The following is a 283,679-nucleotide window of genomic DNA, read 5'->3' as shown; positions in this document are numbered from 1 at the left end:
GAGTGTTTGTAGTCCCTGGACCAGAGTCAGTTGTCCATCAGTGCCATAATTTATTGTATCAGATGCCACAGATATCTCCAGCAGAACCAATGGAGATGTAATCTGTACATCCAGTTGCCAGTGTTGTATGTTGTTATCAATCAGGGTCCCTTTCATGCTACAGAACTATAGCTCTATGATTCCAGTTTAACTGTCAGGGCAACACCTTACAGGATCTTGAGATTTGCAGCTTGGGGAGGGGCATTTTGAATTCTCAGTTATCAAACTAGAAGCCCCAGGATTCCACCGGAAGCAACCATGACAGTTAAAATGGCATCATAGAGCTATGACTGTGTGGTGTAAGCCCTTAGACAACTAATGTTGCTTTCTCCAAAATGACACCTTAAGTCAGAATGAAATGGATCAGGAAGACATTCTGTTTTCACCCAAGAATCTCTGAAGCTGAGATGCCACAATTCACTCCAGCACTTCACCCAATAATGAAACAAGATGGTACCAAACCACACAGTGCCTCCCTAAACTTTAAATCTCAGGATTCCACAGGGTTTTGCCATGGCAGTTAAAGTGGATTCATAGTTCTATAATTGTGTAATGTTAAATTGTGTAATGTTACCCTGTAGAAATAATGCTGTTTGACACCACTTTAAGTGCTGTAGCTCAATTACATGGAATCCTGGGATCTGTGGTTTTATAAAGTCTTTAGCTTTCTCTGCCAAAGAGTTCTGGTATCTCACAAAGCCATAAATCTCTGGATTCTGTAAAATGGAACCATGTGGTGTCAAACTGCATTATTTCTACAGTGTAGATGCACCCCTGGTCTGTTGGGTAACAAGCCAGGAGAGACACGCATTGAATGCACATGTGAACAACCTCCTGCTGATCAAGATCATTGTCCACAATTTTAGGCTAAACATATTAAAAAGAAAAATATTCTTGGAATAAAACTCCAAGGGGAGAACACAACAAAGTTACAGAGTACAGCACAGCAGTCTACGTGTTGTCTTAAATGTATGTCTATGGGTACAGTTGATATGTGAATAAATAAATGCTCACCATTTATCTAAGCAAAGCAGCCAACCAACCCCAGATGCATATGAGCATGCAGTGTACAAAACAAATAACATAACAGAATTTACATTTAATTATTTATATTGCTTCACACCCTCACAAACATGCAATTTCTCACAATGATTATAAAGCTGAGGTTGCTGCATTGCAAAAACCAAATAAAACCACCCACATCCTTACTTTATCTACATCTTGTTGTGTCAGCTTTGAGCACAGCATTGTTTATTCCTGTTTGGTAATCATTCTGTAGCATACTGTTTCATGCATATGGAATATTTTGGCATTGTGTTGTGCATTTTCCATGTTTATCCTGTGTATACATTTTTGTGTTCATTCAATGTTCTTGTGTCCATCCAGTGTTGGTGTGGTCTTATGGTTTAGCTTTCATGGTTTTGTAAAGTTACTCCACCTGTTTTTTGCAGCTGTGTTTTCATAGCATTTTGCTTGTTGTCATGAAAGCCAAATACAGTGGTACCCCGGGATACGAATTGATCGCGTTACGAAATTTCCGGGGTACGAAAAAGTTAGATTGGAAAAAACTGTTCCGGGTAACGAAAGATTTTTCGGGTTACGAAATTCGTTTCGGCGCGTTTCGGCGCGTTTCGGCGCGAAATTCAAATGCGAAGCGCGGCTAGCGACTTTCCAGCGCTAACGGAAAGCCTTTTCGGGTTGCGAAATGTATCGGGTTACGAACGGCGCCGCGGAACGAATTAATTTCGTAACCCGAGGTAGCACTGTAATGCATTTTATTTCATTCAGGATATAATATTTTATGCAATTTAATTTGACTTGAGGTCTGCAATTGGGGAAGGGAATTTTCTTGTTGTGGCTCTTCATTGTTGAGCAAAAATGGAGTTTGTTGCTTAGATTTTGGTCAACATAAGCGGTTCATATAAATGAAATGAAAGACTAGCACACAGACATTCTGACACCAGACTCAGAATAATGACCCAGAATCTGTACCAGTGAGGTTTTTGAGTTTGGTTTATTTAATTCTTGCGCACAAATACACAATTGATTTTTCTTTTTTTCTTTTTTTATACTGTGCTTTTCATAAACATTAATCTCATAATTCTCCTTTGCAATCTGACCAGTACCTCCCTCATCTGATCATTCCTCAGACAGTAGATCAGGGGATTCACAAAGGGTGTGATGGTAGCATAGAAAACTGTTATTCCCTTAATGAGCGCAGATGGCCTTTCTCCACTTGGAATTAGGTACATCCCTCCAACCGAGCCATAGAAAAGTGTCACCACCAATAGGTGCATAGATATGGTAGAGAAGGCCTTCTTAGAACTTATTTGCTTAGACGATTTCATCAAGGTGAATATCACAGTGCCGTATGAAAGTACAACAAATATGACATTGCTTAAAAATATAGCATGCATAACGATTTGGCAGACAAGAGGAACATTTCCAAGAGGAGGACAAGCCAAGGACAGAATTGGCCCAGGATCACACAAAAAATGGTCAATGTTATTGGGTCCACAGAAGGACAACTTGGAGATCAAAGTCACTGGGACAATGTACCCCAGAAAGCCAAGGATCCAACAAGTGGACACCAGGAGATAGCAGGACTTTGGGGACATGATTTGTGGGTAATGCAGTGGGTGGCAGATGGCCAGATACCTATCCCAAGCCATGGCTGAGAGGAAGAAGAATTCCGCACTGCCGAGAGAGAAAAAGGTGTAGAACTGGAATAAGCAGGCCTTCAGAGATATGATACCATGAGAAGTAGCCAGGTCAAAAAGCATCCGGGGTACAGTAGTGGTCATGTAGCAAATTTCCAGCCAAGAGAAGTTGCTCAGCAGGATGTACATGGGAAGTTGGGACATGTTTGCATCTACGGACACCAATGCAATCACAATGATGTTCTCCACCAATGTGAGCATGTAGAGAACGGCAAAGAAGACAAGAAGCAGGAATCGCATCTGCGGTTTGACTCCAAATCCCAGCAAAACAAACACCTCAGTAGTGTTCCCATTATCCATCTCCATCTGGAATCAAAAGGTCCAATCACTCTCACATACCATAAAGAATTACAACATTCTTAATGGATCTTTATCCTATACATCTATTTCCACTAAAAAAACAAAGGCCATTTAGAGACTGCAGTGGACCCTATTTTCCTTCTACAGGTATCACTTAGAGTGCATCTACACTGTAGAAATAATGCAGTTCGACACCACGTTAAGGGCTGTAGCTCCATCCTATGAACTCTTAAGATATGTATTTTTGCAAGGTCTTTAGCCTTCTTTGCCAAAGAGTGCTGGTGTTTTACAAAACTACCAGTCCCAGGATTCTTTAGGATGGAGCCATGGCAGTTAAAGTGGTGTCAAACGGCATTATTTCTACAGTGTAGATGCCCCAGTAATGAAGCCGATGTGCTCTTGAGCATGAGTTCTTTACCAGGAAATTTGCTACCAAAGATAGAAATACCATGGAAAGAATAGGGCTAGGTTTCTACACCACAAAGAAGAAAAGTAGTTCAACATCTTTCAGCTAACAGCATGCACATGTGAACTGAAACAGCTGAATCCAACATACTGAATAAGTAAACAGAAACATTTTGAACACCCTAGAGACTATTCGAAAGTTTCTTCCAAAATGTATCCAAGGTTATTTTTCTTTCTTTCACTAATCTCTATTTTTCTTATGGTTTTCCTTATGTTAGCCATATTTATAAATCTTTGAGGGGTTTTAACATGCTGAGGGATCTGATGATACAGGCTTATCTACTTTCCCCTTTTCTCTGTTTTGATGTTCACACATGCTCAGTAAAGCATTCTGGAAGCAGGCGCTGCTTATCTTGCCTGTTCTAGGAACAGAAAAGGAGCAGATTGCTCTGTCTGGTGAATGAAAGAGAGGACAAGAGTATGCATCCAGAAGGATGCATGAGATGGACCAAGCTTGGTCCATATATGCTTAGTAGTTACTACCTCAGTTAAAGTTAGAAAAACTAAAGGAAGATTAAAATATCTGGCTGCAATAAATACTGAGGTAGAGCTACGACTCCTTGTAATCCCTATTGATAGCTTCTGCAAATGCAGCAATATACAAGTCATTGAAGGGTGGGAGCTCATAAGTTATGGATGACTGGAGAGAATGAATTAAAGGGGGGGGGTTGTTTATTGGGCTAAAATAAAGAGAGAGGAAGCATAAACATCTCATGATCTCATGCTCCAGCTCCAAACTCTCCTTCCCCAAGCTCCCTTTCCTTCTCAATAAATTAAAATGGGCAATCAATTTTTCACACAAAAAAAAAGCAATTTTGTTTTCTTTCCTAGACATTGACAGAAATAATCTCCCTTTCCATCCAAGTTTCTTTTGGCTCGAAAAAAAACCTCTTCCATTTCCATACCTCAGTCAAAGAGTTGATCGATCCAGGTGAAGATTCACCCAAAGAGCTACAAAGGAATCTGGAGGGAAGGATGCCATGCTCTGTGCCTTGCATTGGTGCTCATCTGTAGGACTGATGGGAAGAAAAGCAAAAGGGACCATGCTGAGGGCTTGTGGGCAGTTAAAGTCACTTCTGGATCTGCAGACTGGAGTTTATTTAGTTCTTCTGGCTGCAGTTTTTAGATCAGTAACTGAAATGAACCTTGGGAATGTGTCCCATTTGAACAATTACACTTTGAACTATGGTAACATCATCTCCTGGGAGATAGGATTTTCCTGTTATATCTTCTTCCTTCCATTGTAGTAGTTGTCTCCTGTTTTCCCCAAAGTATTGTTTCTTCCAAGTGTTACTCACTGAGGAGAACAAAATGGATGTTCTATCCCTAGGGAAACTTGCAAGAGAGCTAGTTTTGAACGCTGTTGCTGGTGATTCTTCAAAGACTATGATGGCCAGCAGGACACAGCTGGGGCAGCCAAGCAAGGAGGATTGCCCATTGATGGCCAACCATAGCCTTTGATGGGCAAGCCTCACTCAGTTGACCCATGATCCCCTACTGTAAGCATGGCCATGCAGTGACTGGCAAGGGAAGACTGGGAAGTTTATCAGACGCAAGTTTTGGACCCTCAATTCCGTTAAGGATGTGAAACGAACGTTGTGAAATGAAGTTATAACGCGATGTTCTACCACATTGTTTGCTTTTCCGTCATTCCCCTGAAACATGGCTTTAGCATTATGATTGCGAAAATCATTGCAATTTGCATGATGCAAAACCATGCATAGCGGAACTGTTTTCTACACCAGCGCCTTCCTTTTGTCTTGAACATTTTGCAACAACATCTTTGCGCATGCTCCTTGGAGGTTTTGGTGGCATCGTGACCTTTGTGCTTCCGGGGGGGGGGGAGGGGAGAAGCCCCTTCCAGTTTCCTGTTTCCTGTTTTTGCCTAGAGTGTGTGCACATATCTCTGCATATTCACAGTATACACAATAGCTGATAACACACACACGTTTTTTATTCACATGTATTCCTTCAAGACAGCAGAAGGGGCTGGACTGGATGACCCTTTGAGGTCCCTACCATCTCTCTGGCATCCTATGTATTCCTTCAGGGCAGAAGAAGGGGCTGGAGTGGATGGCCCTTGGGGGTCCCTTGCATAGATTAGATTTACCTATAGGTACAGACCCCACTCCCCCCCACACATATACATATACCTATACATATACATATAGAACACGCATATATATATATATATATATATATATATACACATACACACACACACACACACACATATATATATATATATTCACACACACACACCTCTTTATAAATACAGGCAGACAAGACAGATATACATATATATAGACATATATGTCAGAGACACATACTAATAAACATATCTCTGCATATTCACAGTATACACAATAGCTGATAACACACACGCGTTTTTTTTATTCACATGTATTCCTTCAGGACACAAGAAGGGGCTGGACTGGATGACCCTTTGAGGACCCTCCCATCTCTCTGGCATCCTATGTATTCCTTCAGAAGAAGGGGGAGACTTGATGACCCTTTAGGGTCCCCTTCATTTATAGCATCCTATGTATTCCTCCTTCACACATCAAGGCAAAACACACGCACCCCTCCCCCTGGGGTTGCCCTGAAAAAGGAAGGCCACTGGAAGGGAATGGGGTGAAAAAGCAGCACAGCATCATGGGAACTTTGCTATCAGTAACGTTTGTGTTGCGTTGCGTTGCTGCCTACCACACCAAACCATTTTGTAATGCATTAGAAAGGATAACGGGAGACAAATGCCGGACTTCCCTTTTTTCCCCGTAATGCCCAAAAAGGGGAGGAATGACACTAAAACTACGGAAGTGTTGCACAACGGGCTCCCATAGAAATGAATGACGTCTGGAAGAACATCGCGTTATCGCTTTATTGCGCAATGTTGGTTGCGCAAAAGTGACTCTTTGGGCAGGAAAAATCACCAAAAACTCGCATCTGATAAACTCCTGGCAGAGGGAAGACACATGTAGAGGATCATCTGTCAATGGCTGTCATAGCCAGTAATGGACAAATCTCACTTGGCTATCTCCCCAACTCCACCCATTGGAACAGACATGTAGTAGCCAGCCATAGGGTTAGGTGGCAGGTGGTGTAAACAGCCATGTGAGGAATCATAGAAAGTTGGAAGAGACCCCAAGGACCATCCAGTCCAGCTCTCAATCAAAGCACCCCTGACAGATGGCCATCCAGTCTCTGTTTAAAGACCTCCAAAGAAGGAGGTGTTCCACTGTAGAAGAGCTCTTACTGTCAGGAAGTTCCTCCTAATATTTAGGTGGAATCTCTTTTCGTATAGTTTGAATCCATTGTTCCAGGTCCTATTCTCTGAAGCAGCAGAAAACAAACTTGCTCCATCCTCAATATGACACCCCTTCAAATACTTAAACAGGGCTATCATATCACCTCTTAACTGTCTCTTCTCCAGGCTAAACATACCCAGCTTCCTAAGTCTCTTCTCACAAGGAGTGGTTTCCAGACCCTTCACCATTTTGGTCACCTTCCTTTGGACACACTTCACCTTGTCAACATCTTTTTTGAATTATGGTGCCCAGAACTGGACCCAGTTTTCCAGGTGAGACCTTAACAAAACAGAACAGAGTGGCACTATTACTTCCCTTGATCTAGACACTATACTTCTATTGATGCAGGCAAGAATCACATTGGCCTTTTTATCTGCCACATCGCATGACTCACATTCAACTTGAGGTCTACTAGGACTCCTGGTTCCCTTTCACATGTACTGTTGTCAAGCCAGGTGTCCCCCATTATATATCTTTGCATTTCATTTTTTCTGCCTAAGTACAGTACTGTACCTTACATTTCTCCCTGTTGAAATTCATTTTGTTAGTTTTGGCTCAGCTTTCTAATGTATTAAGGTGTCTTAATTTTGATCCTCTCCTCTGGGGTATTAGCAACTCCAGCTAATTTGGTGTCATCTGCAAATTTAATAACCATGCCTTCTATTCCTTCATCCAAGTCATTGGTAAAAATGTTGAATAGCACTGGGCCCAAAACAGAAGCCTGTGGCACCCCACTGGTCACTTCTCTCCAAGATGAAGAGGAGCCATTGCTGAGCACCCTTTAGAAGAATCACCAATCAACAGCCACCATAGCTAGTGTAGGTGGGATGATGCAAGCATCCTCTGGGTGCTCCTGAGGACCTCTGGAGATCTTGGAGGAGGATGATCTGTTTTACTGGTTATTGAAACCTAGCCACTAGAAATCCCCCTCCTACATTTGCTTTCCTATCATCCACTACCTGGTCATATCAGAGGGGAGAAAATGGGTGAGCAGGATCTTATAGAGAGAAGATATAATTGATGTCTATCTGAGCTCTACAGGAGTGGAGAGACAAGAAATGGGCTTCAGTGTGGGATTTTCTTTGTCAAAGGTGCTTTTTACTCAGGTAGTCTGGTGTGTTTTTTCATTCCCCACCCCACCCCAAAGTCTTCAAATACTCTTTCTGCCTTAGGGCGGTGGCACATTTAATGTGAAATGAGTGGATTAACTGCTAGAGATGATAGATCACAAAGCCTTTAAGTACAATTAATGCACTAAACAGAAGATTAGTCTTACGTTAAAGTGGATTTTCTTGGACTGGAAGGGTGAAAGTATTTCTCGTGTTTGTTGTGTGCCTTCAAGATGTTTCCAACTTTTGGTGACCCTATCACAGGGTTTTCTTGTCAAGATTTGTTCAGAGGGGGTTTGCCATAGCATTGCACTAAACTTCATGTTGTTTTGAAGGGGCTACATGTCTGTTTCAGTTGATATGTGCTTAAGTGCCCATCCTTAAATATGCACATGCACATAAGTTGCCTTTACATATAAATAACCAAACAACACTTGAGAATTTGCAACTAATTGTTTTTATTACATTTCATTTTTTAAAATTTTATTGAACAAATAAAATTTACAAAATGTATGGCATATTGGCCCATATTCCACATCGCCTACTTAGTTACATAAGGGTAACTAAGTCCCGGTACAGATGGGCGGGAAGTGCCATAACCGAGCTGAAACTAGGGTTAGGGAACACGCAGCAACCGCATGCTCCCAAACCCTAGCACGTGGCAGCTGTGCCATCATGGCAGCCTCCAATCCATACGTGGGCCTCCATGATGATGCAAGTGCCGTGCAGCATCCACACTGCTCTAGGTAGCTTCTTTTCGGCAGCGCGTCGGTGCTGCAGCATGTGGCTGCTGCAGCACCAACTCGGGGCAAAGACGAGCTGCCCGTCTGTCAAGCCCCTAAGTAACATCTCCTGGTCTGAAGCCCCAAACTAACTTTACCAGACAGCAGCCATATTGGGCAAAGGAAGTCTCTTCAGCTGCCAGTTGGGATGCAGCTTAGAGATCATTCTCCTTGCATCCCAGAGGACAACTGAAGAGACCTCCTTAAACGTTATAATGGGGCCTATGGGGCTAAGCATTTCTCTCCCCCCCCCCCCCCAGTTAGAAGATGGTTCAAAGAATGGCCAAAAGGAAGATAAACAGTCATTTTGTGTGGTACCAGCTCACCTGGAATTTCTAACAAGCCTGTATTCCAGGGAGGCTGATATGCAGCCAGGAAATTTGGGGCACCTAAGGGTTTGTCAAGTCCAGAAAATCCCTTCATTGAGAAATCCAGGCTTCATTTGTAAAAAAAAATTATTAAAAAGTTTATTCAATAAAGATCTACAGCAGAGAGGTTTGTTGTCAGAACTAAACATCCAGCGTCAGCAAAGCTTCATTAAACCACATACAGGTTCAAATCATCGGCAGGTTATTTTCTCATTAATTACAAAAACAAAATAATACCCCTTCCCATTATTTCTTCTGCCTCCATTCCCAGAGAATTGGCCTTGGGTAATCTCCAGCCAAGAGCAACTCTCTTCTCTCTACTTTTTGAGCACAAAGTAGTGTGATCAACAATCTCTCACAGTAAACACCCCACTGCATGTCTCTGTCTGTGCAACTGCCCCATTGCTTCTGTAGTCATTTCGCTTTAGTCATTGTACAACTCTTGCAGTTGTTCACTTCTATTTCCCTAGGTTGCCATTCTGCATGGGAGCTCCATAGTGCTATATGTTCAGATGTGGTTCTTAACGTACACCAAGGACCTACTGAATTGAGGCCAAGTCTGCCAAATAATGTTTCGGTAATATGTGGCTGAATTTCAAGTCTCATTGGGGAAATGAACTTTAGCCATTAAGCTTTTTTCCTGATCCAGTGCTCAGCTCAGATTATAGTCAAACTTGACGGTCCCATCAAGCATACTAATAAAAGACCAAATAAATAAATTCCATCCAAATAGGGGCTCTGATTTGCTTTATTAGTTCTAATTCACTACTCTGTGCCTTTTTAAGCTGTGGCTTTCATAAATATCAGTCTCATATTTCTCCTCAACAACCTGCCCAGTGCTTCTTTCACCTGATCATTCCTCAGAGAGTAGATCAAGGGGTTGACAAAGGGAGTGATGGCCGTGTAGAAGACCGTTATTGCCTTAGTGACCTCTGCCTGAGTTTTACCACCAGGAATTAAGTACATCCCTCCAACAGAGCCATAGAAAAGTGCGACCACCAATAGGTGCATAGATATGGTGGAGAAGGCCTTTTTAAGGCTCCCCTGGTTGGATGATTTCAACAGAGTGAAAATTACAATGCCATATGAAACTACAACAAATATGACATTGGCTAAAAACAGAGTGTTTATGACTATTTGACAGAGAAGGGGAACATTTCCAAGAGGAGGACAAGCCAAGGACAGAATTGGTCCAGGATCACACAAAAAATGGTCAATGATGTTGGGTCCACAGAAGTTCAGTTTGGAGATCAAAGTCACTGGAACGATGTACCCCAAAAAACCAAGGATCCAACAAGACACCACCAGAGCATAGCAGGAATGTGTTGACATGATTTGTGAGTAATGCAGTGGGTGGCAGATGGCCAAGTACCGATCCAAAGCCATGGCTGAAAGGAAGAAGAATTCAGTGCTGCCAAGAGAAAATAAGATATAGAACTGGAATAAGCAGGCCTGGAAGGAGATGATGCCACAAGAAGAAGCCAAGTCATAGAGCATCCGGGGCACAGTTGCTGTCACATAGCACATCTCCATCCAGGAGAAGTTGCTCAGCAGGATGTACATGGGAAGCTGGGACAAGTGAGCATCTATCAGTACCAGTATGATAATGGCGATGTTTTCCACCAAAGTGAGCACATAGAGAATGGCAAAAAAGATGAGGAATATGAACTGCTTCTGGGGATCAAATTGAAATCCAAGCAAAACAAATTCTTGAAGGGTGGTCCCAGTACTATTCTCCATCTGAAATAGTAAGTTCTCATCACTATCACATACCATCAAAAGGAACATAACCTTATCTATCTATCTGTTTCCATTGGAAGACAAGAGGTATGCAATCCGGCCATTAAAAAGGCAGAGTTGCCCATTCTTTCTTTCTGTTCTATTGTTCCAGTTATGAGTGATTCTTCCTAAATGGAAACAACAGTTTTTCTGATTAATTCTAAATTACCAAAAATGCACTTCCAAGAGACCTTTTCAGGAAATAAAATTCTGGCTATGTCCAGGAATATTAGTGTAAAACCAGTAATACTGAAGAGTATATTTAATTATTAATTATTTAAAAGTTATGAACAACAAACAAAATACAAACAAAATATCAGAGGCTGGGATAATGTTCTTGAATATGTAAAAATGAATGGACTATGAATTATGAATTATGATAAAAAATTATAAAATTTTAGATATGCAATTTAGAAAGGTCTCTCCTTATTTTGCAATATCTTTTCCTGTATTTTTTATCTGTGTGTGTGTCCGTAAGTCAGAAATGACTTCAAGGCAGGCAACAGCAATAAATGTAAAAGCTACAGAAAGGAAGATGCTAATTAGATATACATGGTAGAAAGAGTTCCTAAAAGCCTGCTATGCATTTATGAATTAGATTTATATATTCTTCCATGATAGGACCCAAGGAAGCTTCCAGTATTAGTTTAAAACAAAACCACTAAAGCAAAATGCACTGCAAAAATCAAAAAAGCATTAAACTATCAGTACAACTAACACATTAGCTTAAAACAATTTTATAAACATGTGTGTCTCTGCTGAAATCAGAAATGTAGGTGAGAAATATGGAAGCATTTCAAAACTCATTTCCTCATCTTCAGTCTTATCTTTTCCTCCCTGCTTCTTCTCCAAAATTTAATATGGTCATCAAGTTTTCTTTGGAGGAAGGAAGGGAACCCTCTTGTTATTTATTCCTGGAAATTAGAAACAATCCTTATCCCTTTCTTTGTATTTGATATTACTTGAGCGGTGAATTTGCTCCAGATTTTAATGTGAATTTTAAGGGAACTACGCAAGGTGCTTAAGCCAAGATGCAGAACAGGTTCAAGACCTTGGATAGCTTCTTGTTTGCTCAGAGGAAACATTGGAAGAGATCCATCATCTGTCAAGGAAACCACCCACTGCCACAGCATTCAAGTTTCTGTTTGGATAATAATTCTCATTTCTGTACCTTAGCAGGACTTTGTTGTTCCATCCAACAGAAGGTTCACCATAAGGGCTGTGACAGAATTTGGAGAGAAGGGTGCCACTCTCTGCACATTGTACTGGCACTCATTTGCAGGACTGATGGAGCCAAGGGCATAAAGGACCCACATTGCGGTCTTGTGGAAGGGAAGAGTCACCATGTGGATCTGCAGGCAGCCACTCAATGAGTGCCTCTGACTGCAGTTTTAAATCAGTGGTGGAAAACAGCCTTGGGATTGTGTCTCATTGGAATCATTCCATTTTGTGCTGAAGCAATACCCCTTGAGAGTTCGGATTCTGCTGTTATGTCTCATTGCCTCCACTGCAGTGTGTATCTCATGTTTTCCAGAGTATTGCCTCTTGAAAGTGTTACTTATTATGAAGAACCAAATGGATGTCCTATGCCCACTGAAATATGACAGGGAGCTAGTGATGCTTTGGTCCTTTTACCAGAACCTCTGTTGTCCTTGTTTTGTTAACATCATGTTGTTTGCCTAAATTTAGCACACACTAATTGTCTAAAATTTACTAAACATAGTACACACATCATGAACCTAACAGTCTCTGATATGAGGACATAATGTGAAAGACATGACACAGAAAGGGGGAAGGATGAAGAGGGAAGAAGAAACCAAGCCTTTTTTTTTTTTTTTTTTTGCATTTTTAAATTTTATTTTATTGTGCGTTTTACATTGGATTATTGATAGCTATTATTTTAGGATTCCACCCCCCCCCAAAAAAAAAAAACCACTGTTATTTTGTTATTTTAACTCACATGTTTTAATTTGCCTTGTTGAAATGCTTTTAGTTGAACATTGCAAATGGAAGAATGAAATAGAAATTTGAATGCTCATGATAGTTAATTTTATTAATTTCCATGTTTTTAAAAACAATTAATTACACCCGTCCCTCCACATTTGTTGCAGTTAAGGGCACAGAACCCCAGTGACTGTGGAAAAACTGGACATAAAATGTAAAATCTTAGCAAATTATACTTGTTGTAGTAAAGTTCCAAGAGCTAGATAAACCATTGCATTTAATTTAAGGAGTGCTTGTGCACACACTGATCTGGCCACAATGACACATGCTTTTGTTACATCCCATTTGGATTACTATAATGTGCTCTATGTGGGGCTGCCTTTGAAGAGCAACTGAAAACTTCAACTGGAACAAAACCAGGTTGTTAACTGAAGGAGATCATAGAGAAAACACAATCTCCCTGTTACAGCAGCTCCTCTGTCTGCCAGTCCAATTCTGGGCACAATTCAAATTACTGGCTGCATCTGCACTGCAGAAATAATACAGTTTGATACCACTTTAAATGCTGTGGCTTAATGCTATAGAATTCTGGGAATTACAGGTTTGTGAGAAATTTAACTTTCTCTATCAGAGAGCTCTGGCGCCACAACAACTACAGTCCTCAGAATTCCATAGCACTAAGCCATGGCAGTTCAAATGGTGTCATAGAATCATAGAGTTGGAAGAGACCACAAGTCCAACCGCCTGCCATGCAGGAACTCTGAGTCAAAGCATACCTGACAGATGGCCATCCAGCCTCTGTTTAAAGATCTCCAAGGAAGGAGACTCCACCATAATCTCTGAGGAAGGAGTGTGTTCCACTGTCAAACAGCCCTTACAGTCAAGAGGTTCCTCCTAATATTGAGGTGGAATCTCTTTTCCTGTAGCTTGCATCCATTGTTCCAGGTCCTGTGCTCTGGAGCACAAGAAAACAAGCTTACTCCCTCCTCAATATGACATCCCTTCAAATATTTAAACAGGGCTATCAAATCACCTCTTAACCTTCTTTTCTCCAGGCTAAACATACCCAGCTTCCTAAGGCATTCCTCATAGGGCATGGTTTCCAGACCCTTCACCATTTTAGTCGCCCTCCTTTGGACATGCTCCAGCTTCTCAACATCCTTTTTGTCAACATGGATTATTTCTGCCGTACAGATGCAGCCTTATAAAGCCTTATACAATTTAGGGACAGACTATCTGACAGACACTATCTCCCAATATCCGCATGCATAAGCCTAGAGATCTCTTTTTTCAAATCTGCCACCATCACAGTGATTAGTGGAAACACAGGAGAGGACCTTCTCAGTGGTTGCCCCTAACCTCTGGAACTCCTTGCCTAGCGCTCTCTGACATGCAAAGATTTTTGAATTTCAACAGCCTTTTGAGAACTGGAAGTTTCTAAAGAAAGGATTGTTAAGCACATGCTTAATTGGGCTTTTGTACTGGGTTTTTGTTGGTTTTGTTCTTGTTGTTGCTTGCATTTATTTATTTATTTTCAATCTTAATTGTACAGTCACAGACCATTAAAACACAAATAATCTGTCATATAAAACTTGATAAAAATCTAAACAATATAAAACAAACCAGGGTATATCAAGAGTTGTTTAAAAGATTTTTTAAAAAAATAATATTACAATTAAAAGGAGACAAACCCAAGTATTACATATGTATCCGAGTCATAATTTTCCATTTTATGAATCTTTGGCGGGTTACAGACCGCCATTAGGGACGTCCTGAGGACATCCCAGTTTGAAAAAAGGGGCATCTCTTCTAGACGCCCCTACTCCTATTACAGACTTAGTCTGTACAAAATGGCGGCAGCCATTCCACACGGCCGCCGCCATTTTGACGTAGCAAACGCTCTGTGTCCGCATGTGGCGCCCGGGAAGTGACGCCGCGAGTGCGCAACTAGCGCCTCGCAATGTCTTTTCCGGGGCCCAGGAAGGAGCGCGATTTCCACACTCCTTCCTCGGAGTGTCCGGGAGTCGCACCATTTAAAGGCTGCGGTTCCCGGATGCTGCAAGCGGAGGCGACGCCAGACCGCCGCTTCTCAGCAGTCTGTAACCCGCCTTAGCAGCAAAGAAAAGAAACTTTGGAATAATTTTGTTTTATATTTTTAGTATATCCTAATAAATACACCAAATACCTTTCAGAGAGTCTTCCAAGGAATTTACTTAAGAGGTTTGTAATTAATCGTGATCTCTCACCTTTGCCAAAATTGTAAAGAAACAATACATGGAATAGAGACTCTACTAGTCCATCTCTATATGGACTAACATATTTCTCCTGTACCATTTTTACCATCTTTGCCTGATGAAGAAGCCAGCGGAGCATCCAAAGCTTGCAACCTGTATAATATGCATTTTGGGTGGTGCAATAAAAGTATCACTGTTTTGTGGGTTATAGAAAACATATTTTTGTAAGAAATTCCCTGGAAAAGACCATCCAGTACACCAGAAGAAATGACATTTTAGTGATGTCCCTATCCCCTGAATTGCCTATTTTTAACTTCCTTTTTGCCTTTTTAAATTGTGTATTTTAAATTGTTTTTTAGTTCTGGGCACAGTTTGAATCCATTTTCATTTTGATATTTTGCATGTCTGATGTGTATTGTATTTGTCTTCACTTGTAAACCACCTTGACTCCCAGAGTTTCTTTTTTTTTGGGGGGGGGGGCGAGGTGGAGTATAAATAGCGTTAATAATAATAATTTAATTTATGATGCATTTGTACTTTGAGAGAATCTGTCAAACATCACTCCATTTTGACTGGTTTGCAGCTTGTGTTCTGCAGAAAGAGAGAACTGAAATTTCTGATAGTGCTATAGAATTACCAATCAATCAATAGAGGATGCATCCACACTGCAGAAATAAACCAGTTTGACTTCACTTTAACTGTCATAGTCTGTCAGAGAGCTCACCAAACTACAAATCCCAAGATTCCACAGGATTTAAAGTAGGATCAAATTGTTAAAGTAGTGTCTTATTTCTGCAGTGTGGATGCATTCACATTCAGTCACCAGTTGCTTGCAGCATTACATATTCTCACCCCTCTGGACAGTTCTTTACCTTATTGCACCTACTTAAGATAACCATACTTTACCATAATCTATTTAATAAATGTGCCAACATTTTTTATGCAAGTGCAAAATATCACCATTCCTAAGCTTAAATGCTGATCATCATGGTGCCTCTTTCCCTGATGTGAAATTTAATGGCTTTTGGCTGGGTGTTTTCTTTTGGTTTTCCTTAATTCTACCCCATTTCCCTGTACACCATTTTTAAACTGTGGCATTTCTCAACACCAGCCCCATCATTCTGCTCAGCAACCTGCCCAAGGCCTCTTTCACCTGGTCATTCCTCAGACAGTAAATCAGAGGATTGAGAAAAGGTGTGACAGCAGCATAGAAGGCAGTTCCTACCTTAGTGACCTCTGACTGGTTTTCTCCACCAGGAATTAAATACACCCCTCCAACTGAGCCATAGAAAATCGTCACCACCAACATGTGCATAGATATGGTGGAGAAGGCCTTCTTCTGACTCCCTTGGTTGGAAGATTTCATCAGGGTGAAAATTACAAGGCTATATGACAACATAACAAAGGAGACGTTGCCAAAGAACAGGACATACATGGCAATTTGACTGCTAAGCGGAGCATATCCAAGTGGAGGACAAGCCAAGGACAGAAGTGGTCCAGGATCACACAAAATATGGTCAATGATATTGGGTCCACAGAAGGACAACCTGGAGATCAGGGTTAGTGGAACAACGTGTCCCAGGAATCCAAAGACCCAACAAAAAGCCACCAGGCCATAACAAGACGTTGAGGACATGATTTGTGGGTAGCGGAGTGGGTAGCATATGGCCAAGTACCGATCCAAAGCCATGGCTGAAAGGAAGTAGAATTCAGTCGTGCCGAGAGAGAAAAAGAAGTAGAACTGAATGAAACATTCATGGAAAGAGATAATTTTGTTAGAGGAAGCCAGATCAAAGACCATCCGGGGCACACTACTACTCACGTAGCAGATCTCCATCCAGGAGAAATTGCTCAGGAGGATGTACATAGGAAGCTGGGACAACTTAGCATCTAAGAACACCAGTGTGATAATGGTGATGTTCTCGATCAAAGTGAGGACATAGAGAAGGGTGAAAAAGACGAGAAGCAGGGATCGGTAGTGCTGCTCTACCCCAAATCCCAACAAAATGAATTCTCGGACATTGGTCCTATTGGTCAACGCCATCTGGAATGAGAGAACCAAATCAACACCATATATCATTCAAAGGAGTGAAACATGTTTCATGTCGTGCCTATCTGTTCCTCTTAAAGGATGAACAGATGTAATACTGAAGAAATGCATGTGGGCATCCTTTCTGCCCATACTCTGTTTCTACTCAGAAATGATTACTTCGCAGACATAATTGTTTTTCTGATGAAGTCTAAATTATTATATGAAACACTAGAAATACATTGTCTAAAGAAATGCTGCAACCCCTTTTCTGAGATTTGGGGTGCCTCTACACTGTGGAAATAATGCGGTTTGACACCACTTTAACTGCCATGGCTCCATCCTCCAGAATCCTGGGATTTGCAGTTTTGTGAAGCACCAACACTCTTTGGTAGAGGAGGTTAAAGATCTTGTAAAGCTCTATAGAATAAAATCCCAGGTCGTCATAGGATGGAGCTACAGCACTTAAGTTGGTGTCCAAATTAATTTTTTTCTACAGTGTAGATGCAATCTTATTCATAAGATTCTGACCAAGCAAAGTTCATGACTTCAGCATCAATTCAGGTCATTTTCCTGTTCTCATACTTTTTGTAGCATTTCTCCCTTGATGAAATATCTGCTAATATCAAAAGCTTGTACTTTAAAAAAAATGAGTTAACCTAATGAAGCTGTTGTCATAATACAGGATTTTTTTAAAAAGATAAAACTTTTACTATCCACATACACATTAAAAATGAGAAGTCTGTAGTCCACAATTAATTTAACAGAATGGTTTGCATATGAAAATGTAACATTTATAGGCTGTCATGTAACTGTGTACTTCTAATTCGTAGGTAATTTTCAGATTAACTCTCTTAGCTGATTCCAACTATGTGACCCTGGAGTACGGTCATGCTTTTGTGTTTGATTAGCATAGTTAATAAAATGCTATCAACAGTCACAAGAATCCTCCCTAATATAAAGTTGGATTATTTTTTTCCCCTTATGGCCATGCTGTTGCTTTAATTTTCTCTTCTGACCATACCTTTATGTTTTGAATATTGCTTAGATAGCAGAGGCAGGTCATCTCCTTTTAGTTAATCAGATGAAAATCAGGAAGGTAACTGAACAACATGGACACAACCCATGATTCCTGCCTCTTCCAAATTCACTCTCCATCTTTCTTCCGCTACTCTTCACTCCATAAATTTACAATGGTCAATTAGATTTTCCTTTAAAAGCTCCAACCCCAATATCCTACACTGGCTTTTTAAATTTGCATAACTAAGTAACATCTCCAAATCCAACATCCCGCAGCCCACCTTAAGAACCAGTAACCATATCAGACCTATGTGAAGAAGGTCCATTTAGCTTCCAATTGGGGCACAAAGAGGATAACTTTTACACCAACACCTTTCTACCAGCAAGCAAGACTTCTACAAAGATTTGCAACAGGAGCCCTGTTTCTGGCAGGAGGGGACTGGAAACAGCAAACTCCTTACAGACTCATCAGAAGCTGAATGGACCTCTTTCATCCAATCTAGTTGCTGGCTCTTAGGTTGGACTGGGGTAGCTTTAAGTCTTATATGCAAAGGGACCTTTAGCATCTTTGAGACTCACTGTGTAAAAGAAGTTGTAACATAAGATTTCATAGATGTGGGGTATATCTATTCTATAGAAATAATGCAGTTTCACACAACTGTAATTACCATGGCTCCATGCTACAGAATCTTGAGATGTGTAATTTTGTGAGGCACCAGCACTTTTTGGCAGAAAAGGCTAAAAACCTTGCAAAACTAAAAATCCCAGGATTTCATCGCATGGAGCTACAGCACGTAAAGTGGTGTCAAATGGCATTATTTCTACAGTGTAGATGCACCCTTGGTCTACTTCCTCAGATGCATTTGAGGAAGTATACCAAGCCTATGAAAGCTCTTGCTACAAATTCTTTCATACAGTCGATCTCAAAGGTGCTACAAGATCCCTTTGCATACTGATATTCCAGACTGATACTGTTATGTCTCTGAATTCTACCCACTTAGTTTTAAAATAAGACTGCATAGTCTTACTGAATATACAGCATATCCTTAACTGCAATATTGAATGCTATCCCAGTTCTTTTTTCCAAAAATTGACCCCTGTACCCACCCATCTTTCTACAGCTTGGATAGCTCCTTTAAAGTTCATAATATACCCTGGAGTAGATTCATGACCCCATGATCCAAGCCACCACTACACCCAAGTTTTGTTTGCTTTGATAATAATTCCCATTTCTGTACCTCAGTAGGAGTCAAAATGTTGTTCCATCCAGCAGATGCAGAAGGGCCATGACAGAATGTGGAAAAACCAAATAATGCTGTTCTCTGTGTTTTTCTCTAGTACTCCTCTGCAGGACTGACGGAGCGAAGACTGTAAGGAACCTGAGCAAAGCCCAAACTGACTTTGAGCGTACTTTTAATAAGCAGCTGAAATGAATCATTGGTTTGTGACTCTTGGGAATAGTGCCGTTTTGCATTGAAACATCATCTGTTAGGAGGCAGATCCTACTATATGCCAATATGTCTCAGCTTTTTGGGAGGGGGAGGGTAATAAAAAAATATCTCTGAAAAAAAGCTCCTCTGGGAATTTTTAAATTTGGAGATTTCTTTCTTTCTTTCTTTCTTTCTGGCATTTATATATTGCCTCTCAGACCACGAGGGTAATGTGCAATGGATAAAAACATTTAAAGCAATCTACAGAAAAATCCTTAGGGTTGCCAGGCTGAAATCTGGAGCAGGCTCCTGTACTTATAATGATTGCATAGAAGATGGAATTTCAGCAGTTGTTGCAGGTTACTTAGCTGCATCTTCTGCATCAGACATGAAATGGAAAGGAGCCCCCTTTAGTTTTCAGTCTAACAAGCCTACGTATTTTGTAAATATATGTGGGCTTGTGTATGTCTGTGGCAGATGCCATTCTACCACTTCCCATAATGCCCTGTAAAACGGCAATCTCGCCTTAGTTTTTCCCATGGACCCATTGCTGCCTTGGACAGTAGAGAAAATGATTTGCCCCTTCAAGATGCATAATAACAATGGCTGGTCTCCTTTTCCCTGGCAGAAAAAAAATACAACAATAATAAATTAAATAATCAACTTTTTTTTATGACACCCATCCACCTCATCATCAACCATCTAAGATTGTTGCTTCATTCTTTCTAAGAGTAGGGCTGGCAGTCACTCTGTCTGCTACTGGCAGCACAAGAAATATAATATAATAAAGATCAAGCAAGAATCCATAGTGATGCTAAAGGGGAGAACCATCACCTCTCTCCCCCAAGAAATTTTGGAGGGACTTCTGGGAGTGGAAGTCCAAAACACCTGGAGAACCAAAGTTTGGGAATCACTGCATTAGAGCATTTATATGGCTTTTGTCATGTAGCATGAGTATATGGTTTCTGTAATTCAGGATGGCTCAACTGGTGACATAGAATCAGAGTTGGAAGAATCTCCATCAGTCCAACTCCCTGCCATGCAGGAATACACAGTCAAAGCATTCCCAACAGATGGCCATCCAGTCTCTGTTTAAAAACCTCCAAAGAAGGAGACCCCACCACCCTCTGAGGCAGCGTGCCCCACAGTCAAACAGCTCTTACCATTGGGAAGTGCTTCCTAATGTTTAGGTGGAATCTCTATCTGGTAGTTTAAATCCTTTGCTCCACATCCATTAGGAAGCACTCTGGAGCAGCAGAAAAGAAGTTTGCTCCTTTTTCAATATGATATCCTTTCAAATGTTTAAACATGGTTATCATGTCACTGCTTAACTTTCTCTTCTCCAAGCTACACATACCCAAACTAAACTTGGGTATATGTCTTTATTTGTTTATTTTACACAGGAATGTATGTCTCACCCTTCTGTGCATACATGCTAGTACTCACAGCAATATAAAATCATAATACAGTATAGAATCAGACATTCAACTTTTTTGAATCATATCTTTATTCACTAAATCTAAATAGTATACTTCATACATCTTACATCCGACATCGTAGCAAGACAAACAACAACCTAAATAAAAACAAAACAATACAGTTTCTCTACAAAACATTCACAAACTTATAAATATTACAACAAATTTCCCCTTGTAAAAACACCTAATATTTATATATTCACTTCCATCTGTATAAACCTTGTTCTCTCTGATGCTCCTTGTTCTATCTTACATTAACCTAAATGTACAATTCTATTTTTAATCAAAAAGGATCACTTTACTTTTGTATCTTTCTGTCAAGTAAACTTAGAGTCTGTTTAACTCCTTAATTATATTCATACTTCATGAATATATTCATTACCATTATTTTTGTAATCTTGTTACCATATGTATTCAGTTTTTGATTCTTTATCTTTCTGTTCTTTTGTACAGAGTTCTTCCCTTTTAAAACTTTTTAAAATGTGATGAAAATGTAGAGACAATATCATGAAATAAGAGAAATCACGGATCTGATCACATTTTACCATTCACGTTGCAACCTGTGAACTGGGGAAGACAACAAAACTAGAAGGTTTATTAGGCCTCTTATGCGTTCACGGCTGAGGTAGCATCCCATTTGATGTTCTGGAAAAGTCAGTACAATTTCTTGAGAGCCATGTAAGGAGGAGGCCAAAGCCAGTGGGGGGCTGCTGAAATATAGCTCACCATACCAGATAAAACATGGTTTCATCTATACACAAGGCAGAGTCAAAAGGTATCTTATGAACCCCATTCTAGCCTCTGTGTGCAACTGCATTTGTAATGTTTTTGAGATTTTCATGGAACACATAAAAATTGCTGAAGTGTGTGTTGTCATCTACAGCTTTTACGAGATTAGCCTCACTGTGAATCTTGGTTGTTTTTATTGTTGTTGTTGTTGTACCTTCAAGTCACAGGTTGGGGGAAACTTAAAATCAAGGCAATAGTGTCACAATCATGACTGTGAATACAAAACAGTTCCCTAGATTTATTCAGCTGTAATTGTTCCATATTCATAATCACTTCATTTGTTGTTGTGTTGGTTTTGTTATGTGCCTTCAAGTCATTTACACCTTATGGAGACCCTAAGGTGAATCTATCACTGGGTTTTCTGGGGCTGAGAATGTGTGACTCGTCCAAGGTCACCCAGTGGGTTTCTATGGCTGAGCGGGGAATCAAACAAATGAATTAATGCAGAGGTATCTGGTGGCTTCCATATGAGCAGTTTAGTGAATCCCCTCCAAATTTTAACCCAATCTTTAAAGGAGATAGCCAAGATGTTAAAACCTATTTGGTAAATGGAATTCATTGACTTGTGTTACTCCTTTAATGCTGAGCTAAAATCCAGAGTGGATTCACAAACACAGTGATGTGAAAGCTGCTATTAGAAAGATTAGTACCAGCAGTAGCAGAAGTAAAAGCAGCAACAATATGGCATTACTAAAGATGGCACCGTAACATGAGCAATCAATGAGAGCTGACCCCAAGAGCATGCCATTTCTTCCTGATATTAAGAACTCTCCCTCTCTCCTCCATTTTCTTAAATGTCTCTCTTCCTTCTCAAAAACCTGGCCAGGGCTCCTTTCACCTGATCATTCCTAAGACAGTAGATCAGAGGGTTAAGCAGAGGGGCAATGGCAGAATAGAAGAGTGTTATAACTTTAGTGTTCTCAGTGTGGCTTTCTCCACTGCGTCCTCCTATGTACATAGCAACCACAGATCCATAGAACATTGTCACAACAGCCAGGTGGGAAGACATTGTCGAAAAGCCTTTGATGCCAGTATTTTGACCCGATGCTTTTACCAGAGTGAAAACCACACCTGCATAGGAGACCACAATAAACAAGCAGGTAGCCAGGATCATAGAAGAAGTGGCGATATAACAGAAAAGAGGGAGGTACCCAAGTGGAGGGCAGGCCAAGGCTAGGAGTTGGCCAGAGTCACACAGAAAGTGATTAAGAATATTGGAACCACAGAAGGACAACCTGGAGATCAAAAATACTGGGGTAATGTACCATAGGAAGCCAACAACCCAAGATAACACCACCAGGGTGTGGCAGAAATCTCGGGACATAATTTGAAGGTACCGCAATGGGTAGCAGATGGCCAAATAGCGATCCAGAGCCATGGCGGAGAGAAAAAGACATTCGGTAGTGCCGAGGGAAAAGAAGATGTAAAACTGGAGAAAGCAAGCATGGAAGGAGATGAGCCCACCTGGGAAAGATAAGTCAAATAGCATCCGTGGAACAGTGGCACTCACATAACACATCTCCAGCCAGGAGAAGTGGCTCAGCAGGATGTACATGGGAAGGCAGCTCAAGCTGTCATCTTGAACTATTAGCATGATGATGAGGAAGTTCTCAGCCAAGGTGAGGGTATAGACAACTATGAACAAGGCAAGAAGAAGAAGGCGCCCTTGTGGTCCAACTCTGAAGCCAACCAGAATGAAGTCCTGCACTGTGGTTCCATTCAGCAGCTCCATGTGGAGAACACAGAACAAGTGTGCAAAGAAGTTGGACTCTCAATTGTTCAGTGGCAATTTGAGATCTCCGATCTGATACTTAATGTGGAGGAAGCATCACTTGAGAGGATAGGAGACACCACCAAGAGAAACCATGCAGCTGCTTCTACTATTACAACCGTTGTCTGTTAATTTGCAGAAGAAGGAGATACTTCTGTGAATCCACTGTCATTTTGTGATGAGTTTCTACAAACAAACAAAATAAAGTATTACATACCCAGGCTGAGCTGGTTTTAGTCTCTAATGATCCGTTTCTTTTGACTAGCAATCTTTCTATTTTACATGTGTAAAATTTAGCAGCAATGGTTCATATTGACAAAAAATGAGAACAGGTATGCAATGGTATTCTGTATCCGGTGATATTGAGAAAACACACTTGCCTGAGATCTTACCGGTTGAGTAGATCAGTTCGAGATCCAGATTTCTTTGCAAAAATCCCATCAACCAGCAACCACGAAAAGTCCAGTAGAAACTGTCAACCCACCACGACTTCAGTGTGTCTTAACTTTCCTTCTGCCTTAACCTGTCATCAGTAGATTAAGTAAGTAGTAAACTACAATCTGTATTTATTGTAATAATGTTCTCAACTTCCAGGGTTGCAGAAAGTTACCAGAAAAATTTAGGGCTGTTCTTCAGAGGTTGAATTTTAGCAAGCCTAAGCTCTCTCTCTAAGATATCCACCTCATCTTCTTTTGATATGGTAATAAATCAATATTTCCGTACCTCATTGTCACACTGCAAGCTCCCCCAGATAACCAAGGGCAATGTTTCAGCATCTGAAGTGAATATATTCTTCTTCCCGTCATGCACCAGACTCACAGTTGACATTGGTAGTGGAGACAGAAGAGTATGCATTGTAAGGTGAATTTAGGCAGGTCAGTTGTGGTTTTCAAACTGACTTGGAGTCTTTTGTTTTAAATGGCTTCCTACAGCTTTCCTCCAACAAAAGGGTTGTCCTATGAGAACTCAGCCTATTGAGGGTAGTTCTTCTTTTCATCAAAACAAGATCTCCACAGAGATTCAGACAAGCTAGTAATTTAAAAATATTTGTATACAGTATTCCTCTGGTCTTGGAAGCTAAGCAGGGTCATCCCTGGTTAGTGTTTGAATGGGAGACTGCCAATGAATACCAGCTACTATAGGGTATATTTTCAGAAAATTCCTTGCCTACCAACACCTAATGAAATTCATGGGGTTGCCATAAGTCAACAGGCAACTTGAAGGCAAATACACACACATTCCTATGTACAAAGCCACACATGGAGACATTTCAGCCTGTGGGTTTCATAAGTATCACCCAGCCACAATTTTGGGGGTTCCTAGAGCTCCTGAGAAAACCCCTCCCCAAAAGCCTGATGAATCTTACAGAAAAAAATTAAAATTCAGTCTTAAATATCACCCAAAATTGGCCCAAAAGACCCAAACCACTGCAAAAATGTGGCAGTTTGGGTGATAGTTATGTACCACTAGCATTCCACCTTTGGTAGTAACAAAGCAACATTACCATTTTCTCCTACATGGTCCATGAATATAAGAACTGCCCAATTTAACCCAATTTAATAGGGAGAGTCCCAGTTCATCCCTTTTCATTCCACTTTTTAGATGGTTTTATAATGTCTCTGGTTGCATCTACACTGCAAAATTAATGCACTTTGACACCGCTTTAACTGCCATGGCTCAATGCTATGGAATTCTGGGATTTGTGGTTTTGTGAGATATTTTGCCTTCTCTGTCAGAGCACTCTAGTACCACAACAAACTACCAATCCCAGAATTCCATAGAATGGAGCCAAGACAGTTAAAGTGGTGTCAAACTGCATTAATTATGCAGTGTGGTAGCAGTCCCAGTTTCTCTCTCCGCTCCTCTGTTTCCTCCATTGTCCTCACAATACTTCAGTTGCTGCAAACTGAGTTGAATGGGCAAAACTAGTTTACACTCAAAGTAGTTTGAGGGGGTGCAATTTTACCCTTCTCAGTAGGCTCAGCAAAAGCAAACTGCTGTGGCCTCTCCTAGATTATGTGTTATTCCTCATTAATAACTTTTGCCATCCTGACCATGCTCTGATGTTGCTTGTTTGCATGTGTCTCAGGTTTCTGCTGTGAAATGTTGGAAGATATGTATTCTTGGCCCCACAACTTTGGTCACTGAGTCAGAAATACCCAAGAGGTCATTTTCTCTAGTCCCCAAGTTTACAACACTATGTAGCTGCAAAAAGCCCAAAACAAAACAGAGGTATGTGTCTATAGAAAAGCTTTTCCAGGCAGCAAGATGCAGTGCTTAGCAGAGTAAAAAAAAAACAGGATTCCTAGATGCCAGGGCCAAGTCCCATTTTGCCAGTTCTCAGGGCAAGAGAGAGGAATCTCAGGGTGAGTGTACTCGAAAAGTGAATGTATCTATATTTCTCTCATTACATCCATTTGGTAGGGTTTTTTATTATTTGAATGGTATACTCTACAGATATGGCTCATGCTTCACGGATCATGCTTAATGATATAATCAGGGGCTACCCCTTGCAACATATACCATATAACCATGTTATGTAATTTATGTGTTATGTAATTTTATCATGTATATTATTATTATTATTATTATTATTATTATTATTATTACATCATCAGAGCCTTCTCACAGGGAGTCATCTGTAGGTTTCAGGTTTTGGTCCTGAAATCTCAGGATCTGGGATAGTCTTGACCTTGCAACCCTAGAGAAGAGTTGTTTTCTATTATCCTTGGGGACTTTTGCTAAAGGATAGCATGGTTAGAACTTGGGGAAAAGTTACTTGTTTGAACTACAACTCCTCAAATTTGGAGAGTTGTCATTCATAAAATGAAATTTTCCAAGCTCAGGCCATGAAGATCTTGAAATCTTGGGGTTTGTAGTTCAGTGAGACACAGGTGGACAAGTCTACCCTCCTTACACTGCAGGATGTCATCATGATAGGTAAAGTGGGATCATATCACTATAATTGTGTAGTGTGAAAGGATCTACTGTGATGGCTAGTAGTCTGGACCACTTTACTGGGGGACAAATTATTTGTTGTTGTTCATTGCTGTTGTATGCCTTCAAGTCATTTCCAACTTATGATGATTCTAAGGCAAATCTGTTATTGGGTTTTCTTGACAAGTTTCTTCAGAGGGGGGTTGCCATTGCCATCCCCTGAGGCTGAGAGAGTGTGACTTGCCCAAGGTGACCCACTGGGTTTATATGGCTGAGCTGGGTTTCAAACCCTGGTCTCCAGACCCATCATTTCTCATCTATGTCCTCTGAACTGGATATTGGATTTGGATTTGCTGACTTGGATCGTAGCTGTCTTCCACTTTCTGACCTCATAGACTCCAGGTCCTTCCAAAAATCAACCCATTCACACCTCCTCTCTGTAACATATTGTTTAAATTCTTTACGTGCCTAAAGGCTGAATGTGTCTTATATCAAGATATATGTTAGTCTTTGAAAGTATCTATGCAGCAGATTATCTGTGTCATTGGTGATATATGTAGTCTCTGAAAGTACCTATGCAGCAGATTATCTGTGTCATTGGTGATATATGTAGTCTCTGAAAGTACCTATGCAGCAACTCTGGTCTCCCAGTGTCCTAGTCCAACACTTAAACCATTACACCACACTGGGCCTCTACGGTGCTTATAATGGCTACCAATCATGATGGATAAGTATTCCCTCGAGTATAAGAGACATTCTGCTTTGTATACCAGTCAATGAGGAGCACAAATCAAAAGCTGCATCTACACTGCAGAATTAATGCAGCTTGACACTGCTTTAACTGCCATAGTTCAATGCTATGGAATTCTGGTGATGGTAGTTTGTGAAATATTTAGAGACTTCTCTGTCAGAGAGCTCTGGTGCCACAGCAAATTATAATCCCAGGTTCCATAGGATGGAGCCATGACAGTTAAAGTGGTGCCAAACTACATTAATTCTGCTTGTGGCAGCAGTCAAAGATGCTGTGGGTCATATGAAAACAAAACAGGAAATTCATCAGTGTATTATAGACAATGAGTTGCAACAACATGTAAATGCAGCCACTGCATTCCCTGATGTTAGAGATAGTGGCCGTGCTTTTTTTTTTAATTTGCTAACCATTTGAATGTTTTAACCCTTCCAAAATATAGAAAAGCATTTACCCTAGCAACATTTAATGTTTTACCCTCAGCTTTAATGGAAAGGAGATACAATAATATCCCTTATGATGGATGTGTATGCCCCTGTAGAGCTGGCACAATGGAAACAGTAGGGCACTTATTGTTATATTGCCTTTTTTATAATGGTTATTGTTATACTTTTGTTTATCCAATTCTTTGACGGTTTCCTGGAAGAACTGATGGGTTCTATGTATCCCATTTGCTGGCAGACCGGTGTCCATCAGTAACAACTAAAGTGGCCAGCTTTTGTGCAGCAGCAATGGTTTGTCAGTACAAAATGGTATTTATAATTATTAATTTTTGAAATTCTAACTTTACATTTTTGAGGAGTGAATTTTGTATTTTGATTCCCAGTTAATATTATTTATTTTCATCATTTGATATTAATTTTATCTGATTTGTTTTATCTGTATATCTGATCCGTTGATTGTTAGTAAATGTACAAAGATTCTATGGCACTCCCGTTTTGCTTGTGGCCTTCTTTGGGCAATTGGTTGATCTCTGTGTGATCAAGTCTCTTCTCTAATCCAGCACAGTTCTTCTTACATTTTTAAACTCTCAGTTATTACCAGCTGAAATTGCCTATGTTCCATCATGGCAGAGGGACTTGTCTCCATAGAGATGAAGTTTTTCATGGATAATGAATCACAGTCTCAAGGGACACATTACCAAGTGCCACCAAATACTTATTTAGACATTGAAGATGTTGATGTTCCACCAGATGGACCACCAATGGCACAGTTGCTCACCAAAGTCAGGAACATTCAGCACATCAGCCTCACACCAGACTCTGATATAATAGGAATGGTGGCATGGCTTCTCCTGGATGGATCAGCACCTGGAATTCTACTGAGGTACAGAAACTGTTTTTGGTTTTTGCCATCATGAGACTTGGGAAGTCTTTTAGTTAAATGTTTAGGTTGTGGAGCTAGGCATGTGTGAATTTGAAATTGTGCCTGTTATTTATGTAACGTTAGTAATGTATGTAGTGTATGTGATATAATGTAATGTAAGTAATGTATGTAATGTAATTTGCATTGCATGCATTTGGGTGGATATATTTGATAGTGGATGTCATGTGTTTTGTGTTGTGTGTTAATAATCAATAAAAATATTATTTTTTAAAAAAGAAGAAATGGGAACTAATACAAAAGAGACTTGGTTGGGAACTGTAGAGAGGTGGATTTGACTGTGTAATATCTTCCAAGAAAAGAGAGATTTGGGTTTTTAAAAGACTTTGTGAAAGATCATGGGAATAATGCATAACTACAAGGTCAGGAAAGAGACAGAGAGAGGCAGGGATTGAGAGAATATGGGGAGGGAAGGAAGAAAGGAAGGAAGGAAGGAAGGAAGGAAGGAAGGAAGGAAGGAAGGAAGGAAGGAAATCAGATGGAGAGATTATGAAAAAAAGGAAATGATTCCCAGCAGCAGCCCTAATTTTAACAGTATTAATGCTTATTCAGAGCTTTGATTAGAAGCTTCTTCCAGTCATGCCTAAAAAATTCCAATGTTTTCAAAGATGCTCCCACTGTCATTTATACAATGGACTTGTCATACTGCCAGGGATGTCCAATTCTGTCAAAACAATTTTTAACCAGGTTGTCAGATTTTTGGCACCAAATTCATCCCATCCCATTCCTTTACAAACCTGACATATCCAACCAACCAACCAACCAACCAACCAAAAAAAAAAACCCAACTATACACATTTTTGTGCACATCTTTCTATGTACACATTTCTTTTCTCACATGAGCAAAGCTGTGAGTAGTTTCCCTTCACAGATGCATTTTTGTGAGCATGGGAGGGAGGGTTGGAATTGATGAAATCCAGGAAAGTGTGGATTGGGTACTGAATACTGATCTGTTTATTAGTTTGGGAAATGCAAACCAGGCAAATTCACATCAAAAGGTGAATCCACAGGTGAAATGCTCACCTGTGCCTATATACAGTTTTCCATAATGGACTTTGGCTGTATCTACACAAGGGCTGTTTCCCAGCTCCACTCTGTAGCATTCCTGCCCCAGTTTGGCCACCTTGCTGCTAAATACACCTGTTTTACTCAAAACTGAAATCAGTTTAGAAAGCCCCACAGAAGCCCCCACTATATAGATGCACTGGTACAAGGGGGTGTTTCTACTGTGCATGTGGTGACTGATCAAGTTATATCTGGTCACACAAGCACACTAGCTGCAGAGTTGTGTGCTTATTATTATTATTATTATTCCCACAACGCATGCACATATTTACGTATTCACTTATCTAGTAGCTTTTGTTTTCCTTCCCGATTGCCCACCTTCACTTCTATAAAGTAGGGGGAAGTGGCATGTCGACCTGTGAATATGTGCATAGAAACACCACCATGATCCCAATTTGGGGGGTCAAACCACATATTTAAAAAACCTGGTTCTTCCTAAAAACAGCAGAGAAAACTGAAGTTTTTAAAAAATGTCTTAAAGCTCTCAGGCATCAAAAAGAAGTGTTTTCACATCAGAAGGCAAGAATCGTTGTATATTCCAACAAGACTGGGAGTGAAGTATAGACCCATCATTTAGCCTGGGTAGATTCAGCATGAATTGTATTTCTTTGTTAATAGTGAACAGGCACACACTTAAAATAGTATATATGAAATAGTTAAAAATATTAAAAACATTAAAGCAACTAAAGAAAAGTGTATATAGACCCTTAAACCAGCCCAATCTCAATCTCATATCAACAACAACTGAATGAACCAAGACTTGCAAGGAGCTCTTAGTGGTGCTGAACCTGTTGTGGGGCAGGCATGATTCTAGCATGTCACCAGACACATTTGGGGCAATGGGAAATAAAACGTACAGTAGGAAAATAAAATATGCAAGAAGAGATTGGGTTTTGTGCATTTGGCAATATGAGCAGTAATCAGGAACAAAGTGATTTCTGCAAATAGACAAGAAACAGAGACTAAAACGGAAAATTAAAATGCCTACTGTTACGTTTCATACTGTTACCCTATGTTAATAATAGATTATTGGACCCAACTGCTAAATGCTCTGTCTGTGACCAAGCAAAAGACACACATGAAAACATGTCTAGCTGCTCTGGATACAACCTCTCACAGCAGGAAATAAGGGAATAGGTTTCAGCACTCTGGATAGTTCCTCAGACATCCAGCACAAAACGGAACAGGTTCTCAGTAGCAATAACAGGTAGCTGGCACTACTTAGTACCAGGCTGGAACTGCTGTTAAAGGAGCAATGCAAAACAAATTATTCAAGATCAGTTTTATTTACGGTCTTTGACCAAAGTATCTCAAAAATATATTAAAATTAACCAGCAAAAACAAATTTGCAAATATACCAGTACAAACAAATTATTGCTATGTGTCTTCAAGTCAATGTCAACTTATGACATTCCTCTCACAGGGTTTTCTTAGTAAGATTTATTCAGAGGAGTTTTCCATTGTCTTCCTCTGAGGCTGAGAGAGTGTAATTTGCTCAAGGTCACTCAGTGCATTGCAATGGCTGAGCAGGTAATCAAACCCTGACCTCCTGAAGTCCTAGTCCAATACTCAACCCAATCTAGGGTGCTCTCTCTTATTTTAAAATCATGAGATAGAGTCATGAGACAGAATGAAGAAACAACCCCAACAACTGATCAGTGACATTGTGAGAAGCAGTCAGGCAGAGGACCAGTGTGTTCTGCTTCCCACAAGCACAATGACAAAGATTCATGCTCCACCAGTGTGATGTTAATGTGATGTCCAAAGAGTCTTGAGTCACCTTCATGACAAGTATTTATTATGGCAGGAGCTTTCCTGGATTCTTGTCCATTTCCTTTGATGCATGCACTCTTGTCCAAAGTTTCTGTGGCTGCCATAACGTCTCAGTTTTAATGAAAAGCTGATGGGGAGGATCAAGGAAACCAGATCGAGCTTCCAGAAGGAAGAGGAGTTTGAAAGACTGATCAAGAAGCACTTAGTAAATTTAAGTAGATAGAGAGCAAAAGAATTCAGAGATATAGTTATGTTATTCTGGAATATCAGTATGCAAAGGGATCTTGTAGGCCAACACTAACTACTTTTAAGACTAACACTAACTAACTCTAAATTAGTCTCAATGGTGTTTCAAGATTCCTTTGTATAAAGAGCAAAATATTTTAGTGCTTGGATAGAACAATACCAGGGAATACCAGAAGCTATAGGACTATATTCACAGGAAGAAATCATCTCGGAATACTCCTTGTCTAAGAACATTCAATGAAATTCATATGGTCACCATAGGACAACGTGTGATTTGAAGACATGTAAATCACATTAATTGATTTATAGGACTAAGAGTCGGGATCAAAAAGTGCAGCTGCAATCCTATAGCCAACTTACATGGGAGTAAGTCTTGATGAACTCAGTTGACCCCGTCTGATCTACAAATAAGTGCTTATAGGGTATTACATACCAATGACATCTTCCTCCAGCTCAGAGGAATAGGGCCCAGAACAGGAAAGGTAATTTTAGGGGGGCGGTTGTGAAAGATGTAGTGAATTTCTCCCTCCAATGACTACCAAAAAATAAATACATACATACATACACCAGGCATACAATAGGGTTCCCACCAGTGATTCTGATGAATAACGAGAAATAAAACAGAGATGGAGGCCAGAAGTACATTATGGCCCTGTTCCCTTACACTTCAGTTGCTGTACTTAACTTTTGTCTCCGCATAGAAAAATGTAAGTACTGAGATGTACTAAAGATGCACAATTATTATTCTGTGATGTGCTTCCAGATGGATTTGACTAATGGGACCACAGTCAAGGAATTCATTCTGCTGGGATTTGGAGTTGAGCAGCAGAAGCGGTTCCTGCTCCTCATCTTTTTCAGTATCCTCTACATGCTCACTTTGGCTGAGAACATCACCATTATCACTCTGGTGCTTGTAGACACCCGCTTGGCCCGGCTCCCCATGTACATCCTCCTGAGCAACTTCTCCTGGATGGAGATGTGCTATGTGACAACCACAGTGCCCCGGATGCTTTACGACCTGGCATTCCCTTATGAAGTCATCTCCTTCCAGGCTTGCTTCCTTCAGTTCTATGTCTTCTTCACCCTCGGCAGCACCGAATGCTTCTTCCTCTCAGCTATGGCCTTTGATCGGTACCTGGCTATTTGCCACCCACTGCGCTACCCACAAATCATGTCTCAAAAATCATGTTATAGTTTAGTGACTCTTTGTTGGGTCCTTGGCAGCTCAGCATACATTGGTCCAGTGACATTGATCTCCAAGTTGTCTTTCTGTGGCCCCAACATTATTGATCATTTTGTGTGTGATTTTGAGCCCCTTCTGAACTTGGCCTGCCCTCCACGAGGGAATGCTGCCATTGCCTACCTGTTTGTTATGAATGTCCTGGTTATATTAGGTAGCTTCATCTTTATTGTGCTCTCCTATGGGGTTGTCATTCTCACCCTGATGAAATCTTCTAGGCAAGGCAGTCGTAAGAAGGCCTTCTCCACCGTTTTCTTCCACTTGGTGGTTGTGACCCTTTTCTATGGTTCAGCAGGAGGGATGTATGTTACTCCTTCTGGAGAAGGTCACTCACATGTCGCTAAAATAGTAACAACCTTCTATACAACCATCACACCTTTCCTAAATCCCTTGATCTATTGTCTGAGGAATGATCAGGTGAGGGAGGCCCTGGACAGGCTTCTGGGGAGAAAAGATATATGGCTTAGAAGAAAGGTGGCTTTGCAAAGGGGAGAAGGAAAGAAAGGGAAAAAATGAAAAATAACTCACCAATGCAACAAGATAAAAGCAATATATTCACAAAGGAGGAGAGCAACACTTTTCCTTTCTAAAGAAATTACACTTGCATACACTCCAGCATTTCACAGACAGACACCAGAACATGTGTGGCCAATCATCATGAGAGTGTGAACAAGTTGACAAACATTATTTATAAGGAAGAAAAGACAAGCTAGGAGAACCTGTAGCGGCCTGCTTTTGCCTGACGCTGCAGGGAAGGGGAAACCCTGCTTCTTCCTTTCCCCCTCCCTCTGCTGAACTAATGGAACACAAACTACTTTTGCACTTTGAACTTAGTTTGAGGCATATGAAGTAAACTGAGGTCAAAGGAGAAAGGTGGGAAGAGGTGAAAGAAACTGGGGCGCGTTACAGACCGCCTGTTTGGGGCGGCCTGTATCCGGCCCTTTCCCCGCCAGATCGGGCCCTCAGCTGCCACAGCGGCAGCCTCTGAGGCCCCAATCTGCCACTTTCCAGGCCGCAGGGAAGCGGCAAAAGGCCACTTCCCCGCGGCCTGGAAAGGGGTGTCCTTGGGGCTTCATGCCACTCAGCCCTTTTCTGCCTTGCGTCGCTGGCACAGCCGTCTAAAGGCTGCGCCAGCAACGCAAATCCTAGAAGGAGCTCCATTTCAGAGCTCCTTGCTGCACAGCAAAAAGGGCACCCCAGGTGCCCTCGCGTGGTGCAAGGATGTCACGTCCGTGCCGCCCCATTTGGAGGCAGCGCGTTCGTGACATCCTAATGGCGGCGCCAATCTAGAATGGGCGCTGCCATTTTGTACGTACCGTGTACGTACTAGGGTTGGGGGCGTCTGGAAGAGCCGCCCCCAGGCAACCCTAGTACGTACACGGTACATACTTTAGGCACGTCTGTAACGTGCCTGGGACATTTTAAAAGCAGCTGATAGCAGAGAATTAATCAGGACTGTCCCTACCAGATCAGGAAAGTTGGAAATTATGCATTTGACCAAACAAATCCTTAGCAAATTGCCTGGAGAAAGAAGGAAGAACATGTATTCATCCTTAGCATTTCATGCTGGTCAATCCTGCTGCCAAAACACAAAAAATAAAAGTAAATGGAAGGCAACAAGAGTATGAGCTTAATTTGTTGGTAACTCTATAGCAGATTGAGGAAGACTGCCTCTCAATTTGAGGACCAAAATGCTGTTGTTGTGTGGCTTCAAGTCATTTCTGACTTATGGTGACCTTAAGATGGTTTTCTGGGGCTGAGAGTGTGTGACTCTCCCAAGGTCACCCAGTGGGTTTCATGGCCAAGTGGGAAACTGAACCCTGATCTCCAGAGTTGTTGTCCAACACTTAAACTGTTAGGCTCTCAAGGACCATAACACATTAGAAAATATTTCGGATGTGATGGGGAGTCTTCCTTGTTACACAGCTGTTGCAGCCATACATGCAGACAATGTATCTCAAACTGAGGTCTGCAAATAAGTAAATTCTGCTGCTCTTTACTGAACTTAACAATAGTTGCTGTGTTCAGCTTCCGTTTTGGCCTGGATTTTCTCTTGAGTAACCAGCTCAACAAGTAACGTATGTGTATAATCAATAAAACGAAATAGATCTCTTCTTTTATATGCAGATTATCATGTGATTCTGCTGTTCCCTAAAATGAAATAAAAAACAATCAAACAAAAATGCATTTTTATATAAAAAACGATAAACAATTATTTCATCTGTCTGTGTGTTCTTACATCTGTGTCAAACTGTATCAGGAAGTGACTATTCAGTCTGTTTCTCAACAGAGTCAGTTTCACAGGTGTAAAATCATAAATCCCTCCCATCCATTTCTGCTAAAAATTGAATGTCCCTCATGTCAAGACAGTTGGTAATCTGCAATTTAACCTTTTTATCAGCTCAAAGGTTTTGTAGCCTGTACTTTAAACTTATCAAATTATATTCTTTATTAACATAACAACTAAATGTCCCTCATCTTGAGATATTTGAAAACACAGGTTAGCTGAAGTTACTTTTGCCAATTATCTGCACTCTAGCACAGCAGACAGAGACAACTTGTGCCTGGAGAGATGTTGTTTGGGAGGTTAATGAGGGACACACACTCCCAAGAGCCATGAACTACTTATCAGAGGCATTCAGACTTTGACCTATGTCCATGCCAGGTCTTTCTTCCTACTTTATTTGTCACTAAATCTGTAACACAACTGAGCTCCACTGCAAGATCTGGGGGACAGCATGCTGTCCTCTAATCCCTGAAGCAGCCTCTATGATGTGAACACAAGTGGATGGACCCAACTGATGGATGGAGACCCATCCATGTTACTTCAATGCAAGTACAGTGTAACAGTGAACAGTGACCAAATTATCAATGGGGAATTTAATTAGCTCAAGGTCACGAGAGGAGGCCTGTTACTACACCTCAGGGATCGCCCCTTCGATCTTTATACCAGGAACTAGAAATCCAGAAATGAGGCAGAGGCTCTAAGTACAATCAATGTCTCTTTTATTGGAAACAAGGATTCAAACATACAGGCACATACGCTCACACATTCATACAAGACTCAGGAAATAACGTAGTAAATGTAGACTAGATATTAGGCTTGCTAACGGAAATACTCACCTTATGTAGAAGTTCTATCTTCCAATTTGTGTGTGTGGGTTTGCAGGTCTGGTTAAGCAGACAAGTCAGAGAGAAAGACTGACTTTAAAACTGACATAGATAGCTGTGCTGCCAGCAACAGAGAGAGGCTACCAGCAGCTAGAGGTACCAGCAGTGAAAGGCTGGCCCCAGCGAGTGGCTAACTGGCCCCAGTGAATGGCTAGCCGCAGCCCCTCTCTAAATTTAGGAGACCTTGTTAAGGGTTTAACAGGGTCTCTAGACAAAGGGTAATCAAAGGAAACTGTTTGAAGTGTATTTCACATCCTAACCAAATGTTTTGATCTAACCCAAATGTTTCTGCCAGAGTAGGGACCTGAATGGCTACAAATGCCATTCCTTTGATTCAAATGGTTCCCCCTCAATCACAAAGAGAGACACTTCCTTAAGACATTTGATAGCATTTTTCCTGATAGCACTTAGCAGCTTCTTGCATAATCTCATCCAAGCTGGGAAAGGAAATTCGTTTACATATCAAAAACTCATGGCTTCCCTTGTTTCAGTGGGAGATCACATGCTAGGGCCATTTGGCTACTCAGGTCAAGATGCACTTTTTATATCAAGATGCAGGTCATAGATTATCATTTAGATATATTAAAAAGGTGTAGATCAATGCCTATCATTTCGTAGATCAATGCCTATCAACAGCCAAAAGAGACTGAGGTGAGTACCACTGAGAGATGGGCTTGAATGGGTGTTACTTTTGGGGGGTGAGAGATATTTGGGCTGTTTCAAAGATGTTTAATAGGCAGGCCATTACCAAAGAATACCCATACAGAGAAAGCAGGACAAAAGAAGCATGAAAAGCCAGCAACTTTCAGCTATAACCCTGACTAAGTTATAGACAGTGTGGTAGACAGTGCACACAGTGAATAGAGATCTTTCTTGGGGAGCAAAGACACCAGTAGCATGGAGAAACAAACTGAAGGCTTTATTACAGGATCATCTGCTTTTGTCCATTTTCTGATCTGATAGAGGTCAGGATCTTTCAAACATCCCATCCAAGTCCTAACCAGGGCTGACCCTATGTGCTTTCAAGATCAGACAGCATCTGGTGCCTTTAGGGAATTTAGACCTTCTCTGTTTAAAATCCCAGATTACCTCTCCAAAGAAGTATCATGTAAATTCTATACTAACTTCAAAAGCTGAATGTCTTCCATATTAGGCTCTCTGTTTGCTTATCATTTCAAGAAAGAGCTAAAGATATATATCTATATATATATATCTTTTTCCCTCTGATTTTTTTCCTTTTTCCTTTTTCCTCTATTAAGGAAACATCAGGAAAATCAAAACAAAATAGTAGTAGCCTTCTATAGGCCCCTCTAGTTACCCATTCATCTATGGAAATACTAAGAAACAAGATACTCTTATTAAAAGCAAAGATTTTTACCTCATTATAGCCACTGTATGTTTTAATTTTAATCTGTTTAATTGTATTTTAAGGGGGGGTGGGAATGATGGTTTGGATATGTTGTAAGCCACCCTGATTGTGTTTCGTAGAGGGGTGAGATATAAATAATGTATTATTATTATTATTATTATTATTATTATTATTATTATTATTATTATCTGGTTCCACGCTACTCATTGAGATGGCCATGGCAGCCCAAAGAGAAACCAGAAGTTGTGTCAGTGTTCTTGGGAGCATGAATGAAGCAAAACCTCAAAGAGCCTCAGTGCCTTGTTTCTTGTAGCTGCACCTCATCAGACAACTTGAGAAGTAAGTACTCTGTGGCATGAGGAGGGGATATTTTCAGATTTTACAGAGTGTACAATATAATGGTAGATGTTGAGGTGCAGCTACCGTTATGGTCCTTATGAACCCAAAGAGAGTTCAAAAATTCAGGCCACTTTGTTGATCCCTCAGAGTGTAAGTGTGTGTGTTTGTCTGTACATGTACATTTGTGTTGGATGTATTGTATATGCATTTTTGTTTATGAATGCACACGTGAACCAATATGGTAGAGTGATCTGAGCACTGAATGAGGCCGCTGCCACACTGCAGAAATAAAGCAGTTTGACACCACTTTAACTTCCATGGCTCCATGCTATGAAATTCTGGAAATTGTTGTTTGTTGTGGCACCAGAGCTCTCTGACAGGGAAGGCTAAATATTTCACAAAGCTACAAATGCCAGGATTCCATAGCACTGAGTCATGGTAGTTAAAGAGGTGTCAAACTACTTTATTTCTGCAGTTTGGATACACCTTAGGACTGGAGGTGGCCAGGGTTTGAATCCTTGCTTATCTACTCGGTGACCTTGGGCAAGTCACACTCTCTCAGCCTGAGGAAGGCACTGGCGAACCTCCTTTGAATAAATCTTGCCAACATAATATTGGAGCCAACCTGAAGTCATATAACAAACAAAGCAACAATGGATGATCTCACCCACAATTGCAACAGTATCCTGATAAATATCCTAACTATTAGAATCATCTGATTCTAATATGGATTATCATGTTGTGTCTTGGCTGGAAAGATCTGAGATAGTTTAAGACAGGGATTGAGATGCGATATTTCTATGGGATGCAGAGAATGAGTGTTGCCTGCCAAAAACAATTCTGTCCCCCAAATGAAATTTTCTTTCATTTTCCAAATGTTGTAATATTTAAGACAGCAAGACTGTAGTAATCTTTCACAACTAAAACTCTTGTATTTACTGTGTTCACAGTCCCTTTGTTAACTGTGCCAGCTCCCTTTTCTTTGGATACCTCTGCTGCAACTGCATCTAGACTGCAGAAATAATGCAGTTTGATGTGGCTTTAAGTGCTATAGCTCCATCCTATGGAATTCTGGGATTTTTAATTTTATGAGCTATTTAGCTTTCTCTGTCAGAGAGCTCTGGTGCTACAACAAACAGCAACCCCAGGATTCCACAGGACAGAGCCATGATGACAGTTAAAGTAGTGTCAAACTGCATTCATTCTGCAATGTAGCAGCGGCCTCTATATTTTAATGGTTCAACTGAAGTTTTTACTTACTACTATGCTAGAAATTTGAGAACTGAAGAAAACAAAAGATTATTGCCTCCAGTCTCTATATTGCCTCAAATATTTCAGAACTGAAGGAAAACAGAAGATTGCTGCCTTGAGTCCCTATGTTGGGAGAAAAGTGGGATATAAGAAAATGAAATAATAATAAAAAATAATTATGAATACAGACAATAAGCACCTATTGATTGTTCTTGGTATACAAAAATGATTCCATTATGTCATTTCAGATGGAGTTGGCCAATAGGATCACAGTCCAGGAATTCATTTTGCTAGGATTTGGAGTTGAGCAACAGAGGCGTTACCTGCTTCTCCTCCTTTTCACTGTTCTCTACATGCTTGCTCTGTCTGAGAACATCACCATCATCATGCTGGTGCTTGTAGATACCCACTTGGCCCAGCTTCCCATGTACATCCTCCTGAGCAACTTCTCCTGGCTGGAAGTGTGCTATGTGACTGCCACTGTGCCCCGGATGCTTTTCGATCTGGCATTCCCTCTTGGGGCCATCTCCTTCCAGGCCTGTTTCCTCCAGTTCTATATCTTCTTCTCTCTTGGCTACACTGAATGCTTCTTCCGCTCCGCAATGGCATTGGATAGGTATCTGGCCATCTGCCATCCTCTGCGCTACCCACAAATCATGTCTAAAAATACCTGCTATGCCCTGGTGACTGTTTCTTGGGTCTGTGGCTTTCTGGGTTACATGATCCCAGTGACATTGATCTCCAAGTTGAACTTCTGTGGACCCAACATCATTGACCATTTTGTGTGTGATCCTGGGCCACTTCTATCACTGGCTTGCCCTCCTCTGGATAATGCTACCTATATTTGGCAGCTTTCCATGAATGTTCTGGTTATAGTAGGAAATTTGGTATTTGTGTTACTGTCCTATGGTGTTGTCATTTTCACCCTGACAAAGTCATTAAATCCAGGCAGTCGTAAGAAGGCTTTTTCCACCATTTCCTTCCACCTAGTAGTCGTGACCCTCTTCTATGGCCCAGTGGTAGGGATGTATGTGGCTCCCAATGGAGAAAGTAATTCCCAAGTCGCTAAATTAGTAGTAACGTTCTATACAGCCATTACACCTTTTCTCAACCCCCTGATTTATTGTTTGAGGAATGATCAAGTGAGGAAAGCAGTGTGGAGATTGCTGTGGAAAAAGGAGAAATGGCTGAGGAAAAAGGTGATAGTGTAAAAGGGGGAAAGAGAGAAAAGTATCATAAAAGATGTGCAAATGCATTCACAGAGGAGGGAAGAAAGACATTTCATTCCCCAGAAAATCGTACTTGGCTGATCATTCTGACAGCACATTGACTAGAGAATGAGAGTAGGTGCCTGTTGACTGTGCAAAAGTATTTCAGGTGGATTGTTATCCAAATTTAATTCGTAAGATGTGATGGGGATTGCTACCTGTCAGGTTGCTGTTCCACAGATGAGGAGATTGCACTCTGAACAGAGGCAGCCAGTTAAGTAAGCACTAAGAAAGGAAAAGTTAGCTTTGCACAGGATAGGGACAAACTGGATCTGAAGGGAAATTTATTTATTTATTTATTTATTTATTTATTTATTTATTTATTTATTTCTATCCCGCTTTCCTCCCAAGACGGGGACTTTACTTTGCTGTTGCTAATGGAGTCGAAATTTTATGTCCTGTCTTGCATTGCTCTTTTTCCCTGGTCCTCAGAAGGGAAGTGGCCTTTGGCTGCCTTGGGAATCCTCCAGAACAACTGAACTATGGACTTTATCACATGTGGTTTTCAAACCACCATAAAAGCTCCAGAATAGCATCTTTGGCGATACCTATTGAACGATATTGTTTTCTTCTCCTCGCTGCCTTGTCCTCCAAGGCCCACATCTTGCCATTGATGGAAAAACCTATCAGTAAGGTCCCAATTGCACTGGTATAGCACTAGTCTGCATGAGTTACTCCTTTGGCAGTTTGGAGATTGTGCAGTCATATGGTGTCAGTGTCTCCTCCTCTTCACTATTCCAGAACAGGCAGGGTTTTTTTGTTTGACTTTCTTTTATATTGGGGGGTGTTGTTAAACCACAGTAGCACAACTCTGGAATTGCATTAAACACACACACACATACACACACAAATACAATGCTGGGTAGAACAGGGTTAAGAACAACAAGGGCAGAAGAGAGTGCAAGGGGCCAACAACAGCCCAGTTGTGCTAATGAAAGGATGTGAGGTTGGGAGTGCTCCCAAACTAATATCTATGGACTTCATTTCATTAATGTAATCATGGAGAGAATGGGGGTTGTGTGATAAAGTCCTACAACAGAAACAACATCTGAGACAAAATGTAGGCTTGTAGCTCTATCAACATCACATTTCTTCTCCTGTAGGATTTAAAAAAAACATATTTTGCCTGATGAAGAAGCCAATGGAGCTTTGAAAGCTTGCATGATGTATTTTGTACATTTTGGTTGGCCAATAAATGTATCACTATTTTGAGGATTAAGGACTTGGTTATATTAAAGTAAGCACTGGTCTTCTTGACTGAGCTCGGTTATAGTTAATGTTTTCTTCAGCATCCATTCTGGCCTGGCCTCTTGCCCGGGAAAACATGTCCATAATCCATGAAACAAAACTGATGTCTTCTTTTACACAGCAGACTCGGTAATATGTTGTTGTTTTTCTGTTCTATGATACAGAATAAAAATAAGTGGATATAAAGCCAACTGTTTCTTTTTTTGAAGAAGAAAAAAAGGTGGTTGGTAGGCAGTGGTGTGTGTATTTATGTATGTGTCTCAGTGATTATGGTTGTTGCTCAGAAGTATCCCAAGTCCTGAAATATATCTAAAGCCAGAGCTAAGGGTAGGCCCAAAGCCTGAAACCTGGAGACTAAAGACCCAGCATCATAGATCTGGACCCTATCTTGGCTTCTGCCATACTGCAGCATGAATGCAGGGTGATGCTTTAACTATCATGGCTCTGTCCTATGGAATCCTGGGATATGTAGTTTGCTGTGGCACCAGAGCTCTCTGACAGCAAAGGCTAAGGATTCCATAGCACTGAGCCACAGCAGTTAACGTAGCATCAAACTACATTGATTCTGCAATGTGACAGCAGCCTCTTTTTTAAGCGGCTCAACTGAAGTTTTAACTTACTACAATGCTAGAAATTTGGGGACTTAATTTTAATTTATAAGGCCACACATTTTAATTCAGAAAGTCAGAATTCTTATTTCAGGAGGGCATGCCTCCATTTTGACCCAAACCCAGCAACTACATTCCTGCACTGAGAGACACATGGCATGTTCCTAAAAAGTGTAAAACCACAAGTTTAGGTTTTTCCAGGAGTCTATTTTTCCCAGTAAAGGAATAAATACTTATTGACCAAACCTTTCTGGCCAGAGTATTGTGAATACAACCTTCATCTCTCATTTCCTTGCAGGCTCATTCACACTACACCATTATAGTGTTATTATTCCACTTTAACTGCCTTGGTTCCATCCCATGAACTCCTGGGATTTGCAGTTTCAGAAGGGGCATTTAAAATTCTCAGCCAAACAGCTCCAGCATCTCCTCTTACTACAAACCCCAGGATTCTGTATGTTGGAACCATGGCAGCTAATGTGGAATGAGAGTGATATAATCTTGTCATGTAAATGGACCCCAGGTTGGCACAAAACCTCCTCAACAAATTGTATTTATCAAAGTATCCCTTCTTTCACAAACATGGGTAAATTGCAGTACCTCTGCAAGTTATTGAGAGACAGTAATGTGTAGTGGTTTGAGCATTGGACTATGACTCTGGAGACCAGGGATCGAATCTCTGTTCAGACATGGGAACCCACTTGGTGACTTTGGGCGAGTTATACTCTCTCAGACTCAGAAGAAGGCAAATGTAGATAGCACGGTGAATGGTATAAATAGAGAAAACGCTACATAGTGTACTATTTTAACAACCAATCTATTGTTTTGCTTTCTCTCTTTTTCGTAGGTAGTAAAAACTTATACAGTCGCTAGGCAAAACTCAAAAAGGAAAAAAAAGAAAAACCCCTGATCAGCATAAAGAGACGCTATTATTATCTGATGTTACTTTGACCATGAGTCACGATATTAAGAGCAGGGGGAAATTATTGAAAAGACAGAACAGATATTAAAGAAGGAGATGACAATCAGGTTAAACTGCGATAGCAGGAAATTATTATCTTTTTTGTAGTTCTTTTAGTAGTTGTCATTGTACTTTAGGTTTGATTGACATCAGCATATTGTTATTGATAAAGTGTGTTAATGTAATGTTACGAATGTATGTATATATGTGTTTTTAAGACTAATAAAATTTATTTTAAAAAAAAGAAGGCAAAAATAAAACTCCTCTGAACAAATCTTGCCAAAAAAACATTGTGAGAGGGTTCCCTTAGGGTCATCGTAAGATGGAAATGACTTGAAGGCACATGGTGACAACTGCAGATTATTTATGTGCCACCACAGCAGAGACAGGATACCTGCCTTGGAGAGATATTATTCTCATACGTAATGAGAGACTCTCCTAAGAGCCACCAAGGCATCTCAAAGGCTTTCATGCTCTGGACCACATTCATGGTAGTTTCTTTCCGCCTTGCCCACTGCAAGAAAAAGCCAACCTGTGGCAAGTCTGAGCACCACTGTAAGACATGGAAACAGTGTGCTTTCCTACAATTCCTGAAGCAGCCTTTATGATGTGAATGAATCGGATGGTTGGATCAACACATCCATACTACTGGGACCAAGGATCAGTCAAAGGAGACAGGGGTAAGTACTATTGAGAAACAAATTTGAATGGGGGTACTTTCTGAGGGTGAGGGTGATTATTTCAAGGGAACTTAGAGAGGGACTGTTGCCAAATCATGCCTGCAGAGAGAAGGTAGGATGAAGGATGCATGAGAAGCAAACAAATGTTAACTGTACTCACTCCTAAGTCCAAGACTTGGATGAGATGCTTTCCTCCATTTTCTGACTTGGGGCTGGGGGCTTTCAAAAAACAATCCTCTTCCAATGTGGGAAATTTCCAAGTCCACTACCATAAACTATCACATAAACTCTTGATTAACTTAAAAGTTAAATCTGCCTCACACTAAGGTATTTGGCAATCTCTGTTTGCCCATCACTTTAAGAAACAGCTGGAGATATATATTTTACTTTATTCCATTTTTCCCCCTTTTTTCGGCTCTAGCTTCTCCTTTGCCAGGGAAGCATCAAACTGAATATACAGCATTACTCTTCTGTAGCCCTTCCCAATTATCCATCTGCCTAACATTCCATAGCATTGAGCCGTGGCAGTTAAAGTGGTGTCAAACTGGATTATTTCTGCTGTGCGGATGCAGCCTTTGTTCCAAGAGTGACCATGCCCATACTGCTCATTCCAATGGATAGTCTCTTCTGGAAATGACAATTATTAATATTCATATTTGATTTTCTTATATCCTGCCTTTCTCCCAATATAGGGAAACTGGCAATGGTGATGGCATTCTGAGGGAGCTGAACCAGAAAAGAATCCCAAGGATATCTGGTCAACTCTGACAAAGTAAGTACTCTACAGCATGGAAAGGGAGCATTTTAGGACCTTGCAGATTGTAGGCTGTGTAGTGATATGTTTTCAAGCATTGTTTCTCATGACTGTCACCATAGACACAACTACAATGAGAGTCCAAAAATTTAGTCATCTTTGTTTACATTATTATTATTATTATTATTATTATTATATTCATTTATACCCCAGTAATGGGACTCAAAGTTACTAATGACATTTTAAACAATGCAAGTTAAAAAAAAACTGGAGAAGTTAAATAAAAGTATAAAATATACAATTAAACAGTTATATATTAAAATAATAAAAAATACTGAAATGCAATTAAAACAATAAAAATTTAAAAACTACATACAGATGATGATGATGATGATGATATCCTGCCCTTCTCCCAAGACTAGGACTCATGGTGGCTTACAACATTAAAAAACACCATATACTTAAAAACAATATGTTAAAATTGGATTAAATTACAAGAATAATTAAAACAAATTCTGTGCTCAAATATCAAATACTTTAAAAATATTTTTAAAATGCTTAAAATACATTAAAACAATACAGAGCCTTAAAAAAAAACCAGTAGTACCATTTAACATTAAGTTTTAGCAATCTGCAGGACAGTTTGGAAATGATAATAGATTACAGTCAGAGAGGATGTGCTTTGCACCGGTTGTTAATGTTCTTCTGAATGCTTACATTTAAAAAAAAAAAAAACACTTGTAAAGGGTGTGTTGGGTGGGCTCTGAAAATGTCTCCTTGGTCCAAAACACACTGCAGAAATAATCTGGTTTGAGACATTTTAACTGCCCTGAATCCATGCTAGGGAATTATGAGAATTGTTGTTTTGTGAGACATTTAGCATTTTCTGTCAGAGAGTTCTAGTGCCACAATAAACTATGGGCCCAAACAGACAGGCCAAAATAAAGCTGCTTCGGGTCACTTTGGAGGTATGCTGTTTAAATGATGCATTTAAGAGGCCAGAAGCCACACCAAAGCCATGCTCCATTCCTAAGCTTTGGCGCAGCTTCTGGCTTTTTAAGATGTGTATTTCATTTAAACAGCATACCTCCAAAGTGACCCGAAGCAGCTTTATTTTGGCCTGTCTGTTCGGGCCCTATAATTCCCAGGATTCCCTAGCACTGAGCCAGGGCAATTAAAGCAGTCTCAAACTGGATTATTTCTGTACTGTGTTTTGGACCCTTGTCTCACTTTGGACCTTCTCAAATGCATGCCTATTTCTGCTGCAGAAATAAATCTTGATTTTCCTCTGCTACTCCTTGCTCACATTGTTTTTGCCGTATATGCTCGACTATAAGTTGAACTGGCTTCATGTATAAGTCGAGGGCAGGTTTTGGGGTCAAAATTTTGGATTTTGATATGACCCCTGGATAAGTCAAGGGTAAAACTTAGGGACATGTAACAAAGGATCTAAATGATGAAGTAAAGGAAAACAATGCCAAAGAACTTACAAAATTCCAGCAGACGTAACTTTGTGCTCACTTTAAAGGCTGGATGGATGAGAGAACAGAGGGAGGGCAGTGCTTCCAGGACAAATTACACTCTTTCCTTTCACCAGGGGATGGTTCCCTTTTTAAAAAATGAGAGCTAAAGTGCAATACCTACATTGACCCATGGATAAATAGACTCAAGTTTTTTGGGTCAATTGTTTGACCTAAATTTCTAGACTTATACATGAGTATATACAGTACAATGCTGCTTCTGGTGACTGTAGCCATAGGCATAATCACAAGGACACTCCAAAAATTCAAGCATCTTAATTGGTTTTTGCCTCTGTTTGTTTGTTTATTTACGTATCTATTTCCATGAGTGTATTAGACAATGCATTTGTCTAATACAGCAATTAGTATTAGTGTTAGCAGTTTTCCTCTGAGGCTGAGAGAGTGTGACTTGCCCAGGGTCACCCAGTGGGTTTTCATGGTCAAGACAGGATTCAAACTGTGTTCTTCAGAGTCGTAGTCCAATACTCAAACCACTCTATCGGACTACCTCAGAATAGCAATACACCCCAGCACAAAGAAATAACCAGAGGTCTGGCTCCAAAAGGCTATTTTGAGGCTAAAATAGATTACTGGGAAATGAAATAGCCCTCTAATAGCCAATTGCTCATCTCAGTGAGGGAATTGGAAAGTACAGCTGGCCAAGTTCTAAACGAGAGGAAAAACTACTGGATCCTGTGATATTGCCCACTCCTGCTACAGATTGCAGCTAGCATAAAACATGGAATAATATGACATACAAGCATGTCCTCCACCTCTCAAAAGAAATATATGCAATAGACAAGTAAACAATCACTATTCTTGGTGTGTAAATTGTAACGTGCAATTGCTTATATAATTGCAGATGGAGTTGGCCAATGGGACCACAGTCCAGGAATTCATTCTGCTGGGATTTGGAGCTGAGCAGCAGAAGCGGTTCCTTCTCCTCACCTTTTTCTCTGTTCTCTACATGCTGACTTTGGTGGAGAACATCACCATTATCACCCTGGTGCTTGTAGACACCCGCTTGGCCCGGCTCCCCATGTACATCCTCCTGAGCAACTTCTCCTGGCTGGAGATGTGCTACGTAACCACCACTGTGCCCCGGATGCTTTATGACCTGGCATTCCCTCATGGAGTCATCTCCTTCCAGGCCTGCTTCTTCCAGTTCTATATCTTCTTCTCTCTTGGCTGCACCGAATGCTTCTTCCTCTCAGCTATGGCCTTGGATCGATACCTGGCTATTTGCCATCCACTGCAGTATCCAAAAATCATGTCCAAAGAAACCTGCTATACCCTAATAAGCGCAACTTGGACCATTGGATTCTCGGGTTACATTGTCCCTGTGACTTTGATCTCCAGGTTGTCCTTCTGTGGCCCCAACATCATTGACCATTTTGTGTGTGATCCTGGTCCCATCCTGTCACTGGCCTGCCCCCCGCTGGATAATATCCCCCTTTTTTGGCAGTTTTCCATGAATGTTCTAGTGATCTTGGGTAATTTTTTATTTGTTTTACTGTCCTATGGTGTTGTCATTTTCACCCTGATGAAATCCTCTAATAAAGGCAGTCGTGGGAAGGCCTTCTCCACCATTTCCTTCCACCTTTTGGTTGTGATCCTCTTTTACGGCCCAGTGGTAGGGATGTACGTAGCTCCAGTTGGAGGAAGTCATTCGCAGATCAGTAAAACAGTAACAGTCTTCTACACAGCCATCACACCTTTTCTCAACCCCCTGATTTATTGTTTGAGGAACAATCAGGTGAAAGAGGCACTGTGGAGGCTGCTGAGAAGAAAGGAAAGGTGGCTAAGAAGGAAAGTGACAGTGTAAAAAGGAGGAAGAAAAGAGAAAATCAGGAACACCCATAAAACAATTTCAGCATATTCCCAGGGGGAGAAAAAAAGACTTCCTTCATTGACAAATCCAACTGGCTCTGAGCAAGTTGTCTGTGAGAGATGACTTTGCCTTGGAGCGAGGAGAGCCAGGTGTCTTGTCAAATAGGTTTTGCATCTTGGATCAATCACCCCACTGGAACCCCACCTTGAACTTAATACTACTTTTCCATGGTTTTATTTCAGGTGAATAGCAGGCGTCAGAAAAGCCCATTAGTGGATCATGTTATTTTTGTGATCTTTCTGAAACTGGACTCACCTGGACTTTGGGGATGGTGTTGTCTTGGGTTGGGCTGAACTGGAAAACTTATGAGATTGTTGTTGATACTCTTACTGTTGTTGTTGTTGTGTGAGAGTATTCTAATTGTTTCTGACTTATGACAGCCTTAAGATGAACGTATCATAGGCTTTTCTCAGCAAAATTTGTTCAGAGGAGTTTGTCATTGCCTTCTTCAGAGGCTCAGAGATCATGACTTGCTCCCTAAGGCCACCCAGTAAGTTTTCATGACCGAGCAAGGATTCGAAGCCTAATCTCCCAGTGTTGCAATATGGTACTTAAACCACTATGCCACACTGCCTCTTAGGGGGACTAAGCACTAAATAAGAAAGAAAACAAATATCCTTGTCATGTGACAGCAAAATATGTATGTATGCATATATGTATCTATGCATTTGTACATGTATGTGTGTATGGATATGGATATAGATATGGATATGGATACGGATATGTATTGGCCAGTTTCAAATAATTTCTGTAATTTCAAGTCTGTTTTTTCTGCGCTTTTATAAATGCACACATTTAGAACTGAGGTGTGTTCTGCCATTCTCTTTTTTTTAATTGAAACTTTATTGTTAAAATCAAGGGTAGCTACATATCAACGCAGAAAAAGCAACAAGAAAAAAACAAGCAAACTTCAAATTACTATTTACACCTACAAATGTTAATAAATACATACTAATGTGCACATAATAAACATACTAATAATAAAAACAATAAAAGACTTCCAGCTGTCTTCTGCCACTGTTGTTAACTGAACCTCCACATTTCCTTTTAACATTCTCCATGGACTAATAAAAAATAGAAGCACTGGATATGTTGTCTGTTTTTTTGTAAGCAATCGGCCTCTATTTTTTGCTTGCTCTGTGTGTATGTGTGCACAAACATATTCATGTGCACATGTGCATGCACGCACATGTGCGTGCATGCACCACACCTAGATTCCCAAAAGTAAAGGCATATTTAGTGCAAATGTTTCATGCTTCACTCTTACAATGGATATGAAAACTTTCTCTAAGTTGGGAAACTCTGTCTTGCTGTGTCAATTGCACAGCAAGAGTTGCTGTAGCAGATCCTGGGGAGAAAGGCTTGCTTGAGCTCCACTTTCACATCCTAGTGATACTGGTCAATATTGGTCAAATAGGGCAGAAGCTAGAACTTATGTCTCTCTAGACCAGTGGTTCTCAACCTTCCTAATGCTGTGACCCTTTAATACAGTTCCTCATGTTGTGGTGACCCCCAACCATACAATTATTTTCATTGCTACATGCAAATATGTGTTTTCCGATGGTCTTAGGCGACCCCTGTGAAAGGGTCATTCGACCCCCAAAGGGGTCCCGACCCACATGTTTTGAAGATGTGGAGAGCATTTCCACTATGTTTGGATGCTCCCTGGGTCCCACAGGGTAAAAACATGTCCAAAATACCCTCTAGTTGGTGTGGGTGGCATTTCCAACACATTCCACCAGCACCTCTAGCCAGTTTAGACCCAATTTTGAAACGGGACTGAAGATGCTGGATGTCGTCTGCTCTGTTCACACAATGGCTGGGTTTTTGGGCTGTGTATCTCCGGACTCCCCGTGGAGAGAACAGGGGAGACTGATTTATTTGGCTTGTGCAGACAAGGCCTGGGAAGTGTTTCACCAGTTAACTACTGGGAGGGATCTCTCCAGCTATTTTTTGTTAATCTCAATATGTAGCTTCAGCTCACAGAAATTTAACAAACACAGAACTCAAGAAAAGGGATGTCATATGAAGGGATGTCATACGGAGGATGGAGCAAGCCTGTTTCATGTTGTTCCAGAGACTAGTACATGGATCCATGGCACACGAAAAGAGATTCCACCTAAACATTATGAAGAATGTCTTGATCGTAAGAGCTGTTCGACAGTGGAACACGCTGCCTCTGAGAGTAATGGAATCTCCATCTTTGGAGGTTTTCTAACAGAGGCTGGATAGCCATCTGTTGGGAGTGCTTTGTGTATTCCTGTATGGCAGGGGGTTGGGCCATATGGCCCTTGTGGTCTCTTCCAACTCCATGATTCTATGAAAACAACAATTACCTCTGCTGATTACCTGTGTTCCACTACAGCAAACAGAGGCCAATTCTCTCCAAGGATAGGTTCTTCTGGAGGATAATGAGATTGTTCCTGAAGGACCCATCCCCAAGGGCCACTGAATATTTAACATTGGCCTTTAGGCTTTGCTCTCCCCAGTCATCCACCAAACCCACCATATAGCCTAGCAATGCTACTAGTGCTGAGCATCACATTGAGACACAGGGAACAGCATATGTTTCTTCAGCTCCTAAGCCAGCGTTCATGATTTGACTTTAGGTGGATGGACTGATGCTTTGCATCAAAGGAATCAGGGGTGAGAAATTTTGAAAGCTGGATTTGAAGATGTGCTTCTCTTTCAGAAAAAGAGCAATAAGAGAGTTTGGGGCTATTTCATAGGAATGTTGACATGATTATGAAGTCATGGCTGCAGTGAAGAAACTGCGTGAACAAAGCACATTATTATTCTCATCTATAGCCTCTGAATTGGATTTGGATTTTCTGACTTGGATCTGCAGCTGTCTTCCACTTTCTGACTTCATAGACTCCAGGTTCTTCCAAAACACACCTACACAGTAGATTTTTCCTCTCCATAATATATTGTTTAAATTCTTTATCAACTTAAAGGCTAAATGTTCCTCATATCAAGATATGTGGTAGTCTCTTCTGATTTTAGAGTTGTGTTTTAAGAGTATTTTTATGGAAGGTTTGGATAGTCCTAGAGTCCTGTAGAGAAGGGATGCGGTGAAAATCAAAGTGTTAACTAACTACAGAAGTACATAAAGAAACAACATGTTGTTTGACTTGGTACCATTACAGGTTTCAATGGCAGGAAGAGAGTCAGATTTTGCCAAGATAGAATACATTATTCACTATAAGTTTCAAAGGCTTTCACGGAGCAACATTCAGACAATAAATTTAGTCTGTTTTTCATGAATCCCTAATGCAGAACAGATTGATTGTGAAGAATAATGATTTATTATCTGAAGCACAATTTGGAGAAGGTAGAAAGATCAATCATGGACCCAAATAGCATATCTGCTCACCTTTTTCAGAAATCTATAAGACAGAAAGGCAGTTCATACTTGTTTTTTGGTATGTAACATTATTCTGTTATATAATTCTAGATGGAGTTGACCAATGAGACCACAGTCCAGGAATTCATTTTGCTGGGATTTGGAGGTGGACAACGGAAATATTTTCTGCTCCTTGTTTTTTTCACTGTTCTCTACACGCTCACTTTGGCAGAGAACATTACCATTATCACACTGGTGCTACTAGATGCCCATCTGGCCCACCTTCCCATGTACATCCTGTTGAGCAATTTCTCCTGGCTGGAGATGTGTTATGTGACTGCCACTGTTCCTCGGATGCTTCTTGACCTGGCTTCTCCTCATGGTGTCATCTCCTTCCAGGCTTGCTTCTTTCAGTTCTACATCTTCTTCTCTCTTGGGGCTACTGAATGCTTCTTCCTTTCAGCCATGGCTTTGGATCGATACCTGGCTATCTGCCACCCTCTGCGCTACCCACAAATTATGCCCCAACATTCCTGCTATGTCCTCATCTTTTCCTGTTGGGTCCTTGGCTTTCTCTGGCACCTTGTCCCTGTGGTATTGATCTCTAAGTTGTCCTTCTGTGGCCCTAACATCTTTAACCACTTTGTGTGTGACCCTGGGCCACTTCTATCCGTTGCCTGTCCCCCATTAGGAAATGCTCCTTTTGTCTATCAGGTGTTCATGAACACTTTGATTTTATCCAATGTCTTTTTTGTTGTGGTGTCCTATACTATTGTCATTCTCACTCTGATGAAAAGCTCTTATCAAGGTAATCGTAGGAAGGCCTTCTCTACAGTATCTTTCCATCTAGTGGTTGTGACAATTTTCTATGGCTCTGTAGCAGGAGTTTACTTAATTCCTGGTGGGGAAAATCAATCAGACCTCACAAAGGCAGCAACAGTTTTCTACACAGCCATTACACCTTTTCTTAACCCCTTGATCTACTGTCTGAGAAATGAGCAAGTGAAAGAGGCCCTGGGCAGGTTGCTGAAGAGAACGGAGAAATGGTGGGGCCAAATGCTGAAAATATAAAAAGGACAAAAGGAAGCCAAAGCTGAAAATGGAATACCCAGACAACCAGAGATACAAAACTAATACAACGTAGCCTCTAAAAGTATTGGGCCTACTTACTAGTTGTTTTTGTTGTGTGACTTCAAATTGTTTCCGAACCTAAGGCAAACCTATTACGGAGTTTCCTTGGCGAGATTTGTTCAGAGAAGGTTTGCCATTGCCTTCCTTGAGGCTGAGAGTATGTTCTTGCCCAAGGTCACTCAGTGGGTTTCATGGCCGAGGTGGGATTTTGATCCTGATCTCCAGAGTCATAATACAACAATCAAGCCACTATGCCACGTTATAAAGGTTGAGTATCCCTTGTTCAGAATTCCAAAATCTGAAATATTCATTGTCCTCATGCATGGCTGAGGAAGCCTTTGCTTTCTGATGGTTCAGTGTATATTAACTTCGATCTGTGCACAAAATTATTTTTAAAATATTATGTATGAAATTACCTTCAGGCTATGTATATAAGGTATATATGAAACTGAAATGAATTTCATGTTTAGGCTTGGGTCCCATCTCCAAGATATCTCATTAAGTATATGCAAATATTCCAAATTTTAAAAAAATCTAAAAACATTTCTGATCCCATGCATTTTGGATACGGGAAGCTCAACCTTAGATAAGAGAAAAACTGTCCCTCACAATACAATAGAATGAGATGGAACCGGAGAGATCAAGTCCTGGTGTGGTGTAACAGACTGTTTTACTTTATATCTCAGGTGAGGGCTCATATTTTTCAAAGTTCACTTCAGAAAATTCTTATCACATATGCAAAACTAATATAACAGGACAGAATTAGAATTGCACTGTCCAAAGAACTGAGAGATGTATCACCAGCAAATGTTAATTTTTATTTTATTTTGGGAAATGTTCCAGAATTATTCCCATACCTTCAGTTGGAAAAGAGAGTTTGTTCTGTCACCACAGGATTCTTCCAGCTCATTCTGTTGCAGTGCTGGATCAGCATGGAAGTGCTGAGCAGCAGCACCAACGGCCAGTTATACTGATCTATTTCATGTTGGAAAATATTAGGTTAAAATAAGCTAACCTGGGGAGCTGGTATAAAAAGTTTCTAATCATACTCGCTGACGGAAAATATCCTGGGATGAACAAAACATTGTATGGATCTCCAAAATAATATTGGAAAGGATAGGAACAAAATGTGGGACTTTCTGGTTTTTCTGGATGCTCCTTCCAGTTTCTTTTATCCCTGCTTAGCTGACTGAGACAGCTTTACTGTCTCTAAAGGAGTTCCTACAATAAATCTAATATATTTATAATTTATTTATATTATAATAAAATATAATATAATAATATTTATGTCTTACCTGTCTCTCCCAATGGATAGAGGCAGCCAACAACAACAAATTAACAACATTAGTTAAAACACATTAATGAAAACATGAACAAAGGATAAATAAGACATGCATATTTTAAAACAATTCACATTTAAAATTCAGCGTCTAAATTCACAATTTAAAATTATTTGGATAAGTTGCCAGAAGAGACTGGTCTTCAATGCTGTTTTAAGTTTGGACAGCTGTCAAATCTTTTCTGGACATTCAGGCAGCCTATTCAGCTATTGAATCTCTTCTGGACATTTGGACAGCTGTCAAATCTCTTTACAGCCACTGGTATCATTGTTCCATAATAATAACGGCTAGCTGCTGTATACACATGCTCATGGGCATGGGAAGGATAAATACATTGCTGCACTTAGGAAAGTGTGAGTGCTGGGTGAATTCTAGAACAACAGAATTCTTCCAGGTTCCCCTTTGAAACATGGTATTGCGAGTAGACCCTGAACCAGACAAAGAAGGGACATATTTACAAGAAAATAGTATTGTTGGTCAAGGGAGCTCTCCCAAGAGACACACAAGACACACAGACACACAAGACACACAGACACACAAGAGCTTGTCATTCACAAAAGAGACTCTTTTATTGATTACCACAAAGGTTGTAAAACTTCAGGTTAATATGAGTTCATGGGAATCAGCTTCGTATGAGCAAAACTGTTTGATTGACAATTAACATGGATACAAGCAGCATTCTGGTCAGCAAAAAGGTACAGAGAAACAAGCAAGCATTTTGAAAACAATAAGGATCTATAGAACTAGTCTCTGGGGAAACAGCCAGATAAAGAGCATTTGCAACATTAAGATAGACTGGATTCCTTGCCACAGCTGCCTTCTAACACACTTTTTTTTGCATGAGAAACTGCTGGGGAGAGGGGCAAGGCTGAAAGCTGCAGTACATTTGCTTAATTGATTTTCTCTGTTTCTAACTGTAAAACTCTATAAATTGGATTTAAGCAAAACGTTGTTGTTGTTGTTGTTGTTGTTGTTGTGTGCCTTCAAGTTGTTTCCGATTTATGCAAAGCAACCAGGGGTTAAATCTTAATTTGGTTTCCAGGCTCTCTGTCCGGGGTCCCGATTCTTGGCCATAGACTAACATGGCAGAGAACCAGCTTAAACTCAGTTTTTCCCTATATCCTAAAAGAGCAGATCACTTGAGCTGCAGCTGGCCAGATTTCTGCAAGTTTCTGCTCCCTTTTCTTCAGTCTTCCAGTTTAGTTAGTTGAATACAAAATACTTTTGCAGTTTGAACTCAACTTACAGCAACTGAAATAAGATAAGGACAAAGGGAGAAAGTAGAAAGCAGAGGGAGGAACTAGGACATTTTAAAAGCAGCAGAAAAAAAGGGTCAGCAGAGAATTAAGTTGTCTCTGTCAGATCAGGACAGTGGGAGAGTATGGAAACTATAGGGAAAGCTCACCTCTTTGAGAACCTCAACTGATATCTAGTTAAATTTCTTTGGTTATGTAGTATTTGTCTTTGTTCCTTTCTATAATAAGCTCAGCTATGATTGCATGGAATGCAACTATCATGGAAATCTTGCTGAGACTTTAAAATTGTTGGATGGAATTTTTATTTTCCAGTTCTAAGAAGAATAAAGTTACTTGAAATGAGGTTTGTCCCGTTCCAGGAACATATGTGAGTTATACAAGAGTGGTGCAATTATCTTGCTTTAGATTACTGTACATTCCGTATGACTGCATCTATATTCAGCAGAAAAAAGGAAAACATATGACTGCTAGGCCAATACAGCAAAATATATTTCTCCACTATCAACTCTTTCCCAATCACCCTCCTTTCTTACTAGGCTAAAATTCATTCTTCCTAAGGCTGACCTCTCTAAGCCACTTACACAGCACAGTTCTTCAACTTACAATACATAAATCACTCACTAATTTTTCTTCCACACAATACAACTGACACAAATGCCATATCTGTAGGTGTGTGTATATATACAGTTGGCCCTCCATATGCACAGATTCTTTATCGATGGATTCAACCACCCAAGGCTTAAAAATGCTTTAAACATATATATATTGTCAAAAGCAAAGCTTGATTTTGACAATTTATGTACTCCACTCCATTTTACCTTTTTACTATGCTATTGTATATAATGAGGCTTGAGCATTATATACAATAGCATAGTAAAAAGTGGATATCAAGAGCCTATGTACATGCATATGCAGATGGGCCAAACAAAGCATTAGGTCAATCATGTTGTTCAATATCATCCAACATCAGTGAGAGATTCTGTGCCTTTTGGGGATAAATCAGGGAAGGAAGGCTTTTTAATCTTTATATAAGAAAAAATAAATAAATTAGAAACAAAGAACTCAGGAAAACAACCATTACTCTTGTGAGTTACCCATCTTTCCCCTTGTGACTGGAGGCAACATGTCTCCAAAGAGTTGCTGTTTTGGTGGATTATATTATTCTTGATGGACACTTTCCCAAGGGTCACCAAAGACTTAACAAGAGCATTCTAGCTTCATTCTGCACACAGAAGTACTTCTCCCCGCACCTTACACAGCCTGTTGATGTGATACCTGAGCACCAATACAAGATATGGAGAAAAACATTTCCCCAAAATGCTTAACTGATGGAAATTTTGTGATGAGCCATTGGCTAGATCTTTCTCAACGCTTTGCCTCCTAAAGTGATGCAAGAACAGCAATTGTTACCAAGCAAAAGAAAAGAAGGGTGAGAACTTCGGTAAGATACAGTCTATCTGAATGGCAGGTGCTTGCAGACAAGACTTTCAATTAGCAGTTTGTTGTCGTTGTTGTTATGTGCTGTCAAGTCAGATTTAACTTATGGCAACCCTATGAATAAGAGGCTTCCAAAAGACTGTTATTAACAGCCAGTTGAGGTCTTACAAATGCAGGAAACAATGCCCCACATGCTGTGTAATGTCCAATAACTTTTATTTTTTTAAAAAGCCCAACGCGTTTTGGCCTTGTCACCAATTGGCCTTCTTCAGGGGCTAATATCAGAAATTTCTGAAGTTGCAGTTCGCACTCTCAACCAAAGTGGATCCTCTGAATATTACAAGGAAGGAGTATTAGAAGGTTCACTTTGATTGAGAGTACGGAGTGCAACTCCAGTAATTGTTACTGGCAAATGTTATTGAATGATCACACAGTACATGGGACATCGTCTCCATTCATTCTTCTACTGTGAATACGTGCTTTCCAGTTTTTCGTTCTGTTCCTTACAGATGCAGGACCATCGCTTCCTTGATCAAGCTAGTCCATCTGTAATGTGGTCTTCCTTCTTTCCTACTCATGAAGTCATACCTTTTAATGGTGATCCAGATGACATTGGGCAGTGCTAGTGGAGGCTTTTATCACACTATTCCCCTGTTTCAATTATGTAATTTTGCAGAGGTTCAGACAACATCAGCCTCTATTCATAAGCCATCCTTTTTCCCCCATCCCTTTTTTCTTGCCGTTGACAGACAATGGAAGGATTGCATCAAAATTACTAGTTTGAAGACTCTTTCATTTGGAGTTCCCTCTTGAGTCCCAGCTGCCCTGTGTCCTAGCTTTTGGGGAAACTGAGAAAGAAAGAAGGGGAGAAACTATTGGAAACTTCCTATCTTTACCTATTACTGTTTCTGCTCATTATTATTATTATTATTATTACCAGAAAAGCACCATTAAGGAAGGGAAAATGGAATCTCTCCACAATGCCATTCAATTGGTCATACTTTAGGAGCCCTCCATCCGCACATATCCTGGAAGTTGGTGTTCAAGAGAGTTTGGGTTCCTTGAAGAAAAGGTTGGCAGAACATGATGAAGTTATCAAGGATGAGGAAAGATAGAAAGAGAAAGAACATGGAATGGTGTTAAGAAGCAAGTGTGATCCTTAGCTGCTTCCTTCATCTGGAATTAAAGTCCTCATCACAAACTGTCCTCTGTGCATTGCATGAAGTCCCACCAAAACAATGCTACTTCTGATTGTCTGTCTTCCATGTAATTTCACCAAAAGTTGGAAGGAAGAAGTGATTTAGCGTCATGTTGTTAAGTACAGTGGACCCTTGCTATACGCTGTGGTTTGGTTCCAAGATCCCCCGTGTATAACAAAATCCGTGTATGCTCAAGTCCCATTAAATATAATGACATAGCAAAATGGTGTCCCTTATAAAAAATGGAAAATCAAGGTAAATTTATACTTTTTTGGAACATTTTCAAACTGTGTATGCTTGAATCCGTGTATAAAAAATCCGTGTATAATAATAATAATAATAATTTGTTTTATTTATATACTGCTATTCCAAAGATCATAGCGGTGAACAGCAAGTAAGCTAATTAGCAAGTAAGCTAATTTGCCCCCAACAGTCTGGGTACTCATTTTAGTGACCTCGGAAGGATGCAAGCCTGAGTCGAGCTTGGGCCCTTTTGCTGGTCTTGAACTCGCAACCTTGTGGTTTTGAGTGAATGGCTGCAGTACAGGCATTTAACCACTGCGCCACCAGGGCCGACTGTATAGCCAGATCTTCCCTGAACCTTTTACGAGACACACATGACAAGATTGCTTAGGTATTGATTTTCAGTGGAAGAAGATCAACAGACAGTAGCTGTTTGTTTTTGGTAGGTGGTTATAACTGTATTTCAAGTCAGATGGAACTGGCCAATAGAACCACAGTTGAGGAATTCATTTTGCTGGGATTTGGGGGTGGACATCAGAAACGATTTCTGCTCTTTAGCCTTTTCACCATTCTCTACATGCTCACTATAGCAGAAAATGTCACCATTATCACACTGGTGCTTCTAGACACACGCTTGTCCCGGCTTCCCATGTACATCCTGCTAAGCAATTTCTCCTGGCTGGAGATGTGCTATGTGACGGCCACCGTGCCTCGGATGCTGTTTGACCTTGCGTCACCTGATGGGACCATCTCTTTCCAGGCCTGCTTCTTTCAGTTCTATGTCTTCTTCTCCCTTGGAAGCACAGAATGCTTCTTCCTCTCTACCATGGCTTTGGATCGGTACCTGGCCATCTGTCACCCACTACATTACCTACAAGTCATGTCCCCCAGTTCCTGCTATGCTCTGATGAGTGCTTCATGGATCCTTGGCTTTCTGTGGCACATTATCCCTGTGACTCTGATCTCCAGGTTGTCCTTCTGTGCCTCAAATGTCATTGAACATTTACTGTGTGACCCTGGGCCAATTTTGTCCTTGGCCTGCCAACCATTAGGAAATGCCCCCTTTTTTTGTCAGATGGCTATGAATTCTGTGATTTTAGGTAACTTCATCTTTGTTGTATTATCCTATGCTATTGTAATTGTCACCCTGATTAAAACCTCCAGCCAAGGCAATCGCAGGAAGGCCTTCTCCACTGTCTCCTTCCAGCTTATGGTAGTGACACTCTTCTATGGTTCAGTGGCTGGTGTTTACTTAATTCCAGGGAGAGAAAGTCAGTCAGATCTCACTAAAGCATTAACAGTTTTCTATACAGCCATCACACCCCTTCTCAACCCCCTGATCTACTGTCTAAGGAATGAGCAGGTGAAAGAGGCCCTGGGCAGGTTGCTAAGAAGAAGGGTATGAATAACAGAAAGAAAGGAAACATTTTAAGATGTTAGGAAGAAAGGATAAAGCAAGTATAAGACACCTGGGATGTATCAAGAGTACACAGTTATGGCCATTAGATACCATTTCAACTGTCATGGTTCCATCCTACAGAATCGTGACATTGGCAAGGTCCTTAGAATACTCTTGCACAGCATTCTTAGGAGCTCTTATAAACTATAAGCACTAAAGTTCTGACTCAGCAAACTACAGTTACCAGGATTCTGAAGGTTTAAGACATGGCAATTAAAGTGGCACCAAGCTTCTACAAGGGTGTTTGGTGTGCCTTCATTTCCGTCCTAATTTATGGCAACCCTAAGGTGAACCTATTTTGGGGTTTTCTTGGCAAGATTTATCCGAAGGTTTGCCATTGCCTTCCTTGGAAGCTGAGAGAGTGTGACTTACCCAAAGTCATCTTGTGAGTCTCCGTGGCCAATCAGGGATTCAAACACTGGTCTCTTGGAGTCCTAGTCCAACACAAACCACTATACTACACTATAGCTCTCTCTGTAACACTGTGGTGTGGTTGAATTCCCATTCCAAACCAATCTAAAAATGCATTTGCAATACAGACAATAGGGACTATAAATCATGTATATGTATAGATAAAAATCATGTAGAAGCTCAGAACAGAGAAGAGTTTACAAGTTTTTTGTCAACTGCATTTGCATTTGTATAATGAATTGTGTAATAAAACACAAGTTGTACCACAAACCTTTCTGCCAGAGCTTATCTACACATTTGAAAAATGGCTGTTTTGGAAGTACTTTGTTCCTGTGTGTACAATGTAATTCAGTGTTAATATTTGTTACCATGTTTGAGAAATATGTATTGCATTGCCCATTGCTTTTCTATTATTTCTGTAACTTTTTTAAAATCTATATATACAAATTTAAAATTGATAAGAGAATGGCTTACAATTTTTTAAAAATGTGTAAAAATGCTGAAATGTCCTTTTAAAGTAGTGTTCTAGTAAAATTAGAAAATCTTACTAAAAAATATAACAACTTGCAAGTCAGGGGTCTTCCTTCCAGCTTTCTCTTAATATAGGACTATGGATTTTGTCAGGTTTCCCCAGTTGTTTCATTCTTTTGGGAAGCTATTTGTAACAAACTCTTGGATCAGCACTAGAGTTCTTCCAAAGTTTTTTTAAAAAACTGGGACATATTTACTGAGGTGCCTTTATAGTTTGAAGGGCAGATTTCCTCCTCTTTGATTTCTTTTTTAATTCTTAGTGTCATTGTGATATAGAGGCCAGTGTGGTGTAGCATTTTGCGCATTGAACTATGACTCTGGAGACCAGGGTTTGCATCATGTATTTTGTGCATTTTGTTGTCCCCATAAAAGTATCACAGTATTGTGGGTTTTGGATGTTATTGTGTTATGATATAATGAGGAAGTTTCATTTCACTGATCCATTGGTGGACTTGTTAACTGCTTTGTAGTCATAGAACATATTCCTCCTGCCACCACACAAGCGCTAGCAGATATTGTCTCTGCTTTAGCACACCCTGCAGCTCCTCTTAGTGCAGGCACAGCAAAAGTCATGATTAAAATCCAAGACTGGATTCTTCATCTCACTTTGGAGACAGGGCTCTCCTGGGATTTCACCCTGTGGAACCAAGATATCAGTCTTTCACTGGCCAGCAGCCCTTCAGAATGAAGGAGGTGGTTGTGCTCGCAGAGGAGAAGTAAGAAACAGGTATGTTTGCAATGATTTGTGGTACTGTTGCTTTGTCCCTGCTTTCTCCCATCCAAAATGATTCTAATCAGTGTGCCTCGCTTTCCTTTCTAGGAACAGGAATGGAACTTAGGATGCCTGATAATGCTCCTAGGTAAGCCCAGATCTTAGGACAATTTTATTTTGTGGGACCACAAACCCCAATATCCCCTCCCTAGGTCATGATGTCTGGGCAATTCTGGGGGTTGTAGTTCCAGAAAATAACTTTTGTAAGATCTTGGCAATCAAGGTAGCACCAGGTCTAACGGTTTTAAGTTACAGAAGAGTATATTTTCATTTAAAATTAGAAGGAACTTATTGATGGCCAAGAATGATTCGGCAATAGGAGCAGTTACCTAGAGAGGTGGTTGGGTCTCCTTCTCTTGGACATCTTCAGAAAGGCTGGTGCTGTTGTTGAGGTTCCTTCATTGAGTAAGGGGTTGATGGGCTATGGGACCCCTTCCAACTCTCTATCATTCCACAATTCTGTCTCTCTAATGTATTAAAATATGTGATGTGGAAGGATAGCAACACCCCCCCCCCCCAGTGTGATAGGGACCAGTCTACTTTCGTGCTATTGTCTGTGGCTAATTCTTTCTTGAAACCTAGCCATAGACTGACAGCCAACAGCCCCCAGACTGGCCCTGATCCTCAAACCAACCCTGATCTGCACTAAACTAGATCACTTTCCCCACTCCATCCATCCTATTTTGCTTTTTGTCACAAATGGAAATAAAAAGACAGTTCTGAGAACAAGGATTCAGCCCATGTTAGGTGGGGGTTACTCTCCCTCTGAAAATGCAGATTTGCCGTTTGGATTCAGCTCTGAGCTGGGAGGCCCATGTTTCAGCAGTGTCCAGGAGTGTATTTGTACAAATTAAAGCTAGTGGGCCAACTGCACCCATTCCTGGAGAAGGCAGATCTGGCTACAATGCTACATCCCATTTGGATTACTAGAATGCACTCTGTATGGGACTGTCTTTGAAAAGTGCTCAGAAATTTCAGCTGACCTAAAGAACCGCAGATGAATTGTTAACTGGGGCTAGCTAAAGGGAACACATAGCTCTCTTGTTGCAACAGCTCCACTGGCTGCCAGTCTGTTCCCAGGCACAATTCAAAGTGCTGGTTTTGACCTATAAAGCCCTACATGGCTTGAGTCCAGGTTATCTAGACAACTGTATCTCCCATTAAAACTCTAAGATGGTCTGGAAAGGCACTTCTCTCTATCCCACTACCTTCTCAGACTTGTTTGTTGGGAAGAAAAGAGAGGGCCTTCTTGGTGGCTGCCCCTAGACCTTGGAACTGCTTCCCTAAAGAAGCCAAGATAGCCCTGTCCTTGCTTTCTTTCTGTCAGCAATTCAAAACATTTGTATGCCTTCAGGTTTTTAGAGACTGACTGGGGTGGGGTTGTAATGCTCTGCAGTGTTGCTTTAAAGGTTTATAAATAGTTTTTTCATGAATGTTAATATTTTTAATATTTAACATTGCAATGCTATAAATCATATCATTGCTTTTTAAATAACTCTTATATTTATACTTCTGTTAATTACTTTGAAAGCTTTTAATTTATATTGTTCTAAAATATGTTGTTGGCTGCCTTGAGTCCCATTATTGGAAAATAAATAAATAAATAATGGAGTAACGGTTACATGCCTATAATTTGTCACCTTTATTATAGTGCTGAAGACAGGGGAGAAAAAAGGAAGGCGGGTTTCTAAAGCCTTACTGGAACATGTTCATGTCTACTTAAAACTCAATGTATATTGAATATAACAGTGGAACGCGTAATTATTTGTTTCTTGCTTTAAGTATATAGACTTTTACATGCTTGTAATTCAGTCCAATGAAAATTAAGTCACATGCACCCCTTCCTCATTTCCCTGTGCACTAGACTGGAATGTAAGAAGTTAATATGACAGATGTCATCCATGAATGTGTCCGAACATGTGGTAAGGCATTTTATTAAACTCTTCTTTGCATATTATTGCTTTTCAGTCTCACTTATAAATCTAAAGCAAAATAGGCTTGAATGCAGTTATGCACTATGCTAGTGGCTGTTGTTTTTCCACTTACCCAGTAGCAATGCAGGAAAACATGTATAATGTACTGGTTCCAAACAAACTATTTCTCCAGTGCCTACCTTCTTAAACAGCCACAGTGCCCATGGCTATTTCCTTTTGTCCATCATTTATGCCAATTTTGTGTAGTGACCTGAATGTTGGACTCTGGAACACCACAGTTCAAATCCTTGCTCAGTCATGGAAACTCACTGGGTGAACATCACAAATCACACACTCTCTCAGCCTCTGAATACATCCAAGAAAACCCTGTGTTAGGCTTTCCATAAATCAGAGTTGATTTGAATGCATGTGTCAGCAGCAAAAGTGCTCCAGCAATGTTCCAGCCTATGTCCACAGTACATTCAAATGCTGCATGTAAAAACCTATCATCAACTATAGGCACATTAGCAGCACTTGAAAAAGTTATGTTTGATGGACTATAACACCTCGAGACGCCTAGGCAGTTTTGGTAGTTTTCGTCCACCTAAAGTAACTTTTCCAAGCTTTACTGCTTGTGCCTCTTCCTGAAGAAACTGATAGAATTGTAGTAAGAATTAAGAAATGAATGTTGAGCCTTTTGGAGAAGCTATCAATAAGTGTGGGGGTGGATGGGGGTATCCGCACATGCATGTGTGTGGTCAAGTTGTCCTTTGACTTATGGTGACCCCATGAATTTCAAAGGCTTTTCTTAGGCAAGGAATACTCAGAAGTGGTTTGCCATCACCATCCTCTGAAATACAGCATACAGCACCTGGTATTCCTTGGCAATCTAACATCTAAGTACTAACCAGCCTGATCCTACTTACTTTCCAAGATCAGATGGGATCTGGTATATTCAGGGTATTTAGGATCTGCCAATAAATACACTAGGGTTAACTATGGTAGAGCAATCCCAAAAATCTTTATAAATGTGGGACTACATTTCACTGTTTAAGAAGCAGAACGGGGAGAACCAGTGCGGTCGGAAGTGAGACTGGGGAAATCCAGTTTCAAGTCTTTGTGTAGCCACAGAGTTTATGCAGAATCCTCAAGCTGATACCCTTCAGAAGTATTGGACTATAGTTCCAATTAACTCTAGGTAGCATGACCAATCTTACAACACTCTTGGAGGATATTATGGTGCGGAGGTCTGGGTGGCCCTTGGCTAAAACATCTCTACTGGGTTGTGAAAATCAAAGAAATAAAAGGGGCCTAGTGTAACCCCTTGAGGCTTGTATTAAACAAAGAATGTAAATTTTGGTGAAGATGTTGAAAACACACATTGGGAAGTGGCTACCCACATATGGAGGGGAAGGAGTGCTTGATAAACAGAACTTTATAATGCAATAACAAAAAATGTCTTCTGCATTCTTCAGATGCTCAGAATAAAAATGTCCTGCTTCCAAAGTGGTAGAACACTCTATTGTCAACATTCTTAAGTGGATGATGGTATTATGTATCATCTTCCAAGCTGAGACCATAACACTATCATCTCTTTTAAAAGGTTGAGGTCTTAAGGTGTTAAGTCTATTGATCCAGAAATTCTCCCTTCTATCCAAAATACACTAAAGAGTTGAAAACACAATTCCAAGCATACTCAGATCAGGATGTGATATTCCAAATTAAAGCAAACATGTCAGACAAACTAGCTTCTGTTTTGTTTCTGGGGGGGGGGGGGCTTTTAACCTATCTATCCACCTAACAATAAAAATTTGCATGTCTTTGGCAAGTTAAAAATTAAAATATTTTCACTATTTCTTTGAGCTTCCATATCAAACTTGGTTGCTTATATAAAGTGCATCTATCCTATCAGCTTGCTTTTAAAATACATATTTATGCAGTATCCACTAATATACTACATCCTCTTAGAATTATTTTATGACAAACCATCTGAGAGGCCTTTTTGGGGCCAAAAAATGGCATACGTGGGGGGGGGGGGGGGGTTAAGCATGAAAGCAAAACAGATTGTTTTTTTTACAATTTTAATTGTCATTTTTGACTTATGGTAACCCTAAGGCAAACCTATCATGAAGGTTTTTTAGCAAGATTTGTTCAGGGGGGCTTTAGCCTTTGCCTTCCGAAGGCTGAGTATGTGGCTTGCCAAGGTCACCAGTGGGTTTTCTAGCAGGGATTTGAACCCTGGTCTCTAGAGTCGTAATCCAACACTCAAACCACTACACCACACTGGCTCCTTGTCATCACCTTGGTAGGAAGTAAAATTATGTGGCTGCTTGTTCTTGCACTTGAAAATAAGACAAGTAACACCCCTTCTGCAGCTTGATCTTCAGTTCAGAAAAAACAAAGTGTTAAAGGTAGTGGATCAAAGCCAAGAATAAAAGCTTCCTTATACAGTATGTATATTTGGAATTGAAAGAAAGCAGAAGAATACATGACTTCCAAAGTCTGGAAAAGTTTGCTTTCTGAATTACAGTGCCCGTAACCCTCTACCACCCTTGACACTGCTACACTGGCTGCAGGAGTCTGGGAATAATAATTAAAACCGTAACTTCTCCAAGCTCCAGAAGCTTCTAGGCAAGCTAAAACTATAGTCTGGTCCATTTCAAAGCCTGACCCTTTCTCCCTCTGTGATTTTGCAAAATAGTGGGACCTTCTCCATTCCGACCAGGAAAACGAAACCAGCTTGGTGACTGGGTTTGTCCTCTTGGGCTTCCCATCCCTCTCACGCCTATTCCATCTGTTGCTTTGCTCTCTTCTGTCTACTTGCTATGCCTTCACCTTGATGGGCAACCTGTGCATCATGTCGGCCGTCCTCTGGGACTCTCGCCTCAGCCGCCTCCCCATGTACATCCTCTTGGGCAACTTCTCTGGGCTGGAGATCTGCTACGTAACCACCACCATGCCCCGGATGTTGTCAGATCTGGCATCCCCACAGCCGAGCGTCATCTCCTTCCAGGGCTGCTTCCTCCAGTTCTACTTCTTCTTCTCTATGGGGACCACCGAGAGCTTCCTTCTTGCTACCATGGCCTTGGATCGCTACTTGGCCATCTCCCACCCACTGCGTTACCCAATCCTCATGTCACCACGGTTTTGTTTTACCCTGGCAGCCTGCTGCTGGGTCTCTGGTTTCCTGTGGTTCCTGGTCCCCATTGTGTTGATTTCCCAGCTCCATTTTTGTGGTTCCAATGTCCTCGACCATTTTATCTGCGACCCAGGCCCGCTGCTGGCCTCCTCCTGCTCTCCAGCCCATCGCATAGAGCTGGCCTTCTACAGCCTCAGCTCCATTGCGATCTTTGGCCCATTCCTCTTCATTGTGGGCTCCTATGCAGCAGTCCTGAGGGCAGTGATGAAACTGTCTTCCACCGCAAGGAGGAAGAAGGCCTTTTCTACCTGCACCTCCCATCTGGCCGTGGTGAGCCTTTTTTATGGATCCATCATGGTCACGTACGTCGTCCCCGAAGCTTCTGGAGGCAGCAACAAAGTGGTGACTCTCTTCTATTCTGTTGTGACCCCTTTGCTCAACCCACTGATCTACAGTCTGAGGAACAAGGAGATGAAGGATGCCCTAAAGAGGACAATATTGGGGGGACGTTAGATGCACTGATCCGGGGATGGTTGGTTTGGACCTTGGCCAGGAAATCAGGGCCTGTCTCCCTGTAGTACTTATCACTTTGGACTAAAGGATTCCTCCCCACCAACTATATTATTAATTTATATTATATTCCCAGGAATGAAAATAACACAATTATGATTTACGTTATTGTCAAAACATAGGTTAGAAAAGTTAGTCTGGGACTATAGCTCCCAGAAACCTCCAGCATGGGCCCATGGCTAGGGGATACTGGGAGCTGTAGTCCCACACTGAATTCTTCCAGGCTCTGGTTTAAAAACATATGGGTTTTGATTTACGTCAGGGTTGCATTCCTGGACTCACTGTGTAAACTGGGTCTGGTGTAAATGGGGTGACTCAGTTTCATATTTAAGAATTTCATACTAAATGTAACTCAGGTTATATTTAGTATGAAATATGTAACCCTGCTAATGCAAATGAAAATTTAGTTCCTTGTTCCTGTATTGTTAGGGGGAAACTTCTGTGGTTGGGAAAGTGTGATTAAGAGTCCTTTGTATGCTTCACACAGAATATGGCACACAGTTTAGAAAAGTTACTTTTTGGGCTGCAACACTCAGAATACCTTGGCCAGCCTGGTCACAAGTACTGGGGGTTTCGTAGTCCAACAAAGCGACTTTTCCATACTCAGGGTTCAGGTCAGGTTCTGCTGGCCCTTTCCTTCATGGCATTGCACACGTTACACAGTTTTCAGAAAAGTTAGATCAGGAAGAAAAAAAATCAACTTCACAAAAAAAAATCTCTCCCAACACAATTAGCTGGTGCCCACATTTGAACTTTTCTCCTTGGGCTCTCCTGCGAGAGCCAATTAAGATGACAAGCCATGTGGAGCAGCAGATCCACCCCACAGTGCCAAAGCTCAGCCATTAAGCAGTCAATCCTTACCATCGTAAATTGAAACAGGTCATAGAAAGGTTACTTTACTCTTCACAGAGCACAATTCATGCATTGGTAAACTGTGTAGGCAAAAACCTGTGCATCAGAAGGTAGATGTTGGACTCAATTTGGCTCACATGTACAAAGTTATCTCATTCTTACATCTGCATCATCAGATGAGATGACAGTACACTCTACACCCACCTGTTTGATTCTGCAGAAAACATAGACAAATATAGTTCTGATGGAAGATATAGATTAAGACAATTAATGTATGGCACTGGTGGGGAAAGAGATTATTAGAGTTACAAGCAAGATAGAGGGAGTGGTAAATTATTTCCTTGAAGAAAACGATTCAAAGTGAAAAGGTTAATCCCTTGTTTTTAAACCATCATGCGCACAATTCAACACATCCTCATCAGATGCATTAAAAAGTGAAGTTTGAACTCAAAAGTATAAATATCCTACTTGATAGTTCAATGAAAAACCAAAACCTTAAATAAACGCTAGGGGTCACCAGAGTGTATAGGATGGGGGAAACAAAGAAAAGTGAGCATCAGTAGCATTAGGATGTTGGTTGGATGTTTATGCTCTTATAAGCAATCCATTCTGTTAGCCATATACAATACAATTAAGTTTATAGCAAAATCACAAGAATCTCTATAGTCGACTTTGGAAAATATGAGATTCATACATATTTTGGAGCACCCTTTGTACTTAATACATCAGTCTTCTATGACATGGTTGGCCAAAACCACCAAAATAACTCTGTATTTGAGACAGTGGTCCAGATGCTTTAAGCATCCCACTTGTGGAACACAATACAAACATATTCACATACTTCTTACGTTGTTGGACTCTGTTAGACTCAGCAAAGTGGTGGTCTCTGGACCAGTGATGGTCCAGAATCTGTTAGTTACTGGTCCCTAGAGAGCGTCCAGGAAAGAAAGGAACAAGTGTTGCCAAGGGACACAAATATGGTACTGGTCCTTGGCACCTTCGGGTAAAAATGTACCAGCCTCCCACATCAGGTAGCACTAATATACTTTCAAAGAAATAGGAGCTGGCATTCATAAGTGTGGAATCTTTCTAGTTTTGCCATCTTAAAACATTTTTCTTATGACCACATTAGTGGGCAAACATCTGAATTTTAATCATTACTTGATCATATTTTGCCAGGACCATAAACATCTAGATAAAACAGCCCAAATCCCCACCAACACCAAAAAAGTAATGTGGCAGGAGTCTAGCCTGCTTGACCTAGGCTGCTGTAGTAGTTTGAGTGTTAGACTATGACTCTGGAGACCAAGGTTTTATATCTCTGCTTGGCCATGGAAACCCAATGGACGGCCATGGGCAAGTCACACTCTCTCAGCCTCAGCAGAATATAAATACAAACCCCCTCTCAACAAATCTTGCCAAAAAAAATCCTCTGACAGGTTCACCTTGCCATAGGTCAGAAATGACTTTAAAGCACACAACAAACCAGTGTGCAGGCCAGTCTACCATTGTTCTATGGCAACCAACTGGCCATGGGCCCAAGACTATGAAGAGGAGGATCTCTAAGAAGAAGTAACAACACCTGGGTACTTTGGGGCAAATAGCTCTCTCTCTCAGCCCATTTTATCCACCTGATCAGGTCGATATGAGGATAAATATAGAATCACAGAGTTGGGAGAGGCCCCAAAGGCCATCAGGTCCAACAACCTGCTCAGTGCAGGATCTGCAGCTAGAGCCATCCCTAGCAGGTAGCTGTCAAGCCTCTTTATGAAAAGGTCCAGAGGAGAAGACCACACAACATCTCTAGGTAATTGGTTCCATTGTCAAACCACCCTTACCATCAAGAAGTTTCTTTTAATGTTCAACAGAACCCTCCTGTAACCTAAAATCATTTCACTTGGTCCTCTACTTTGAGCAGTAGAGAACAAATCTGCCTGTTCCTCTTTGACAGCCCTTCAGATATTTAAAGAGAGTAATCAGGACAACCCTCAGACTTCTCTTTACCAAGCTGAAATAAAATATATTTTCAGCTGCTTTGAGTTGGGACACTGTAACGGTTTTTTGGTGGTACTTCTGATAAGGACTACACATTTAGAAACAATGTACACTTGATTGGTAAACAATACACATTTTATTAACTGGGAAAATTAACTGGGAAAATGACCAAAAATCTGAAAAATTATATATAAAATTACAGAAACTCAGAATTTTACCAAATAAATATGGATGTTATTATCTCCTATATACACAAAATAAAATACAACAAATTGGATCCAGAGTTAGTCCATACTAACAGCATACTGAAATCACTGGGATTTAAATCATGATTAACTTATATGCTACTGGCTTCAGTGAAATTGCTGTAATTATAACTAAGTCTGGATTCAACTCAATGAGATTTTTTAAAAAAAACTCACACACCAAAATCCAAACAAACAGAAGAGCCAAGGAGACTGAGTGCCTAAGTTCAAATAAAATGGTCCAAAGGGTTATCCTTCCCAAGAACAAAGATAAAGCTGCCTTAGTGAGAGGGATTGGAGAAAAGAGAAGCAACGTGGACTTAACTGGGCAGCCTCCTGGTTTTTCCAGTCCAATTTAGGGAGCCTAATTTTATTATAGTAATAGATTAAGGCACATGTCAATTCCTATGGCAGTGGAATTGAGATGGAACCAAATAAGCCTCACTGGGGGTACGCCTCCTGTAATCCCTTCTCTGCTTCTCCATCACCTAATGCCTTCAGATGTTATTAAAAAAACACCCAAAAAACCTGGTTCAACTTCCCTTGGCCATTAAATGCTTAGATTTTCTGAGAGGTAGCAGAGACAGCCACAAGGCCAAACACCTCTGGAAAGAAGGAGCAGTCCCCACGTTGCCTTCTGCTTCCCATCTTCATTCACTCTGTGCCTGGTATGCCACTGTGGCAGCAGCCTGGCTCTGGGATCCCTGGACCTTGCCATTCACCACCAGCAACAAAGGAGTTTCCACCCGGATGTCAGAGAAGATGAAACTCTGAAAAGGAGGGGAGGAAAGGAGACAGCATTCAGTCAAAATCTTAAATCTACTGACTACTGGGTAATAAAAAAGTCGAAAATCCTTGTACCTCTGGATGTTTTTGATTGCAACTTCCACATTCCCTTTCTATTGGCCATAATGGGTGGAGCTGACTGGAGGGATAGGCCAAAACATCCAGAGGGACATATGTTGGCTGTTCTTTGTATACAGAAATACGTGCTTTATATATAACACCAATTGTGTTGCAGTTTCCAGGCAGACAAGAGAAATTTTATACAAATTTTCTACTTGCAGATCAGAAGGAAGGTATAATGCAAGCAGTTGCACAATTTTTTGCAGCTGCCATTGCAAATCGTAAACAGTTTGTTAAACAGATGTAATATGTTATAATATAATCTCAAAATCTGTATAGATGGCTTAATTTAACGGTAAAATTTGTAAATGAGGAGGCATGGCCATATTTTACCATACCGTCAAACTAATCTAGTTGGGGACTAAAGTCTAATGAAGCTACCCCAATCAGTTGCATCTGATTAATGGCATTTTGTAGTTTAACTCTTGCTTGGACAGGGGATATGATTGTGATTTTGAATTTATATGTCTCGAATGTGGTGCTCTATTACACAATATGATAGAGTTGTTTGCGAGGTGATGGCAGCCTACTTATTGTTGTGTGTTTGCCTGATCGTGCAGTCCTATCCTTGCTTTTTATCCTTACTTTTTATAGACCGTCAATTTTTTATACTCTCCAATCTGTACATGAACCTATGTTGTGTTTTAAACTGGAATTTTGTAATCGTGCTGGCCAATTGGCCGTAATAAAGTTATTAAGTAATTTAAGTTTCCCACCCCAGTATAACAGACCTGAGATATTTAACAAATGAAGCAAGAAGTTTGAAAAGAGCCTCAGATGAGGGTTTTCTCTTAGTCCTACCACTGTCACAGGCATGTCTGATAAGGACACACAAGAGGGCTTTTTCAACAGCAGTTCTCAGAAACTCTCTTCCATACCCCCTGCTCCAGCTGGCAGGTAAAGGCCTTTTTATTTATACGTTTTTAAATTACTGTTGTTTTAATCATATCTCCCCCCTCCTTTTTTCCCCCATTTATCAGTAGATCTTTAGAAGTATCATTGTGTAAGTTCCCTTGGTCTCATGCCAGGATTAAGACAGGATGTATATACAGTGGTTTTTTGGCATCCACTAGGGTTTAGTTCTAAGACACACACCCACAGTGGACCCCAAAATCCATGGATGCTCAAGTCCCATTATATATAATGGCATAGTAAAATGGTATCCCTTTTATAAAATGGCAAAATCAAGGCATGCTTTTTAGAATTTTTAAAAAATATTTTCAAGGTGTGAATGGTTGAATCAGTGGATACAGACTCTGCAGATATGGAGGGCCGACAATACTTATCTTTGTAAGACCTCCAAGGCAACTGCTAAACTACAGTTCTATTTGGAAATTTTCTCTCTGAACAGCACTTTAAAAAACTGTACAGAAATGGGGCAGGGGCAGCTTCCAAGACAGACTGGGCACAGCCAGGAAGCCTTGAATTCTTAATTGGTGCACTAGACTATTTCTAATGCTTATATATTCAATTCCACATTGCTAGTTGCAACCTTAGACCCCCCTGCTCCATAGGATGACAACAAGAATCTGATACATGAAACAGGGAAGCTTGGAAGAGCTTATGGGAAGATATGGTCAGGACTTGCCTTTCCTTGATGCTGGATGTGATGGTGCCGAAGGTGAGGTTCAGGGATGGCCACTGAGTCTCCAATCAGAACCCCCCAGCTTTGTGCCATATTGTAAACAGTAACAGCAAAACAAGGGCCATCAACGGAGTCAGTGAGACCAAATGTGCTATTAGAGAACAGAAGGAAGGAAAGCAAGAGAAGGAGGAAAAAAAATTGTTGAGAAAGAAAAACTAAGGACACTAAATGGACAGATAAATGGATAAGTGAGAAGGTGGGCAATGTACATTGCCCATATAGTTCAAGAAGTGATCCATCATCCATCCATTCATCACTTTATTTATATCCCACCTTTCTCCCAAACTAGAATTCAAGGTGACTTACAAAAAAGGCACAAAATACAATAAAAACACATAATTATAAAAACATACAGAATTATGTTTAAAACAGTATTAAGCAACAGCAGATTTAAAACTATTTACAATCTTTCTTTAAACACAACGATTACAATAGTACAGTACCATAAAAAGCCCCTTTTTTTTGTTAAAAATCAATTTCCAAAGGTGTGCTGCAAAAAAAAGGTCTTAACCTGCAGTCACAAGGACAACAAAGGAAGAGCCATCCTAATTTCCATAGGGAGGGAGTTCCAAAGTGTGGGAGCAGCCACAGAGAAGGCCTTCTCCTGTGTTTCCACCATACCTATAAAGGCAGCAGGACAGTGCCTCTTCTGCATAACTTAAAATATCAAGAAGATACGTTCCTTCAAAGAGCCTAAGTGATAGCTTTATAGCTCCTACATTTTAGAGGCATAATTGTCCCTAGACTCAAGTGTAAACAGCCTGTTATCATAAGTTCATGTGTGTTTTTGTAAAGGGAATGGGGAAAATATCACTTTGATTTACAGGGCTGATTTACAGCTCTTTAATAAATACTGACACCTATTTTCAAGCTACAAAGTTAAAGCAGCATGTAAGTTCTAACCAAGCTAATCAGGCAGGAAAAGACGGACACTCTCAGACATGAACGATTCCAAGGATGGAGGGATGGATACTCACAAGGGCACCTTTTCCTCTGTGGTCAGGCTGAACAGAACCTTCCCTAGCACAACAGTGCCAGAATTAACACCAGGCCGCAAGGCACTTAGCGGCCGCTGTTCCAGTTCCACCTTCTGACCAGAGGGACCTTGGTAGTGGCCATCACCACAAGGGCCCAGTTGAGAGGGACGCAAGTTTCCTACCATGCTTTGCAGCTTCTTGCTTTTTACCTTTCCCTATGAGGGGGAAAAGAAAAGAACAGAATGAGTCACAGTAACAGAGGCAATGTTGACTTACATGGAAGAACAAAGGGTTAAATCTTGTCACCTTAATACCTTGTTTTCAAGGAGATTGGTTAGCCTGACTAGGAAATCTAGGAGCTGCTGCTCTCTTTGGCGTGGTTCCGACCAAGCAGGATCAAGAGCTGAGGCCCGTGAAAAACCTTCTAGAGCTTCCATGTAGTTTTCTTCATACTTATGCAGCTATTTCAAGAAACAAAGCAAAAAAAAAAATACAGGGAGAAAGGTGAAACACAAAAGTATCCAGGTCCTAGTATTTGAAAAAAAAAAAAAGGGGGGGGGGGAGAGAAAAGCAGAAAATGGGATAAAGCTAGAAGGACATAACCATTTAATGCATTTGAGCTCTTTAGGGGTCAGGAGGCAAGGTTGGAACAAGCCATATCATCTGAGTTGGCTTCAAACCACCTCCTACTGCCTATGCCATTATGGAACTGTATCTGCTGTTCCCCTCACCTAGCACATGCCATGAAAATGTAGGCCTCGGGGTTCATAAGATTCTTTCCTCTTAAAACTAGTTACTCTGGATAGCTTCCTTGGGGTCCATCTGCTTTCCTAGCAAATCATATGCTTCTACGGAAATAGGAGAAAATAGCAGGATTGGATGACTTAAAAATAAAGGTGAGAGGAAAAAGAAGAGACAGAAACTGATTTCCCTGATTGGCTTTGCTGTGTAGCCCATCCAAATGCACACCCCTCAAACTCCACCACACACTGAGGTATTCTTCTTGATGAACCAATCTTATATAGCATCATGCTCTCACCGTAGCTCGATTCAGGTGTAGATCAGGATTACAACATGCAGTGGGGTCTACTTTCTCCTAAAAAAAGAGCAAGAGAAAAGCATGAATGCCTAGTCTTTGTACACAACAGATTCTAAGAAACACTGTTCCTGACCCCAAACATTTCTGCAGGCAGAGCACATGTTCATTTTAGCTTAAATCTACTGAAACCAAAGGGGGTGGGTAGGTTTCAACAGCAATTTTATGAAGAGGTGGCTACCTAGCAACACACAATCTGAAGCAGGGTACAGGAACCAACATCCACGGGCCAGATGAGGACAATAGGGTCCCCAACTCCCAACTGCTTTAAAAGGCAAAAGGGAGATGCATTCATATCATATGTTAGAATATGTGTGAATGTGTACATGAGTATGGAGATGTTCCTGTGAATGAATGAGCAAGGGATGGCAGATGATTCAAGCTTGAGAGATATGCTCAAAAGGTATCACTTGGTGCGATTTAACCATAGAACACTTATCATTTCCTGACTATCTCATGTGCTCTGTAACACTTGCAAACTGCCTTGTCCATCAAATACTAAGTTCCCTGTTTTTGAACTTCCTCAGACACAATTGGTTTACTACAGCTGGAATAAATGTATCTCTGCTCTGACACTTACATTAGGGAAGTCTGCAATCAACTGAACCTTACAAGTCATTGAGACAGTTTAGAGCAGAGTTTGGAAAAGTTTGTTTTTTTCTGTTCTAGAACTCCAAGAATCTCCTATTTCCAAGCTATGATTTAGACTAAAGCTAGGTCAGCAGAGCTTGTGCAATGAGATTAGAAGATAAAATTCTAATGTGCCACTTCAGCCTACAGGTAGACAATTACTTTCAAGAATCCTCTCCGTGTAGGAAAATACTAGTTTATGTCAATAATATTAAGCAAAACACCCAAGAAAAAGATGGTAGTCAGTTCAGACATTTCTCATTTTGCAAGAAATACTGCAAATCTATAGAATCTAGCCCAGACATTTCTAATCTTGCAGGAAACACTACTGTTCTTATTATTTAATGACTTCATCTATTCTGCTCCTTTAGGAGTCACCCACCAATTCTGTTCCATGCCTTGCCATCCCAGTCATCTTTGTGGCTAAGAAAAAAATTGAACCTGGGTCCCCCAACATTTACATCCAACTACTATGCATAGCGAGATTTTTTTGCCTCTGCTCCTTGCAATCTAGAGTCTGCTCCAGAAGCTTAACCAGGATCCTCAACCCCTGCCACCCCATGCCATAGTCTTCATTAGAGTTCCATCCAGCACCTACTGCTTGGGCATAGGCACTCAGCGCCTGCTGGGAGATCTTGGGGTTCTGCCCTGTATTGAAGAACAAGGAGAGGTAGGCATTGCCCAGAACATCTGTGGAAGAAAAGAAAAGAGAATAATAATACTCAACACTGCTCCCTTCTTTGCTCTCTGCCATCCCACATCAGCACACCCTAGACTCACACCAGGAACGGCCATCACGCACGTCCATCTGCACAGCCAGCTTGGCCTGCCGCACACTGTCCATCACATTCTGTGCATGCTCATCAGCAGAGCTTGTGCGCAGCTGCCGTAGCACCATAGAGAGATTCTGCAGAGAGACCTTGTTCTTGCACTGAAACAGAGGCAGGGGGGAGAGAGACAGAAGCACACTTGGCTGAAAATGGAACACAGTAGGCCAAGACCTTTGCATTAAATGACAACTTAATATGCTCTCTTACTGCAACTCCAAGTACTTATTTCTCCAAAGTACTTCACACACTTTTCTGAATATTTTTTTTTACTTGTTACTGATTGCTAATCAAAATGGCATCAGGAAAACCAGTAGCTCCAAATAACTCTATGAACTAGAATCCCTCATCTGTCCAAGAAAGAACATGTGGAGAGACTTACATGGCTGAGTGCTCCAGAAAAACAAGTATGGGCAGCAGAGATGTCACCCTTTTTCCAATAAACTTCCCCCAACTGATTCCAGGCTTCCACCAGTTCTGGGTCCAATTTGACAGCTTTGGAAAGCAACTCTTCAGCTTGGGCGTTATAATCTGGAGACACATTCAAAGCTTTTCCCTTCAGCATCAGCGTGTGAGCTCGACCCTCAGACAGGCCTAGTAGCAGGTGAAGGAGAAGAAGGAAAAGAGAATTGCACCCCATAATTGTGCTCAAAATTGACTTGATAAGATGATCCCAAGCATCCATAAGATATTGCTCCAATTTACAGTAAAGTGTTTCTGTGGAGAATAAGTCTATCAATGGCTCTTTGATACCTCTGAATAAGGTATCAGCTACTTGATATCTTAATCTCAGTCATTACTCTGCTACTCTATGGAAGAAACAGCAGGAGGAAAGTATCACCTTCATGTCCTGCTTAGATCTCATCCTACTATTAAGCAGGATAAGGTAGCCACCTCAAGGCAGCAAATATTGGATTTCACAAACAGACAGCAAGTTGTTTGTTTTTCATTTTCTCATTCTGTATTTGCTTTTCCAAGCAACCTTCCATCACAAGAGGTTGCCTGGCTTTCAATATTGTTCATTTTCATGGGAGTGTGTGACCATTTGTTCATTCACCTCAGGCAGGAATAAGTGCTGGACTGGTCTTGGGACAGCTTGGAGATTTCCCACATAGAAAACTTAATATTATATTACAAAATCTCTGGTCTGACTCATCAAAGATTTTCTTTTTATATTCTTACATAAGGAAATGGTTCCAAGTAAAGAATAGAACCATTTATACAGTACAAGAGGGATACAGAAGAGCTAAGAGGAGGAGTATGCCAAATGGCACGAAAGGTGGAAATAAAGGTTTTATAGTAATTACCTTCCATTGTTTCCATTTGCTGAAGAGTCTTCTCCATCCTCTCTTGTACATCCTGCTGCTTTTTCCCAGCATCCTCTACGCTGTGGCTCTCAAAATAATGGTCTCGAAAATGATACAACTGGTCAACCAATTCCTATCAAAACATTTTTTCAAACAGGGGATGTTATCATGTGACCAGAGCAAATGCATCTTGTAATATATCAACATTAAACTTAACACACTTCAGTTGGGGAGGGCAACAATACATAACTGCAAGCATAATTTAACTCAGGCTGCAGAATTAATGCATTTTGACACTGCTTTAACTGTCATGGCTCTATCCTATGAGCTGTAGTTTGTTGTGGAACTGACCTAGAATACTAAATATCTCACAAAACAATAAATCCCAGAATTCCATAGCATTGAGCCACAGCAGTTAAAGGGATGTCAAACTCCATTCATTCTGCAGAGCAGATGCAGCTTCAGCCACATCACTTGTCCAACATTAAGGTGACTGTTCACAGATGCCACAGAAGATGTATATAAAAAGCCTGGGCATACTAAGTAACTCAGATCTCCATTCAGTATTCTTCATTTCCAGTCCAGTGCTAGCCAATGATGAAGAGGTAAAAGATACTGGTTTAGCCCTCATTTCCAAGCTCTGAAATTTGTTCAGTACACTCAGCCGTTCATATCCATGGATTCTTTTTTCCCCATTATTTTTATTATGCATCAAACATTCATAAACAATAAAAAGGTAAAATAATAACCTCTGTAAAAATTATTTATAAAACAGGTATACAACAGCTGAAGAAGTGCACAGGGTGAGACTTTTTTCTCCCCAGTCAATATACACCACTATATTTGTATAATATCATGATTATATCAAAACATTTATATTATAGCATTATATACCAATATACTGGTATGTTTTTAGTATCATCGTATCCTTCTTGTTTTTATGATCCAGGATTACCAAACCCACTCCTTCCCCTTAAACATCCCCATCATATGCGGCGACCATATGTTTTTGTTTCCAAGACTCTTTCTTCTAATCTGCTCCTTTTTTTATCCATGGATTCTTTATCCACAGATTCAACTATCCAGTTTTAAAATACTCCAAAAATATATGAATTCCAAAAAGAAAAACCTGACTTTGTTATTTTATATAAGAGGGCCAGTGTGCCATAGTGATTTAGGTGTTGGACTACAACTCTGGAGACCTGTGTTCGATTCCCCCTGCTCAGCCATGAAACCCACTCGGTGACCTAGAGCAAGTCACTTGCTCTCAGCTTCAGGGAATAACCTGAAGTAACACACCAATACCGCACCATTTTACTAGGCCATCCACAGATTTTGGTATCCATGGGGGCGAATATCAAGGGCCCACTGTCATAATAAACAAACAAGAATGTCCCTGAGTGTGTGTGGGGTTCTCTGTTTCTCCTGACTGAGACTTACTCATGAGTCACTGATTCCTTGAAAAGGTTTAAAAGTGTGTCTTTTAAAATGGTCTGAACTTAGAATCATAGAGCTGGAGGAGACTCCAAGGGCCATCCTGTCCAACCCCATTCTGCCATGCATGAACTCACAATCAAAGCACCCCAAGAGATGACCATCCAGCCTCTGTTTAAAAACCTCCAAAGGAGACTCAACCACCCTCCGAAGGAGTTCCACTGTCAAACAACTCTTACTATCAGGAAGTTCCTCCTAATGTTAAGGTAGAGCCTCTTTTACTGTAGCTTGCATCCATTGCTCCGGGTCCTGTTCTCTGGAGCAGCAGAAAACAAGCTTGCTCCCTCCTCAATATGACATCCCTTCAAATATTTAAACAGGGCTATCATATCACCTCTTAACCTTCTCTTCTCCAGGCTAAACATCCCCAGCTTCCTAAGACATAGTTTCCAGACCTTTCACCATTTTAGTCTCCCTCCTTTGGACATGCTCCAACTTCAACCATTTGCTTAGACATCACAAAATCCACCACCAGGTACAGAATCTGGATGCTGCTGTCAACTCTGAATTTCCTACTAGCCCTCAGCAATTTGGGGACCGACATGAATGGGAAGAATCCCCTAAAATTAAAAAAGAGTGCCTCCTTTAAAGATCGCAGCCTCCTGCCAATCCAGACCCCCTTTTTAAACCACCTCCTGCATTGACTGAAGTATTGTGATCTTAAAATGCTGTGCAAGGAGCAAATTAGCCAGGAAAGGAGACTCAGGGTCCAAAAGACACTGCAAAAATAATCCTGTTTGACACCCTTTTAATTGCCCTTGGCTCAGTGCTATGGAATTCTGGGATTTGTAGTTTGTTGTGGCACCAGAGCTCTCTAACAGAGAAGGCTAAATGTCTCACAAAAGTACAGTTCTCATAAGTCCCTAGCATTGATTCAGGGAAGTTAAAGCGGTCTCAAACTGGATTATTTCTGCAGTGTGTTTTGGCCCTTTGCCTGTATTTCAGCACTGTGGAAAAATCCAGTTTGGCACCCCTTTAACTGCCATGGCTCAAGGCTATGAAATTTAGGGATTTGCAGTTTTGTGAGATATTGGTGCTGCAACAAAGTACAAATCCCAGAGCTCCACAGCACTGAGAGCCAAGTGGTGCCAAACTGGATTACTTCTGCAAGGTTCAATGAAACACCTGCGGTGGAGCAAGTAAACAATTCATGTTGCTCCTCTGCAAAACTCAGCACAACCTTAAAGCAACCAAAACAAAAAAAGCCTTGCAAGGAGCAGTCCTTTCGCCTTTGATGGCAGCAAACTGCAGACACCTTTGGCTCTCCCTACCTGCAAGCCTTGTCCAGTTTGAGAGTTTTCTTCTTCTTCCTCGGCCATGATTGCTGCTGCTGACCCTTCTTAGTTTCCTGTTCTTCTTTTGCTGGACAAATAGAGAGACATCCAGAGGCCTGGAGGCTGCATTGCAAGCAAGAAGGAAAAATATATACAGCATGCAACTCTTTCTTTCTCTCTGAAACTGTGCTTCAGGAAATGGTTCCAGTTAAACTGGAGAGCAACACTGTACTGTACAGTTGGGACCTTGTGGTTTTCAATAGGCGGGTTTGTTTGTTTGTTAATATACAGTGGTCCCTCCACATTGGCTGGGGTTAAGGGTGATGGACCCCCTTGAATGTGGAAAATCCGCAAATTAAAAAACTAAACACTATTCTTTTTACCTAACACCTTTCTGCGAATCTCCAGGTGTTCCAGTGAAACTCTGTGCTCAACATCTGTCAGAGGAAATCATGCTGGAGGAGCTACAAATGCCCAGGGAAGTGTTTTCTTTAGGGACTTCTAGGTTCTCCAGCACAACTCTATGGCCATTTTCTGGCAGAATTGTGCTGGAAAGGACCTAGAGATTCCTAGAGGGAACATATGAATCAAAACCGCAAATAATCAAACCCGCAAAAGTCAAAGCCACAAATGTGGAGGGCTGGCTGTATATGGATTTTGGATGTCATTGTATAGTTTGTCCTTCTTGCCATTATCTGTAGGCACTCGAGGCACTAGTTGGACATTTGCTTAGCCTGTGATCTTTGCTAATGGTTTTACTGTACAGTTGGGCCCTTGTGGCTTTGACTTTTGTGAGTTTGATTATTTGTGGTTTTGATGAAGATGTTCTCTCCAGTGCAGCTCTGCCAGATGTTGGCCATAGTGTTGTGCTGGAGAACTTAGATGTTCCTAAAGAGAACACTTCTCTAGGCATTTGTAGGTCCTCCAACATGATTCTATGGTCAAATTCTGGCAGTTGTTGACCACAGAGTTGCACTGGAGGACCTGGAGATTCCCAGAGAGGTGTTTACTCAGGTAAAAAGAAGAGTGGGGTTTTTTTTAGTTTTTTATGGGTTTTTGGGGCTCTGTGGCCATGTTCTATGAGAGTTTATTCCTGACGTTTCATCAGCATCTGTGGCTGGCATCTTCAGAGAAATGTCTGGCAAAACATCAGGAAGAAAGTCTTCTAGAACGTGGCCACAGAGCCCGAAAAACCCATAAAAAACTATGGATACCAGCCATGAAAGCCTTTGACTTCACAGTGGGTTTTTTTTATTTGCAGTTTTAAGTAATCTGTTTAGTAATGTAACAACTTAATTGTTTTAATGTATTACGTTTCTATGTTTTAATTGTATTGTTTTTTTTTAATATTGTGAAGCTGCTCTGAGTCCTAGTTCTGGGGAAAGACCAGAATACAAATAATAATAATAATAATAATAATAATAATAAACAATAATAATTTTCCACATTCACAGGGGTCCTTCACCCCTAACCTCAGCAAATATGGAGGGATGTCTGTAATTTATTCTATTTCTGTCATCTTTTAAATTATTTTGTTTTCTTTCAAATTATTTTAATGCTTTTTCTATTTAGCCATTTGGGCTCTTTAAGCTAAAGTCTATGTTATTGCTATCTAGAGCAGGAGCACTGAAGTTAGTTATGACTAACAAATGCTATATATTTTACTGGGCTTATTCTATAGAGAACCAATGCTGGATTTAGCCCTTTGTGAAAAAGGGTGTGGTGTAAATATTTATTTATTTATTTAAATAGAAATAAATACAGACCAGTTACCCTTCACATGTTTTAATCATCCCTTTATATACAGTACATGATCAGGGTAATATTAAACGTGTAAGTATAAAATCAGATGGAAATCAATGTAGGTACATACAGATTTCCCTACAAAGTGATTCAGATTCTCCTCATAGTTCTGCTCAATGAGAATTAGAAATTAATAGTGTATTTTCAAGTGGTCAGAACAGGAAAAATGTCAGAACTTAATCACTAGCAAAAAACACATCTAGAACACAGGAGTGTGAACCACTGGAACAGTACACAAATTAAATGAAAGGCAAATGCACCATGCAGATAAGGGGGATTTTTCTGCAAGCACCTCTATTTACAAGGAAAAACTACTCCCACCCCTCCCCCAAAAAAACTTTAAAAGTGTGTTTATAAGCATAACTGGAGGAAGGGAAATATTATACAACATAAATGTGGTAGTTGGAAGCAGTTATCGAAAGAGAAAGTATTACAACAAGGTACCACTACAACAATAACACTTTTACAACTCTGGAAACATGAGAAGGTACAATAGTCTTCAACATATTTCAGTTTAGAAAGTATACATAGTATCACAAACTGAGCAATTTGGAGGGATGGAATTGCCAGCAACAACCAGAACACTGGAGATGAAAGCATGTCAGAGGCGGTGAATCTTTGACAATAATTGTTGATACAACACTCAGTCTTCAGTGTAGGCTATCCTTGGTTAATGGTTTCTATGGCCAGGATTTTCCTGGAAAAGTTGTGAGAGTCGGAGAACATCTGCTGAATATCAGTGAGTTCTGGTTTGTACGTTGTTGTTGTTGTTTACACATTGGATGTGTATGTGTGTTGGGGGGAGACAAGCTTCTTGGAGCTGGAATTCCAAGAAGGCCCACAGCAGGAAGACTGACAGCTCACAGAATTATAGTTTACATTCTCTTAATTTTATAGGCCTTGTTGCCTCCTGGGTGCTGTTCCAGATCATTTCCAGGAGAGACAAAGGAAAAGAAGCTGTTTGCAGACTCTGCCATTGGAGGAGAGGAGGCAAAGAAAGGTTTGAAATTGAAGTATTCTTCGCCACGCCGGCCATGAATACCTGTGGGTGTTGTGTCCCCTGAGAGCCTGGCTGCATTACCTGGAACATGCGAGTGAGAGAAGTGCTATTAGTTAGGGGTCCTTAGTGTGAACAGACTGGCCAAAATAAAGCTGCTTCGGGTCACTTTGGAGGTATGCTGTTTAAGTGACACATGTATCTTACGAGGCCAGAAGCTGCGCTCCAGTTCTTAGGACTGGAGCATGACTTTAGCACAGCTTCTGGCCTCATGCATCATTTAAACAGCATACCTCCAAAGTGACCCGAAGCAGCTTTATTTTGGCTTGTCTGTTCGGGCCCATTATTAACTTGATTAGTATGGCAATGCACAGCATTCAATTATATTTATGTAACTAAATCTGCTGCCGAAAATTCATCACCAGCATCACACATTTTAAGACAATGAACTGCCCTACAGTCACTGAGGAATCGGGATGGAGCCTGTGATGCTGGGGGGGGGGGGGGGGGGGGGAAAGAGTATTAAAATCTCCCCACACTATTTTCTCATTTAAAATTGCCCCCTGCCTGAAGCCATTTGCCCCACAGAATAAAAATACAGTGGACCCTCAGTATCCTCTGGGGTTCACTTCCAGAACCATCCATGGCTACCAAAATCCATGGATGCTAAAGTCCCATTGTATACAACAGTGTAGTAAAATGGTGTCCCTTATATAAAATGGCAAAATCAAGGTTTGCTTTTTGGAATTTTCTTTTTAAATATTTTCAAGCCATGTATGCTTGAATCTGTGGATAAACAATCCATGGATACAGAGGGCTGACTGTACCTGTATATGTAAATTACCAAAGGAAATAACCATTGTCTTTACCCAAAGGGAAACCAAAGACAGCAGGCTGAGGCATCATGGGAGGTTCTTGGGCGGCCTCTTGGCTGGCTACAGCAATATTACGCAGTCGCAGGCTGTCATACAAGCCCTGGAGCTTCTGGTACTGACGGTTGCGCTCCATGAGTTTCTCTGAGAGCTCTGTGAACTTCTTTTTGTATTCTTCCAGGACTTTCTTCAAGGAGGAAACTTCACTCTTCATGGATGTTAACTCAATATCTTTACTTTGGAGTTGCTGGGTATAGACCTTCTCCATCTGTTTCAGGTGGCCTTCTGCTTTGCTGTAGGTGTATTCTTGGTACAAACGCTCCTGATGAACCTGCAAGCACAGGGAACATAAATGAGAGGCATGGAGGAAATATAGTATCAAACTATATATGTGACATTCCGATGCACCATCCTAATATACTCTGGTTTCTCTTCAGATCGTATAAATCTTTCGCCCTTTTACTAACCTTGCTGCCAAATTTCTCTTTTGGCACAACTCATTGCCACAAATGTTTAAGCTGTGTGATGTTGTTGTTGTTGTGTGCCTTCAAATTGTTTCCAACTTACAGCAACCCTAAGGCGAAGCTATCATAGGGTTTTCTTGGCAAGATTTGTTCAGAGGAGGTTTGCTATTGCCTGCCAGAGACTGAAAGTGTGATTTACCCAAGATCACCCACTGGATTTTATGGCCAAGCAGGGAGTCTAACCCTGGTCTCCAGAATTGTATTCCAACACTCCAACCACTATGCCTTATGATAGCTTAATACAAATGTGACATCCTGTGGCACAGTCATCCCGGAAAAGTCGCACATTGTTTTGAGAATAGGTTGCTGGGGTTTGTTCTTGGACAAACTAAACTTTGCATCTATTTTTGCCAGAGATGTCTTGAGTTAAATTTGTGACTCATATTCACAATTCTAAGAACTACTGTATTTTGGTCTAATTTTTTAATGTCAGCTTCATGAAGGCTTGGTGCTTTAAAATAAATCTCATTTTCCGATAACCTTCCCACCTATGACTTCTCCCTCTGTCAAAAAGCCATGTTGGAAGCCTCTTTCAGGAATATTTACCTGGTATGTCCAAAAAGCCAGAGCCCTGGAAGTGATGTCTAGAATAATCTCTGGGCGCAATCCAGCTAGAACCATGGCCTTATACTCCTCTGAGGGACTGAGTTCTGTCCGAACAATGTCCAATTTGCCAGAAAGGGCACTAGAGCAAGCAGGGCAGACTGCTGGTGAACGGCTGAACTCCCCACTTCCATGCTGGTCACAGAAAATATGTGAGCAGGCTGTAACCCACGCATAGCCTGCAAGCTTGACTCGACACTTGCGGTAATTGCAAAGGAGCATATCCTCGCAGACAGACATGTTGATGGAGCCAATGCAAATGTACTAGAAGCACCTTCCTGTAAGATAGTTTGCAGCATTCACACCTGTGAAGTGAAAGAAATATTGAAGCCACAGTTTCCAAAATGCTTATGGCTACATGGCGGAGAACAGAATTTAAGAATGTTTACTCTCATTCATTCCTTCAGTTTATAGTATCCCTATTGCATTCATGTCCTGCTTGTGGGTTTCCCAGAAATAACTAGTTGGCCATTGTGTGAACAAAATGTTAGACAGAGCTTTGATATGATCCAACATGGGTCTTATCATTGCTACATTGTACATAAATTTACAGCGCTTTATAAATAAAGGTTAATAATAATAATAATAATACATTCAGTGGAAAGGTCAAGTCTAAAATTGCAAGCAACACAGAAATATAAATGTTTATTTCTCTAAACAAGTTGTTGTTGTTTTGGCGTTTCTGTGTTGTAATATGTGACTGCAAAGAGTAAGAAAGGGGTTAAAGTCTTCCAACAGACTTTCAAAACACTTTAATTCACTGACATGAAACACAAAAATGTGTGCCTTCAAGTAGTTTCCAACATACTGTAACCCAATCATACGTTTTTCTTGGCAAGATTTGTTCAGAGGATCCCCCTTGCCTCATTTGGTCTTTGGATGTATCCATATTGCAGAATTAAAACAGTTTGACACCATTTTCACTGCCATGGCTCTATCTTGCAGAATCCTAGGATTTGTAGTTTGGCGAATTATTCAGCCTAACCTGTCAGAGAGCTCTGTTGCCATACCAAACTACAAATCCCAGGATAGAGTAATGGCAGTTAAAGCAGTGTCAAATTATGGTTTTTTGGGGGGCTATGTGGCATTTTCAGATTTATCTTCTCTTAGGATGCCAGCCACAGATGCTGGTAAAACGTCAGGAATAAACTCTTCCAGAACACAGCCACATAGTCCAAAAAACCCACAAAAAAAACACACCTATGGATGCTAGCCATGAAAGCCTTTGACTTCATGGCGTCAAATTGCTTTATTTTTGCAGCATGGATATACCCTTGGCCTTCCCGAGGCTGAGAGAGTGTGACTTTGCCCAAGGCCACATAGTGAGCCATCATGGCTGAGTGAGGATTCGAACCCTAATCTCGAGTCATAGCCCAACGCTCAAACCACAAAACCATTGTGGCTCTCACTAACCCTAATAACATTGGCATCTTCCACACTGCAGAAATAAAGCAGTTTGGCATCAGTGTAACTGTCATTGGTCCATCCTGTGGAATCCTGGAATTGGTAGTTTGGTGAGGTTTTCAGCCTAGATGGCTAGGTGGCTGTTGCCTCACCAAACTACAAATCCCAGGATTCTGTGGGATAGATCCATGGCAGTTAAAGTAAGGCCAAACTGCTTTATTTTATTATTATTTATTTACGGTATTTATACCCCGCCCTTCATCCCTAAAGGCTCTCAGAGCAGCTTACAATTATTATTTTAATTAGACGCTTTAATTCTACAGTGCATACACCCACTAATATAAATAAATAAATAAATAAATAAATAATATTTATTTATATGCTGCCTCTCCTTTATATCAGTAGGAACTTGAGTGGGGCAAGATTTATAGATGGAGGTGTGTGAGGAAAAGAGGTAACATTCTTGCTTGAAACGTCTAGAAATAATCCAGTTTGAGACCGCTTTAACTGCTAGGGAATCCTGGGAATTGTAGTTTATTGTGGCACCAGAGCTAACTGACAGAGAAGGCTAAATGTCTCACAATAAAACTACAGTTCCCAGAATTCCTTAGCATTGAGACAGGGCACTTAAAGCAGTCTCAAAACTGGATTATTTCTGCAGTGTGTTTTGGACCTTGGTTTTTAAAATGGCGACGGAGCAACAAGGGAAATGTGAAACACTGCACTTCCAGCTCAACGGCCAAAACGTGCTCCAAGTGACGTCATCTTTTTTAAACTGAATGCCCAAGTTTCCCGCCTTCATCTCAGCCTCCCCAGCTGAGGAACTTGGAAGCAACCACCGTCTAGCATCATATAGGAATTGGCATAGCGAAGGGTCATACCATTCTCTGAAAGACAGGGGGGTTGAACTGAAGGGATGAACCTCTGGCGCGAAAAAGGGAATTTAAAAATGCAAAATCACCCCCCTCAGTTCTCATAAAATAAAGTGTACTTAGGACCAAAACACACTGCAAATATAATCCAGTTTGAGACCACTTTAACTGCCCTGGCTCAATGCTAGGCAATTCTGGGAACTGTAGTTTTCTGAGACATTTAGCCTTCTCTCTGTGAGCTCTGGTGCTACAATAAGCTACAGTTCCCAGGATTCCCTAGCACTGAGCCAGGACAGTTAGTGGTCTCAGACAGGATTATTTCTGCACTGTTGGACCTTAGTCCTTTTCACAGCCGCATCCACAAAGCAGAAATAATCCAGTTTGACACAGCTTTAACTGCCCTGGCTCCATGCTATGGAATTCTGGGACTTGTAGTTTTGTGAGAGATTTAACTTCTCTGTCAAGAGCTATGGTGCCACAATAAACTACAAATCTCACCATTGAACCATGACAAAGTGGTATTAACCCAAATTATTGCTGCAGTTTAGATGTGGGTCTTATCTGCACTGCAGAAATAGTGCAGTTTCACACTGCTTTAAGGGGCCGCTGCTCCATGCTATGTAATCCTGGGATTTGTAGTTTGTTGTGGCGCCAGTGCTGACAGAGGCTATCTCACAAAATCACAGATCCCATGTTTCTGTAGGATGGCGCCATGGCAATTAAAGTGGTGTGGAGCTTCATTATTTCTGCAGTGTACATTTAACCCTGGCTGTTGATTGTTTTGAGGTCTTAGAGAACACCTACATAAAAAATATTAATCTACAGATCAATACGTTTCTTCCCAATCATTATCTCTTATGGAAAACTAGGTTTCTAAACAGACTTGGTTGAGAAACTCAACCTCCAATGGACAATTTTAGAAGTTTTCAGCACCCGTTTTGTGTGGATTCACAGCTTCTTGTCTCAAAGGACAGAATTATAATAAATAAAACCACAAGGGACACATTTTAAAGTGCTGATGCATGTATGGACATTTAGTAGCCTGTTGTAAAGAAAAGTACATTTACTTGCCCTTTCGAAAGAATAATCTCTCTCACATAGCTTTTCATTGAAAGCTAGCAACCAGCACTTTAAGGATTACAAATTAATGAAGAGCCTGCCTTGTTCTTAGGTGTTATTTTTGACATTCATAATTAATATTGCTTAAAAGATTATGAACTCCTTTATGTGAGGCTTCACCACCTATCTTACGCTACTCTTGTCATGCAGAGTTCTGTCTTGCATGCTACATTTCAGCATTTATATGCGTATCAGAATGAAATGTGGTGCTGGAGAGCTCTACAGAAACCAAGGACAACCAAAAGGACAAATAAATGGACTTGGCTTTCACAGTTTAAACAGATCATGAGACAATTGAACTCATTAGAAAAGAGATTAATGCTTGGTAAGGTGGAAGGAGGGAAATGCATTAGTTTGCATCTCACATCTGGAGAAAATCTACAATCACCTTTCATGCAGTCTCAAAGGTGTTAAATTGCTTGCATACTTCATAACAGCTTGATTGACTTAAAATAAGGAATCCATGGCCCAGATTTGCACTATCCGAGTAGAGGAATTAATACAGTGTCCTGGCAGTCTCTCATGAAGCTAATAAAACAGAAATCTAAAAAACATCACAATGAAAGGTAATGGTCAGTGGCTCCAACTCAGCCATGGCCACATGGGATTTTAGCAAACATGGATCCTTTTAATTGTATTTTTGTTTTTTAAAAGTGGATTTTAGACAAAGGAAAGGATAAACTCCACTACGAAAGAGGATGCTTCATGTGACAACTGCCTGACTTAAGATTATCACTACTGCTGATACATTTAAACTCAGACACATTTACCATTGCTTACTGATTTTCATTTTATTTCTCCCAGGATATGATCCACGGCAGCTGCAATTCATTTATTCTAATCCCAGTATTTATCTGTCTTCCAAATGAAACCTACATTTCTGGCACCTAACAAAGGAATTCCAGATTGTAACGCAGTTCAGTCTTACACTTCCCCTCTGGAAACAGGCATGGATGTGTAGTTATACCAAATGGGCTGCACTTTTCTGCAATCTAGTACAGTGCACCTGTGGCATGCGAGCACACCATATGCATCTTTCAGCTTACACTGAAGCCATGCTGCAGGAAAAACAACTGTGTATGCGCCACATGTACCCACCCCATTGTTGTCAATGAGGCTTGAGGATACTGTTTTCCCCTTATGCTGAGGGGGGGGGGGGACTGGAACAGATCCCTCATGTAAGAGAAGTCAATCATCTACTAAGTTAAATATGACACTACAGAGCTATAATTTCATTCAGACATGAACTTTATTGCAGATGGTTCCACACAACTCTTCTAAAACAGATAGATCTATTATGTTAAAGTAATCTCTTCTGTATAATTTTTCCAGCAGATAACATGTAAACTTTTCCTTCTTCAACATTCCTGTGGAATAAACATAAAAACAGATGTTTTAAAATATAAACTGAAACGGCCGGGGGGAGGGGGAGACAACAACTCCTTTCCATGGAAGAACACTAACTGCCGAAAAGCTATGCACCAATTAAAAGATCCAAATGAGAGAAACTACAGATCATGTTCTAAAAGTACTTTTTTGCAGATTGTGTGACCCCGCAAAATTCAATAGTGCCAACGGACAGCCAAACCCATCCAAAGACACCTTGAGTGAAGAAAGGTCAAACTTTAATATTTGATGACATAAAATCCTACTGTCTAAGGCTTACGACAGCAAGAGGAACAGTCATCATGCATTCCTATCTTTAGCACATTTACTAAGCCATGTCCCCCTCCCTTAATCTTTCTTCTGATCTTTTAAATTTTTAAGAGGCCCAAAATCTCACAAATTTCTCATCCTGACCTACTCTCACGCTTAATCCTACCCTGCAAAGTAAATCCTCCTACATAAAAAGCCACAAGCAATCACTCTGGACTGAAATGTGTCCACTCAGAAGCTTGAGCAGAAACATCAATACTTACATTTCTTATGTGGGGGAAGGACCCTGTGTCCCCATCTCTTCACACTCCTCATCCCTATAACAAGGAGCAAATCCTTAATTAACAACTGATCCTAAAATACATAAACATCTTCACTACATAGAAATGCTTTTATATAAAAATCAGCCTTTTCTCCCTCCCACAGACACACTATAGGTGGCTTCACTGAAACATAGAGTTGAAGATTTAATCGAGGGCTAGAGAGAAAAATGAACCTCACGCAACAATCTGTAATCACTAAATGCTTACATCCAGCTTTGAAAACTAGCCGGGCTATATAAGTTGCATTTAGAGAAGTCTGATGAATACCTGAATTTCCAAGGCACATCCTTTTTATTGTATTGTACCAATGCCTCACAACAACTTAAAGCAGCCTGCCAACCTGGTACCCTCCAGATGTTGATTTTGACTGCCTGAATTGCAGGCCAAACAACTGGAGGGGCCCACACCAGGGAAGCCTTGTGCCATCATTTCTAGCTATCTTTACTTTTCAAGATCAATAAGGCATTCAGATAACATAATAATTTATTAACAGACTACAGAACAACATGCCTTGATAAGAATATCCTGAAGTATGCATTATTGACACCCACCACCTACTTTGTAGAGATTACCATTCTGCAAAAGGAGAGGCGTCTGCTCAGGGCATGTTTCTAATCAGGGTTAATCAGGTGAAACACGGACAGAACATGCAGTTCATCACAGCAGACTTGTCAAACTTCTCAGTCAGAAAAGAAAACAATGGAGATTCCACTACTTCTCAATTAACAAAGAATCAGGATCATACCTCTTTCGCATTATCACCAAGTTACTAAGAGCCCAGACATTTTCAGAACCTGCTCAGTCCATCTTGAAACACAGCTGCTCACTTCAGAAATCCACAAGTGTGTTTATTTTCTTCCAAACATATGCTCTAAGAAAAAATGAAAATTAGTTATAAAAGATTGCATACTTAGAATATTAAATTCACCTCCATCTATCTACATGAAAATAGACAATGACCAAGATGGATAATGCTAGGCTAGAAAAGACCACTGGTCAGTTTGAGTAAATGTCTTGCATTGAAGTCAAATTTTTATTCTAGATATTTAATTTATAGCCCATCTTTCCTTAACAGGAGCCCAAACCAGGTTAAAAAAATGATTACAATCACAAGTCTTTGAAGTAAAAGATTTCAGTTGCCTGAAGCCACTATGTGCACAGCATTCAGCTTTTTATAATCGAATTTCTAAAGATCAAATGTCGCTTTTCTAAAATCAGAGGATAATAAAGTAACTGGGACCCTTTTTATCATTTTATCACACCGCAACCACAATTCCAGCATGCTTTGCTTAGCTAAAAAGACCTGCAACAAAACAGTGTCATGTAAATTGAACAGTTCTCACATACCTTATCAAGAGAAATTGGAGCATGGTTTATCTCTTGCACAACCACAGGCACAAGAACTCACTCTCAGTAAAGCCTGGTGTTCATGCTAGTAAAGTGCTTTCCATAGAGATCCAGCGCTGTTTTGTCGAGGCAGGCGCCTCAACCCATTTTTTCAGTCTGCTGAAGACAAGAGAGTGGGATAAACTTTAACAAAGCACACATGTAAACCTCAACCCATCTCCTGGAGGACTGTTCATGCATTGCACTGTAGAAGATTCAACTGAATGTATACAGAGCTGTACTTATGGTCATTCTTGACTTATACTCAGGCACAAGAGCCTTCTTAAATTCAGATCAAGTACACAGCTGTATCTTGGTAGAATTAACACATGTATGTTTGTTAATTGACAACCACATGTTCACTTGATGTAAGTGCTGTGTATGGATATCTCTCTTGTCCCTAAGGCGCTGCAATATACAATTCTGAGAAACTATTTTGTGTGTGTGAGGCAAATCTGCAGGAGAGAGGAAGCTGTGAGAGAAATAATGAGAGAAAAGAGAACAGGGAGAGTTGGAAGTTACTGAAGCTATTTAATGTCACCTTCAATTCCACTGTGGAAGAAAGGTGGCATATAAATCCTGGAAATAAATAAATAATATCTACAAAGCCCTCAGCAAGCAACAGTTTTGAGGCCAGAGTGTCGAAGCCTGCAACAAAATTCCAGCCCAAGATTGTGTAGTAACACTTGGGAGTGAGACCCTAAGTAGATATTCAACTGGTCTGACCTATTAATATTGTTGCTTTGAGCCGTAAATTGTACAGATCCACATTATTTGCAGTTCTTCCATATTCACGGGGGTCTTGTGCCTCTAACCCTAGCGAATATAGAGGGACACGTGTATTTACTCTAACTAAACAGTATAGAGCACTAAGTTATCATCCGTGCAAGGCCTCCCTGTCTTACAGGTAAAGAATGCAGTTACAAGACATTCATTTCGGGCAAGTCAAAGGATAAAAGTAACAAAAGCAGAGACACTCTGGCTAACACATTTTCTAAGCTACTCACACTGAGAAGGGATCAGCAGTCCTGGGTGGTTTTTTGGATGCAAGGAGCTGGCCCCCATTGCCTAGCTTGACCCGCATCCCTTAAGCCTGCCTCTTGGCAAAGGCCCAACCAGGCCACACAAAGGAAAAAGGCTCAGACCACATGGTCTCAGAGGCCTTTTAAATCCTCTGTTGGGAACATTTTTGAATCTCCCGGTCCTGCTCAACTGATTGGCCAGTTGGGCCTTACATCAGCTGTGATGTAAATTCTCATTAGCATGTGATGTAAGCTCTCCTAAACATGTACCTCTCCCCCCCATCTTAGCCCTTTCTTGTCTGGGAGGAGTCCTCAAATGACTGGTGGGCCGTCATTACACCAGGATAAATAAAAAAACCCTTTTCTATTACTATTATCACTATTGTAGTTTTGAGTCTTGGGTTGCATAGCTACCCACATTATTCCAATTTATATATATATATATATATATATATATATATATATGGAAGGCAAGAGTTTAATCTGCCTTAGGAGCACTGACCCCCTTCTACTTTCTCATCCGTCCAGCCTTTAATATAAGCAAATGCCTGCTGGAATAAGTTCTTTGGCATTGTTTCCCTTTGTTTTGACTTTTACAGCCTTCATTACTATTATCCCATTACTGTTGTTGTTTTGAGCTTTCAATTTAATTCTTATTCCAGTATTCCAATCTTCTTATCATCTTTGCATTAAAGATCCAGGGACAGCTATATTGGCCATTTAGCAAATTCAAACAAAAACCCACCAAACAGTGATACCTTTATTGGGCCAACCAAAATGCAGAATATTCATGTTGCAAGCTTTCGAAGTTCCACTGGCTTCTTCATCAGGCAAGCTGTTACAAACCAAACAGGAGAGATTAAAATTTAAGATTTTAGTCTTAGGCTTTCTTGGTGTTTCTCTTCTTAGTTAAGATGGTATGGAGGGGCATAGTTTTGCATTATATATTTGCAGCTCTCTCTCTTTTTGGCCTTTTTATCCCCTCTTCAAAATTTCTCAGGATATTTTCTGGGGGAAAGGAGGAAACCAAACCCTTTTCTAGCCAAAATTGTCTGATCTTCCCCCCTTTTTTTTTGGGGGGGGGGGGGACTTTGCCAGGAGAGAAAGAGAAGAGACTCCCAAAAAAGCAATTAAAGTGAGCTCCAATGCTAAAGTATAAGAAAGGAAAACTAAAACTGATTAAATCAGGACCCAGAATATAATGCTTAATATTTGGAAGAAACAACCACCCAAATATGGATTTGGAAAGAAGAAGCAAAATCCCCTCCCAAATACTGAAAAGCATGCAACAGAATCAGAGGCAGAAACAGCCCTAACCAGTGGTCCCCAAACTGTGCCCTTTGCAAGAGATTTTGGACTCCAGCTCCCAGAAGCCTCAGCCATGTTGGCCAATAGCCTGGGATTTTGGGAGCTGAAGTACAAAGACTCATAAAGGGGACAGTATGGGGACCACTGTAATGAACAGCCACGTTAGAGAGCTAATTATTAGATTTATAATTAGAGAGCTAAATATTAGAGAGATAATCTTATGAGGCAAAAACTCAAAACCATAACAAGGATGGATGGCATAATCTCACCTGCGATTTGCAATGGATTGAACTGCAGAGGACAGCAAGGCCTCACCTGCTTCCCAGCCAAAGAAAAGAAGACAGAGGAAGTGGGAAGGCGGGACTAGAAAGACTACTACTACCAGTCTGCCTTGCTATTGGCTGAGAAGGAGAACCAATCACCTCTTTCACTCAAGGCGGGGGAGGACCCTGAAATGGTTACCTCCCAAGGAACTCTGGGATTTGTAGTTCAGTGAAGCACTAGAGCACTGCTCTGGTCCAGTCCTACAATTCAAGCACATAATCTCTCTAATTGAGTCTGGCCATCTGTCATGTGTCTTCCCTCTCTTTCTATTGCCTTCCACCTTCGCTAGTATTATAATATTTCCTAGTGGATGCTCTCTTCTCATGATGTGGCCAAAGTACAGCAGCCTCAGTTCAAGCATCTTGGCTTCCAGGGACAGACAGTTCAGGCTTGATCTCTTCTAGGACCCATTTATTTGTCTTTTTGGCCATCCATGGTATCAGCACTCTTCTCCAGCACCGTGTCTCAAGAGCTTTTTATCTGCTTTTATTTGTATTATCCAGCTCTCACATCAATACATGTCAATGGGGAACACCATGACTTGGATGACTGTAAACTTAGTGCACAATTGTGTATCTTTGCTTTGGTTCAAATACCTGTATTGATCAGACTGGAGGCTGCAGTCAAGAAAACAGGAGAAGAGTAGGATTGGAAAGGATAGCTATGAACGAAATGGACAAGATCATCAACTGTAAAGACATAACTCTGAACGCTAAAATGAGGATTGCCCTAGCTATTGGTATAACCAAATGCTTTTGGGGAGTTGTTTTTATTCCCCCCCCCTTTTTTTTTTTTCTCTTTCTTTCCTTGTAGAGTCACTCTATGTGTGCGTGATTTAGATGTTTTATATATCTAAACTCAATTTGTATTTCAATAAAAACAATTTAAAAAAAATAAATCTGGACATTTTAGTTAGAATTCTTTGCTAGAGAGAGTGAATCGGTTATTCTGATTATTCTCTACAAGAAGAATTGAAATCACTAAAGCAAGTAAAACTGTCAAGGTGCTATAATTGTGTAGTGTGAAAGGTCCGAAACACACTGCCAAAATAATCTCATTTGAGATTGCTTTACCTTTCCTGGCTCAATGGTAGGGACTCCTAGGAATTGTAGTTTATTGTGTCACCAGAGCTCTCTGACAGAGAGAAGGCTAAATGTCTTCCAAAACTATAGATCCCTGACATCCCTAGCATTGAGGCAGGGCAGTTAAATGGATCTCAAATCGGATTATTTCTGCAGTGTGTTTTGGACCAAGGAGGCCTAGGCTTAAATCACATTTCCCTCCCTACAGCAGCTCCTTACTCCTCTTCTAGCTTTTGTGTAGCAATGCTTCATTCTCGTAGTTTCAGCTAAGGAAACACAGTGATGGTGTTGTACAAAATGGACATAATATGGTGTTTGCTTAAAAGTGGGGACAGGATGAGGAAAAAAGGAAAGCCTAGCATTTCTGTTTGATATGGTCGGTAGCAACGTGTGATAAATCATGAGGGCAAGTCAGGCTGTATGCTGTTCATGCAATTGTATTGTCATCATAGCAAAGGCTGGGAGCAAAACAGAACATCAGCAGCATTTATATGTAAACAAACACAAGGTAAAAGCTTTGGCGGGAGAAGCAAAATGATTGGGATGCAAAGTTGGCTGAAGACTGGCTTCCTAGATTACCTTCTGGTACCTCTCCTTTTGGCCTGCGGAAGTGGAGATTGTATTTCGACTTTTTAGTTTGACAGATAAGAATTAAAACAGCCACTTTGCTCCCCAAACTGGGGAATGCCTCTTTGCCATCACACTCTGCTGGGTGGGAAGCATTCTTGCAAAAATTAGAATAATAAAGAAATAGCTAAGAGGTTTCTTTCTGTGTCCAACTGTCTAAGACAGATCAGGGAGAAAAACACACATCCTTCGAACTGCATCCAGATATCAGATGGCCTTGGTGTTTGCAAAAGCCGAAGGAACAATGCTGCAGAAGATGAGGAAGCTTAAGGCTGGAGTCCTCCTTTCTTCACCTTATTTTATCCATGAATATCCCTTTTCTCTCCCCCAACCATATCCAGGCTCAAGGCAGCTTAAAGAATATTAAAAGCTGAGCGAATTATTCTCTTCCATACACAGAGATAAGACTTTTCAGAAGGAAGTCCTTTCTCTTGTTTTTCCCCCCAATTCCCTGATAATTCAAGCCATGTGTGCTGGCGGTGGAATTTGGAGCCGCTCAAAAAGACAAACAAGAGGAAGGCAGAGAAACCACATTTGCTGAGCTTGTCATTGGAAATGGCCTTATCTATTGAAGGAAGGAGTCGGTGAGTTGAAAGTCCCCTCCATATGTTCACAAACCTGGTTCAGAAAAGCCAAGGAGGAAAGTAGGTCAGCAAGGGAGGGAGGGATTCAGAAAACAGACAGTGTTGGGAAATGTGAGATTATAAGGACAATTGTTGTTCAAGCAGAAGAGAGAGGGAATGGTGCAATCTGGAAATGAGCGGAGCCAAAAACAGCAGAGTGGCAGAGCCATGAAAATCATAGTGTCTAGAGATTATGTATGTATGTATGTATGTATGTATGCATGTATATGGGCGACAGCACGATTTGTTCTGCTTTTCATTCTTCCCTGACCCCTCTGAGTTTAGCTGCAAATTGTTCACAGCAATTGCTCAGTAGAAGAATGACTTTTCTTTTTCTAGAAGCCCTCTATTGTTGTGAGAGCAGGGATGGCGGAGCATTTTATCTCCCTTTGTTTCCCAAGTACTGAGCCAAAGTCACATTTGTGTTCCTATCTGGAATGGACAGAACGTGAGATTTTAAAAAATCTGAATATGGGAAAAACCAGACTGACCAATTTGATGTTTAACTCTTCAAGACCTGGGTTTGAATTAAGTTTGCCAGAGTGACAAATGGAAAAGGCGCCTGTACACTTTAATGGTTATGTTTATTGTTGTTGTGTGCCGTCGAGTTGTTTTCAATGTATAACAACCCTAATGCAAATCTATATCATAGGATTTTCATGGCAATGTTTGTTTAGAGGGGGCTTGACATTGCCATCCTCTGAGGCTGAGAGAGTGTGACCTGTCCAGGGTCACCTAGTGGATTTAACGGCCAAGTGGGGATTCAAACCCTGTTCTCCAGTTATACTCCAATGTTCAAACCACTACAGAGGGAACTTCAACAGATGTTTCTTTTCATGCAACGAAGTAACAAGCAACACTGGTTCAAATTCCCTCTTCTACACAAATATCCTCTTCTAAACTTTAAAGGGACAGGACCTGTCCCAAGTTTTCATTCTGGAAACCCTAGTTTAAATACTTGTGTATCCAACCATGTTATTGCTGAAAAAGAGTTGCCACCCCATCCCCTCCCATGGGGCTCTGCATCTTTAACACCTACGCAACAAGCAGGTACAACATGATCCTTTCTACACTAGGAGCTACACCTGTTGAATTTGGTTGGTGTTAAAGGGGAAAAGGTCAGTTCACTTCATTTTTATGAGTATTTCCCAAAATTAATAAACCACATACTCAAGAAGGAAAGAAGTGGAGGCTTCAGCAATTGAAATGCAGGAAAAAGAGCAACGTCCTATATTCCTTACAATTGATTATTGTGGTATGGCTGATGCAGGTTTGTTGTTGTGTGCCTTCAACTCATTTCTGACTTAAGGCAACCCTATCATGTTCTTAGGAGGAGTTGTTCAGAGGATGTTTGCCATTTCCTTCCCCTGAGGGAGCATGTGATTTGCCCATGGTCATCCAGTGCATTTCATGGTCTCCAGTTGCAGTCCAACACTCAAACCACTATGCATCTCCCTCAAACCCAGGACAATGAAATAATTGGGGCCCTCTCCAAGGTACAAGAACCTTTTGGGCCAGTTCAGCATCTTGGATAATTCTTTGAAAGTTCTGAGTTAAACCCAAGGTTGGATTTGTTGTCCCAAGGAGAGTGGCCCCACCAGCCTCTACTGTTTTCCAGGCTCCTTGGGAAATAAAATCAGATGTATATGGATACCAATATCTAACCAACCCCTCTCTATTTTTTCTTCTTCCCAGGGTGATATAGAAGCCAACATTTCCCCCCGTGGGGCGAGGGATCCCAGAAGAACAGTCATGTCCAAACACCACCTCTTATTAGATTCTGTCCTCTTTTTTGTGTCCCTTCTCCAGCCAGTAGCTACAGGTCACTGCCAGATGTTCAACAGATTCATCTGCAGAAAGCCAGCCCCCTTTGTTCCTGGCCATAACTTCATTGGTGAAGGAGTGGACATCACTACTCTGGCCAGGAAAGGGGCATACGTGGTGGACACCAGCCAGTGGCAGGGAGTTAATGGGACATGCACTCTGTGCCAAAACCCTCTGATGGCTGGGCAGCTCCAGAGACTCCCTCTGGCTGGCGTGGACTGGCGGGCACACGGCGATTGCCATCGGCAAGTGAGCAGCTCCGTGGAGAACTCAGATGTGGATGTAGCCCACGCAGTGGCCAGGGATGTGAACAACGACTGGGAAATCGAACTGGGGTTGCCCAAGGAGGCAAAAAATGACTGGCAGGTAGCACTAGGGCTCTCCAAGGCCCAGGTGGCCTTTGCTGGATCTCGGTCTCGCATGACACTCTATGCACATGGCAAATCTCTCCAAGACAGGTACACCTTTGTGAAGCAAGAAATCTCCTGCAAATTCTATAGGTGAGCATTAGTGGCACCCTGAGGGCCATGAGCAGAGAATCCACTGAGCTGAAGAGGAAGGAAGACTCTCTCATTCACAGAGAGTCCCATGCTTTCTTGGGCAACAGACCAGGTGCTACTAAAACAAGTGAGGTTATGAAGCAGGGGTGGGCAATTGTCTGGGAAGATTAGGGGCTGCATTGACGCACCTCAGAGGACCTTGGAGTGTTGCATTCTCCTGCTGCAAACCTCCCACAACTGAAAACTTATTTTACTGCCCTACAGGGCATGGAGGCAATTTTGCCACATAGTTTGCAGTATAATTACACTGTTATATTAGTTTGGTACTACCTTAATGCCTGGGACCTGCAATTTGTTGTTGGAAATACTTAGGACTCTTTAATAGAGAGCTCTAGTCTACTCCCCTATACTAGGTACCAGGATACCTTGGTTTAATTCTCAGTTCCTCTTATCTGGGAACCCCGAAGAATTGAACTAGAGGTCTCTAACAGAGAAGTCCAAGTGCCTCACAAAACTATAAATCTATAAATCCTAAGATTCTCCAGGAAGAACTCATGGCAGTGAAAATGCCATGGACAGGGTTGCCATTTGTCCTGGAAAGACTGGAAAATCCCAGACTGAAGGGACTAAAATATGTTTCGGCCAGCTAGGCCACTTGAAGCAGTCAATCCCGGATTTCTCCTTCATCACTGGCTGATGGGTAAGTTAAAATATCGCAGTGGCAATGAAACAGGAAACCATGCAATAAGACTGGCAGGAGCCTCATCCCACCCTACAGGCTCTGGTAGCATTTCCACCATATTCTTCCATTCCCTCCATTCTTCCCCTGACAGGCCCAGAAGGTAGAAAAGGGAAGGAGGCAAGCAGAGATGGCCATGTGTAATGTGGTGATTGTTGAGTTTAAGGCCCGATACAGATGAGCCAAAAAGCGCCACCATGGGGCTGATTTTAGGGATCAGGAATGAGGCATGTCTGCATGCTCCCAAGCCCCACTGCACACCCCCAGCAGCATCATGGCTCTCTGTTGTCCACACAGGGGCCGCCATGATGATGTACACATGGCACAGCCTCCGAACAGTACTGCGCCACACATACGTCATCGGTGTGTGCAAGGGCACCCTGGGCGTGTCCCAGAAAGAACCCACTGGAAGCGGGTTCTTTTTATGCCTCCTTTAAGGTTGGTGCGGCCTCCATGTGGGGCAAAAATGAATGGCTGCAGTCCGTACAGCCCTTAAGGCAACACAGTGGAACTTGGCTTTCAAGAGAATAAAGGGATTCCCTTTACTCTCTGCAGCTGCTTCAAAGCCTCCCTCTCTTCACACTAGCTAGGAGAAAAGAAAGCAAAAGAGAGTACAGGGACTGAGGTTGAAATATGTTAGAAAAAGTGCAATGAATAATGTGTTGAATTTGCATAATCAGAATGTAAATTAATAATTACAATACTTTGCATAATATGCACTTTAGATACCTGAACATGAAGGACTGGAATATGGCAACCCTAGGCATGGACCCTGTATAACCACAGGGTGTAGATAGGCTTAGACTACAGTGGTTAACTTTGGTCCCTCAGGTGTTTTGGACGTCAGCTCCCAGAATCCCTGACTGTTATCCAAGCTGGCTGGGGCTTCTGGGAACTGAAGTCCAAAACACCTGGAGGACCAAAGTTTGGGAAACACTAGCCTAGAGTGACAGAGACTGTACTTTGCTTTTAACTTTCTCTTTCTCCTGGCAGGCTAAGACTTTTGCAGAGTCCCTCACTGTTGGCCCAGCACTTCTCCCATGCCGTCGACAGGCTGCCAAGGACATACAACCTTGAAGAATACCAGCACTTTATCAACATCTATGGCACCCACTACATCAGCCACGTACAGCTGGGTGGGCGAGTGCGACACCTTCACGCAGTGCGGACTTGCACCATGGCCTTGGCGGGTTTAACCATTTCCAGGGTCAAGGACTGCTTGAAGTGGGAGGCTAGTTTGGGACACGAATGGCTATTAGGATCCAGTTCCCTCAATTCCAAGTGCCAAGAGCTCTGGGGGACCAATGGCCAAGGGAATTTTTACGACATCTACACCGGTCAGATCACGGAGGTGGTGGGAGGAGACCAGCGGGTAGAGATGCTGTTCTCACAAAATGGAGAGGTCCAGCTCTTTTTGGAATGGATGAAGACGGTCAAAGTAAAGCCTGGCCTGGTCTCCTTCTCCTTACTCCCCCTCCACACCTTGTTGAAACAAACAGACCCAAGGAGGAATTTGCTGAAGCGAGCCATCATGGGTCATATCATCCAGAGGGCCCTTAGGAGAGATTGCCCACAAAACTGCCCACCCTGGAGTACCCAGAGCTCAGACAATAGCTGCACATGTACATGCCACGCCGATGCTGTTGTCAATGACATGTGTTGCGCCTGGGAACGGGGACGGGCACGACTCAGCTTCACCATTTCCAGCGGCTCCAACCTTTGGGGTGACCATTTCACTGCCACCGATGCCTATGTCAAGGTTTTCTTCCAGGATCAAGAAAGGCAAACCAGGGTCATTGGGAACAATAACCACCCCAATTGGTCCGAAACCCTAGATTTTGGGGTCGTCATGCTGCACGGCTACGATCCTTTTACGGTGGAACTCTGGGACAAAGACGTCTGGCGTGACGACCTCTTGCAGAAATGTCGCGGCAGTTTGGTGGCCGGAGGAGGTCCTGTCTGGTTCACCTGCTACTCCTCTCATGGGCGCATTGAATTTTCTTACTTGTTGGAGTGCGGCCGCACCTTGGGAGGCCCCAGCTGCTATGACTATGTTCCCTTACGGCTCCCGACATCATATTTCAGCAATACCAGTTCCCCGATCCGTGCTTTATCCTTGTCCCGTATGTTTAAGGCAGACTACCAACTGCAGGAGTAGACAAGATCCAAACAAAGACTGGGGCATGACCTAGCAAGGGCCGTGGGTAGAGCCATGGAGAAAATGTAGGGTGCATCTACACCAGTGACTCCCAAACTTTAGTCCTTCAGGTGTTTCGGACTTCAGATCCAAGAAGCCCCAGCCAATGTGGCCAAAAGTCTGCAATTCTGGGATGTGAAGCCCAAAACATCTGGAGGACAGAAGTTTAGGAACCACTGACCTGTACTGTAGAAATAATGCTCTTTGACAGGAGTAGATCAAATCCAAAGAAAGCCAAGTATCAGCAGATAAACTACCATGGCTCCACCCTACAGAATGCTGGGATTTGTAGTTTTGGCAGAGAAGGCTAAAGACCTTGTAAAACTGCAAATCCCAGGACTCCATAAGAGTGAGTTAGAGCACTTAAACGGCCTTATTTCTAGGGTGCAGAATGCATTCATAGCCACAATAATAGGATCCAGGTTGGTCCGAGGGTGGCAACTGCTTCGAGATACCGTTTTATATATGGCAATGAGTCTTTTAATTGATTTAAATAAATGAAGAAATGAATAATGATAACAATCTCTGGCTGTTAAGACCTAAACCTACCAAATAAATCTGTTAAGCCTCACTTTTAAAACCAGAAGTGTTTGAATTGGATTCTTATGAATGTGTGAAGTTGGTCTAACTAGCCCAGGGCTAGAAAAGCACAGTCTGCAGGCTCAATTGAGATCTGTCCTGGTTTGGAAGGGTCAGTCCTGATTAATCCCACTTTTTCAGCTGCTTTCTCTCTTCTCCTCTCCCTTTCTCCCCTTGTCCTCAGCTTTCCTCAGATGCTGCAAACTGAAATCCAAAGCACACTGCAGAAGTATTCCAGCTTGAGACCGTTTTAACTGCCCTGGCTCAGTGTTAGGGAATCTTGGGAACGGGAGTTTATTGTGGCACCAGTGCTCTCTGGCAGAGAAGGCTAAATGTCTCATAACACTACAATGCCCAGGATGTCCTCGCATTGAGCCAGGGCAGTTAAAGCGCTCTCCGTTATTTGGTCGAGTCACATCCTCTCAGCCTCAGGGGAAGGCAGTGGCAAACCTCCTCTGAACAAACCTTGCCAAGGAAACCCTATGATAGGGTTGCTTTAGAGCCGCCATAAGCCAAAAAAAGACCTGAAGGCACACAACAACTTGGCCAAGTCACACTCTCTCAGCCTCAGAGGATGACAAGGGCAACCTCCTAGTATAAAATGCTGGGTGGAGACTAGTCTGAATTGGGTTATGAGGCGCCTGCCTCACCTCTTCCCATTGTACTCAGCGTCGCTGGCCGTGAGTCATTCCCAAACCCCAAGTAAGCCACGGAGGCATCCGCAGGGAGGAGGGCAGCCCTCCAGCCCGCTTCTCCTGCCTCGATCTGGGGCTTTACAGGAGGACCCAGATTGCTGGGAACTCACCCACCTTCCTCAGATGGCGCCCTGCTAGAGCGACACTTGGCCCTTCTCTCAGACCTTCCCAGAGGTAGCCATTGAGGGTGACCACGCACCCAGCGAGTGACCTCAGCGGAGAGCTTCCTCCCAGCATAGTCAGAAGCGCAGCACCTCAGTCCTTATATATAGCTTCAAATCTTCTCTTTCTTAAGGTTATGGTGACTATAAAATGGGATACAATGACACACATTTTGCCTTTCCTTTTTCAAAACATAGCTATTAAAATATTTAAACGTAGAAAAGTAGAAAAAAATTGGGGAGAAAAACAAGCCAAATAGGCACCTGGGAAGGTTGAGCCCATAGTGCACTGCTTCTAATTTGCATCTCTCCTCCCTTTTAGCCTATCAACGCGTGGTATTCAAATTTTCGTCCCTTCAGAAGACCGCTCCCCTTCCTATGCAAATAAGGAATATGCAAATAGAGGCGGGGCTCGCTGGCCTTTGGAACGTTCCCGGGAGCGCGCGCGCGCGCGCGCGCAGGGAAGCAGGAACTAGGCGGCGTTTGCAGGGTTTGGGTGCAGAGACGAGGCTGCAAAAAGGAGTGGAGCAGCAGCAGCAGCAGCAGCAGCAGCAACAACAACAACAAGTAAGGGTTGCAAAAGTGAATGGAGGAGGGGGTCGAAGGGGGTGCAGAGCAATTGTTTGCAAGTTATTGTATAACAATGAGCAGCTATTGATTTTGCACCACCAAAAAATAATTTGCTAATTGGTGCCATTGATTTGCACCACCAAAAACTGTAATAATTAATTTGCAAATTATTATTCGGTGGGGCAAAATCAATTGTTGCTCTGAGGCTTCGTTTTGCAAAGATAGATAATTTATTTTGCAATTTTATTTGCAAATTTACAAATTATTATAAATTATTATTATTATTATTATTATTATTATTAATTATTTGCAAATTTGTTTGCAAATTATTATTTGATGGTTGAAATCAGTTGTTACAAGAAGTGGCTAAAAGGAGGCAGGGCCTTGTTTGCAAAGGACTAAGGGTGTTTTTAGATGAAACAAGGGGAAAGGAATAGGGATGGGGGGCAAAGAGAAATGGAAGGGTCCAGACCATGCCTTTGCACCAAAATATCCTGTTTTGAGTGACAGAAGGTGGATCCCAGGAGCGATGCATACCACTGGATTTGTTGATCACAGTGATCTCTTCCCAACCCCCCAAAAGAACACAGAACCACACCTTTCTTCCAAAGTTAGGCTGAAAGATTGTAATTAAAGTTATGGCTGGGTGTGGATCTGTGCTTCCATGATCTGAGTGTCTACCTCCTTCGGAGAGAGGGGTCTCTCTGAGTATAGCCTCATAACAACAGGCGTGAGCTTTGGTGTATGGATAGCAGGGGAAGGTTTCCTCCCTAAATTCCATGAGTAAAACTCCTCCATCCCCAAAAGGCAGATCTAGATTCTGTAAATGTGAGCATGTGTCTGTATTATTGGTGTTAACTGCTGTCATATTGACTTTGGCTTATGGTGACCCTATAGACGAGAGACCTCCAAGTCACCCATCATCAACATCCCTGCTCAGGTTTTGCAGACTCAGGGCAGTAGCTTCCTTGATGGATTCTGTCGACCTGGAATGCAGTCTCCCTCTTTTCCTATTACCTTCTACCTTACCAAGCATTATTGTCTTCTCATGCTCTGTCCAAGTATGATGTTCTCAGTCTCATCTCTGTGTGTATGTGCCTTCAAGTCGCCTGTTGATTTATGGTGACCCCACATGCCAATACTGGAGAGCCAGCGTGACACAGTGGTTTGAGTGTTGGACTATGACTCTGGAGACCAGGGTTCAATTCACAATTCAGTCATGAAACTGACTGGGTGACCTTTGGCAAGTCACACTTTCTCAGCCTCAAGGGAAACCAAAGGCAATCCTCCTCCGAACAAATCTCGCCAAGAAAACCCTGTTGGGAACAACTTTTAGGCACACAACAACAACAATATACCTATACATACACACCTTCTCATGTATGTATGTATGTATGTATCACACACATATGCTTATATTTGTATATGTGTATACACACGCACACACACAAACACAGAGGTAGATTGTATTAGAGGTAGATTGACTCAATCAAAGTAGCCATGACTCTGCCTGAGCATCGCTGCTAAAACGGTATTTTGAAGTTTCTCATTTATATTATTCCCCTAAGTTGAAACTAACTTGATTACAATTAACAACAACACCAATTAAAGTATATTTATATATTTGTGTGCCTATATAAATATAAATAAATAAGTGCATGTGTGTATAGATGATTGAAAAACAAACTCTGGCCAAGATCCCAAATCTGTGTGTAGCTCCACATTTTTTGTTGTGTGCATTTGAGTAATTTCTGACTTGTGGTGACTCTAAACCAAAGCTATCATGGGGGGTTTTGGCAAGATTTGTTCGGAGGAAGTTTGCCATTGCTTTCCCCTGGGCTGAGTGCATGTGACTTGCCCAAGGTCACCCTGTGGGTTACATAGCCAAGCCGGGAATCGAACCCTGGTCCCTAGAGTCATAGTCCAGCATTAAACCACTATGTGCCATTGTAAATCCTCCCACTGTCCAGCAGTAGTTAAGTCCTAGGAGGATCCCCTGCTGTTGTCATTTATTGGTCAGGAAGAAAGAACCCACTTTGAATCCCTTTGTGGGGGAAAAGCAGGATATAAATCCTTGAAATAAATAAAATAATATATATTATATATGGAAGGAGGAGGCAATTGAGAGCATAGAGAAACAGCTGGTCTTAACTTGGTGGTGGTGGGGTTGTTGTGGCTGTTTGGGGTATCGTGAAATGACTTTTCAACATTTTGTGTGCACACAGTCTCCACCTCCAGAATGGGACAGAAACGAAAAGCCCCCGAGGCCCAGAATGGAGAGCCCAGTGCCTCAGGGGCTGAACTGGAGCTGCGCTGGGAATGGGAGACCGGAGGCAACACATGGCAGCAGTTCCCACCTGGGGAGAGCGAGGCTCTGAGCCAGGCGGCCAGGTGAGTTGTTGGGAGTCTCCTCTTGTTGACGTGGCAAGTGCAGCTTGGTAAGGGCTCTCATGTGGTCGTCGGTCTTTCCCACAGGGCTGGGAAGCTGTCCGTAGACATTGGAGAGTCCTGTGTCGATTTGCGCAAGATGGTGCGGCAGGATAAACAGACCAGAGAGGAAACCTGTGTGGCTGCAGCTGTCCGGGATCAGGATTCCTGTGCGCTGTTATTTTGGTTTTATTATTTAAAGGCACACTATAGAATAAATAAATAAATATATCCCACCATACAGACAGAGGAGCAACCTCAGGGGAACACATGAGATTCTCTTCTCATTTTATTCTTGCTGTAATTCTGTGGTTCAGTTAGACTGTGTATGTGAGAGAGACTATGGCTTTAATGCTATATGCATTGTTTCAATATGTAAGTACCTTAGTTGTGTAGCTAAGTAGTGTCTCCTGGCCTGACACCTCCCAGTCCTGACTTAGTGGGCAGCAGCCCACTGTGAGCAACAGGGGTCTGTTCTTCTGTCATTTGGGATGCAGGAGATTGATATTTCCAACCCTATCTCCACAAGAGATCTCCAGTGTAAGAAGGAATTGCAACAGGGATTATGCTTCTGTCACACCAGAAATCACTTGCTCACAATGGCTGCTCACAGTGAAACATCAGTTTGCTGCATCCCAGTCTTCAAGAGAACAGACTCCTGTTGCAGTGCTATCCAGTAAGTCAGGATTGGGGGACTTTTACAATCCCTGCATATTCCTTACATTGTTGAATATGTAGGGATCGTGGATATCAGTCACTTACAGATGTGTGACTTTGCATTATGCGTTTGTAACTGCAGTTGTAAATTCCAGACAGCGCTTGTACTAAATGATAAGCCAAGATTCTAGGAAATTTGGAGCTTGTCATGAGTGACCCTATGGCTATATTGGATTTGTTCCTACACTGACTTTTTCCACTAGCACAAGGAAACCTTTGTTTAGAGCATCATCACAACCAGGCCCAACAAACTAGGATTAACCCTGGTTTACAATTCTGGCATCATCACTCAGTTCATTCATGATAAACCAGGATTCCCTGAGATCTTGGATTATTCTTTTGTGAAAAGAGAGCCTCATCTCATTCCTCTCTTCTGCAGACTTTGTCTGGCAATGGCAAGGAGACCAAGAAGGCAGCTGGTTTGCATATCCTGCAGACACCTGCCTGGCTTTGCAGGCCGCCAGAAATGGTCACAGGGAACCCACAGTGGAAGTGACAGTTGGCAGAACACACTACAAGCTTGACACGACCCGCATGATGCAGATAAACACCCGAACTGCGTTTGAGCGTCAAATGGAACGTAGGGAGTCAGGTAGGAAAGGCCAGGATTTACATTGTGTAGTAGTTGTAACAGTAGTAATACTGGTGTACTTCAGTTAATGAAACCTCTGACAATGAAGCTACTTTTCACAAAGTCCAGCTCCTCTACCTTTTCTTCCTTCTCCTCTGTATAACTGGATATTTTTAGCCACATCAGCATTGAAAGGATTGTGAAGGAGAGCTTCCAGTGTTGGGTTGCAGCAGATCCCTTACCAAGCATGCATGAACAGCAAAACAGAAAAAATGGAAGAGGCAATGAGCTTGTCTCACCAGCTGCTCCCATTTCAAAGCAAGTATAAATCAAGAAGAGTGATACAAATCATAATAAAATAGAAACCAGTGAAGGGTGGTGAAACAAAAGTCATGTCTGGGTGCATTTTTGAAGAGTTTAAGTGGTGTCCTTATTTACTTACATAATGTTTACCTGACCTGGTTGTTTCCTTTCACATATGCATATTGTTAGCTTTGAGTAAAAAGTTTGCCAGACATGTTGACTTGCTCCTTTCCTGGTGAAGGAAACTTTCCCTGTTCTTTCCATGCTCTGTCTGCCTCAGGAACAGATCTACTCCATTTACTGAGGTATAATTGTGCGAGTAATAATAATGGTGATGATGAGGATTTCATTTATTTGTGAATTTATTCACAGCTCTTACACCCTGCTCTTTGCTCAAAACAGAACCACAGCGAGGCTTACAAATTGGTTTTTCACTTTGTCTTCAGATGCTGCAGAGGTTGAGGAAGAAGCTTCCCAGCAGAACAGCAGTGCCTTGAATGCTGCAAGCCCTATTCCTGCTAAGAAGGCTCGGAGCAAAGTGAATGCTCCACCATCTCAAGGCGAGGGGGATAGCAGAGGTAATGACCAAGGAAATGGGTCTTATTGCATTGTTCCATGACTCCAGTCCCTTGCCAGACTGGCCTTGGGATGTAGGCAAATTGTTGATGGTGGTTTATACTAGTGTTCCTCAGGGTAATGGTCCATGGACTAATACTGGTCCGTGAGCCATCATGTGCCAATCCGCAGTATGTTTCCAAGGAGCAATGTGAATATGATAGTCATGAGGCACAAATATGGTACTGGATGCTGTCATATTTTGGGGAAAACAATTACCAGTCTGCTACATCAGATAGCTTGAGAAGCACTAGTTTATACTAGAAACAGAAAATACAAAACAGTACTTCTCATGCAGTCATTACTCCCTGAGTGTATACAACTGTCCTGTGTATTTTCAAGCATGTAAATTTGACTGATAGAATTTGAAACCTGGTTGGTTTTAGAAAGGCAGAGATTCTTCAGGTGCTGACTAAATGTATTTTCATGCTAAGTTCCATGTTTGTCAAGTATGATGGGGAAGCTATGTGCTTCCCTCCTTATTTCTCCCTTAGAAACTGTGAAGACACTGATAGTGAAGGGAAAAGCCCCTGTGGATCCAGAATGCACAGCCAAGCTGGGGAAGGTAAGGCACCTCCTAACACAGCATTTGGCAAATGTAAAAAACCTTTTTTGCCACAATTTTGGGGCCCCTGGACCATTTTAAGATTGTGAAAGGCATATACATACATACATACATACACACACATACATACATACAAGCAGGAAATTACTTCTACTCGCTTTCTGTTCTTAAAGTGGCCTCTTGTGGGCCTAAATTGGCCAGGAGAGTGGCTGAAAACCATAGTGAAACTCCCCATGCCACCCTAGAGGGTATTGGGGGCAATTTTTGTGACTTTCTTTGGCAGAAGGAGTAGCAGTAGGGGAATGTGTCCCTCCAAGATATTCTGAGGGGCTAGTGCAGTTGTCCACTCCATGCAAGCATTAATGCAAAAACACACCAGGAATGTAAGAATTGACATTTTGGAATCAGAACAGTCAGACAGTCCACATCAGTATTTAGTCTAGCAGCACTACCTAGCAAGACACAACATGAAACCCACAAGCGGAAACCCATACCTCATTACCGAAGCAGTTGGTGCTAGGGATCAGTAGCTGAGAGACCCAGGGCCAGTGGTACTCATACATTTTACCCTTGGGGACCCCCTTTACATCTACGTGCGGATGTTGCTCCCCCACTCAAATGTAGTATAGCTTACAGTTGTAAACTACTTAGACACTGTTGGTTCAGTATGAAGCGGTATATAAATGAAGCTGTTTTTGTTTGTTGGTATATGAATAAAAATATTTTCCTTATGTAATGTGCGTATTTTCATTTGCATATTCATGTATAGTCATATTTTAACATTTTGTAAGGAAATAGCATTGTTCAAATGAGAACAGTTTTATTTTAGTCAAGTCAGTATTTGACTCAATGCATGTGAAATTTTTACTCATAAAGCTTGGAAAGAGGGGGAGGGATCAGATCCTCAAGGTCTTGCACCCCCCTTGAGCAACTCTCTCTCAGGGGTCCCACCCCACTGTTTGATAACCACTGCCCTAGGCCAAAGTTGGCCTCTTCAGGGAAGCAGCTTTGTTAGTTCCATTTCCTCATACTGTACCTTTGCTGAGGAAACAACCCATTTGCTCTTCATCTTTCTCTGTTTTCATCCATTCTCCCTACCTGCAAAAGGCTCATGTTTATTGTGAAGGGGACGACGTTTACGATGTGATGTTAAATCAGGTGAGCAAGCTGTACCTACTTTTCTCCAACCCTGGGGCCACTGGGATGGTTATATTGGAGCGTAGTAGGTCTGCATGCATTAACTCTCATGGGAGGATTCTGTTAAAGGGGTTAGAGTTGGTTCCTCAGAGCCTTTCTTTAGCTTCTTGAGAGGAAGATATCAGAATGTGCTTGCTTTGAAATAGCAGAGCTTGCATCTCCACTGCAGAATTAATGCAGTTTGATACCACTTTTAACTGCCATGGCTCAAGACTTCTGGGATTCTGGGATTTATAGTTTGTTGTGATACCAACTGTTAGAGAGCTCTGGTGCCACAATAAAGTAAAATTCCAGGATTCCATAGGTTGGAGGCATGACATTTAAAGCAGTGTCAAATTGCATTGTTTCATTTTTGTAGCAGCAGCCAGAGATGAAAACATTTCTGACTCCTGCTTCTTATCTCCTTGGCTTCTCCCAGACAAATGTCCAGTTCAACAACAACAAATACTACCTCATCCAGCTGTTGGAGGATGACGGAGTACGGAACTACAGCGTTTGGATGCGCTGGGGACGAGGTGAGCCAGAATCGAGAACTTGGTTTCTGAGAGATAAGAATAGAGAGTTTACAGGCGAGGGAATGGGAGCACATTTTGTTTTTCTTTTCAAAAAGAAAGAGCAAGGCCTGAGCTGTCCTTGGAGTCATGTCCTCTGACTCAGAATAGTGGTGTTCATTTTCAGATGTTGCTATGGTGGCCATGAGTAGAGGTAATTTTTAGGAGGAAAAGAAACAGATGAAATCTTAGTGGAGATTTCTACCAAGGGCTTAATGTGAGTATCATTTTGAAGTTTAGGGTTATTATTTCTGGGACTGCATCTACATTGCAGAATTAATGCACTTTGACACCATGTTAACTGTCATGGCTCTATACTGTGGAATCTTGGGATTTATAGCTCCTTGACAGAGAAGGCTCAATATCTCACAAAACTACAAATCTCAGTATTTCATAGCACTGATCCATGGCTGTTAAAACAGTGTCAAACTGCATTAAATCTGCAGTGTAGATGCAGCTTTGTTAACAAATTATGGGAACAACATGAGTTATCCCCGAAAAACACCGGATTCCATCTAATCTGGGAAGTTAAGGAGGATAAGCTCTGGTTAGTGCTTGGATGGGACACTACCAATGAATATCAGGTGCTGTAGGCTATATTTTAGAGGAAGGAACTGACAAAACCTGAGTATTCCTTGACTAAAAAAAATCTATGAAATTCATAGGGTCACCATAAGTCATCAGGTAACTTGAAGACACCCCACACACCCATTGCTTTCATGCCTTGCTTGAAATTTTCACATTGATGGCTGGCCATTTTCAAAGACAGAATATTGAACTGGCCTAATATGACAGTGCAGGTCTTATATTCTTTGGGTCTAAATCTTATTCCTTCCAAACAGAGTTTCTGGGTTCTCTGATTAGATTTGAAACATGAGTCCTTTCCCATATCATCCCACATTGCTATGGCTGTTCTGAACTTTTGCCCATTTATTTGTTCATTTGTCAATTTTCTCTTTCTTGTCTCTTTCTTTCCTGTTCTCCTAGTTGGTAAGCCAGGTCAACACTCACTTGTGAGTTGTGCTGGGGACCTAGCGAAAGCCAAAGACATCTTCACCAAAAAGTGAGTCAAACCAAAAGTTAGGAAAATTTCCTCAACCCATCCAGTGTCTCCATTTCTTGATTTCTTCCATCTTTTTCACTTAGATTCCTGGACAAAACCAAGAACGAGTGGGCCAAGCGTTGCAACTTCCAGAAGGTTTCAGGGAAATATGATCTCCTTCACCTGGACTATGAAGCCAATGATGCAGTGAGACATTGGGGTGGGAAGTGGTGGTGGGGGAACCTTACTGGTCAAAGGGATGTTTTGCCTCATAATTTCTTGTTTTATATGCCTGCTAGGTTGAAGAGGAAGCTGCCCCACAGAAAACCAGCTCGTGTCCCAAGCCAGTGTCACTGCTGGAGCCACGGGTGCAAGCCTTGGTGCAGCTGATATGTAACATCCGTACCATGGAGGAGATGGTGATGGAGATGAAATACGACACCAGGAAGGCTCCTTTAGGTAAAAAGGGCCCCAACTTCTTGCTGTTATATGCTGTCAAGTCAATTCCAACCTATGGCACATCCTGCCACCCTTAGTGGTGGTGGCTGTGGTGTTATTTTCTCAATAATGAGGCTCAGGATGGCTTGCAACATGCAAGTTAAGTTTCCCTTATCCATAATGATTAGGACCAGAAATGTTTTGGATTTCAGATTTAATTTCATTTCTGAAATAAAGGGTTAACATCACTGTTGCTGGCTGTATATATTGGATGGAGGTGCTGGGATTCTTGAGCACAGCTAGATATATAAATGTCAATTTGGGGTCAGGCCAAAGGCTTCTGTTTAGATCGCTGCTCCTTGTCTCGGTAACCAGAAACTGGGCTTTGTGCTTTTCCAAGTAAGCATATAGTTCAAGAAAGTGTCTAGGTACAAATTTCACAAATATGCCCTCTTGTGAGATTGTAAACCCATCCACCCTGCTGCCTTCAACCCAGTACCTCTCTCCCATCTCTACTCCAGGAAAGCTAACTGCTGAACAGATCCGGGCAGGGTACCAGTCCCTGCAGAAGGTGGAGGCATGCCTCAAACGGAAGCAGACTGGCCAGACTTTGCTGGAGGCTTGCAATGAATTCTACACCCGGATTCCCCATGATTTTGGGTTAGTGCTGCCAAACTGGAATGACTGATGTGCCATAACCCCAATGTGTAATCGACACTGGTGCACATCAGGGCACTCCTAATGCGCATCCAGACACTGTCCAGGGAGTGCCAGAGTGCAACAGAATGCTCATTGTGCATTGGAACAGATGCACATCTGTGCAATTCAGTAATGTTATTGTTGCATTTCTGCAACTTAGCTATGGATTTGTAAAGTCGTAAAATGTATATCATGATGTAGAATCTTGGTCATCCAACTTACTTCCGAAATCAGTTATTATAAAAGACACTTTGCCTATCTTTACCCAACCAAGATGGATGCAACATTGATTAGTCCATATTTTGTGGGAAGAAGTGGCTGTCCCCCCCTCTCTATTACACAATATATTATATTATTTCCAAAGTTTCTGTCCTGATGTTTCTTGCGAAGTGATTTACAGTAATATGAGTTTTAGTAGCTACTGGGTGTATCTTTCTTTCTTTAACTGCTGACATGATGTATACATTTGGAGCTTGAGGGGGTTTTCTAATATTGCTGAATTTGTTTGTTATCAGTAGTTCTCTGAGAAGTAGGTGGGTGTTAAGTGATTAATATAAAAATAAAATTAAGCACAAAATAAAAATAATAACACAAGGAGATTATTTTTTTTAAAAAAAAATAAGATGCAGGTATAGAAATGGCAGATATGAGGTCACAACAAAGTGTCAGCTACTTTGCCTGATACCTAAATAACAACAAAGCTGGTGCAAGGCTTTCATGTTTAGGGGTAGAGTTACATAAACTGGTAGGTGCTATCACCCAAAAAGGACCTGTTTCCAGTCACCAGATTCTGACCTCCAGAAGTTGGGACACTCAGAAAAGGGCTCCAAATGAGATGTTGAATCAGGGTAGGCAACCTTGGGAGTCTAGGGAGAGTAGCCCCCAAGAGATTTTGGGGGGATACTCCCTATTCCCCACAAAAAACCCTCAAATTCTTTTTGCTCCCCAATGCCCTTTAGGAGCTATGGAGGGCATTTTGCAACATTTGTACTTCCCCAAGCCATTTTAGCCACAAGAGAGGCCTTTTTTTCAAAACTGTACATCTAGTTTCTAAAAAAATAAAGCTTTTCTGCATCTAAAATGGAGGAAGGGGGCTCCAAAATGTTGTGAAAATGTTCCCCTCTCTAGAGGGCATTTTGCTCACCCCTGTCTTAAATGAAAGGGAAAGTGTGCCCACATCCATTCAGTCCTGTGATCTTTCCTTAGTCCCCCTTTTCACCACCTCCTTCCTTTACAGACTGAAAACTCCTCCACTGATACACACAGAAGATGAACTAAAAGAGAAACTACAGTTGCTGGAGGTAAGGATACTGAAATGAAACAGCACAGCCAGAACCAGAAAATTGGACGACCTGAATATTTGGATAGCACAGGTTCCAAAATCAAGATAAGAAATGGCTTCATCATCAAATGGGAAACCAATATACTAGTGCTGTTGCTAGGCTCCAACTGGAAAATGACATTGCTGGTTAGGAATTCGCAGTATTTTTTAAATCTGATGGTCTCAAGCCTTCTAAGCTCTTATTCCAAGATTTGTGGGGTTGTGATTTCTGTTGTATTAAATTGGAAATGCATGGCCTTAGGAGCAATAGTTTAAAGCTGCCAGTTTTCCAGTCAGCATAGTCATTGATTGTCCAGGCTGGTTGAGTGTGGGATTGTAATCATCCGCATAACTTTCCCCAGTTCTGACTCTGTTTATCATGTTCACCCTAGTTGGAGGACAGATGGAGGGTGGATGGATAGGTGAGGGGCAGGTGGTAGAGTCAAATTGGGCAAATAGGACATAAAAATTCGTTAGTTTGAGGAGCAAATCTGTGTGTTTGTGCCTGGTGCTCCCTTTTGGTTTCCTGCTTTTCAAGGCCCTGAGCGAGATCCGGATCGGTATCAAAGCATTGCGGTCAGAGCAGCTGGATCAAGAACACCCACTGGACCGGAGCTACCGTGGATTGAATTGTGAACTCCAGCCCTTGGAGAGGGATAGTCCTGACTTCCAGGTGAACATTCGGGATGGAGCTATGGGAGGGAATGATAGTGCTTAGCCTGGGATGAGGGAAACCTTCAATTTGCCAGATATTTTGGATTACAACTCCCATGGTTGCTTAAAAGTGGCCATGTTGGACAGGGATTCTGGGGCCAAAGGCTCTCCTCCTCCAGCTGACTTCTGACTTAAGTTTTAAGAGAGCTCCTTCTCTTTCTTTCCATTTCTCTGGCACAGGTACTAGAGCGCTACCTGTCCTCCACCCATGCCCCTACCCACAAAGATTACACGATGACTCTGATGGAAGTCTTTGTGCTAAATAAGGCGAGTGCCTGTTCTGACTCTGCCTTCCGTTCTGACCTACCCAACCGGTGAGTGGAAGGAGTGGAGCTAAGTTGAACAGAACTCAGAGAGAAACCAGAGCCAGAGATGTGCTCTAAACTGATGCTTTTATCTGATTACTTTCATTTGCAGGATGCTGCTATGGCATGGATCTCGCTTGGGCAACTGGGCAGGGATTCTGAGTCAGGGATTGCGTGTGGCACCGCCAGAAGCACCCGTCACTGGCTACATGGTGAGTCTGATTAGAAGTCTTCTGGAGTGGCCCTTCTCTGTGTCCCACCAGTGTGGGCACTAGGCTGGCAGAGGAGGTGGGAAGAGGGCCTTCTTTGCTTTGGCATCCCAGTTGTGGAATTCCTGCCCTTTAAAGACCTGATTGGCACCAATGCTGGTGTCATTCTAGCACCAAGCAAAATCATTACTTTTTACTAAATCTTTTGGGGTTTAATTGATTCCATTTGTCTGAATATGTGCATGATTTTAAATTGTGTTTCAGTTTGTCAAGGTGTGTAATATATTTTTAGTCTGTTTATTTTGTTTTTGCTGTTTGAATAGTTTAGAATTGATTTTATTGTATGAAACCCTGAGCTTTATGGATATAGAGGGCAAAATAATGATGATAATAATGATAATTTACCTGTCTTCTCTCTAGTAATGATAAAATAATAATTTACCTTTATCTATGAGTAGGGGCATGGACAGTTCTACATATACTCACTTCTACATATATTCAAGCTGCACTGTGCTCTAATATATATATTTTCTTCTTTCTCTCCATCGCCAAGTTTGGAAAAGGGATCTATTTCGCAGACATGTCCTCTAAGAGTGCCAATTACTGCTTTGCAACCCGTGAAAAAGACACTGGCCTGCTGTTGCTTTCGGAGGTGAGACCTATGTCCCTTTGGGAGTTGAATTAACAGAGCTCTGTGGGATACACTGACAAGGGCCAAGAAGGCACTGTCTGTGTGTGGATGGATAGTCTAAATCAAGTGGAACCTGGTGTTGCTGAACTAGGAGGTCCCCCCTACCATTTGCACTTTAAATTGGATTACATGTTAAGGGACTAATCATAAGGGGCTGCAAGGGCCAACTAGTCTCCTGCAATGCAGGAATACAAAATTACAACACTCCTGAACAATGCCCATTACATGTTCTCTGCACTGTTTTGAACACTGAATGAAATACGTAACCCCTGAATTGGTACTTAGGCTTTTGCTTTCTTGCAGGTGGCTTTGGGTGAGTGCAATGAACTGCTAGAGGCAAATCCTGAAGCAGAAAAATTACTGGCTGGAAAACATAGTACCAAAGGCCTTGGAAAGCTAGCCCCATCTCCAGACAGCAGCATCACACTGTGAGTTTTGGTTTGGGGAGATATGAGGGAAGCTGACCTGATTGAAATTACCAAGTTTCTAGCGCTTAAGGCATCATAGGCCCTTATCACACAAGCAAAATTTGAAATTATCCCAAGGTCAGTGTGAAGGCAATGTAGGGGCAATCATGGGGTTTCAAGTTTGTTTATCACACAATGCTAAATGCAATCAGGAGCCATCTTAAACACAATTGGGGATCATTCCAGGGTCATTCCAGGGTCATGTAAAGTTTCAGGTTTTTTTATCACACGACGCCAAATGCAGTCAGGAGCCATCCTAAACACAATCAGAGGGTAATTCCAGGGTTAGGTAAATTCGGGGAAAAAGAGGATTTACCTAACCTTGGAATGACCCCCAATTGTGTTAAGATGGCTCCTGATTGAAACCCCATGATTGCCCCTTCATTGCCTTCAGACTGACTCAAGGATAACTTCAAATTTTGCTCGTGCGACAAGGGCCATAGCTAGATTGGGAGAGGAGACAGTAAGTGATAATCTCAAAATCAGGGCCAGAAGTGAAACAAACAAGAGGTATTTTAAATGCCCATCCCAACCTATCAAGAGTACCATCAGTTATGGTAAGTCAGGCATATTAAGGCAGAATGCTACTTTCCTTGCATATTGTGTGGAATGTGTCTGGAGCTGTGCAGCTGTGAATAGAATGGCTTCCCTTTATGTATTTCAAGTGTAATCATTGCCCCCTAGATATGTACCATACCCACTTAAGAGAAGAAAGGCCATATGTCTCTGTGACAAAAATACATTTGACTTCAAAACTTCACATTGTTACCTGACCTGAAGTCCACTCAGACTTATGGTCTCCCTATCCTAGTTTTCTTGGAAATTTTTCCCCAAGGTTTGCCACTGCTCTCCTTTACGACTGAGAGAGCAGGACTTCAACAATATCCCACGGCATGTTTTTATAGCTGATGAATTCAAACTATTCTTTCCTAGAGTCCTAGTCCAACACTCAAAACTACTACATGCTTGCTTTCCAAAGGTTAACATCTAAGTTAAAAATGCCTTGTTTCTTTTGTTACACATTTCTTAACCTGTTAGTAAGATAAAGGAGAGAAAGTAGAAAAAGCTTGCATTGAGAAAGGTGTGCTTAATTGGCAACCCCCTTAAGGGTCTAAGACAGGGAAAACAATGGCTGTGTGTGACTCATCCCAGTTGTCCTTGTGTTTTTTGGGTGATAGGCATGGTGCTGTGGTGCCCTTAGGACCTGCTATAGAAACTGGAGTATTGAACCTTCATGGCTACACTCTGAACTATAATGAGTTCATTGTCTATGATCCACGACAGGTGCGTATGAAGTATCTCCTCAAGGTGCACTTCAACTTTACCCAGCTCTGGTGAAACGCAAAATGAACAGCTACTGCAAGTGTGTCAAATGAACATTGACACCTATTTAAAAAACATTTCAAGTGCCTTCAAGATGAAATTCAATCCCTTCAAGACCGCAGTTGAGGAACGATTTGTGATATTTAACTTAAACTGACAAGCTGACTCTTAAGGGAGCTGCGGTTAATACTCGTTCACAGTGATGGCCACTGTGTTGTGTTTATAGTGACAAGGCCTGGTGAACTTAACCAGTGAAGGTGCCCAATCTCTCCGTTTTACTTGCTTCCATTGGAACTATAGTTGCCTTGGTAAAGAAATGTAAAATGGCTAACATCACTATTTTCCAATAAATGTGAAGTAAATGCTTCTGCCTTCAGTCTGGTATGTGCCAGTGGCTGTACATATTTTATTATCCTATATTTGCTATGTTGACAGGGAAAAGAGGTAGGTATCAGGTATGTTCTTCAGACTGAAATTTTAATTCCATCTTCCTTCTAGTGACCTCGCGGGAACGGTTAAAATGGATTTGTCACAAGTCTGAATAGTAGGTTATGTCTGAAAAAAGATGAACATTTCTAAAAAGCCTGGAGTTTATTGGGACAATTTTGAGTGTCTTCACATCTCCCCTGAATTCAGTCCCAGTGCTCTTCTTTCTGAACCACAGTGACTCTTTTAATAAATATGAGAACAGAGAAGTTGAAGGATTATTTTTTAAACCATTCAGAAAGGCTTAAAATCATGTGCAGAGGACATAAGTGAACTTGACTGGCTTGAAACAGTGAAAAAAAGATACTGCCTCACACACAGAAAAGGACTGCATTTCGGGTTGTAAGATGTGTGATCCGTGGGCAGCTGTAATTAGAAAGTGTGAGCTAATAAAATTTAGAAAACAAGACCAGCAGTATTTTCATGTAAGCTTTTATTTTTCATCCATAACAGTTTGGCTCAACCTAGGCTGCAGAGCTCACTGCCACTAGGCAACCATAGGCCCCACGGGAAGTCCCATCTCCCGTAAGACAGAGAAGAGCAGTTAGAGGCTTTGCATGAAATTGGAGGAGCTGAAGCTCCCGCTGGATGATAGCTTCTCAACCACGGATACAGTTCCACTCCAGGAAGTAAACGTTGCCCAGTGTGTCCCCTGCCATGAGGAGCAATGGGGAGTCCATCCGGGGACAAGGCTGGAGGTGTGAAACCGGAGCATGGCAACGGAACTGGCCCAGCTGTAGCGAAGAAAAGGTTTTACAAAGGAGAATCAGAACAGTGAGCATAAAACACAGGACGTGATTACAGCATGTGTGGGGAACTTCTCAAGATGTTTTGGACTTTTGCTCCCATTACTCTCCCCCAGCATGGCCAGTGGCAAGGGATTCTGGGAGCTATGCTTTAAAATATTTTGGAAATAATCTTGCCCCAGGGGAAAACAATATGGGCAGGGAGGCATTTAGAGATAGGTAGTTCAGTTCTTGTCTCCATATACAGTAATTATCTGTGGTCTTAATGTAGTTGGCCATTTTATAATCTCAAAGTTCAGGCCGACATTTGAGGCAAACTTGTACCATTTCAAACAGCCATAAGGACCTACATGCTTACAGAACGTTCATTGTAGCAAATGAGATGTCTCACTTAAACACACACTGCTTCCATTACACCCATTTCCTATGATCAAAAAAGCATTCAAGCACTGAATCCCATTTAGCAGAATTTTGCCAATGCAGAAATAAATGTATCTCAGTCATAAAAATGTAAACATGAGATGGAAGGAAGGGGCTGGTTGCTAGCAGGAGATGTGGAGGCAGGTGGGTTTGGAGGTACAAGGTTGGCTATAAGCAGGGAAAAGCATCCTTCCCACCCCAGAAAGCTCTGCCATCCACAGAATAAAATGTAATAGTTAAGCTGCCTCTTGGCCTTGTAGCAGGATACAAGAAACCTCTTGTGCGAGTTGTACATAGAGGGAAGCGCTAGGTGCAGCACAAAGCTTAAGGCAATACAAGAACACATACAGCATATGGAACAACTTCCACCCCACTCCCAGGGAGTATGTATTGTGCCTATTTCTTTAATGCACATGGTTAGGAATCCAAATGTTAAGTGCTGACATCAGTAGGCAACCTGGTGCTCTCTAGATGTGTAGATCTATAACTCCCAAAGGCCTGATCTAAAATGAACAAAGGTAATATACTATGGGAGTTGTACTTTAAAGTAGCTGGAGGGAAATGGGTTGCATTTCCTGCCCCACAGAGCAAGGTCCAATATGTACTCGGATAAATGCGCACCATACAGGTGTTCTGAAGTCACTCACCAGCTTCATTGTGTTGCCTTCCCAAATCTTCACATCGCGGTCATGTGATCCTGTCACAATCTTATCTCCAAGAATATGCAGAGCTGTGATTTTGGCACTGTGGATCTGAGAAGAATGACACAACCTGAGGGTTAAGAACTGCTGAGTTTCCTTTGGAACAGGAGGAGAACATTTTGCCTGTCTGTTTTCCAACTCCATCATCCTGTGTCCTCTCCCTAATGAAGGAAAACCCAGAGCCCTTTCAATTTAAAAAGGAAATTACATTGAGGATGTAGTGGGATTAAGAGAAAAGCAGCAATATTTAGGGCAATTTAAAATATATGCTGCTTCTCTTCAAAAAGGCTAAAAGTAAGGTTACCTAAAAACTAAACATTTTCTAAAGTATAAAATTACTGAAGAATTAAAAATTGTTGCTGTTTTACACAACTGCTGCCACCATTATTACCAGCACAGCATGCAGTGCGTTCACTAGTTCTGTATTATTATTCTTGGATGGCATTCAGTATTGCTGTTATGGATGTGTAACTGACAGTTCAGCACCTGTAACTGCTATGTATTCAGTATGACTACACAGTCTCACTGTAAGGCTATTTAAATGCCATTCCCTCCTACCTTAAGTAGCAGCTGCTAAAATCAGGGGAGGAGGAGGTCTGTTCAGCTTGCGACTGTGGTGCAACGACAAGCCAGTACTGCAAGAATCAGAAGCAGGACCCTTATGGATGCAACCTTATTTGCTGGTGGGAAAGGGGTGGAAACATCCTCCTTGCATTTCAGTGGCAGCTGAACAAACCTCCACGGCTCAAGGTGGCTGCTGGCCGTTAAGCTGGATTGGGGGTCGGGGGGATTTGTCAGGACAGGAGACATTACTTAGCTATGCATTCATAACTAAATAACCAATATTCGTGAAGAGTAACTAAAAAACGAGTAAGAGAAAAGTTAAAACAATTCAACAAGCATCACACTGAAATGATTAAATTTTGAAATAAAATAATTTAAACATTTAGAATGTTTGCTGTTTTATACTATTGCTGCAAACATTATTTTATTATAGCAGCATGCAGCCAGTTCACTACTCTCGTGTATCTGATTATTGTTACCATTTTATTAGTTTATATCCTGGCCTTTCCCCACAATGTGACTCAACAAAACAAAACAAATTCCAGCAGACTTTTTGTTCGAGCTCTGTGGAAGTTTCTGCAACTGGGCGAGACCCAAAGGTAATCGAGGCTTAAGGTGCTCCTGTGAATCTAGGCTCCTGGGGGACATGCTTCCCATTCCTTGCCTTATTTAGTCCAGACAGATCCTTATTCATCATGTCCTCTTCCCTTTAGAGACTCACCTTTCTCCTCCGCCAGCCATCAGCCCTCCATCTAGACTCCCCCTCCTCATTCTGTTGGGTCTGAGTCCAGAGAGAGCCTTCTGAGTCTGCATAAAACAGAAACTTATCTGCCAGAAAGAAAAAAGGTGTCAGTAATGCATTCCCGCCTGCTCTTTAAGAGCAGTCAGTCCCCCTCTATAAAAATCCATCACCTGAACTTGACCAGTAATGCTTCCAATAATTAACTTTTGCCCTGTTAACACAGGATATGTATGTCATGCGAGCCTTCTATCCCACCTGGCTTTGGACCTTACATCTCCCAAATAACTGTCATCTGCAAAAATCTATCCAACTATATATTAAATTTGTACCTTTTGGGTCCAAAACATGAGCTCTCCTGGGAAAGATTATGCCAGTAGCATCCATGTCATTTCAAATGTCTCCAACACTGAGGACTAGAAAATTCTGGCTGGCATTTGGTGAGTGACATACATGCAGGGTGAATTATTCACCACAGAGCAACAGACACACACTGCTGATTGCAGCAGAAGCAGTCGTGCATGCAGTAACAAAGTCATTACCATGTGTTGCACAATGTTGCTATTCTGTGTAGGGGGTTGTGTAGTGCTGGTGTGGTATATCTCTGAATTTGGATATTCACACTAAAGTGATGTTAAAGATTGCAGCATCTGAGTTATCTGAAGTCAGCATGTAGCTTTGAACAAAAAACATCTCTGCCTAACTTTTACCTTTAACCAGGCGAGCAACAGTGACCCAGCTAGAGTTTTTGTCAGGTGTCCAAGGTATGTGCTCAGGCTCTTGGGCATCCTCCAGCTCTCCAGACTCGGTCACTTTCTAAGGAAGTCAAAACCAAAGAAGGCACAGTTCTTGTGAGGAAAGCACAATTTAGATACAGAAGGCCAATAGCTGTGAGCCATTTAGATCAAGGCCACAGCTTTAGAGCAGCAGCATACAATCTGGAGTTGGCCAGAGCTTTTGTACTACAACTCTCATCATCCCTGACTCCAGTTGTGTCAGTTGCAGCTGACAGTAGGAGTCAAAAACATCTGGAGGACACTAGGTTGCCTTCCTCCTGCTATAATGGGGATACAAGATCTATTAATACTCCACAATTAGTGCAGTTTGACTCCACTTTTAGCTGTCATGGAACCCTGAGATATGCAGTTTATTGATTCCCCACTGGAGAGCTCTCAAGAACGCCTTAGTTCTTCTTCACCAAACTACAAATCCTAAGATTCCTTAAGTGGAAGCCATGACAGTTAAAGTGGCATCAAAGTGTGATAATGTTACAGTGAGGATACATCCTCCCCACTACAGTTGTACTCCGGGGGGGGGGGGGGGGCAAATTGAAGGTTGCATGTGGGCTGAGTAAACAGTTCAGAATTTGGAAGTGAAGGCAGAAGCTACCTGTGGTTTCAGAACTTACAGTGTTTACTGAAACTAGGGGCTATTCTGTCTGGCAAATTAATTTTGCTCCTCCCTGAGGCAATCACTCACCATTTTTAACAAGTTAGGCCGGTCCATGGAGTCCCAGATATGAAGGATGCCCTCCTCCTCCGAAGCAGAGATATCAAAGCTCAAGCGTACTTTCTCATCCTGCACTTCACCTTTGGTCCTGGGAAGAGAGGTGAAGATCACACAAACTGGTGTGAGCAAAGTGCAGCACCAGGGTCACATGTGACCCCAAAGCAATTTTTGTGCCCCTCAATATCTGCAGGTATGTGCCCCAATAAGAAGGGGAAACTGCCTTCTTTGGAAGTTTCCTTAATCATTTAAAATGGTCATTAATATACACCTTTAATACGTACATCTTTAATATCAAAAAGTACGTGTCAAAACCAGAAGCCAAGTTTTGGACATTTATTGATTTCCACCCCCTTCACTTTTTCAGCATTTTTGGCAGTCTATGTGGCCCTCAAAGTGCAGAAATGTAACCTGCTGAAGTTGCCTTGAGACAAACCATCCAGTTCCCTCCACTACTCACAGATGCCCCCTTCTTCTTTTACTTCTTTTACTTCTTGTTTCAGTTCCCGGTTGCAGCACCATTAGGCCATCATTAGCCAGTCCTAGGACTAAGGAGCCATGAGGTCTTGGCATTCCCATACAGAGGACTGAAGTCTCCCCAGCTTGGCGCAGCTGCTTCCTGAGTATCAGCCTGAGCAACAAGGAGAAGGATAAGATGCTCAGTGCCAGAAGTGTGCCATAGTGGCAAGCAAGAGAGAGGGATGAAGAACAGGCCTGTAAAGAGCTGGGAAAGGCAGGAGGAGGAAAGGCAGGTATCGGCAATTACAGACAGGCCTGGTCTCCAAGGTCAGTGACCAAAAAGCCCCAGCCTCCTTCTTGGGATAGCTATAGAAAAAAAAGGAGTGAAAAAAATGGTTCAGACAACCAAAGCTTCTGGTCCCAACCATGGCCAGCAAGTCATGGGGAAACTCAAGCAGGCCATGAACGTAATGATCTTCCTCCAACTTTTGCATCCAACATCTGGTACTGTGGATATGGAGGTTTTATTATTTACCATGAGCTTCTCTTCCTCCATAAATTTGTTAAACCCCTTTTTGTAACTTTAAAAAAAAAAACCTAGTAGTCACAACCACGTTCAATAAAAATGAATACTGTCTGCTCAAATCATCTATTCTGTGGAGGAACACTTCTTTCTCTGAACCTACTGCAAATCAATACTGTGGTCCCTTCCCTTATGCGGGGGATCTGTTCTGGACACCTCTCCCCCGTGTAAGGGAAATTCCGCAGATGCTCTAGCCCCATTAAAGATAATAGGGTTTGTGCCTGCGGTAGCGCACCATGGGCACATGCACCATTACTTTTTCCGGCATTCAGCACCGTGTTTGCTGGAAGCCACATAAGGCATGCTCATGTATGATGCAGGCACACTGTACTTCCTTGGCAACAACGGAAAATGCTCAGAGAAACTTTTTATCACAGCTTTTATCATGCAAACAGACTCCAAGGAGCGGGCGCTCTGAGGTGAAAATGAAGGGTTCCTGGAAATAAGGCACTAGAAGGCAATGGAATCTGTAATTGAATTTTGTGTGTGATAACTTATTCCTTTGGAAAAGTATAATTAATTAATGACTTAAAAGAAGCTTTCTCAATTGTTGGACATATTTGGAGGGTGATAGCATCTTCCAGGCCTGGACTAACCCTGTTACAAGTTTGGCTTGCTCGGTTTGACTTACCTGACTGCTCCATCTTTCTGTCCACTGGGATTTAGTTCCCACAGGCTGATCCTATCAGCCGCCACAATGATTGTGTTTGAGGAAGTGAAGGCCAAGGCACTGATGAAGCAGGAGCCAACCTAGAAGGTGAACAAAGTATATTCCAGGACAAATATGGACAGTTTAGGCCTCTTATTTGGTCCACAAAGTCCCATCCTTGAAAGCCCTGTTCTCAACAGAGAAGGCAGAAGGGGCAGGACAGCTACTTTATCAAAGGGGTACTTTGGATGAGGTAGCTGTGTTAGCCATAAAAATGAACAAAAATGACAAAATTCATCCTGGGGACACCTTCATTGGGCCAACCAAAAGGCGCAAGATGCCTTTGAAGCCTCACAAGCTTCTTCACCCGGCAAAGATGGCAAAACAGCATGTGGAAGAAGGAAAGCAACATTGTTGTGGTCACGATGTATACATTCTGGATGTTAGAGGAAGTTTTGTAGATGAAGAGGAAGTTTTGTAGATGAAAAGTAACACACACACACACATTTGACATTAAGCTGGGAACAAAGCCAATAATTAAAACAGGAAACAAAGCCTGGTTTCTCCACTTCTGCAGTGGATAACAAATCATCCTTCTTGGTTTGTGAACCCTCTTCCAATCACCAGTGGCCACTACTGGCTTCCATGTCAGTGGGGTGGTGGATCCACCCTCACCCTCAGTTTTATTCCAGACTTCAAAGGAGTTATTCATGGTCCTGAACTTACCTCCCCCTTCCCAGATAAGTCCATGTCCTGAGGTTGCTCCTTCAAGGGTCAGCATAAAACCAAAATAAAACTCACTGGCAAGGAAACCACCAGCCACCTCTGCCAGCCACAAGGTGCTAGTCTCCCATCCATCTAAGCCCCCTTTTCCTCCATTACAACAGCAGTGGGGAAAGTTTGGCATTAGAAGGTGCATGTCTTACATCCCAACCACAAACACTTGATTACCTTTTCTCTCCCTGAAGCCTGGGCCCGTTGCCAGACAATCAGGTCTCCACATTCCCCGCCAGATGCAGCAAACTCTCCATCTGGGGACCAGGCCAAAGCTGTGATGGCACCAGAGTGTGGAGGAAACTCTCCTGTGTCTGTTGGTGAGTTACAAGAGGTGAATCAGCTCAGCAAGTAAACTCCAGCAACTAGTTTGCAGTTTAAACATTCCTAGCATACAGTCACCATAAAGTAAACCAATCAGAGGGCTTTCTTGGCAAGATGTGTTCAGAAGAGATTTGCCATTGCCTTCCTTTGAGGCTGGGAGAGTAGCTTACTCAAAGTCACACACTAGGTTCCTGTGGCCAGAGTTCATCATTCAAACCATGGCTCTACTTCAACAAAATAGTATAAATATAATTAAAACAAGACAGAGTAGACAAGAGTTTTGGCCTCATACAGTGAGAAAATCCATCAGCATCAGAGTGTTGCAGTTCAAGTTGGAGTGTTCAGGTGGAAACTGGAAAATCCAGGTTCAAATCCCCCTTTAAACTTGGGAGATACTAGGGCAGTAACTTTCTGTGTCATCCTGACCAACCTCGCAGAGTTGTAGTGAGGATAAAGCAGGAAAGAAGCAAGCCATGTATGCTGCCTTGAGCACACTGGAGAAAACATAGGATATAAATGTATCACATCCCTTCTTCCCCCTCTCCAGATTGTCCAGACAAATAAGCTAAATTAATGGTTTGTCTAGAGACTTGACTATAGGGCGATGTGCCTCTGCCATCCTTTCACTCCAGACCACTTTTTGGTTTGCTCCATAAACACAGGAAGGGCATGAAGGCTACAGGTAACCCAGCTACTAACCTTCCTTCTTGGAAAGACCCCAAATACAGACTGTGTTGTCTTTGGATATTGTCAGGAAAGATGTTGGAGAGGCAGCAGAATTACAGACAGCACCACAATGTCCAGAAAGGACCTGGGGTTGCTCCATCTGTTAACACCAACAGAAAAGAGCTTTTTAAAGGAAAAAAGTGAGAAGACCTCATTAGCTTCACATCTGTATTTCAATAGACCAAGAAAATCCAGCAATGGAGCTACGATGCATTCCTCTTTGGTACTGACAGAATAATGTTTTACAGGAAATATCTATTATGCAGCAATAATGTAACAAGCCACATATAAAGCCTTGGAGAAACCTGATCAAGTTCAAGAGAATTTTTTTTAAAAAAAAATGCAATCAAACCTACTTGATAGTTTCCAATTTCTTACCATCAGGGGTTTCCAGAGTTTCACTGTACCGTCATAGCCAGCTGCTGCCAATGTGAATTCTTTCTCCCCTGCCGAAAAGAAGGTGAGAAGAATTTTGCAAAGTGTGCAATATCAGAAGGCAAGATGGAAGATATAAAGCAGATCAGCTGCTCTGCTTGAGAACAGAATGCACTCCAAACCCCTTAAGGACATAGCTCCCTACTTTCAACAATCTAATTTCTCATCTTTGCTTCCATTCTGGTCATTTTGACACTCATTGAAAGCATCTTCATTTACCTAAAAGGGTAAATGAGTGCTGGCTTTTGCTGAAGCAGAGCAAACCATTTTGCAAGTTGAAACATTTTTATGCTATCAGACCTTTACAAACTAACTAGGATTTGGCTTTTAATGCTGAGTAGTGCTGTTTTTAAGGTTTGTATAATAGTCTTTCTATGAATGTTAATATTTTAAATGTCTAATGTTTTAATGTGACAAATTGTTTTATTGCTTTTTAAATCGTAATGTTTTGTATAGTTTTCAATGTGAATTGTTTTAAATATGTTATTAGCTATCTTGAGTCCCATAACTGGAAGAAAGGCTGAATATAAATGAATAAAAGATCAAAAACAACAATTGCAAGATACTCGTAGCTCCTCTGCCAGTTAACTAAACTGAACAACACAGAGCCCCTGGCAGACTCTTCAGACACTTGCTAAGGAAAATGTTTTAAACAGGCTCAGGTTTATGGTCTCCTAGCAGCCACTTTCAAGACCTAAGCTTGCAATGTCCTTAGCTCACCAGCAAATGAAAAACTCAATCCTATGCAAGAATACCTGAATGAGAAGTTGAACATCATGTGACATTTGCATCTAAAATAAATTTGTGCCATGAGTTCAAGTAATGCAGACAGGAATTCTTCCCCTCTCTCAGATGCCCACAAAAGCTGTCATGCTTTTTAAGAAGTATTACAAGAGAATATCTTACGTGAATTGCTGAAGCCTGCACAGTGGTTGGCCCGACCAGGGTGAGCCACAAATCGGGTTTTCTCCACTCCCTGCAGGTCCCACGCCACCAGCAGCCCATCCCTGCCCATGGAGATAACGTGATTCTTCTGCCATATGAGCCAGACAAAGCAAATGTCAGAAGAACAGAAGTAGGGGAAGTATACAGATTTATTAAAAAGATGAACTTCTCAAGCACTGTATTTAGCTGGATTAAGGGAGGGGTGAGAAACCTGTGGCCTTCCAGATGCTGTTGACCTCCAGCTCCCAAACTCCCATCAGTTCCAATCCACAGTCAATGGTCAGGAAAAATGGGAGTAATAGTCCAACAACTTCTGTGGAGCCAGAGGTTTTGCACACCTGGCTTAATGGCTAATGGTGTCAGGGAATATCTAAAACAGAACAGAGACTTGTGGTAGACTGTCTGTGAGCCAAACAGCAGAATTAATGCAGTTTGACACTGCTTTAACTGTCATGGCTCCATCCTATGGAATCCTGGGGTTTGAAGTTTGTTGTAGCACCAGGGCTCTCTCACACAGAAGGCTAAATATCTCAAAAAACTACAAATCCCAGAATTATATAGCACTGAGACATGGCAGTAAAAGTGGTGTCAAACTACATTAATTTTGTAGTGTAGATGCAGCCTAAGTTAAAGACTGGCAGTGATCTGGACAGAATCAGTGATGCAGAATACATCTAATACACAGAACGCTAAGCATCCAATTACTTGCACCCTTAAACATATCTTTGCAATTAATAAAAATATTTGGAGGGTGGGTATTGTTAAATGTAAATCACATCCATTGCCAGGCCCTCTAATTCAGAGGTGGAATTCTTACACCTCCAAATAGTTTCAAGGGAGGAATTCTCCTCAGAATCAAAGCAGGGAAAAGATAAATGAATCCTTCCTGCCTTCTGTTTACAAGATGGGATAAGCTTGTTTTCTGTGCTCCAGAGACTAGAACACAAACCAATGGATTCAAATCACAAGAGATTCCACCTAACCATTAGGAAGATGTTCTTCACTGTAAGGACTATTTGACAGTGGAATGGACTACCTCAGAGGGTGCTGGACTCTCTCTCTCTCTCTCTCTCTCTCTCTCTCTCTCTTTTTTTTTGGAGAGCCTTAAACAGAGATTGGGTGACCATTTTTCAGGACTGCTTTAGTTGTGCATTCCTTCATGGCAGGGAGTTGGACTAGGTGACCCTTGTGGTCTCTTCCAATTCTATGATTGTATGCTTCTATGATTGTCTGCTTCTGTTATTCTGGCCCCATAAGAAAATGCATATGTTATAATACAAAGAGTACCACATAACATTTAGCCTTCAAATACCACTTCAGACATTCCAAAGTCATCTCTTAAAGACCCAAACATGAGTTCTGGGTGGCTGTCCAGGTCCACCAACATCCCTTGAGATAGGCCACTAACTAGTCCTGTGTGTCTTCCTGCTTTCAGGAAAGAGTCTACCCTCAATCACTCCCCTTACCTCACTTGTAACACCACTGACTGGGCTTTGGTGTCCCAGAAATTCCTGGAGGCGCTGGCTGGTTTTGGGGTCCCAAAGGCAAACGGTACCATCGTTGGAACCAGAGAGCTGTTTGCAATGTAACAGAGATGTGCAGAAGATTATACAGGAGGGAAAGCCATGTGGTTTTGTGTATGTATGTATGTATGTGTATTGTCTCCATTCTTTTGTAATACCACGTGCTGCTACATTTAAAAAGCTGCAGTGCGTTACACTCCTATCCATTTCCATTTCTTCTTTGGAAGAGGTGTGAATATGTTAAACTGTCTGAAGGTGCATTGTGGCTCTCTGTACACCCACCAACACCCCATATACCTCACAATCACCACCTTTTCAGAGAGAACGAGTCTTTCAGCTAAAAAAAAAGGCTCACTGTTCTACTACTCACAAACACTTCAAAATGCCTTTGGGAGGGCTCCCACACTGAAACAACAAAATTTAACTCCCAAAAAGGTTCCCAAAGTGATGCACCATCACTTCCTGTAGACCATAATGGTGCCCCCAGTAGTGTGCTTTGGTCCTCCAAAGGAGTGGAGGAAATTGAAATGGAGATGGGAGAGTCTAGACCTCTGGTTTCCACTGTGTGCTCACCACTAGATGACAGGCATTAAGAGTTTTCCATATTCAGTAGAATGACTCCTCATCAGAGTTGGTGTCAGCACCCAACTCTTGCTCAGCACCCTCTCTAACTGGAGTCACCATTGGGAAAAATCCAGTTGCCCAGTAGCTACCAGAAGCTATGGAGCCCCTCGCTTGCTTAAACCAGGTGGATCCACCCTATTGCTGACCCTTTTCTGCCATTAGTTGCACATGATGAACCTGGCTGATTGCAAAGGAGCAACTGGATGAGTGGTTGGTAGCAACCAGCCATTTCAGCAGGGATGTTAGCTAGCTTGCCCCCTTCTGTGCTTTTAGGAAGCCCTCACCACTACAGGAAATCCCACCTACATTCTCAACATGGCCATCCAAACTTACCAACATGGCACCGGCCCAAGCACAACTGGAGATCCAGTCCTGGTGGCAGAAAGGCAAAGAGCGCCAGAGAGTGGGCGTCTTCTGGTCTGACTCCTTTACATCCCAGATAAACAAAGCCTAGAAGTGGGAGCAGAACATTTTTATTTATTTTATAAAAGGAGAAAGTCTTATCTTAACTTCCATCACGATTGATGGAACTTGTCCAGGACAAGTTTCCCCCGCCCCCCAAAATCCTGCCTTTCCAACATCACCAAGACAAAGGATTCTGAGGCATATTTTGAAGGGAATCCCCCCAGAATGCTTCCCTCTTGAGTGCATTATTAAACAAAACAAACATGGATAACAACAACAACTAAAGATGTAGCATGATACAAAATAAGCCAACAGAGTATTTTTGTTTCAACTTTGATGGAAATGTTTTAATTGCCAAATTGTAACGAAAAGGTTGTTTAAAACTGAAACAGAGTAGAACTGTTTTGAATGCTTTGAAACAAATGCATCATCCCATCACACCAGTGATAGAAGTTGTAAGCCAAAGATGCTTAAAATTGTTTTGTCCATTGTTTATAAATGTTTGGAAAGATAGCTTTTAATGGTTTTTTCAGGCTATGAGGCCATGTTCTAGAAGAGTTTCTTCCTGATGTTTCACCAGCAGTTGTGGCTGGCATCATCAGAGAATGCTGGTATGGAAGAGAGTAGGGTATACATAATGTTGGTTGAGAGGAGGTGATTTGCATGTTGATCAGTATATATACCCCATTCTCTTCCATGCCAGCATTGTCTGAAGATGCCAGCCACAGCTGCTGGTGAAACAGCAGGAATAAACTCTTCTAGACCACAGCCTCATAGCCCGAAACAACCTCAAAAAACTATGGATGTTGGCTATGAAAGCCGTCCACTTCACGTTTGAAAGATACTCGGCTTCACTTCTCTTTCTTTGTTGTTGTCATGTCCTTCGAGTCACTTCTGACATGGTGACTCTAAGGTGATCTTATCATGGGGTTTACTGGGGCTGAGAAAATGTGACTCACCCAAGGTCACCCACTGGGTTTCCATGGCTGAGCAAGGAATCAAATCCTGATCTCCAGAGTTGTAGTTCAATGCTCAATCCACTATACCATGCAGGCTCTTTACAATCCCTGATAAACAGTCTTGGTCTCATGGGCTCTTATTAAGGCTGCTGAGCCTCACCGCTGCTCTGCCTGGCCTGAGCAACAACAACTTGAAAATATGTCTTTTTAGATATTGGTAGGAGGGATTCTGGGAAATGCAGTTAAAAAACAGTGACTTTTCCAAGCTCTGGTACCCCAAGCATCTTCCAGCTAAACATTACAAGACAAAGATTGGCTGTGATGGGAAAACTGTCTCTAGCAAGGTTCATTTAATGTTACTGGAGACCAAAGAGTTGGGGGTTCTCCTCAGGACTGAGCTTAGAGACCCTTACCCGGTCTTTCCCTCCAGTGGCAAGGTAGCAGCCATCAAGGCTGAAGGCACAGCAAGTCACCCCAGACGTGTGACCCCGAAGGACAGCAAGTGGAGAGATACTGGTGTCTGTAGCACCAGGGGCTGGTTTCAGGGCCTCTGAGAGCCAGAGGCAGACAGTGAAATCCTCTGAAAAGGAAGAAAGGAAGACAAAACAGAAACCAGACAAAAAAGACTGAATAAATCTGGAGAACTCAAGAATGCAGGCAAAACCAGCATAGGCAACCAAACACCTTTTTAGAAGTAGTGAGAGGGTGCAATCTGAGACTTTGTTACTAGTTCTGTATTCAAGTCTCTCATCAGCCTCCTGCCCTCCATTTTGCTGATGAGTAAATCCATTTTAATGGCAATGCCACTTAAACCACAGTGGAAACTTCAGTCTCTCTCCTCCTAACCCTCCTCCACACCTATCTAAGAAGCAATGCTTATGCTTAATTACAAATTAGAAGTACAGCGGACCCTTGGTATCCTCTGGGGTTTGGTTCCAGGACCTTCCATGGGTAACAAAATCCATGGATGCTCTAGTCCTATTACATACAGTTAGCCTTCTATATCCATAGATTTTTTTTATCCATGGATTCAAACATCTATGGCTTAAAAATGGTGTTTTTTAAAAATGCCATATATACTTGACTATAAGTTGACCTCATGTATAAATCGAGGGCAAGTTTTGGGGCCAAAATTATGGATTTTGATATGACACGTGGATAAGTCGAGGCTAAAACTTAGGGGCATATAACAAAGGATCTAAAGAATGAAGTAAAGGAAAACAATGCCAAAGAACCTACAAAATCCCAGCAGACATTTGTGCTCACACTAAAGGCTAGATGGATAAGAGAACAGAGTGAGGTCAGTGCTTCCAGGATGGATAACACTCTTGCCTTTCACCATGGGATACTTCCTGTTATTTAATTAGAGTTAAAACACAATACTTACCCATGAATAAGTCAACTAAGTTTTTTGAGTCAATTTTTTAACTTAAATTTCTAGACTTATACATCAGTATATACCATTTATAAATTTCAGAAAGTAAACCTTGATTTTGCCGTTTTATATAAGGGAAACCATTTCACTATGCTGCTGGATTTAATGGGACTTGAGCATTCATGGATTTTGCTATCCATGCAGGATCTTGGAACCAAACCCCAGCAGATACAAAGGCCCCACTGTACAAGGGCATAGTAAAATAGAAAAACCACCATTTTGTCCAACCCAAGAAATTCTCCTTCCTCAACTACATCTGTCTGAAAGCTTATGGAAAAGGCTGTTTCTTTAAATCACACCATCTGCCCCAAGTACAACTTCTACTGGTGCTTTCCAAGTCACCTGATGTCGAGGCCACCAGCTTCTTGAAAACAGCCAGCCCTGTCACAGGTTTCTCATGGCCCCGTAGTTTAAGGCTTGAGGGATGAACTTGTGAGGTATTCCAGATGCATAAGGATCCATCATTCCTGCCCCCAATCAAGAAGAGACTGTCCAGCCATGCCAGGCTGCAGATAGCCACACCACCAGCTTGGCAGTGAGTTGCGCCAATGCTGGCATCTACAAGAGAGCACAAAAAAGCAATGAATATAGAAGACAACCTTGATGCACTAGCAACCAGCCCTCCAGGGTCAGGGCCCTAACTGGGCCCTCACACTGCCCATTATTTCCTTATATGGCAACCCTAAATGAAATTATAGCAAGTCATGTTGCCCAAAGAAATGAAAAGGGTGATTTCTGGACAGCCAGGAGTTTCCCATTTAACAGAATTAGGCTGCTATGTAAGGAAATGGCAATTTACCCCAAGGGTATCTGTAGATCCAGACATCATCTGAATGGTGCCCCACTGCCAACTGAAAGCCATCAAGACTAGGTACAACACACAGCACCGGAGAGAGAGATGTTGTTCCTAAAGTACCACAGAACTTTCCCAAGTGGCCTGCCCAAAGCTGGACCTACAATCCAGGATACACACACACAATATTAATTAGATTGTGCCTAAAGAAATAAAGATTAAAAGAATACAAGAAAAAAAAAGATTCCATCTAAACATCAGGAATAATTTCTGATGGTAAGAGATGTTTTACATAAGCAAAAGTGGGGGGGGGGGGGGAGATAGGGGAGATTTTTCAAGGTAAAAACCTTCTTATCTTAATGTAGTTCTTTTTAAAAAATGCTGAAAATGCAGCCATGCTTTGTTGGATTTCTTTGAAATCTAGCCAGTTTTGTTCCTCTTACCATACAGAATTCTGTGCAGCATTTTAGAAAAACAGGATAAAATATTTTTATTTTAAAGCAACGGAACATTTTCAGGCCTTAAATAGTAGTCACCCTCCTTTTTCGCAGGGGATCCGTTTGCTTATATTCAAGCCCCATTGGCTTGAATATAGGTGGGCATGCGCGGAGGTGCACATGTGCACGCTGTGGACATGTGCCCCATTCATTCCCCCTCTATTCGTCCCTTGCGCATAAGCAAGGGACGCAAGTCTGAAAACCACAAGAATGGAGGAAGGACTGTAACTGCATGCTAAAAGAACCATGATGTATTTCCACTCAAGATTTTTCCTGTGCTCAAGTTCTTCTGAACATTACCAATGTTTTCCATTGTCTTTTTACCTCTGAATGAAACCCATCTCTGCCCCTGCAGCCAATCTTCCCCCCATTGCTAGATACCTCCAGCTTCATCTTTCTTTCTGAGTTGCTCTCTTTAGTTACAAAGAGAATTGTGGGGTTATCATAACTGTAACTTGGATACTACTGAGTATTTGAGAACCACCAAAGCCAGAACAACTCATCTTCAACAATAGAGTAACCTCATAATAAATTAGTGTTTTGAACATCTTAATCCTCCATAGCAACTGATAATTTATGGCTGGATTTTTTTTACCCAAGCACATCAAATTATCCACCTTGAGGTGAGATTAAGAGTAAGACCAAGATTTATCTGAGCTCTCCCCAACTCCCCAAGTTTGCTTCTATTCCTGCCAACCTCCCACTATTTTTAACATCATTCAACGGAAGAGGAATTGCACCTTGCAGTCTTCTCCTGTGGTGAGAAGTTTTCCTCCTGAGAGGAACAGAGCACTAGAGACAGATCCTGAGTGAGCCAAAAAGGTGCCAATGGTCACAGACTCCTGCCACGACCAGAGATGGACGGATCCAGCCAGGGACCCAACTGCCAAAATGTTTCCAGCAGAAGAGAAAGAAATGGAATGGATGGAGGCATCATGTCCTTTCATCACCTGTAGAAGGGAGAGTTAAGAAAATGGCACAATTCTATGGGTAGTCCAAGACCTTTCAGCTGAAAGCTTATTCTTTTTTATTAGCAAAAGTTGTATAGTGGGTTAGAGCAGGGATGGGAACTTGATGGCCTTCTAGAGAATGCTGAACTGCTACTCCCAGGATTCCTCATCACTGGGTAAGGATGTTAGGAACTGCAGTCCATCAGCATGCAGAGACTTGTGCAACTCCCATCTCAAGTTGGGATTTTAAGAGATCTGAGTTCCATTTCCCTCACAAGCTGACTTTAAGTCAGTAACGCTTTCTCTGCCTGACCTACCTCATAGGACTATTGTGAGGAAAACATGGAGAAAGTAATGGGAGAGCTACTCTGAGCTTACAGGAGGAAAGATGGGATATAAATGTAACTATGTAAAAAAGATGTGGTTTCCTTGCTCTGCTCTCCACCAGCCTATGATTTATGAGTCACCCCCTCACCGAGATCACACGCATGTCACTGGCATCCAAGATGGTGACGGTTTTGTCCCAGCCTCCTGTAGCCACAAGCTGACCCTTTGGGTGAAAGGTTACACAGTTCAGAGGACACAGAGAGTCCCGTTGGTGCGTCTGATGACTCTGAATAGTGTCCCAGAGCTGAAAAAAAGAAAAGTTACATAAATGTTAGTTCATTGCTTATCTACTGTTTTAGGACTCTCCTCCAAGGCATGACTTTAGAAGCAGTCTGCTTTCTGGAACTATATAATACATTACACGATGCACATAATATGATGGACTTTCTGGAACTACATTTTCCATTCAACTATGCACACAACATGACTTCAACATCAGATCAGTCTTTTATTTCTGATCTACCTGCTCCGATCTTGAGTGCTTGCTTCATTTTTCTGCTCTTTTGTTGGTCTAATAAAGGTATTTTTAATCTTAATACAAAATCTGAGTCCTACTCTCCCCCTGTTATGACTAACATCACAATATTTGCTTTTTTAATCCATTAAAGATTATTGCTGAGTATTTTGGAATGCACCCACACCACCTCTGCTCTTAACCGTCACTCAATCGGAATGAATGTCTGAGGAAGAATCTAAATATGTTCTGTTGAGTTCTGGATAAAAGGTTGATCCAAATCTGCCTCAGTATTAAAGGCAAAGGCCAGGAATATCAAAAAGGGACAGAGGCATCATGTGAAACAATGCTGAGGGGAGGGGAAGTGTTTGTTTTTGTTAACTGCCATCAAGTCCATCAAAATGCTGATGTCAACTCATGGCAACTCCATGAATGAGAGGCCTCTAAGTCACCCTATTTTCAACTGCCCTGCTCGGGATGTAGTCCTCTTGTTATAGGAACAGAAACAAATGAGAAAGGATGAGTTGAACATGGCCAGTACCTTGAGATAGCCATCCAGTGACACAGTAGCTAGAAGTCTATGATCTGGACTAGTGCAGCAGTCTGTGACCTGGTTCTTGTGAGCATCCTTGCCCATCAGCCTAAAATCAAACAGAAAGAGAAACAGGTGATTTGAGTGGACATCCAGTTGGTGACTCTTCCTGCAAGTGGTTTAGTGTGGTAGCATTCAATCAGAAGCTGCAATGAAGACATCAGAAAAATTCACAATTAATCGATAGCTGCCATTTTGGATTATGTGCCATTTTAGATTACATTTTGTGGCATAAACTCCTCCTGGTCTGTTATTTTGGTGAAATAATAGCTGGCACGTGGACTACTAGATCTGTGTCAGGGACATCAAAATCTGGCTTGGACTACAGAGACCTAGGTTCAATCTCCACTCAATTTATCCTCTTCGCTATGACCTGGCCTAATATCATAGCAGTGGTGGTTGTTGGCTTTCATTTCACAGGGACAGTGAATTCATTTTGACTTTCAAACTGAATTCTGAAATGTTCTGATATTTCCTTTTAGGTCTGGACAAAACCCTGGAATGGATTCGTCATCCCAATGAAATGGGAGCCAATGGTCACCACTGCTTCACAGGTTTATTTTGAGTATAATGTAGTAATGGTGGTGCTGGTGGAGGAACCATATATGTCACCTTGGATTTCTTAAGAGAAAAAGTGGGTCGTAAATGTTAAAGTAGTTTACTCCTACTATTTACTAGCAATCAAATAGTCTATTCCTCTAGTTATAAGGAAAATATCAATCACATTCTATCTCACATCTGGTCTGCTAGTCTTCACCGGAGGAAAAAGGTCAACCAACTGTTTTGGCTTACATGAAGATTGGCAGGTGTTTCACCATCACTGCCCATGTTACTGAACTGACTCCAACCTCTTATTACCTGCATCCTTCCCTCAGGCTCCAAAGCTCCAAGCGTCCACTGAAGGCCCCAAGGCAAACAGTTGTCTCTGATAGAAATGCACAGGCTGAGATTCCATCACAGGTACTCAGCAAGGACTTCAGTTCCTATTTGCAAGTGGGTGGGATGGAGATAGGGAGAAAGACATATAAAGACACATTCCTCGAGCTGGTGACCTTTGCATGTTACAGATACTCTATCAGCGTCAACCTGGGAGTTGCTGTCCAAAATATCTGGAAAACACCAGACTAGGGACTGCTTTCATGAAATCGGATTCTGAAAACATCAATTAATTCTGCTTTCAAGAGTCACAATTTAAAGTTATTAGATATGGCAAAATTAAACAAACTGTCCTGTCTTATGCAAAGCAAAACTCTGGGGAAGTATATGAAGGAATGGGAACAGATATTGAAATATCTAAGTGATCAATGGCATATATTGATAAAAATGGATATATATAGGTTTATTGATTAAATTTGATGTGCAAATTTAATTAGTATAATTAAATAATACTTATTACGATAATAAGTATAAACACTCTGTTTTTCCCCTCTCTTTTTGCAAGTGCAAAGATAAGAACGGTTTGATTAAGTAACAATGGAATATTGACATGGAGTTCTTCTAGTCTAGGAAGCTAGGTATAAGAATATAGAAAGAAAAGTATGCACCTATCAGTGATATTAATTATAGAAGTTAGGATTAGACATAATAGACTCCCACAAGAACTTTTCTATAAGATACGTATAAGAATAAGTGTATATTTTCTTTTTATGTATAGGTATGAATTTAATTTTAAGAAGTTTGTTTGTATACTTGTTTGTTTGTTTGTTTTTCTTTGCATTTTGTGTTTTATGTTAAAAAATAAATTTAAAAAAAGAGTCACCATTTAAGCTAGTGCAACCTGGGGCCCCATGTCTATAGCTCCTGAAGCTCCACATCAATCCTCCAAAGCTCCCGACTCCCCAATTTTTTAAAAATACTTTTTGATACAATTTTTAGGTCAATGCTTCTTTGTGACCACTTTAATGGCGAGTTTTGTGCGACATCACATGTAATCGTTTTGCGTAATTACATTATTTTGGGGGGATATTCACAAAATAAATTCCCGATCTCCTTTGTGTGATAAACTCCTTAGTTGATCTTTAGCTCCTAAGCATCGTGGCTGATTCTGACAAGTTGGATAAGCCAAACTATTTTACCTGTCCTGTTTCCACATCCAAGAGGTGCACATTTCCCTCAGTGGTGCCCACAGCAGCCAGCTTTCCAGAGGGAGAAATTGAGATACAGGAAGGAGTGGCAGGTAGGGTCTGAGTGAGGCTATTGCTGAGAAAACACAAAAATACAAACCAACAGTGAGTTGTATAGGGGAAGGAAGGACAACAAGGTGTACAATGCCACCCTTGCAGAATTACCTGTTGGTCTTTTGCGATTTTTCAGGCTTGTTAATCCATTTCAGGAACGGCCTTTTATTGCTACTGAGAGCAGTCTGGGCTTGAGAACAGAGGTCTGAGGAATCCGGTTCATTAGCTGCCTGCTGCAGAAGCAGCAGAGGATTCTGAGAAAGCAGCCCAATGTTTCTTTGCAGGAAGGCATGAAAGAAGTCAACGGTCTCATCACGCTCTGAGCCAGCAGTGGTCTCTTGCAGAGGACAAAGAACCAGGGTAAATGGAGACAGACATTTCCAATATTTGTATTCAGATTTAGGCTCAAAACAACAGTTTTGTTCCATAGCACAACTTTATATACTCCAGCCCAGAGCAGAATCAGTTCCAGTAATCAGTCTGGAAATTTCTTCCTTGGCTGGAAGGCAGTATCCAGACTTATTATTTCAATCTCAATACAGGTTGAATCTCCCGTATCTGAAATGTTTGGGACCAGAACTGTTTTGGATTTCAATTTTTAAAAATTTTGCATATATATAATGATATATCTTGGAGATGGGACCTAAATCTAAATATGGAATTCATTTATATTTTGTACACATCTTATACACATAGTCTGGATGTAATTTTATACACAATATTTTAATAATTTTGTGCGTGAGACAAATCTGTGTACACTGAATCATCAGAGAGCGAAGGTGTCACTATCTGAGCCACCTATGTAGATAATTTTCGGATTTTGGAATATTTTGGAATTTGGAATTCCGGAAAAGGGATGTTCAACTTGTACTATCTCCATTCCAGCCACTAAGGGAGAGCAAAACTCACCATAGAGTGCGTAGGCTTCAGAGAGGCGATGGAGAAGACCCAGACGGACATGAGCACTTACAACCCTCAGGTCAGTCAGGAAAGAAGCCAGGATGTTGAAGAGGTCACTTTGGACCTGGTGGAAGAACAGTCATGGCTCAAAAAGGGTATCTGCAGAACAGCCTCAATATCCTCAACAGCTTCTCAGACTTTCAGCACAAATATTGAATTCTGCATTAATGCTACATGGGTTGCTAGTCCCTTATCAGTACTTACATCCCATCCTCTTGTGCACTAGCATCTTTCTCACTTACCAAATGATACGGAAGTGCTCTCAAAGGCTCTGCCTCGCAGTTCTGGAAGGTCCTGGTACCATCTGGATCTGCTAGCTTCCACCAGTGAGCTATAAAGGAGACAAAGCATTGGGAGAGGCACTCAACACCACCCACAGCAGCTATGTCAGATTGAACTACAATGCTCCTTAGTGGAGCAAGAACCCTGTCTCCTAAAGGCCTACCAGAAAAAAAAATGATACCATTCACTAATTTAAGAACACAGCCAAAGAGAGTAAAAACTGGAGAATACTGCTGGACAGGAGTCAATGGCAGATCAATAAAGAACACAGAATTGGTGGTTACCTGCTAAAAGCACATGAGCTGTGCGGTCCAGGCCTGGCTTTTTCAGGTAGCGTCGTTCTACTGCAGTCTTCAAGGGTGTATCATAGAGATGCAGACGAGAATCTGAAGACTCTGAGGGTGAACCGCAAGCCCCAAGCAGGCTGTGAGAGAAATGTGGGGAGGTTACTCTAGTTTCCCCTCTCTTCAAGGGGGAAATATTCAGTCTTTGTTCTCAAGTGGTTCCCCATTTTTGAGCCTGCAAAGCTGTTGGAATTCAACTCCCAGAAGCCCTACCTAGCATAGCCAAAGTTCCAAGATTCTGGGACTTGTAATTTCAAACCTGTGCAAAGCCAAAGGAGGAGAATCACTGATCTAAAATATATTTTGATACCAGTCTACATCAGAAACATCATCAGAGGGGGGGGGGGGGGGGAATCCCCAAAACAAACACTTTTGTATTATATATGGTTTTACAGTAGTTGTATTCTGTTTTACCCTAATATTGGGTCCCATTTTGGGAGACAGGTGGGATAAAAATCAAATAAATAAGCAAGCAGCAAGAATGTGTTGTTATTCATTGTGGCCACAGTCCAAGAAATATACTACAAAGATTAAAAAGGAACAGGCAGCAAAAAGACAATCCATTTATACAGTTACATACTGCATAACACATTGGAGTCTTTACTTTTCCTATTCTCAAACTGCATTGAGATATTAAAAAAACAACCCTGGCCACTCTTTCAGAAATGAAGGGAGATTATGGTTTAAAACAAAAAGAAAGAATATTTACAAAAGAATATTTCCAGAAAAAGCTGTTATACATCAGACAGTGTACAAAGTACATGCATCCATATACAAAGCTACAATTATTATCCATGCAGGAGGGCTGGGAAGTTAAGCACCTTTCTTTGTAGCAACAGCAATAGCAGCTTCATTTATGTATCACTTCATACTGCGCTAAGCAGCTTCTCTAAGCGGTTTACGACTGCAAGATAACTGACCCTATCAAGCTGGGTACACATTTTAGCGATCTTGGAAGGATGCAAGGCTGAGTTGACCCTGAGCCCCTGGCTGGGATTGAACTTACAACCTTGTGTTTGTGAGTGAGTGGCTGGCATTTAACCACTGCGCCACCAGAGCTCCTTGAGTCCCATATTTTCATGGCAAGCATCCAATACCCAAAAGACAAAGTCACTCACCCTCTCAGGCTCCTCAGAAAGTCAAGAAAGGGGCCTACAGGATAGCTTCCAGCTTGTCTTCCAGCCACCATGGCTTCTTCAAAGGTTACACCAGCTACGTTCAGCTCTTTCCAAGTAGCAAGGATGCTGTACAGATCTTGCTTTGTTAGTCCTGCAGGGACAGAACCACAATCCTCCTTCTAGGTAAAGAAACTTTGGATAGATACCTCTACCCTCAGATGCCTTGCAGCACCTCAAGAGCCAGTAGCTTCTGGTGCAGGGAAAAGGTAGCTGCATAACAGTACATTTCAATGTTCCTTTTCTGATGCTCCTCTGTGCACAACTTACCATCCCTGCTGGCCCAGAGAGATACAAGGGCAACAGCAACCTGCTCTGACCCATGGTCTTCCTCCAGGCACCCCAACAGATGCTGAAGCAAGAGAGGAAGAGACACTGGCAGCTTCTGGATCCTCTCCGAAACCTGGAAGAGAAGTGGGATGGAAAGCTAGAAAAACTGAGACTCCATATGAGGTCAGTACTGTAGTAGAACCAGGTGTTACAGAGTCAAAAGACAAGGCCTCCCTCATTAGGAAAGAGAATGACCTTTTCTCCCACAACCTTCAGACTTCTCTGTTCCCTTTGAGTTTAGCTGCAATCCAGAGAGTAACGTGGGGAGGGAGACGTGGAATAAATTTTCCCAGCAGCAATATATTGTTGCTTGTAATCCCTGATTTCACACCAATTATTGTTGGGTGGCTTGTTCTGGAATAGGTGAAGAAGACTCATTAGTTTTCATTTCCAGCAAGGATGGATTTTATGCAATTGCTTCTGGATTGCTGATATGGATCATCATGACTGCCTAAATTTGGAGGGAAGGTCTCCTTGGGCATGGTTTTTAGGGGCCCCATGATGGGTACCTGCCCTTCAAAATTTATCATGAAATCTCTGCTTGTTATCTGGAGACAGTCTGAAGCTATAATGTTCCTACTACTCCTAATGTCAATTCATAATCCACAGCTGCCACCTGACCTTCTCATACAGAGCAAAGAGCCGCAGGTCCTGGGTCAGCAGAGTCAAGTACAAAGGCTGTCGGGAGCCACGTTTCAGGAGCACAAGCCGCATCTGTTGGGGAAGACATGGGATTGTTTTATTAAGGAACAAAACAGAAACTAGACACATTTTTAAAATAGTTTATTTCTTTATTATCTACTACCTCACCCCTTTTCAGGATATTATACCCAGATCTCCCTCTCTTTTGACCAACTAACAACCCAGCTGGTTATGCCAAGTGTGTAAAACAGGAACACCAAATTTCCCTGGATTAGCCCACCCAAATTAGTCCCATTCCTGCCCTATGTATTTCTTACAAGAATCAGGAAGAACAACAACAACAACAAAAACCCTTTTAAAATTAGCTCTTTTTTAGCTAATAAAAGCTCCTATTTCCATCATCCTAAAACATTTCTCCTTCTTCTTTTGCAGAAAGATTCAGGACACATACAAAGTCCATGTACTGACTTATAGCAATCCAGATTCAAAGTGTCCATATAGATACCCAACTATGTGAGGCTCCCCTACCCCATTTACCTGATTATTGAAAGCAGACTCCTCCAACTTTTTCCCATACAAGGCCAGGTCTTTGCGGACCACAGCAGCTCTGTCATGGGGGTCCAGAGGTCCCAGGGAGATGGGGACTGCATCTGTCCTTCGTTTGAGGGACCCAAGAAGAGTTGATTCCTCAGAGACACTGAGAACAAAGATGACCCGCTGCATGGAGACACACAAACAGAGTAGATGTGAGAAAGTGGCAAGGAAGCTATGGATGCTCTCTCATGTGGTAGGTGAAGAGGCATTATATACCAATCAACCACCCACACACAAACCTGGGGAGAGGGCTGAAGCTTACCTGAGGCAACTGCTCAGGCAGCCAGTCAGAAACCAACTGTCCACTGGCTGCATGGATAAGGTCAGCACCATCTATCAAAATCACTAGAGACTGGCCTCGTTTCAGCAACTGGGCCACAGAATGGAGGAGGCATTCAAACTGGCCAACCAGACCTCTGCAAAAAGAAGAACCATCTAATTTTTAGGGACAAAGTCATATTTGCCTGTGATATAAATTTGAAAAGGGATCTTGTTGCAGTTCACTCCATACATCTGAGAAAGCGCAAGCATATACTACCACTTTTTTTGCCAGATAAGCTCAAAGGTGCTACAAGCTTCTCATTTTTATTAGATTTTGCAAGTGTTTAGCTGCGTAGCAACCTAGCAGAGCTTGAGAAAGTTCCTTTTTTTTGGACTGCAATTCCCAGATATTGCCCAGCCAGCATGAGAGGGCTAAGGAATGTAATTTGAAATAGTAATTTTTCTGAGTTCTGACTTGCTCGCGCATAGAGAGAAAAAAAGACATTTTTGCTGCCTTGACACCACTCCTCAGAATTAAGGCCATACCAACCTGTAGCTTCTGGCTAGGGCCGGGGACTCTTTCAGATATCTCCTCAGTAATCCACACAGGCGGCCCAGCACAACATAGGCTTCAGCCTGATCAGGCCGGGCTCTTGTGAAATGGGCCACAATATTGTAACTGGGAGTAAGCTCTTCTCCTTGGGTCAGGGTCTTCGTTCTCAGCTCTTGAGCAAGGGCAGCCTGAGGGAAGAGAAAATGGAAGGAAGAGGGAGAAAAAGAATTGGTCAGGACTATCAACCCCTTTTGCTTGTGGATGGTATCCTTTCAGCTAAGGAACATTCTACATTGGGAGAATTATTTTGCTACTAGTATCAAGGGAAGTGTTCCCTTTTCAATTTCCTTGCTTATTCCAGTTCTACCATCCTTTGCTCACCAAGAAGACAGTCTTCCCTTGGCCTGGTTCACCATTCACAATGTAGAGCTTGCCCCCATGCAGCTGGGCAGTTGTCATCTGAAGGAGCTTTGCACGGGCACAAAATCTCTTCTGCTGCAACTCCTGGAAAGATTCTTGCAAAATATTTTGGTCCTCCTCCTCCTCTTCCAAGTAATCATCAAGGGTTGGGTCATCTCTCTAAGTAAGCACAGATGGGTATGAGACAGACAGACAGTCAGTCAAAGCTTTCTAGAAAATATACACATTTTCAAATTGTAGCACATTTATTAAGGTGGAATAAAATTTCATAAAATCTACTCCATTTTCTCATTGTGCCTTTAAAGAACTTCAGATTTTCATTAAAAAAGAACAAATAAGCAGGTTTCGAGGTCTTATGGTTGAAAATCTACTGTAGGAAGAGAGAACAAACAATGCTTGACAAACTCAAGAGCCAGAATGGTTGGTGGAAAAGATTCCAGAAGTTGTACACAGGGCTTTTCATCACAGCTTTGTATAGCTTGAAAAATTAACTCACTGGGACTATAGTTTCCAGAATTATCTAGGGCATCATATATATCATATCATTATTATGGGCAGTAGTGGAAGGATTTTGGAAATTTTAGCCCCAAAGAGTAACTTTTCAAGCTCTAGTGCTTTCCCTTCCAGCAACTGCATTATACAATTTTAGTTAACTTACATTTTGTAAAACCTCACAGTATAGAGCTGGTTTTGTGTAGTGGTTTGGGTGTTGGTCTAAGACTCTGGGGACCAGAGATTCAAATCCCCCCTCTGACATGAAAAGCCAGTGGCTGACCTTGGGCAAGTCACACTGGAAAGGGGGCAGTGGGCATGATGTCTCTGAGAGCATAGCCCCTTCTCTTCTACTTTGTATATTCAGCAGACATCAGGAGGGCATTTGTGAACTCTTCCATAATAGTTCTTCCTCCCACTCCTGTAAGACTCTAATTACTATAATTATTAATTCCTCTAATTACCTGTATAAACTGGTGCAAGAGGCATTCCCAAACATCCTGCAAGACCTTGGTTCCAAATTCCTCCAGGCCCTTGACAAAAGGCCGTCCTTGGGCTACTCCACCCCACTGGCAGACGTACCTGTAAAAAGGGAAACACCATCAAGGAGATATTGCTGGAGACTCACGCTATCCCACTGCACCCGCCTTCAGCTCTTCACATTACTTGCTGAGGGAAGCCAGGCCTTCATGCTTCTCAAGTCGGTCCTTTAGGTCTGCCACCCGGCTCTTAGCTGTCTCTGACTCTGCCAAAAAATCTACTTTCCAGGCTTCTGGCACAGAGCTGGCAAAAGAGACCAATAGAATGAGATAGGGAGGTGAGAAGGAGGCAGTTGATTGAAAAGACAAGTCCAATTCTGTACCACTGGAAACCTACATTTTATGTGCAGTACTTTGCTTTCAACGATTTAGATCCTCACACGTGGAGGCGATGAGGTTGGCTGTAAATCAAAACAAGCAGACCAAGAATTTGGAGGCCAACTGTAAGTAGCCCATCTTGCCTATAAGGCATAGGCTTTTCTTTTCACCAAGACCCCCAACCTGGCAATCGTTTTGTCATGAGCATAAGTTTTTCTTTCATGAAAAGACAATCTATAAATCAGCAATTTTGAAATCACAGTGTCATACAAGTGTAGCAACTTAAGACTGAATACAAGATTCATCAGCTTAATCATTTCAGCCTTTTGAAAGAGTTTCTGGCCCTTAAGGCACCAAAGACAAGCTTCCAAGGATGAATTATGCTTAGCAAAACATCCAGTGAGAAAGAGTTGCAGTATGAAAAAATACTGGCAGAATTATTTCTTTGAAATAAAACAGCCTGCACCACATATTCGACTATCTTCAGAACACAAATCACAATACTATGGATAGGACAGAGGTTCAGCATCATGAACAACTCTTTGCAATGACATTTATAAGCAGATGTACATATTTTTATAACAGTAAGTAAACTGACTGGTCAAATTACAAGCCCCAACTCCAAAATTATTATTCTTTCCATTTTTGATCATAAATACAACAAGCTGAATGACAAAGACCTCATTGTCTTTTATGCACAGTTGCCTACTTTGAAAAAGCACTAAATTGGAAGAACTGGATGTATCCATCAATCAATAACTGTATTGCAAGGATCTGGCACGTTATATTTACGGAGAAACTTATATCTACTATGAGATGGTGAGACAAGGAAAGAAGTTGATAGTAAGAGAACAAACTCATTTGAAAGGTGTTGCTGGAGGAGAGTTCTGCAGATATCCTGGACATATAAATGGATCTTAGAGCATATCAAGCCTGAACTCTCCCTAGAAGCCAAGATGACAAAACTGAAACTGTTGTCCTTTGGATACATGATGAGAAGACTTGACTCACTATTAAAAACAACTATGCTTGGTAAGGTAGAAGGCAGCGGGAAAAGACAAAGACCTCATTACAGGTGAATAGACTCAATCAAGGAAGGCATGACTCTGAGTCTGCAACACCTGAGCAGAGCTATTGATCACAGAGTGACTGGGGCTGCATCCACACTGCAGTATTAATCCATGTTGACACCATTTTAATTGCCATGACTTAATGCTATAGAATTCTCGGAATTGTAGTTTTGTGAGACATTTAGCCTTCTCTGTCAGAGAGCTGTAGTGAGTTGATATGCAAGTCCTACCAAATTACAATTTCCAGAATTCCATACCATTGAGTCATGGCAGTTAAAGTAGTGTCAACCTGGATTATTCCTGCAGTGCGGATGCAGCCTGGGAGATCTCTCATTCATAATGGTCGCCATAAGTGACTTGACAGCAATGAACAACACAAAAAAATGTTTTCAACTATATGCATTAGGACAAGTCAATCACTTTAAAGGATCAGAACTATACTCTTGTGTATGATTTCAAAAATAAAATGCATTACCCAAGGAAGTCTGGCTCTCGCATGTAGAAGAATGCCCTGGATCCTGCAGTGGGATCCTTACCACCAGTCAGAAATTGGAGAGCCTCCAACTCAGTGATGGAGCGGCCTGCTGGATAGGATTTCACCTGCAAAGGCAAGATCCAAACTCTATTTATTCTAACATGCCTTTAAAAGTACAAATATGCTGTTGTCAGAGGTTTTTAGTCAGGTTTGAGCTTGTTTTCCCATTGATTACACATATAGTCCTTGATTTTCCCTTGGTCCTCTCCCACTGTTTTCAAAAACATAAGCATTTGGGGTCAGGAAATTTCTACTTTTTTCTTTACTTATGCTACTCTGCATGATGTTTTGTCCACTGCCACTCTTAACACTTTTTCCAATAGGAAATGAATTGCAAATATATGTTTACTTTCCATGGTGCAAAGACGACATCTCCTTTCAGGTACTGGTACAGGATGTCCCTTATGGACACAGAGCTCCAAATGGTAGCCATTTTGTACGAAAACAAAATGTAACCATTTGACATCCTAAATGCCCCCATGTCCTACCAGAAGTACTCCTAAATGCCACCAAGTACTACCAGAAATACCCACGGATACTCACCCATTCATATTGGGGTTCGTCTGGTAAGGAATACTGCCTAGGGATGTGACCATACCGTTCACCAAGAAGGCCAATGAAGAGCTGACTCTGAGAGACTTCAGACAAGCAAAGTTCCAGCTGCCTAGAGAGGAGGAGGGCAAGACAAGAATAAGAGATTATAATACAGCATCCTGCATTCTGCTTAGCATCTATTTTCACCTCCTTAGAAGCATATACCAATAGTGTGGGTTTGTGGGGAGCGGGGTGTAGATGGTTGATAAAATTCACAGAATGCTTTATAGTACTAGCCCAAGACATTTTATTGTCATGTACAGCAGATTTCTGGACTCATGGTTGAAAACTGGGAAAGGGTCTTCCATCAACCCTGAGAATAGTAGAACAGTTTAGGCGGTAAAGGATAATCTGTGTGGTGTACACACATTTTTGTCCTCCAAAAAAGAGGAAGGGCCATGAGGAGCAGCTCTGGGGCCATTATTACTGCTCTCCAGCATCTGCCAAGTGAGGCAGTTTCCCCACTTTGCCTAAGGGTATAGCTGGACTTGTTGTTTTAATATTGCCTTGAGGTCAGGGGTAGGAAAGGTACAGCTTTCCAGTTGTTGTTGGACTGCACATCCTAGTGTTCTTAACACTGGATATGATGGCTAGGGTGGCTGAAAGTTGAACTTCAGTAACATCTGGAAAGCCACATAATTCCCAACTCTTTTCTAAGTACATAGGCAACACTTTGACACTGATCTCATTTGCTCTGTCACCTCTTCAGAACAAAAGACGCCAACCTAGTTCAAAAATTACTAGTGTAAGGTCAGGATTTCACTGGATGTTAGAGGATCCCATCCTGTGGATGCAGACTGTGGAAATTTTGTCAGCTGACAATTTCCTTATACCTTACAGAACAAATTGTCTTTAATATGCATAAATTTACTAGTTGGAGTGGGGAATCGGTGTCATCTTCAGGATCTTGTGGGGCTCCCATCATTCCTAGCCAGCATGACCAATGAGAGGGATGGTGGGAGCTCTAATCCACGAAGATGTGGGATGCCAGCTCTCTCTCTCTCTCTCTCTCTCTCTCTCTCTCTATCTATCTTGTTAATAATGCATCTCACTCCCAACACACACACAAAGCATGTTGTCTCCCTGTTCTTCAGCACTCCTCTTTACCGAATTCCTGACCCATACAGTCACCATGTTCTATCCTTCTAGCCTCATACCTGTTCCGCTGGCTCTCGTGTTCAGTGATCCCCCAGCGCAGGTCAATATCTTCAATTGCCAGGCAGAACTGGGCTGCCCGTGCCCGTAGCTCAGGGAAGACAGAGCGGATCAGCAGGTCGCGTTCTCCATGCATATCCCGAAAGGTGGAGGAGACAAAAATTCTCACTGAGCACCACCTGAAGGGGAAAAAACCAGGAGTCAAAACCCAACACCCTTTTTCAGATAAAGCCCACCCAGTCCCCCTTTCCATCATGATCACCTGGTCTTGGGGGCAGGTATCAAAGACACAACCCCTGTTTCCTTCTTAGCCACCATGATGTCCCACTGCTTGGGTAGGCCATGGATCTCATCAACCTTCCCAACATGCTCTAGGAGTCGAGAGTCACCACATTCCGCCATGAATCTGCCAAAGATTTAAAAATAAATAAATAAGTGTATATCTGCACCTCCTATCAACTGCAAAATGCACAAACACCACCCTTTACTACTACTTTGCTGGCTTCATTTCAACTGTGCCAAACTTCTTCTTCAAGATCTAGTAGCCACCAGCTATCAGAGCTCATGCAAAAAAACAAACAAAACAAAAAACCCTCTTCTGGACCTTAAAGCTCACTGTGACACTGTCCTTCCATTGAAAGCAAGTATACATTGTGATTGAACAAGGAGGTTCTCCATATTTATTTTCACCCAACTAAACATGCCTGGGACTCACCTGAGTACCTGTTCACTGAATCCACCCATCACCACCTCATTTCGGCAACCGAATGTCCTTAATCCCCTGAAATAGAAATATGGGGGAGAGGGGATGGAAAGAACACTTAGTAAGTTATAAGATATTTTTTTAAAATATGGAAACCCAGGCTAAGTTTCTAAACAAAAGTGGACAAGAAGTCCAAATAATGGTGTCCAAAGCCCTGAGCTGACACTATAGCAAAGCAGCTTCATTACATTATGAATAGCATAATGAATACATGATGAATAACATTACATTATGAATAGCATCTTCATTACATTATTTCATCACACTCACATTATGCAGAGTGAAGCTGCAGCCTCAGGCAGCAGATTTTTGGAGATGGCAGCAAGATGATGAGAAAAACAGCTGTGTATCACCCAGATTGCTCAGAACTCCTTAAAGCAGAGATTCCCAAACTTTGGTCTTCCAGATGTTTTGTATATCTGAAACCACAGTTAGCCTGGCCAACAGGATTTTAGGAAGATGAAATCCAAAATATCTGGAGCACCAAAGTTTGGGAACCACTGACTTAAAGTGAACCACTCTTTTCAGCTGCAGTGGAAGATGTGATCCTATAGCCAGTGCAGACTTGAGCCAGTGTGGTGTAGTGATCTGAATGATCAACTATGATGCTGGAGACCAGAATTTAGATCCTGCCTTGGCCATGTAAACCCACTGGGTGTCCCTGTACTCTCAGCCTCAAGAGGATGGCAATGGCAAACCCCTCTGAAGAAACTTGACAAGAAAACCCCATGACAGGTTTGCCTCAGAGTTGCCGTAAATCAGAAATGGCTTGAAAACACATAACAACAACAACTACTTGGCTTCTGTGCATACAATGGGAGTGAGAGAGGGATGAGAGCTATCTTGTTCTGTGACTTGGGCTAATCCAGCTAGATTGCTTCCTACTCACACTGCTTGGGCACAAACATTCACAAAGAGGCAGCGTGGAGACACTCGGTCGCGATAGAGCCAGAGGCATGAGCCATGAAGACTCTCGGGGTGATTGCTGAGCAATAGGATCGTGTCCACCTGGAATGCGAAGAATAAACTGAGTGGGTTCACGAACGTGCAAGAAATTTGAAAATGCTGCCAGAAAACCAGAGTCATCACCTAAATATATATTAATAGAATATCAGAGAATACAGATCGTGTTTTTCATCACATTCCTACAAGGCCTTCCCCATTAACTGGCACCATTCCACCCCCATTAACCTGCAATCTATAATCTTATCCGAGAATGGGAGCATTACTTTTTTAGATTACAGTTCTCTAAAGATCTGGTGAGTTGTAGTTCAAAAAAAGGAACATTTCCAAGCTTGGGACTGAGATCAGTTATGGGTGAAGTGCAGTTGTGAGGCTGATGGGAACTGTTGAACTGCAATTCCCATCAGCCTTAACCAACATAGCCTATGGAAAAGGTGGGGATTGTGTGCCCAGAGGGAGGAAGTCCACTGCATCTTTTAAGACCCTCATTCTACTGAAGCCCCCAGCAATCCCCCTCCAAATAATTTGGCTGCAAAAACGTCTATTTAGGAAAAAAGCACTTAGATTCAATAAATCTCCCAGCTTTTAATTGCTAGGGCTACTGCCCAACTAAAGAAATCTTAGATGGTTAATCACATGACTACTGACTATTTGATTTACAAAGATTCCCCTTGTTAGGTGGCCTTCCTAACAAGGCAGCAATGGTTAATTGATGTAAAAACTGCAAACCCCCTGAAGACTCACATGCTGCCGCTGGATGAGGAGGTCCATGACAAAGTCACTGGCTGTGCGTTTCCTCTCATCCAAGCAAGGTATCCCCTAGAAGTAAAAGGAACAGAGAGGTAGCACAGAATCTCTATACAGTGCAAATGTGCACACACACAAAGACATACACAACATCCTGATGAAATGTTTTACTGCTTCAATATCTGAAACCTCTTTAGATTTAAAACTGTTTGGCTGAGCAAAAAACGGATGTTTCAGGTATACTGGACACCACTGCATCTTTTGAGAAAGCAATCAACTACTTCATCTAAATGTTGGCTAAATAATACAGATGGTGCTTCCCTCTGCCATATGATGAGGGTGTGGCTACCCCTTTTTTGATCAGATGTATTACAATGTATTAAAAATGTTTTGGACAAATCTTTAATGTTTGTACACATGTATGTTCCTTTAAGTCAGGAAGGGGATCGGTATGGCTGCCAGGGTTATTTTTGTGCCCCTTTGGGGCAAAGGCATCACTAGGGGGATGCAAGGAGTGTGGACTGCACTGGGTGACAACCCAGGGAGGTGTGCACCCAGTGGAGATGTACACCTGGTGGGACTGGCACAGCTACTGGGCAAGCAATAAAGTAACAATGGAATTGCAGAGCTGGAAGGGTCACAAGGGTCATATGGTTCAGCCCCCCGCCATGCAAGGATTCACAACTATATCACTCCTGAGAGATGGTGACCCAATCTCTGTCTAAGGACCAAAGAAGGAGAGTCCACCACCCTCCAAGGCAGTCTGTTTTACTGTCAAGTAGCTCTTACAGTCAAGACATTTTTCCTAATGTTTGGGTGAAATCTCTTTTCTTCCCTCTATATGGAGGGGGAAGGGAGAATCAATAATCAATTTCCTCATCATTTTCCTTTCTTAAATTTGAGAGAGGGATTATACCCTGGTGATGCAGTGGTTAAATGCTGGTAGTGCAGCCACAAGGTTGTGAGTTCGATCCCAGGGCTCCAAGGTTGACTCAGCCTTCCATCCTTTTATAGTTCGGTAAAATGAGTACCCAACTGGTTGGGGGCAACCGGCTTATAGATTGTAAACCTGAGTTCACTGATAAGCGGTATAGAAATGTAAATGCCATTGCTATTGCTATAACTTTATCCATTCTCACCCCAAAAACCCTGAGAGGGTTAAAACTGTCATACCCTCAGCCTGGGAAGATGATCCACACAGTCCCCCAATTTCACATCTTACCAGACTTTTTAGGGTTTGCACGTCCTTCAGCACAGAGCCTGTCATAGCAACAGGTTCCAAGACTTTGTACTGGTCACAGAGAAGGAGCTGGGCTTCCTCGGCAGCTGAGTACACCATGGAGCCTAACAACATGGCCACCTCCAGTTTCTGGAGAGAAATAATTAATTTAAAGAGAGACATAAGGCTCTAGTTCCTTTGAGGTCCGTTCTTACAGCTAGACAAGTTGTACCAAGGATCTGAATGGATATAAATGCAGTTTCTTATTTAGGTGAAGAAGCAAGACTGGTTAGTAGGAGAGGGAATGGTAACTAGACATAGAGAGTCACTATGGTGTAGTGGTTTGAGCATTGGATTATGGCTCAGGAAACCCAGGGCTCAAATCTCCAATAAGCCAAAGGAAAGCCTGAATGGCCTTGGGCAACTTACACCCTCTCAGCCTCAGAAAGAGACAAAAGCAAACCCCCTCTGAACAAATATTGCCAAGAAAACCCTGTCATATGTTCACTTTAGGGTTTAGAGAAATAACTCAAAGGCACACAACAACAACCTTCAAATCACTTGTCAACTTCCTGAGCAAGCAATACTCGAATATTCATCTGAAATATAGCCTGCAAGTTGCAATACCTGGTATTTTTTATCAGTCGCCAAGTACTAACCAGGCCTGACCCCACTTAGCTTCCAAACTCAGGCAGAATCTGGGGCCTTCTGGATATACCTTAACTATAATGCAACTGATGATGGACACAAAAACTCCACAGGAGCTGAGTTTCATCTTTAACAACTAAAGAAGGCAAAAGCTGAAACTTTTTGCTCATGTTATACAGTAGCCCTCCCCTCCATGAAAATGGTGACTCGCAAATATTCGAGTCTCTGAAAATAATGGCATGAGCACCCAAGGTGCACATGCAGGGTCGTGTGTGGTTGTGCGCTGCCATTTTGTCCCTCCTCACTTGTCCCTCCCGCGAAGAGTGAGACTGCGGACTCCAAGTCCGCAAAAAGGGAGGGACAACTGCATTTTTTATTCTGTTTGTTAATTGCACACACATGCACACGCACATACATATGACAGAAATGATATTGGTTTGCTTAATCTCTCTGTCGCTCCATCACACACACCAAATACAGTAAAATAAAAGGGGAGAGATTGTTATTCAGTAGCTTTTTTTATTTTACAAACCGTCGGGGGTTTGCTGGTCCTGTACTCATGGGCACCACCTGGGCAGCAGAGTTCCTTGGCTCTCATGTATGTGCTGTACATCTCCTGGGCACATGAAATCAAAATAAGGGTGCGGCCAGGAATTGGGGGCAAATTATGCCGGACAGAAATGTGGATTGCGGTCTCTAGAGCTTGGCGGTAACGCTCCAGGATGTCTTGGCTGTAATACACACATCTGTGATGAAAGAAACATGGGGAGAGGAATACACACAGATTAATATTAATACTACTAATAATAATATTAATATTTCATTTCCCCCCACGTCTCCTCGAGATGAAGAATAGCATGTTAAAACACAAATACAATTAAAAATACAAATGCATAGTTAAAATAAATACAATAAAACAATTAAAATGCATTCATAAGGGAACATATACAATTAAAAATTAATTTAAAATTGACTGGGTAGGCTGCCAGAAAATAATAAGAAGAATAAGAAGAATAAGAATAAGAATAATTTTTATCCTGCCCCTCTGTGCATCGCAATAGGGGTGGCTTACAGCATTAAAAGATATTTCTTTAATGCTGTTTTCAGCTGTCATATCAGCTACGGCAGATCATTCCATGGTTTGGGAGCAGCAGATGAAAAGCCCTCTGGGAAACCGTTGCCAGTCTAGACCTGGCAACTTGGAACAAACATTTCCCAGAGGATCTGAGGGTAACCTAGACCCAAACCGCATAGAGCTTTAAATGAAATAACCAACACTTTGTACTTTGCCCGGAAGCTAATTGGTAGCCAGTGGAATGGTTTTAAGATCAGTATGTAGAGAGATTTTGTAGCACCTTTGAGACTAACTGAAAGAAAGAAACTGGCAGCATCAGCTTTCATAGACTGATTTTAATTCTAAAAATTATTTAACTGTATTTTAAAATAACTTTTACACACTTATCTTACTGATGTTTGTGTATGTTGGTTTTAACATTTTGTAAGCTATCTTGAGTCCCCATATTGGGAAAAGGCAGGATATAAGTTGTTGTTGTTGTTGTTGTTGTTGTTGTTGTTATCTTTATTGGCCTAAATCCTACTGTTACTCCTAACTATAGTAGAGCTATTGAATCAACTGGGTTTAAAGAATCTCATTTTGGAAAAGGTGGGATATAAATCCAATAAATATATAGTCTATGCATTGACTCACCATTCAACAGTTGATTCAAAGATTCTACTGTGGTTGTGAGTAACCAACAGGATTTCAGCCGTGGTTGTGGTTGTTAGTGACTGGGCCAGCCCTCCCTTATTTGCTCAGTTCAGTGTGGAGGAAAAGCTAGGATGGGAATACAGGAAGAGGGACTAGATTGATCTTCTGGTGCAGGTAAGCACACACACAAGTGTGTGTGTGTGTATACAAGGACATGCACATACACTGCTGTCCTCAAACCCTTCTGCTGCTTATAGGTTTACAAAAGCCACTACTGTGCCATCCTCACCTGGCCTTGCGTAGTTTTTTCTTCTTCAACATCACCAAGTTGGCAATCATTGGGATCTGCATGCATTGACGCAAATCTTGACCAGTCCAAGTTCTGATGGGTTTCCCAGGTAAACCTAGGCCAAATTGATTCAGGATCTGTTGGATGATCTTACCCACTGTTGGGAAGGGTGTATCTGCAGTCAGAGGAGGGAAACAAATGCTCAGTCCAGCCAAAAGTCACATTCCCACCTCAAGCCACCTTACAGGGGGCGCATGAAACCTGAAGACACAGGGCCAAGCCCTGAGATCTGACCACCTTAAACTACACAGGTAACAATTTCTTTGCTGCCAATGTCCCCTGGGAGCATTTTTGCCAGATTTTTAGCCCCTTGGGCCATTTTAGGAGAGGTCTTTTTTTTTTTTTACAACAGAGTGTTATCAGGATCTCATTTCCTGTTGACTTTTTGTTTTAACAAAAGCCTGGTCCTAAAATGGTTAAAGAGGGCCAAAAATATGGCAAAATGCCCTGATGCCTAGAGACGAAAAATAACCATTGGGTGCCCAGAACAGTAACATGCAGCTTATGAGCTGCACTTGGCCCACCCTTAAACAGTCAACCTCCCTTCACATCTATTCATTCTCATCATCTTATTTCCAATTTCTCATTGTCTTTCTCTTTCCTCCTCCTCCCATGGTATCGCAAAAAATGTGGATGAACAATAAGTAAGCATATCACTAAATGAGAGAATATTTCCCCCTCCATTTGGGCCTTCATGCTTATTTGCATACAGATAATAAATCCAGTTTTTTAAAAAAATCCTCCTGACCACCAACCACTTTGGAAGCCTGTTGTTGAGGAAAAAGCCAGACCTTTTCAAACTGTAAAGGTACGTTCTATGTGCATGGTGTTTAGTTTAAGAACCACAACACATGCTGTATTTCCTTTTAAAATAAAGCCATTAGAGGTACTACCCAATATGGTGGCCCATAAGCCATCAGCTGCCAGTTCCAGGGGTTTCCAGGACAGAAAGACACAATTGTAGTCAACGAGAACAAATATGGCACTGGCATACCATTGGAAAAACCACACTGCCAATCCCCCATCTCAGATAACTTAAGACAGTGGCTCCCAAACTTTGGTCCTCTAGGTGTTTTGGACTTCAACTCCCAGAATCCCTGAACAGCAGTCAAACTGGCTGGTAATTCTGAAGCCTGAAAGACCTGGAGGACCAAAGTTTAGTAACTCCTGGTTAAAGAAACACTGATACTACTAACGTTACTGAGCCACAAATTGACTCAAACAATTTTTTTTACAATAATGTAACAGAAGAACACCAAAAATCAAACAAGAAATCTGACTCCAGAGGGTTCACCTTTCTCTCTGAGGTCTTTCTCCAGCCCCCAAAGGACCTTGTAGGCTGCAAGGAAGCGAAATGGGAGCTGTTTGCTGCGGATCACAGATTCCTGTCAAGGACAAAGAAGCAGCAAGCAACATAAAAGCAGATGACAAAATAAAATTACCTAGATGTTCATTATTGTAGTATGATAAAATGCAAGTATGTAGGTAGAAGAATGTAGAGGAAAAACTTTGGTATATAAAGAAGCTATCAGGAGGGTGTGAAGGAGAAGAGGCTAACACAGAGAAATATGTGCTGTATTGCCCATCCTTCAGATAGCTCATGGGTTCTGTTTGTTAGTCCAGAGATGTCGCTATGGGAGAAGGCAAAAGAAGGGTGTTAACTCCCCCTCCATTAAAATTCCCTTCAGTCCCCAAATTTCTTGCATTGCAGTAACTTAAAACTTCAGTTGGACATTTAGAAATAGCAGTTTAGGTATCTAAAGAAAGGGGGTAGGCCATGTGCTGAAGAGAAAGTGAGCACAGCAAACAGAAGAGTTCTAGGAGTGAAGGATTTTCTACATCTCACTCTGTGCAACACTAGAAATTTGAGGGCTGAAGGTAAATTTTATTTGGGGGATAGAATTCTTATTGTGGGCACAACTGCCCTCATTTCTGCACAAAAAGCTATATGGGTTTCTGTATGCAGAGTAAGTCCTAAACTACAAAGAGTCTTGTTGTACTGAATTATCCTCATCTTTTTCATTTGCTGTTCAGTTTTGTAAAAAATCTTTCCATCCCTTTTGCAAAATATACCAATTGCAAACCTATGCAATGGTTAGGAACATTTGTCACCTAGTGATTAAAACTGGTACTACAGGCTTGACACACATTAAAATTACTAGTATGTTTCCAAATCAAATAACCCCAGAATTTCCTAAGCATATCCTTTAAATCTCTTTAGCATACTGTGGTTCTGGGGTCTATGGCCAAAAACAGATGGCCCTTTATGTGCTAGATTGGGGCCGTGGCAACTGCATGTTGCAACCCCAATTTGGCTTTTTCTCAGCGCAAAAAGGAGCGGCAGAAAGCCGCTCCTTTTTGTGCCAGCAAACAGTGCCCCTTTCACCACTGCCATGGCTCTTCTCCACTCTTGCAGTATGCGGAGTCTAATCACTGCAGCCAGGAGCGTTCCTATACTGTTCAGACGGGCAGAGGGACTCTGGCTTGGGGGCAAAGTCGGGGCATGCGGTCACCATGCCCCCACTGCAGCCCCAAGTCAGTTCTTCTTATTGGTCTGTTTTGCCCCTTTGTTTCAAAGCTTTACAGTTATGACTCTAAAATGTACTAGTAATTTTAATGTGTCTCTATGTATTGAGGCTGTAGTACCAGCTTCAGTTACTAGATGGCAGATGTTCCTAACCATTGCATATGTTTGCATCCTCTTTTATTATTACAGAAGGGTATATATATAAGACAGATGAGCAAAACATTACACTGCTTAGTGACTGCCATCAGTAAAAGGCCATAACTTGGTAACAGAGCACATGCTTTGCATGGAATACAGCTAAAAAAAAAATACCCAGCACCTCCAATTAAAAGGTCCAGGGAGAAGTAGAGGGGAAGACCTTTTTCTGCCAAGCAGAATAGACAATCCTGAGCTCAACTGTGGAAATCTCTCACCTTGGCTTTATAAAAACAGACACACACAAGGGCCTTACTTTGTCCTCCAGGCGCTTCAGCAGGCGTTTATGGCATCTCTCGCTCACTCCAGACCTCAGAATGTTGCGGAGGTTTCTCAGCATGGCCATAAAGGGTAGCTTCCCGCCACCTGCGAAGGAGAACCACGGGTATGTTTTTGTGCCTTAGTCAGAACTCTATGCGAAGGTGAGAAGAATTCTGGATCTGCAGAAATTGTGCAGTTTGATACCCAAATTATAGTTTGCCAGCCACATGCTTTGCAAACGATTTTTTAAAAAAAAAATCCCTGAAATTTGATTCTCAAATTCCGTTTCCCTGAAGAAGGCCATACCAAATTGCCAATTTTGTTTTGCATTGGGCTAGTCTGTGGCATGATTTCTTTTTAAATGCACCGTTAGCCTCTCATTTCAGGTTTTATTGGATATTTCCACTTCTTTCTGCTTTTTTCCTCCCAATACTGTATTTATGAAACTTTTGCACCTTTATATAAGTGCTTTGTTCTGTAGATGCTGTTTCTTCCTTATAGATATTACTTCTTGTCATTTGAAATTTGAAGGATTTTCACTTTAAAAATAAAGACATGAATTTGCCACAGTGGAAAATGGATATTTCTTTAACATACCCTAGGAAAGGCATCATATGCCTTCATTGCAACAATGACTGGGTGAAAGTTAGATTGCACAGATTCCTTCAAAACCTGTTTTCTTGAAAGGCTACAAATGCCATTTGGGATCATCGCAGGCTAACATCATTGTGACATCAATTTCCAACAGGTGGCTTGAGCAGCGCAATAAGATAAAATCTTCAAATCTCTTGACCGTGACACTTACCAATCAGGTCTTCCCAGACCATGGCATAGTTCCCACGCTGGCTCAGTTCTCGATCCCAGGTGTTTGGTTTCGGCAGTTTCATGCGAGTGCCAGCAAGACGCGAGTCCCAGGGCCCTGGGAGGCGACTACGGGAGAAGGCATGTAAATCTGAAGGGTACCTGGAAAAGGAATTGGGGGAATGGAGAGAAAAGTGTTAAAAATTAAAAGGAAGGTAGGTTGTGCTCTGCTGGTGGAGCAGCAGCCAAATCTCAAGCAGACATAGTGGTGAACTCTGAAATGCAGGTACAGGTATGCGTCACTTAACAGCATGGATGTGTTCCCAGGCACTCAGTCTTCAACAGAAAATTTATTCCAGAGGGGAAAATAACATGAAAAGAACAGGGATAGGATTCTATCCCACAAAAAAGAAGTCAGAGACATAGCCATGCTAGGCTGGAATTTCAGTATACAAAGGATCTTGTAGCACCTTTGAGACTAACTGTGTGAAAAAAGTTGTAGCATTTGCTTTTGTAGATGCATGGCTCTGAAAAAGTTGACCAAGGCCTGATACAGACTGGAAGAAAGAACCGCATGGCCGCGGCAACGATCCGCAGCAAAAAGGAGCTCCAAAATGGAGCTTCTTCCAGCGATGCTGCCAAGGTGCCGTAAGCGCCCTGGGACGTCGCGGTGATGTCACGCACATGCCGCACTGTTTTGACATGGCATGCGAGTGACATCATCGATACACATGCTGTGTGGAAGGCGGTGCCTAAAGATGGTGCCGCCATCACATGTTAGAGTTCCGGAGCGTGCGGATGCTGCGCATTCTGGAACTCTAGAATTAGCCCCAGGCCGCCACAAAACTATGGTCCAAAAACACTGCAAAAATAATCCAGTTTGAGATGGCTTTAACTGCCCTGGATCAATGCTAGGGAATTCTGGGAACTGTAGTTTTGTGAGACATTTAGTCTTCTTTGTCAGAGAGCTCGATGCCACAATAAAATACAATTCCCAGAATTTCCTAGCACTGAGCCAGGGCTGTTAAAGTGGTCTCAGACTGGATTATTTCTGCAGTGTGTTTTGGACCTAACTCTTTTGGTTGGAGATCTTTTCCCCCTCTAAAGAACGTGCAGACTGTTTTTCCCGAGTCCTCAGAAATGGAACAGCTACCACTGGCCAGGAAGACAGCTTACATGAGTGAATGAATGAATGAATCTTTATTTGTATACCGCTATTCCCATGATCACAGCGGTTTACAACAGTAATAAAAACAGACCAAAATTACAAAATCCAATAAAAAGAAATCCCCCCCACATTAAACAATACAGTACAGCAGTAAAAATATCCATCATTCAATCACAGTTAAAAGCAATAAAAAACCAAAGCATCAATTACATCCAATACAATACAGCAACACAAGGGAAGAAGAATGGAATTAGGGAACATGGGGGAAAGCTTGACGAAAGAGGTGAGTCTTTAGATTTTTCCTGAAAAACTCCAGGGAGGGGGCTGAACGGAGCTCGTCAGGCAGAGAGTTCCAGGTCTGCGGGGCCGAAGCAGAAAAAGCCCTATGTGCAGACACCACATATCTCGTATCAGGGACTCTCAAAAGTTGTTTCCCGCCTGACCTGAGAGTGCAGGGCGGATTATATGGAGAGAGGCGGTCCTCCAAGTACCCTGGGCCCAAGCCATTAAGGGCTTTATAGGTAAAAACCAACACCTTGTATTGCGCCCGGAAGCGGATTGGCAGTCAATGAAGATCTTTCAATACCGGTGTTATATGGCTGGCTCTGGAGTTGCCAGGGACCAGCCTAGCTGCCATATACTGGACCAATTGTAGCTTCTGAGTTTGGTACAAGGGTTGCCCATGTAGAGCGCATTACAGAAGTCGAGTCAAGAGGTTACCAGTGCATGTACCACTGTTTCAAGGTCCCCCCGGCCCAGGAAGGGTCGCAGCTGGCGTATCAGCCAAAGCTGATAACAGGCACTTCTAACTGTTGCATCCACCTGAGAAGTCAGGTGAAGCGACGAGTCCAGAAGTACACCCAGACTGCAAACTGTGTCTTTCACGGGGAGCGTGACCCCATTTAGGACAGGTGGAAAAATTTCCATCCCCGGACCAGGGGAACCTATCACAAGTACTTCCGTTTTCTCTGGATTCAGGCTGAGTCTATTTTCCCTCATCCAGCCCATTACCAACTCCAGACAGGCATTGGGCGGAGAGATGCCATCCCTAGTCACTGCATCAGTTGGAGACACAGAGAAGACTATTTGGGTGTCATCAGCGTACTGATAACACCACGCCCCGTGTCTCCGGGTGATCTCTCCCAGCGGCTTCATGTAAATGTTAAATAGCATAGGGGACAAGATCGCTCCCTGAGGGACCCCAGATGTAAGAAGTAGTCTCACCTCCGTCCCAGGAGACTCATCACATGCTGAGCTGGCTCAGAGATGTGAAGCCGTTGGATCAAAGCCTTCAGAGAGAAGAGTTCTTTGGGGGGTGCTGGACGCTCCTTTTTTGAATACATGTGCTCTTGTAACTGTAGTGTGGCAGGAGAAACAAAGAGAGAAATGAGAAATCTCAAGCCAGCTTTGCATGTTCACAAAATTTTGGAAAGTGGCCTGAATGCACATTGAGTGACCATCTATCTCCTCCACACTCTCCCTCCAGGGCTCTGGAGTTCTCACTCTGTGCTTCATTGTTCTTTGGCCCTGAACTATCCACGTTTATGGATTTCAGAGCTGTGGGAGATGAATCTGGGTTTCAGGCCACACCTGCCCCTGTTCGCTCAGGAAGTGCTTACAATTTTTTGGAGAGCTTCCGCATTTGATATATTTGTAGTCCCAGAGGATTTTTTCTGGTCATTCTTACGAGAATCTTCTGGTCTTTGCTGAGGACACAAGAGCATAAAATAAATAATTTTGGTGTATACACGTAAGACACTGTAGTATGAAATATGCAACAAATGTCGGCTGTCACAGATGGGCTTCTCTAAGGTTGAATCCACACTGCAGAAATAAAGCAGTTTAACACAACTTTAAGTGCCATGACTCTATACTACAGAATCCTGGGACTTGTAGTTTGGTGAGGCACCAGAGCTCTCTGACAGACCAGGCTGAATACCTCACCAAACTACAAATTCCAGAATTCCACAGGATGGAAGCATGACAGTTAAGTAGTGTGAAACTGCTTTATTTCTGCAATGTGGAAGAGCTGTAAGTAAGTATGGCCTCCATGTTCTACACTGGCAAGAACTTTCTATCCCTTATCATCACAAGACAGAAAATGAACACTTACTAGGAATGACGCAGGTAAAAATGGAACGGTTTAACAAGGGAACGGTGGGTGAGAGATAAACAGATGTAAGTGTGAGCACAGGAAAAAAGACAAGGTTTTCCCAATGAAAAATTTGTTCTGCAAAAATTCTTAAGGGACTTGAACCCACACCTTACATGGGGAAAACTTAAAGTTAGTTATTTCAGGGGGGGAAATTCAAGTTCAGCCCTGCAACTGTTTTGGTCCTACACTTGAAATCTACCTTGTCCACTTTATCCCTGTCTAAAGAGCCTGTAGGAGTTTTTTTCTGCACAGCAAAATTGCCACTCACTTCCATTACAGAACCCACACTGAGAATATTTCATTACATGGAACAGTTAGGATGACTATGAACATTCAATGACATTAAGGCAGTTCACCCAATATCAGAAGAGCCTGAAGATAAGGTAGGAAACAGCCAAAGTTTTGCCTCTCTAAAGAAGCAAACAAGAGTTTAATGGCCTTATCGCTTATTAAACAAACCCAGCAGACAAACGGGAAAAAAACACATGTTTCTCCGCATGACGTTTGTTCTCTTCAGCTTGTAAAAGTGGGAGTGAGTGTGGTAAAAGCATTAATTTTTTGCGAACAGATTTTTCCAGTTTGGCAAATGAGACATTTTTATGAACCTCTCCTATGCTGTTACAACCTGAAAAGAATGAAAGCAAACAATGTCATACAGAGGGAGAAAAAACACTGTCTTTTCATTTACCTGTCAGTTTGTTTAATAATTCGATAAGGCTCTAAGAAAAATGTTTAAGACATAAATCTCACCTTCTTGGTCTTTCGCCGACAACGTTTTTTCCCTCTGCTTTTCTGGGTATTATATTTGGCCAGTTGGTAAGCATCAAACTGGCGGAATTTATCTGCCATTGAAGCACGCAAGCAGGAAGGCATGGGAGCCAGGGTTTCTCCTCCTCCTGCAAGGCTCTAAATATCAAGGGAACAACAACAAAGATTGGTGCCACCTGGCCAGCAGGACACAGCAGACGAAGGATTATTGCTGGAGTATCCCACTGAAGGATTCTCAAAAATGCCACAGCTTGGGTTGGCAACAGGACAAAAACTGGAAAATAGAGAAGATACCAACTCCAGAAGAGTGGTGAATCAACCTAAAATATGATGAATCTTGACATCTTAACTGCTCTTATTAGAGATCTATTGGTAAATCAAGTAAGAGAAGACTGGAAACCAATTTAAAAACATTAGAGTAAGAAATGGAAAAGTTGAGCTATCACAGACTAATAAATTAAAATATCTACAGAATCTTTTAAGTCAAACTCGCGTTGGATACATAAGAAATGAAAATCAAAATAAAATGCACGAAAGAAACACTACAAAGGCAAACCTCATTTAAAACTAAAGAAGGGGCAATCTCAAGAAATTAAGAACAAGATAGTTCAAATACAACCTAGGAGAAAGTGAAGCAACTCAATAACAACACCATTATTTTGGTAACTCTAAGAAATATATAGCGCTCTCCTACCTGGTATATCCTGGCTACCTCCATCCAGTCTGAGGGGAGCTGCACAGCATGGCAGAAATAGCGGCGGAGGTGAGGGCGACAGAGCAGAATGTGGGAAGACAGTGCCAGAAGAAAATTGGCTGTGCTCCGGATATTCAGCTCTCGGCGAGTGTATAGGGCAACCTACAAAAGACAGAGAAAGAGAAAGAAGGAAACATAGGACCTTATCACACTAGACGAATCCCGCTCAGAAACGGGATTTAAAAGTAGAAAAGACGTGCAAATGCAGGAGGCTCTTCAGATGACATTTCTTCCAAACAGCAATAACACAAAAATAAAACAAATGGAAAGTGGACAAAAGGGGCACCTTTTTACTTTCGGGAACTTTTATTTCCCGAAAGTAAAAAGGTGTCATTTTTGCCCACTTTCTGTTTGCTTCATTTTCACGTTACTGCTATTTGCTGCAAATGTGTCTGAAAAAGCCTTCCACATTTGTGGGTTTTTTCTACTTTTAAAATCCCATTTCTGAGCAGGATTCAACTATGTGATAAGGCTCATAGAAGATGAAGAAATAACCAAGTTCTCCAAAAAGGAAGGGCATCACTGATAGGAAAAGTGCAGCTAATGGGCGGCATGGGGACCAATGCCCAAAACTGCCAAACACATCCAACACTACTACTACTAATATTAATAATAATAATAATAGTTTTTCTTTCCCACCTCTCAAGATGTCTAAGGAGCACAAGTGACCAATTTCAGGTTTTTTAAAAATGGGACCCATAGGCTCGTTTTAGACTGGAGGGTTTTTCATCCCCAAAAGTGGAAGTGATTTTTTAAAAGTATTATTATCATTTAAAATAATATTTTATTTATACAATGCTCTAAGTTACCTAGTGAGTTTTATAGTTCTATTGGGAACAGAACTCCAGTTCCCCAAGTCTCACCCCAATACTCTAAACATACATGGTTTGAGAGGAACAACAGAAATCATGAGCACTATAAAGTTATCCCTACAAAAAGAGAAGGGTATCAATTGGACATGTTTACTCCTAATCTGCTCTAGAGCCATGACACACACTTGTATAAATTACTTAACAGATCAGAGAACAGGGAGAAAATTCAACAAATCTTCTGCCCAACTATGTACCAAAGAACTGGTGGATTTATTAGATTTCTATCCCACCTTTCTCCCAAAATGGGATTCAGGGTGGCTTACAATAATTTATAAAGACAGAACTAAAACATGAATCACAAAAATTAAAAATAATTAAATAATTAAAGCATTACAATTAAAAACACAGCAGTTAAAACTTTTTTTAAAAAGGGTAACACTGCCTAGATAAAGCGAAGCCTTGGTACAATCTAATAATCAGCAGTATTTGATAATAGGAAACAGATTCACTTTGAGAATAAGTTATAATAAGTAATATTTGTTTATTGGGTGTGCTGTATTTTTAACAAGGTCTCTCATTCATAGGATCACCATAAGTAGAAGCTCACTTGAGGGCAGTTAAATGAATTGTTCTAAATGAATGTTGCTTAATGCTCTGTAACATTTGTACTACACAATGCTTTAGCTGTCATGTTTTAACTTATAATATTGTAAACTGCTTTGGCTATGACACCAGGAGAAAGGTGGGATATACATTAAATAAATACATTTGGAAAGCCACCTCCATCCATTGCTGCTTTGCAATTATCTCCATGAAAACTAAGTGATCTGAGCAAAGCAGACAGCAAGAAAAACATGCAAGTTTTTTCCCCCATGGACCACTCCCTCAGACTCACATCAGTCTGTGGTGCAGAGTTAACCATAATGCCTCACTCCCTTTCTGAGTCTTTGGGTGCAGCCCAGGAACCTGCCCTGCTTACCTTGAGGATGAATTCAGGTTCGCGTTCTGCAAGACTTTTGCAAACTTGCGTCAGTGCCTGCTGCAGCTCTCCAGGAGGATTCCCAAATTTTGGTCCTTCTACCAGTGAGCAGCAGACCATGCTCAAAAGCATCAGCTTAAAAAGGGAGACAGAAAGAGTCAGAGAAAGGGAAAGGGCCTTGCAAACTGCTCACTGGGATACCTCCTGCCCTCTGGATAAAAGCAAAATTGCAAGATTCTATACACTGGACATCATCTTCTGCTCTCAATGCTGAAAAAAGCTGCATATTCACTGCAGAATTTAATGCAGTTTAAGTGCCATAGCTCAATGTTCTGGGATTTGTAGTTTTGTGAGACATTGATAACTCTGTCTCTGTCAGAGAGCTCTGTTTTCAGAGAAATTTGGACACCAGTCCCATTCAACCAATAGGCTATATTACTACCATCACCGCTTCTTACTTTTTGTTCTTTCACACTCTGTTCTTCATTCTCCAATGGCAATTCATCTCCTGAGAGGTCACTCTCTTCCTGCGGCACCTTCAACTTGTCTTCTGGTATTGTCAGAACATACTCCGGCATCGTGCCCTCCTTCTGACACTGCATAGGGGGAGAAAGCACACTGTCCCTTAGCCAAAACTGAGTCTCATCTAGCACAGTCATTCCATATCATGGATGAAAATTATTTTTGAATATATATATATATATATATATATGCTCAAAAGACATCAGGAAGGCTTGATGTGGAGAATCCTGAACTGGTGAGAATCTTCACAGTTCAAGACTTATTCTGCACAGTGTTTGCACATCATTATTTACATGCAAAAAACAGAATGTGTGAATTTTGCCCAGCATACGACACCAGTTACAACATTTTCTATGTAGAAAACAGCATATGACTTTCCAAGTAGAAAATGCTGTTTCCTGTAATGGAACAGCTTTTTTCGCTGCCAAAACAAAACAAGTGCAAAATGTACGCAGACTAACGCCCCAAGAAAAAACATTTTCTCCAGAGAAGATAGCATAAAATACAGTTTCCTGTGACGAATTCTGCACAAAGTCTGGAACTGTGAACAATCTTCAACAAATACAGAGTTTTCCAAGATTTTTTAACAGCAAGAAGAAATTTGCTAAAATAATGCATTACTTCCTTCAAGAGTGAAATTAGCAAAGAGTTACATCTCTATTCTGTATTAAAAGTGGAACTTGCAATAAAATGTTGCTGTGTGGAATTCTGCTATTCGGTGTCAATGGTTTGTTGTAAAGACTCAAACTTTCCTATAGCTCCTTTGACTTGCATTTATACATAACTTGAAGAAGGGCTGTAGCAAAATGGCATAGTATGTTTTGCATACTGAAGATTCTAGGTTCAAACACTGGCACTATCGATAAAAAAAGAATCAGCTACCAAGAAATGAGACTCACTGGTGATTCTGTGGTTTATCATTTTTTGTGGGGTTTTTGGGTTATGTGGTCATGTTCTAGAAGAGTTTGTTCTTGTTTTGCCAGCATCTGTGGCTGGATGCCAGTCATGAAACCTTTGACTTCACATTCTGTGGTCTCACCATAAACCAAAGCAGACTGAAAGCATACCAAATGTTTTTGACAGGCCCTGTCCACCACAAAGTTGGAAGTCCTGTTTCTTCCTTCCTCTTCCATCCTTCTCTCGCTGATCAAAGTCACCAGAACTGAAATCTTTCCTCAGCACACATCTTGTTGCCAAAATGACACTTTGGCTATAGGCCATGGCTTTTACAAGTCCCTGATCCACTTGCAGCCTGACTCTTACCTGCAGCTGCTCCAGCTCTCTGCTTGATTTGAGAATGTTCTCCTGAGCTTCATAACCTGGCAGCAACCCTGGGCAAGTCTGGACAACAAGATTGTCTGGAGGATCCAGATGGAAATGGAATTGCAATCCTGAAGACTCCAAGGGGGGCAGTTTGGGAGCAGTGATGGCAATTGGACGCAACAGGCGAGCTCTAGATTCCTCCAGTCCCTGGAGAACGAAGGATGTAGAAATGGGTTGCTTCACGAAGAGATTATCTAACATCATTATTATTATTATTATTATTATTATTATTATTACGTCCACCCAAAGGAATGCTGCAGAATATAGTCTTAGTCTAGGATGCAAGGCGGCTTACAAATCTAAAACAGTCCAAGTTAAGACACTATAAAACATGCAAAATACAAGTTTTAAAAAACAATTAAACAATTCAAACAATTAAAAGCATTACATTATTAAAAGAAGATAAGCATGACCATGAAATACTTTGTGGAGTAGGTATACTGTACATCCAAATCAGCTGTTACCTAAAATGAAAATTGGTTGTGCAATACTTATTTGTTGTTATGTGTCTTCAAGTTGAGTTTGACTCTATCACAAGGTATCCTTAGCAGGATTTATTCAAAGGACATTTGCCAACAATTTCCACTGAGGCTGAGAGAGTGTGATTTGCCCAGGGTCACAAATGGGTTTCTTTGACCCAGCCAGGATTTGAACCCTGGTCTCCCAGTGTCTATTCCAACGCTCAAACCACAACACCAGGCTGGCTCTCTATGGGTCAAAACAAACTGCAGAAATAATCCAGTTTCACACCACTTTAACTGCCCTGGCTCAAAGCTAGGAAATTCTGGGAACTGTAGTTTTGTGAGACATTTACCCTTCTCTATCACAGAGCTCTAGTATCACTACAAACTATAATTCCCAGGATTCCCTAGAACTGGGCCAAGACAGTTAAAGTGGTTTCAACCTGGATTATTTCTGCTGTGTTTTGGCCCTAAAACATAAGCACAGTACTTACCGGTTATATTACATACATTATTAGAGCCAACATGGTATAATGGTTTCAGTACTGGACTAGGACATTGGGAGACTGGGTTCAAATCTCTACTCATACATGGAAACCCACTGGGTAACCTTTTGCAAATCATGGACCTTATCACATGAGGCACTTACCACACTAGGATCATGGCCCAAATGCTTCAGAAGAGCAGAGGTGGGATTGCCGGTCGCACTTCTGAAGCATCACTGTCAACAAATTGTTTGCGGAGCAGCCATTTCTGTAATAACGGGAACACTTCAACAACGGAAGAACAGTGAAATGCCTCAATGGCATTTGAGAAGCACAACCAGCGATCCCACCTCTGTGCTTCTGAAGCATTTGGGCCACGATTCCAGCACGATAAGTGGCTTGTGTGGTAAGGTCCATAATCTCTCAGCCTCAAAGGAAAGTGACAGCAAACCCACTCTGAACAAATCTTGCCAAGAAAATTCCCTGACAAGTTTGCTGTAAATTAGTAACATTTTGAAGCCAGACAACAAATACACATTCACACACAAAAGAACATCATAATGTTTATTATGTATAATAATATATAGTGTTACATATTGTATTACTTTTATTATAAATTAAAACATAACGTATAAAGCAAGATGTGCTGTAATACACATAGTACTGAAACACAGAACAATATATAATTGCAATGACAAGCAGTACTTATGGGTGCCACAAATACAGCCTTGACCTTACCTGGGCTGGTTTGGAGACCCAGCCAGAATATTTGAAATTCTGGAAACTCAAAGCACCAGCTGTGCCCTGGTGACCTGGCACAGGCTGGCTCTGGGTGCCGGGTGAGTTCAACTTGGTTACCCATGAGGCAGAAGGAGAAATGGGACGCAGGAGTCGGGCCCGGGATTCCTCCAGACTTTGGAGAGTGAGGGAAACAGGAGAGGAAGCATGAAGTAGGGAATTCTCCATACAGAGAGCAGCAAAGGGATCTATAGACCTCTGGAAGCAAGAAGCAGAATCCTAGGATACCTGTGGGCTAGAAGGAAAAGATGAAATGTGGATACCAGGACTCTACTCAAACAGATTTAACTGTAGTACAGTAGGCCCTTCTTATCCATGGATTTTTTTATCTACGGATTCAAGTATCTATGGCATGAAAATATTCCAAAAAAGTATAAACTCCAAAAAGCAAACCTTGATTTTGCCATATGATACCAGGGCCACCATTTTGCTATGCCGTTATACATTTAACGGGACTTGACCATCCACGGATTCTGTTATACATAGGGGATCCTGGAACAAGGACTCACTGTGTAGCATGCAAGTTTCAATTCCTGGCTTGACCATGAAACCCACTGGATGCTGCAAGTTACACTCTCTCAGCCTCAGGAGAAGGCAATGGCAAACTTCCTCTGAACAAATCTTGCCAAGAAAACCCCAGGATAGGTTTGCCGTAGGGTCGCTGTGTTACCCATGGCATCTCATATAAATTTTGGTATAAATGATAACCCTTAGATGACCCCTGGATAGACCCTAACAAGTCTGTCCACCATTACCAGTGAAGCGAGGAGACATGTACGCCACCCCTGGGGGGCACCCACATCATCATATCTAGGGAGTCGCATAAGAAGATTATCATAAGCCAGGAAGAGTAAATGTTTGCTTTCCCTGAGGCTCTTGCCCTCTCCTTGAGTCTGTTGTCTGAACAGCTTAAGACCACTAAATCAGACAGGGACATCCAGGTGAAAAGAAAGTAATTAAATACCTTTGTTTCAACCAGTAAATCTCTTTGCCTCCGGTGAGATTTCGCCTATAAAAAGTCCCGACTTTGGCCGCTCAGCGCGCCATTTCTAAGGGTCTACTTACTCCACGTCAGTCAGACTTCTGTTTTGGTAGCCGGCACTTCTGCTCAACCCTGGTTGCGGAGCAGACTTGCCCCCACAATCCTACATCCCATTCGCTTCCCAGAGGAAGTCTACATTCTGGTACGTATCACCATTAGAAAGCCTGAAATCTTTTCCAAACTCCAACCCTGATTTTCCTGAGTCTTGTGTGTGAGAGTGAGTGTATGCGCAGCGAATGTGTTTCCCCTATTTCAATAAATTAGACATCTAGTTATTAAAGTCTGTCTCAGCTCTATTTATTGGGATACCCTGGTCTCTTGGTATAAAAATCGGGAGGGCGATTTCATCAGGCTGTCATAGCCGGTCCCCTCTTGCAATATTTGAGCTAATAAGAACAATAATAAAATTCCCCTTAAACGGACCCTTGGCTACAGTCGCCATAAGTCGGAAACAACTTGAAAGCAAACACATACAAATATTGTGCTGCACAAAGAAGCAGCTATTTGAAAAGCTGCATCCAAGTTCAATTATAGAAATTCAAATAATTTCCATCTTTTTTAAAATCACATTTTAGGCCTCCCAGTAACCACAGTTATCTACAGATGAACTAAAAATAATAAAACAGCACATTTAACGACCAGTCCATGTCAATATCTAAAAATCTAAAATATTTAAATATTTATAAAAATATAAAAATTTAATATATATATATATATATATATATATATGCATTTTAATGAATTATGTCCTGGTATCTAACTCTGGCATTTTTACCCTGAACAAATGTCTCTTAGGTTTATATAATCCTTGACAAATTTTAGAAAAATCTACACATCCAGAGACTTTTAGCTAGAGAGGATGCAATAAAAAGAGGACAGCCTCACAAGAGAATCATAGGTACGTTTGGTGTTTCTGTTGCATGCCTTCACACTGTTTCCAACTTATGGCGAACCTAAGGTGACACTATCCTGTGGGTTTCTTGGCAAGATTTATTCAGAGGAGGTTTGCCATTGCCTTTCCCTGAGGCTGAGAGAGAGTGACTTGCTTAAAATCACCCAGTGGGTTTTCACGACCGAACCGATTCAAACCCTGGTCTCCAGAGTCGTAGTCCAACATTCAAACCACTACACCACATTGGTTCTCTAGGTAGTAAATATTTGGAACCTCAATAGCTGGGAGTCTATTTACTCCTAGGTAGATTTACTTAGAAGTAAGTAAATTCCAAGCTATTATTGTTCCAAATATTTACTTCAAAATATTGTCTACATTGTATTCCCTGTGTAGCTCCTTAATATGTTTTAAAAAAACAGAGATGCCAATCTTTTTAAATGATAGCTGAACCTTCAAGGTACAGGTCTGAAATGTTCCTGAGAAGATGTGCCCATAGAGAACCCCGCCCTGCGGCCAGAATCCGTATCTAGAAGTACAGTGTTCCTCTTCGTGTCCAAAGGTCTCCTGGATAACATAGATTTGCACAATGTTGCCAAGTTCACAGTCTTCCTCAAGCCTCCTTATTAACCTCTCTATTATTATTGTTTTTATATACTACTTTCCTCCACAATTGAGACACAAAACGGTTCACAAACTAAAAAGCAATACAGTTGGCCCTCGGTATCCATGGATTTTTTTACACACCGATTCAAGCACCCGCAGCTTGAAAATATTTTTAAAATATATACATTCCAAAAGCAAACTGTGTTTTTACCATTTTATATAAGGGACTCCATTTTACTATGTATTTAATGGGACATGAGCATCCATGGATTTTGGTATCCACAGGGGGTCCTTGAACTGAATCCCGGCGGATACCAAGGGCCCAATGTACAATTAAAAACATACAAAAATAATATATAGTATTAAAATAATTCATGGAAAGAATTTTAAAAAGTAAGAATCAAAGGCAGCTAACAACAAATTCAAATAATGAAGCTTGCAACAAGTATATTGTGCATTTCGGTTGACCAATAAAGGTATCACTGTTTGGTGGCTCAAGGAATACATCAATCTGAATCTCAACCAACATGCTAACTCTTGGTCCTCCAGATGTTTTGGAGTTTAGCTGGCAAAAGACCCAGGCAGCTTGGCTGATATCCAGGGATCTGGGAGTTGAAATCCAAAACACCTGGAAGAGCAAAGCTTGAGAACCACTGGTGTTACCAATTACCTGCTCTAATGCTCATTCTCTCCACACCTGAGACCTTTCAATGAGTATGGTCCATGTGGTGAAGTGGTTTGAGCATTGGAATATGATTCTGTAAGCCCACTGGGTGACCTTGAGCAAGTCACACTCTCTCAGCTGCAGAGGATGGCAATGGCAAACCCCTTTGAAGAAAGTTGGCGGGGGGAGGGGGAACCTTCCCAATTATAGGTTGGCCTTAGGGTATCCATAAGTCAGAAATGACTTGAAGGCACACAGCAACAGCAACAATTCAAGAAGAGCAACACAAGCCACTCTTAAAGGCAAAAGGGCAAGCCAGGCTGGATTGTGTTTGCTTCTTGTTGCGGCTGGCTTGCAATCCAAATCTGAGCCATCCCTGGCACCTCCTTGCATATGAAGAACAAAAATGGAGTGCCAAGAGGAAAAGCTGGCAGAGATAACAGCAGAGATGAAATGCTTCCTTTCCTGGCTTAGTACTGAACCAAAATGACTAAGGGACTGAGGTATTTGGAAACCAAAATTATTATTATTATTATTATTATTATTATTATTATTATCATCATCTTATATCCCACCTTTCTCCCAATACAGGGACTTCACGAAGGAGATCAGGAGTTTATCCTGTGACTATCCAAGAAAAATCGCATAATTATGCAAAACAATTTCACACAACGTTGCACAAAACCTGCCATTAAAGTGGTCACAAAGAAGCATTAATGCGCAGCTTTTTACTTTTGGGATTTCAGCGACAAGGCATTTCTGATATCACTTTATTTGCGCAATTGCGTGTGATAATCATTTGCGCAATTACTCGCCATTTCCGCTTCATTTGCAGGATGCTTGAAATGCACTTTAATCTCTCTTTAATGCCAAAATTAGCCCCAGTGTGATAAACTCCTAAGGGACTGAGCTATTTGGGAACTGAAATTATTATTACTATTATTGTTGTTGTTGTGAAGTTGAAGGATTTCATGGCCAGCATCCATAGTTTTTCATTGGTTTTGTGGGGCTATGTGGCCATGTTCTAGAAGAGTTTATTCTCTGAAGACGCCCGCCACAGATGCTGGCAAAATGTCAGGAATAAACTCTTCTAGAACGTGGCCACAGAGCCCAAAAAACCAATGAAAAATTATTATTGTTGTTATTATTATTATCATTTTCATATATTCCACCTTTCTCCCAATACATGGACTTCACTGAGGCTATTGTAGTACTTTGAACATATCATGAGACAACATGGTGCATTGTACTCTTTTCCCTGTTGTTATTGTGGTGCCTCCAAGTCATTTTTGACTTATGCTGACCCTAAGGCGAACCAAACTGATCATAGGGTTTTCTTTGCAAGTTTCTTCAGATGGGGGTTGCCATCGCCTCCCTCAGAGGCTGAGAGAGTGTGACTTGCCCAAAGCTGGGTTTTTATGCTGGAGTGAGGATGAACCCTGCCTCCAGAGTCATAGCCCAACATTCAAACCACTACACCATGCTTTCCCCTTCCCTACCCATTTAAATTGGTTTTAATCTCTCTGCGTGTGTGAATCCACACTGTACAATTATAGCACTTTGATCCCACTGCCCTGGCTCCATCCTATGAAATCCTGGGATTTGTAGTCCAGGGAGGACCTTCTCTTCCCTGCCCCTGGGAACTATGCTGCGTTAGAGCTCCTTGACAAGTTCAAGCAGCTGCCAAACTCCAGCAATCTGCAAATGGAAAGCCAGGAGAATTAAAGCGGTATGAAAACGGTGCAAGTGCCTAGTGCGGATACAGCTCTCTCTCCCTCCCTCCCTCTCTCTCTCTCTCTCACACGCACACACAACACACAACACACCTCCCAACCAGGAAGCGATTGCTTCTCTCCAGGAAACAAAAAGAAACAAATCTATTTCCTTGTTGCATTTTGTTGCTTTTAAAAAGAAAAACGATCAGGGCTTCCTGATGCCACCCAGGATGCCCCTCCCTTTTCCGCTCTGCCACAAAAAGAAGCCTGGCTTATGAGGATTAGATGTCCTCGCTCCAAAAGGAGGACAAGGCACCCTAAAGTGCCAGCAAAATACAAGGCAAGACCCAGAAAGGCTCCCCAGGCTCCCCTATCAATGCTTCAGTTTTCATGCTGAAAAAGGGAGGGCATGTTGAGTCTCCTCCTGGGCAGAAGGTGGGTATGGAGGACACGTCCTGGAAAAGGAGGACACCCTGGTTTGCCCTGGAGCTTAAGTGACTTGGAAGTGGGGGGACCCGGTCTACCTGATGATGCCAAGCTCTCCCTTGCAAAGCAGCTCTCGGAGGCGGAAGAGACCTCCTTGTGTCCTCCCTCCAGGACTCTGAGCCAAGAGGCGGGTCTTCTGGGCCAGAGATCAAGAATGCTGGCAAGCAGAGGGATCCTTTTTAACCCTGAACTGACCAAACCATCTCTGAGGATGCCTGGCCATGAAGAGGGCTGGGAGTGTCCACACTGCAGCATTAAAACACTTTGTGTATATGTGTGTGTGTGTTCACTGCCCTGGAGTTGGTCCCAGCTCATGGTGACCCTGTGGATGAGACATCTCCAAGACCTTCTAGCCTCCACTTCTCTTCTCAGGCCCCTGTCTCCCTGATCCAGTCAAACTGCAGAGCATAGTTTTGCATTGGAATTTTACTTATGCTCAGGAGTTGAAAATGATGGTACCAAAATGTATTGAGAGCAAAGGTTGCCAGGAATGATGGGATTCAGGTCATGTCAAATCCTCTGTTCTGGAATGGAAAACAATTTGGAAATGGTTTGTTGTGAGTTTTTTGGGTTCTGTGGCCATGTTCTAGAAGAGTTTATTCCTGACGTTTCTCCAGCATCTGTGGCTGGCATCTTCAGAGAAATTTGGAAATGGCTCCTAATTCAAGATTCTAGCCCAAATAAAGGAAGTCTTGCAAAGACAGTTTAGAGACAGTGAAACAAAACATATAGATAACAGTTTGATCAGTGGAGACCCCACGAGGGATAGAGATGTATGTTAGGTATACTATTTGAACATCCAATGAAATGTAATGGGGTGGATATGTTTATTTTATATGTAACCAATGAAATGTGATTTGTAGTTTTCTTTGTTCAAAGAACTATAAAAAGCTTGGTTCGCTTTGGAATCGGGCCCCCAGAATTTGGAAGTTTTCCTCTGGGGATGCTGCGGCAAAAATAAACTTATGTTTCCTTTCCAAACGGTTCCTGGTCTCCCTGGTTAAAATTCTGGCTTTAAATTAATCTGCAGCAAAGCCGTTTGGCACGCGAATCCAATAATATCCAAAACAATGATGCCTTTACGGGGCCAACCAAAATGCACAATTACATGTTGCAAGCTTTCGAAGTCACACTGGCTTCTTCATCAGGCAAACAGGAGAAAGAAATGTAAGATTTTAGTCCTAGGCCTGCATTTTCTGTTTCTGATCTTAGTTCAGATGGTAGGGAAGGCTATATGCAGACTGGTGCTCCTCCCCCCCTTTTTTTTGGCCATGTGGTCACTGGGAGATTTTCAAAGTCAAGGAAATGTAATGTCATGGCCAAAAAAGTATGACAGTCTCTATTTGATCATCTTGGCTTCCAGGGAGAGTTCAGGCTAAGGCGAAACTATGACGGGGTTTTCTTACCAAGTCAGGTACGACTACAGTGTAGCAATAATGCAGTTTGACACTACACTTAAGGGCCATAGCTCCACCCTATGGAATCCTGGGATTTGTAGTTTTACAAGGACTTTAGCTTTCTCTGTCTAATAGTGTTGATGCCTCACAAAACTACACATCTCAGGATTCTGAAAGATGGAGCCAGGGTAGTTAAAGCTGTGTCAACTTGCATTAGTTCTACAGTGTTGGTCGTCTTTCTACCCACATCCATTCACTGACCCAGATGGTACTCCTGCCCTCTCAACCCCAGCATTTTTTTCTGTCCCTGGGCTCTTTTTCCTCCACCCAAGTGCCCTTTCTCCTTCTACATCCACCCATGCAAGGAAGCAACATTTATGCACAGCACATTGGTTTCTTTTCCATATCTCAGTCCCACGTGGATCTGCCTCAAGGCTTTTTGGAGAAAAGAACATATGAGATCTGACTCCAGCTTCCTCTTCGCTGGTTTGGGAATCATTGCCATCTAGTGGTTGAAGATGGCACTGCAGGCTACAGACAGATTAAAATCAACTTTAATTTATCTGTTTTAAAAACCAAATATCCCCAAGGTGCTCACTTCTAGTATCCTTTGCTTACCAAATATCAGCTGTCATGCTCTTGGGTCTGCAGCAGAGATAGAAAGATGTCAAGACACAACCAACTACTCCTTTATTAGCATATTAAATAAATAAATAAAGCATATAAATAAATACATGAAATCTAGAGCAGTGTAAATGCAGATGTTCAGGGAATGTGGCCATTTGATTTCTGCTCTCACTCAGGGCTGGCCCTGGTATATCCTTAAAATTAATACCTCAAGCTTCAGCCACAGTTGTTCAGAGCATGCAGTTGAAAGAATAAATACTACATCTACCAAGTGAGGGGGAAAAATCTGTCTGGAAATTAAATTGCAGTGAACAGGAGAAAGGAAATTTCCAACTGTCTCAGTTTGGCAAGGACAGTCCCAGTTATTCCACTGTCCTCCCACTTTTTCAGCTGCTTTTAAAATGTCCCAGTTTCTCTCACCTCCTCCCTCTTGCTTCCATTGCTGCAAACTGAGTTTAAAGTGCTAAAAGGGGGTTGCCCTCAGTTAACTCAGGAGGAAAGAGAGGCAAGAAGGAGGGTAGGAATTTTGGCCTTCCCAGTAGGCTCAGGCAAAATCAAACTGCTGCAGCCTTTCCTAGCTTGTTTGTTGTTCATTACTAACCTTCTGCCATCATGACCACTCTCTGATGGTGCTTGTCCATTTCATCTGTGAAATTTTGGAGGATGTGGAATTTTACTTCTATTACAGAAGGGTGGGGGAACCATCAAACTCCAGATGTATTGGACAACAGCTTTCCAAATCCCTTACTGTTAGCCACCACTGCTGGGACTTCTGGGATCTGAGGTTCAAGGCATCAAGATATTTATAAAGGGACACATACCTAGAGTGTGGCAAAGCTGGAGAAGTTTAGTCAGTGTGTAGAAGTGGAGACTCTGTAGAAGGATCCACAGGTATTTCCAAGCTGGGGGCATTTAAAGGTGAAGCCTGTTTTCCCCTCAAGGTAGCAGGGACTTCTAAAATGCAGGCCCTGAGGTCAGCATAAGCCTTGGGCAGTGTCCCAACATTGACCCAACGGTTGTGAGTGGGGTTATAGCAGTGAATCAGGTGACTATCGCGATAAGTGTTGTGGCTGTAGCCCCCCAAGATGTAGAGCTCCCCTTGAAGGACAGCGGAGGCAGCAATGACATGTGCCTGAGGCAGAGGACTAAGGGCTACCCATACATCAAGGCTGGGGTTGTATGCTTCACAGGCCAATTGATCAGCATAACCCCCATGGCCATCCCGCCAATGCAAGCCACCTGCCACATATAGCTTCCCATCCAGCACTTCCATAGCATGTCCTGCCCGTTCCTCCCTCATGGCGGCTAGTAAGATGGGGGGTGCACCTGGGCGATACTGGAGCAGGGTGGAGTGGCAGCGGCACGAGCCATCACTACCCCCTGAGACGTAGATGGAACCGCCTAGGACGCAAGCTGCATGACCGCAGAGCGAAGCAGGCAGAGGTTCACATGGCCTGGAGTGAAAGAGGAAAGAAGAAGATGGGGAGAACTTGGAGAGATGCAGAAAAAACAGAAGTTGATGAGGAACATAAGCAGAGGTTCAAAAACATACTCCCCTTTTGGACTGTTTGTAATCACCCCACCAACTCCAGACACAAGATCATAATCTGGGTGATTTGAGCAGGTCCCAAGGATCACATGTGGCCTACAGGCTGCACTTTGCCTACACTGGTCCAGCTTGTGCCAGAAGACCTCTAGTGTGGAAAAGCCCCCTCCCAAAGCAACTGGTTCCATTGTTAAACCATACAGTTGGCCCTTGGTATCCACAGGGGTTCTGTTCTGGACCCCCTGCAGAAACCAAAATCTGTGGATGCTCAAGCCCATGTTGTTTCCAATGGTGATGCGTGCACGCAGCTGCACTGCCATTAAGGACTCTCATCCCGTGGGGATGGGTGCATGCTGCCACACTACCATTGGGAACAATGGAACTTAATGGCAGTGCAGCCGCATGGCCATGCTATTATAGGACAATGGGGGCTGTCCCAAATGGTAGAGCAGCCATGTACGCACAACACCACTGGTGACAATGTGAGCTTGTCATCCACCAATGCTTGAATCCATGGATGGCAAGTCCGCGGATACTGAGGCCAACTGTACTTTGTTTCAAGACATTTATTTTTATTTATTTATTTCTCCTGATATTCAACCAAAATCCTGTAATGTAAGCCCATACAGTTATCCCTCCATATTTGTGGCTTGGACCTTTGTAGATCTGATTATTCATAGCTTTGATTAATTTGTTCTCTCTAGGAATCTCTGCAAAAATGATTCTACGGTCAAAGTCTGTCAGAAGAAGTCACACTGGAAGACCTAGATATTCCTAAAGAGAACACTTCTCTAGGCATTTGCAGGTCCTCCAGGACAGCAGTTCATCACAGAATTGTGCTGGAAGACTTAGAGATTCCTAGAAAGGTGTTCATTCAGGTGTTTTTTTTATTTGCGGATTTTCCATTTTCATGGGGGTGCTCCACTCCTAACCTCAGCAAACGTTGAGGGCCTGTTGTAGTTCTCATCTTGCCTTCTGGGACATTTTAGTCTTGACTCTCTTGTTTATGACAATCCTCCAAGGATTTAACATTGCCATCATCCTATTCTCGCCTTCATTCCGCTCCCCTCCCGGTTAAACAACTACTGTTCCTTAATCCTACTCTGACCACCTTCACTAACTTCCTATGAAATGGTTCCGATTTGTACGCATCCTTCCTAAAGTGTGGTGCCCAGAGCTAGTAGTCCAAACCAGTTCTGACAAAGCCCTAGCCCCTCACCTCCAGGCATTGGTCTTGGGTTCATAGCACTCCACCGAATCCAGGCAATAGGCATCATTGGAGCTGCCTCCTAGCGCATAGAATAAACCGTCCAAGAAGACAGCTGGGAAATAACTCCGGCGGCTTGTCATGTCAGCCAACTGCTCCCAACGCTGGCAAAGAGGATCGAACCTGTGACAGGGGAGGTTCAAGGAACATGGCATCAGTTGGATGGCACGTGGGGGGCAAGAACTCTGTTCTCATTTCCAAATCAAATAAAAATACCCCTCAGTATGAAAGCTACCTTTCCCATCCTTTTATATTCTTCGCAGTAGGCTTAACTGGTCCACCAGCTCATGGCTCACGAACCTCTAGACCAGAGGTGGTCCCATGGGGGACCTCAGGGCCATTTTTGTGGCCTCTTCCCTCTTCTTGATTTTTTGTTGTTGTCCTCAAATGTCCGCTGGGGGCAGGAGGGCATTTGCTACTCTACTCAACTCTAAGGCTTCTACTTTGCCTAAAACAGCTCAAGAGTTTCTTAAAACAAGGTAAAAATGACTTCTACATTTCCTAGAGGGTGTCTGGAGGCATTTGGAGCAAATAAAATTGCATTTGTTGAGGTCTCCTTGTGGACTAAAGTTCTCCCCAGCCTCCCACAGCTGCCCACTCCTGTTCTAGACCATCCAAATGTAAACCTCTAATGATTGACAGATTTATAGATATAGATATATTTATAGATATAGTCATAGATTTCTAGAAGGGCAAGGCACTCTGTATGTCATTCTGGCTGCATCCACACTACAGAAAGAATCCATTTTGATACCATTTGAACTTCCATGGCTCAGTGCTATGGAATTCTGGGAACTGTAGTTTGTTTTGGCACTGGAGCTTTCTGACAGAGGAGGCTAAATGTTTCAGAAGACTACAATTCCCAGAATTTCATAGCGTTGGGCAGTTTAAGTGGTGTCAAACTGGATTATTTTGCAGTGCAGATGCAGCCTCTATCAGGTCACTGTATTGCTGATAACTTGCATACGAGACACTGAAATAGACTGGGGCAGGCAAGGTCTACTAGATCTGTTCCTGGAGTCCATTTGTGAGAAGAATGAGAAGCAATGGACACTCCCAAGGCTTCTCAGTCCCTCCCAGTCCAGTCTTCTGAATGGCCAAAGAGGCCTATATAAACTCCAGAGCTCAGCTCAGCTCAGCTCAGCTCCAGCTAGACTTGACGGCTGAGTGTCAAGATGCTGTGTCTGACACTTGCTTGGTGTGCCTTTGGGCCTTTCCAGTTTCTGACTGCTCATAACCTTTGGAGAGGCTTTCCTAAACAGTGGCCTCCTTCCAGCATACACAACAATTGTAATTATCTCCAAGTAAATTACTGCCTGCAGACAGGACTTTTAGTTACTAGGCTTGTTGAAGTCTCCCTTATTTGAAATGCTTGGGACCAGAAGTGTTTTTGATTTTGGATTTTTTCCGATTTTAGAATCCAGTTGGCCCTCCATGTTTGTGGTGTTGACTTTTGCAGATTTGATTATTTGTGGGTTTTATTAATATGTTCTCTAGTCCTCCAGTGCTTTTCCACTGGACGTTGACCCTAGAGTTGTGCTGGAGAACCTAGAAGTTCCTAGAGAAAACACTTCTCAAGGCATGATTCTGAGCTCAGCCTCTGGCGGATGTTGACCACAGAGTTGCACTGGAGGACCTAGAGATTCCTAGAGAGGTGTTCTCTTAGATAAAAAGAACAGTGGTTTTTTTATTTGTGGTTTTTCCATATTCACAGGGGTCCTTCACCCCTAACCCCAACATATGTGGAGGGCCCACTGTATTTGCATATGAGATATCTTGGAAGTGGGACCTAAGTCTAAATATGAAATTCATTTATGTTTCACAAACACCTTACACACATAGCCTGAAGCTAATTTTATACATAATATTTTTAAATAATTTTGTACATGAAACAAAGTTTGTGTACACTGAACCATCGGAAAGCAAAGGCGTCAACTATCGCAGTGGCCCATGTGGATAATTTTGGGTTTTGGAATATTTTGAAATTTGGAATTCCAGATTAGAGAGACTCAACCTGTAACTGATAGTAACAGTTTTATCTCTAGCATCCTTTGCTACTGCCTCTACAGAATGGGTTTCCACCCCTCCCACAATTCAAATGGTAAGATACCCATCTTACTTGTACACTGAGCACATGGTGTCCCTGACACCATAGTAATGCTTCCCCCCAAAGATGTACATCATATTGTCCTTGACAGCCACAGCATGTCGGAAGCGTGGCCCTTCTGGAAGTTCCCCAAGACTCCGCCATTCAACTTGCTTGACCAATCCAATGCCACTCAGGAAACGGTGGGAGAACCAAACATCCCCACTGGGGTTGCGAGTGGCCATGTTCTTGGCTAGAGTGTCTCCTCCACTGATGACAATCACTTTCTCTGGATACCTCACCCGGCAAGGGAGTTGTTCCATCTTTGAGGGACCTGGTGGCAGGCTGGCTAAAGATTCAATCATGAGGTTGTAGAAGCGACCTGGAGAGGCCATAATCTCTTCTGCTCGCACCTGCTTGAACTCACGAGTGGACATCAAAGGGAATCTAATGCAGCGCATGACTCTCTCCGCACGGTCCATCCGTCCTTCCCGGTCTGCATCCAGCCAACGGACGGCTCCTTTAAAGGCTTCTAGTTCATTGAGGATGTAGAGGGCATCAGAACTGAGGAAGTACACCAGCTGGTCAACGGGAAGGTCCAAAAATTTGGGCGTTTCCATGACAAGAGCAAAGTTCCACAATACAAAGTTCTCTGCAGTGCTTTCCAGATCGTCTAGGCCAAAGGCACGAGCAAAAGACAAGACATCCAAACTAGATTCAGGGCTCAGCTTTTGATGGAAGAAATCTAGGCAGAGTTCCAAGATGCCTGAAACCTGGTACTGTAGAGCAGCTTGAGCAGCATCAAAGAGATGATCCCATCCACCAACCAAAACTCCTGAGTATGCAAAAGAGATGACTATGCCCAGATCGGCTGAGGTAAAGCGGGTACAGAGAGGAGCGTCCCCCTGACGAGATTCCCTCATGCCACTGGTGAACATGCCATGGAAGAACTCACAACCACAAGCCAAGGCCACACGGTGAACTGGAAGAAGGGAAGATGAGATCAGGTGATTCAATGCCCATCACTCAGACCCCCAACCCAAACCCAAACCCACCATCATTTAACAGATGAAAGCCAGGACATGTGAGGCCAAATACTGTGGTCAAGATGGCAAAAGTCATTAATAAGGAAGAAGGCACAGGCTAGGAGAGGCTGCAGCAATTTGCTTTTGCCCTGGGTCTACTGGGAAGGGCAAGATTCCCACCACCACCTCCCCCATCTGCTGAGTTAACTGACTTTTACACTTTGAACTCAGTGTGCAGCAATTGAAATAATCTGAAGACAAAGGGAGAAAGTGAGAGGAGGCAAGAGAAACTGGGACATTTAAAAAGAAGCTGGGGAAAAAAATAGGATGGAGGATTAATAGGGACTGTCCCTGCACAGAACCCATTCTCTTTGTATTTTGAGCTCCACCTTAGCCTTGTTCACCTCGGAAGGTTTCTTCCTCAGCTTTAAGCTCCAGGTCCCAGCCGATGCCTTCTTTGTAAAGCTCTTCCAGGCTCCGTAGCGTCTCCCATTTCTCTTCTTCTGGGCTCAACCTGTCCTCTGTTTCTGTCCCAATCAATACAGTCTTGCAAATGTCGGCCACACGTGGGACACCCAGTGCCTCAGCTGCATCTAAGACCTCATCAGCAACCTCAGGAGTAGCCTGTAACTCCCCAGTGTAGGCAAAATTATAAATGGCCTCCCAGCCCCGTGGTGTGATCATGCCATCCAGCTCCATCACACTTTGCTCCCCACATTCTAAACGCTGCCGGAAGATGGAGCTCACGGCGGCAAGGAGGGGACCATGGGCTTCATAGTTCCTTAGGCCAAGGGACACAGTTATGTCCACAAGATGGTGCTGGTCTCTCAGCTGCAAAGCCACAGCAAAGAAACCTTCCACATGGCCCTCATTCCTCAGGTTCCACTGCTGTTCAGCTGCAGCATCCTCTGGAGGACTGTCAGGGCATGACATTGCCTCCTGAAAAGGAGATCACCTGTAGGAAAAGACAACTGGGAGACAAAGAGAGAGGAAGGAATGTGGTAGGACTGGAGACTGAGATGCATGAAACACACTCTCCAACAAAAGCACTGCACAACACAGAGCAATTGGTTGCAAAGTGATTGTATATTCATGCCAACAGAGTTGCTTTCTCATTGTCAACAATAATGTTGGAATGTTCCAAAAAATGTAAGATGCCAGGTGCAGAAGCCCAGAACGAGCTACAAATAATCAATGCAGATCCCCTACCCCAGGGCTTGGCAAAATATAGTTTTGAGGGCCACATGCAGCTTCCAAGGATGTTTTTGCAGACTCCAACCAATCCAGACTCTTTGGGCCACTTTTTACTAGCCAAAAGAAAATGATCTCCTTCTCCTGAAAGGCTTATAAAATTGATTGCAATCCCATTCCTAGTGTTTAACATACCCCCCCCCACCCACTTTTCACAACCAAAAGCAGACTTCCAACTATACGAAGGAGGCATTTTGCTTTAAAATGGGTGACCATAGTTAGCCTGAATGTTGCCCTTGAACCCCATTGTTGTGGCCATTGAAGCCCCTATGGCAACCCTGAAAATCTCATATACCCTTTTTCACATTGGTGAAGCAAGTTGTAATTTTTTTACCATGTCAGTTTTCAGGCATATCACCACCACCATCCTGCCTTTCTTTCAATAGTGAGAATCAAAGCAGCTAACCACATATTTAAAAACAATATGGATTAAAAACTATAGAAAAACTAAAACAAATAAATGCTTTAAAACTATTAAACAATGTACAAAGCAAAAAACATTAAAATTAATTAAAAGACTGTGTGTGTGTGTGTGTGTGTGTAGGTTTGCTTACATCACACATACCCCAGATTAAGCCCAAACCTCACAACTCCTCCCCAAAAGCAAAGGAATAATTCAAAACGGCAACCAGAACTGACACGGTATAATTTCTACAGTGCCAAAATGAGGTGTGGGGAGGGAAGTAATAACTTCCAGTCCCTCTGCAGTTGCATGCCCCTGCTATAAGAGTTTCCTCTATTTCCTCCTCCTCTAGATTTGTAGGAATGCAGCCTCAGCATCCTTTATCTATACTGGCTAAGGCTGATGGGAGTTGCACTCTAAAAACATCTGAGATTCACATGTTCCCATCTCTGTTTTTTAAAAATAATACATAATAGATGCCTATCTATGTATGTCTCTGTGTTTTAACTGAAGCAGCAAATGTTAAGTGTGCTACATCTGTGTAATGTGTAGTTGCGACTGAAATCAAGAGATGAATGGCAACTATACAAGAACTTGCTTTACAGGGGAGTAGCAGTGACTGTGAATGGCCAGTGAGGTACAGTGGTTTGAGTGTTAGAGTATGACTTTGGAGACCGGGTTTCAAATTTCCACTTAGCCATGGAAACCCCCTGGGTGACCTTGAGCAAGCCACAATCTCTTGGCCTTAGATGAAGGCAAAGGCAAAACCCATCTGAACAAATCTTGCCAAGAAAATCCCATTATAGGTGTGCCCTAGGGTCGCCATAAATTGGAAATGACTTGAAAGCACCCAACAACAACAGTGACAGTAACATTCTGAGGCAGGTGGGAATCAGGGCACCAGCCACATACTATTGGATTCTAACTCCCAGAAACCCTAGCCCACATCAGCAATGTTGAGGAATGCTGGGAGCTGCAGTCCAACATGATCTGAAATGTTATGCCGTTCCCTGCTCCTGATCAAAGAGATGTTTGATATTTGTGTTATGATTTCCTCCACCCATGTCCTTAAGCATAGCTGTGCAACTAATGTATACTGTACATTAGTACTCTTGTGTCTTTATGACTCAGTCTATGATGAAGCCTGGGCTTCTATTTGTGGGATATGTTTACACACTGTGTGACTTTTAACAGGCCATCGGAGCATATGTTATACATTTTATGCAGGGATGTAGCTATGATCTATATGTATGTCAGATCAAAGCATCATGGGCATTTAAATCCCATATAATAAAACCCCCTCCCATGTGGATCCACCCTTTAAGGAATCTTCTAATGCAGCTCGGCTGTTTCATACCCTATTGGGGATCCCCATCCCAATCCTCTCACCTTTGAGGCCTGCTCTGTCTAGGACTTTTTTGGGCCTGTGCAATAGCCGTAGCTGCAAATGCATGACCGCTAGGGAATGTTGGCCAATGGCCCAGGCAACAGCTTGTAAAGTTAATTATAGTCAGCAGAACCAAGTTATCAAAGAAGGACAGGATAGGCAGAGGAGCGCAGAATCAAAGCCAGAAGTACCCACTCCAGAAAAACCAAACAATTATGGTCTACTTCTCAGAGGCGCTGACTGGGAAGTTAATGTGAAATCCATTTTTCAGATGGGCTGCTACAGATTCCAGTTCATGGCTCAGGCAACTGAATATTCCTGCATCTTTACATAATTGTAAATTTAAAAAATCCTTGTGTATGTTACAGCAACCCAAAGCAACCCTAGCATAGGGTTTTCTTGGCAAGATTGGTTCAGTGGAGGTTTGCCATTGCAGTGACTTGTCCAAGGTCATCCAATGGGTTTCATGGCCAAGGTGGAAATCGAACCCTGGTCTCCAGAGTCATAGTCCAACACTTAAAGCATTAAGCCACACTATATGTGGTTGGTACTTAATACATAAAGCTTATTGGCATCACCAGGAGATGTCCCTAGGTCTCAGGTTTTGGCTTGGAAACCTCAAAGCCTGGGTTGATCCTGAACTAGTGGCAACCATATGCAGGAGCTTGGGACCACCTAGCAAGTACTGGCCAAATACCTCCTCCTCAGCCATTTCAGAGGTTCAGTGGATTCATGGGTTCAAGCAACTACAACTGGATTGGTGCTTTGTTTTCCCTAAAGGGGGATTGCACTAAGTTTGTGCTGAGTTGCGGTAGTGGAATGGGTGTCTAAACAAGATGTGACCTGTCAGAAAGCCTATAGCACAAGGCTACACACCTAGAAAAGAGATATCTCATCTTCTGTGTTTGCCTTTTGTTGCATCTTGGGAGGTGGGGAGAATTAAATGTCTTACTGGTCTTGGAAAACCTTTGTTCAGATTGCTTTTTCCATTAGACCATAAACGGGTTTGGAGGGGAACAAAGGGATTTGCTGGATAAACAAGGCAAGAAAAGGACTGAGATGGGAGTAGGAGGTGGGTGGAAAGGTTTAGGAAAGGGAGTAGAGAAACATACCAGTGGTTCTTAAAAGGAACTATGGGCATACCACTCACCTGGGACCTTTTCAAAGTATAAACATAGCACTATAATTCCACTATAACTGCCATGGCAATCTCTTATAGGATTGGGGTTTACAGTTCAGTGAGGCCCTAGAGCTCTCTGATGGAGAATGATCAGAGGTGGCTTCCTCTGAAATATAGCTTACAGCACCTGGGATTCATTGTGGTCTTCCATCCAAGTACTAACCAGGGCTGACCCTGCTTAGCTTCCAAGATCAGACAGGATCTGTACAGATTCCTAAAGAGTGGTGATGGTTTTGTTTGTTTGCTTGTTTGTTTTGGCAGGAGACTTTTTAATTTCTCAATCTCATTCCTTAAAGGCAAAGATTTTCCTGTTTTCAGAGCTAACAAGTTTCAGCCAAAGTTCTTGGATGTGCTTGGCTCCCATTAAAAATATGTGTCTGCGTGCACAGCAGTTACCAGTGAACAGGTCTTCGCATTGTCTCCTATGCCTCCAGTTGTGCCAATCTGCCCTGGTTAGAACAGCAAATTAATTTGTATTACACTTGACCAAGCATCAGGTCTATGGCCCGCCTAGAAAGCCACACTGATTTCATAAGAGGAAAACCTCCTCTGGCTCAGGTGGGGCTTGAGTTTTGGCCATCCCCATGGGGCGGTTGGCTTGGTGGTACGTGGTTTTGGACATGTATGTCTGTATACAAAAGCATGGCGGGAGGAGGAGACCTACAATTTAGGATCACACATCCTTCCGTGGGTTTATCAGCTAAAAGTGAGCCAATGAATCAGGAAGACATTTCCATTTTGTACTCTGAGATTGGAGGAAACCAACACCAATTTGTGCTCTGTCCATTGTTTTGTGAGTTGAGTGAGTAAAAAGGGTGGATTGAGGTTGAACTTTAGAGACTCAAGTCTAGGCGGTTTGGTGAACCATATCTCTACTCTTCTCCTGCCTGCTGAGTTAATGGAATCCAAATTGCATTTGCACTTTGAACTCAGTTTTTAGCAATGGAAGTAAGCTGAGGGCAAAAGGGGAGGAGGAGAAAAAACTGGGACATGTTAAAAGTAGCCAAAAAGTGGGAAAACAGAAGATTAAATGGGACTACCCCTGCCAAGTCAGGACAGTTGGACTGTACAGTGTCACAGAAATATATGGCTGTGCTGAAGTCATGTTATCTACTGTGCTTTTATTCTTCCTTTTTGGCATTCTTACTTCTGAGGAAGAAGATTGCTACACTTGTTGAATTTCTGAACAATATGCAAATATTACCTTGCCCCCCCCCCCAAAAAAAAAACCCTAGAAAAATGGCAAAATTTCACTAGAAAGAAGAAGAAACCACAAGACAAAACCAGCAGCATTTTTATGCAATCCAGAATTGATACAACATCACTCTTGTAAAAAAAAGAATTCCAACACCACTGTTCATCTTGCCTAACTTTATGGGAGGGAATTTAATGGACCAAACCATAATGAATAATCACATTACTTGGTTAGAAGGCAAACTGAGATGACCTTCCAGGTCAAAGCATCATGTTCTGTATATTATTTTACTTAAAAGATGTGCAAACTGATTTTTATTGTGGATTTCCAAAGCAGTGGACAAAAGGGAAGGGCAGCCTAATGACGACCGTGATGATGATGATGATGATGACATAGCTAATATAAAAATTGCAACACAAATAAACCACTGCATGCTATTTAATAAAAAGAAGCATAGCAAGAGAAGAGTTACTAAAGTTATATAGGTATATCAATCAACAAAGTAGATATGCTCCAAGGAATTCTGTCTTTAATATAAAATATGATTCCAGCGGCAGAAGTAATATGGAAAGAAGGTTCCTGGACCCCCCCAAAAGGAGAGCACTTCAACATGTTTCAGTAAACTTTTGATTCAAAACTAACAACATGTGTGTCTGAAACGACACAATCAGGTCAGGTAAGCCTTGCATCAGTTCTGAACTACTTGAACAGTTCTTCCAAAATGCATCCCGGAATTATTTTTTCTATCACCTGCCTTCATTTATAGATCTATGCTTTTTAAAAATCATACTGGGGGTCAGCTGGTGAGGCATGCTTACTCGCTCTCTCCTTTTCTCATTATTTTGCTCTCTATGCATGCTCAAGAAACCATTTGGGAGGCAGCTGTTGTAAGTAGGCACACACATGGCATGTCTTTACCTTGCCTGTTGTAAGTAGGCACACACATGTCATGTCTACACTGGCCATTTATGCTGGTTTCAGCCCACCCCCGTCCTCATGTCACCCTGTCCAGACGATGCAGGGCCAAAACCCCATTTCAAGTGCATACTGTCTTCATGTGAGAAGGCCAGTTCTCCACCAAATCTGAGCCATATCTGTGGGCAGTACAGCAGGATGCTCATGTAGACAACCGAACCACCTGGCATTGCTCCAGAGTGTGGAGGTATCAGGGAGAATTCGGGACAGTTTGGGGATCAGAATAATCCAAGACTATCCTGGAGTATTCTGGAAAGTGTAGATCTGCCCCACTACTACAGTAGGATCAACTAACATGGAATCCCATTCTTCCCAGCTCAAGTTTTCTTTATTGCATTGCTTACTGCAGACACACTGTTGTAGCCCAACATAGGAAGTGTGTTTCCCCAGACCTCTTCCAACATCTCCAGATCTTTTCCAGCATCTCCCAATTATGGTGATGATACTAAATTTTTTCTCCCTATGATGCTAAGAAATGATGCTGGTGATGTTAAGAAATGAAGCTGATGATGCTGGGGGGGGGGGGATTCTCCCAAGGATGGTGATAATGCTAAAATATTTCTCCAGACTTCTTCCAATATCTCCCAAAGATGATAATGATGCTAAAAAATATTCAGATAAACCAAGGATGAGGAGGAAAAGGGGTGCTAGGTGCACATAGTCTTTGTAAAAAGGAGCTTTAATATCAGTGGACTGAAGCATGCCTGTAATTTGGTCTCCTGTCAAAACAAACACAGACCCCCCCACAGTTCTTTACAGTACAGATCCCATCTGATCTTGGAAGCTAAGTAGCATCATCTCTTGAAGGATCAGTGTTTGGATGGGAGACCACCAACAAGCACCAGGTGGAAAGAACTGACAAACCACCTCTGATTGTTCTTTGCCTAAGAAAATGCTATGAAATTCATGGGCTCACCAGAAGTCAAATAGATGTCATGAAGGCACATATGCATGCACACACCTGTTTGGTACTCTTAAACCTGTTGTAGAGTTGCCAAACTTTTGGCCATTCCCTCCTCCTCTGCTTTTAACAGCAATGTTCCCTGCCTACATGAGTGCATTAAATGTCATTAAATGCTTTCATCCAATTTGTTTTTGACATGCTGTTAAAAGCAGGGTAAAAGAGCAAGCATGCAATGATAATTAGTTTTTTGTCGGTCATTTATTTACAGGCATCATTACATATCTGAGCAATTTTTTATTGGTGATAATTGTTACCTATAAAATTATCTCCTGTCTTTCAGTACCTTTCAAACTTACTCCCTTTTTGGTGGCATGGGTAGTATTAGATGAGACTCATTAAAAATGAAGGAAAGGCTCCTTTACTTTTTATATTTTTTTGGAAGAGAGAATTTGAACAGGTGTGGCTTGCCTTAAATTCCCACTTAAACATCATAGTTGAAATTGCTAAAGTCTAATTGTCTTGTTAATGTAGCCAACCTCATGTTGACCTGGCTGGCTGTTGTGAAATCAAAGAAGGCCTGCATCTTTGGACTACACAGTTCTCTTCTCAGACTCCTGCATCCAGCAAAACTAGTGGCCTTGCTGGCTGGGGGATTTTGGGAGCTGTTGTCCTAACATTATTGTTTCCAAGCTCTGTATGAAACACACATGGAAGATTCTAGATACACAATCACGTACTATTGACCAGGTCACCCAGTGGGCTTTTGTGTTTGAGGAGGGATCTGAACCTACCAGCTCCTAAATTATTCTGTTAAAGTCCCTGATTAATGATGATAATAATGATGATAATACATGTCAGATCTGCACTTTTATGCATACCTTCCAACATTTCACAGATGATAATAGGGATATGTGTGACCAGACATTAGAGTGCAGTCAAGATGGCCAAAGTTATTAATGTCAGTAATACCTGGTAGACTCTGAAACTGAGATGATGGTAATGGTGGTAGTGATGACTTTGGGGAATCTGTCTCCCATGAGGAATCCTTGATTCCTTTTTCTGAAGAACCCCTGTGCTTCCCAAAGAATCCAGGTTGAGAATCACCATTCCCAATACACACACACACACACACACACACAATTCACTCCATACTTCCTGGGCCCATTCAAACTATACAATTACAACACTAATGATTCTGTTTTAACTGCTATTGTTCCATCCTGTGAGTCCTGGGAGTTGCAGTTTGGTGAGGCACTAGAGCTCTCTGGTTGAGAATTCTAAACACCCCTCCATAGATTGCAACTCCATAGAATGTAACCATGCTGGTTAAAGTGGAATCGTATTATAACTGAGTAGTGTGAATGGGTCCCTTCTCTAAGTCCACCATGATATGTGGTAAACCACATATCATGGTGTAATTAGCAAAGGGGCCCATTCACACTACACAATTTGGGTAAGAGGGTGGATCGTCTCCCCCACCCTGGAACTTTCTCCCTATAGTCTCTTTCTAATCCATTCTCCAAAGGTACTAGTGAAACAACTTAATTCCATCTGTTACATGTTTCAAATGGTGGAAAGGGTGGAACTTGGCCTAAATGTCTGATTAACAATTTGTAAGCCGCTCTGATAGCCTTTTGGCTGAAGAGCAGGGTATAAGTAAATAAACATTATTATTATTATTATTATTATTATTATTATTATTTCCTTCTGACCAACAGCCAGCCAGTGTGATGATATGATGGGGATTGGATGTGATGACCCTTGGGGTCTCTTCTATGTTTAGTATCTGAAAACCATGCCTTATGGAGCTGGGTATGTTTAGACTGGAGAAGAGACGGTTAAGAGGTGATATGATAGCCCTGTTTAAATATTTGAAAGGATGTCATGTTGAGGATGGAACAAGCTTGCTGCTCCAGAGACTATCGCACAATGGATGCAAACTACAGGAAAAGAGATTCCACCTCAACATTAGGAGGAACTTCCTGACAATAAGAGCTGTTTGACAGTAAAATATGCTGCCTCAGAGAGTGGCGGAGTCTCCTTCTTTGGAGGTTTTTAAACAGAGGCAGGATGGCCATCTGTTGGGGTGCTGTGTGTATTCCTGTGTGTCAGGGGGTTGGACTGGATGGCCCTTGTGGTTTCTTCCAACTGAATGATTCTATGAGTTTGTGATTCTATGTCGTGACATTGCATAGACATTCCAGACCTGCCCAGGCCCAGCCAAAGCTAAGATCAAATTAAGGTTGTCACTTCACACCTATTGCCTTTGCTGGCGCACCTGTGGTCTTGACCCTTTGACCCAGCCCTGTGGGCGCATGGGCTCAGCGTGGGCATCACCTGACAAATCCTGGTGACTCCAGACCCCCTCTTTCTTTCCATTGTCTTGTCATGTTTCCATTGCCATGTGCAAATTGCCCAGTGGAAAGAACGCTGTGGCAAGGGGCAAAGAGATAAGGCGAGCAAACAGGCCCTGGTGTTAGTCTGTGTGCACAAAGGGTTGGGAGGAGAAGATGCACCTTCTCAGTCGGCATCACCCACCCACCTGGTGTGTGCTTGGAAAGTTTTGGCTGTTTGGAGAAGGAGGAGGAGGAGGAGATGGTAGCAAGGGTGTTAGTAAAGTGATAGGTAGGAGGGATCAAGAGGGCAGACAGAGGCTGTTGAGTCTAACTCAGGAGAGTTAGGCTTAGCTGCTGACGTTTTCTGGGTCCTTTATAAATCAAGGAGGGACAGGGGTTGAACCTGGGGACAGATCAAGGATTCTGGAGACACACCAAAGGAGCAGGTACAAAGAGAGCAACCCAGCCACCTGTGCCTCAATCTCTTTCTCTTTCTCTCTCCTTCTGTTCTCCCCATAGTTGCATCTTCCCAATTCAGTCTGCTCCATTAACTACTCATTTCTTATCTCCCTATCTCCCCTCTGGTCAGTATAACCATTATTCTCTGGCCAGAATGAATAAGAATAAATAAGATGTATGTTTTGTCTGTTTTTAACTTTTGTGTGATTTTTAATCAGTTTTATGGTGTGTTAACGTGATGTTTTTAAATTGGTCTTAAAATTTTTGCAAATGTTTTTAATGTGTTACGGAAGCAGCCATGGGTCCTGGCCTGGGAGAAAGGTGGCGTATAAATAAAATAAAATAATACCTACTGCCAACTTAAACTATTTCAGAGGCTTTCTCCTTTACACTTTTGGTGTACACCTTCCTCTCTGGCTGGGACCTAAGGCGGCTTCCATGACACATTAAAAATGTTTGCAAAATGTTATCTCCTGCTGCCAGTTTTAAAGATTTGGCTGGTTCTGTCCTTATTCCTTTTGGTTGTTTGCTGTCAACTCTAATTGTTTGGCAGCCTCTCTGTCTCCTCTAGACAGTATAATACCATCTACTGTCAACTTTAATCCTTTCAGTGGCTCTCTTCTTATCACCTCTGGTTTGTATATCTCCCACTGCAAATTTTAGGTATTTGGCTGGCTGTCTCTTTATCCTTTCTGGTCTATATGGTATCACTTGTGGTTAGCTCTAACCATTTGAGAGGCTGTCTTTTTATCTCCCCCTGGATAATATCATATCATCCACTGCCAGCTTTTAACAATTTGGATCGCAACCTCTTTTCCTCTCTGGTCTGTATAATATCAGCTATTGGCCACTTTAATTTGGGTGTCTCTTTCTTTATATCCTCTGGTCAGCATATCGGCTGATGCCAAATTTGACATTCTATCATTTCTCATCAATGAAATGTCACTTGCTGCCAACAATAACTATTTGGTGGCTCAGACAAGATCTTTCTTGCTGGGAAAGAAGGCAGATTTAATCATTTTTTCTGTTTGTTGTGAGGTTCTAGTAGAACCTTCCAGTTACATATCCTGAGAAACTGGGCATTTTGTGTGAGGCTGTTGTTGACTTTTTTAAAATACCTTCATTACTACACTGATTTTTTTTTAAAATTCAGCTCTCTCAAAAAAATTAACTGGTGACATGTGCTGGCCACCAGGCTTCCTAGAAGATAAATCTTTAACTTGCAGGGTATTATCCTTATAAAAAAGTAAGCATTGTTTTGTTGGATGAGATTCAGGTCTAATATGCACTGCAGAAATAATTCGGTTTGACACTGCTTTAACTGCCATGGCTCCATCCTGTGGAATCCTGGGATTTATAGTTTGCTGTGGCACCTCTGAGAGAGAATGCTAAATAGCTCACAAAACTACAGATCCCAGAATGCCATAGCACTGAGCCACGGCACTGAAACCAGTGTCAAACTGCATTATTTCTGCATTTTATTTATTTCCACCTGAGCATCCCTTTTCTAGCAGGGGACAGCTGGATTGCTCAAGGGATCACAAACAGTGAGTAACAATGCTGTAGTTCTCCAACATCTAATGCTCAGAAGTATGTATCACCTCTGTATTTAGCTATGCCCAGGTCTTCACACAGGCTTAATACTAGCATGAACACAATTACACGTGAATGCCTCTGTGAATTCACTTTTGTTTTCACCATCATAAGTGTGATGTTCTGCCATTTCTTCCTGGAGAGATCTACATTTTTGATAAAACCTTTCCTCATCTCTAAGCCATTTTTTCAGTTCCATATGTATGAAGGGTGGTTATGGCTATTTATTGCCAAGGATAAGAGCTTTTGAAGATAGTTGCATTTGTGGTTTTGTTATTAATAAAGACTCATGTTCATATTATGCACACTTGTTCTCTGCTGCACCAAGTGGTGGCAGGGTGACCAGATGTCCTAAGCACAAAGGAGGACAAGTCATCCCCAAAATGTAGGGCATTCAAGAAAAATGTACGGCATTACAAACTAAAATCTAAAAACACTAATATAAATATAAATTCATGCTTCTTGGTCATGCTCAAAATGGAGGACATTTTGAAATTCCTCCTGGACAGATGGATGAAATGTAGGACATGTCCTGGAAAAGGGTCACCCTGAGTGGGTGGGATTAGGTCCACATATGGGCAGATTTACTTTTATCTATTTTATTGTTTGTATGTACAGCACTGTGTAGATCTACTATATAAATAAAGCATAATAATAATAATACATTGTATTATTGTATACAATATGCAAACCAACTTTGGTTTATTTACTATGAATAACATACTGAAGTAATGCAGAAGAAGATGAAACATATAGTATTTTGTGACCACTAGACCTACTTGGATCTAGTCCCCTCCATTTGGTTTGGCTGTTTTCAGGAGGTGAGTGCTATAGTACAGTCAGTCCACGTATAATACACAGCTTTCTTTCACTTGCTAATTAGCTTACTTGCTGTTCACCGCTATGATCTTTGGAATAGCGGTATATAAATAAAACAAATTATTATTATTATTATTATTATTATTATTATATCCATGAATTCTTTATCCATGGATTCAACCCCCCGCCGTTTGACAACATTCCAAAAACATAAATTCCAAAAAGAAAACCTTGATTTTGTTATTTTAAATTATTTATATATATAATGGGACTTGTGCATCCATGGATTTTGGTATCCATGGGAGATCCTGGAACCAAACCCCAGTGCATACCAAGAGTCTGCTCTATTCCTTGCTTTTTTGTTCTTTACTGGCCCAAAAGGTACGACTATGTCTAATGATTTTAAGATACAGGAGGGCAGATGTCAGTTAAATAGTAAAAGCAACTTCTTGACGGTAAGAGCAGTTCAGCAATGAAATCCAACAGTATTTGTGATGGGGTCTCTCCCTGGACATCTTTAAAAAGAGCCTGGACAGTTACTTGCTAGGGATGCTATAGCTGGAGGTCATGCATTGAACAGAGGGTTGGATTTGATGGTCTCTGGAATCTATTCCAGTTCTATGATTCTACAACTTGATTCTGGATTTAATATTATTGGTCTGAGACCTCTTACTGAAAATATGTTTCTTGAATCAAAAATAGTTGTGTCATGACTAAGATTGGGCACTGCTTTTAACTTTGGACTGTCCACTCATTCCTCCTCTTTCTGTCTCCTGACAGGTGAAGAGAACGATCCCAATTAGACCATGGAGGACTCACAATCGTATAAGACTGTCTTCTCACTGGGGCGGTTCAAGATCCGGAAACTACAGAATGGGCCCCCCTCGGATCAAGCTAATGATGCCTCCAAAGTCCCTGCAGAGCTCGCTGCAGCCTCTCAGATGGAGGAAGACGGTTCTGCTCCACCAGATTACGAGAGCACGATTGATGCCTGCCCGCGATATGAATACTATGCCAACTCTGCACCGCCTGGGCGTCGGAAGGTCCGGCCTTCACTGGACATGCTCAGAAATGCAGAACCGGTGAGAGACATTAGAGAGTGCCCTTGAGTGAAAAGGGACAGCAAGCCAAACTAGCCTTCCTCTCTATGATCAGCTTTGGCTTACGAAAAACATTTTCCACACTTTATTGAACTATCTTTGACCTGAACTCCATGTGCAGAGCAAAGAATAGTTCAGTCCAATTCTGAGATGTTGAAGTGGACTCTCTTGTACCACATCAGACTGTTTTGTATCATCTCAGTCAAATGCTTCTTGATATTAAACAAAAGAAAAACTCTTGGAAGTACAAAAAAGGAAAAGGCAATAGATAGATAGATAGATAGATAGATAGATAGATAGATAGAGATAGATATGCTTCTTGCAGAGGAGACTGATCTGCCTTTTTTTAGTTTAAGGTCCGCCTTACAATTGCCATAAATTGGAAATGGCTTGAAAGTACACAACAACAACTACAACAACAATCCATTCTTACCACATCAGGACTTTGCCATCTTATTTGCAATGCATTCTGTTGTATGTACAGAATCATACTTGCACTGCAATATACTGAATTATGTTTTATATAAAAATGACACTATTGGTTTTCATATTCCCCAGAGTGAGGAATGTATGGCCTTCCAAATGCTATTAGACTCCAATTCCCATCAGCTTGTCCTGGCATGGCTAGTTGGTATAGTCTGACAACATACAAAGAAACAGATTTTTCCCATTCATGTTTCATGTTACTTGGAGTATTTCCTCACAATTCATCAGAGATCCATGACTAAAACACACGGCTTCCTCTGGAAAATAAGGAATAGAGGTTAAGTCTCCTTTATTCAGAATACTACAAAATCCAAAATTGTCTACATGGGTGGCTGAGAAAGTGACACCTTTGCTTTCTGGTGGTTTAGTGTACACAAACTTTGTGTAGAAATATGTATAAAATTACCTTCAGGCTATGTGTATTAGATGTATATGAAACATAAATGAATTTCATGTTTAGATTTGGGTCCCATCTCCAAGATATCTCATTATGTATATGCAGATATTGAAAATGGGGGGAAATATCAATATCCGGAACACTTCTGGTCCCAAGCATTTTGTTTTTTCAATGATCTACCAAGGAAGGGGTATTAAAAAAGGACAGTTCTAGATTGAGTATATGTACCATGTGTGCTATGTATGTGAATTGGAAACAAGATGGGAGAAATGCTACTTCTTTTTTTTAGAGAATGTGAGACTAGACTCAGACTACCCATGAACTAGACTTGGGAGTCCTCTTCCTCAGAGCTTGAAAAGTTACTTTTTTTTACTACTGCTTCCCATAATGTCCCAGCTACCATGGTCATTGTTTTTTATGGCCTTCTTTTCTTCTTTCTATAGACTTTATCACATGTGAGGAATTTCTCTTAATTTCAAATGAAAAGAAAGTGGGGCCAGAACGCATTTAGGTGAATTCACTAGTTCAGCGAATTTACGTGAATGCGAATTGCGTTCAAACTGGCTTCTCATTGCCCGAAAATAACATGCCATTGCCCGAATTTGCATGTGGTAGTCTATCATGCAATAACGTGAAACCCCATGATTGCACTCGGACTGACTTGCCATTGCCCAAATTTGCGTGTAGTGGGTTATCACGCAATAACGTTAAACCCCATGATTGCATTCAGATTGCCATTGGATTATACTTCCAGTTACCCTTGTCTGATAAACTTCTATGATTCTTAAAAGTTCTAGGAGGGAAACTAATGTGAGGTAAGGATTATATTTCAAGTTAAACCACCCATTAGCCAAAGCATAACATTCACAAAACTAACACTGAATCGATAAATCGATATTTTTTTCCCTTTGAAATTTTGAGAAATGTCATATTATCCCACAGTCATAGGGAATGTATTTAGCCTTTGCTTTCTTCCTTGTTTTATTTATCCAGCCATCTGGTGATTCCAAGGACGGGGAAGACAAAGATGTGGAAGCTGATGACGAACCAGAAGTGGAAGCTGTCCGTTTTGGCTGGGTGACCGGTGTCATGGTAAAGATGGCTAATTAAATTAGTGAATACATTAAAATCAGGAGTAAGATGGAGGCAATTGGGAAGGAGGCAGACAGCAATCAGTTGTAAACTAGAAACACCAGGAGTTCTTATATAGGGATGCTCCCAATTCTCAGCTTTGCATTCTTTTGTTTCCAAAGATCCGATGCATGCTGAACATTTGGGGTGTGATCCTTTACCTCCGTTTGCCATGGATAACTGCTCAGGCTGGCATAGGTAAGACAATTTTTCGAAATGCAAAGCTGGGACTAAAATCACCTTTTTAAAAAATGGAATCTTTTTTTTTTTTGGGGGGGGGGGTGAACTTTGCACAAAGGGTATGAACCATCTTTATTCCCAGAAACAGGATCCATTCACACTACACAATTATAGCACTATACAAGTACACTTCATTTAATGAAGTAAATGTGTTCCAGGACATCGCTTCATTAACAGAAAAATTGGTACCTGAAATAGAAATAACAAGGAAAGAATAGGGATACTACCTCAAAGAAGAAGAAGAAGAACAACAACAACAACAACAACAACAGCGGCACACATTTCATTCAAAATTAATGATATGCACATATGAAATGAAATAGCTGGGACAAATAATCTTGCATAGCTAAATATTGTGAACCTCCTGGAGAACCACTTAAAGGCTTCTTTCAAAATACATATCAAGGGATGACTTTTTCTTTCTTTCTTTCTTTGACCAGACTACACTTTTCTCATTGTGTCCATTTTGGTAGCCAAACTTATAGATCTATACTTTTTAACATGCTGGGAACAGCCAGTGAGGCAGGGTTTATCTGCTCTCCCCTTTTCTCTGTTTTGCTGTTCACATACACTCAGCAAGTGATTCTGGAGAGCAAATAGAAAATGTCAGGATGCTTTGGAAGGGGAATGTGGGGCAGTTTTAAAAATTAGCTTCAGAGATCAGGGGTATAGGATAGGAGGACTCCCAGTGAAGCTTTCTCCCGCCCATTTAGTTCTCCCCTTGTTTCCTCAGGGCTCACTTGGTTGATCATTCTAATGTCGTCTGTGGTGACCAGCATCACTGGCCTCTCTATCTCAGCCATCTCCACCAATGGCAAGGTCAAAGCAGGTAAGTGCATTTCCAATGCTCCAGTTTGGCAAGGACGGTCCTGATTGATGCATTGTCCTTCCACTTTTTCAGCTGCTTTTAAAATGCCCCAGTTTCTCTCACCTCTGTCCACTTTCCCCTTTTGTTCTCAGTTTATTTGGGCGAAATCTGTCAGCTGAGGCCAAATCAGGTTGCTTTACCTGGTGCTGGAGGTTCAAAAAATGGGTTTGCCCCCTGTACCTGTTGATTTTCTTTTTTTTAAAAAAAAATAAAAGCTCAACCAGACAAAGACTTAAGTTGTGAGTCATATCACATCTGGTTTTATTCTAAACTGTGAAGTGGGAGGTTTTCTTGTTAAATCTCATGATAGGTATGAACTCACAGGAGAGCCAAGCCACTTTCTCTCAGCCTCAGTCTCCCCCTTTGGTCTACAATATGGGCATAACAGCACTGACTGACTTTGTAGGGCTGTGGTAATATTTCTATGAATACCTCCCATTAAACACGATCTTAGCCTTAGTATTTGTAGAGACTAGTTTCTGAGGGTTTAGTACACATCACACATCTCAGCAATCCTTTACCACAGCCCATGTTTTTATCCTGTTAAAGTTCTACTTTTTATCCTCATATGGCAAAGTCCTAACTGGGAAGAAGACACTTCTAATACACACGTTCACAGACACACTGAAATGGATTGTGTTCTGTGGACGCTTATGCTAGAAATTTCTTATTCTCACAATCTCAGAAGTCCTGCTTTATGTATTCACAGCAAGTTGTACCCAGAGCAATGAAATGCAAGTTGTTGTCTAGTATGTCAAAAAATACTCTGCCCAGAGTTAAGTCACTTATCTGTGACTGACATCTGAATGGTCTCTCTTGCAGGGGGTACCTACTTCCTCATCTCCCGCAGCTTGGGTCCAGAGCTTGGTGGCTCCATTGGCCTGCTCTTCTCCTTCGCCAATGCTGTTGCCGTGGCTATGCACGTGGTGGGCTTCTCAGAGACAGTCAAGGACCTCCTGGTGGTACGTGCGATGCAGCCTGATCCCATTTTGTTTTTGACCTGCATGTCTCAGCCTCTTTAGCTGTTCTTCTGGTCCCAACAAGATCTACAGAAATGGTCTGGTGACTGTTGAGCCAGATGCTCAGAGCCTGGAGAAATTGTGGAGGTTTGGACCACAGTTCCCAGAATTGCTCAGGAAGTACAGTTCAAAACAGTAATATTTCTAAGCTCTATCACAGATTAAAATTGCAAGCTAGTACTATGAACTTAAACAAGAGCAAAAATTGGTTTTATTTGTCATAAGCTTTCATGGAGTTCAGCTCATTTCATCAGATGGATCTGTTTTGGCTATAACAGTTTGATAATGGCCCTGTCTGTGCAGATCAAAAGACCCATTTCCCTCCATTCTAGCATCCTATTCAGATGATGCATGGCCCAAATCCCAGTTGAGGTGTGAACAGTCTGGATGACATCTGGCACATTCAGCACCAGAATCAGGGCATAACACCCTTAACATAAATTTTAAAAACTTACCTCTTACCTCTTACTCCAGGACCTTTCCATTCCATGGGTGGCTATCTGCATGCGTGTCTCCTGAGCCACCTGGCATGTCCACTGCTGTCAACCAGTTTGCTCTGAGTTCAGAACATGTGATAATCTCTGGGCACCTCACTGTGATTTCAGAAGGGGGAGACCTGCAATAGCAGGGGATGCAGTAGGTGGTTCAGCAGGACATGCATGCAGACAGCCACCCAGGAGCAAGAACAGAGGACCAGGTAACAGTGGGATGTTGGGGCAGCTCCAGAGCAAGGAAAATCCAGGTTGGAGTATCCTGGTCAGTGCAGACAAGCCCAGAGCTACTTACCTCTCCATTCTGAAATACTGGAAAAATACAATCGGCCCTTCTAATACACTGATTTTTTTATACATGGATTCAAGCATACAGTGGTACCCCGGGATACGAATGCGCCGCCTTACGAAATTTCCGGGTTACGAAAAAAATCTACTTAAAAAAACTGTTCCGCGTTACGAATGTTTTTTCGGGTTACGGAAAAACTTTTGGTGCTTTTCGGCGCTATTTCGCACCAAATCGCGGCTTTTCCCCATTAGCGCCTATGGCTTTTCGGCTTGCGAAAGCCTTTCGGGTTACGAAAGCGGCGGCGGAACGAATTATTTTCGTAACCCGGGGTACCACTGTACATGGTTTGAAAATGTTCCAAAAAGGTATACATTTCAAATATCAAACCTTGCTTTTCCATTTTTTATAAGGGACACTATTTTGCTATGTCATTATATTTAATGGTACCTGAGCATACAGCAGATAACAAGGGTTCACTGTACTGATACCTTTACATCTTTCTATCTTATGTTGTAATGTTGTGCCTGTCTGTTCTGATAATATTGGTGTCATTAATGAGTTCAATGGAGCACATTCCCAGTACATGTGGTTAAGACTGCATTGCTTGTATAAGGCAAGGTAGCATTTCCCCCCACTTCTGTAACTGCTGGGCAACAAGGCCAAAAACACACAACACTACAAGGAAGGCAAGCTAGGGGATCAAAACTATCTCTGAGACCTTTCTCACTTCCGCTATTATATTTCAACAGGAAACAGATTCAATCATGACTGATCCAAAGAACGATATCCGTATTGTAGGTGTGATCACCATCACTGTTTTGCTTGGCATTGCTTTGGCTGGCATGGAATGGGAGGCTAAGGTAAGAGAAGAAAAATGACAATCAGATTTTAGCCATGTGCCAAGGATGGAGTAAAATGCAGTGGTTAGAGTTAAAGTCAGGGGTATCTGGTAATCTTGGGTTGCAATAATATTTGGGTCTTTTTAAAGCTCACCTCTGAATAAGAAACAAAATTCTACTTCCTATGGCTTGCCAGTAAAAAATTCTTGTCAGGCCTTCTTCTAGGCTGTTAACAGCAGTCTGGCCTGCATACAATCATTACGTGAATTTCATGGTTTGTGGCATAAACATTACTGCTTGGAGATTTTAACTGACCGAGCTGCTGCTAATAGTCCAGTAGCAGGACCTGGTTAGCAACGCTAGTGTTTGCTGAAAGCTAAGAAAAAAGAAATGATTATACATAGGAAGTTCAATTGTAAAGAGTCAACCCATTGGTCCATTTTGCTTACTCTGATTGGCAATTGCTCTCCGTGATCTTTTTCGGAGATGAATCTTGCCCTGCCCACCTACTGATCTTTCTTGAAGCTTTGACCTTCTTCAGGCAATGCAGTTGTTCTGTCATTGAGCTTTGGCCCTCTCTCATGGCTTTGAATGAGACTATGGCGGGTTACAAACCGCCATTTTGTACGTATTTACTACGTATTAGGGTTAGGAAGGGGCGGTGCTTCCGCACCCCCCTAACCCTAGTACGTAGTGAATACATACAATATGGCGGTGGCTGTTCCACATGGCCGTCGCCATATTGACGTAGCGGACGCTTTGCGTCCGCACGTCACGCGTCACTTATGACGTCGCGAGTGCACCATTGGCGCCTCGCAGCGTCATAACTGCGCCGCAGGAAGAAGCTCCATTTTGGAGTTTCTTTTTTGCTCCGCGCGGGAGTCGCGCGGTTTGGCTGCTGCGGCTCCCTCACAGAGCAAACAGCAGCGCCGGTCTATAATGCACCTTCAAAAGATAAACTGGATACTCTCCAACATTTGACAGATGAAAACTGGGACATGTGTGGCCAAGCAACATCAGAATGTGGTCAAAAGTTTTAAATGAGGAAAAATGCACTGGCCAGGACAGGCTGCAGCAGTTTGATTTTGCTTAAGCCTGCTGTGAAGGGCAAGATTCTGCCCTCTCTTCTCCTCTCCTCTCCCCACTGCTAAGTTAAAGCCTTATTGCATGAGAAAACAAAGTGGAAACAGAGCCGACGGCTTTCTCCATGCCTTACTGCATGTTGTAGTGCTTCAGTTCTCTTTCTGTGTGAGATGGTGGTAAAAGTGCATCTTTTGTCTAGTTGGAAAAATCTGTTTAACAAAAGACATGCTTTTACAGCTGTCTCCCACGAGAAGAGAACTGAAGCATTAAATTGTCATATAAGAAGACACAGAGAAAGACGCTACTCTCTGGCTCCATTTCCACTTTGGTTTTTTTTAATGTGATAAAGCTCTTACTTGAGTGCCAACTTTTGCACTGTCAGATAAATTTGCAGCAACTGAGGTAAGCAGAGGATAAAGGGAGAAAGTGGGATAAGGAGAGAGACACTGGGATATTTTAAATGTAGTTGAAAAAGTGGGTCAGCAGAGGATTACTCAGGATTGTCCTTGTCAAATCAGGAAAGGTGGAGGTTATGACCATTGTACATTTACAATGTGGCTACCTGGATATTTGGGCAGTGAAAACTGGGATGAGGCAGGGTTGCCTTCCAGTTAAGTCAAGGATACAGCTGCTTGGAAGGATGGCTCCATCACTTTTCTTTCTTCTCATTCACTTTTTGCCTTCTTTCTTTTTCCAGGCTCAGGTTGTGTTCTTCTTCGTCATCATGATCTCCTTCATCAACTATTTCATCGGGACTTTTATCCCTGCCTCACCAGAGAGGATGGCCAAAGGCTACTTCAGCTACCGTAGTAAGAGAACCTATATCTTCCCATACAGATGCAGCCATCAGGGTCTGTCTAGGAAAGTTTGTGACTCTCTGCTAGGATGCATACTTTGTTTGCAAAAGCTTCCAGGTTCAAACCGTAGTATCTCCAGGTAGAGCTGTGAAAGGCCCCTAACCAATATGTCAAAGAACTGCTGCTATTAAGAATAGACCAGCCTTTTCCTAACCTGTTGCCCTACATGTGTATTAGTGTACAACTCCCACTATCCACTTCAACCATAGCTAATGATAGGAGTTGCAGTGCCACATATCTGAAAAACAGATAGGGATGTTTGATGTAGACAACTTGATTAATTAAAGGTTGTTGCTGGGGACCAGGTTGGTTGGAGGATTTTGGAAAATGTAGTCCCAAAAAGTCATTTCCCCATGCTCTGGTATACAGAGGTTTCTTTTTCTTCACTGTGTTCAGATACATCACTAGGCTGTTGTATTTCCCTTTTCTTTTCCACAGGTGATATCTTCTTAGAGAACATTGTACCTGAATGGCGAGGTGAAGACGGAAGCTTCTTCGGCATGTTCTCCATTTTCTTCCCATCGGCAACAGGGATCTTGGCTGGTGCCAATATCTCAGGAGATCTGAAGGTGGGTGATTGGGACTGCCAATACTAATATATGAAATGTGACACAATGTCATCTCATTCTTAGTCCCAGGCAGTGAAATCTCTTAGGTCAGACCCCTTCCCTCCAATGCATAGCAGAGTTCCACACCCAGTTTCCTGAACTTGCTGCCCTACTATCTTAGTTATGCTGGATACACATTGGCAATGCATCCAACATAACTAAGATAGTGGGACAGTAAATTCAGGAAACTGGGCATGGAATGCTGCTGACTGCATACCCTGCAACTGCCCTGATTTAGCTGGGAAAGTCCAGATTAATCCTCTGTTGTCCCACTTTTTTCAGATGCCTTCAAAATACACTGTCCTCCTCCACTTTCCGCTTTTGTCCTCAGCTTACTTCATTGCAGGTATTCAGTCTGGTCTATCAGAGAGCTTTGGTGCCTCCTCAAACTACAGATCCCAGGATTTTTAAGGATAGAGTCATGGCAATTAAAATGGTATTGAACTGCTTTATTTCTGCAGTGTGGATATACCCTAAAACAAATGAAAACAGTCAAAAAATCTGCACCAGTGGTTACTTTAGCAAAAGCGTTTGATAAAAAGCTATTTTAAAAAAAAGCTGCCATGAGAATGATGCCAGTGACAGTACCCACGAGGCTTCCAAGGGGAGGGCATTGGACAGCAGAGGAACCCTCTTCCATGATTGCTCTCAGTGGCCAGGGTGACCAGACATCCCCCTTTTCCAGGACATGTCCTACATTTCAACCTTCTGTCCAGGACGAATTCCAAAATGGCCTCCATTTTAAGCATGACTAAGAAGCATGAATTTATCTATATATGAGTATTTTTTGCTTTTATTTGGCAATGTCTTCCTTTTTTTCTTTAATGTTCTACACTTTTCCAGTGCCTTGTCCTCCTTTGCAGTTACCCTGTCAGTGGGTGAGATGCAAAGGGGACCTCTCCAATCCTTGAGCAAGGATATATGGCTATAATCTGACTTTCTCTTTCCATTCTTTGCAGGACCCAGCAGTGGCAATCCCCCAGGGGACTCTAATGGCCATCTTCCTGACCACCCTGACATACCTGGCTATTGCTGCCACCATTGGTAAATAGTCAGCAATTTACCACAGGGGGTCCTTAAGGCCATATCAGGTGCTTTGCCCTAAAAAGTAGCCTTTTTTCCCTTTTCTTTCCCTAGGTGCTTGCGTGATCCGTGATGCCACTGGCAGCATGAACGACACTCTGGGTGCTGGCAACTTCACTGGCGGGGACTGTGTTGGCCTGGGCTGTGGTTATGGGTGGAACTTCACTGAATGCACCTTGGCTGGGACCTGTGAATATGGGCTTGCCAATGATTACCAGGTAGGAAAAGCCAGGATCCTTTTTCGGCAGGTTTTTTTGGATAAGACATACAGTGTGAAACAAGGTGGTGCAATTAATAGCAGCATTATGTGAGCCTCCTTGTTTGTTTTTATCTTGTTTACTTTGTTTATCACTTTAAATATCCTGTTTTAATTATCTTTATCCCCTTGCTGATGTACTTATGGAACAAAAATTTTGAGGCCAGTTTTTTTACTGTGAACTTAAAAGCATCTGAGGTTGAGGCTCTTTCCCTGCTAAAGTTTTATCTCCTTTCATGTCCCTAGACCATGAGTATGGTGTCGGCGCTCAGCCCTCTCATCACAGCTGGGATCTTTGCTGCCACCCTCTCTTCGGCGTTGGCGTGTCTCGTCTCTGCCCCCAAAGTCTTCCAGGTACGTTGAGGGAAGAGCTTAAAGAGGAGAACAGAGATGTGGGCTACATCTACATTGCGGAATTAATGCAGTTTGACACTGCTTTAACTGCCATGGCTCAATGCTTTGGAATTCTGGGATTTGTGATTTCGTTAGATATTTAGTCTTCTCTGCCCAAGAGCTCTGGTGCTACAACAAGCTACAAATTCCAGGGCTCCATAGCATGGAGCCATGACAGTTAAAGTAGTATTAAATTGCATTTATCCTGCAGTATAGCAACAGCTGTGGGCACAATTCTGGCCATTCCATTCCACAGTTTCAATCAGCAAAAAACTACAGTTCCCAGCCTTTCCCCTGTAGTCCCCTCTGCCAAATTTAGCTACACACCTGGGTGAACCCCAGCTCTAGTCCAACAATAGTCTAGCCTACTTTTTCAGCCCAACCAAGAACATGTGGCAGAACACAACAATGAGGTGCCAAGCAGGTGAAAATGAGGATTCTGGAATCCTGCAATGAACCAAATTGGTGAAAAGTAGATTATATGAAGGACTATCTTGTCAGTCTGTCCAGAATCTACTGCCTGGACGGTATTCCATTGCTGTGAGAGGAGCACAAAGAGCTAGCTTTGTCAACTTCAAGCTGATTTTTATCAAAGCAGATTAAAAGCCCTCATCCTCTGATCTCCGGTGGTTTTTTTATAAAGGAAACTAGATAAAAAGCCCCCATCCTCTGATCTCCAATGCTTTTCATAAAGGAAACAGATAAAAAGCCCTCATCCTCTGACCTCTTGGGATGTGGAGTAACAGCTGATTTGGAAGTGGGACAGTGCCAAGCCATGCCTCTGTTCCACTGTAACCATCATGCACAGAAAGACAACAATCCAGGTTCACAGGGCCTAAGATTAAGCTTGGCTGTTCCTCTGGATAGCCCTCTTATCTTCCCTTTCACATTTGTGTAACTTGTCCTGTTCATTCTTACAGTGCTTGTGTCAGGACAACCTCTATCCCCTCATTGGCTTCTTTGCCAAGGGATACGGAAAGAACCAGGAGCCACTGAGAGCCTATGCTCTGACCTTCATCCTGGCAATTGCCTTCATCCTCATTGGTAAGCGAGGTCTTCTTTCCTACTTATTATCCCTGTAAACCTTAATTCCTCAGAAGAGAATGGGAAGTTTGGATGCCCTAACTTTCCATTCTCTTGTGAGGACAACTCCAAAGGACAACTCCAGTTTGATATAGTGATTAGAGTATTGGACTGGGAGACCCAGGTTCAAATCCCCACTGATATGTGAAATTTGCTAAGTGACTTTGAACCTTCTCTCTCTCAACCTGGCTTACCTCACAAGGACATTGTAGAGATAAAGGCATAGAAGAGAAAAGTTATGTTGACTATCAAACTGTCTTATATGGCAGAATGGAATCTCCCCCTCCCCATTTGTCATAGATTGGTACCATATTTTTACCCTGTCATCAACATCATCATCATCATCATCATCACCACCACCTGAATATAATAAAATCCTGGAAATGTAGCCAGTGGGCTCACAGTCTGGCACCACTCTGCAGACCACTACTTTGAGTAGCACTGATCTACACTTCCTTGAAATCACGGGATGAAATGTGGGATGTAAATTTAACAAAACAAGTGTTTTAAATCATCTGGCTTTAAGATTCAATACGCTTTTAGTCTTTTAGAAATTATTCCTATTATTTTAAATGGTTGTAGACTGATTTTATCGTATGCCACCCTGAGATCCTTGGATGCAGGGTGAGATATAAACATTTTCATGAGTAAATAAAGTAATAAACAAGCTTATCTGAAGGGATCCAAATGTATTAACTGGAGGAAAAGATTATATACCATGAAACTGTTAAACAAGATGTTACAGGTAGTTGAAAAGAAATGGGCATAGATGTGAAATCAGTATCACTGAGCACTAGTTACTTGAATGGTTCACATTAGTGAACACCTCCTTCGATCCCTCTTCTTTGCTGTAATACGGTGCCTCTTTGCTTACCTTCCTCTTTGTTGCCTCCACAGCTGAGCTGAACACCATTGCACCCATCATCTCCAATTTCTTTTTGTGCTCTTATGCCCTGATCAACTTCAGCTGCTTCCATGCCACCGTCACGAAATCCCCAGGTAAGGCAGTGGTGGTGGTGGGAAATGAGAACAATGCTGTAGAGGTGGGATGCAGGAAAAAACATGCACAGATGCTGAGGTGGCGCAGTTTCACAGAATCATAGAATCATGGAGTTGGAAGAGACCACAAGAGCCATCTAGTTCAACCCCCTGCCATGAAGAAATATACAACTAAAGCACAACCGAAGATGCCCAGCCATCCTCAGTTTAAAGATCCTTGGAGGCAATCTGTTCACTGTTGAACAGCCCTTAACAGTGCATGAGTGGTGTCAGTTGACTTGTGCTGAACCGTAAGAGTTTGTGTTAACTTGTTAGCTGCCCCGATTGTTCTCAGAGGGGCGGGATACAAATAAATTTTTTATTATTATTATTATTATTATTATTATTATTATTATTATTATTATTATGTTTGGTAAGCCTAGAGATTATTGGAGTTTTATGTATTCTTGGGACTGCACCAGCCTAGGGAGGTTGGGATGAGCAGAGTAAGGAGTAAGGAGGCGCCACGGATTGCCATGTGTAGCATGAAAAGAAAGGGAAAAGGAGCTATAAAACATCACTCAGTCTATAAAAAATAATATAAAAAGTATATATATATATAAAATCAAATAACATAGACAATCCATAAAGTATACAGTAAAAAGAACCAAAGTACTGTGGGGAGACCTCCAGTCTCTTGAAATGCACCAATCTTTTTAAAGGCCAAATATGAACTGAGTCTCACATGGTATAAGGGTCCATCAGAAGACAAAAAAATAGGGAAAAAATTGATAGGGAAGAATAAAGTCTGTTGGTTTCTGTCAATGACAGTCCACCACTATCTTTTGCCAAACACATTGCGATAACAAGTCTTCATGAGTAGCTGGAATTTTTTTTTAGAATTTTCTTAAGACAAATGAATCAATCAATATAAAGAGTAGTCCACAGTTATTCTGCTTTACTGAGGGTTGGGAGAGTGGATTCTCCTTTGAAGGCTTTTAAACACAGGTTGGATGAGAATCGTTCATGAGTGCTGTACTTGTGTATTTCTCCATGGCAAGGGGTTGGATTAGATGGGCCTCTAAAGTTGCTATTATTCTAAGTAGGCATAGTGGTATCTCCATATCTCGAGGTCAGATAAGATCTGGAAGCTTTCAAATGGGGTTCTTGCATGCGTTGTTGTTGCTGTGTGCATTCAAGTCATTTCTGACTTAAGGCAGCCATACACTGAACCTTTCACAGCATTTTCTTGGCAAGATTTGTTCTGAGGAAGTTTGCCGTTGCCTTCCTCTGAGGCTGATTTTGATTTGCCCAATGTCATCCAGACTGAATCTGCACTGCAGAATTAATACAGTTTGACACCGGTTTAACTGCCATAGTTTAGTGCTGTGAAATTCCAGAATGTGTGGTTTGTGAGATATTTAGCCTTCTCTGTCAGACAACTCTGGTACCACAACAAATTAGAATCCCATAACATGGAGCCATGGCAGTTAAAGTGGTGTCAAATTTCATTATTTCTACAGTACAGATTGAGCTCCAGTGAGGTTTCCATTGCTGAGCATGGCTGATTTGAGCTCTGGTCCAAAATTCTAGTCCAACACTCAAATCACTAGAACATTCTGGCTCTAGCAGGGGATATGTTCAATTTAGTTTCCTCTGGACTAACCACCTAGAAATGCTGGGAGCAAGAAAAGCAGAAACCTTTGATCCTCCATTTTTAAAATGCTTCAGGTTATCTCTAAGCTTTGATGGAACTGGCCCTATCTTGAGCAAAGCTGCTGGTTCCCTTGTCAGTGAAAATCCAAGAGAAACTAAATTTTTAAAGTTATATAGTTGTTTTGGTAGGATAATATTAAAACCTGCTCTCTACCATCAAGGTACCTGGGTGCTTTACAAAGCAACTGAGGGCAGGTCCCTGATTGTGTAGGTTTACATAAAAGAGACTACAAAGGAAGGGGTTTGGTGGCAAGAGTAAACAGTCAAAGTAAACAGATGAAGAATTTGCAATTCTTTCAATTACACATCCACTGCAACGATCAAAGGTTTTGATAATGAATTCGTCTGGAAAGTTGAGATGTCGGTTGGATGAGCAGGAAAGCATTGTTCTCTGAGAAGATCTGAAAGAGATTAAATTGAGTAGAATAGACTGGCTTTGAAGCTGCACAGCAGACTGGATTGATTAGGTTCAGACTTGTGGAAGGACTGCTAAAACCAGCTTGAAAACTGGTTAGGTTTCATCAAAAGGATAGAATCCAGTTCCAACTGTGTTTTCCTTCTTTGCACCATCCTGTCTGCTTTCAGAAGCCAGGTTGCCATTGTGTTTTGAATATGCCACTCTCCCTTCTTGTTGTGTGGCTCCAAGTTGTTTCTATTTTACGGAGTTGATCCTGAATTGTGGCAACCCTGTCATAGGGTTTTCCTGGCAAGATTTTTTAATTGTGTGTATTCTATTTTTAAGCACATGTTCTGTGTTAATATTTTAATAGTTTAATTCCATTTTAATTGTCACTTTTGTAAATTTTTAATTGTTCTGTTTTTAGACTGTAAGCTGCGTTGAGTCCCAATTTTGGGGGGAAGGTGAAATACAAATAATAATAACAATAACAATAATGTCAGAAAGGGTTTGCCATTATTTTCTTCTGAGACTGAGACAGTGTGATTTGATCAAGATCTCCCAGAGTCTTAGTCCAACATTGAAACCACTACACTACTCTAGCTCCCTCTCCCTACTCCTTGAAGATATCAGAGTGGAAGATGGAAAGATCTTGGCATCAAGACTTGATAGAAACTGAACCATTGTAGGGGTGAGGTCTATGGACTGCAAGGCCTAGTCTGCCACATATAGCCAGATGGTAGGAGGCCAAGGCAATAGAATGGACAGTGTCGTTTCATGTTGTTTCAGACTTGGGATAGGGTAGGAAAAATGAGACACAGCTTTAAATGCCCCCCGCCCCAGGTCCACACTCCTTGCAAAACAGAAAACCAGCCAAGTAGTCCAAGAACTAGGATTTAATCCTTCTTCCAACTGTTCCTATTCTGTCTGTTCAATAGAAACTTCTACCACTTAACCAACCTATTAATTTTACCACTTAACCAACCTATTCGCAGTTAACATACTATTTTCATTTTTCTGCAAAAAGTCAACTAAAGGCTTCCAAACTTTCAAAAATGTCACCAAAGGTTTTTCCCTGATGAGAGCTGATAACAAATCCATCTCAGCTAAATCAGACATTTTTAACAGCCCTCTTTTGCTGGAATCTCAGTATTTTTCTATTTCAGTGCATACAGCAACCTTGCTGCTGCAACCATATATCACAGTAATCTTCCATGATTCTTCTCTTTCTGGTCATCCATCAGTCCCACTAAGAACAATTCTGGTCTCAGTTGAATGTTAATCTTCAGAATCTATTATGCCATGTGTTTAAGTCCAAAATGATAGTTGCAGGATCTCTGTGCATAGAGGTAGTTATGTTAGGTTAATGATGGGATAAACAAGGGCTAGTTCTGGGCACTGTGTGTATTGGGGTACCTTCAACTCACACAATGTTCTCTCTACACATTCCACCAGGCTGGCGGCCTTCCTTCCGCTACTTCAGTAAGTGGACAGCCCTCTTTGGTGCCATCATCTCTGTGGTCATCATGTTCCTGCTAGCTTGGTGGTCAGCCCTCATTGTTGTTGGAATCATCATTGTGAGCTTGGCGTATGTCACCTACAAAAAACCTGGTGAGTGTGCCTGGGGTTAAATTTGAGAAGCAAATGATACCTACTGTGTTTAGGGGAGAGTAGAAGGGTAGGTTGGAGAGAAAGTGACCAGAATCCACAGCCTCTTCCCGTTTAGTGAGTGACTTGTGACAACCTTGATCTACCTCCAGTGCCCTCAAGACATGTCACACTAGAGATCCCATGATCTTCAGCCAGCATGATTTTCTGGGGAGCCCAGATATGCCATTGCCAAACTGAGTTGTCACCCATCCATCCTGCAACATAAATTAATTGATTAAACTTGATATAGAGATGTGGGAGGGTTACTGTTCTCTAATGGAGACTGATTGGAAGAGGGAGCCAAGGCCAGAAGATTCACAAAGAGATATAACAGAGAACCTCTTTTTTCTGGGCTCCAGATATTTAGTGAATGCACTGCCAAGCGTAACAGGAAGATGTGTAAGAACCTTAAGTTTGGTACTTTGCTAGCAAAAGGCTCTCAGTTCAAATGCAGTCTGTCAGCCACAGTTAGAAGGTTCAGGTAGCAGGCAAGGGGAAAACCAACATTTGCCATCTCAAAGAGCTGCTACCAGTGAGAGTGGACAATATTAGGTTAGAGCAGAGATGAGCAAATAGACAGTGGCAGGACCCACTTTTCACACATGTACACCACCCCACAGGGATGCCCCAACATCAAAAATAAAGCTAAGTCACTTCTGGTTTAGGTTCATTTCTAGCTAATTTTCAACCTTTTCCTGTCCATTTTGAAGGGGCTTTGAGGGTACAAAGCTTAAATGCTGCATTTTGGTGTGGCTTTTGCAGCACATTTTTGCATAAACAAAATTTCAAAACTCCCTTTGAAGCCTAGGAGCTTTAGGGTATGTTTAGGGGACTGGCAGAAATGTCACTGGGCAGCACACATTCCCTGTCTCTGGCCTAGATGGGCAAATTTGTTGTCCCACTATGAGACAGATTTCTGTATTGTAAAATGGGAGTGGAGCAATTTTTCCAGATTCTCAGAGTCATTATTTTTTGATAAGCATTAAAGAGGCGGAAGGAAGAAATAAGCTGAATTGGTTTCTGATTTTTTTCTCCCTCCAAAGAGGTGAACTGGGGCTCCTCAGTGCAAGCTGGTTCCTACCAAATGGCCCTCTCACAAGCTATGAACCTGAGTGATGTGGAATACCATGTGAAGAACTTCCGGTGAGTTGGATGTCATAATCATTTATTGAATGGAGGGTGGAAGATTTCAGGGCCAGACTTTCTTGCCCCTCTTTGTCTTCTTTGGGTGATAAGGACTGGGGAGATACAACACCATTGTGTGTGGAAGTCCCACTGGCCTAAATTCAGTTGTTAATCCCATCTGGACCCAATGAATCAATGAGATTTTCAAATGTGTTGACCTACTTTCCCATTGAAAGAGTTTACTCCAGTTAAGACTAGGAATTGGACATAGGCTACTATGTTCACTGCACTTATTCCTGAGTAAGTATATTTAGGGAGGCAGACTGAAATGCAAACTGATTTTTGACTAGAGAGCCAGCATGGTGTAGTTGTTTGACTCTGGAGACCAGGGTTTGAATTCCTGCTCAGCCCTGGAAACCCAGTGGGTAACCTTGGGCATGTCACACTCTCTCAGCCTCAGAGGAAGGCAAACACAAACTCCATCTGAACAAATCTTGCCAAGAAAATCATGTGATAGGTTTACCTTAGGGTTGTTATAAGTCAGAAATAAAGGCATAGAACAATAAAAAAATCCTAGTTTCTCAGGGGACAAGGAACAAGGGGTGCATATTGATGGTTTTAATGTCAATTAAACATGTAATTTACATAACCATACAGGGCTGGGCATGAACAAATAGATCAGGTGATGGGCTTGATATCTAAGGCATGGTGTTGCAGTATCACAAGCTGGGGGTTATTTTTAAATTTTCTTTAAAATTTGAGTTGTGGGGCCACACGCAGGCCATGGGCCACACATCATTCACACCTGCACTAAAGACTCACCCAGCTGTTGCCCATTAATCCAGTGATGTTTTAGTCTTCTTCTAAGGCTGAGAGAGTATGACTGACGCATTGGTGTTTGTCTATGTGAACCAGCCTGACTTACAGACCTTCCCTCTTCACAGGCCTCAATGCCTGGTGCTCTCAGGCCCACCCAGCTTCCGTCCAGCTTTGGTGGATTTTGCTGCTGCCTTCACTAAGGCTGTGAGCCTCATGATATGTGGCAACGTGGCAGAGGTGGGTGTCTGTGGCCACAATGGGCTTTGTGGGGTTAGCAAAAAAGAGACGGGGAGGATCGGAGGGTGTCTGGAATGGTGTGCTTTTAACAGATCCCCTTTCCCATTGTTAGCTGCATGATTCCTCCTGTGCTGAGAACTATGACGAACAACTCAAGTGGCTCACGGAGCGCAAGATCCGCTCATTCTACAATTTCATCACCATAGGAGAATTAAGATCTGGAGCCCGGAGCCTCATGCAGGTATTGTCTGTAGACAGGGGCATCACTCAGGGGTGCAAGGGGTTCAGACCACATTAGGCGACACTTCAGAGGGGGTATCACCCAGTGCACTGGTGGGAAGGGGCAGTTTCTGACTCTGGCAACTTTGCTGGCCATGTAGAAAAAAATGAATCTCCTTACTCTGACGCCTGGCCAGCAGCTCCACCAGTCCCAGAAAAGGCTGTTAAAGAGAGGAGGGTGTATGTTTAAAAATTATCTGCACCAGTTGTCAAAGATACTAGGTACTCCACTGTCTGTAGAGGCAACTGTAGCTTTTGGTTGATTAGCGGGACATGGCCAGTTTGCCCTCTGATTGTTGCAAGAGATAAGAGATTTCGGGGTGCACAGACCAAGATGCACAGCAGAGCCTTGAAAAATTACTTTTTGGACTACAACTCCCAAGAATCCACAAGCCAATTAAGCACTGTATGCCAGAAAAGTACTTTGCTCAAGCCCACATCTATACACACATTTATACCTTTGACACCTATGGCTCAGCTCAGAACCTGTTCAGATTAAAGAGGATGTCTTGCTGAACCTCTGACCCAAGATGGTGGCATGAGCATTAATGGTTTCTGATTCTGGGAACTGCTTGAGCCTGCCAGCCACTCACATGCCAGCCTTTCTTGGTTGTTATCTCATTTCTGACCTTGTGGGCTACAAGAAACATAATCTTCCAAGGGTAAAGGCAACCTGGAAGAATCATAGCTTTCTCTGGAAGTTCTCTACTCTAATTCACAATGGAGATTAATGCCCTGGTTGCACTCTGTATGTCCTAAGAAGGGGGCTGTTGCTTAGTGAGTTGATGTCAGACTGTACATATGAGCAGCCAGATTCAGTCCCTAGTATTTTGCCAGGAGCTGCTGCATGTGCATATATGTATGTGCCTTCAAGTCAAGTGTCAACATATGGTGGCCCCACTTTTTCCACTACCAGCTAACAGCAGACTCTCTCCCCCACAGGTCTCTGGTCTGGGTCGCCTCAGGCCCAACACGGTGATCTTAGGTTACAAGCAGAATTGGCAAACAGACTCCCCACAAAAGCTGGAGGACTATGTGGGCATAATACAGTAAGGACTACATGTTGTGCTAAGTTGTGACGGGAAGGGGGGGGATGAGGGGGGAATGGTGGAAAACAAGATTGACCTAAGATGCTTTCGTATATGTGAACTCTAATAATAATGGCTGGTGGGATGTATGTGCCAGAATACTCTGTGTTGTGTGCCTTCAAGTAGTTTCTGACATTTGGCAACCTTAAGGTGACCCTATCACAGGGTTTTCTTGGCAAGATTTGTTCAGAGAGGGTGTTGCCATTGCCTTCCTCTGAAGCTGAGAGAGTATGGCTTGCCCCAGATCACCCAGTGGGTTTCCATGGCTGAGCAGGGATTTGAACCCTAGTCTCCAAAGCCATAGTCCAACGCTCAAACTATAACTCTGTACTTGCTGTCTCCAAAATTCCACACCAAATTACAAATACCATGTAAAATGGAGCCATGGCAGTTAAAGGGATACCAAAGTGCTATAATTGTGCAGTGCGAATATACTCTAGCTGAACGATACCCTGCACGAGCTCAAAATGGCAAGCTCTAATTACTCTATGAAATCAGAAAAGAGCAACTGTGCCAAACATGTGATACAGAAGATTTTTAAGTGCTTAGGTGGACATTAAGTCTTGACAGCTCTCCCTTTCTCTCCCAATCCCTTTCCAGTGACTGTTTTGACTTGAGTGTCGGAGTATGCGTGCTTCGGATGCGTGATGGATTGGATGTTTCTCGGACAGTGAAGGCCCAAGGTATATCCAGAAACTAGGCTGTGAGCAGGAACCTGCAAAGCTGGAATTTAAGACTCTGTCTACTCCTCTTACATGAAGAGAGATTGCACTAGGGACAGAAACATTTTTGCTGGATACATGGGTCTTGATGAATGGGTGCAATTTCATACCTACTCCTTGTGAGAAAAAGCACACTTTACATTTGTGATGCTTATCTAAAATGTACACAAAAACAGAATGCATTCGTTGAAATCCCAGTAATAGAAATGCACATAATGGGAGGAGGAATATTCAATGACTCACCTTAGTCAGTGGAGAAGATTGCATTAATTAGGCCAGTGGTGTGCATGAACGCACACATTAGAAAAATATGTAGAAATTTGTGCACATTTCCCTGCAGGTGGAAGACATAAAGTCTTGCAAACATGAATGGGAGAGAAATGAAGGAGGGACTCTGAGAAACCCAGCAAAATTGAACTCGAGAAACATTCATGACCAGAATCCTGTATCGGCTATGTTCATGGCAAAAATTTTAAAGTAGCAGTCATGAATATGAAACAGTCCTGATTTTGATACTGCTATTATCATAACTCCATCTGCCATCCTACTTTACTAGGCATCAGCCGCATAGGGAGGAGGAGGTCTATTCCACCTGTGATCAGAGCATGGGTGAATGACATTTCTGCCACACTGCAGAATTAATGCAATTTGACACGGCTTTAACTGTCATGGCTCCATCCTATGAGATTCTGGGATTTTTAGTTTGTTGTGGCACCAGAGCTCTCTGACAAGGCTAAATATCTCACAAAACTGCAAATTCCATAGCATTGAGCCAGGACAGTTAAAGCAGTTTCAAACTGCACGAATTCTGCAGTGCAGATGCAGCCTAAGTAGCTGATGCTGAATTCTGGCCCACATCTTTAACAAGCATTCACAATGCCTTGGACTGCAGGGGCTAAGGGTTTCAGGGAGATGTTATTTGGGTAGAGATTATTGGTTTTGTTTTTAACATACAGTCTTGACTAACCCTCTCCTCTTCTCTCTTCTGACAGTGAACATGGGTTTTGAAGACCCAGAAGGAGCAATGGGACGGGAGAGGCAGAGACGTAAGTTGGAGGCATCAATGTGTGGTCTAGCATAATGTCATGCCCCATGTACCCCACTTATGAGCACTGGGAAGATTTAGGGGCTTGCCTGGAATTCCATTTCCTTAGAAGGAAGACGCTGAATGTTTCTGTGATAATTTTTTTATTTCATATTCACCTAGAGGCTGAGCCTTAAATTGAGGACTAACAGCATTAATACCCAAATACAGTGGTTCTAAAGCTGCTTTGGACTACAGGTCCCCAAATCCCTGAAAATTATCTATACCGTTTGGAACTGAAGTTCCAAACACCTGGGGAATCCCAGGTTGCGAATAGATTCTTGTTTCCTATTAGATGATTTGGGAAACCCACAGTCCCCCAGGATTTCCTGGATTAAGTACTCACATTACTCCACATATTAGACTTTGTTCCAACACAAAATGGAACTATGAAATCTCTTTTAATAGTGTATCGTATTGTTTTTATTTGTTGCTTTTTGACAGATAGGCCTTTTTAATTGCTTTTAATTCTGTTGATAGTTTAATTACATTTTAACTTTTTGTATCTTTTTGAGCTTTGATCTGTATGTTATAATTTTTGTAAGCTGCCTCAGCTCCAAGGGCTAGGAAAAAGGTGCCACCAGCTCCATAGCACAAAAAATAATGCAACATGGATAATGCTGCATTACTCAGTGATACCTCACTGATTCCTCGGTCCTAGTTTGCACTGGCATGGGGCAATCCAGAGTATCCTGGCCCTGGAGTTGCTCCAAACCTCCCTTGTTGCAAAGGCCCTCCATTCCAACAGCAAGCAGTTGATCGCATGCACTTCTCACTGAGTGGCCTGGTGCGTCTGCCACCACTGCAAGTTGCTTCGCTCTGAGAGCAGAATGAGGTGCCCAGCATTGATCTTAGAATAAGTGACTGGCAGCAGTGGTGGACACGCTGGGCAACTCGGTGAGATGTGTTTCCAACAGCCAGCTGGCATCAGAACGGACAGCTCTCAATCTTCCAGAAAGATCTGGAGCAACTGAGCATTTTTAAAAATCTGCAGTAAGAGGGGTATACCCTGGTTCTGGTGCTGAACGAGTCGGCCATTGTCTGGTCTGTTTGCACCAGAACAAGGGCTTGGGTCATGTGTCATCCAGTTTCCCCTGGAAAGGCTGGAGAAAAGCTGGTTTGTTTGGCCCATGCAGACAGGGGCCTAGATTCTTGGACAGAAAATCTAAATCATCAGCAGTTCAAAACTCCAATTCAGTAACATTAGGTAGACTATGAAACTGAGATAATAATAGATTAGTTCTGTTTTTCTTCCAAACATATTCCATGGAGGTAGAGATATTCCCTTCCAGAATGGTCCAGAGTTGGTGGCCATAGCATGAGACATGTCTGCCCGCCAGTTACACTTTGGCCATCCTAGCTCCCATTACAAGCATCAGCAAAATGTTATTGGCTGATAAAGACCTAGGTTTTTGTAAAGTATTGCCTTCAAGCAGCTGCCATACTGATAGGGTTCTTAATACCAATTATGGAAGAGATCCTGGATCTCTCTGCTATCAGAGGTACAGAGCACTGAGAGGCTTCTGAAAGGTCATTAAGACTAACCACCTTGTAATAAGAAACATGGCTCAACAGGATGAGTTAAAGATGAACTCAGGTGGACATTCAATGCCATTAATTACTTATTTAATTTATAGCCCACTTTTGTCTTAATAAGGAACCCAAGGTGGTCCATAATATTTAAGCAGCCTAAAGGCTTTCTGTCCAAATCCTTAGTGATTTGAATAGCAGTGTTCTAAGTTTAGAGCTAAGGAGCTTCCAAAATGAGGATGGAAGGAAGGCATGACAGTGATATCATGAGAATGCTACGTGGACTCACTGCATAAACTTCTTGCCTGCAGGTGAAACTTTAAAAGTGATTGGTGCAGATTCGCACTTGGAGACCTATTTCCAAGGCAATCAGAAGAAGAAAAACATTGACATCTACTGGCTCTTTGATGATGGTGGTATGTATCTTTCTATTCTTAACTGAATTTGGTGTCCTCTAGAGCAGGGGTTCCCAACATTTTTGTCTCACAGAGCCCTTTTTAGAATCATTTTCTATGGCGGAGCCCCTAAGAGGCCTACCCTATGTCTTACAAGTTAATGGTGTTTAAAAATAGTGTTAAGGGGTGGGGAGGGTTAGGGTTAGGTGGAAGTGCACACAGAGCCCTAAGGGATTCTCGGAGCACAGGTTGGGAACCACCACTCCAGAGGATGGGAGGCTTTGTATCCTGTTTTTGAGGAGGTGAGGGTTTAAAGAGCGCAAGAGAAACAAAATGCCAGCATTAGGAAAAGACTACAATGAGATGTGGCTATCACTTCTCTTACCAAATTGAAAAAACATGGGTGCTGTTGGTGGAAATGAGGCTGTGACACAGAAAAGAGAAGGGCACTCATTCTCTCCTCATCACTAGTTGCACCCTTTATTGCCTGGCAATAGATCATTACCTAAATGGCACTGACTAGACTATTTGGAAAAAAGGATCCACCCCACTCCAATAATGTTCCCATACTACATCATATATGGATATATGTTTTTGTGGCTCTCAGTGCCTAGCAATTCCTCCCATATGCCCCCACAATGTCATCTAAAGGGCATGGAGTAATTTTTCCACCCCCAGTTGTTTTATATCCAGACAGGTCTTTATTCCCATAGGAAATAACCTGGAAATTGACCTCCCTATCATTTCCTGCTTTAAAAAGTACCTCTTCTGGACCTAAAAGAGGCAAGGCATGGTCAGGCGCATGGCGAAATAACATGGCAAAGTTGTCTTAGTTGTCTTGCAAGTTTTGGGGAGGAAAAAAATTGGGGCTGGGGAAGAGTACCTAAGGTGTTCACCTCTGCCATATGGTTTTGCAGCCAGCCCCACTGACTTCTTTCACTTGTTCCCACAGGGCTGACCCTTCTCATTCCCTACCTCCTCACCCGGCGAAAACGCTGGAGCCGCTGCAAAGTTCGGGTCTTCATCAGCAGCCAGATCACCAATGCTGAAGAGCACAGAGAAGAGTAAGCATCAAATCAGAACTGGGGTCTACCTTTAAAAACAAGACAGTATAGCCCCATCAAAATTTCTTTAAAATATTAATTCATCATGTATAAACAGGGTCTAAATACCAGTCTGATCTTGGCAGCTAAGCAGTTAGACCTGGTTAGTACTTGAACGGGAGACCACCAGCTACTATAGGCTATATTTCAGAAGAAGGAACTGGCAAAACCACCTCTGAGTATTCCTTACCTAAGAAAATGCTATGATATTTGTGGGGTCACCATAAGTGAACAGGCATAGGCACACATCAGAAACAATATATAAACACACACACATACAAGTTATGCAGAAGGAAGAATTTTGGTAGATCCAGACTTTCATACCATCACCTTAGAGGTGTATGAAAAGCTGCACCTGTCAAAATTCCTTCTCTTGCACCAGTTATGAAAATTACAGGAACTGTTGTGTCTGAAGCAAATAGTTTTCTAATGGTTCACAGATGTGTGGGAGTTGCATGTTATTAGATTGCATGCCTGATAATTCCTGGCCAGTATAGCCAATGGTCAGGAATGTTGCAAATTCCAGTCCAGCAACATCTGGGTTGTATCCATGCTACACAGGTAACGGACTTGGATGCCATTTTTACTGGCAATGGAATCGGGGAGGGGGGGAATGGGGTTGTAGTTTCATTAAGTACTTAGAATTCTCTGTCAGGGAGCTTGAGTCTGTATTTCAATGGACTGGGCTCTCTTCAGAGAATTCTAAGCCCCTTGTCAAACTACAATTCCCAGGATTCCATAGGATGGAGCCATGGCAGTGAAAATGGTATCAAACTGTGTTGTGCAGGACTGCACAATTCTAGTCCCCGACCTAATCTCAAGCAAGTTTTTTCATTCCATCCAATCTCTCTTTTACTCCCTTAGGATCCAGTCTTTATTGAACAAATTCCGCTTGGGCTTCAATGAGGTTGTGGTACTGCCCGAAATCATGTGGAGGCCTGAGGAAACGAGGTTAGTATCGATGGTTTCATCTCATCTCCTGTTTTCTGAAATTCTTTCTCCCCCCAAAATGCCATAAGTTGTAGGCCAAACAATTGCCATTTCCCCTTCAGCCTACAGCAGAGTTGGGCAACTGTGAGAGGTTAGGTGGGTCACATTAACCCTGCTGGAGATCTTGGAGGAATGCACCCTCCTTGCAAAAAGATAGCCGCCAAATAACCTCTACTATTTTGGACTTCAACACCCAGAAGCCTTTGCCAGCATGGCCAATTATGAGGAAATCTGGGAGATGGTCAAAAACATTTGGAGGGCCAGATGTTGAGAACCACTATTCTAGAGGACACGGTAGTGATGTATTCAAGTCTTTTACTCCAAGCCTCAAGTGTTTACGTTTAAATCTCAAGTTGAGTCTCAAGTCCTTGCAAGATACTTTCAAGTCTCAAGTCGTGTCTCAAGTCTGGGACCCAACTTATCACAGTAAAAAAGGAGACAGGATGCATTTCTTGGAGATCAGCAAATGCATTAGGCAATGGGCTTGAGGAAAAGTGTAGAGGTCTGCTTGGCAGTCTGTCCCTGTTGCACATCATAGGTATCTTCTAAAACTTTTCAAAAGCTTTAGAAGGATCCTTCCATTTCAGGCCCATTGCCTCATGCATTTGATGTTTTTAAACAAACATGCCCTGTGCTCAAGTCTTACCTGCTGCTTGAATTGAATAACGCCTGTAAGTCAGTTGCTAAAAATATACAAGTCACAAGTCAAGTCAGTGCATCATTTATTGCCGAGTTGAGTCCAAGTCAAGTCACTGAGTCTGAATTGAGTCCAAGTCAACTGACTACATCACTGGGACATAAGAACCATTTTCACCATATTGAAGGTGGGTGGGCCATTTTTGGCCCAGGAAAGACCTGGTTTCAAAACAGGTTAATCTTACCAAAGGTTGGGACTTAGCTAAAAACAGTGAGTTATTCTGATATGGCAAAAATGTCCCCCAAATATGTTAAAGGACATCTTGCAGCAAATATGTTTTTAAAACACTAGGGACCCTGGGGTTTACAGAAATGGTCCTGACGGCTATATTTTGCCCACTTCTGGCCTCCAGCTTATCTGACTGAGTTCTTTGCCATATCACCCTGTGCTGCTCTACTCTGACTTATCACTTTTTGTGTGACTTCTTCCTCCCTCTTTTTGTGGCAGTCGCAAAGAATTTGAGGACCTCATTGCTCCGTATCGCCTGAACGAGGGACAGAAGGGCCTGGATGAGGTGGAAGGGATGAAAAGGGAAGCGCCGTGGAAAGTCACAGATGAAGACCTCAGAATCTACAAGAAAAAGGTGAGGCTTTTGTGTAGGCCACTTCCATTACTGTGTGTCGGGACAGGACAATTTTATTCCCCCAAAAGAATAGGCTTTTGCTAACTTCTGTGGTTCATCAGCTTCTTGAAATGTTGAACATTTATTGTGACATTGGAGTTGGCCATTAAGGGTAGGATTACTCAGTCTCAGACCAGCAAACACACACCTGAACTGGGAAGAAAGGAAAAATCTAGGCTCTTTCATTGCCTGCTTCTTCAGGGACCTTAAAGAGAAGACAATATTTTTCTCCATGTTCGCTGCATCCACATTACAGAAATAATCTAGTCTGATACCTCTTTCGCTTCCGTGGCTTGATGCTATGGGATTCTGGAAATTGTAGTTCGTTGTGGCACCAGAGCTGACAGATAGAGAAGCCTAAATGTCTCACAGAACTACAATTTCCAGAATTTCATAGTATTGAGCCATGGCAGTTAAAGTGGTGTCAACCTGGATTATTTCTGCAGTGCGGATGCAGCAAATTTGAGCTGGCAACTCTACCAGAGGATGGAGCTCGAATAGAAATGGTAGGTTGTTGTGAATGCTGCTGGGCTTAAATTGCTTTTTATAAAGTTATTACAGTCAGCCCTCTATATCCACAGAATCCTTATCCATGGACTCCACTATTCTTAGCTTGAAAATTTTCAAAAAATATATAAATTCCTGACAGCAAACTTTGATTTTACCATTTTATATAAGGGGCACCATTTTACTGTGTCATTGTTTTTAATGGGACCTGAACATCCAGATTGTGGCATCCATGGGGGATCCTAGCTCCAAATCCCAGCAGATGCCAAGGGCCCACTCTAGTTGCCATTACTTTTATCAGGATTGACATTTTTTAAAAAGCCCTCCCAATTTTTTTTATAACTTAAATGGTTTTTGTGTTGATTTAAACCAGTTTTTTTGCATTAATGTGTAGGATGACACCAATATAAGACTGAATCAGAAAATTAAGTAGCTAAATGCAGTTCAGATGTTATGGCCAGTAGCTTAAATAATAATTGTTCTCTAAAAATGTTCTATTAAAGCAAGTTGTTTTAGTTGAACTTATGTTAATTGAAGTATGTATTTCTGAATGACATTTCTTGCACTATAAAATCAAGTGATCAAAAAGCAGTTGACAGTGGATACTGGTCTAACAATGAACAACTGCCAGTAAACTGTTCCAAGTTAAAATGTTTACTTCAAATTTGAACAGTCATTGTTGTTCCAGTAACAGGGTTGGAAAATAGCAACAATAGCCAAGTTTTAAATAAAATATATGCAGGATCCATTAAAAATAACACACAAGGTATTTTTTAAAAGTCATTTTGTTTAGACCAGACAACCCTGTGTTTTATCGCATTAAGAGAGTAATAACCCATTGTGTTGCTTACTGCTTTTTTGCTGCTTTAAAAAAAGTTTTGCTATTATGTGCCTTCAAGGGAATGCTGACTTACAGGAAACCTTTAAGATTTATTAATTGGTTTGCCATAGCCTTCCTTTGAATCCAGCTTATAGCACCTGAAATTCCTTGGTAGTTCTTCCAAATCCTAACCAGGACTGACCCTGCTTAGCTTCCAAGGTCAGACAAGATGTGGAGCATTCAAGGATTTTTGCCTTTATCAACCACACACCTTTGTTAAGAATTATTATTATTATTATTATTATTATTATTATTATTATTAAAAATGCCACATGCTTATAAGAGAATGGAACAAGGCTTGGGGGGGAATCCATCAACTTGCTTAGAATGCCTTTTACAAATATATTCTAAAGGGAATAACAAAAAGCTAGTGGTTTCAGCTCAGTGACTTCATTGCCACCAGTTAACATTATTTTTTGAAATGTACCTTGGGTACGATGTTTAAGAGGGATAACTTATTATAGGTAACTACATTATTTACAAGTACTTAGTTCTCTCCAAGCATTGTCTGAGAGTTAAGGAGTGCGCAGTAGTGGGCAAAAGGGAAAGGAATGAACATCCATTTCACAAATCTCTCCTCCTTGTTTTCTGAAATGGCCTTTTCAGTCTGAACAGCACATGCGTCTCCATGAGATCCTGCAAGATCACTCCCGAAATGCAGCCCTCATTGTCATGTAAGTCACTCCCCTTTCCTATTTTATGAACTTAAGTATTCTAGGATAGTGTTCATCCTTACATAGCAACACACATTCTTCATCCTCTTTGAAACAAGTCTTATGCCAAGATGGATGGGACCTTAATTAAGGTTACAGCTGTGGCCCAATACAAGAAACATATGCACGCCTTCAAGTTCCCTCTTGACTTTTGGTGACCCCATCAATTTCACAGGGTTTTCTAAAACAAGAAATATTCAGAGGTGGTTTTATCAGTTCCTTCCTCTGAAAGGAAGCCTACACCACCTCAGATTCATTGGCCATCTCCCATCCAAATACTAACCAAGAATGACCCTACTTAGCTTCCAAGATCAAATGGGATCTGGTGTTCAGGCCTACAGGAAACATACCCTCAGCACTTGGACTTGCTGTAGCACTTGCAGGCCTGCTGGCAACCTTCCTCACAAGCCAGATTTGGCCTGCATCTGGCAATTGCTGGTCCCTATTATTCTGAAGATGTATGGGTGCAGTATATTATTATTAACCTTTATTTATAAAGCGCTGTAAATTTACACAGCGCTGTACATATAATCTTTATAATTAGACGGTTCCCTGCCCTCAGGCTTACAATCTAAAAAGACACGACACAAAAGGAGAATGGAGTGGTGGTGGGGAAGGGGATCAGGTCCAGCAGTTCTTCTCAACCTCCGAGGCCTGGACCAAGGCAGGTGGACTGGAGGGAGGACTTGGCTTCTTGGAGCTAGCCTGCCTTCCTCTTCCTCAAGATGGTGGATGAAGGGAAGGCTTGTCTTCTTCCAGGCAGGCCTGGTGGAGCTTACCTTCTGTTGCATGAGAGGCAAATTCATACACATAATATTTTTTTAGATTGTAAGTTCAAGAAAGTATAATCAGCACTCAGTGAAGATGCTGAGAGCTGCAGTCAAACAATAGTATGCTGCGTAATTCCCAACCATCCTGTGTAAACTGCAGCTTTTCGCATGCACAGAATTCAACACCAGATGCAAAATTTAACAGCCACAAGAATTTGTACAAAAAAACCGTTTGAATAGTTTTCTTGTAGTCTTTGGTGGTCCCCCTTTCAAGTACTAACTAGGGCTGCCCCTGCTTAGCTTTCAACAGATGTTTGTTGTTGTTAACTGCCTTCGAGTCGACCCCGATTCATATCAACCCTGTGGATGAGACAACAGATGTAGCCCTACTTAAAGTGCTTTTGGGGTTCTGTAGATGTCAGTGCCTCTATAATCTTTGAAAGCATTTTCATCTCCCTTGCCTGCTTACCTTGGTTCCCTAGGAGCCTACCTGTGGTCCGGAAAGGGGCTTGTCCAAGTGCCCTCTACATGGCCTGGCTTGAAACTGTCTCCAAGGGCCTGCATCCACCCATCGCCTTCATCCGGGGTAACCAAGAGGATGCTCTCACCTTCTACTGTCAGTAGAGAGTAGCACTACCTCCAAGAAAAACAGCGCAAGAGACTATGTGGACCCTCACTAATTATGACAGCAGTGCCTGGTGAGCTCCTGGGTTAGCCAGATGGTTGCCACAGGCAATGATGTCTCTGTTACATGGGAACAAAATAAGGCAACAGACTACCTTCAAGATGCAGGAGAAGGGTCCATGTTACCAGGCCATTCTGCAGCAGTGTTAAATTTCTCCCTCTTCGTTCCCAGAGTAAGATCTACAATGCTGATTTCTCCTATGTTTAAGGATGAGACTAACTGTAAATATTAAATTTAAATATTGTTATTTAACAACAGTAGTCTGACTCCTACTTTAAAAACTTCAGGTCTTCTCTCTTGTTGTTGCTGCACAAGCCCACTACCTATCTTAATATGGCGGATCCTTACATAGAATCTCAAAAGTTGGGAGGCACCCACAACCCCGTGCCATGCACGATGCCACAAATAAAGCCTTTTTGAAAGACTCTTATCCAACCTCTGTGACAGTCTATTCCACTGTTGAATAGCTCTTACAACAAAGTAGTTTTTCCTAATGTTTAGGTGGAACCTCTTTTCTTGTCATTTGGATCCATTGGTTCACATTCCATTCTCTGGAGCAGCAGAAGACAAGATTGCTTCATTTCCCACACGACCTCTCTGCCAAAGCTGAATGAATCCCAAAATAAAAGCAAGGTGTAGTGTGGAAACAGCCACAGCACTGAAGAAACTGATCACAGCTGGAAACAGGGAAGGAGGGTTAGCTAGGGCTTGTGGCAGACTGCTATACCATACAATTTAGATTCAGAGGTTCCCGGTCCAATCTGTGACATCATTAGGAAGAGCCAGGGATGATTCTGGAGTGGCACTGCATTGGAAATCTTGGGCTGGAGAGGCCAATAGTCTAATTTGGCATAGAGTCACTTCCTATGCTGTATCTGGGAAAGTAGCAAGTTCTGGCAGGGTAAAGTGAGTCCCTTTGTAAAGGGTAAGTACCTCTATTTGAGATAATGGAAAAGCAAGATCCACTGAATTTCCCACAGCTAATACAGAGTTTTCGCTCTCACTTATGGACTTACATTTCATTAACCCTCTGGGCCCTCCGTGACATTTAGGCAAGCAGATAGGCAAGTCACACATTGGTCTTTCAAAATATAGGCGAAGTGGATCTCATCCCATTGTCTTCTCAGGACACAGACACCAAAACCATTCTACAAAAAAAAAGGTTTTAATCGTTTGAATTAGTTTCCTGTCCACTGAGAATTCAATAGTCCCGTTATTCCCTGTTGTTCATGCTTATGTCTTCCGACCACCTTAAAGCAGGCTGGCCTTCATGCCATCAGTCACGCCACGTTACCTCCACTTCATCTGTACGATACCTGCACATCAGGGGTAAAAAACAGACTTCAAGCTTGCAATCCTACATTCATTCATTCAGCCACCCACCTGGGAGGTATTTCCTCCTTCCCCTTTGTCTCACACACAGGAGAGAAAAACTGCAGATAGAGAGTTATGTATTGCTTCTAGTTGATTGAAGAACTGATCATGGGTAAAACCAGAATCTGAAGGCTTTCTATGACAACTTCCTGAGCTCTTGATTTGTTGCTCTTAAACAAGCCAAGATTTGCCACTGATTTATGGATCCTGACTTGCTTAGGAGAAACAAACCAGGATCTTCAGTTCATATGTCCTTTTGGATGTTTTCATTTCTTTTTAGTCACTTGGATGAAAGAAGGAGAAGTGAACAAACTGAACACAGAAATATGCTGCTTGGACATGCCAAACGCCCTTAATTTCATTTAATCACTGAACTAAGAACTTATAGTTATTTCTTTCATCAGCCATGATGAAATTCACAGTTTACAAGGGAAAGCTACAGTACTGCAAATACAATAGGTGACACGCCCGCCCCCAATATTAACACATCAAATGTCTCTGCCCTTTATTTTAATGCATCAAACAGCAAGCTTCCCCCATAGCCCTGGCCTTGCATGGAAAACATCATCACCTCTGTGTAATCCATGAATCCTCAAGTGCAGTGACTTGCCCTGATTGGAACATCTCCCAGCCAGCTTGAGCAATCATGGCTCCATTGTCAATACAGAATCTAGAAATAAAAAGGTAGTGGAGTATAATCCTTAGAGAGGTAGTACAGAAATGTTGACACATGATCTCCACTTCAGATAGAAGACTCTTGAATCCTCTCTTTCAAGCTCTGAATCTTCTGTTCTCTATATATAATAAAGATGGTAAACAGTAGGGCTAAAAAGACTGCAAAGTACAGTCTTTAGCCTGGTATTAAGCTTTACACTAAATTAACATGCCCAACAACATGAATCAGCAGTACCCAATCTTCCTAATTTGCCATACGGTAGAAGACAAACAAACCTTTGTCACGATTAAGATCCGGAAACACGGAACCAAACTTTATCAGCATTAGCTGATTGTGGCACCTTTAGTCTTCTGCCACAAGAAATCTGTTAAGCTTGATAATGCCATAAGATTTTGGTTGGTTTTCTTTTGCATCAACTGCTATCCCACTGGAAGCTATGCTTGTGAATTTGAAGGCAGCCATGAAATAGTCTCCCCTTCCTGCATTCTTGTGAAAGACTATGTCTGGGGGGCTCCTAGAAGGCAGGTTAGGTGAATGGAATCTCACCTTTCATCTGTAGCAAACAGCTTAGCTCCCCTCTCCTGGCACATGATTTCCATCATTTCCTGCAGCCGCTCATTACCTGGAGGGAAAAAGAGCATGTCATGGATGTACACTAGCTGACCAGCTTGATCAATAAGCATTAGATAAAGATAGACAGACAAGATTCAAAGAAGTAAATTTGTATATTCTGTACCCATGCACTTATAACTCATTTCTCATTTGGAAAAACCATGACAGCAGGTCAACTTGTGACTATTAGGAAAAGCAAAAGAGGCTAGGGGAAAGAGCATAACTCTCCTAGACACAGCTTTTTTCTCCAAAATAAATCCAGCCTCCTTTAAAACCAGTCACCACAGGGGAGTGGATGGGTTGAAGAGGGGACATTTTTGAGAAATTAGAACAATGTCGAGATGAGCCAAAAGTAAAAATTCAAAGGAGTTACATAAAAGGAACTCTTAATTAAAAAGAGATGATTTAGAACTGGGAGATACAGCACATTTTCCAGTTTGTTTGGAACTAGATTGGATGTGGATGAGAAAATTGGGAAAATGAGGAAAGCAACCAGAGGTGATAGTTAAGGTTGTAAAGCAATCTCCAGAGCCTGGTTCTGAGAGTCTTGGGAGCATGTGTGTAGAATTGGGAGTACAGGTCAAATTGTTTTAGAGCTATGCTCATGAAAGAGTGTAGGTGCAGCACAAATAGAAGGAACTTGCAAAGCAAAGAAGACAGAGGCTTCAGCCTTTCACAAACCTGGCCCAGTACTTACAGCCAACACCTCCCACAATGAGTGCCTCTTGGGAGCCAGTGTGTGCCATGGCTCGTTCCGTGATCTCTACCAGCATTGCAAAGACCGTCTCCTGGAGAAAGCAAGCAAAAAAAATTAAGAACTATTTTGATTCTCACTGGAAGATCCATAACAAAAGGTCTGGAAACCACACCCTGTGAAGAACGGCTAAGGAATCTGGGTATATTTAGCACAAAGAAAAGAAGCTTGAGAGGTAATGTGATAGCTCTCTTCAAATTTCTGTAGGGCTGTCATGTAGAAAATGGAGCAAGCTTATTCTCTGCTACTCCAGATGGTAAGATCCAGACCAATGCATTCAAATCGCAAGAAGAGTGAACATTAGAATTTTTTTGAAAGTAAGAGCTGCATGAAGATGGATAGTGGTTGGCTTGGATAGTGGTTGGCACTCCTTTGTTGGAAATTTTTAAAGCAGAGGTTGAGAATGGTTATCTTTCAGGGAGGCTTCACTTGCAGATTCCTGCACTGGCAGGGGACTAGAGAACCCAAGAGAACCCTTCAATTCTATGATTCTGAAGCTATAGATCCCAGGTCAACATTGGACTGCACAGGTGCCTTAATTGAGGCATGCACTACTATATTTTGCCCACCTATGGGTTCCCTCATAATCTCTGCATGCAATCTGCATTAGTCTTCCCTCACCTGATATGAACGAAAAGGGGAGGTATAAGCCCTTTGTAGCTGGCAGGCAGCCTCACAAAAACATTCCAGGCCTTTCATGGTTGACCTGGAAGTAGCTGATGGCATAAGGTGGCAGGGCCATCCCAAGACATTTTGGTGTCTGAGGGAAAGGACAAGATAACACATTTCACACTGATGAACAGACTACCAGTTGAGTGTTGCTAGCAACAAGAGAGAGTCTTCTTACATACCTAAGAGCAACAGGCTAGCTAGGGGGACACAGGACAGGCTTTCTGGCCTAAAAAGTTCTATCGTTCAAGACTAGAGGCTTGGAAGGAATAGCTGTGAGCTGGGGCTGACAATGCTGCCTCCTACCATCTTCTGTCTTAGGTCATTACTTCACTCTGCCTAATGGTACCTTTGTCCCTTTAGGATAGTTTAGTAAAGGACAAAGTCTTTCCCTTCACTTCTTCTCCAGCTCCTGAAAGGATGAAGCAAGAGAACTTCATCTAACAATGGGTGTCTGCTTGTCCTTGTTGTTCATCCCAGATATCTGCCAAATGGTGCCCTCACCTGTAGGGAAAAGCAAAGATCCTCTGGGGTACATTCTCCTGCAGTTAACATTTTGTGAGCCACTTCCTGCAACATGGAGAAAAAAGAAGAGTGAATGAATTTATTTAGCTAATTTTCTTTCTTTCCTGTTGAGGTTAATGTGTCGCTAAGAATGTAAGAACAGCCATTTTGTATTAGTCCAACATTCTGTTCTCACTGCAATCAACTGGTTGCCTCTGGAAAACTCACAAGTAGGACATTATGGCCAAGAACCTACATCAACCAGGTGGAGTATAACACTTTGCTTGTACAGTTCTATATTCTCTCCCCACCCTGACAGCTTTCAAGCTTTGGTTAGGACTACTATTGCTGCTTACTTGCTAGAAGTGGACAGAGATTGGAGGCAGTTCCAGTCATGAAGATCCAGTTGGTCAGGTATCTCTGAAAGGAAGGACAATAGGGTGCACTCACAGAGTGCACCCATTCCCCACAGATCCCAGACCAACTACATCTTCATCATTAAATTGCCTCCATTCCCCACCAGTAAGGAGTAGCAACATCACCAGCAGTTCCTTCCATGGCTTGAAAGCTGGTGAGGGAAGTTTGGGATGGTGAGCAAAATGCTACAAAATAGCTCTCTGCATCCCATCCAAGAACAGACATACAGACAGATAAGCCACACTTTATGCATACATACATTCCTAACAGGATTGTGGCTGGCTGATGACAACTGTACTATCCTTATGGCACTGATAACAAGCAAATATTTAAACAGGTAGAACTTGCTTTATATGGAGACATGGAACTGGGTCGGGGGAAATGGTCCTCACTAGAATTTCTGCCTATTGTGTCACAGAATTTAAGGGCAAAAGAACACTTTGAGTAAGACAGAATGAAAGACATTAGCAAGATTAGGTGAGATAGAAGAGATACAATCATACCTCAATATGGGATAAGATCCCAGAGAAAGACACATCCATGCCTTTTACTGTATATGGAAGCTCAACCAGCTTTTGGCCTCTGTGGAGAAAGGAAGAAATGACATTAAATCTCTCCTCTCCCATCTATATTGTTTTGGTCTACTCAGAACTTTTTTTAAGAACAACAAGAGGAACAAGAATTTTTTAGTCCTCACTGTGGTGGGGAAAGATGTGAAACACTCACATCTCTGTGGGTTGGTAGAAGTGCTCGAAACAAAGGTGGACAGGGAGAACTATTTAAAATGAACTTGCATAAGCATGCAATTCTCAAGTGGACTTGCTGGCTGCTTGGTCCTGGGAAAACTTGGAATGAGATCACAACAAATCATATGGACTCATATTCAAATTATCACCATCATCATCAACTGTGATACTTTACAAAATATAAGGGACAGTTCCCTACCCCACGGAGTTTGTAACTGAGAAATTCAGCTTTTCTTAATAAATTTACATATAAAACTTGAGAATATGAAGAGGATATTTGAAGCATTTAGAAACCACAAAGAAGAAGAACAAAGACAATTTAGGATTAAATCTTAGCATGGGGGGGAGATGAAAATATGAGGACATGTTATTTTGGATTTTGGAATTTTGGATAACCTGTATTAATTGGAAATTCTTAGTTTTTTACCGCTCACAGTTGCCATTCTGCTAAAACACTGTGCTCTAGAGTGGGACAGACATGCACACATGTACACACACAAACACACACACCAGTACAACTAAAGCATCAAGGGTAAATTAAACACAGTCATGACAAATGTGTGTATTTGGGATTACTCACTTCTTGGCCATCTGTTCAATGTTGTAACCTGGGCTGGGGTCATTTGAGATCTAAGCCAAAAAAATGATAAGATTGTCAGAATTCCATAGGGGTTCCATCACCCTTCCTCTCATCACAAAACTAATCCAAAACTGGATGGAGCAGTTTTGGCCACACTGGATGGAGTAGTCTGGAAAATGTAGCTCCAAACAGTGACTTTCCAAGTACTCAGGAGAAGATATCTGTCCTGCTCCTAGAATCACAGCATCAGTTTCCTAGTGAGGTGATCCAGGAGACTTGCTGAAATTAGTTTCAGCACTTTATTTCCATATGTCATCAGAGTCCTGTCTAATGGAAGATAACACTCATGGCCCCACTGCATTTTCACACCAAGGAAGGAGAGTGACAGTCCAAGACTCACCTTCAGCACTCGGGCAAAACGGTCCAAGCAGTTCCCCACAGCAATGTCAATGGTTTCCCCAAATATCCGATATCGGCGCTCAGAGTATGCAATGACCTGGATGTGTTGGGAGGAAATGATGAATCAAATTAGCACATCTCACTTACAGTCCTTTTAAAAACTGGCCCACAAAAGAATTCAAGTCATACATAACCCACAGCACCCCAATTCCAAACTACCCGAGGTTCTCAATATCAGAGATGTCTCCACTTTTGCGTTACATAGCTGAAGTCAGCCTTCAGCAAAGTCCTTCAAAATCACAGGTTGTCCAGCAATCCTAACTGGACAGAGGAGGAAGAAAAAAGGATGTAAGATGCCCTCTTGACAACAATACTCCAGGGGGAAAAGTGGATACATAATACTCATCACAAAAGTAAGCCTCAAGGGGGCTGAGCAGAAATCACAACAGAATAAGGCCCTTCGCTGTAGCAGTTAAGAGCAGGGTTGGTCAAATGTGGTGGGTCCCGAGATCAATCTCCTGCCTCTTGGGCCCTTTGGAAACCACATGGACTGACAAAAAGAGAAAACTAAATCAAACTGGAAGTAGCCAGGGTATACAGTGGAGATTTGTTGTTAACTGCAGCTTCCATGAGAGACAATTTGCCTTTTTTATAGCCAGAAAAGGGATGGTCCAGGGAGCCTGGAGAGGATGAGGGCTACAAAAATGCCTTTGGTATGGCTGAGTTCTAACTTGGGTAAGAATATCATAGTAGGACTGTGGAGACTATCATATTAGCTCAAATCTCCACTTATGAAGCTCACCAGTAAACCTATGTCACAGCATTGCTCTGAAGATTAAATGCCACTTGAGGATAATGAAATGCAACCTACATACAACATCCTTGGAAACACAGTGTAGTATCATCATCAAGAGCAAAAATTTGAGGCTTGCTCTACCTTTAGTGGCTGTGTGACAAACAACCTCTGCAAAAATTCCCTCTTTGGCACAACCAATAAATGTACAGGTGCTCTCTTTTTTAGTTTGAAACCTGTGTAATTATATTCCATCCTTTCCCCCCAATAATGGTACTCAAGGTGGATCACAAATTATTAAAAGCAGTAAAGATCTAAAGACCTTCTTGTTCCGCCAGGCTTTTCCCCCGTGAGCCTTGTCTGTCATTCTTTCCCCTTGGCAGTGTTATGTTGTATTCCATTCTACACAGCCATTTGTATGGGGAGCTGTTTGGTTGTCTATTGTTGTTATTGTTAATTGTTGTTATTTGCTGGGGGTACTGGGTTTGTCATGTTTTTAACTGTTTTTTATCTCTTGCTGTGCACTGCTGTGATCCTTGGAATAGCGGTATATAAATAAAAATTTTATTATTATTATTTTTATTATTAAAGATTAAAAATTTAGAAAAATCTCCAAAAATACATGTGCATGTGTGATTTAAAAATCAGTTATACGGTAATATAAGTGTAATACTAAATAAATTGTTCTACAGGAAGAAGGGACAGGGCCCCCAGAACTACCAACAACCAAGCTTCATTTCTTCTTGTTAACCGTCATTAAGTCAACTGTGACTTATGGCAACCCTATGAATGAGAGACTGCCAAGTCACCCTGTTATCAAGAGCCCTGCTCAGGACTTGGAAGTTCAGGGCTTTGGCTTCCTTGACTGAGTCTATCCATCTCTAACATGCACTTCCACTTTTCTTACTGCCACCTGACTTTCCGAGCCTGTCTTTTCTTCTTTCCTTCCTTCTTATGATATGTCCAAAGTTAAAAAATCTCAGTGTAGTAATTATGATGCATTGTTTTCACCCTTACCTGAGTGTTTCCACCACTGACATACAAGACTGTTGGATTCTGAGCACCGGTCACTAACCGCCCCATTTCAATGTGCCCCACGCAGTGATTCACTCCCAGCAGAGGCTTCCCCCACAATTGGGCCACAGTCCGGGCCACGATAGCCACTGTCACTAAGGGGGCACCCATGCCCGGACCTGGATGATGGAGAGAAAAGAGGATTTGGTCACCTCAACCAGTAGTCCTGCTTTTCATGCACTAATTGGAGTTGCCAGATTGAAAACTGGAGAGGACATCTGTATCTTTAATGGTCGTATAGGAAAAAGAATTTCAACATCTGTTCTTTCTTATCTGTTTGTGTGAAAAATACCATCTTCTCCAGAACCATTAAAGGTAAATCAGCTCTCTCTAGTTTTTACTCTGGCAAGCCTAATCCACATTCATTTTTCAGACATGCCCAGAGAACCAGAAGCACAGTTCCAGTTGAGACACTCTATAGATTTTCTCCATGAATAGGACCAAACCTCCATCTAGTCTGGGAGTCTAATTTCAGTTCTTTTGAATGTGTTATTTTACTGTAAGTTGCCTTTGAAGTTCCATGCATTGAAGACAGGTGAATAAATAGAATGTCAAAATGAAATGAATAGTATACAACCAGGGAAAAGTATACAAGCACTTTTATTATTTTATTGAAGCATCTATACCCTGCTTTACATCCCAGGATCTCAGTTAACAAAAATCAGTTTAGAATGTGTATATAAAATCTGCTTAATAATAAGCCACATCAGAGTTTGCTGAATTCCAGCTTGTTCTGCCAAACCACATTCAAAACATAGTTATTGGTCAGCCTAAAACCACTGTTAGGTGACATGATTTGTTTTTGGGTTATACACTCAAGCTTGTTTAAACCATGGTTTATTATTACAACTGAAGGCAAAAACTGTGGCTTGTCTCTGGGTTGTTTTCCCTGCCCTTAAACAGAAATGAATAAAATTGTTGGGAGTGAAACTGACTAGAAACAGAAAACAAATTATGGTTTGTTTTGGTCAATTCAGGGAGCTAGAATAACATAAACCATGGTTTACTATGATGTCCAAACACAGCCATTGCATATCTTCTGATAATACATATCCCATATATTTAATGGCAGCACTTGTCACCCTCTGTGTAGAATCTCTGCATGCACTCTGGGATGAAAGGGGCACCAACCTGAACATCACCTTGAAGAATCCCAAATGTCTGCTTGTGATCCAGTACTGTTCTCTTCTCTTTAAAGGCGCACCTAAGGAACTTACCCTTGGTAAAAGCGACTGCATCTATGTCTTGCGGCTTCAGCCCAGCCTCACGAAGTGCCTCCTGGAGGACGGCAAGGACGCAAGAACGGTGGTGACGTGCCGTGTCACCTGGCAGGAAACCTGGAATGGGACTAAAGGTTAGATGCGTGAAGACAGGGACACATGGGCTTCCATGGCAGATTACACTCTTACCTTTCACCAAGGGATGGTTCCTGTTTTATTATAAGAGTTATATCAAGTACAGTATTTACTTTGACTTGTGGATAAGTCAACTCAGATTTTCTTGGTCAATTTTTAAATTAAATTTCTAGAACTTATACATGAGTATATATAGTACTTACCCTGCCCTGGAGGGGTGACGTATGTTCTTCGAGGATTGCTCAGGACCTCTCCGTCGCGCACGATCCCGACTCCAATCTTGTTGGCACTGCCCTCAAAGCCAATCACCACAGGCATCGCCTCCTTGGATGGCAGAGAGGTTTCAGGCTTGATTCTTTCAAGGGAAGAAGATGGTATTTAGCTTCCCATCATATGAAGGGAGTGGAGTTCTTATGGGTTAGTGCTGAAGTAAGAAAGAGATCAGTTTCCCAGCCATCTCAGGAAGGGGATCCAATTTGGAATAGTGAGGAAAAAAGGAGGGGGGAATATTCCTGAGCTGTGGTCCAATATCCCTGCAATATCCAATATGTTCACAATATGCTTGCCTTTGGGTGAGTTACACACTCTCAGCCCCAGAAAACAGGTTTGTGACAAGTTTGGGTCACCATATGTTGGAAACTACTTCGGGGCTCACAACAAGGGCAACAAGGGATGTAACCACACTGCAGAAATACAGCAGTTTGACTTCACTTTAACACTCCTGGGATTTGAAGTTTGTTGAGGCTTTCAGCCTGGTCTGTCAAGAGATCTCTGGTGTCTCAGCAAACTACAAATCCAAAGATTCTGCAGGAAAGAGTCATGGCAGTTATACTGGTGTCAAGCTGCTTTATTTCTTCCATGTGGATACACCCAATCCTTGCAAAATGCAACCCCCAATATGCTTGCAATATGCAGGTGACCAGATGTCATAACCACAAAGGAGGACAAGGCACTATAAAATGTCGGGCATTTAAAAAATATTGCAGTACAAATAAAAGCTAAAGACACTACACTCATCTGTCCACATTCGCTGGGTTACCCAGCTTACAAAATGCAGTATCCAACCTGTTTGCAACCTCCAACCTCCTTGCAAGATCCAGTGTGCTTACAAAATGCAAGACCCAACCTGCTTGCAATATGCAACATGCTTACAAAATGTAAGGTCCAATCTTTGCTGTATCCAATAGGCTTACAAAATGCAAGATCCAATATGCCTGCAATATCCAAATTCTGTGCAATGCCCAATATGCATACAAAACGCAAGGTCCAACCTCCTTGCAAGATCCAGCATGCTTGCAAAGAGCAAGAGCCAATATGTTTGCAATCACCCAAAAGGCTTACAAAATGCAAGGTCCAATCTGCTTGCAAGACCCAACAGGGTTGCGATGCCCAACAACCCCCCCAAACTCCCAGAATTCCACAGCCTTGAGCCAGAAAAGAGTCAGAGCGTTGGGGAAAAGGGTCAACATGATCTGTTTGACGGCTGGGGCTGAGGGAGGAGGAGTTGGAGGAGGAACTCGGACAAAGGCCAAACCTACAGAAGATGCGGCTGCTGCTGCTTCACTTTTGCTGAGGCCAGAAGGGGGCGCTCTCTGCCACCAGCGAGGAGGAGGAGGAGGAGATCATTCCCTCCAAGGCGAGATGGGTCGGGCCTGGCAGCCAGGTTCCAGAGAATGAAGGATGAGGCAAGAAGGCGTTCGCTGGGGGCCCTGAAGGCCCGACTGAGGCTGACAACAGCACAGTTATAATAACGGCTTTGAATGACGTGGGGCCCTGAGGCCACTTCGGTGGACGCTGTGGAAGGATTAGGGCCTTCTCAAGGCGGGCGAAAGAACCGGGCAGCCAATGGCTGCCATCTGCCTTCCAGACCACGCAGGGAGCCTTGAGGAGGTGCTCCTGTGCTCCTTCCAAGGCAGGAAGCTCCCAAGTCTGCCTCCTCCAAGGAAGCTGCCTTGGGCCGCGAGGGAGGGACAGCGATGGAGACGCCCAGCAGCAGCAGCAGCAGCAGCGCCACCTAGAGGAGGCCATTGAAGCTACGGACGCCGCTGCTGTGAGGAGACTTAAGGCTTCATAGCGGAAATGGGCCCCGCAGCCCTCACTTCCGGTGCTCCTTCGACAGGAGCCACCTCTGCGGGGCAGGCATTGGAGGAGAGCGTTCCGCCTTCTATGAACCGGAAGGAAAACACATAAAGTAAAATAGAGGAAAATAGAAAACGCCTCCTGTTCTCTTTCTTTTCCTTTTTGCTTTCTGCTGCGCTCACTTTTTTTATACAGCGTTCAATTGGGAACCGGAGGCGGTTGCAGCGTCAGCAAAACCTGCGAAGGGGAAGTGCTCAGGTCCTGGGCCCCGCCTACTAGTCAGGTCCAAGCTCCGCCTATTCACTCCTGCCCACGTGACAGGTAGAAGCCCCCCTCCGCGTCCCAGTTAACCCCTTCCTGGCCTGAGAGCTGCAGCCTTTCCTTCTTGCCGGGCGCTTTCTCTTCCGGCTTTAAGGGGAGGCCCCGCCTCCTGACGTCACCATGGACCGCCCCCTCAGCCCTTGTCACGTGACGCCAAGGGGCTCCACGTGCTCCGCTTTTCTCTCCGTTCGGCTCAAAGGGAAGACTCCTGACCCTCCGCCGTTGTCTCCGAGGAGGTAAGTATTGGATGCTCCGAAAGATACTGGCAAGGAATACATTGTTATCATTATTTGTATGAATCAGACCCTGAAAGAAAGCAGCCCTTGGTCTCCCATCTTTGCAGAGAAGCCTCTTCAGTGGGGTTGCTTTGCTTTCCTTATGTAGCAGGTTGAAAGTCAACAGGTGCAGCATAGTCATTATTACTACTGTTGTTATTATTAATTGTATTACTCAGACCCAGAAAAAGGAGCCCTTGGTCTCCCCCTTTGCAGAGAAGCCTTTCCAGGGAGATGCCTTCGTGTCCCCCTTTGTGGTAGGCTGGAATTCAACAGGTGCAGCTTGACAGTTGCACTGTTTGTACCTTGAAGCAGAGGAGTGCCTGGACTCCCATCCTTGCAGGGAAGCCCTTTCATTTGCTTCACCTCATATTATGTAGTGGGTCAAAAACAGCAGGTGCAGCTTAGGCCCATTATCTGTTACACTGCTTAGAAGGTTAAAAAAGGAGTGCCTGGTCTTCCATTTTGGCAGAGCAGCATCTGCAGTGAGGTTGCTTTGCCTCCTGCTGTGTAGCAGGTTGGAATTCAACAGGTTCAGTTCATGCCCATCATCAGTTGCACTGTTTAGATCCTGAAATAAAGGAGCATTTGGTCTTCCATCTTTGCAGAAGCCTCAGCTTTGCCTTCTTCCCCAATGGAGCAGGTTGGAATCCAACAGGTGCAGCTTGGGCCCATCATTGCATTGGAAATGTTAGTGCTTTTCTTATCCGCCCTCAGAAAACGTGTCTGCATTTTAAACTGTTTGCACAAAACACATGATGCATTGTTTCTCAGATATCCTAAATATGAAGGCTTTTTCAAGCGCACAGTGTATATAGAAACACCTTCCAGGTATTCAGTGTAGCCTATTCCTACATAAGATTGCAGCCACACTGCAGAAATAATCCACTTTGACACCACTTTAACTGCCATGGCTGAACTCTCTGGAATCCTGGGGATTGTAGTTTGCTGTGGCACCAGAGAAGACTAAATATCTCACGAAACAACTGTTTCCTGAATTCCATAGCATTGAGCCGTGGCAGATAAAGTGGTATCAAACTGGATAATTTCTGCAGTGCAGATTGTAGGCAATCTTTATTATTTCCAGGAAAAGCTGAAGAACAGCCACTGTCTTAATATTGCTTAGTGCCGGACCATTTAGTACATTTCTGACAGATAAGGCTTGTGGAGGGTTATCTTGGTTGTCCAGTTTTGGGTCTTGATTTTGGAGAAGGGGTTCAGCCCCCACAGCCTAGCCTTGAAGCTGATCCTCCCCATCACCGCCATCTGTTCAAGGCCTGCCACCCAGTCTCAGCAGTTGATCCATTGTAATAAAAGCATAGGAGCACTGCTTGACAGAAAAGATTGGTATCAGTAGTTAGTTTATCTAGAGGAGATTGTGTGTGTGTTGTGTGCCTTCAAGTCTTTGCTGACTTATGGCGATCCTAAAGCAAAGCTGTCATGGGGTTTTCATGGTAAGATTGGCTAAAACGTTTCGCCATTGCCTCCCCTTGACAGAGTGTGACTTGCCCAAAGCCACCCAGTGGGTTTCATGGCCAAGCTGGGAATCAAACCCTGGCCAACAGAGTCGTAGTCCAACACTCAAACCACTATGCCATGCTGGTTCCTATCTGGTCAAGGTTAGCTGTTTATAATCCATTTGTGGGGATTTTCGAAACAGTAGCCATGTTGATCTATTCCAATGTAAAAGAAAAGAGGCTTGAAGAGGCTTCAAGAAGAATAGATTTCTTGGCACCTTGAATTGATATGGATTACAGTCCACTTTTCTGGATGCATGGTTCAGGTGTACAGTACGTATATGCACAGTTTACATGGTTGGTGGGGTGGAATCAAAGTGAAATGCAGTGCAGAAAACAATGATATTATCTGGGCATAATAAATATTATTATTTAATTTATATCACACTTCCTCCCTGCATTGGGACTCAGTGTGGCTCACAGCTTAAGAGCAATGCCATTATGTAGGACATTTTTCTTGAATGTCCTACATTTTGTGAAGCCCTGGCCTCCTTTGCAGTTAGGACATCTGGTCAATCTGCTTGAAACCCACCTTAAGACTGAAAGAGTTGGATTAGACTGTTGGACAGGGATCTGCATAATACTGATTTTAGATGTAGACAAGAATGTCAGTGTGTGGATAGGGAGATAAGAAGTCATGCCTGCCACCTTGAAATCCTTGAAGGTGGGGTGCAGATAAATGTAATTAATGAAAATAATAAGCCTGTGACTCAGGATATGAGATTAATGGGTTTTTCTTTGCTGTCCCCCTCATGTGATAGCAAACTGAGCAATGGGGGAGGATGCTTTTATCCTAATTGGACTCATTGCTTGTCATGCCTCCGATCTTGTGCTCCTGATAAAGCAGCGCATGGCTGCATTCGCTTCCTTAGCTGCCACACCAAATTGCCGGTTTGCATGCACTTCATTGTCAGTTAAGACATTTATCCCCTTCTTGTGGATGTTGCTGCCAAATCAGGTTTCCCCAATTTGATGCCTCTTCCACAGAGAAGGTACAAATTGGAAGAAGGGAATCTTGTGGGAATAGTGGCAATGGCTCTGAAAAAGGCTAAATGCAGCCAAACAGCATCATTTATTTATTTAGGGTCTCATTTATTTATTTATTTATTTATTTATTTATTTAGATTTGTAAGCTGCCTTCAGTCCCTGTACTGGGAAAAGGGCAGGATAGAAATAAACATGATGATGATGATGATGATGATGATGATTTCATTTGTATGTCTCTCCTGGGCCTAAAACATGGTGAAAGTGACTTCTAGGGGACTAGTGTAGTCCCCTGGCCGTCCACAGTTGCCCGACCCAGATTTAGAGTTGTTGTTGTTGTCGTCTGTCTTCAAGTCATTTCCAGATTACGGCAATCCTAAGGTGAACCTGTCACACGTTTCATGGCCAGATTTGTTCAGAGGGGGTTTGCCTTTGGCTCCCCCTGAGGCTGAGAGAGCATGATTTGCCCAAATCCATTCAGTAGGCTTCCATGGCTGAGCAAGGATTTCAACCCCGGTCTCTATAGAGTTGTAACCAGTGCTCAAACCACTATACTACATTGGCTCTAATTTTGAGTGTGTGTTGTGTGCCTTTGGGTCATTTCCGACTTAGGGCAACCCTAAGGCTTCGAATCCCAGCTCGACCATGAAACCCACTGGGTGACCTTGGGCAAATCACACGCTCTCAACCTCAGGGGAAGGCAATGGCAAACCTCCTCTGAATGAGCCTTGCCAAGAAAAAAACGTGATAGGTTTGCCTTTGGGTTGCCATAAGTTGGAAATGACTTGAAGACACAACAACACTACTAAATCAGGGTAATGGTGGAAGACTAGGGGGCTACATTAGTAGCCTTAGGGTCACTATAATCATAAATGATTTAAAGGCAAACAACACACGCACATCTTGATCACACTTTGGTTGGCCACGCTTGCTCTGGGTTTCTTCTGTGACATATTGGCAGAAATCGTGTTCTTCGTTCTGTATAGTTGATAAAGATGATGTCTTCTGAGCCAGTATATTGTTGAATGGAAGGTGGTTACATATACTGTTAAAGGGTTGTGAGTTGATACTCCAGTCCAGGAAGGCGCTTGTTTTGAGGGAAATGGGGTGTCATTTACAGTATTTTTGCTTTTTTACCAGAAGACGTTGTTGACTAAGAATCTGCAGCTTGCAAGACTCAGCCGCCAGCTTCTTAGGGTCAGACCCAGCTGGGAGGCACTTGCGATGCCAAAACGAGGGAAGAAGAAAGAAGAGGATGGAGTCCCACCAGAGAAGGCAGTGGCAGGTAAGTGTTTCCATCTTAGCCATGAAGGTGGGACAGCACTAAATATAGGGCAAAGGGGGTATCCTTGTTTCATGTGTGAAGGGTTGTGTGTTGTGAGTGCCTTCATTGGGGCATACCTAAATGCCACAAGAATGTGCAAACTTTCATGTTTTGCAGAATCATTAATCAGACTGGATGGTACAAAGATGAAAAAAAGCAGCCCAAAATTAGGCAGTGTTTTAGGTTTATGGCAGTGGTACTCAAGCTTTTTAAACTTGGGACCCGCTTCACATCTACATGCAGACTCACACGCACACTCTTGCCATAGTATACGAATAAAAATACAGCAGCCCATTCACATTCACTGAGATTAAGGACACAGGGCCCTCATGAAAATGGAAAAACTGGAAATAAAAAAACATTATTATTTTTTTTACCGGAAAGATTACCTCTCCTAAGTCCTCCAGTGCAAGTCTATGGTCAACATCTGGCAGAAGCTGACCACACAATTGCACTGGAGGACCTACAAATGCCTAGAGAATTGGTCTTTCCAGGAATCACTATGTCCTGCAGCGTGGCATATGACAGATGTTGATCATAGAGTCATGATGGAAGACCTAAAATTCCTAGAGAGTTGCAACAATCCTTGTGTATCTCCATAACAAATCCCAACTAAGACCACAATGTAGCAACGAAGTAGAGGAAACATATTAATCAAATCCATGAATCATCAAAGTCATGGGGGGGGGGTGCGACTGTATTTTATTTAGTGCCTGTATTTTCACACATTTGTGCATATTAATATTTTGATATTATATAAGTAAATAACATCGTTCAAATTAGAATCGTTTTATTTAAGTAAATTCAATATTTAACTCAATGAATGTGTAAATTTTACACATAAAAAGTTTGGAAAGAGGAAGAATCATGGACCAAGTCTTAAACGCTCTCTTGAGCAGCTCTCGCACCCCCAACCATTTGAGAACCACTAGTTTATGGTGTTTTCTTAAATCAGGGCTGGGTATATACTTTGTAGACTGCAGCCCCCATAACCCCCTCCCTTCAGTGCTGGGTATGGCTTTTGGGAGTGACAGTCCAATATGAAAACCAATTCTCTGTGACTGGTGAAATGTTTTATTCATACTCTCTTTTCCCATTCAGAACCAGAACCTAAGAAGGCCAAGAAAGGTGGAGCTAAAGCTGAGAAGGAGGCTGATGGCCCCATCATGTATCAGGACCCTCCAGATAAACTCACCTCTCCCGGTGGCAAGAAATACACATTGAAGGTCACATCCTGGAATGTCGATGGGATCCGAGCCTGGGTCAAGAAGAAGGGAGTGGAGGTAATGCATGAGAACGGCCCTGTCAGAGTCAGGCCAGGAGTATCATGTATCTTGTTTTCCAGGAGAACCAACCAGTTGCTTAAAATCTGAACATGCATATACTGTTGAGTCTCTCTTCTCAGAAATGCATGAGATTGGAAGTGTTTTGGATTTTGAAATATTTGCTTATGCAGAATGAGACAGGACCCAAATCTAAACATAACATTCATTTATGTTTCATGTACACTTTATACATAGAGTCTGAAAGTAATTTTATATATAATATTTTAAATAATGTGCATGGAAAAAAGTTTGTGTACACAGAACCATCAGAAAGCAAAGATGTTACTATCTCAGCCACCCATGTGGATAATTTTGGATTTTGGAGTACTTTGGATTCTGGAATGCCTGATAAGGGATACTTAACTTGTATAAGAATCTGCATCCTTGTGGCATCCTGGGAATTGTAATTTGGCAAAAGTTCAGGGCTAATGCATGAAAATACAAATCCCAGGATTTCATAGGATTGAACCACAGCAGTTAAAATGGTATCATAGTGTTATAATAATGGAGTGTGAAAGTGTTCATGTTGTTTGACTACATCTGGATGTGTCTTGAAAGAATGCCAGGACAGAAGAGGAATGCCTCATAGTTTCTATCCCTCATCCACTTTATTTTCTACATCGTTGCTGCATTGTGGTCTTAGTTGGGATTTGTTATGGAGATACAGTGGTACCCCGGGATGCGAATTGACCGCGTTACGAAATTTCCGGGGTACGAAAAAGTTAGATTTAAAAAAACTGTTCCGGGTAACGAAAGATTTTTCGGGTTACGAAATTAATTTCGGCGCGTTTCGGCGCGAAATTCAAATCGGAAGCGCGGCTAGCGGCTTTCCAGCGCCTTTTCGGGTTGCGAAATGTATCGGGTTACGAACGGCACCGCGGAACGAATTAATTTCGTAACCCGAGGTAGCACTGTACGCAAGGATTGTTGCAACTCTCCAAGGAAGTAATTATAATTGCTTGTCAAGAAGGAATTAGCAGACTGTAGTATAGCAACCAGGTTCATAGTTTAAAAAAGCTGCACCTCTAGAGTTTGAGACAGCTAGGAAATAGCAAAGTCAAGGCTCCAGCTTAATTCCTGGCTTGATATTTCTAGGGCACATTTAAATAATAATAATAATAATAATAATAATGTTTATTTATATACCGCTTTTCCAAAGTAGATCAAAGCGGTGTACAACACAAAGTAAAAACAAACAAACAAACAAACAAACATAACAGGCCTCTCTCCCCTCAAGATGGTGGCTGAAGGGAGGGCTTTTTCTTCTTCCAGGCAGGCAGTTGGAGCTTGCCTGCCTCTCTCCCCCCAAGATATGGACAGAAAGAGAGCCAGTGTGGTATAGTAGTTTCAGTGCTGGACTTGGACTTGGGGAGACCAGGGTTTGAATCCCTGCTTGGCCATGGAAACTTATTGAGTGAACTTGAGCAAGTCACACTCTCTAAACCTCAGAGCAAGGCAATGTCAAACCCACTCGACAAAAATGGCCAGGAAAATGCTTAGAGTTTCCATAACTCAGAACTCACTTTGAAGGCACACAACCACAAAACAATTGATGAGAAATATTTGTATTTCTAGATGCCATTGGATTGCAGCTGCTATAATCCCTTACCAGTGGCTCTGCTGGATAGGACTGGTGGGGGTTGCAGTCCAACATCATCTTCCTTATCACTCCAGAGACTTAAATACAGATGGGTCTAAGAAAGAGAGGGGTGATATGCATCAAAGTCTCCTTTGTTTGCCTGGTTATGACAGACTGTGCCTTGCCACCCAGAATGTACTTCTCAATAGGAATGTAAAGAGTCAAAAGATTGCTCTCTCTAGCTCATTGTAATCTGTACACAAAGATATCTCATCTCTGATTCACATTGCCTCTAAACAAGCAGAACACATGCAAGTATTGCTCTGTTTAAAATATATTCATCTTTTATTTTTGTATCATGTAGCTATGATGTTTGACCATCCAGGTGTTGTTGGACTACAGCTTCCATCATCCATAGCCAGTATATGCTAATAGGGAGGGATGATGGGAGTTGAAGTCCAACATTATCCAGAGTGGATCACATTCTGAATCCTTGACCTATGCTGATTGGCAGTGGCTCCCTCAGATCTCAGTGTCCTGGAACCCTAGAGCCTTTCACATTATACAATTATAATACGATGGTTCCACTGTAACTGCCATGGCAACATCCCATGGAATCCTGGGTTTGTAGATTTGAAAGGCACTAGAGCTCTCTGGCAGATGGTTCTCAATATTCTTCCTGGGGAACTGCAAATTCCAGGATTTGATAGGATGTTTCCATGGCAGTTACAGTGGAATCAGAATGCTATAACTGAAAGGGACTCTTGTATATGAAAGAATATGCATTATCACTAAACTACTACACTCCTTTCCCTCTCTTCCTTGGTGGCTATTTGCATGCATGAATTATGTAATGTAAGAACTGGGAAACCAGATATTCTTATTTTTCTCTTCCCCTTTTCCTTTTGGCTTGTGCCTCTTCAGTTATATGGTGTTATTTTAAATTATCAGCTGTCTTGATTGTCAGGAAGGTGGTCTATACATATAGTAAGCAAACAAATGAAGACAAGATTCTCCAGTCATAATCTCCCTGAAAGGTAGGTTAGGTTAAGAGAAAGCAAATAGCCCAAAGTCACCTGGGGAGCTTCATAGCTGAAGTGTGGTGTTAGTTACTTAAACCCAGGAGTCAGCTCACAGTACATAGTTACAGCCATATGACTCCACTTTAACTGCCTTGGCTGCACCCTATGAAATCCTGGGATTTGTAGTTTAGTGAAGCATTAGAGCTCCCTGTTTTAAAATTCTAAATATCCCTATGGCAGTTTAAAGTGGAATCATGGTACTATAATTGTGTAGTCTGAATGGCCCCCAAGTGACTTTTCTTCCATGTGGGAGAATTCATATTCAAAGCTACACTGCATGCCCTTTGTAAAAAAAAAAAAAACAACTAGTTGGCCCGCTATATCCATGGATTGTGCATTCAAGGTTCAACCATCCATGGCTTGAAAATATTCTTTTCCAAAAAGCAAACCTTGATTTTTCCATTTTATGTAAGGGACACCATTTTGCTACGTCATTGTATATAATGAGACTTGAGCATCAATGGAACCAAATCCTGGACAATCAAGACCCAGCAGATACCAAGGGCCCACTGTCGTTCTGTGGGGGGAAGCCAATCCAGCTCCCCCCTTTGTAATTTATTAAACTTCTGTTTCACTTTTATGAGAATATGGCAGTCAGGAGACGCTCACCTAAAGCTGTATCTTCACACAGTGGGTATGCGAGGAGAGCCCAGACGTCCTCTGCCTACAGGAGACCAAGTGTGCAGAGAAACAGCTGCCTGCTGAAATCCGGGATCTGGCTGAATATCCCCACAAGTACTGGGCCTGCTCTGATGACAAGGAAGGCTACAGTGGGGTGGCCCTAATCTCCAAAATCAAGCCTCTTGATGTCAAGTATGGTATCGGTGAGAACATGCAAAACCTTTATGGCAAATTCATACCTCCTTCTCCTATTTTGTTCTCTCTGCTTCCCCCTTTTCTTTCTAACATGTGATTTTATTCTGCGTGTTCTGCACAATTTTCTTGCCCTCTTGAAAAAATATTTTTTTGGGGACAACTCCTGGAATACCCCTATCCATGCTGGGTTCCTGGGAGTTCTAGTCCAAAAAAAAAATCCCCCTAGCTTTTCCAGGCTTTGTATCCAGTTTGCCTACTTACTGCCTTCTATATTCCTAAAATGATGATGAGTACTTCATCTTAGCTTGCTGGAGTTTTCTATATTAAAAATTTGGGCTTTTTATTCAGACACACTCTGCTTCTGAAGAGAGAACTGATATTCTGACCTTCTGTACACCTATTTTCCTTATGGCTGGGGTGGGAAACTGCAAGGGGCCTTTGAGGGAATGCATTGGCTCTGTATAAAACAGTAAAATTCTGTATACCTTGCTGTGACCCTCCCCACACCTTTGAAACAAATCTGTTGAAAAATTGTTTTACCCCAAAATTGCCTCTACAGCCAAAGGCCACATTTTAGACCAGGTGAGTTCTTTCTTTTCCCCACAAAAAAGGTACCAATATGGCTTCTCTTGATACTAAATGAGTTTAACCTTATTACAAAAAGGACCTCTTCTGGGCCTAAAATACAGTAACTTTGAGGTGGGGGTTGGACACTTTCTCCACCCTCCCTCTTGACTACTGGTTTCCAAACTTTGGTCTTCCAGGTGTTTTGGACTTCAACTCCCTGAATTCCTGAGTGTTGGCTGAACAGGCTGGGGCATCTGGGAGTTGGAAGTCTGAAACCTCTGCAAGACCCAAGTGTGGGAACCACTACTCATGACCAAGATGTCCAACAACCGTTTCCATTGTTGGCTTCCACCCCACTACAGGTGAAGAGGAGCATGACAAGGAAGGTCGTGTGATCACAGCTGAGTTCCCTTCCTACTTCTTGGTGACGGTGTACGTGCCCAATGCTGGGCGGGGCCTGGTGCGCCTGGAGTACCGCCAGCGTTGGGATGTGGCATTCCGCTCCTACTTGCAAGGCCTGGCTTCCCGCAAGCCCCTGATCTTGTGTGGGGATCTCAATGTGGCCCATGAAGAAATTGACCTAAAGAACCCGAAGGGCAACAAGAAGAATGCCGGCTTTACTCCCGAGGAGCGGGCCGGCTTCACCAAGCTGCTGGAGGCAGGTTTCACTGACACGTTCCGTCACTTCTACCCTGACACGGCTTACGCCTACACCTTCTGGACATACATGATGAACGCCCGGGCCAAGAACGTGGGTTGGCGGCTCGACTACTTCCTAGTCTCCAAAGACCTGCTGGAGGGTGTCTGTGATAGTAAGATCCGTTCTACTGCCCTGGGGAGTGACCACTGTCCCATCACCCTGTATCTGGCCATATGAATCAGCAATGGAGGGGGACAGAGGGTGGTTATGGCACTGCTAGTGTAACTAGAGCTCAAGGGTGAAGGAGATAACCGTAGAAAACTGGTGTGTGTAAGATAATGTGGTTTGCTATATCCACACCTGTATAGTAGAGGTTTGAATTTCTGTTCTCTTTTTCTCCCTGGCTGAGGTAACTCGAGAAAGAGTGCCAATAAGGTTACCTACTCCTGAGCTGGAGGTGAGCCCCCTCTCGTACCTTTTTGGGGCCATCACAATTATACACAGTAGCAGCCTCTTGCCATGGATGTGTGCCCAGTTTCCTTTCCCCTTCATTAAATGTAACAAGCAGGACTAGATGGGACAGGGGTAGGATTCTATGTGCAAACAGAATGATAGAAGCTGTATTGTCTCTGCCTCACATTGTTAAAAGGCTGAACAGATTATGGCTCTGGTTCATCAGCTGGCAACTCTGCCTGATGATTTCCAAAAGAGACTTAAGTGGTTAATGGACAAGAATTGATGCTCTGTCTTTCAGCTTGCGATGCTCCACCTAACCTAGTACTGTTCTTAAACTCCCTTGGTTTCCCATCTTCCTCACCTTATTTTTCTATTGAGTAGCCTTTTCTCTTTCAAAATCCTCCTGCTTTTAGAAGGCTGTGGTGCTTCAAGGTAACAGCATAATGTCTCAGAAAAAGAGCATTAAACTTCCTTTTTGTAAGATATAAATGAAACAGCTGTCCTGTTTTGTTTGTTCAGTTACTTTGTTCTAAGATTGGGAGGGGATCCTCAGTCGGGATTTTGGATTGAATTTAATGGCACACTTCTACAGGGCTAGAGGCAGCATATATGTTTTCTCACTGTTCCTTCCATTCTTACAATGACCTTGTGAGGTTGAGCAGTCATGAGTATGACTGGCCCCAGAGCAACCTGTGAGCTGTAAGATTGGGGATTCAAATGCAGATCCTCCTGCCCAGTGTCTGCTGCCACTTGTTATCGTATGCTGTCTTCTTGACTATGACATACGTCAACCCTATTGTAGGGTTTTCTTGGCAGATTTATTCAGAGGAAGTTTGCCAGCACCTTCCTCTGAGGCTGAGAATGACATGCCCAATAGCCAAATGGGGATTTGAATGTTAGTCTCCTAGTCCTAAAGCAACACTCAAACAACAACACTGCACTGACTCATCTGATGCTACATTGGCTGTAAATCAAATGCCAGAAAATCTTTATTTGGTGAATTTGGCCTGGTTTTGCTTTTTTTTCTACCACTTCATTGGCAAACTTCAAGAAGCACTAGCATTACAAATGAGTAACTAATGTTTACATCCACTTGCTGAAAGCTAGATTATCGGTTCTTACTGGTTTTGTGTCATCCTGGCCAAAACAAGCAGAAAGCAAGCAAAGGGTCTCAAACCATAATCTATTATTTAAATAAAAATATTCTCCTCTAAGACCAGGGATTGTATGGAGAATTAATTTCAACTTTATTCTGATGGGCAAGTTCATTTGATTTGAGGACCTTCCTAATTGCCTTTTGTTGTACCTTGTAGCAAAACAGTTACAGGGGAACACATACACAAATGTGAACAAGGCAAAAAACGTTACAAAGGTGCAAGATGCAAAAGCAAAACTGATGTGTGAATTTGTTCTTTTCTTCCCCAGTCATACCCTGGAATTTGAATATTCATGTCCAGGATGGGGCAGGACACCATGAAGTGGCATGTTAGGGGTCAATGTACAATGATATTGACAATCTAAGCCATTAATTTCAATGATGCATGGACTTCATGGTACATTGTGCCCCATTGTAAAATGGAGGGGAAATCCTCAGCAGTGAGGTACAGGCTTACAATGGTCAAATAAATCCCTGGTTAAGTCCTTGCCCCTTCTTGTTAGACCACTGAATGTTCTGGGCATCAACCTTCAGAAGTTCCAGCCAACGTGGACAATGGCAAGGGATTATAGTAGCTGCAGATTAAAACAACTGGAGAGCAAAAGAATTCCAACCCTCTTTATCACTCATGACATGAGTCAACAGCCAATGTGATTCTAAGCTACATCAACAAGAGTACAGTGTCTACACTGAGGGAAGTTATAGCACCACTCATCTGGAATACTGTGTCCAGTTCTGGGCACCACAATTCAAGAGGGATATTGACAAGCTGGAGCATGTCTAGACGAGGGTGACCAAAATAATAAAAAGTCTGAAAATCATGTTCTAGGAGGAATGGCTTGGGTAGCTGAGTATGTCTAGCCTGGAGAAAAGACTTAAGGGGTGATGCAATAAAAATGTTTAAATATTTGAAGGAATGTCATATTGAGGATGGAGCAAGCTTGTTTTCTGCTGCTCCAGAGACTAGGACATGGAGCAATGTAGTCAAGCTACAGGAAAAGAGATTCCACCTAAACATTAGGAAGAACTTCCTAACGGTAAATGCTGTTCGACATTGGAACAGGCTGCCTCCGACTATGAGAGTCTCCTTTGGAGATTTTTAAACAGGCTGGATGGTCATGTCAGGAGTGCATTCCTGCATGGCAAGGAGTTAGGCTGGATGGCCTTGTGGTCTCTTCCAACTCATGATTCTATCGTATAAGAACCCCAGCTAGTTGGGCAGATCTATCATCTTAAACAAAGCAAGACGTTTTGATTCAACCCTGCCTCAAGCACCAAAATGGCTATGGGCAACTCCCCTTTAAGTTCTAAGAAGATACCAGAGGCAGTACATCTCTATCAGTTGCTCAGGTGCACAAAATGGAGAATGCAGTTGTACTCATGCCCTGCTGTGGGCTTCCCATGGGCAACTGGTTGGCAATTCGGTCAACAGCACAGGCCTTTGGTCTGATCCAACATGGCTCCTTCAGCATTCTCATGATGAGATAACAAGGCGAAAAAACCCAACATCAACAACCAGTTAAACCACAGGGGAAGGTCTGCAGGACTTTGCCCTTTTCTAACCACTCCCTGTGCTTCAAAAATATAGTAAAGGCTGCATTGCAAGCAAAACCAGAGAATCCCCCCTCAGAAATACTCCCATCAGTCTATGGAATCTCTACTTTTATTTACAATCATCCAATCATTTTTGTTCATTCCTCCTTTGGCCTGTGGAGAGAAGGAAAGGAGCGCCAGACAAGTTTAATCATGGTTGAAGGAGGAGAAAGTCTGTGTGTCAGAGAGAGAAAAAGGGAGGAAGAGAATGCAGGCACACAGGCAGGCAGCCACCATGGAGGAGTTATCTTTAAATAGCTCTATGTACACGTTAATCATTTGTATATACAAGCTGCAACAGCAAGGAGACGGAGGCTACAAGCTCAAAAGCCAGGAGGATGAGGGGACATGTGAGAATAAGAGAATCTGAGACAAGGATGGGATATGGGTTAACAGAAACACCAAGGCAGACAGGCACAAACTGGACTGAAACATTTCCTTTAACTTGACAGTTTCTTTGTTGCACTGCTGAGGGTCTCCTTGCCTCCCCACCTGGGTTGAATCCATTTCCCTCCTGTACCTGCACACACCAAGTATATGTCTCTAAAGGGCTGGAGTTCTTCCAGCTCAACCCCTAGAGACGTTATGAACAGGAATGGGAAGAAGAAGGAGCATGGGGAGAGGGGGGAAATAGTTTTTCAGATCAAATGCAGAAATGAAGGCTGGAAATTAAGCAGAAAAGCAAAGCCCAAGATGGAATTATTGGCAGGAAAGCAAACAGAGCATAGATGTCCTGTACCAAATCAGAGACACAAAGCCAACTGATGCGTAAGAGAGGAAAGGAATTCTATCCCAACACATGGGTTAAGCTCAATGGTCTCAGTGCAGTGATGGGAAGGGTTTTTCCTTTTAATGGAGGCACAAATCAGTGGCATGGCAATGGATAAGATGCTGGTCCCTCCTCCCATCCCACTCCTTAAGTTATGGTTCTTAGAAGTGGCGGAAAAGGTCCTCCACCAAGGAATGTGCAAAGGGGAAAATAATTAAAAATGGGAAAGGTTGATGGGGGAAAAGAAAAAACAGCAGGAAGTGTCCCAAGATTAAGTTTTTGTGAAGCTACTCAAGTTCTTTTGGATTAGGCCTTTGGATCTTGGGACTGGTCACAGTATAGGTGCAGAGAGGCCTTAGGATTGGATTTTGGTGGTACCAAGTGACAGGAGGTTTGAGAAAGGAAGAATCCACTGCACTCAAACCAATGTAACCAAAGTTCTTCCAAGAGGAATGGGAAATTAGCAGCAAGCTGTTTGCCATTCACATCTCTGGCTCCAACTTGCCATCATTGTACAAGGTGTCTCAGCTCCCAGCTCATCAGCGGTCCTTTATAGCTGCCCAAATGACAAAGGATCAGCAGCAGGACAGGACAGGGCAGTGAACAAGGGATGAATCTCTGCAGCAGCGACTGCTTGGTCCAATTCTGCCCCGGCTAAGAAATGTTACAGCAGCAGGAATGAGTTAATTGATTCTTGTGTGCTCTTTTGCAGTGTCCCAGCTGAATCTCTGTAGTGTAGCTCAAGTGGCTGAGGAGCCCTTTGTTGTTGGGGTTTCCACTTGGATTCGACTATTTTAACTGAAGGATCTCAACCTCCCACCTAACTCTGCTGCCCATCTGTTCCTGCACGACCCCATATAGTTCCAACATCTGAAGGAGGCACTCAGCAACGAATGTCAGTTTCTTGCTCTCCACCCCTGGAAAAAAAAATATCCAGCCACAGCTGACTCCTCTTGAAATTGGTGCAGGCAGGATTCTGTTGCCTAAGGGATTTGAGGGGAAGTTTTGCTGGCACCGGGGCAGCCCCAGACTTAAGCAATCTTGAGTTCTTCAAGTGCAATTGTTCATGTCTGGTAGCATGCCAGGCTCAGAGTGACAGCTTTAGTGGGGAACCCTGAGTTGCAGCAGGGTTGCAGCAGCTGAGATAACAAAATGGGTGCTGGAACAGCAGGAAGGTGGCACGGAAGATGCCAGCCCTGAAGTGGAGAGAAGAAGAAAAGGGTGGGTGGGACTGGCAGATGATATGCTGGGAGAAGCATCAGCAGCAACAGCAGCAGCTGGGAATGGAAAAGAGCTCCAGGAAGCTCAGGAGAAGTTCTGGACAGGATGGCTGACCCTCATGCAGGCCCAGTACATTGCTCGGCCCAGACACACCAAAGCCAGGAGAATCACCAGAGCCCAAGAGGCGTAGATCCCACTGTACTTCTGGGCTTGCTGCCATGTGCCGAACTAGAGACGAAGGAGAGGCAAAGAAGAGTCAGCAGAAGGAAAAATGCTTTCCAGGCTCACTTTTGCTACTTAGGCAAGTAGCAACTTAAAATGTTTACTACAGACTGGTCTCATACCAAAAAGAGTTGTGGCTGCACCTGCTGACTTAACCTCTCCCAACTTTGTCAGCACAGAGCTTGGGAGCCCATTACCTCAGGTACAGCCAACATGTCTTCGAATCACACTTGATGCAAGTACCTTGAAAAATGAACATGTCACTGTTCTAGATCCTTTTTAAAGTATCAATTTTAAACCACTTAATTAGTGTTTGCACTGTGTAATGTCACTCCTTTTTTCTCAGAAAGAGTAAAAAAATGAGAGCACAATCTCTAAAATGATTCCAGTAGAAGCAGGAAGTAGTGGTCCTCTCGCAGTCTCTACCTGCAGAACAATGGGTAATTATTCAGGGTTTTTAGGCTCTTTCACTCAGAGACAGAAAAAGGCCAGAATGATTTGTGGACTGAACAACTACTTCAAATAGTGATCTATCATCCCCATTAGTCTGATCATAGAAAAAGGCTGTTGTTGTGAACTAGAGACAAGGAAATGTGTAGCTTTACTACTGTTGTTAGAACCAACCCCCATCATATCCCACTTATTTCCTGGGGTTGCTCAATGAGCAGGCAGGGTGAGATGCATAGCTTCTTGAATTTTGGGATGGGGAAGAGGTGCTCCTCCTGCTCTGGTCACTGGCTATTTCTTTACTGTCTTTGGAAACTTCCCAATTGGGAAATTTTGAAAACTATTTAATTGACCAATTAATACTTAGAAATCCCTGCAGTGCAAACCTATCCATGACACAAAGGAAATGTGTGGCTCTCCTTATCTTGTTGGACTGCAGCTTCCATCATCCCCCATCACTGGCTATGTTGGAAAGGGGTGACAGCAGCTCAGTTCAGTAATATCTGGAAGCCCATGTGTCCCCTACCTCTGAATGCAGAGGAATGCTTCTCTGGCTTCTGGTACAAATCTAGACTCTGATGTTGGAGTCAGGTGGATCTCCAGATCTTGATGGACTGCAGCACCCAATATTCTTCACTACTGGCCACTGGGACTTGCAGTAAAGGAGCCCGGTGGCACAGTAGTTAAATGCCTCAAAACCACTCACTCAAAACCATAAGGTTGCAAGTTCAATACTACCCAGGGCTCAAGATCGACTCAGGGTTGCATCCTTCCGAGGTCACTAAAACGAGTACCCAGATTGTTGAGGGCAATTAGCTTACAGATGTAAACCACTTAGAGACTGCTTAGTTCAGTAAGAAGCGGTATATAAATGAAGCTGCTAGTGCTGTTGTTACAAAAAGTCTAGAAAGCAACACAACTCCCAGCTCAGTTCCAGACATTTCACAATAAAAGTTAAACTGCTAAAACTTGTTTTGGTTTCCAATCCAAATGCCAACAAGGGCTGTGTGGGGATTGTGTCCTCTTGCTCCTACTCACCGCGAGTCCTGTTGCTGTCACAGCCATTAACAGACCCAGTAGGAAGCAGCAAAAGCATCTCTTCCGGGGGTAGCGACGCCCAATGGAGGAGCTGGCAGCAGAAAGGAGGACATGGAAAAATCTTTTGATTTCCTGAAATGGGCTATGTTACAGATCTCAGCTCTCAGATTTGAGCTCTCAAGGATACACTGTTTTTTCAGGAAGCTGCTGGACTGGCCCACCCAGACCAAGTGGCAAACTTCTGCTCCAGAGCCCCATGGACATACACCTCTTGATCTCAAATGTCCTGTCTCAAAAGGCATCCTCCCTTTAGGCTGGTGTCCCCACCTCAAACAAGCAGAAACTCCATCTGGAACCCAATATTCAATACAGCTTGTAGAACTGAGCACTCAGGGACTGTTCTTGAGACTTTTCTCTCAACACCTACTAGTGTTGCTACTCTGCCTGAAAAAAACCATCCTCTCATGCCTTTTTGATTGAACAAGAGTAGGTGAACTCACACTTTCCGGCAGTGGGGACATCGGGCTAAGGTGCGGTCTGTAAATTCTGTCCACTAGAGGGAAGAAGAGGAAGAGGAGAAAAAAGAAAGGATGAAGAAATGTTAGTAAATTCTGCAGGAAGAATATATGATCTCCAATGTATTCACCTGTCAAGGAAGCAGTATATTAGGTGTGTGTCTGCTATTGATTTACCAACTATTCACTGAAGATCCCCAGTGTGCAAAAACAGGGTGGTCAAGATTACAGCTTACAATCATTTCAAAAATTTTGTGAGAACCATCTTACTCCTTGGCTATAAGCATGTTGGCCAATCCATTTGGTAACTATACTTCAATAATAATAATAATAATAATAATTTATATCCCGCCTCTCCCTGTATTGGATCGAGGCGGGCAGCAAGATATCAAAGACAATAAAATCAAGTAAAAAAAAACACGGAAACAATAGCTAAAAGACATTACATTTCAAATTCCCAAACTCCTTCCCACCCTATAAAACAATAAAACAATTCCCAACCGATGGCCAATAAAATCAATCAAGATCATTCAATCCAATGGGAACAATTAGGTAAGTGGAAAAATTGGAAGTCAATTCGGGAAGGCTTGCCGGAAAAGATCCGTTTTTATTGCCTTTTTGAAGGCACCTAAAGATGTTATTTGGCGGATCTCGTCCAGTAAATCGTTCCAGATTTTTGGAGCGGCAACGGAAAATGTCCTCTGGGAAGTGCTTAATAGTCTAGTTCTCTCTGACTGCAATAGATTCATCCCAGAGGACCTGAGAGGGCGGGAAGGAATATATAGGAGGAGGTGTTCCCTCAGGTATGTTGGACCCAAGCCATTTAGGGCTTTATAGGTAATAACCAACACCTTACACTGTGCCTGGAAGCAAATGGGGAGCCAGTGTAGGGATTTTAAAATAGGTGTAATGGGTTCAAATTTTGAACTGCCATATTTTGTACCAACTGCAGGTAAGTATGGCATAAGGGTTGCCCCAAGTATAGCGCATTGCAGAAATCGAGACGAGAGGTTACCAGTGAATGTACAACCGTTTCTAGATTTTTCCGTTCCAGGAAGGGTCGTAGCTGGCAAATCAGCCAAAGCTGATAACAAGCACTCCTGGCTGTCACATCCACCTGAGATGACAGCTGAAGCGACAAATCCAGGAGTACCCCCAAGCTACGAACACAGTCCTTTAGAGGAAATGTGACCCCGTCCAGAACTGGAGAACAGATCACCATACCCGGATTGGGATTGCCTATAGCGAGTACCTCCGTTTTATTAGGATTCAATTTAAGTCTATTTTATCTCATCCAATCCATTACCGACCTCAGACAGTCATTCAGAGGGGAGATGGTCTGAAGAGATTGGTCACTGAAGCAGTCTGAGACATAGAGAAGCAGATTTGGGTGTCATCAGCATATTGACAACACTGCGTCCCATGTCTCCAGATGATCTCACCCAGCGGCTTCATGTAAATGTTGAAAAGCATTGGTGACAGTATCACGCCATGAGGGATGCCCGATGTGAGCTCCCTCTTGGCCGAGCAACTGTTGCCAAGTGACACCATCTGGAATCTGCCCAAGAGATAGGACTGGAACCACTGCAGAATAGTGCCCCTGATTCCCAATTCCCTCAGGCATTCCAGAAGGATAGCATGGTTGATGATATCGAAGGCCACTGAGAGGTCCAAGAGCACCAATAGGGCCACACTTCCTCTGTTGATGCACAGACGGAGATCATCGATCATGGTGGTCTCCACTCCATATCCGTATCCAATCATGCCCTTCCTCCAAGGAGCTTAAAGGAAAGGATATGGCTTCCCAACTAATTTTATTGTTTTTTGCTGTTGCATGCTTTCAAGTCATTTCCTACTAATGGCAACCCTAAGGCAAACCTATCACAGGGTTTTCTTGGCAAGATTTGTTCATGGGGGGTTGCCTTTGCCTTCCTCTGTGGCTTGAGATAGTGTGACTTGTCCAAGACAACTCAGTGGGTTTCCCATTGCTGAGTGGGGATTCAAACCCTGACCTCCAGAGTTGTAGTCTAATATTGAAACCAATACACCACACTGGCTCTCAACCCATTTGTTGTTACATGTCTTAAAGTCATTTCCAATTTATGGCAACTCTAAGGCAAACCTATCACAGGATTTTCTGGGCCTGAGACAATTTGATTCACCCAAGGTCACCCAATGGGTTTCCATGGCTAAGCGGGAAATTGAACTTGGATCGCCAGAGTTGTAGTCCAATATTCAAACCACTATACCAGGTTGGTTCTCAACCCATTTTAGGTCCATAAAAATCCTGCAAGGCACATTAGTCTTAGAGATCTAAGGCATATGAGTCTTAGAGGGAGCCTTAGAGGCAAAGTTACTAACTGCGTATGTTTTTCCTGGTACTGTATAAATCTCACACTCTGACCAGCTTAGCTAAGCCTGACCACATTTTGGAGGTGACTTCAGAACAGCTACTTTGTGTCTGGTTATGGGGCAACTGTGGCATGTCCAGTGGCACTGTTTTCCCCCTTGAACCCTCCAAGGGTTGCATGGATTACAAAATATGCTAAAAATGCAGTCCACATCCAGTTATGAAAGATGGGTAAATTTTGATGTTGTATACAAGAACCCAGTAACCTATCTGAAAGACAAATCGCAACATCAACTGTGAGAACAACGCATTATTTTGGGGGATGGAAAATGAAAAAGGGTGGCCTGGGAAGTCTGGAGAACAGCCTTAGAAAAGAACCTCAGGGCCACACCTTGCCCTCCCCTGCTTTAGGTTTGTCACTTTAAGCAGCTCTTCTTCAAACACCAGCAAACATTTAAGTACTGAACCTGATGGTGCCAGACTCTTCTCATTCAACCTCCCTCAAATTTCACTTACCAAGAAATTATTTTTGCAGTGGCCACAGTTGACACGGACACCAACTGGCTGGGGCTCAGGACTCAAAGGACCAGGATGCACGGGGCCCAAATTAATGACTCTTTTACTGGGAAAACAAAGACAAAAGAGTTGTCTCAACCCTTTTCCTCCTGTTCAGAGCATCTGCTTCCCAATGCAAAGCTATTATTATTCCTTTATTCTTCACCAGGCCATTTCTAGGTGCATATCAATTAGTTTCTACTGCTCAAATAAAGCCCCCTCACCCACCCTATCCTGTTTGGGCCTGGTGATCCAGCCTGACAGAATTTCAGTTGCTTTCAATATCCAAATACCTATTCTCAACAATCCTGCACCACTGCTCCCTGTTCCTCAACAATGATCTCTCTTTCTTTTTGGGATGGTGCTTTTACAGTTCCTACTTGCAACAAACAATGTATTTGGATAATTATAACTGCACAATAAAACAGACATCTTTCAGGAGTGCTGTAGTTGTACATTCCTGTATGGCAGGAGGGTAGACTGGGTGCCTTTGTGGCCCCTTCCAAATCTTAAGATTCTATGAAACCTTGCTTCCCAGTATGGAAACTTTCTTCTTGAAAAGAAGAAAGCAAGGAACTGTGGTTCACACTGGATCCTGCCCTTCATGACCGATAGCTTTCTAGTAATTTTTATCACCGCATCCTTACTGAAACACACTTGTTATAACATGTCAGGCTAATTACAGTTACATATTTCTAGGCTGTGCATCTGTCACATTCCCTAACCAACACAACAGAGCCAGAGGAGTGGAATTCAAAGGTTTCTCTGGGTCAGAACCTCGCCACTCTCTTTCCTTACCAGTAGTTCCGAGGACAAGCAATACGCTGTGACGTCACCTTGCAGATTAAGAGGCAGTTGCACGGGCATCTCACATACTTTTTACCAGGTGGGGCATTTTTTATTGGCTGGAGCAGAAAGAAAGAAACAGGATCCAGAAGTTAAAAGCCTCAAGGCCAGGATATACATTTCAGTTTAAGAAGCAGCAGCAAGAGAATACACATACACATACGCATACGCATACACACACACACACACATATATGGGAGCACAGATCAAACAACCCTGTGGAAAACTGAGATGAATGAAATGGTCATTTGGCTGCTGTGTAGTCACAGAACATCTACAGACATTTTAATTGCTCAAGGTTGAATGAAGAACTTAAGCTGGACAACTTGCCCAAGGCAAGTGTAAGTCCATAAAAAAGAAACTGCAGGAAGTACATCACTTGTGGGATAAGCAAAGGAGAGCCAGAGTGTGAAGAGCGCTCAATGGTAGTGGTAGCTAAGAAAGTTCATGAACAGATTAAGAAGCGTGGGGGGGGGGGGGATGTTATGGAAAAGTCTCACACAGGGCCAGAACAGTTGGTTTGTGAGAAAACTTGGTGGTGGTGATAGTGCTTATGAACCGAATTAGAAAGTCAGCAAGGACAAAGAAGGATGGTATTTTGCTTTCAGTTTAATACTCTGCCGCCAAATGTTCTGATCACAAGTCTCTTCAAAGAAGTTCAAAAGACAAACACAAATGCATTACAGAAGAGAACACTGTAAAAGACTGTCTTGACAGATGGTCTTGAGAGAAACCTCAATTCTACCCCAAACCTTTTCCACTGATTTATTTAAAACATCTATTGAAAAACGTTCCACTACCCAATAGAAACAAAACAAACAAACAAACAATACCCAGTGACCACATTCAGACACTACCAATTTAAACTGCAGGTCAGGTTCACATACACATGAGCTTCCTTCCTCCTCTTAGCTGGATCACCAATATAACAAACAAGGCACCCCAATGCGATGTCCTCCAGAAATTCTGTACTACTACTTCCATAATCCCTGAGTACTGCCCCTGGTGACTGGTGAAGGTGTGTTGGATTATGACTCCCATCTTCCCCAGACAGAATGGGGAATTATGGCAACAGGAGCCCAAAAATTCTGGGTAACACTATGTCAGAGAAGGCTGGTTTGAGGGGTAGGAATCCCATGTGATCCCAGATCCAATCTCCACCAAGCCCAACATTTGGGGAAGAGTGACAGCTCATTGGCAGTGCACATACTTTGCATCAAGAAGTTTATGGGTTCAACCCTTGATCTTATTAAAAGTAATCTGATGCCATCTGATAGGAAGACAACTCTATCACCAAGACCCTGGAAAGCTACTGTCAGTCAAAAAAAACCAACCAACCAACAAAGAAGGAACATGATGTTATCTAGAAATTAGGGGATCCGCTCAACTGATATCTGTGAGAACCAGGATTTATTTTAGCACCATGAGTATGCAAGGCATTATACTGAAGGGCTGCATTCTCTGCCTTAAGGACTTCTAATCTACATGGGACAAAACAGCCATAAGGAAAAGAAACCAAATGCCAGAAACAAAGCATGTCGAATGTGCAGGGAGAGTCTGTGGTCTTCTTAATTCTTGTTACAGTCCTGTGAGGTAGATTTTGTTTTTGCTAATGGCAGCCAGGGGTGGGGTAGGCTGGAAGGAGACTATCAAGGCTACCTGCTGAATTCATAGCTAACTCAAGGTGTAATTCCATGTCCAAAGTCCAATAATCTACTCTGCATAACCACAGCTTTGATTTTAACACCCATAAATGGTGTCTTACTTTCAGTATAAGAAACTGAGCAATATGCTGTCAGATAGGCTTATCCAAACATTGTGTATAGGGGGAAGGGATTCATTTCATTTCAGTTACATATTCTGGAAAGAGAATGAAACAGCATCCAGAATCCAGCCTCAGATATTTGATTTCAGACTCTGGATGGTGTCCAAGTAGCAACACACCACTCCAGCTCTGTGAAGTCTGCATCCCAAGGAATTAAAACTGCTGCAGGCTAGCAATCTCAACTTTGAGATTTACAATGATTTAAATTTTTATCTTAAATCTCTCTCTTTAAAAAAAGAAAAGAAAATGGAAGACTTCAAGATCAAGAAACCTTGCAAAAGGATTAACAGAGAGAGGAGTAAAAGTAAAGGAGGATGCACTGAAAGGTTCCTAACTTATTGGAACCAAATTACACCCACTGAGCACTTTGTGTTTGTTCAAACCAGTTCATATAAATTATCTCAGCAAGTTTTACAATAGTGTTGCCCCCAGCCTAGTGCTCTCCAAATGTCACTCACTCCAACCTCCATAATACCTGGCCATGACAGCAGAAACTGATGGGAATGGTAGTCCACTATATCTGCAGGGCTCCAATTGGAATAGGCTTACATCAGCCTCTCTTATAACAAAGCAGTATTATTGGGATCTGTAAGGTATTTGGAGGAGGGAGTGCCCTTCTTGAACCCTCCCATATAATATTTCCATAGAGAGGACTTGAAGGGGGGCAAATTTGGTCAGAGATGTAAACTGCTTCTTTCACAAGCTCTTACTATAATAGTCATGCTAGATAGGAATTATAAAATGAAAAATCTAGGGAGTAAAAAAACACACAAACCCAACCCATAAGGATTGTGTAAAGCATCCAGGATTTGCTTTCAATCTTAAACACATAAAAGCCCCACTGGATCAGGAAATGTGGTCCTTTTAGTCCAGTAGAGTAGTTCTTCAGAACTGTCAACTGGATGCCTTTGGAAAGACCATAAGCCTGAAAGCAATAGTTTCACTCCTTTTCTGTTTTCCTCAGAGACTCATAATCTGAGTCATACTACCTCTGAACCCAAGGATTCACAACTAGTAGCTTTTGACAGACCTCTTTACCCTTCATGGATTTGGCTAATTTCATTTTAAACCCACCTATGAAGTGACCAGCCCCCTTGGGAAATAAACTGTGGCATGTACAATACTTCATTTTATTCTTTCTAAATCTCCTGCCGATCACTATATGACCCAAGGTCTCAAATACTTTGAAAAAGAGAGAAGAAAATAAACCTTACATACTTTCTTCTCTCCTCCACTCTGAAAAGACTGAAAGGAAGCAAAATAGTTTCTTCTCATAAGTCAAACAAATAAATGAGATGTACATTCTCAGTTATGATATTCATAATTGCTTTTTAGAGAAACCCCCCTAAAAAGTAAAATTAGTTGGTAAAATATACAAATACAATGTAATAATAATACTTTTTAGGAACCAGAAAGCGACAACAATTAATCATAAGCAGCAGTGCTTAAACCTCTAGAACCCACTACAAGAAAAGTCACTTCAAAGTTTCAACTTAAACCCACACTAAATTCAGCAAGCTAATAAAATCCTTTTGGCAGAAAGGGATACAACTGACACTTAAGCACTTTTCTAGAAGCTGCTTTAAACTGTAGTTAAGCCATTAGAGTTCCTCTAATTTAATATAGTCTGCTGTGGAGTGGTGGCAATGGCTTTCTTATCCTTAAGATATTGTGGAATTACAACACCCATCATCCCTATTGACCATGCTGGCTAAAGCTGATGAGAAATGGCAAGCAACAGGATTTTGTTACAAGACTGATGTTTCCCTAGTCTATGCAGACTGGAAGTAGCTCTCCAGAATTTTAGACAAGAGGCTTTCCTATGTTGCAAAACAGGTACTCTTATCATCAAGCTACATCCTTGCACTTGTGTTCTGTTGTCACCTGTCTAGATTAAACAAGTTGTTCCTCCCACATCAAAGCCTAAACAGCATTTCTCCAAATACTAGGGATGAATCTTAGGAACACAAGCCATCAGACTGGATGTAATCTAGCATTCTACTGGGTTATGATTTTGCTGTCTGGGGAAATGAAACTGAACACGGCTGGCAGAAGCAACTGAGGACGAGAGAAAATGGCATGTCTCTGGCTATTCAGCTGCTTCAGAAAGTTGGGCGATATGAGGTGAGCCTTGGCTTAAACATCATACTTCCTGGCTCACCACTTACTCCGACTATCAGTACAGTCGGCCCTTCTTATACACGGATTTTTTATACACGGATTCAAGCATATATGGTTTGAAAATGTTCCAAAAAAGTATAAATTTACCTTGATGTTCCATTTTTTATAAGGGACACCATTTTGCTATGTCATTATATTTAATGGGACTTGAGCATACACGGATTTTGTTATACACGGGGGATCTTGGAACCAAACCCCAGCGTATAACAAGGGTCCACTGTACCGCAAGTCCAGTTTTTGGCAGAACTGCCCTATCCTGCCCACCTTCCTGCCCTTCCAAGGCTGCTTACCGTGGCCTCGTTACAGACGCTGCATTTCACCACATGCTGATGCATCTTGCCCTCCACATTGATGGGGCTCTGGCAGACCCTGCAAGTGATCATGGGAGCACTGCCGCTCTCTGGGGAGGCCATCGGAGAGTAGGGCGGGGGGTCCTCTCCGGGCAAAACGGCCGCCTGGCCCCCATCATTGATGCCGCCGAAGGAAGGAAACCCTTTGCGGGAGAAAAAGATAAGAGTTATGGAAAGGGAGTATTGGCTAGAAGTATCCAAGATCCAAAAAGTCGGTGATCCAGTCAATCTACTCTTTGTTTTATTCTACTTTTAATGGCGCTGTTCAGAGTGCTGGATCTATTTAGTAAATACGATTCAGAACTTTGGAGGTCTCCTTTAAAGCCTAAAGTAGTTCCAGCACACGGTGGACACTGGCGCCTCCAGCTGCACCCAGATCAGCCCTTTTCAACACACCACTGCCTCCATTCCCACCTTTTTTGTGCTTGCTCCCATTTAATTCTGTTCATTTTCTTCCACAATCCCTTTTGGCTTCCCATAGAGAGCAGAAAACACTCCTCTTCGGCCACATTGGCTCTAGGCTGCTCCTTCTCTACTTTGTCTCTCAGGCATCTGAGGAAAGTGTCTTGGTTAAATGTTTTCTACGGAGTCCAAATAAGATTCTGACCCAAAATTGGGACCAATGCATTATTACATTACATCTTGCACAGACCCAGACTCTGAGGTGCCTTCCTGGAGCAATCCCTATTTGCACAGAATCATAAGAGTTGGTAGGGACCCCAAGGGCCCTGATCCAGTCCAACCCCATTCTGCCATGCAGGAAATCTCAATCAAAGCATCCCCGACAGAGGGCCATCCAGCGTCTGTCTAAAGACCTCTAAGGAAGGAGACTCCATTGCTCTCCAAGGGAGTGTGTTTCACTGTCTGAATCTTGGCCAGGACTGAGCTTTAAGAGGTTATTGTTGTTGTTTGGGTCACAAACTAAGAATTTACCAGCCAGCTTGGCCTCTGACCATCATGCTTTTTGCTTATACTGGCGTTATTATTATTACATTATTATTACAACAAGAACAACTTTCTCAGGCTCTAAAATCTCCCTTGTTCGGCTGTCCCTCCCAACAGTCAGGAGCCCAAAGCACTTCCTCAGGTGCATCTACACTGAAGAAATAATGCAGTTTGGCACCGCTTTAAGTGTTGTTCCCCCATCCCTGGGGTTTGCAGTTTGACAAGGCCTTGGGCCTTCTCTGCCAAAACAGAGAGAGCTGCTACGTCACAAGACTATAAACCCCAGTGGGGTGGAGCCAGGGGCCGTTAAACCGGTGTCAAACTGCGTTAATCCTACAGTGTAGACACACACAAGGGCAAAGCCCCGCCCCTTCTCCATAAGCCCCGCCCCTTTCTCCGAGGTGCTTTTCTCCCCTCACAGGACCCCTCCCCTCCCAGCTGCCCCTCATGCATATTAATAAGGGGGCGGGGCTCACCCTGAGGAGGGTTCGGCTTCCCCGGCGCGTTCGAGGCGGTGGTGCCCGAGCCCAGCCCCGCCGGCCCCACCAAGCCTCCGACGCCGCTCCCATCCCCGGACTCGGCCGGGAGCAGCGGGGAGCGCTCGCCGTCCGCAGCCATCGCCGCCACCGCGCCGCGTCGCTCTCGGCTTCCGTAAGCGCCCCACTCCGCCCCCCACCCGCGGCGACTCCCGGCACGTGACGCTTGACGCGCTTTTCCGGAGTCATCAAGACCTTGTCACGTGACGAGGGGAAATGTTGCGTCAGCAGCGCCTTTGTTCTCTGACTCGTCAACCGCGTACCCTCCCCTTGCGCTTATTGGTCGACAAACACGTCCGTCTTGCTCATTCCGACACCCTCATCACGTGACTCCCTCTCGGCCGTCTCATTGGTTGCCCTAACCCCTGAGGCGTCGTATTGTTTTCCCTATTGGTTGTAAATACACAACAGGTGAAGGCCTGAGGGGATGGAGGCTCGGCTCGCTTGAGGAATGAATCTTCCTTGTTATTGGCTGAGCCCAGCCGCTGTTCCATAGTCTGATACCTGAGCCGAGCGCTCATTGGTTGAGGGAGAGGCATCCTACGCTGCTTGGACAGTCTCAAACTCGACCCCGCCTTTCACTCAAAGATGGCCCCGCCCCTTCTTTGGAGTCCTGGTGGTTGGCCCCGCCCCTCTCCAACCTCCCTATTGCCCCGCCCCTTTCGGAATGATTGACATCCAGTTAGCATTTTGTTTAGAAAGTGGCTAGGACTGAATTGTTTTAATTATTTAATTATAATTGTACGGTTTATGTAGGTAAAAGGATTGCTGTTGGGAGTTTAGGATTAAAATCTGGATTAAGAAAATTAGGTTTAAATTACATATAATAATAATAATAATGTTAAATAATAAAAATAGGGTTAAAATTTAGTTAAGGATTAAAATTCAGATTGAGAGTTTAGGATGAAACGCCTGTCTGGGGTTAATAGGAACTGAAGTCCCAACACTTTGAAGACCAGTATTTCCCACTCTGACGCTTAATGCTTACATTGTGGAAATGACAGTTATAATCAATATATGACTGGGCTGAAATCTCACTCTTAAAATGCAAGAAGGATGGAAAGCGAGGAGATGAAAAGCAGCCAAAGGAAGGCCACACTTAATTGGAAGAGTTTAAAACAAGGCAACTCACTTCACAGCAACTGCCCCAGTTGCTGAATCCAAGGAAGCAGGGGGTGAAGCCATGGACAAGGACAGGTTTCTCCACAGTTTAATGGGAGATGATTCCTTAGAATCATAGGATCCTAGAGTTGGAAGAGATTATAAAGGCCCTGATCCAGTCCAACCCCATTCTGCCATGCAGGAAATCCAAATCAAAGCATCCCTGACAGATGGCCATCCAGCCTCTGTTTAAAGACCTCCAGGGAAGGAGACTCCACTACACTCCGAGGAAGGAGATTTGTCAGCCAGTCCTGGACGGGGTCACACTTCTCCTAAAGGACGAGGTTCACAGTTTGGGAGTACTCTTTGATCCATCTCTGCAGTTGTCATCTCATATAGATGCGACGGCCAGGAGTGCTTGGTATTAGCTTCGGTTGATATGCCAACTGCGTCCCTACCTGAACTGAAAGGACCTTGAAGCACTGGTACTTGCACTGGTAATCTCTCGTTTAGATTTCTGTAACACACTCTACTTGGGGCTACCCTTGTACCAAGTCTGAAAGCTTCAATTGGTTCGAAATGCAGCAGCCAGATTGGTCACCAGCACATCTAGGTTTGACCATATAACACCAGTATTAAATCTCTTCACTGGCTGCCAATTACCTTCCAGGTGCAATACAAGGCATTGGTCATTACCTTTAAAGCCCTACATGGCTCAGGCCCAAGTTACTTGCGGGGGCGCCTCTCCCTACACAATCCGCCCCGCACTCTCAGAACATCAGGAAAGTATTTACTGGAGTACCATAGTACCAGGTTAATGACAACTTCCCACAGGGCATTTATAGCAGCGATCCCAAAATTATGGAATAGCCTACCGGAAGAGTTCCGTTACATTACTACCTTAGAGACCTTCTAGAAGGCACTCAAAATGGATCTCTTCTGGTGGGCTTATCCATTAGATTCTATATAGAAGTTGATGATAATATCCCACTCTTGACTGTGATCATTGATTTTAGAGTACTAATAGGAATTGGTAAATTCAATATTAGTGTTTTATTGATCATATTAGTATTTGTATTATTTGTATTACCATGTATTATTTTATTGTTGTAATCCCGCCTCGATCTTCGGAGAAGTGGGAAATATAAATAAACTCTATTATTATTATTATTATTATTATTGACCATTTGGGGGTCCAAGTACTGAAAAGGAAAGTTGTTGTTCTCTGCCTTCTTCCTTGGTCACTTGCTGAGTCTCCCAATGTTTTGGGGGTCATCAACATGTCATGTGAATAAATGAGTAAAAATACAGGGCTCAGGCTGTCAAGGACTGCATCTACACTGCAGAAATAATCTGGTTTGACACCACTTGAACTTCTTGTGGCAAATTACAGTTCCCAATATTCCATAACATGGAGCCATGGCAGTTCAAGTGGTGTCAAACTGGATTATTTCTGCAGTGCGGATGCAGCCTGGGGTCAATGAAGCTATAGGACTTAAAATAGTTTTGTGTATTAAAATTTCTGTGCTTGTCATTCATTAACTTATTCCATTTTTCTGCTTTCTTGTTCCTAGAACAGGTCACTCGAATGTAGAAAAGAGGCACTGGTTTTTTAGAATTTCTCATGGGTTTTCCAGCCTCCTACAGAGTAATTCAAATGTCTGATATGGAGGTCATGGATCTGCAAACTGGTGACAACAGTTTATCAAGGGACTGGGTTTTCAGTTTATAGCTGACACATGTATCCTCATCTGGACTCAGACTTGCACTTTGTTGTTGTTACAGTGGGCCCTTAGTATCCACTAGGGTTTATTTCCAGGGCTCCCTGTGGATAGTAAAATCCATGGATGTTCAAGTCCTATTAAATACAATGAAGAGTAAAATGGTGTCCCTTATATAAAATGGCAAAACAGGGTTTGTTTTTTGGAATTTATATGTTTTTAAAAATACTTTCAAGTTGTGGATGCTTGAATCCATCGATAAAGAATCCGTGGATACCATTCGAGGGCCAATTGTATTTGCCAACTTTGATTTATGGCAACCCTATGATTGGGAGACCTCCAAGAGCCCCAGTCATCAACTGCCCTGCTCAGGTCTTGCAAATTCAAGGTTGAGTCTCCATACAAATATTAGAACAGTCTTTCTTAACCCAGACCCTCCTCCTGCACAGTGAGTTAGATGTCCCATCATCCCAAACCAGGGAGTAATGGGGATTATAAAGCCAAAGAAAGCTATGTTCTGTTTTTACAACAATATATATGGAAGGGGTCAAGTGAGGAGTTGTAAGATACACTTTACAGCAAGATGTAAGACAGAGGGCCAACATGCCATAGTGGTTTGAGTGTTGGACTATGACTCTGGAGATCAGAGTTTGATTTCAAGCTCAGCCATAGAAACTCAATGAATGAACTTGGGCAAGTCACACACTCTCAACCCAAAAAAATCCCATGATGGGTTCACCTGAGGATCATCAGAGGTCAGGCAGAAACAAAGATCAAGTTTAAGTTATTGGCTCAATATGCATTTTTTTTAAAAAAATGTTTATTCCAAGTATTGCCATACACTTATCACAGTTTATACATTTCACATAATGCATTCCTTAATTTAATTATTTACTAACAAACTCAGAGCTAATTTCCAAAATCGACTAATATAGCATATAGTTAGCATATATACCAACTATATAGGTATATAATATATATATACCACGCTTCCCAATGTTTCCCTGCCCTCCAGGGATCAGTCTATTTATTTATTATAATTGATATAATTGATTATAATTGATATTATAATTATTTATTATAATTGATACCTTTGATATGGGGTATAATTTCAATAGTCCTATTCATATCCTTGTCTTTCATCTCTCTCTTTTATATTCTCAATCAATATCCTCCAATTTCTAAACCAAACCTCTTCCTTCAGTTGTCCCATATAAACCCCTCTTTTTCCCACTAAGTAGTCAAAATCCATATATTCTACTCAATACCCAAGTTTGACCCAACAATTACAAAATTTTGAACTCAATGAACTCATTCAGTAATAGCCTCAGGCAATGACCTGCGGAAGTTCCTCTTTGCAAAACAGTCATGCATTCACAAATGAACACAGCATGCTTTCCTGTGATGAGGAATGGAAGAAAGAAGTGCTGTTCCCTAGTCTTTCTCAATGAATAAAATAAGTAGCACAAGAGGAACAGGATGGCTTAATTTCTGCAGGAGATCATTAGTTAACGTAATTAGCAAATGCAGTCCACGTACATACTGGTTCCTGTACACTTTATTAAATGGACCACTCTCATTCTCAAAGGAATTCTCTTTCACAGAGGATTTTGATAGTCCTTTTCTGTTTCTTTGCCTTGATGCTTCAGATTTAGGACAACAATCAAAATCATCACGATGGCACAAGTGGCTCATCTGGAATAGTTGATGTGAGGAAGCCCATGTTTTAAATCCCTGCTCAGTCACAGATCTTCATGGCTTAATTCACCCATAATGTTAAATCAATGGTGGGGACTATATAATCTAGTAGCCAGTATACCCAATGATGAAGGAGTATGGGAGTTGCGATCCAACAACCTCTGGAGGGCCATCCCTCTGCTTGAGATCATTTAACATTTCCTCCCATATTTGCAAGCTTTCCTCAGCCCTCTCCTCCTCCAGTTCACTCATGAGGAAGAGAATAGAATTCTTTGCTTCTCTTTTCAACTAACTATGGTTACATGTTACCTCTGAAGTTGGACAACTATGGTTAATTTTAATGCTGGTAAGAGAAACATGCCTGTTCTAAGCAAGATTCAAGCAGAGATCAAGAGTGCTTTGAAAGGAAAAGTCCAGAAATTTTCATTCTCCTCCTTGCAGTGACATATCTCCTGCCACCATCAGAGGAGGATGCTGTGTGTTTTCATCCCTGTCCAAAGGCAACAATCACTTGCTATTGTTTAGTCACCATCTTTCAGTCAAATGTACCTCATAGGGTTGCTGTAAAAATCCAAACCTTCCTTCTGCAACTGACATATCATTCTGAGTCTGATGGGTGAGATTTGTTGTTGTGTGCCTTCAAGTTGTTTCCAACTTATGGCAACTCTAAGGCAACCCTATTGTGGGGTTTTCTTGGCAGGTTTCTTCAGAGGGGTTTGCCATCGCCATCCTTTGAGGCTGAGAGTGTGTGACTTGCCCAAGGTCAGTGGATAGTAATAGTAGTAAAATTTATTCGGTCTTTGACCAGTATAAGGTCAGTGGATTTACATGGCTGAGCCAGGATTCGAACCCTTTTCTCCAGAGTCACTGCATGCTGTCTGTCTGGTGAGATTAGAATATCATGAATGAAACTAATCTCTTTTTATTATTTTGAAAATGGAAAAAAGAACAAAACTTTGCTGATGTCCTTCCTATGCAATGTGTGTTGTAGCTCTTACGTAAAATGCCCACAAGGTTTGCAAGAGCTGAATTCCCTTTGAAACACCTTGCTGTCCAAACCCACCAGTGCCATTGAACTCCTGCCCCTCACCTGCCCTCTCTAATGCCACCATGGCACACAGTTATTGGCTTGGCACAATTAGCACTGACGCCCCTGACTGCTCTTCCAGGAACACTGCAGACGCAATCAAATTACCTTTTTTCCCTTTGTTTGCTCTTGTGAAAGTTTTTTTTAGAGTTGTCATCATCTTTATATAAAAAAAAGGCCTCCACCTGCATCCATATTCCACTATCTTTGTTTACTTAGGTTTCCTCACTGTAATAAAATAAGCAAGATACGGTATAAAGCTGATAAATAACACAAGAGTGCAATCTCCCTGGCTAGGTGCAGACTGATAAGGGGCCATTGAACCTTTACTGAATAAGCAGATTAGAGTCATGTTTCTAAGCATTTTCTCTGCTAGAAATGCAGCGTGTCTTCTCCTTTTTTCCAAGCCCCTAGCCCCTCCAAAATGTGGGGTGCAGCTTAAATGCTGAAGACATAGTCCTCTGGAAAGGTAGCAGCCAGCTTTGATAACTGGACTGTAACTTTGTGAAAGCTGTTTTTGGATTACAATTCCCAGACTCTTCCAGACTGGCAACAAGATTCTGGGAACTGTCCTCCATATAAGTAACATTTCCAAGCACCAAGGTACAAAACACACTGCAGAAATAATCCAGTTTGAGACCACCTGGCTCAGTGCTAGGGAATCCCGGGAATTGTAGTTTATCATGGCACCAGAGATCTCTGACAGAGAAGGCTAAATGTCTCACAAAACTACAGTCCCCAGACTTCCCTAGCATTGAGTCAGGGCAGTTAAAGCTGTCTCAAACTGGATTATTTCTGCAGTGTGTTTTGGACCTAACTGGACCTATCTTGAGCAATTAAGTGACATGTAATTAATAGAGGTCATGAAGTCAAAATGACATAGAGAAAGAGAGATGGATATAGAGTAGTACTGTAGTTTCAAATTCCAACTTAGTTATCAAGCTTGGTGTATGGTTGTGGGTTAATCACTGGATGTATCCACACTGTGCAATTACAGGAGTTTGACACCTGTTTAATTATCGTGGCTCCTTTCTATGGAATTCTGGGATTTATAGTTTGGGGAGGTACTTAAAATTCTTTCCTAGATAACTCTAGTCCACCTTCATGCACTACAACACTACAGCTCCCCAGCAGAGAATGCTACGTATCTCACCAGATTGCAAAGCCCAGGAGCCATGGAATGAAGTCATGGCAATTAAATTAGTTCCAAGCTTTTATAATTATGCAGTGTGAATATACACAAAGTCTCTCTATACCTTGCCCCCATAGCACCATTGTGATGGCTAAAAAGAGGAGAGGACAGAATATTCCTTGTACTCTATGATTTGTAGTTGTCAATTGCTGTCAAGCTGGCTTAATTTATGGCAGCTCCATGAATGAGTGATCTCCAGGCACTCCAGTCATCAGCTGTCCTGCTCAGGTCTTGCGAACTCATCACTGTGGCTTCCTTCCTTGAGTCTATTGACCTGTAATGCTTTTCCCCCTGCTTTTCCTACTGCCTTCCACTTTACCAAGCATTATTCTTTTTTCTAATGAGTCATGTCATGTCATGCTGTGTCCAAAGTAGGGCCTTAGCCAATTTCCCCCCATGTGACCCACTATGTCCTGCTCAGGCTGCCAAATATGCTCCCCTCTAAAAAAATGTAAGTTCTTTAAACCCATTCTAGTTTGGAAAACACACACACACACTTGCAGATATTAAACTGTTCAGGGAAGCCCTGCAACCTATTTAAAGGATATTTTGCTGCCTTAATTGTTGCTGTTGTGTGCCTTCGAGTCAACTGTGATATATGGTGATCTTTACAAGATTTGCTCAGAGGAGTTTGCCATTGCCTAACAAAGCTTATCTGCCGCTCTGTATACCCACACACACAAAGATTGCTAAGACATCATGGAGCATGGGTAGGCTGTGCTCCATGTGCTGAGGACCAATGCTCAGATGCACTTTTATTTTAATCTATTGATAATAGCATGTTGGCAAGCCATTATGTTTGACTAATGGACCTTTGGCCAGGAGCTTTTCATTGGGTGACAGATGTCTGCAGGGTAATCAAATACAGCAGGTGGAGCAAATGTGCATTGACAACGTGCACAAAGGACAGCAAGCAATGTGCATCCGCAATAAGATTGTCTCTTTATTTCTCAGCACAGCACCTTCTATATGGAGCCTAGTTAGAAGGCAAAAACAAGTGAAAGAACAAAGCATTGGTATAATTTCCTCACTGCCAACTACTCGGATTAAAATCCATTGCACTACCTCTCAAAACAAGCCAGCTAGCCAGGAAAGGAGGGGAAAGTGATCTAATGTACCCAGGAGTTCACATAGACCCATTTCCCCCCTGAATTTATTTTACTTATTTATTTGTATGCCATCTTTCTCCCAGAATGAGACCTAAGACAGCTCCCAGAGAGAATCTGTTTTAAAAATTTACCAATAATGTGTGAAAAAAACAGTATAAAAATCATTTCAGAGGCATATAAAAGTAAGTAAGTAAACATCCCAATAAGCTTCCCTGTTTACACATTAAAAGCCTGTGTGTGCACACGCGCGCAAGAGAGAGAGAATGTGTATGTGCCTTCAAGTGGTTTGTCGACTTATGGCAACCTTATGAATTTTATAGGGATTTCTTAGGCAAGGAATATTTTGTCAGTTCCTTCCTCTGAAATATAACCTATAGCACCTGCCTTAAATAAAAAGGTATTTTTTTCCTGCTGGTAAAAGAGAGAGGGACTGAGCCAGCAAGGTGTAGTGGTTTGAGCATTGAACTGAGTCTGGAGACCAGGGTTTGAATCCCTGCTTGGACATAGAAGCCCACTGGGAGACCTTAGGCAAGCCACACTTTGTCAGCCTCAGAGGATGGCCATGGCAAACCACCCTCTGAACAAATCTTGCCAATAAAACTCAGCAATAGATTTGCCTTAGGGTCACCATAAGTCAGAAACAACTTGAAGGTATCTAACTAGTGACTTCGTCATGAGCAGAACATTTCATTCTGTCCAGAAAGGAATAGGTAGCCAGTGATGCTGTTTTAACATGGGAGTCCTCATTGGAATGAGGGTAGGGATGATCTAAGTTGTTTTACTGTACAGAACAAGATGGCACCCTCTTTCTGCATTAAAACTCTACCACCACAATTGGTAGGGTTTTAATGTTTTTCTTCAACAAGGACAGTCAAAAAATATCCTCCACTAAGGCAGCATGGGAGACCCTTTATCTGTCTTCTCAATTGACGGGGTGTGTGTGTGGCAGAATTGTGTGAGAAGTAAATTGAAAGTAACAAAAGCAACAACACCAGCTGATTCCGGGGCAATTGAACTGGCTAAACCTGTTTCCCAGCTCTGAGTCATTACAGGCACATTATGCATTGCAATATTTGCACACAAAGTATCTTCCTGGTATCTGATGGGTTTTCCTCATGCATTTTCTTATACTGTTGATACAAGAGTGTAGCCACACTGCAGAAATAAAGAAGTCTGACATCATGCAAACACCGGCCATGGCTCAATGCTATAGAATTCTGGAGTTTGTAGTTTTGTGAGATATTTAGCCTTCCCTGTCAGAGTGCTCTGGTGCCACAACAAACTGCAAACCCCAAAATCCACAGCACTGAGCCAAGGAAGTTAAAGTGGTGTCAAACTGCTTTATTTTTTTGCAGTGTGACAGCAGCCATAAACTTGCATCACTCTCCCATAATCCTTACTGCTAGACCTTTTTTTGTCCACAGACATCTTTCGTGCGATCTCTACTGTATCTCAGCCTTTTTCTTGAGTTGAGTCCATATCTTCTTGACTGGAGAAAGCAGATCATACAAAGCAAATTGTTCTTCTTGAGTGTTTTCTCAGTTCCCCAAGGAATTCAGCTGACCTGGGACCCTTTCACACTACACAGGTATAGCACAGTTGTTCCACTTGCACTGCCATGGCTCCACCCCATGGGCATCTGGGATTTGTTGTTTAGGGAGGGTAATTTCGAATTCTCAGCCAGACTGCTCCAATGCCTCACCAAACTACAAAGCCCAGGATAATAATAGCACTATAATTATGTAGTGTGAATGGGCACCAGGTCTCCACCAATGGCACAAACATCAGTGGTGGACTGCAGTGATTTCAGTGGTTACAGAGGTTTCTTCCAAGATTTTAAGTGAGGAATATTATAATGCAGAATATCATAGAATCATAGAGTTGGAAGAGACCTCAAGGGCCATCCAATCCAATCCCCTGCCATGCAGGAACTCACAATCAAAGCATCCCTGATAGAGGGTCCTCCAGCCTCTGTTTAAAAAACCTCCAAACAAGGAGATGCCATCACTCTCCAAAGGAGTGTGTTCCACTGTTGAACAGCTCTTACTGTAAGAAAGTTCCTCTTAATGCTGAGGTGGGATTTCTTTTCCATAAACTGCTCCAGATCTTGTTCTCTGGAGCAGCAGAAAACAAGCTTGCTCCAGCCTCCATATGGATACCCCTTCAAATATTTGAACAGGGCTATCATATCACCTCTTAACCTTCTCTTCTCCAGGCTAAACATACCCAGCTCCCCAATACCAATACTCAGAGTTGAAGGATGTAAAGTGTTTAGGTCAACAGGTCTGAGGCAAGGTGAAAGATACCACCATCCACTCAGGGCAAGAACCATCATCCTGTCCCATTATCCTCTCCATAGCACCTGCCAAACACCTGACGAAGCCTCATCTCTTATCATACACTGATTCACATCCTACGATCTCAGTAGCTTCAGATTTTTCTTGAGATTTCTGTCTAATAGGGGCCAATGATTCAATCAGTCACCGATTTATTAGATGCCTTTGGGATGAGCCCGTCTTCTAATTGCAAGCAAGGAAACAGAAGAGGCAGGCAAAACCTGAATGCATGTCAACCTGGCCTTGTTGTTGGCATTGGTGATCCTTTTGAATTAATTTGCTTCCCGGAATATATGTCTAAGCTTTAGATGAGAGAGGCAAACATACATTATGTGGGTTGCCTCCTCCAAGGCTGGCACCAAGGCTGGCACCACACCTGACGTTTTTGGGCAGCTGCCTGGGCCCTGGCATCCTAGCAGATGATACCACAAATTCCTGTCCTGGGCCTGCCTTTATGTATGGTATTTTTCCACTCTTGCCTTGCATTTCAAGTAGGAGCCTGTGGCTGGGTCTAGCTCTCGTTTTAATTTTCAGAGTATCCCTGCAGTGGTAATCTGAGGATAAGTTTAAATTGTGAACAGAATCAGATCTCAGGTGCTGCTAGGAAGGTAGCCCCTTGTATGTTGTCAAACAGAGAATACAGTGGGCTTTTGGTATGTGCTAGGTTTTGGTTCCAGGACCCCCTATGGATACCAAAATCTGTGGATGCTCAAGTCCCATTAGATACAATGGCATAGTGAAATGGTGTCCCATATGTAAAAAGGCAAAATCAAGGGCCGGGTTGCTGTCCCTCAGACAACTGGGGGGCCAAACTCAAAATGGCGCCCGCAGCGGTGCGGAAGCTGCGGTGGGGGCGGCAATCGGCGGCAGGACCGGGCTGGGGCCGGTCCCAAGGCCTCGCCGGGCCGGATCCGGCCTGCAGGGTGTAGATTGCCGACCCCTGCTGTAGATAATTGAATCTGTGGATAAAACAAATCCATGGATAAGGAGGGCCAACTGTATATTTGTTATTAACTGCCCCAAGTTGATTTTGACTCATGGCAACCTCGTTGTTTGAGTTTTGGACTGCAATTCTGGAGACCAAGATTCGATTCCAAGCTTGGCTATGAAACCCACTGGGTGACCTTAGGTAAGTCACACACTCTCAGCCGCAGGGGAAAGGCATGTAAAACCTCCTCTGAACAAATCTTGCCAAGAGAAACCCATGACAGGTTTGCCTTAGGTCGCCATAAGTTGGAAACGAAGACACGCAACCATAAATGAATGAGAGACCTCCAAGTCACTCTGTCATCAACAACCCTGTGCAGGTCTTGCAGACTCAGGGCCATGACTTCTTTAATTGAGTCTGTTCATCTGAAATGTGGTCTCCCTCTCTTCCTAATGCCTTCTTGTCTTACCAAGCATTATTGTGATTTCTAGTGCGTCATGTCTTCTCATGATATGGCCAAAGTATGACAGTTTCAGTTTAGTCATCTTGGCATGTAGGGAGAATTCATGCTTGATTTGCTCAAGAACTAACTTATTGGTGGTCTTTTAGCAGTCTGTGGTAGCCACAGAAATCCACTCCAACACTACATTTCAATACCTTTAAAATGAGTTAATTTTCTTCCTATCAGTTTTCTTCACTGTCCAGCTTTCACAACCGTACATCGAAATGGGAAATATGATAGCATGGACAATCCTAACTTTAGTATTCAATGAATTATGCTTCAGGATCTTGTGTGGTTCCTTCATAGCTGCCCTTCCAAGTCCTATTTTCCTCTTAACATGAAGGAGGACATGAATGTGCATAGCATTTGCATATTGTTTAGATGCAATCTGAGAAGTTTTTACTGTAATTTAAATAGAAAAAAACAATACATTTCACAACAACACAACAAGAACTTAAATGGTTTAAATGTAAACAACCATTTAGATAATTTAAATAGTAAACCAATGCAAGTTAACTATCTCTAAGATGCTCTAGGAGCCTTTGTGGTTGAAGAGCAAGGTGTGAATTGTTGTTGTGTGCCTTCAACTCATTTCTGACTTAGGGTGACCATCATGGGGTTTTCTTCCCATGATTTGTTCAGAGATTTGCCATTACCTTTCCCTGAGGCTGAGAGCATGTGACTTGCCCAAGGTCGCCCAGTGGGTTTTTGTGGCTGAGCAGGAAATTGAACCTTGCGGAATATTTTTAGGCCATGAATAGATAGTTGAATCCATGGATATGGAAGGCCAACTCTATATGATGATAGGTAACAAAAGATATTCATCAGATACAAAACAGAAATGCATTTTGAGTTTACAAAGTTGGAAAGTATGCACCAATGAGACAATTTCTACTAGAAAACAATCAACATTATGAAGTTTGAACAGCAATTTGTCACTTATGGATGAAAACATTTTGGACTGGAGTCAGATTTAGCCATACTTAGAGTAGACCTATTGAAATCAATACGTCTTAGCTTAATCATAATTAAACTATATCCCATTTAGTGGGTTTACCCTGCACCAGACTATCTGTGGATGCCTTTTGCTTTTCCATATAAAAATTATATGAGGACACAGAGAGTGTCTTTTTTTAGTCCCAGGAATGCTCAGCCTGGAAACTTCCCTGGGTTTTTTGGCAGTAAATTTAAACAAAATACAAGGGGAAGATTGTTAAGTAATGGAAAATTTGCATGTCATAAGATGTAATGGAATCAGGGAAGAAATTAGCATGGGAAAAAGATGAAGGTGATGATAAACGTTGTTTAGCTCTGTTCAAATCATTTGTATTTGATAAAGCCATGATTTTAAAACTTACAGTACTAGAATTGTTATGACTTTTCTCGTATCTCTAGCTGTACCAAAAATAGGTGTTTTCTCATAATAAAAAAAGGAAGGAAACAGAAGGAGATCGAGATACACCAGAGAAAGAAAAAGCGTGAGTCACAACAGCTGAAGAATGAAAAAGCTGAATTGTTTTCTTTAGAAATCTGGGGGCGGGTGTGTGTACATGCCTCCGATCCAAGCTGCCTATCAGCGTATGACAATTGCATGAACTTCATAAGGTTTCCTTAGGCAAGGAATACTCAAGAAATAGCCATGGTTATGTTATACTGTCTTGTCCTATATTATATTACGTATCCTGCTTTGCTATCTATTGTTATAGCCATGGTTATATTATACTATTCTGTCCTGAATTATATTACGCATCCTGCTTTGCTATCAATGGTTATTTGTTGTCATTGCTATGTGCCTTCAAGTCATATGCAACCTATACCTATGGCAACCCTAAGGCAAACCTATAATGGGGTTTTCTTGGCAAGATTTGTGCACAGGAGGTTTGCTTTTGCCTTCCCTGAGGCTGAGAGCATGTGTCTTGCCCAAGATGACCCAGTGGGTTTCAATGGTTATAGCCATGGTTATATTATACAATGGACCCTTGTTATCTGCTGGGGTTTGGTTCCAAGATCCCCCGTGTATAACAAAATCCGTGTATGCTCAAGTCCCATTAAATATAATGACGTAGCAAAATGGTGTCCCTTATAAAAAATGGAAAATCAAGGTAAATTTAAACTTTTTTGGAACATTTTCAAACCGTGTATGCTTGAATCCGTGTATAAAAAATCCGTGCATAAGAAGGGCCGACTGTAATATTAAACTATCCTGATTATATTATATACCCTTCCTTGATACCAATTGTTATAATCATGGTTATATTTGTTGTTGTTGTGTGCCTTCAAGTCAACCTATCTGGGGGTTTTTTTTGGCAAGTTTCTTCAGAGGGGGTTTGCCAGAGATATATATATATATATATATATATATATATATATACACACACACACACACACACACACACACATATATATGTAAAATATATATTTTATAATTACAGTAAATAACAATTATAATATTATATATATATATATATATATATATATATATATAGTATTTTACACATAGTGTGTGTGTGTGTGTGTGTATGTATATATATATATATATATATGCCTGCAGCCTCCTGCCTGAGGCAGAGGTTTCTGAGGGGCCTATCCTACATCCATCAATCACTGAGGCGCCTGAGTCCTCCTCTCTCTCTCTCTCTCTCTCTCTCTCTCTCTGTCCCCTACTTCTTCCCGCCTCCCACGTGACCCGAGGAGGACGTGCGGATTCCTCCTGCCTCCCAGCAGTGGCCACTAGGGGGCGTCGGTGGCAGAACGTCCGGGGCTGCATGGGGTGGGCGGGGCCTTAGCGGTCCAGAAGCCGGCGATGACGACAGAACCCTTAGCGTCTCCAGGGCAACCTTTGTTGCCGGCTGAGGGAAGCCTCCTATTGGCCGGCGGAGACTGTGACGACACAATTCTTTCTTGTGGAGGCCGGTAATAAAAAAAGGAAAGAAAGAAAAGGGCTGCTGCTGCTGCTGCTGCTGCTGCTGGCGAGAAGCGGATCAGTCGAGAGGAAGGGAGCCGGCGAGGAGCAGAGACTCAGCGAGGAATCCGACATGGACGGCCCCCGAGAGGAAAGGTCAGCAGCCCAGCGAATATATATCTATATCTATAAATAATAGGCCCTTTGGGGGGGATTTTCCAGGGAGGATTTGCCAGCACGTGGTCAAATGTGATCACTTGTGATCAGCTGTGTCCCATTGTGCTCCGTTATGACCAACTGTGATCTAGTATGATCAATTGTGATCCAGTATGATCAACTGATCTAGTATAATCAACAGTGTCCCATTGTGTTCTGTTGTGATCAACTGTGATCTAGTGTGATCAATTGTGAGCCATTGTGATCTGTTCTGATCAACTGTGACCTAACTGTGATCAACCGTGATCTGTTGTGATCAGTTTTGATCAATTGTTGCTCTCCCTCCCCACCAAAAAAAGAGAGAAATCCAAGATGGGATCTCACTTTTTCATCGCTTTTATTAGTGGCCTACCTTTAATATATATATATATATATATATATATACACACACACACACACACATATATATATATATATATATACATATAAATTAAACAATAATCTGCTCAGAATAATTATGGCAGCGTTTCATATCAGCGTCTGCATCCGCACTGCAGAAATAACCTGCTATAATTATAATTATCGTTATAACTATAACTATGGAATTATCTAATAATCGTAATAATATTATATATTCTTATTTATTTATTGTTTATTATTTATTATTATTAATTATAATATATTGGGAGAAAAGCAGGATATAAGAAAATAAAATAATAAAGTAATAATAATAATATTAATAATTTCCCTGGGAGCCAACGTCATGCGCTGGACTAGGGCTCTGGACCAAAGTCTGAATCCCGGCTCAGCCATAAGAACCCATTGGGTGACCTTGGGCAAGTCACACTCTCTCAGCCTCGGAGCATTTCTGAACAAATCTTTCCAAGAAAACCCCATTAGAGTCACCATAAGTTGACTTGAAGGCACACAACAACAACAACAACAACAGATGCACCCTAGGTTTACTTTCTCACTGCAGTCCCTTACAACAACCCTGTAAGGTCCACTGGCGCTCTTCTTCACCCTCTACTTATCCATCCTTTCCCTTTACTGTGGCCTGGGAAGGGTTGAGGGAGGATGGCTCCCTGAAAGCTGCAAATCACAGGACCCCCGTTAATATGGAGAAACCGTAAATAACAAAAACGCTATGTTTCTACATGAGAGAACACCTCTCTAGGAAGCTCTAGGTCCTCCAGTGCAACTCTGTGGTCAATATCTACCAGACATTGAATTGCGCTGGAGGAGCTACAGATGCCTAATTAATATGTTCTCTCCAGGAATCTCTAAGTCCTTCAGTGTGACCTTTGGTTAAAGTTGACCATGGAGGTGCTCTGAAGGACTTAGAGATTCCTAGAGAGAACAGATTAATAAAATCATGAATAATCAAATCCGCAAAAGTCAAAGCCGCGAATGTGGCGGGAGGAGTGTATAGCCCCCTCTTGCAGATCTTAAAGCTCATTTTAATGAGGATGCTTATATAGGTTCCAGGTCTCCTGAGTGTATCGCACACAGACACAGGCGCACACACAAAATCAAAATATCACAATGGTTCCTGCCCTTTCCGTGAACAGCTCAGGTTGACTCCATTGACCTCCTCTCCATTCACCCATTTACAGTCGCCCCTTGGTTTCCGCTAAGGTTTGGTTACAGGACTCCCCTTGGATAACAAAATCCATGGATGCTCAAAATCCTATTAAATACAGTGGCATAGTAAAAGGGTGCCCCTTATATAAATTGGCAAAACCAAGGTTTGCTTTTTGGAAGATAGATAGACAAAATATATAGATCAGACAGATAGATGATTGACAGATACATTTATAGATAGATTCCTTAGTATCTGCTGGGGTTTGGTTCCAGGACCCCCGCCATGGATACCAAAATCTGTGGATGCTCAAGTCCCATTAAATACAATGGTATAACAAAATGATGTCCCTTGTATAAAATGGAAAATCAACCTTTGCTTTTTGGAATTCATATATTTCTGAATATTTTCAAGCTGTGGATGCTTGAGTCCATGGATAAAAAAATCCATGGAAAGTCGACCATTTTCACAACAACCTTGTGAGGTAGGCTACACAGCTGAGGGATAATGACTGTCTCAAGATAGCCTATTTGGGTAAGTAGGCTCCTGGTTCGAATTCAACATTCCGGTTCCTCTCAACAGTCCTATCTAAAGCTGTTGCTTATCAGTATGAGAAGTGAATGCGCAACTTTCCCCGCTCCCTTCTGTTCAATTGAAGGGAAGGGAACTGAGTCTTGGTGAAGAACTGCAGGTTGTCTGGATAGGAAGTGCGTTTATGGATGTTGTGGCATGTTGAAAATAGGGCTACAGTTGCATTTAACAAAGAAGAGCCTTAGATGTCAGACAGCTTGTGAGTCAAATATACTCTTACCTCATTTTTCCTAATGACTCACCGATGTCAAAAGTTTCAGACTCCTTTTCCTGTCTGTCTATTGAAAGGTGCCTTGTCTCATAGTCTGGATTTCCATGGTTAAGTGTGGATTCAAACCCTGGTCTCCAGAATCATACTCCAACACTCAAACCATTACACCATGCTTGCTCAACAACTGTGTGCCTACAAATCATTTCTGACTCAGGGCGACCCTAAGGTGAAACTGTCATGAGGTTTGCTTGGCAAGATTTGTTCAGAGGAGGTTTGCCACTGCCTTCCCCATGAAGCTGAGAGTGTGTGACTTACCCAAGGTCATGGCAGAGCTGAGAGTTGAACCCTGGTCTCTAGAATCATAGTCCAACACTCAAAACAGTGCACCATGGCAATGGCTCATTTGACAACTCCCAGAATCCACAGCTACCATGGCCAAAATTTGAATTTTCCCAAGCTTTGCCTTCTGGTTTGACTGGTGGGTGGACAGGTGGATGATGGGTTTTAATAGGGCCCAGAAACAAATGTGGATGG

At 42.2% G+C, this 283,679-nt stretch overlaps 21 protein-coding genes, 2 long non-coding RNA genes and 3 other non-coding genes across 38 annotated transcripts in view; 11 read left to right on the top strand and 15 right to left on the bottom strand.

Moving 5' to 3' along the window:
• Window positions 1-2,105: 2,105 nt before the first annotated feature.
• LOC149303966 (olfactory receptor 11H6-like) lies at window positions 2,106-3,065 on the bottom strand. Its single transcript, XM_089481072.1, has one exon. The coding sequence runs from the start codon at window positions 3,063-3,065 to the stop codon at window positions 2,106-2,108; it is 960 nt and encodes a 319-aa protein (XP_089337198.1).
• A 6,806-nt stretch (window positions 3,066-9,871) lies between these two features.
• LOC149303965 (olfactory receptor 11H6-like) lies at window positions 9,872-10,831 on the bottom strand. The gene has a single exon (XM_089480888.1). The coding sequence runs from the start codon at window positions 10,829-10,831 to the stop codon at window positions 9,872-9,874; it is 960 nt and encodes a 319-aa protein (XP_089337014.1).
• Window positions 10,832-16,132: 5,301 nt separating this feature from the next.
• Window positions 16,133-17,128, bottom strand: LOC149303964 (olfactory receptor 11H6-like). Its single transcript, XM_089480887.1, has one exon. The coding sequence runs from the start codon at window positions 17,126-17,128 to the stop codon at window positions 16,133-16,135; it is 996 nt and encodes a 331-aa protein (XP_089337013.1).
• A 5,456-nt stretch (window positions 17,129-22,584) lies between these two features.
• On the bottom strand, window positions 22,585-25,812 carry LOC149303963 (olfactory receptor 11G2-like). The gene is made up of 2 exons (XM_089480710.1): window positions 25,791-25,812; window positions 22,585-23,531 (listed from the first exon to the last, which is right to left on the bottom strand). Exon 2 carries the CDS (start codon window positions 23,524-23,526, stop codon window positions 22,585-22,587), a length of 942 nt encoding a protein of 313 aa, XP_089336836.1. The 5' UTR covers window positions 23,527-23,531; window positions 25,791-25,812.
• Window positions 25,813-32,480: 6,668 nt separating this feature from the next.
• Window positions 32,481-33,473, top strand: LOC149303962 (olfactory receptor 11G2-like). The gene has a single exon (XM_089480886.1). It carries the CDS (start codon window positions 32,481-32,483, stop codon window positions 33,471-33,473), a length of 993 nt encoding a protein of 330 aa, XP_089337012.1.
• Window positions 33,474-39,335: 5,862 nt separating this feature from the next.
• Window positions 39,336-40,298, top strand: LOC149303961 (olfactory receptor 11H6-like). The gene has a single exon (XM_089480941.1). The coding sequence runs from the start codon at window positions 39,336-39,338 to the stop codon at window positions 40,296-40,298; it is 963 nt and encodes a 320-aa protein (XP_089337067.1).
• A 6,690-nt stretch (window positions 40,299-46,988) lies between these two features.
• Window positions 46,989-47,951, top strand: LOC149303960 (olfactory receptor 11H6-like). Its single transcript, XM_089480764.1, has one exon. It carries the CDS (start codon window positions 46,989-46,991, stop codon window positions 47,949-47,951), a length of 963 nt encoding a protein of 320 aa, XP_089336890.1.
• Window positions 47,952-51,462: 3,511 nt separating this feature from the next.
• Window positions 51,463-52,434, top strand: LOC149303959 (olfactory receptor 11G2-like). Its single transcript, XM_089480885.1, has one exon. The coding sequence runs from the start codon at window positions 51,475-51,477 to the stop codon at window positions 52,432-52,434; it is 960 nt and encodes a 319-aa protein (XP_089337011.1). The 5' UTR covers window positions 51,463-51,474.
• A 6,007-nt stretch (window positions 52,435-58,441) lies between these two features.
• Window positions 58,442-59,374, top strand: LOC149303958 (olfactory receptor 11H6-like). Its single transcript, XM_089480759.1, has one exon. The coding sequence runs from the start codon at window positions 58,442-58,444 to the stop codon at window positions 59,372-59,374; it is 933 nt and encodes a 310-aa protein (XP_089336885.1).
• Window positions 59,375-65,780: 6,406 nt separating this feature from the next.
• On the top strand, window positions 65,781-66,707 carry LOC149303957 (olfactory receptor 11G2-like). Its single transcript, XM_089480883.1, has one exon. It carries the CDS (start codon window positions 65,895-65,897, stop codon window positions 66,705-66,707), a length of 813 nt encoding a protein of 270 aa, XP_089337009.1. The 5' UTR covers window positions 65,781-65,894.
• A 3,055-nt stretch (window positions 66,708-69,762) lies between these two features.
• On the bottom strand, window positions 69,763-80,703 carry TTC5 (tetratricopeptide repeat domain 5). The gene is made up of 10 exons (XM_089479960.1): window positions 80,010-80,703; window positions 77,245-77,377; window positions 76,320-76,531; window positions 75,891-76,041; window positions 75,709-75,800; window positions 74,424-74,480; window positions 73,699-73,845; window positions 73,385-73,599; window positions 72,351-72,498; window positions 69,763-70,626 (listed from the first exon to the last, which is right to left on the bottom strand). The coding sequence occupies exons 1-10, from the start codon at window positions 80,055-80,057 to the stop codon at window positions 70,507-70,509; spliced, it is 1,323 nt and encodes a 440-aa protein (XP_089336086.1). The 5' UTR covers window positions 80,058-80,703; the 3' UTR covers window positions 69,763-70,506.
• A 283-nt stretch (window positions 80,704-80,986) lies between these two features.
• Window positions 80,987-87,061, bottom strand: CCNB1IP1 (cyclin B1 interacting protein 1). Of its 3 annotated transcripts, none has more exons than XM_089481022.1 (4): window positions 86,889-87,061; window positions 84,755-85,116; window positions 83,682-84,015; window positions 80,987-82,896 (listed from the first exon to the last, which is right to left on the bottom strand). In XM_089481022.1, the coding sequence occupies exons 2-4, from the start codon at window positions 85,049-85,051 to the stop codon at window positions 82,691-82,693; spliced, it is 837 nt and encodes a 278-aa protein (XP_089337148.1). In that variant the 5' UTR covers window positions 85,052-85,116; window positions 86,889-87,061; the 3' UTR covers window positions 80,987-82,690. The 3 variants fall into 3 exon arrangements, with proteins under 3 accessions (XP_089337148.1, XP_089337149.1, XP_089337150.1); XM_089481023.1 differs by lacking the exon at window positions 86,889-87,061 and adding an exon at window positions 86,225-86,330; XM_089481024.1 differs by lacking the exon at window positions 86,889-87,061 and adding an exon at window positions 86,084-86,218.
• Window positions 87,062-89,461: 2,400 nt separating this feature from the next.
• LOC149303952 (uncharacterized) lies at window positions 89,462-94,251 on the bottom strand. Of its 3 annotated transcripts, none has more exons than XR_016271994.1 (6): window positions 94,171-94,251; window positions 93,339-93,428; window positions 91,533-91,688; window positions 90,931-91,056; window positions 90,126-90,179; window positions 89,462-89,573 (listed from the first exon to the last, which is right to left on the bottom strand). It is a non-coding gene; the product is annotated as an uncharacterized LOC149303952 (long non-coding RNA). The 3 variants fall into 3 exon arrangements; XR_016271992.1 differs by having other exon boundaries at window positions 91,533-91,691; window positions 93,352-93,428; XR_016271993.1 differs by having other exon boundaries at window positions 93,352-93,428.
• LOC149303954 (small nucleolar RNA SNORA79) lies at window positions 89,748-89,895 on the bottom strand. The gene has a single exon (XR_016272031.1). It is a non-coding gene; the product is annotated as a small nucleolar RNA SNORA79 (small nucleolar RNA).
• LOC149303953 (small nucleolar RNA SNORD126) lies at window positions 90,777-90,854 on the bottom strand. Its single transcript, XR_016272028.1, has one exon. It is a non-coding gene; the product is annotated as a small nucleolar RNA SNORD126 (small nucleolar RNA).
• A 2,185-nt stretch (window positions 94,252-96,436) lies between the features above and the next one.
• LOC149303951 (perforin-1-like) lies at window positions 96,437-102,419 on the top strand. 3 transcript variants are annotated; one of them, XM_089481020.1, is made up of 3 exons: window positions 96,437-96,518; window positions 98,253-98,881; window positions 100,614-102,419. In XM_089481020.1, the coding sequence occupies exons 2-3, from the start codon at window positions 98,310-98,312 to the stop codon at window positions 101,776-101,778; spliced, it is 1,737 nt and encodes a 578-aa protein (XP_089337146.1). In that variant the 5' UTR covers window positions 96,437-96,518; window positions 98,253-98,309; the 3' UTR covers window positions 101,779-102,419. The 3 variants fall into 3 exon arrangements, with proteins under 3 accessions (XP_089337146.1, XP_089337145.1, XP_089337144.1); XM_089481019.1 differs by lacking the exon at window positions 96,437-96,518 and adding an exon at window positions 96,675-96,752 and having other exon boundaries at window positions 98,253-98,839; XM_089481018.1 differs by lacking the exon at window positions 96,437-96,518 and adding an exon at window positions 96,675-96,752.
• Window positions 102,420-102,999: 580 nt separating this feature from the next.
• LOC149303950 (Nuclear RNase P) lies at window positions 103,000-103,326 on the bottom strand. Its single transcript, XR_016272029.1, has one exon.
• A 373-nt stretch (window positions 103,327-103,699) lies between these two features.
• Window positions 103,700-118,366, top strand: LOC149303949 (poly [ADP-ribose] polymerase 2-like). Of its 2 annotated transcripts, XM_089480012.1 has the most exons (19): window positions 103,700-103,819; window positions 106,048-106,213; window positions 106,298-106,419; window positions 107,346-107,558; window positions 108,287-108,418; window positions 108,950-109,020; window positions 110,128-110,178; window positions 110,636-110,732; window positions 111,756-111,831; window positions 111,915-112,017; window positions 112,110-112,269; window positions 112,770-112,908; window positions 114,185-114,248; window positions 114,807-114,941; window positions 115,163-115,296; window positions 115,400-115,499; window positions 116,050-116,148; window positions 116,491-116,615; window positions 117,833-118,366. In XM_089480012.1, the coding sequence occupies exons 2-19, from the start codon at window positions 106,062-106,064 to the stop codon at window positions 117,990-117,992; spliced, it is 2,133 nt and encodes a 710-aa protein (XP_089336138.1). In that variant the 5' UTR covers window positions 103,700-103,819; window positions 106,048-106,061; the 3' UTR covers window positions 117,993-118,366. The 2 variants fall into 2 exon arrangements, with proteins under 2 accessions (XP_089336138.1, XP_089336139.1); XM_089480013.1 differs by lacking the exons at window positions 103,700-103,819; window positions 106,048-106,213; window positions 106,298-106,419; window positions 107,346-107,558 and adding an exon at window positions 107,723-107,855 and having other exon boundaries at window positions 117,833-118,365.
• A 528-nt stretch (window positions 118,367-118,894) lies between these two features.
• On the bottom strand, window positions 118,895-174,985 carry TEP1 (telomerase associated protein 1). 3 transcript variants are annotated; one of them, XM_089481244.1, is made up of 56 exons: window positions 174,941-174,985; window positions 169,441-169,735; window positions 167,697-167,903; window positions 166,370-166,507; window positions 165,912-166,046; window positions 164,061-164,222; window positions 163,349-163,504; window positions 162,063-162,149; window positions 161,668-161,798; window positions 159,280-159,437; window positions 158,470-158,579; window positions 156,786-156,876; window positions 155,432-155,606; window positions 153,967-154,180; window positions 152,790-152,936; window positions 151,565-151,639; window positions 150,747-150,865; window positions 149,810-149,875; window positions 149,357-149,500; window positions 149,097-149,273; window positions 147,889-148,009; window positions 147,286-147,410; window positions 145,550-145,666; window positions 145,348-145,465; window positions 144,353-144,550; window positions 143,969-144,159; window positions 143,420-143,573; window positions 143,101-143,280; window positions 142,543-142,635; window positions 141,862-141,994; window positions 141,535-141,685; window positions 140,357-140,496; window positions 140,033-140,121; window positions 139,740-139,854; window positions 138,942-139,167; window positions 138,729-138,852; window positions 137,512-137,636; window positions 136,603-136,702; window positions 135,696-135,851; window positions 135,011-135,220; window positions 133,780-133,933; window positions 133,323-133,538; window positions 131,959-132,125; window positions 130,515-130,631; window positions 129,501-129,608; window positions 127,996-128,122; window positions 127,033-127,100; window positions 126,628-126,754; window positions 125,782-125,918; window positions 124,813-124,931; window positions 123,600-123,770; window positions 123,113-123,230; window positions 122,344-122,449; window positions 121,616-121,722; window positions 120,277-120,381; window positions 118,895-119,197 (listed from the first exon to the last, which is right to left on the bottom strand). In XM_089481244.1, the coding sequence occupies exons 2-56, from the start codon at window positions 169,666-169,668 to the stop codon at window positions 119,063-119,065; spliced, it is 7,668 nt and encodes a 2,555-aa protein (XP_089337370.1). In that variant the 5' UTR covers window positions 169,669-169,735; window positions 174,941-174,985; the 3' UTR covers window positions 118,895-119,062. The 3 variants fall into 3 exon arrangements, with proteins under 3 accessions (XP_089337370.1, XP_089337371.1, XP_089337372.1); XM_089481245.1 differs by having other exon boundaries at window positions 138,729-138,846; window positions 174,941-174,984; XM_089481246.1 differs by lacking the exon at window positions 129,501-129,608.
• A 2,788-nt stretch (window positions 174,986-177,773) lies between these two features.
• Window positions 177,774-183,783, bottom strand: KLHL33 (kelch like family member 33). The gene is made up of 4 exons (XM_089480882.1): window positions 183,255-183,783; window positions 181,859-182,807; window positions 179,692-179,862; window positions 177,774-178,380 (listed from the first exon to the last, which is right to left on the bottom strand). Exons 1-4 carry the CDS (start codon window positions 183,781-183,783, stop codon window positions 177,774-177,776), a joined length of 2,256 nt encoding a protein of 751 aa, XP_089337008.1.
• A 14,805-nt stretch (window positions 183,784-198,588) lies between these two features.
• On the top strand, window positions 198,589-226,501 carry LOC149303945 (solute carrier family 12 member 3-like). Its single transcript, XM_089479644.1, has 23 exons — window positions 198,589-198,664; window positions 199,440-199,535; window positions 200,397-200,536; window positions 202,123-202,233; window positions 203,993-204,104; window positions 204,591-204,721; window positions 205,720-205,804; window positions 205,898-206,061; window positions 206,346-206,453; window positions 207,413-207,536; window positions 208,473-208,574; window positions 212,122-212,277; window positions 213,360-213,459; window positions 214,386-214,497; window positions 214,610-214,738; window positions 215,719-215,825; window positions 216,465-216,547; window positions 219,512-219,616; window positions 220,548-220,659; window positions 221,563-221,649; window positions 222,833-222,968; window positions 225,001-225,068; window positions 226,360-226,501. Exons 1-23 carry the CDS (start codon window positions 198,598-198,600, stop codon window positions 226,499-226,501), a joined length of 2,577 nt encoding a protein of 858 aa, XP_089335770.1. The 5' UTR covers window positions 198,589-198,597.
• LOC149303946 (uncharacterized) lies at window positions 201,813-212,402 on the bottom strand. The gene is made up of 3 exons (XR_016271940.1): window positions 212,322-212,402; window positions 208,450-208,610; window positions 201,813-202,228 (listed from the first exon to the last, which is right to left on the bottom strand). It is a non-coding gene; the product is annotated as an uncharacterized LOC149303946 (long non-coding RNA).
• A 262-nt stretch (window positions 226,502-226,763) lies between the features above and the next one.
• Window positions 226,764-238,821, bottom strand: LOC149303944 (tRNA N6-adenosine threonylcarbamoyltransferase-like). Of its 2 annotated transcripts, none has more exons than XM_089479647.1 (12): window positions 238,777-238,821; window positions 236,719-236,870; window positions 236,378-236,497; window positions 235,104-235,279; window positions 233,295-233,390; window positions 232,895-232,944; window positions 232,072-232,150; window positions 231,152-231,217; window positions 229,922-230,012; window positions 229,159-229,234; window positions 228,508-228,606; window positions 226,764-227,878 (listed from the first exon to the last, which is right to left on the bottom strand). In XM_089479647.1, exons 2-12 carry the CDS (start codon window positions 236,831-236,833, stop codon window positions 227,839-227,841), a joined length of 1,008 nt encoding a protein of 335 aa, XP_089335773.1. In that variant the 5' UTR covers window positions 236,834-236,870; window positions 238,777-238,821; the 3' UTR covers window positions 226,764-227,838. The 2 variants fall into 2 exon arrangements, with proteins under 2 accessions (XP_089335773.1, XP_089335772.1); XM_089479646.1 differs by lacking the exon at window positions 238,777-238,821 and adding an exon at window positions 238,054-238,400.
• Window positions 238,822-238,828: 7 nt separating this feature from the next.
• APEX1 (apurinic/apyrimidinic endodeoxyribonuclease 1) lies at window positions 238,829-249,974 on the top strand. Of its 2 annotated transcripts, none has more exons than XM_089479649.1 (5): window positions 238,829-239,151; window positions 242,835-242,976; window positions 244,117-244,298; window positions 247,633-247,825; window positions 248,747-249,974. In XM_089479649.1, exons 2-5 carry the CDS (start codon window positions 242,916-242,918, stop codon window positions 249,259-249,261), a joined length of 951 nt encoding a protein of 316 aa, XP_089335775.1. In that variant the 5' UTR covers window positions 238,829-239,151; window positions 242,835-242,915; the 3' UTR covers window positions 249,262-249,974. The 2 variants fall into 2 exon arrangements, with proteins under 2 accessions (XP_089335775.1, XP_089335774.1); XM_089479648.1 differs by having other exon boundaries at window positions 242,832-242,976.
• A 3,020-nt stretch (window positions 249,975-252,994) lies between these two features.
• Window positions 252,995-266,134, bottom strand: PIP4P1 (phosphatidylinositol-4,5-bisphosphate 4-phosphatase 1). 2 transcript variants are annotated; one of them, XM_089479650.1, is made up of 7 exons: window positions 265,970-266,134; window positions 264,489-264,691; window positions 260,145-260,251; window positions 259,308-259,413; window positions 256,427-256,479; window positions 255,927-256,017; window positions 252,995-254,447 (listed from the first exon to the last, which is right to left on the bottom strand). In XM_089479650.1, exons 1-7 carry the CDS (start codon window positions 266,109-266,111, stop codon window positions 254,304-254,306), a joined length of 846 nt encoding a protein of 281 aa, XP_089335776.1. In that variant the 5' UTR covers window positions 266,112-266,134; the 3' UTR covers window positions 252,995-254,303. The 2 variants fall into 2 exon arrangements, with proteins under 2 accessions (XP_089335776.1, XP_089335777.1); XM_089479651.1 differs by lacking the exon at window positions 252,995-254,447 and adding an exon at window positions 254,461-254,867.
• A 14,522-nt stretch (window positions 266,135-280,656) lies between these two features.
• The window catches only part of PNP (purine nucleoside phosphorylase), a 28,210-nt gene continuing 25,187 nt past the window's right edge, over window positions 280,657-283,679 (top strand). Inside the window, exon 1 of the mRNA XM_089480108.1 lies at window positions 280,657-280,761. Coding sequence (XP_089336234.1) covers window positions 280,739-280,761 — 23 coding nt within the window. The 5' untranslated portion in view covers window positions 280,657-280,738. The remainder of the gene's footprint in view (window positions 280,762-283,679) is intronic.

This window comes from Sceloporus occidentalis, unplaced genomic scaffold (assembly GCF_023333645.1).
Source record: "Sceloporus occidentalis isolate IW3139 unplaced genomic scaffold, rSceOcc1.0.p SCAF_14, whole genome shotgun sequence".
NCBI classification, from domain to species: Eukaryota; Metazoa; Chordata; class Lepidosauria; order Squamata; family Phrynosomatidae; genus Sceloporus; species Sceloporus occidentalis.
Note: the sequence above shows the minus strand (reverse complement) of the source record. Positions and strands in the feature narration are given on the sequence as shown.

Bases quoted from the DNA above. Each gene is read 5' to 3' on its own strand.
- LOC149303951 (XM_089481018.1), top strand. From the start codon at position 96,675: ATGGTGCAATCTGGAAATGAGCGGAGCCAAAAACAGCAGAGTGGCAGA. The intron at 96,753-98,252 runs GTATGTATGTAT...TCTTCTTCCCAG, and splicing joins TCATAGTGTCTAGAGATTAT to GGTGATATAGAAGCCAACAT. The intron at 98,882-100,613 runs GTGAGCATTAGT...TTCTCCTGGCAG, and splicing joins ATCTCCTGCAAATTCTATAG to GCTAAGACTTTTGCAGAGTC.
- TEP1 (XM_089481244.1), bottom strand. From the start codon at position 169,668: ATGGAGAATTCCCTACTTCATGCTTCCTCTCCTGTTTCCCTCACTCTC. The intron at 124,932-125,781 runs GTAATCAAGTGT...TTCACCTTCTAG, and splicing joins AGGCTTCAGGGAGAGAAAAG to GTTGGCTCCTGCTTCATCAG. The intron at 123,771-124,812 runs GTAAGTCAAACC...CTTGTTGCTCAG, and splicing joins CAGAAAGATGGAGCAGTCAG to GCTGATACTCAGGAAGCAGC.
- LOC149303964 (XM_089480887.1), bottom strand. From the start codon at position 17,128: ATGATATATGGTGTTGATTTGGTTCTCTCATTCCAGATGGCGTTGACC.
- LOC149303961 (XM_089480941.1), top strand. From the start codon at position 39,336: ATGGAGTTGGCCAATAGGATCACAGTCCAGGAATTCATTTTGCTAGGA.
- CCNB1IP1 (XM_089481022.1), bottom strand. From the start codon at position 85,051: ATGTCTGTCTGCGAGGATATGCTCCTTTGCAATTACCGCAAGTGTCGA. The intron at 84,016-84,754 runs GTAAATATTCCT...CTGTGCTTGCAG, and splicing joins TGGCTTTTTGGACATACCAG to GTTCATCAGGAGCGTTTGTA. The intron at 82,897-83,681 runs GTAAAGACAATG...CGCATGTTCCAG, and splicing joins TGTCTTTGGTTTCCCTTTGG to GTAATGCAGCCAGGCTCTCA.
- KLHL33 (XM_089480882.1), bottom strand. From the start codon at position 183,783: ATGTCATGCCCTGACAGTCCTCCAGAGGATGCTGCAGCTGAACAGCAG. The intron at 179,863-181,858 runs GTAAGATGGGTA...CCCCTGTCACAG, and splicing joins ACCATGTGCTCAGTGTACAA to GTTCGATCCTCTTTGCCAGC. The intron at 178,381-179,691 runs GTGAGGGGCTAG...CTTTCACTCCAG, and splicing joins CCCAAGACCAATGCCTGGAG to GCCATGTGAACCTCTGCCTG.
- LOC149303945 (XM_089479644.1), top strand. From the start codon at position 198,598: ATGCTGAACATTTGGGGTGTGATCCTTTACCTCCGTTTGCCATGGATA. The intron at 204,105-204,590 runs GTAAGAGAACCT...TCTTTTCCACAG, and splicing joins AGGCTACTTCAGCTACCGTA to GTGATATCTTCTTAGAGAAC. The intron at 214,498-214,609 runs GTGGGTGTCTGT...TCCCATTGTTAG, and splicing joins TATGTGGCAACGTGGCAGAG to CTGCATGATTCCTCCTGTGC.
- APEX1 (XM_089479649.1), top strand. From the start codon at position 242,916: ATGCCAAAACGAGGGAAGAAGAAAGAAGAGGATGGAGTCCCACCAGAG. The intron at 242,977-244,116 runs GTAAGTGTTTCC...TTTCCCATTCAG, and splicing joins ACCAGAGAAGGCAGTGGCAG to AACCAGAACCTAAGAAGGCC. The intron at 247,826-248,746 runs GTGAGAACATGC...ACCCCACTACAG, and splicing joins TGATGTCAAGTATGGTATCG to GTGAAGAGGAGCATGACAAG.
- LOC149303959 (XM_089480885.1), top strand. From the start codon at position 51,475: ATGGAGTTGACCAATGAGACCACAGTCCAGGAATTCATTTTGCTGGGA.
- LOC149303963 (XM_089480710.1), bottom strand. From the start codon at position 23,526: ATGGAGCTGCTGAATGGAACCACAGTGCAGGACTTCATTCTGGTTGGC.
- LOC149303944 (XM_089479647.1), bottom strand. From the start codon at position 236,833: ATGCCTGTGGTGATTGGCTTTGAGGGCAGTGCCAACAAGATTGGAGTC. The intron at 236,498-236,718 runs GTAAGTACTATA...GTCCCATTCCAG, and splicing joins CGTCACCCCTCCAGGGCAGG to GTTTCCTGCCAGGTGACACG. The intron at 229,235-229,921 runs GTAAGTACTGGG...TTTTCCCTCCAG, and splicing joins CATTGTGGGAGGTGTTGGCT to GTAATGAGCGGCTGCAGGAA.
- LOC149303958 (XM_089480759.1), top strand. From the start codon at position 58,442: ATGGAACTGGCCAATAGAACCACAGTTGAGGAATTCATTTTGCTGGGA.
- LOC149303949 (XM_089480012.1), top strand. From the start codon at position 106,062: ATGGGACAGAAACGAAAAGCCCCCGAGGCCCAGAATGGAGAGCCCAGT. The intron at 110,179-110,635 runs GTGAGCAAGCTG...GGCTTCTCCCAG, and splicing joins ACGATGTGATGTTAAATCAG to ACAAATGTCCAGTTCAACAA. The intron at 112,018-112,109 runs GTGAGACATTGG...TATGCCTGCTAG, and splicing joins ACTATGAAGCCAATGATGCA to GTTGAAGAGGAAGCTGCCCC.
- LOC149303962 (XM_089480886.1), top strand. From the start codon at position 32,481: ATGGATTTGACTAATGGGACCACAGTCAAGGAATTCATTCTGCTGGGA.
- PIP4P1 (XM_089479650.1), bottom strand. From the start codon at position 266,111: ATGGCTGCGGACGGCGAGCGCTCCCCGCTGCTCCCGGCCGAGTCCGGG. The intron at 256,480-259,307 runs GTAAGTGAAATT...TCTTCCCTCTAG, and splicing joins ACTGCAAAAATAATTTCTTG to TGGACAGAATTTACAGACCG. The intron at 254,448-255,926 runs GTGAGTAGGAGC...CTTCGTCTCTAG, and splicing joins TGACAGCAACAGGACTCGCG to TTCGGCACATGGCAGCAAGC.
- LOC149303960 (XM_089480764.1), top strand. From the start codon at position 46,989: ATGGAGTTGGCCAATGGGACCACAGTCCAGGAATTCATTCTGCTGGGA.
- TTC5 (XM_089479960.1), bottom strand. From the start codon at position 80,057: ATGGCCGAGGAAGAAGAAGAAAACTCTCAAACTGGACAAGGCTTGCAG. The intron at 76,532-77,244 runs GTAATTACTATA...ACCTGCTACTAG, and splicing joins GCAAATGGAAACAATGGAAG to GCCTGTCTGAGGGTCGAGCT. The intron at 73,846-74,423 runs GTGAGAGCATGA...TTCTTGAAATAG, and splicing joins TACACCTGAATCGAGCTACG to CTGCATAAGTATGAAGAAAA.
- LOC149303957 (XM_089480883.1), top strand. From the start codon at position 65,895: ATGGGCAACCTGTGCATCATGTCGGCCGTCCTCTGGGACTCTCGCCTC.
- LOC149303966 (XM_089481072.1), bottom strand. From the start codon at position 3,065: ATGGAGATGGATAATGGGAACACTACTGAGGTGTTTGTTTTGCTGGGA.
- LOC149303965 (XM_089480888.1), bottom strand. From the start codon at position 10,831: ATGGAGAATAGTACTGGGACCACCCTTCAAGAATTTGTTTTGCTTGGA.